The sequence below is a fragment of the Bactrocera oleae genome, chromosome 2 (assembly GCF_042242935.1).
Source record: "Bactrocera oleae isolate idBacOlea1 chromosome 2, idBacOlea1, whole genome shotgun sequence".
In the NCBI taxonomy this organism is placed as follows: Eukaryota; Metazoa; Arthropoda; class Insecta; order Diptera; family Tephritidae; genus Bactrocera; species Bactrocera oleae.
In genome coordinates this window covers 2,917,810-3,206,167 of record NC_091536.1, presented here as the reverse complement: position 1 = coordinate 3,206,167, position 288,358 = coordinate 2,917,810, and the positions used below count along the sequence as shown (strand labels likewise).

At 35.5% G+C, this 288,358-nt stretch overlaps 9 protein-coding genes and 3 long non-coding RNA genes across 20 annotated transcripts; 4 read left to right on the top strand and 8 right to left on the bottom strand.

Annotated features, from left to right (window-relative positions):
- Positions 1 to 53,225: 53,225 nt before the first annotated feature.
- On the bottom strand, positions 53,226 to 54,237 carry LOC138857539 (uncharacterized). The gene is made up of 2 exons (XR_011396645.1): positions 53,897 to 54,237; positions 53,226 to 53,744 (listed from the first exon to the last, which is right to left on the bottom strand). It is a non-coding gene; the product is annotated as an uncharacterized lncRNA (long non-coding RNA).
- A 49,031-nt stretch (positions 54,238 to 103,268) lies between these two features.
- On the top strand, positions 103,269 to 238,211 carry rn (rotund). Of its 2 annotated transcripts, none has more exons than XM_036373657.2 (7): positions 103,269 to 104,144; positions 124,349 to 124,948; positions 138,224 to 138,319; positions 154,593 to 154,629; positions 159,213 to 159,682; positions 235,718 to 236,798; positions 237,658 to 238,211. In XM_036373657.2, exons 1-7 carry the CDS (start codon positions 103,644 to 103,646, stop codon positions 237,972 to 237,974), a joined length of 3,102 nt encoding a protein of 1,033 aa, XP_036229550.2. In that variant the 5' UTR covers positions 103,269 to 103,643; the 3' UTR covers positions 237,975 to 238,211. The 2 variants fall into 2 exon arrangements, with proteins under 2 accessions (XP_036229550.2, XP_036229549.2); XM_036373656.2 differs by lacking the exon at positions 103,269 to 104,144 and adding an exon at positions 122,230 to 123,088.
- On the bottom strand, positions 139,328 to 150,094 carry LOC106626581 (very low-density lipoprotein receptor). The gene is made up of 4 exons (XM_070105814.1): positions 149,974 to 150,094; positions 147,216 to 147,568; positions 142,086 to 142,221; positions 139,328 to 139,839 (listed from the first exon to the last, which is right to left on the bottom strand). The coding sequence occupies exons 1-4, from the start codon at positions 150,023 to 150,025 to the stop codon at positions 139,481 to 139,483; spliced, it is 900 nt and encodes a 299-aa protein (XP_069961915.1). The 5' UTR covers positions 150,026 to 150,094; the 3' UTR covers positions 139,328 to 139,480.
- LOC118682508 (uncharacterized) lies at positions 160,487 to 168,160 on the bottom strand. Of its 5 annotated transcripts, none has more exons than XM_070106872.1 (8): positions 167,998 to 168,160; positions 162,906 to 164,290; positions 162,614 to 162,841; positions 162,312 to 162,539; positions 161,952 to 162,179; positions 161,165 to 161,404; positions 160,852 to 161,097; positions 160,487 to 160,774 (listed from the first exon to the last, which is right to left on the bottom strand). In XM_070106872.1, the coding sequence occupies exons 1-8, from the start codon at positions 168,117 to 168,119 to the stop codon at positions 160,536 to 160,538; spliced, it is 2,916 nt and encodes a 971-aa protein (XP_069962973.1). In that variant the 5' UTR covers positions 168,120 to 168,160; the 3' UTR covers positions 160,487 to 160,535. The 5 variants fall into 5 exon arrangements, with proteins under 5 accessions (XP_069962973.1, XP_069962981.1, XP_069962986.1 ...); XM_070106880.1 differs by having other exon boundaries at positions 162,906 to 164,251; XM_070106885.1 differs by having other exon boundaries at positions 162,906 to 164,251; positions 168,144 to 168,154.
- Positions 166,345 to 185,458, top strand: LOC118682999 (uncharacterized). Of its 2 annotated transcripts, none has more exons than XR_004978832.2 (3): positions 166,345 to 166,550; positions 166,615 to 166,741; positions 185,234 to 185,458. It is a non-coding gene; the product is annotated as an uncharacterized lncRNA (long non-coding RNA). The 2 variants fall into 2 exon arrangements; XR_011395469.1 differs by lacking the exon at positions 185,234 to 185,458 and adding an exon at positions 167,509 to 167,577.
- On the bottom strand, positions 172,547 to 183,041 carry LOC106622861 (uncharacterized). Its single transcript, XM_070106862.1, has 11 exons — positions 182,863 to 183,041; positions 182,441 to 182,765; positions 179,956 to 181,301; positions 179,664 to 179,891; positions 179,362 to 179,589; positions 178,991 to 179,221; positions 175,361 to 175,591; positions 174,573 to 174,812; positions 174,260 to 174,505; positions 173,934 to 174,187; positions 172,547 to 172,682 (listed from the first exon to the last, which is right to left on the bottom strand). Exons 1-10 carry the CDS (start codon positions 182,951 to 182,953, stop codon positions 173,946 to 173,948), a joined length of 3,408 nt encoding a protein of 1,135 aa, XP_069962963.1. The 5' UTR covers positions 182,954 to 183,041; the 3' UTR covers positions 172,547 to 172,682; positions 173,934 to 173,945.
- Positions 187,075 to 189,177, bottom strand: LOC106622871 (modular serine protease). Of its 3 annotated transcripts, none has more exons than XM_014242200.3 (4): positions 189,038 to 189,177; positions 188,591 to 188,930; positions 187,930 to 188,412; positions 187,075 to 187,267 (listed from the first exon to the last, which is right to left on the bottom strand). In XM_014242200.3, exons 1-4 carry the CDS (start codon positions 189,096 to 189,098, stop codon positions 187,201 to 187,203), a joined length of 951 nt encoding a protein of 316 aa, XP_014097675.2. In that variant the 5' UTR covers positions 189,099 to 189,177; the 3' UTR covers positions 187,075 to 187,200. The 3 variants fall into 3 exon arrangements, with proteins under 3 accessions (XP_014097675.2, XP_036229786.2, XP_036229785.2); XM_036373893.2 differs by having other exon boundaries at positions 188,591 to 188,961; positions 189,038 to 189,127; XM_036373892.2 differs by having other exon boundaries at positions 188,591 to 188,953; positions 189,038 to 189,126.
- LOC106622896 (general odorant-binding protein 84a) lies at positions 212,735 to 213,949 on the bottom strand. Its single transcript, XM_014242235.3, has 4 exons — positions 213,652 to 213,949; positions 213,520 to 213,581; positions 213,341 to 213,467; positions 212,735 to 213,271 (listed from the first exon to the last, which is right to left on the bottom strand). Exons 1-4 carry the CDS (start codon positions 213,869 to 213,871, stop codon positions 213,177 to 213,179), a joined length of 504 nt encoding a protein of 167 aa, XP_014097710.2. The 5' UTR covers positions 213,872 to 213,949; the 3' UTR covers positions 212,735 to 213,176.
- Positions 238,212 to 244,166: 5,955 nt separating the features above from the next.
- LOC106621869 (uncharacterized) lies at positions 244,167 to 251,538 on the top strand. Its single transcript, XM_036373697.2, has 8 exons — positions 244,167 to 244,386; positions 245,878 to 246,163; positions 246,253 to 246,752; positions 246,817 to 247,114; positions 249,145 to 249,836; positions 249,926 to 250,282; positions 250,940 to 251,090; positions 251,169 to 251,538. The coding sequence occupies exons 1-8, from the start codon at positions 244,326 to 244,328 to the stop codon at positions 251,443 to 251,445; spliced, it is 2,622 nt and encodes an 873-aa protein (XP_036229590.2). The 5' UTR covers positions 244,167 to 244,325; the 3' UTR covers positions 251,446 to 251,538.
- A 2,551-nt stretch (positions 251,539 to 254,089) lies between these two features.
- LOC106621880 (modular serine protease) lies at positions 254,090 to 270,286 on the bottom strand. The gene is made up of 7 exons (XM_014240900.3): positions 270,110 to 270,286; positions 261,690 to 261,966; positions 260,753 to 261,243; positions 258,883 to 259,033; positions 258,412 to 258,611; positions 257,318 to 257,450; positions 254,090 to 254,607 (listed from the first exon to the last, which is right to left on the bottom strand). Exons 1-7 carry the CDS (start codon positions 270,177 to 270,179, stop codon positions 254,124 to 254,126), a joined length of 1,806 nt encoding a protein of 601 aa, XP_014096375.2. The 5' UTR covers positions 270,180 to 270,286; the 3' UTR covers positions 254,090 to 254,123.
- A 366-nt stretch (positions 270,287 to 270,652) lies between these two features.
- Positions 270,653 to 284,057, bottom strand: Syt4 (Synaptotagmin 4). Its single transcript, XM_014242148.3, has 4 exons — positions 282,913 to 284,057; positions 278,724 to 279,982; positions 275,049 to 275,123; positions 270,653 to 274,979 (listed from the first exon to the last, which is right to left on the bottom strand). The coding sequence occupies exons 1-4, from the start codon at positions 282,953 to 282,955 to the stop codon at positions 274,860 to 274,862; spliced, it is 1,497 nt and encodes a 498-aa protein (XP_014097623.2). The 5' UTR covers positions 282,956 to 284,057; the 3' UTR covers positions 270,653 to 274,859.
- A 78-nt stretch (positions 284,058 to 284,135) lies between these two features.
- Positions 284,136 to 285,012, top strand: LOC138856296 (uncharacterized). The gene is made up of 2 exons (XR_011395463.1): positions 284,136 to 284,550; positions 284,655 to 285,012. It is a non-coding gene; the product is annotated as an uncharacterized lncRNA (long non-coding RNA).
- The last annotated feature ends 3,346 nt before the right edge of the window (positions 285,013 to 288,358 follow it).

The window sequence follows — 288,358 nt, the reverse complement described above, 5'->3', positions numbered from 1 at the left end:
TACAAATACTCGTATATGTAGATATAGTGTAGTGAAAATGTACATGCTCCAATATTTTGTCGTTCAACTCTTCTCATGCCAGAAATTCAACTAATGCCAATATAAAAAAAAAACAAGAAAACCGTTAACTTCGGCTGCACCCAAGCTAAAATACCCTTCACAGGTGCTGTTCTTATATCAACTATATGTTTAACTAAATTTGAAATCGCAACCAGCCAACGGCTTGCTAGTTCTTTCTAGCCACGTTGTTTGATGTATACAATCTTTGAGTCGATTAAGGTTACTTAACAAGGAAAAACGATCTTATATGAAAGTCTTTATCTTGATTTTGATCGGTTAGTTTGAATGGTAGCTATATTATATAGTGGTCCGATTTGAACAATTTGTCCGAAGATTTCAGCGTTATCTTGGACAATAATCTGTGCCAAATTTCGTGAAGATAATTTGTCAAATAAAACAAGTTTTCCAGTTCCGAAAAATGAGAAGCTTCAAATCAATACATTAAAAACGGGTGGATTAGTACGCGTATAGGTACGAGTATATACGGACATGGCCCAATCGACTCAGCTCTTCTCGCTGGTAATTTATATATGCATTCTATAGGGCGTTTCCTTCTGGATATTACCAATTTCGTGGCCAACTTAATCTACCTTGTTCAGGGTATAATATCAAAAAAAAAATTTTTTTTAAATATCAAAAAACCATTTTCAAACCATCATTTTCGGTGTTTATACTAAACTAACTATAAAGCGAACCAGTCAAGGAGGCAACCAGTTCAATCTTTTAAAATTATCAACAACTTGCAATCTATGACACGCCCACGTACAACACGTACGTGCAACATTGCAAAAACTGCTCGCATGAAAACTATGAAAACATTTTGTAACAAATCAAGAGTATAAAGGACACACCCATCCGCTGAAGAGGCCAAATAAAATCAGACATACTGCAAACTAAAACATTCTACTGAAAATGAGAGGATAAAGGACATATGTGCAATAATTGCTTACGAGGAAAAAGTAAATTGAAATTAGACATTGTCATGAGCTGGCAGGCAAAAAGCACCGAAGACAATTTGATATTTAATACAAAGCAACTAATGCCATATTTGCACTCTTACGGCCATATGTGTGTGTATGATACTAGGATTTTGTAATAGTTTCAGGAAGTCGCAGTTCAAAATGGACAACTTAATCACAGCATGCGGTCGGAATATCAAATTTTGCTATCGAATTGTAATAATTCAAAAGTAACGGTGCAGAGGACTATGCTAACGGTTACGTCTCTAGTCAAGAACCACTGCCAAAGGGGAGACAACGCGTTCTCAAAGCGCAAATAGCAATTATTTTAAATGCAAAGCACTAAAAACTAAAATCTCACATGCCAGATAGTGTTGCAGAAAAAGTGTTGCAGATTGTAAGGAAAGAGCTAAGCTTAGCACAAATGAAATTGGATGTGGATGTGGATGTGGATGCGGATGTTTGGCAGTGGAGTTCTTACCGAACTCTAGCGCACGCTGCGAAGGCGAAGGCAAATATGCTGAGTAAGGGAATTTGCAGCGAACCGAGTGTTGCCGCACACAATAAAGGTTGTCGGGTGTGCGTGTTCTTGTGTGTTGATGTGTATTCTGATAGTGTGGGTGCGATAACACAGATGAAATGCCAAAATGTCACTTTGTCAGCGGTGGTACGGGGCCATGCTGTAGAGTGGCGCAGGAAGCAGGCAGACGGAGGCGCCAATGTAGCGCGTGCAGAACGAAACTAATGTTTACATAATTTCCATTCCAACATCGGACATTTGGCGAAATGAAATGAAATGCTGTGCAAAAGCGCAAACATAAACACATAAATCACGGCGCCTGCACACGCACACACACACAAACGAAAGGGAAATGACAGTTATGTGAATTCCAAGACGAATGGCTTGTCAAGAAATCGCAAACGTTTGCTAAATTGTGGTTGAAATACACAAGTAATTTGATTGGAGTTCTAAGATTTGTGTATAGGTGAATATCATAATGCCCAATTAATTTCGAAACTGCTCTATGCAAACTAAACATATTTCTTAAATGCGTTTAAGCTTTTCAATTATGCATTTATTTGCATTAGTGGTCCGTGGAATTGTTGACAATTGAGGCCAAATGTCAAATTGTTTTGCCGAAAGTTGTCGTTTGCAACCACTATTGAGTCTAAGATATCCACCGTTAAGTTAACTAGATGAAGAAATCGGCGAATGATGATTTTTCATCGACTTTGTTTATTCCGTTTTGTTGGAAATACAGATCATTCGAGTCGATTTCATTTAATTTCGGGGAAAAAAATCGGTCAACATCTTGTTATAACACTCGCTATTGATGGTGACCGTATTTCCTGCCTTATTTCGAAAGAAATAAGACCCGATGATGCCATTATACCACAATCCGGACCAAACGGTAAATTTTTAGGGATGCCATTGCGTTTCTCGGTGACGTTTTTGACTCACGCCAATAGCAACAATTTTGTTTGTTCTGACCATTAAGCCTAAAATGGGCCTCATTTGAAAAGATGATTTTTCGATGAACGTGAATTTGTGAATTTTGTAGAGATCGTGAATTTGCGTAATAATCTTTTACAGTTTCCAAGCATTGTAATAAAGTGAAACATGACATGATGAAATGCCAAACTTTACTGAACACTCTAACAAAATTTGACACAAATTCAAAAGTTCAAACAAAAGTTAACTTCGTATTTGATTAGGGCTGTTGTTTTTATTGACAGCTAACCGTCTTCTTTGTTTTTTACACCGTTTGTCAATCAACACTTAAATGTAGCGGGACTTTAAGCAAGAGGTAAAATAATCTTAGACTACCGCTAGTTCGAGTGTAGATTCATGCGTATCATAGCGAAAATCAAGAAAATATGATGTCGCTATTTTACATGAAAAATTAAGAAGATTTTTTGTGCCATATACCTATGTATTGCTCTTAGTGTATAAATATAAGAAATTAAAACTTCCGGTTTTCTACATATACAAGTATACCGTATATATCGGTCAATATGTGAGACATCCTAGAAAAATTAAGTGAAAATATAACACTGGATAAAAGTAAATTAGTTTCATGCCCCAAATATGTGAAATCGGTTACCAAATTACCCTAGCTCCCATAGAACTATATATAAAGTTACTATATAAGTAGATAAAGTTTTTCGTTAGCTTAGCAGACTGTATACCGAATATATCGGTCAGTATGCGAGCTACCCGGAAAACTATTGTACGTTAGAAACCGAAAAGTGACTAAAGTTGAGTGAAATTTGAACAAATAAATAAAAAAAGCTTATTTTTGTAAAATTTTTACTACAACAGAATGATAGATATTGCATTTAACACGAATTATAGATATTTAACCCGAAGCTCTTCAAACGGTCCGATGTGTATGTTTGACGATTGCTCATAAACCCCAAGTCTTTAACCTCGAGTTAACGACACAACATCTAGCACTAAATTTCCTCGACCACGAATTAAAGGAAATAATTGAACGGCTTGGTCCAAAAGTTAGTTTCCGAATTATCACAGAAGCAGTCTTGCGCTCCATGTGCCCACTCGGTGGTGACGCAAAATTTTATAAATTTGAATTAAGCGGACTTTAATTACTGCAGCGAATAATAAGTGATGAAAGAGGGTTTAGTATGTAGGAAATAACGTAAGTGCAGCACAGTTCAGTTGCTGAATTTCTCTGTCTACGCAGTCATACAACGCACTGCAGCAATGGATAGCCGAATTTCAACGCTCACTCAAGCACAAACAAATAATCGCTGCAGTCTTTGAGTCTTGCCAAATTGAGTGCGCGCGACTGTACTTTTTTCTTTTTAATTACTTTTGTCCACCTGTTGTAGTTGTTGGTCTTTTGTACATTGAATGCCGCCTATAGGTGTAGCATATATATAGGCGTTGTGGCTGACTGCCTATCCAAACTGCTATTAACTACAATTCGTGGCGCGGCGAGCATTAACGAACGCAAAAATAACAAAAAATGAACACGAAAAGTAAAATCCATAGTAATCAAACATGTGAAGAGCAGAGGCAGTAATGAATCGCAAGTATTGTTGCAAGCAATCAGTAGATGATGTGTAGTAACATAGGCTACCTATACAAACATACAAACAGTAATGTGAGGTGATTTTGAGTTGAAGCGCTTTCCTGAAAGGTGTGCCTGACGTTCGTATGTTTGCACGACGCGCCAACACAACTTTTGCATGGGAGTTACAAATTACACATGTACATATGTATGTTTGAGCCCCAGGCGCCGCTTTGCCTCTCAGGCGCTTCAGCCAAATGTTGTTGCTTGTTCAACTTTGCTTGAGTTGGTTTAATGCTTGATCCGTTGAGCTGCAGCGTTTAAGCTTAAGCACTCATATACGTGTATATATGTATGTACATATATACTTAATTACCTGCACTTGCTGCCAAGCCCGCACCAAAGTGGCTACTGTGGGAATTTTTGCTCGTACGCCCATCGGCAGCTACTGCCACTTGCTACCTACCATATTTGTAGTTAATTTTTTCTCTTCTGCAAATACATACATACAAACACACAGGCATACTTGCATCCGCGGGAAATAAGTGTAAAAGTAAACACTTAATTTTCACACTCAAAAATCCAAATTGGGTAGTTGTGCGCATATTTGCTGGCAAAAGTAGGTGTGCCGGGGCGGTGCAAATTGCAAGCGGCTCATCCACCCCTTTCAACACCAGCTTGCACAACAAAAATACACACACACACTTTATTCCGTTAAACTTTTCCGCTTTTAAGGCATATTTCGGCGCATGATTTGCTGTTTTTCGAGTTTAAATTGCTGCCACACGAATTTTAATTGATTTTGCAACACATTTTCCAAGTTCAACTTAGTCGGGGAGGTGTGTGTGGTTGTTATAAATTTTCAAAATGAAATATTTCTAACATTTAAAGTAGATAAGGAAGTAAGCTCAAGATGGGGTGAAAGGGAAGAAGTACTAATCTCTCTTTGATAACGTTCCTAATCTCTGAACATTTATATGCCCTCACTAAAGTCCCGAGAAAACCTTTCGACCGTTTTAAAGCCTTGTTCGATATTTCCGTGAGCATGCGAATAAAATGACGGCACAAAATAAAAAGTAAAACGATCTTAGATTAAATTGATCCGTTAATACTTGAAAGAGAATGTCCTACGCCTAAGAGGCCTTTTGGCTTATTTCTCTCTTGTTGGAAATAAAGTATATTAATTCACTTTGTTCCGAGTTCGTTGCTGGGCGTATCGTTGCTACTGTTACGCCCACAAACGCCATTGATCGAAAACTTATAAATTGCCATAACTAATCCGCAAATTAAAATACAGAGCTCAAAATCACATATCTCGGGACCTGCTCGACCTATTTCAACCAAATTCGTCACATGATATTTTTCAAATAGCTCAGTGTCAATAATTGACTTTTACCGAAAATATTGATCAATGTGTGCGACATGTAATTGATATTAGGATTTATGTTTTTCTAATAAGTGTTATGGCGAACATGTTCTCAAGTATATCTGAGCAATGTCCAAATTAATGCAACCCTGATGCAATGCAAATGTCCCTTTCTCTGACTCATATATTGATTTCTGTCTTTCCACCTGACTTAAAACCGTTAGGTTGGTCAAAATGTAATATGTTAATAAAATGAAATGGACAATTTTTTTTTTTAATTATGTGGTTTGCCGATGAATTAGATCCTCATATCCCTAATATAATGAGTTTCGATCCTCTGGTTGAGGGTTTCCACATCAACTCAATATACTTGTATATTAAATTTAGCTTCTTCGGTTGAATTGATATCACATGTAGCTCATCCGAAGATGTTTGTAATATAATTTTAGCTGACGCGAACTAAAATATAGCAATAAAAGTAAGTCTAAGTTAATAATCTTCAATATAAGTTAAGAATGATGATAATGAGAAGATGTGGAGGTAGCACTGAACAACCAGTTTACGCAGCAAGAAATAAATCTGAAACCTTGTTTCTCTGGCCGGATCAGACTGTTTTTTGAAAAAGGCAATTCAGATCAAGAGGCATTACGCTTAGTTGGAGCAAAAGCTAGGCAAAAATAGTGTATTAGGCAGCGATAACCTTCTAGCGGTTAGAGATCATTCCAAGAAGCATACACAGATATCTCGACTTCGTACTAATTGCATTAAAGTAATATTATTGACATGGAGCTACGCATATCCACATTCAACTTGCTCATACAAAGTCGAAAATGTTATTCGTTACTTTTGGAATTACCAACAGAGCTTATCAGAGGCACTATCTCTATTCTCTTCTATTTTGCATACCACATTTTGCATTAAAGTTTTTGCAAAAGTCACATTACAACAAAAAATCAAACGATTTTAAATAAGTCTCCGAAGGTTTACCAAGTAATAATTTTCAACTCTTCTAAACATATTATTAATTAATATCATATGATAAGTCGGAAAGTTCAACAAAAACAATTAAACAACGCCGCGGGGTGTCTTACTCAAGTGAATACTTACTTACTTATGTAAATAAGTAAATGAATTAATGCGTGAAAGCCTGCGGAAGTGTTTAATTGTTTTAAAGTGAATATCGTAAATGTTTCCATGGCAGCAAAACTTCGCTCAGCAATATGCCTAAAGCGACCTTCCGCTAAGCGCACCACAAAACAACAATAACAACATGACAATGACAATGTAGAAATACATTTTCGTTTTGAAAAGTTTGAAGTACAAGTTTACTTAAGAGCGAGTGTGTGTTTGTGTCTGTTTATTTGTGTGTTTGTGCAACTATTATGAAGCCGATTATGAAATAAATGACTTCCTGCCGCAAGAGATACGCACAGACGATAGGCTTCGGTAGAGCCCAGGATATTGTGTAAGGATATTATTTGAGTTGCTTAAGTAATGGGCGAGTAGTGGCTGTTCAGAACGTGTCCTTGGGCTGCGATATTCGTTCGTATGAAATTACGCGGTGGTCGCCCATGAGTTGGCGAAAAATGCAAATTCATATTGTAAGTTGTGTGTTGTAGAGTAATGACGTCGGCAAAAGTTCTGTCGATTTTAGATGTTGAGGAGTTAGGCGGTAGATGCCTGTGATAGGTAAGTCTGTAATACGTTTCTGTGTATCGTATGTATCCTAATGTGGGGATATCGTTTGGATTTCTTGGCCATTCGTTAATGATTAGTATAGTATATCATATCATATATCATACCTTCTCGCATGGTACCCTTCTCTCAGAGAAGTCTAAGCGCCAATTTGTAATTTCAAGTAAGCCGAAAGAATTTACGGTGATGGCAGTTCGGCAATTTGGGGTTTTTAAGTGTTCGATTTGTCATCAAAGCGTTTAAAGGTAGCGAAGATAGTCTAACTCTGTTATATATATGTTATACATATATACAATGTAACTACTATTATGAGATCATGTGTCATATGTCATCTATCAGCAATAAATAACCTAAATGTAATTTCCATATTAGAAAAAGAGCAGAGACTCTCACCATAATTTATGTCCCTTCTCGAAACATTTGGGTTAAAGCTTTCATCGTTCATTCATATTATTTGTCAGAATTGGCTCTCTGTGACTATTTGCTTCTTCCAAAGTATTTAAAACTGGATCAATTGGCAGGTATTGATTGAAATAGGACATATTTCGAAAGCTCATACGGGTTTGCTCAAAACGGGAACGGGAATTTTCGTTTCTTGAAAAGAAAATATTTATTTATTAATGTTGTCCCCATTTAAAATTATTCACTAATGCCAGCGTTTCTTATAATCGTCATTCTCTCTTCTCAAATTCGATTTTTGGGACATCCTTTAGCGCTTTCGGCGTTTTTCATCTATCTTGTAAAACGATGGCCCTTTATTTTTGAAAGTAGGAAAAAGTCATATTACAGTATTGTTTTTGATCAAGAATTCACGAACAAGCAAACAAACGAAAACCGCCAAGCTCATAAAAACACGTCTAACCTTAGCGGCTGCGACAGACAAAGTAAGGAATGAATACAGCTGAAAATTTTATCGTACTTCAGAGGCATCTCCAAACTCGTGAAATTTTAAATTTTATAACCAGATTGCAAGTGTAAAATTTTCAACTAAATATGTGCCCTGGCACCGTTACAATAGTGGTCGTGTCAAATCTTGACAAGTTCACTTAGATTGATATATATTGCACTACCATATTATGTTTTTGGTTTTTATTATCGCGTACCATTTTTAATCCGATTGAGATCAGGAGCATACTTTGGTTTACCGTCTATGGCTCCTCTCTTAATATATGTGGTCGAGTGAATAAAAGATGGGTGTGCAAAATATTTCCTCATCAGTTTATCGAATAGGTACGTACTCTAACATATATATATATAAGAAGTACATTTCTCACACCGACTCAGCAGTAATACCCACAACCGTACTCAAAGCACGATAACTAGAAAGTTGGAGTTTAACACCAAAAAAACAATTTTTAAATAAAATTTATTATAATATCATTTAGCAAAACACTTTGTTGCAACGCCATAAAATTTGCATTGAGAAAATTAATTTTAAAACATAGTGCACAAAAACTAAATTCAATAACAATGTACAAACATTCCCTTATACGTATAACAACATATTTATATTAATGCTTCGAAGTCAATGCGTTTCCCTTAGTTGTTCGCACCAAAGTTCAAAGCTCTTTTCCGAGAGCACAATTAGTATTAGTGAAAATATATTCGTGCATGGATTTTTGTAGAGCAAATTTATTTATGATATAATTGTGTACCCTGCACAAGAGCGATAAATTACGAACAGCGACTATGTGCAATAGGTATTGGCTAAGAGTACGCTTGCACGCATATTCGTTGCATTTTATATTACTATAATATAGATTTTCTTTACAAATGGTTTGGGAGTCTATTCCGGTAAATATTCATAAATCATTATCATCATCAGGTTGGCCGAGTACAGCCGGGTTTCGGTCTTGGCCGCGTCGATAATCCTTGGCCAGTCGTCTCTGCATTTCGTACGATGGCGCCAGTTGGAGATTTCAAGCTTTACCAGGCCTGTATATACTTGATCCTAAAATCTGAGTTTGGATTGGGTAACGTGGCCAAGCCAGCGGAGTCACCGAACTATGTTCATATCGCAGAAAAGCTCATACAGCTTATCATTCAGTTCTCCCCTTTGCCCACGCGAAGGGAGCCAAAAATATTTCTAGAACTTTTCGCCTGATACTGCCGTACGAGTATACAGCGTTAGTTTGATCCTAGATGGACGAAAATCTGTAGATAGATAGACGTAGGCTAATGATTGGTGCCCAGTACGATTTAGGTTAGGCATTATATTTAAAAAGCGCTCGAAAAGGGGATGTCGCGTTTGGTATCGAACGGCTCGGAGAGGTTCTTTTCTATTCTGACGAAGCTGATGGCAGCGCTTAACTTAGGGATCGCAAAGTCAGACACTGTAACATAGAGACGATCCTTTTTTGTGCTATTGTAAACACTTTTGAAATTGACAAAAATATGGTGTGAATCGACTTGTTTTTCTTCGGTCTATTCCAGAGATTGACGTATCATGATTGTCTGGTCGATTACTAGGTCGGAAGCTATACTGATAAGGTTTATTCAGTTTATTAATGATGGGTTTCAGTCTTTCACGGAGTACGCTCAATAAGACCATACATGCAATATTCAGAAGACTGATCCCGCAGTAGTGACGCAGATTTCGGGGTCGCCTTTCTTTAAGTTATGGAAAAGCACACTTTAAGTCGACTAATGGCTATTCGAACTTCTATTTACTATGTTACGCACTTCGTTTTGTTTTAATTCTACAAAGAACAAGTGCTGATGCCCCCTTAAGATTTGAATAATTGCCAAGTTAACTTTCTCTCCCTGTACAAACCCTAATTGCATTCAAATTTTGTTAGTGATGTTTAAAGCAATTTAAACTACGATTTTCCGGTCTGAGGCGACTTTAGAAAGTGTCTACTCAAGTGTGGGTAATTGTAATCTATAGCGGGGATGCACTTTTAGTGATTCGTTAAATAGGCTTCTCGGATAACCGTTTAGTTGAGTGTACTGGAAGTTTATTAATAACATTGTCCTTTCAATAAATTTTTGCTGTTTACCGAATCCAAAAAAAAAACTGTTCCAGAAGGACCACGGCTTCGCAGTAAGTGTTGGAGCCTGGAGCAAAATCTTTCAATATCTCTAAAGGATTGATTTAGCATATTTTACTTGAATATTTATAGGTATAATAAAGAATTGCCACTAGACTTGTACCGTATAACCGAAATTATTCCTCTCTGTAAGTTTTTGCTAATATCGAAACTAAAAGAATTGTTCCGAAATGAACACAGGTTCGTTGATAGTTTAGTGGCAATCTAGGTGAGTTATACATATGTATAAAAGATTTGCAAAAAGTAGAAATAGAAGTGGAAGTATAGGTATAGGTATATTTGTTAGCAGAGGTATAAGAGGAAGCAGAAGTACATGTAAAATTATAATTATGAGTATGAGTATTAAATTATGTAAATTATAAGTACCATATAACAATATTTAAGTAGCAGATGTAAAAGTAAAATAGAAGTTTATAGATGAATATGTGTACAACATTTTACAGTTCTTATCGTAGTATTACCCTGCACCAAAATTATGGCTATTACGTTGTCATTTAACCTGAAGGCACTTCTCATTGCTTATTTTTAGCCCTTCCTGGTATCATATCCTTTTTCATACATTTGTATCTTATCTCACTTTAATACTCATAACAGCTCATTTCCTTTCGGGAAATTTCGGGCGCAAAACGCCCAATTGACCATTTCTGTTGTGCTCACAAAACTGCCAATTACACCGAGCACTTAGTGTTTTCCCATCTGCTTGGGACGTAGCTTTGTTATACTTTTCTTGCCACAGCCAGTAAATTCTAAATTTCGCATTCGTTCTTGTTGTTACAAGTATTTTCTAAGCAAAAATCTGTGCGGTCATAAGTAAACAAATTTTATGGAAATAAATCTTAAACTCAAGTGTTGCGGTCAACGCCATTGTGTGGTGTGTGCTGGTGCTGGTGTTGGTGGCGCAGTGGACAGAGAAATTCTGGTTGGTCAATTAGTTTTGTTGGCATTTCCAGAGCTGGCGGCGATGGCTTGGTCAACGGTCAAAGGTTGTATGTCGGCTAAAAAATGAACAGTTTTGTTGTATTGTTGTTGTAGTTGTGAGCATTTTTAGTTAAAATAATGTTGCAAAACATATTAATTAAAACAATCTTCCTAATGGAGTAGAATTATGATAAAACCCTGAACAAGCAGTAATGCACGAGTATATACGAGTATGTGTGTGAATGCGGGTATGTTCATTGATGATTTATGTCGGTTTAAAATTTAGGTATAATGGAGTTCGAGGGTTTTCTAAACGTTAGCTTATGATTTAGTGTTGTTTTAAAATAAACTATTTGCAGATATAAATTTATGGTAAATGTTAACTATTTTTTTTAGCAAAAACCCATTTATAATTTAAAGTAAGTCAAATCATATTAAGTAAAGTTATATAATAGCAAACAAATAAGGAAGTGCCAAGTGCTGGTGTAACCGATTTTTTATACTCTTTGATGCTTGAAAACGGTGAAATAATTTCTGGTGTTGACGAAGCTGTATTATTTTATATCATAGGCCATAAACTCACTTAGTTGCATATATAGGGAAAGTTTTAACTTCTTATAGAAGATATGTGGGGCTAAGGAAAGTTTTGAACCGACTATATATTGTACATTTTTAGCACAAGAACACATTGTTAGCAGAAAAGCGCTCATTGCACACAGGTTCAGGTTTTTACAAGAATTTGGTTCCGATCGTTCAGTTTGTATGGCAGCTACATGGGGAGAAACGGATGTTTGCAAAATTTTAGATCGATATCCCAAAAACTGAGGAAATAGTTCTCGTATATACATACAGACAGACGGACATGGCTAAAAATCGACTCAGCTCATTATGCTGATCATTTATGTATACATTTTATAGGGTCTATGACGTTTTATTCTGGGTGTTGTTGATTATTTTTTTTAGATAAGAATACTGTTAGCCGGAATCTGAATATTTATTATTTGCTGAGGTAATGCTCTAGCGTTTCATTATTCTCAGCGCCATTTCTACACCTGTTGAAACTTTGCCAAGTACTGAAAGTAGAGTGCGCCGTGATCACATTTACTATATTATTTCCTTTTCCAAGAGTAGGATCTCTTTTGGTTTGTCCAAAGTTATTTTGTGATATGTATGTTAATATGTTGGTGGTGTTCTATAACCTCACACCCGTTGTTTCAAGGCAGCTCATTTCTCCAACTTTCTAACGAAAGCGCGTAACAGAGCGTCGCCTAGTCTCAAATAAGATTTAGTAATACACGGCTTTGTGAAGTCTTCAATTTGGTAAAGCTTTAACTCTATTTGGTGGAATGAAAACAAACTTAAAGTCCATGGATGTCGATTGCTTTCTCTCGCATCTCTTCAAAGGCTAAGCCCATATCTTTTCAGCTGTAATTCTCCCCGAAAATCCAGAGAAGCAGTGCTATTGGTACCATTCGTACTAAAAGACACTGCTATATATAAAATATACCAGCGTTGCTATAATTTTAATTAATTAAGTTTAAGTCTCTTATTTACTTGAAACTTAATTAATTATCTAATCGTAGTGGCAAAGTTACAAAGTCATTTTCCATTCCGTAAATTGAAAATTCCGTTTTAATTTAATGACGTTCAAAAATTCACTGTTCGTCTAATGGAGGCGTGGTGAGGCATACACATTGTCTCCCCATGCTGGTGCATATATTTTTTGTTGTTCATGATACTTTTGTAGTATTTTACATCGTATGTATATATGTAAGTATTAATAAATTGTTGTTGATTCCTTACTACAAAAATTCCTATCAACCACTACTACAGTGTTGTTGTTTATTATTGTTGCTGACTTTATTGCTGTTACGTGTGTCCCTTCGCTGCTGTAGCTATTCAGTTGCACTCCTCTGGAATGCACTTGGCGCAGGATTTCGTGCGCAGGCTTCCTTCACACGACCAACTCTACTTCAAATCTAAATACTCGGCTCTCAGCGATATCGATGCAATTTTAAAAGCACCTCCTCTGTGTTGTTCCCTTGTTTTTGTAGCTTTTGTGCTTTTATTGCTTCGAACGAGTCGACGAGTAGTGTACTAGGGTAAGGATATGCTGTGTGTTGTTAATGAAAGTGCTCAAATGTTGCGACACGCCCACAAGTGCAAGCGAGTCGGCTCTCTCAAATGGCATGGTTGTTATTGTTTTGTTGTTGCGTTTATGCTATTGCAATTGCATTTTTGTTGTTGTGATTACATAATTTACCATATGCAATTCATGCGAGCTCAGCGCCAAACTACCTGTCATCTCATTTGGAACTACCCTTTTTGCACTCACTGGAAATACATACTACATATCTAAGTGTGTATGTAGGTGGGCGTGCAGTGTGCTCGCGCGTATAACGGCAAATTGCTGTTGTTGCTTTGCCATTTTACCACTGATGTTGCAATATTCATTTCATTAAGAACAATGCAATAAGGACATTTTTATTGCCATTTGTTAAATATTCCCCCCATTTTCGAAATTGTGTTGGTGTTGTTGATTGTGTGCATACGTTTTTGTCTACGTTGCTTATACTAGTTTGTAGTGTTGCCTTTTCAATTTCATCACAAATTTTATTTGCTTAATTTGGGTCGTGACATTCTTTGCCGTTCGGTTTATGCTTTCACACAAATATTTGTATTTCTTTGTGGTCAAACACGAAAGTCACATGACATTTGTTAAACAGGATATACAGGAATAATCATAACCTTTACTTTGTTGTTGGAATTATTGTGATTTTAAAAAGCGTTATTTATATATTCTCGCAAAATATTCGGTTGAAAGTAGTTCAGTCATAAGACAGACCGTATATTCTAAATACAGGACACAGAGAAGATATGGTTCGATTTGACGAAATCGTCCCCCGTAAAGGGTTTGGAATTCCCGTGGTGCTTGGCTTATCGTCGCTAGGGGCGGTAAGGCATGAGGAGTCGGTAAGAATTTGCCGACTGAAATCTTGGGTAGGGCGGAAGTGCGAGGCGGAATCGCCAGCACTAGCAGAGGAGCTTCTGCTAAGTTGATAGAAGCACGGGGTCCTCAGCAAACGCTAAGGGGTCTACGGGTAAGCGCGTGATCGCAGCTAAAAAGCTGAAGTCGGACCGTCGGTTTGCTGCCAAAATTTTGCAGCCCTACAGTGGCAAGCAGGCTGATCAAAAATCTGAGTAGAGCTCGGTGTGTGTGCGGCCGCAGCAGGGGAGATGGAGCCATCAATTTAATGAATGTGGTCAGTGGAAAGTTACCTTATATGTAAGAGTGCCAGGGGGCAAGAGATGTTGCGTTACTGCAATCCATCTCTTTCCACCCAAGACTGGAAGGTGATAAGGCTGGAGCTCTCAGTATCGCAAAGGAGGCCATAAGTTTTGTCTTCGACAGGGGCGTTCTCAGGATACTCCCAACAGAAGCCAGGACGGATGACTTGATGCCTCCAGCTGTAGCAGAAGAGAAGGGGGAAGAGACCCACTCTAAAATGGGTATCGATCCTATTCTTTCAGACGCGGGGAGCACGGGGGGCGGATCGTCAGGTGATGGTGGATCCGTCTTCAGTATCGAGCGCCTGTTCGAGGAGTCTGGGGTCGGTCACGATGATGGTGCAGAACTCGCACTGCTGGAGAGGAGTAGAACGTAAGGGATTTGCTGAACTACTTGTCCCTGGAAAAGCTAATATTGTCGCAATCTATGAGTCCTTAATGGACATTTTCTAATATTCATTCAGGCTGTAAGGCGAAAAATCCAGTCGGACGCAACTGTCACAGGCGAGGTGGAAAGATCTAGGCAGGACTAAGGTTAAAATATCTCGGCCGTCATACCTTCGGCGAACACGGAGACATGGCCGAAACTTTTATGACCGTATTTTACGGTAATCCAACATCATTTTGTGGATTTTTTGACGTTTTTGTCTGTACGAAATTCGTTTGGATGAACAGTGAGTTCATTTAATTTGTTTCTGTTTCGTGTGAATTACACCTGTATGTAATAATGTGTGTTCGGTTCCGCATGAATTTGGGTTTCCTGACACGTTTTTTTAATTTTTACAATGGAACACAAACTAACTGGCTATTAGGACTAGAAAGTTATACCAGCGGCAACGTAATGGTTTAGCATTACTCATAATCACGCCGATTACCTAAACAAATACAAGCAATTACAAATTAATAAATATTAAAGTGCAATGCCGTTTAAGTATCGCCAATTTGTACAGCTGTCTCAGAATTGTCTGCAATAGCTATGCCAAATGCGATTAATCATTTCGACGCTCGACCAAACAGTTATGACAAAAACGTGGAAGGGAAAACATAACCGTTACTTGCAATATTCGACTGGCTATAATATTAGAAGTGGTCATACGCAAATACTTACATACACACTTATCTACTCGTTGGCGAAGCGTGGCGCTACGTTTCGCAGGTTCCCTGAACAATTTCACAGTGCAAAATTTTAAGTTTGTTTGTTTAGATGCAAAGAAGAATTACTTTTTAATAGCGAGATGTTGCTGCAGGGAGCCCAAGCACTGAGATAGCTATATAACCCGAAGGTGAAGCGGTTGCGATTGCGGTTGGGTGGACAAAACAGTAGTGGCATTAACGGACAACGCTTGCGGCTCGCATCTACTAAATGACGGCCAATAAACTCAGTGGGCTAATGTCAGTGGCAGTTGACAGTTGACGGTTGATGGGCGGCAGTAGCGGCTAGCCGTGCGCAGTAGTACTAAAAGTACAATAACAAAAACGCCGTCCAGTAGTACCTAAGACAATGTCATCTTCTTTGGTCGGCAGATAAATCACAGCCACTGTGGCGGCAACTAAAGAGAATAGGGCGCAGCGTTGCAGGCGCACCGAAATGGCGATTCATCATCATCAAGAGCGGGCAAAACAGTTGTTTTACGACCAACGCTGCACAGATTTAACCGCTGTTGCCTACTACTTGCAGCAAACACGCCCATTTTTATGTTTTGTCACCTTAATTACCATCTACTAAGCGAGAGAAGTAGAAAAGAATATGAAATTGAAATGTGTGGGTTTGTGTGTGTGCGTATGTATAATTAGTGTTGCAAGTGCAATGCAAGACGCCTAGGCAAAGAAGCAGTAAGTTGCAAATAAAAACTCTATGGATTCAAGTTATTTGACCATTGATGAGCAGCGTGGACCGTTAAAGGAACTCCAACGCCAATTTATGAATATTTCCATCAAAAGCGCACCATTTTACTCATAAACAACCATTGACTGCATAGTAAAGACTCATCACTTCCATTTTGTGTCCCTTTCTGCAGCAGAGGAAACTGTGTGTCATTAAATATTAAAATTTTTTTTTATTATGATTTCTCCCCTACGCACAAGCACTTTCCTCTTTGTCTTTAATTGCATATAGTTGGGGTTTTTATGATTTTAACAAACGTTTAGCTGTACTAACATAAGCTAATAGCCGTCTTCGATTCGCCATTTCTCCGCTCGCCACAAAAATTAATTGTGATGGCAACAACAAAGTTGGCGGGTTGAAATCGAGTGATAGACCCTACGTCATAAACAAAGTGAACTGCCAAACTTTCATAATAATTGTGAACAGAGTCTTCATCTCTTTTGATCTATGAGTTACGGCAATGTTCGGCCAAATGCACTCCAAAGTCAGGTTTCACCATATATGCGGCCGGTGTGTTTGAACAGCTGGTTGCGTTAGTTCGATTCTCTTTCCTACAATGTGTGGTGAATCTGGGGCAACTATTATAACTAAACCTTTAAAAAAAAATCTTAACAAATCTCAACTTGTTTACTGCAAATGTAAATTTTAGAAGCCATAAAATTATTATTATAGATTTAAATTATTATTATAGATAGTTTATTTAGAAATATTATAGATTTTTTTTTAAAATAATATTTTGGCTAAAAAGACCACATGTTAAAAATTGTTCATTATCATAATCATTAGTTTTTTACAAATATCGAAAATTCAGCATAAATGTGAAGAAGAATAATTTATAGAATATAATAAAACCACTCTTCAGATCTAAAAATATTGCGTCTCTGAAGTCAGTTCAAATGTTGATTTCATGAGATCTAGCATATGGAAGGTTTAGGAGCACTAAGTCCTCAGCCATAAAATTCAATCTATAACTAAAGATTCTCGTGGATTGAACGGTCGATTCAAATTTATAAACTATCGAGCTACACTTCTACAGTCCTATTGTTATAATACATATGTACTTGTACACAAGCAGATGAAAGATAGAGTGTAGTTACCCCATAAATTAAATATCGTCTGCACGTCGGCAGTGGATATCTTCTTTACAAATGAGCAAAGCAAGTTCGCGCTTTGCTTTTGACTTCAAGCGTAGCTAGGTTGACATCTTTGCCACGAACCCCATACTCCAAGAGAGAATGTGCTGTTGGTGCTGCTTCAGAGTTCTGTAAGTCTTTAAAGAGAAGACGATACTTTGTTTCATTCAGAGTCGGTACTTTGAGAATTTGCTTTCTGGCACACATTTGGTGTTTTTCTAATAACGGCTTTTCTTTAAAATAAAAGTCACTTCAATTACGATTAATAAAGTAAACTATAAAACTAATAAAACAAATAAGTAACTGAGTACGTACAAGTAGACATGCTTCCCATACAATTCGTTAAACCTCTGTGGCTAATGACGTTGACATACCATCTCGAAGGTTTAACACAACGTGTTTGTTATTGTTGCTGCCTTAAAACTTATTGCCCCCAATTTGTTAGTCACTTTGTCAGGCTGCATAACGGTGGCAAATTTTTGAAAACTTGCTGCTTTGGATGAGTCAAATGCAGGGTAGTGAGCGAAAGAGAAGACAGCAAGGATGCTGAAGTCAACGGCGATGTCGTGCTTATTTCGATGACAAGGCGCTTGGCTCGACTGCTACCGGTAGCTAACTGCTTAGCATAATCTGTACAAATTTGCCAAACAACAATAACAAAAGCAACAACGAAAGAAAGTAGAAATACGTCGGCAATTTGCTTATTGACAGCAGTAAGCAGGCAAAGAGAGTAATGAGAGCAGCGTCGGTAGTTTGCAAACAAAAATTGAAATCAACAACAACAACTAACGAAAACTTGTGTTTTGTTGTCGTTATTGCTCCTCGCACATTTTCGGCAAATAAATCACCCAAAAACCAGCAGCGACAACGGCAGCGTCAAGGAAGCGAGCACACCAAGTGACGGCAGTGCGTTCCGCATTCATTTGCAAATTCGACGGGGGAGAAGCGCATTACAGAGGTGATGTGGCAAGCTAGTAGCATGTTAGTACAGTCAAAAGGCTAACGCGCTGTCATTGAGCTGGGTGAATGTACAGCTTCTGTGTTGCGTCGCGTCCACCCCACCGATCCTCGTCTTCTAACAAATTTGCCTGGTGAAGCGCCTGTATGGTGTTTTTATGGTTGCAGTTCCTTATTTCGACTAGAGGCAGGAAATAAAATTGTTCACTTGACATTTACGTTGACAATTCAATAGAGCACTGACGCATTTGTGTATTTAATCTTTCTTGCTCCATAGTATTTGTATAGTGTGTTGTTGTTGTTGATTGTTTGGTCTCGAATCAATTTGTTTTGCATTGCAATCACTTTTGACTAACGTTGTTTGTCGCTTTGCTTTCAAACTCTTCAATTGTTATTGGGCGTCTTCCGGTTTTCTGCTTGACTGAAGACGTCAGAGTCCTGCTTTCAGAAGTAAAGTAGTCAGTTACGCTAATGGTTTCATTATGAAATTATATTCATATTAGAACGGCTTGTTGCAACAGTAGTTGTTGTAACACGAGTGGCAGTAGGTAATTAATTGCGCTTTTGACTAAAATTTACTATTTTTCGGTATCGGACCACCAATTTTTTCCGAGGGATTGAGTCAGAATGAAAAAAGATATTACTCCGTTTATCGAAATTACCCTTTAAAATCGAAATATTTTACTTCGAATTTCGAAATTAAGCTTATTGAAAATACTATTTTTAATTTTAGTATATAAGTTCATAAAACATTAAAAGTATGTACATCATCTAAGTTTTCCTCTTATTTTTATAGTGTATAACACTTGAGCAAGGTTATAGGTGACATGCTTAAGGGATAAGAATTGGATCTTCAACAAACAAAAAATAAAAAAATTATTCCAAAATTACTGGCCCGAATTCCAAGCAACAAATAAATCAAACAATTTATTTCAAGTCTAACGAATTAATCTTTTAACATGCCACGAATATCGGATCCAGAGAATCCTTGTATTATTTTGGAAAATAATGATGAAATAATTGAAACTCATTTTGACATCAGAACATATTATTATAAAAAAAAGATGTGAATCTAGTTTCGTTAAGATATTTTGCAAATTTACCGATATTTTTGGTTTGCCATAGGTTCCTCCTATGGTGGTTGAATTTAAAATTGTGTTATATAGGAAATAGGCCTGAACTACTTGTATATCTCAGTTTTGAAACTTATCATGATGTGCTATTTACAAGTATATGTACATATATCAAATAATTTTGATTATTATATCTTTAGGTCAATATGCACAACTTTAGAGTATACACACTGCCAGAGTATACAAAGTCTTAAATATTTTGTTCAGGATCTTGATTATGTTTCAGATCTAGAAATAAATTGTAAGCATCAGGCTTAATATATTTTTTCATTCCTTCATCAGCGAATCGCATGTAACATACAATTTATATATGTATTGTTCGATAAAGCCATAAAACTTATTATTGATCATTAATTACTCAATATTTTAAGGGACATTCATTCCATTCTCGCATGCGAATCCTTCATTTTTATAGAAATAATGTTAGGTTAAAAGGTCGATCCTGTGGCAGTGGCCAATAAGGATCCCACTTGGATAACTGAGAACGTCGGTCCATAGTTCCGAAATACTCTCATCCTCATAAATCGACAAGGCGCTTTGAGCCTGTTTGCCTCAGGTATTGCCGAGATATTTCATCCTGAGACTTGTAAAAGTTGGACAATAGAGAAGAGAGTATCTGGATTTATCCACCTCACTTTCCTTCACACATTTTTGATAGTAGTTCATTAGATATTCTGCATTCTACTCTAGACCAAAAGTATGATGCAATCGAACAGGAGCTAGGTGCTGACTAATGCTTGCTAAACTCACGCGAAGTCCATAGGTCCAGCGCTCGAATGTAAGAGAGCAATAGAGACCCAGCACAATGGTGCTCTCTTGCGAGTTCATCGGCTTTGCAGCTACCAGTTATTCCGCTATGACCACGCGACAAAATGAATATATTTAGTAGTTTGATGCTATCAAAAGTGAAGAAGACTTAATTTTTTAGAAATACAATTGAAGAAGGATAGAGTTTCAGAAGGTGGCTAGGTCTAAATTTCATATACAATCAAAAACTGACCCATCTCTAGCATTTATGTCCGAGCTTCTTCAGACAGTGTGCTTCGAAGTAGCGACCGAGCCGATAATGACGCTGGCTTTTTTTCGTCTGACATCTGCCAGAGTCTTCTTCAACAAACCCGAATGTGGTTCAATCTGGGGTTCCCCTATTACCTTCATAAAAAGCGTAGGCGCTGCTATCCGGAATTTAACTTAATATTCCCTGTAGTGGTCGTACACACCAAGCTTTATTGAGCTGGCAAGTTTTGAGATATTCGTGGCTTTTCACCGAGGGACCTCTGCCGCTTCACCCAGGTTTGAACTGCACGCGATCCAGCTTTCTCGACATAGGCCTCCTGCTTCCTACTGAGCGTGCCCTTGAAAATCTAGACTGTCAATCAACGTTTTCTATCGTTCCCGTACTTCCCATTATTTCGATTCCATGGACGCCGGTTTCGTCGTTAATTTTCTCGAAGGTTGTTCCACGTCCTTATGAGGCAGACCGGCGGAGGTGATCGACTTATCCTTCAACAACATATTTTCGCTGAGCCCTACCATGGTTTTAACGGGACAGAGGTAGCCTTGGCATTACCCGGCCCATCATTTCTGTAGGCTGTCACCGTTGCATACCCTAGTGACAGAATACCTCGACCTCCAGCAATGTTTCAGTCCAAAAAGTCCGTAGGAGGCGAAAGTCGAAAAGCGTCGAGACGAACCTGCCTTTCATTCCTCCATATTTATAAAAGAAAGTTAAATAAGCTGGAAATTGTTACGATACACGAAAGACTGACATTTTTAGAAATTGCCTAGGGTCAGTTGTTGCTTAGACGATCGAGCTCAACACCAGAATATTACATCCCGCAAGATCAACAGTTGCTGAGCTCTGGAACACAAATAAACCATACAAAAAAGTTATAGAAAACTTAAACACTATTCAATTCTCTTAGTTACTTAATTATCCAAATATTTTCATATTCAAGTATTTGATTTCAATGTATTTCTATACAGTCATTCAAAACCAGCATGGTATACACACAAGTTTCATCTAAGTTGAGTTTGAAAAAATCTATACCTAATTGTTGCTAACAATTTATTTCTGAATTAACAACCTAACTATTTGTCTTAGAATTATCCTTTTATAAAATAACTATAATATTTTACTGTAATATCTATAGAAAGGTTATGTTTACACATGTATCTATCGTTTAACGTTGCAAAGGAAACAAACGAAATGTACATTTTTGTGTATAACCCTTATAACAACTCATCGCCACCCTCATCCTTTAACTTTGACCTAAGCACTTGTTAAATTTAACCGAAAATTGACCCACATGTGGTTGGGATTAACAGTTTGTATATTGTTACGGTATTGTTGTGGGTATTCTCTCAGAATCTCAGCTGGTTATGCGTTCACGCAGAAAAAAGGTCTGAAAGCAAATAAAACTCTGAAATTGCAGCGAGAAGCTTGTGTGCTTAGGTAAAAGCAGGTAATGAATGTGATTACCATTGGAGGGGCAATATCACGAAGTAAGCTATGAGTGAAGTAGCTACTAGCTGGTCATTTCAAGGGTCAAGAATGAGGGATGAGTGCGCAGAGTTGACTTCGTGAATAGAGTTGTAAGACAAAATTCGTTTGTTTGCTGGCTTCGTTGCGGGGTGAAGGAATTGGCGCCATGAAATTCATGTTTACTCGTATATTGTGTTAATAACGGTAGTGTTCAATTGTTTGTTGTTGGAGAAAATTTAACAGTTGTAATGATGATTGAGCCTTTATATTCTGTTATTGCTAGCTTTCAACTCATGTTTTTACTGCTGGCTGTATTTTCATTTATACAGGGTGTATCACGAATCGTGCTACAAGAACAAACCGTAATAACTTTGTTTTTAATCAGCGCCATTCCTTTATTTTTATTATATATAGTAAATTTTATTTTATTTTATGTTTCTTATAAAAATTATGGACCGTAAATGACCTCCATGTTCAGCCACGCATATGTGGCACCTAATTAGAAAATTATTCATTGCGGCCTAAAGGGTTGAAGTCGCGATTGCAATTGCTTCAACTATAGATTTAATGGACTTCTTCAATTCGGTCAGATTTTTGGGTTGTGTGTTGTACACCTCTTGCTTGACATAACCCCATAAAAAAAAAGTCTTGTGCAGCCAGGTCTAGTGACCTTGGGGGCCAAAGGATAGTGGAGTGTCTTGATATTAATTTGTTTTCAAATTTTCATTGGAGTTCCGCAATAACTCTAGAGGGTTGAACGGTTATATTATTTCAACTTTGTAACAGGTTAATGTCATCCGATAAATTGCGAATTGAAACTCTTGGATTTTCCTGAATTGACGATGTAACGGCAGCGATGGTTTCTTGAATACGATGGTACGGTCTTCTTGCGATATTTTCAGATTCGGCAAACATGTTTACCAACCTCATAATGGTCCATCTACGCGGAGGAGTGCCGCTAAAATTCTGTCTGAACTCTCTTTGGACGGAAATAACGGACTGCAAAGCATGGTACCGCGGCACTATCCAAACCCACTTTTCGGTATCCCAAGCATTCATTTTCGAAAATATTTCAATAACTACCTGCCAAATAAAATAAAAGTAGGTCGATATAATGAGGAAAGAATTTCTGGGAACGGAGATGATTGATTCTACGAAAACATGATTAGAAAAAGAGTGCAATAAACCAATATTATTAATGCCTAGAAAGGCGAATATGATTTTCAAGCATGTATATGTTTTTTGTCTAGCTTTACAAATCTTTTGGGTAGCTTTACAAATCTGGCAGTATGAAATCGTCATAAGTAAAGATGAATTAGTATAAAAATCGCATGATCAGCGTGGCACCTCCAACTTTTAGATAAAATCCCTATTTTAGGAACTACTCCACCAATTTGAGCCAATTCACATTCTTATTTTATAGTTTGAAAGCGGAAAAATTTGAACTGGCCATATGACATAATATGACATAATTTTTAATTCTATAAGATTCTTTCACTTTACAGTATACATATCGGGAACCCATTAGGATATCGGAATAAAACTTTACACAAATAGTGGTTTCAGAGTGTGTGTGTGTTTGATCATAACTATTCAGATATCGAATATGATTTGTGAGTGTCCATGGTTGACCAAATACTATATATAATATTATATATTGATTGTCGATGTTCGAAGATGAACTCAAGCATATTTCATATAATGTAATATCATTCTTATCATGTTCTTTCGAGAGTATAAAGAGTTTAGTTACACCCGAACTTAGCCTTTCCTTATTTGCTTAGATTTTCTTTTGATAGTGAAAAAAATTTTTAGGTAAGAGTGAGAATTTTACGGAGAGACATATGGCACCAGTCTTGATAGCTAATTTGTTTCTACATTTTGTTTCTACATTTTGTTTTGCTTAAATTTTGTATTGAAAGAGATGGGCAGGCAGATAATGCTCTATGTTCGCAATTAATTGCATTAGCACTTTTTACCATGAAGGGATATTAATGTACATATGTACATAGGTATTTTCGTCTCTTGTCAAATAGTGCCAAAAAGTAGTCGATTGTGCGTAAAGTGCCGACTACAGTTGAAAGGGCGGAAAAATGCACATTTTGGCATACTTTTCTATCCCTGGATCCAACTGTCTCTGTTATATGGTATCTTTGGCATTACAAGTATAGTCGAATCCTTATAATTGAGGTTTTCGATTTCGTGTCTTACAAACGACTCAATGTAAGCCAAAGTTGAGAAAGATATTTATGATTGAATTAAGTTAGGTTATACTGGCTGGTTGTCACGCCATACATGGTTCCTTGGAATGTCATATGGATGATCAGTTTAATACGAGCTGAAATTTACGACGTACAGGACGTCAACGCATTTTGCGAAATTAAATAGAGACTTGATATCTAATCATGATATTTCATCTAGTTCCTTGATCTTTGAAGCTCCTAAATATTTGAGTTAAGTTCTAGATAAGGACCGACATAAGCAGAGGAGATGTTCCAGCGTCTCTTACATGCCTACTTCTCTACACTTTCTACTGCCTTCCTGTTTCTAACGACGTTCTCTGGTGCAATGATATGCGAGATCATTGCTTTAATTGCCGCTTGGCTATCGACGTACATATATTATATATTGATCTTCTTAGGAAGAAGAAATTTAGTGTAGAAAATGCTAATATGTACATATATGAGCATGGGTATTTATTTATTTACTTGCTCTGTAAGTGTATGAGGCAATAGTCGGCAAGTATCCTGTCGGCATACTCCTTTGAGAAAGAGACCCGTTTTTGTGGCAGCAGGTGCTCGGGTTCGTCGAGGTTGCTTATTAATGACCGGACAATTTACATTTTTTCCTCTTTAATAAAGGAGACGACAGTGTGAAATGGGCGGGAATGTAAATGTTGTTGCAGAGACAAAGTTAAGTTCTCAAGCGTGATGAGGGCTCACGTACAAAACTGTGTGCGTACACAAGCATGGTAGTGTATGTACCTTTAGATACATATGTACCTGTTTCCAATCCCATCTCCCATGTTTGGCGCATAAGTCCTTCAGGTTGCTTAAACTTGACAGACATGTTTCGCTGTTTATTTTGTTGTTACCTTTTTTCACCTCCGATACCTTGTCAGCTGTTTGTGCGTCCGTTTGTGGTTGTTTACTTGTTACTATTGTGGTTGAATTCATTTTCATTTCGCAAAAGCGGCTGGCGGCAGCAATAGCGACCATTGACGCCGACATGTTTTACCGTTTTCCGGTTGACCGCAACAAAAGACATGTCACACCGGCCAAGTTGACTAAGCTACAAACAAAAGCAAAACACAATATGTTTACAACACTAACAGTAACAACAATCAACAAAGCGAGAGTTTTGAACTCAATTGGCGGCACTGACAGCAATGTTGAACGATGTGTCGACGCTGTCGGCGGCTAAGCGTTGCAAAAGCGTGAAGTTACCCCATGTGCCGCCAATGGCGACAACACCAACAACTTGAATATATTTCACGTGTTGTAGATAGGTAAATTTCAACTGTATTTGCAGTTCCGAAAACATACATACATACCTTATAAAACTGCTCTCCTACATTTTCACATACATATGTGAGTTTGTGAGCGGCGTTTTGTGTCAACATTGGTGTCAATTTACTGTTGAGTTTGCTCCCACATGTCAACCTTAAGTGGCTTTATTAAGCGGTCACACTGCCGATTAAACCAACCAGTTAGTCGCCCACACTGCTGCTGACCCTTCCCCACTGTCGACGTACGAATTTATCCCTTGAAGATATTAGCGAAGTATCTCAGGCAGCCATTTACCTGTCGCCCATGGGTCTTTGTATGCTAATAGGTATGCACACACAAATACACACCGCGCTATATTATATATGTACCTATGTGTGTGATGAACCGTCTGAAAGCGTCCTTTGTTCCAATGGTGTGAGTAGCTTAGCTCTCGTGCCTTCATTGCAACTGTGTGCGCTCTAAGGGGGTGAGTTGCAAATCCGTTTGCTTATTTTGTTTTGGAAGGAATCAAAAAATGACTTTATGTCGCATTTAAAAGGCTTATCAGCTGAAAGTACTCGTAAGTAGACATTTGTGGGCAAGAGTTACGCATATGAATTTGATTAATGATAAATATGACTTTTCATCTCGGTACTTGGCCTTCTGAATTTATTTAAACACTGATTCGTTATGGGTATTTTGTTAGATATGCCTATTTGTGCATTTTTACGAAACAGCCAAGTTTAAAATTAATTACTCTTATGAAAATTATTTTTATTAATAATAGGTGAACTTTTGTTTTATCTGAATTTATTGTACCAATTTCGCCAAAAAAAAAAAAAAAATTGTGTCTAAGCAGATTTTTTTTAATCGGATTGAATGCTATTGCTGCTCTTTATAATAAATAATTTATTGTATATTCAGCGTCATCTAATGGACATATCTGTTGCACAAACAGAATGCAGTTCAACCATAAATCCTAAATAAAAATCTCAAATATCAATTGATCAATCTATGGTATATATAATTAGGCTAACAAAAAAGTTTGTGTTCCCTTTTTGACTGCGCTGCCGTTGACATATACGTCGTACGTCATATATCGGAAACTTGTGTATCGCTTATGTGCTTGCGATTTTTTCCACTTATAACTCTGTTAATTTTTAACGCACAATAAATTTCAAGTATTGTTTTTTTCATTCGTTTTTGGTGAGTTCGAAATTTATAGATTAATAATAATAGTTAATTTTTTTCAAGGTTGATTTTATTTAGTTGGTTGAATCGACAATATCAATAACAACAACAAAATAGGAAGTGATTGAATTTTGTGCCGTTTTCCTTGCATGTGGTTGTTTTGTTGCAACTTCTAACGAATTAACAACGTTCATTTTATTTTGGTGAGTTAGAAATTTTTAGATAAATTTCAAGTGCAGTGTTTGATAGTTAAATTTTTTTACCATTTTTTCCAAGGTTAATTAGTTGGTTGGCTTCGTGTGTTTTGACGATGTCTCATTATTTCCTATATTATTTTTGAGTGAATTTTTTTAGCTTCTAGAATACTTATCAAAAAATTTTTCCGCAATTAAAATTTTAACTCGAAATTTATTTTAAAGTATTGTAAGATGTTAAAAAATTTTCTTTTTTTATAAATTACAAATATTACCCCAATAAATATATATATTTTACATATCAAAAAAAATTCATTAATCCTTCGATACGCCAAGCGTTGGAGTAGTGAATCTCTCTACTCTCCGACTCATGCGCTATTATGTTGCTCTTCTTTATTTGATGGAGAAATTCTTCTTTCTGTGAGAAAACTGGTGTAAAATGTGTAAACTAAAACTTGGTACCATTTAACATAGCCATATAATGTCAACATACTTATGCAGCAGGCTTTAGTGGCAGGTGCCATAGTGTTTATTCTTCTTTTCAGCGCCGTGTATGTTTGTATTAGTGTACATATGTTTAAAATACGAGTAAGCGCTCATTTACTTGCTTCTCTGACTTTGAGAATGGCTTTATTTCATAAGCGTCGCACTAAATTATCGCCAAGAATGTGTTGTTTATGCTAAAATGTTGGCGTTGACAGCGCATCGACCGCATCCTAGTGCAACAATAACAACAAATGCAGGGGTGATGGCTCATGTTTTGAGTACGCCCAGGTATGAAAATGGTGTATTCACCAGTTAACGAAAGCATACTCACACCCGCATAACGGTTCTCCAGCATAAGTTTGATATACTACTCGTAGAAAGCTATATGCATACATATATCCAACCGAGTGTGCGAAGGAATGAATTTGCTCAAATTTACTTAGACTATTTTAATAAAGGAGAGTATGTGATTGTGGGAGACAACGTCTTTAGAAAATTTTGTGGCACATTTCGTTCGGCTGCCGTAGATTAACCGCGCATTCTATTGCACATACCATATTTTCACTGGTAAACAATATTAAATATTTTTTTGTTTTATGCAGTTTATAAAATGTTTCTTATTATTTTGACGTAGCTTATTTCAAATCTACCCTCAGTTTCTTTCTTAGTGATATAGATACTTCTTGAAATATCGTTACTAGGCTTACTTGAATTAATTTTCGAAAAATTAATGATCCGAATTGCTTTTGTGCACCGTAAATATTATCAAATAACGAGAAAAAAATTTTTCAAATGACCTGGACATTCGTTATCAGGCCATTATTTCCAATAACTACAGCTATTCTTGGTATCGGACTAACTTTTAGTTGGGAGAAATATAATGCGAAGTTGGTTGTACGCCTTATAATTCGCTGGAGAAGCAACAAACCAGAACCCTTGAATTTTCCTACAGGGTATGAATACATAAACATAATATATGTGTGTTTTCATATAATATGTTTGTCGAAGGAATCCATGTACGATTTTTGTTGGCACATAAATTTCTCGTCTCACTTCAAGAAAAAGCCGCTCAACCGATATCTGTGGTGGTTTCTACTGTTGTTGTTGTTTGTGAAAATTTAAATTCTTTACAAGGTCGTAAATTATTTTTTCAAGTTTAGATAAATTTGTGAAGAAAGCCGTAAGTGCTCCCCTACTTTCATGTCTAACTATGTATATATGTATTTACTTAGATAGTATATTCCCAGGTAGGAATATTTTACTGCATTCTTAAATGCTCGTTACCTATGAAAATATTGTTTTTGTAATTCAAGTTTTTTTAAATTGAGATATTGTCTTTACGTATGTATATATGTTCTTTCTGGGAAAATTATTCTTATACTTCGTTGTATTTTCATATTCAGTTCCATAACTATTTTTCTCATACTCTCAACTATTGGCCTCAACATAGAAATGTTCCATTTTCTACATGACAAAAAGGCCAAAAAATGTCAATCAACTCATTAGCAATATACAATATATTATTGAGCTTAGCAAAACTGCTAATTCATTATAATTAGCAAAAAATTTGATAGAAAAATCAAAACTATCAAAACCGAAAAATAAACATCGCCCTTATGTTTTAAAAAGAGCAGAAAATATTGCACTTTATTTAGGTTAGAAGAAATAATTCTGAAACTTTTTATCAAAAATATCTGTCAATCTGTGGGATATAGTACAGAAACTCAGAGAGAATCTTTACCTGATGTCAATATGCCCGTTCGCCAAAAATGTGTTGAATCAAATCAAGAATTCCCTTCGTCCCCATATACACTAATAGAAACATTTTCGAACTTTCGGCTAACTTTATACCGCAAATATCGGTCAATATGCGAGTTATCTTCATGAAATTAAAATAGCCTGCTTTTCATATAACAATGTATCTTTGTGCATAAAATCGGTTTAAAACTTTCCCTAGCCGGCATATAACTAATATCAGGATTTTAAAACATTCGGTTGACTTTATGCCGCAAAAAGGTTTACATAATCTCAAAATTTACGTGAAAAGTTTAAATAAACAAGTTTTGGTTTTTTATTTTTTTTGGTGGTTTATCTTTTACAAATGTTTTTTTTTTGCCCTGAACAGGGTATATTAAGTTTGTCGTGTCGGATATATACATATATATAAATGATCAGCATGACGAGCTATGTCCGTCTGCTTGTAGAAAAATGAACAAGTTCCTCAGTTTTTGAGATATCAATTTGAAATTCAGTTCACGTCCTTTTCTCCACAATAATCTGCTCAGTTGTCAGAACGGCCGATATCAAAGCACTACAGCATAAGTATAGCTGCCATAAAACTGAACGATGAGTACAAGTGCTTGTATGGAAACCTTTTTCATTTGGCGAGATATCTTCACGAAATTTGGCATGGAATTGCTCAGATTGGCCCACTATAGCATACACTTGCTATATAAAGTGATCACTCAAAATCAAGTTCTTGTAAGGATGGATTTGTAAAGGGTATTGTAGCTTCGGTGCAACCGAAGTTAACGTATTTTCCTATTGTATTTAAAATATCTTTTTTCTTTTTATTTGCGCTTAATATCGCAAAAACACTTTAATTTTCAATCGGAAATTCTCGCCTCAAATTACTTATAATAAACTTGTTTTTTTTTTTTCTAAATTGGGTAGGATTGATGTTCGTTGAATATTGAATAGAATTAAGAAATCTCACAGTTGGAAATATTTTAAAGAGGGTTGTCGTGTTACGTAACGATGTTTCAACAATCTATGCTTAAAATATATCGTGGATAGTTTTGGACTATTACTTTATCACACTTAATTTAAAATAACCTAATCAGAATTAATGTAATTACTAAGGTGTTTTCAATGTATATAGAATAAATTTTATTATTTTGTTAGACAATGCAAAACTTTAGCGACATTCATATAGATCTGCTCGATAGACAATGGCGGCGTAACAATTAAATTGTAACACACAATTTAAAACACATTTCCGAAAACATAAAATCCATGCTAATTTCCACCTCTGGCTTATACAAGTATAACTCACTTCCACGAGCATTGTACGAATATATTTTCGCCGGTTAAGTTTTTTATGCCATTTATTATAATGATATGTACATGCCTGCCACAAATCTACCAACATATGGTACATATGTATATGTATATGTATGTTACATACCTATATATTATATTTAAGAAAAATGTGTTTGCTTCTTTGTGCAGTGACCAATGGAAGAGGGAAAGAACAACAACGAAAACAATTGTAGAAAAAGGCTCATTTCACATTTCCATGCGAGAAATAGCGAAATAAATCAGTGGAAATCTGCGAACAGGTGGAACAAGAATGCGGCCATTGTTCTTCTCAGCGACATGGGAAGTCAGTTTGTACCTACAAGTGTACTTCGCGGGGAGTAGAGGAGAGAGGCACGGATAGAGTTGGAGGGATCTGCCGTTGAAAGTCAAATGTCTGAATGCCAGCATTTCACACGTAAAGGCGGAAGCGGGGATTCGGCGCATGCCAAGGCGGGAAGTAAACATATGACCGGGTACATAAATTATATAAGTCACTGTAAACAAGTGCGGAGATGTAGTGTATAAGGAATTGGAAGGGGTAGGTAGCATTCACTCTTTGTGATGAGTGAGTGTGCATGTTTGCGGGAGAAATGCTTTGTAGAGCCGCCATTGTGGGCATTTTATGTAAATTTAATGAGTACGCAAATTCTTGCGCGTTGATTTAGGATCGTCGTCACTTTGGAAGAGCCGAAAGAGCGGGAAGGAAACAGAACATATGTTAGCAACGAATTCTGGAGATTCAGTGAGTGGGAGAATCATCCGTTGCAAATAACTCTCTCTCTCTTTCTCTCTTCATATGGTATATATTTTTATTTTTCGATATTTCGTAGCTTTGCATATCAAATTACGTAATCACCATCTTTTCAGTGAAACGTTTCCGAAACGGTTGCTATAAAATTAATTTTCCAGATGAGTCTTTAAAATTTTCGGTTGGGCGCAAGGCAATTCGTACCAAATATGCACATAATTCATGGACCTTTAAACTTTTATCCGATGATTACGGACTTTGGGGAGCAATACTAACAATGATGTTTCCACCACGCATTCCACAAAGGACGTCCGTTAACATATTTAGCTCATCGCGGGTAAACTACATGTATGGACCGTGTCCGGTTGAATCCCTTACAACTGCAGCTAGCCGACATCGCATATATGTAGTTCTACTCTGGGCGGAGGGATTACGTAGTCCCATAGCTGCCGTTAATTAACTATCACTCACCGAGCTGGCGCGAACCACATGCGTTTAGTGCTTCACCATAAATGGAAAAAGGAGCTGGGACAAGTTCATCCATATAAGTTCTGTCACGAACTAGTGAAAGCGATTGATAATGAGGCCAAATAGAGGTGAGTGAGGACAAGACCCCATATCTCCAATCATTAAATATATAATATGCATTCGCAGTTTGGCTCCGTCGTCACTGTTCACAGTAATAACTTTAAAGTTGTATTTCGTTTATCTTGGAACTAGCATCAACAACACCAACAATGTCAGCCTTGAAAACCAACAGGTGCTACTTTGGACTAACAGCACTAGTAGTTTTCGAAAGAAAGGTTTTGCGGAAAATTTATGGTCCTTTGATCATTATTGATGGCAAATACCACAGACGATGGAACGATAAGCTTTGCGAGTTATAAGACGACATTGCAAAATAGTTGGTATGCGTCGCTACGGTATTCCACAAACTAAATCTAGAAGACTCCGAACTATTTCAGTGAGAAATATTTAAACCTTTTCTTTCTTATCCAGCTTTTGATTTAAAAAATAATTTTTATTCTCTTGCAACATGTTGCTACAGATTAAAATAGTTTGGTTCACCTAACAGTTGTTTGTAGCACCTAAAAATAATTCAGTTAGATATAGGGTTATATTTATATATTATATATACATATAAATGGTCAGGATGACGAGACGAGTTGAAATCCGGGAGAGTGTCAGTCCGTTCGTCTGTCCGTGCAAGCTGTAACTTGAGTAAAAATTGAGGTATCTTTATGAAACTTGGTACACGTGTTCCTTGGCAGAGAGTGAGGACGAGTTCGTAGATGGTAGTGATCAGACTACAATCCACGCCCACAAAACGATATTAATCGAAAACCTTAAAAATGCCATAATTAAGCACTAAATTAAGATATAAACCTGTTATTTGAAAAAATAGGAGGTGCCACGCCCTCTAATAAGTTTAATGTACGCGTACTTTCCATATAGCACAAGTTTAAATTCCATCTGATTCTTTCACTTTCCAGTACACAAATCAAGCACCAATGAATATATTCGGATAAAACTTTGCACAAATTGTGCCTCAATTTTATTCCAAAATGGTTTAATTTAAAAATACGCAACTCAGATAAGACCAAATGGAAAAAGTTAGTTTAAAAGTCAGTTGTTAGTGGAATGTATATATATTTCAGACAGATGTGCATACATATGTACGTATCATTAAGAAGCAAAATAAAACACGATTACTGAAAAAAAAAGCGAAAAGTTTGCCATCGGAAGTGACGCAATTAACCGTGATTGCGGTCAGTGGGGCTCAGCAATATAAAATATGACAGTGAAATTAAAAACTTTTGTATGTGAAGCAATAAATGTATATAAATAATAAAAGCTGGGTGGTTTTTTAAAGCGGAAGAACAAATCTGTAGAACAGAAGTGGATACACGCATACATACAAACATATGTATATGTATTGCTAGGTACGGCAGCCGTTTGAGCATTTAATTGTCGAGGTGTGAAATTGTCAAGTGATTATATATTGTGTATGTTATTGGGCAACAACAACAATGCAATTTTATGACAATATACATTTACAATAGAACAAGTATGCAAGCAATTATAATGAATATCAATTGTTTGTAGGCTTCTGTGCAAGTCTGACGCATACTTACACAAATATACATACACATTTCATGGAGAGTAAATGTGCGGATAACCAGTGAAAAGTGTGAAAGTGTTTATTTACTATTAATAACTGCAATTATCTGCATTAATTCTGCTTATTGTTGTTGTGGAATTCTGGGCACTAAAAATATGCCCATTGTTCACTGGTTAATAATTGAGAGAATAATGGCTTTGACGCAATAGTAGAACAACTGTAATCGTAACGGTAGGTGCTATTTGCATATGGAATTGGAAACTCGAGTGCATATTTTTGGTCAACCATTCCAATAGGACCACAATAGATAATAAGTCAATTTGCCGTTAATAGACCTGAACGCAATATTGGGTGCTTGGAGCGAAGCAATTTTACTGTTGGACTATGAGATAATTCTATTCGATTAATTCCACTTATTTACACTGGTGTGATTGTATAAATGGCACCTAAGTGTCTCCAATTTGTTATAATTTTCGAAGCTTGTCGTTTTTGTCAAGCTAAATGAGAACTTGTACGTGCTTGTAAATCAGTTACAAAATACCTATAGTACGAATAGAAAATGGCTGAGAAATAAATATAAATGAATTAATTTTTTTTGAGATTATTATTACAAACTTTTTCTAAATTTCTGGTTTGCTAGAGGAATACGTAAGAGCCTTTAATTTGCTCCGGAGAATTCATTAGGGATATTTCAGACTCAGTTTAAAATAATAATATCAAATATTCTCACTGAGTCCCGCATGGCGCACCAGAGCCAATTAATCCGTCCTTGCAATACATTTTATAGACTTCTTCAAAGTAGGCTTACGTGACGGCGATAACATTTTCGTTCGTTTTTAATTTTTGCTTGGCAAGTGACCTTCTGAAAACAAAATTAATTCATATAGAGTTAAATCCAGAGTTTGCTGTGGATTGGGCAGCTGTTCGTAATCGAGTGCCACCAATTTAGCCGTTGTGACAGAAAAGGTGTGAGCCGATGCGTTTTCATAGTAGAGGTAACTCTCCACTTCACCATATGAGTACGGTTTTTCTTTTCCCAGCCCTGTGATTGCTTTGTTCTTCTAGTAGTCGATATCGATCACATTTTGTGAATACTAGAAAGTGTTGCCCACTTTCCTTTCGGCCGATAGAACAGACTTCGCCTTCTTCGTAGTAGGTTCGTCAGAGACGTCGACTGCTTCGATTGTTTCTTGGTCACGAAACAATGAAGAAACTCTTTTTGAATGACCCTAAACAGCATCGGAAGTGTCACGTTTGCCTTTATTATCCGAAGTAAGCAAACGCGGCACCTATTGGCAGCCAAAGAAGGAGTAGAGTCATTGCATTCAGCATTCAAAAGCTCTTTGATTTCAATGTGCTCTTATCCAAAAACAAAAATCGACCGATCTACAAGTATATTGTTCTTGCGCTGCCACACGCGGGGAAACCCAAACTATAGGTCCGGAACGGACCGATTTGAAAGATTGACGGCAATCGTTTAGAAGAATATACTGCATGACAGTCAATGCTGCTAGTGGCGATATCTAGTGTTAAAGCTAGCTAATTATCGGACTTTCCTCGTACATATTTAGTTTTTTATTATTACCAATAAAGATATTTCCATTTCAAATGCTTTTGCTAAGCTTTGGCTTGTTATTTTTGTTTCGAAGTTTACCCGTGTTCCCGTTAGGTAATCCTTTTAGTATAGGAATTCCAAATATGTATGTGATTTGCTTTCCGTCGTTTGCCGTCGATTCGCTTTGATGATGTCACGACGGCTTGTTAGAGAAATCCATCAAATCATCAAAAATTTGGCCATGAAATAAAAATGCGATATCTGAAAAGACAAAGACAAGCAACGGTATGAGTATATATGTATGCATTTACCCAACACGACATGGGGGTACAGTTAAATATTAACTTGAGATGGCCTGTGAACCACTTTTGCTTGATTATTGATAAAAAAAACATTTTGTTTAGGGTATATTATTGAACGCACATTCATTCCCGTTTAACCCCACTCTTCCCCAGCAACAATTAGGATATGACAATACTCTCACGGGCATCCACGAGGGCTTCTATTGTCTTAGCTTTGTCGCTCGGCGAGCATTTGCGCCAATCCAACCCAAATCTATTACATTTCATCAACATCGATCATTGTTGACAGCCACCGAAATTGCTACTGGAATTCACAGCAGTGCAGTAAGGTCGACACAGCATCATCAGCAGCAGCAACAACAATCGCCTCAATGTCTTAGTGTTTATGGGTATTATAGCCTTTGTGGCGATCGCCGCATAACGGCTCATCAAATCATAACAATTCGCCGCCGCCAACCGTGCAGAATTTTGATCAAAGCTTCCGCTAAGACTGCTTGCTGATCGCATAGCCTGCGACGCGCATAATTTTCGAACGCCGCAATGTGAGAAAAGCATGAAAGCAAACAACAACACATAAGCTTGCACTTTGAGCAACGATACTTACTTAGATCAGTGGCATTTTTCGCATATTTCACTTTTCATTCAATACATACATACATCCATAAGTATGTATACATATATGCAATGCATTATATTTGAGCTGGTCTGCATTTGTCATTAACGGTATTGGCGGAAAGCGTGGGTCGTATAGCGGTCAATTTTTTCTAATTGCACGCAATACTGAATTCCATAGTGTTTATTTATATACATACATGTGTATGTATGTATGTATCGCGATCTTTTGGTAGCCGCGATCTTCATTGCAGCAGATCAAAAGTCATTAGCCGCCCCTTAGCGCACACATTGTTGTAGCTTGGCGCGCTCCTTGCAATGCTTTGATGTTGTGCGACGCTATGCGGAATTTAGAAATGGCGACAAAGTTGTTGAGTCTGTTGATGTATTTGGAATTGCATGAAGTTAACGGTGCACGTTCCAAATTGAATGCACCCAGTAATATATAATAACTGATCAAATTTGACCCGGACTATTTTATAAGGTCTCCGACGTTTCTCGTTACAATGCGATACCCAGAACTCCTAAGTACGGGTCAAAAAGAACGTCGTATATCTGCAAAGTGCCTAGAGCCAGCCACAAATGTATTGATGGCGCTAATGCGCCGGGTTCGTAGAAAGTGTGACAACCAAGATGCTTCAACTTTGGCGAAAAGCATTTAAACAGTAGATTTATTCCGATTCCATTTATTTATGGTGTTAAATTACGAGTATATTATGATAAAGAAAATATTTCTATTTAATTTTTGTGTTACAAATAATAGTTTGACGAATAAAGCTATTATACTTTATCCTAGTTGTGTAATAGTTCTGTAGGTAAGTAAGTAAGTAATTAAGTCTCTGTTAAATATGTATATGTGACTCTTTTCATTATATAATGCACTCTTATACTTATCGATAAAGGGTTTTCATGCAGCCTCGCTCAGAACAAACGCGTTTAACTGGCGATTTGGCATACAATGCTAGCCGTTGCACTGAAAACACAAAATCACGCACTCTGTGAGATATTAGAGCGTCTGTACGTATCGAGAATGAGTCGCTAAGTCGATAACTTGTCCACTGCCTAACTGATGATAGGTTTTTGATTGTAATGATACTAATCCTTAATTTGCCGCCAGCAGGTAAGACGAGCGAAAAGAACCACAGAGGAGTGAGTGTACAAGCAACAACAACAGTGTTTCATAGGTTAAAGAAAACGATAACAACACGTGCTAAATGTAATTACCAATTGCTAAATGTAATCGCGTACTGATTGGCACAACGCCTTTGACTTGAGCAAATTACTACAAGAAGTACGCCAAAAACAACAATAATCGGTTTATAAGTATGTAAAGGCGAAGAAGTAATACAAAAACTGTAGCATGACAAGAAAATCTATTACTGATTGAGAGCACTCTGCTTAGAGGCTGTCGGCAAAAAGCGTGTGGCTGTGTGTGCGCATGTTTCCCAACAGAAAACCGGAACAAATGTCCGCACAGATTGTCCCATTGGGAACGTAAGACAGTTAGGCCTATAAACGTATGCATGTGTATATTTACATATATATTGTCTAAGTGGTAATGATATCAAAGTTTGTTCTAATTACAAATGTAGATCGGCAAATATATATATTCATTTGTGTATTTATGTAAGTTTCACAGTTGGTTTGTCGATGAGAATATGCATGAGGATGTTAGGAAGTGGTAAAGCATATGACCGGATATAATTATTATTTAAAAGTGAAATCTTCTAACCGGCCATCGATTAAGAGTAATATGGGGCATGGGTGCCGGTGAAACTATGTTTTTTGTTGTTTCCTTTTTCGTTTTTTGCTCTCTTTTTTATTTGATGTATGTATAAGTACACGCACGTAATTATGATTACACTCATTTAAATGTGTCTGATTTAAAAATTAAAAATATGCTGTTGTTTCCAAATCACGTACTGTTGCGCATATAAAGTGTGGCAATTGCAATTGTTGTGTTTTTTGTTACAATTACTATAATGTGATTATAATTTATGTGCCTGAACTAGAGATTATTAATTTTTTATGTGCAAAACTAATATTTTTTGGCTGCAATTAACTTTGGAATATCATATTGTCGGTATTGTTATGCAATTTTCAGCAAATGGCAAACTTATGAAAGTTGGTGGAAAAATTTTCATGTGCTGTTGTTTTATTTATTTAAAGGTTATATTACACAAATCGAAAATAGTTAACCCCATTTTATAAAAACACTTTTTTCAATAACCTATATTCCGTCTCTGTCAAGTTCTCGACGTTTGATCCAATTGACTTACGTACAGTGTGTTCAAAAAATAGCGTTTTTATTTTCCAAATCCCAGATCTCTGAAGTCTATCCCGTTGTATTTAGCATAAATCTAATTCCATGTTAAACAAAATTTGTGTAACTTTCCTTATATTGAGCAGTGGTTTCTTTTCTTAGACAGTAGATTGTTCTGCTTTTTTACATTTTGAGTTGTCACGTGATTCCTCCCTCTTACTGGCTTGTCATCTACGTTTCCAGTTTCGCCATAATGGTCAGACCACCTTTTAACAAATGTACTACTCGTATTTTAATACTTTGTAGTTTAGAAAGGCTGCTTCAAAACGTTTTCTATACTAAGCACTCATTTTTCTTATTTCACTGAACGACGTGGCACATTAAGAAGATCGCACAAAATTCACCGAATTGTACGCGACAGTAATCATAATTGAGCATGTGTTAAAATCAATTTTAGATCATAATTTGCATTAAGTTTTATAAATATTAATCGTCGGTCAAAATGTTAGGTATATTGAAATATAAATCTATAATGTCATGTAATTATTTCCAACATGCCTGCATAATGATTTTAATTAATGCTCCAACTATTTCCGAAAAAGACGGCTCACTTCATTTTGATAAGTTAAAGTCACATTTTAATTACGGTCCGATTCTGTTCTTGTTATTTACTAATGTCGACGTTGTAAAGCTTTTTATAACATATACTTCAGCAAATGAAAGATGTCTGTTGCAAACAGATTTAAATAATTTGATTGCTTGGTATGATAGAAATGATTTGCCATTGAATCTCAAAAAATGTAAGAGGATGAGCTTTCCCGTAGATCTGTGCACTCCTCTCACTATGCAATAAAAAACTATAGTCAAGAGCAGGTCTTTAACTTTGTTGATTGGGGAGTTATTATAGACCCTAAACTTAATTTTAGTTTTCATATTAATTAATATCATAGTTTTGAAAGCTAAAGATGCTCTTAGTTTTGTTTAACGTTGGTCTAAAGAATTTAGAAATTCGTATGTAACTAAAGCTCTGGTTAGGACTATGTGCTATAAATTTTTTCTTAGTAAATAAAATCTTAAAAATTTGATTGTAAATTATTTTTAAATCTTAGCTATTGAAATTTTTTTTTCTGTAGGTGAGCAGTTTTAGATCGCTGTCTTGCCTTTCATGACTTGACTAATTCCGCACGTATGCGGATTGCGCTCCTTGTATCGGTTTGAAAGGTAATTGTTGGGTTAACATTATTATATTATATAATATATACCGAGAATATTGATTTCTGTAAATTTATCATTTGGCATCTAAAATGGACGAAATCACTCTATACCTTTTCCTGTGTAGCCAATTTAAAATTTCACTAAAATAATGTAGTTAGACAGAAAAAATAATTGAAATAAAATAAATTTCTCTTAATCTGCTTGATTTCTAGAGAAGATAAATCAATTTGAATAAAAAAATAATTTATTGAGTTAAATTGTGCTGTAATTTTTTAGAGCTTAAACCGTTAGCTAAGCACATGTTAATGACTTCAATCTCTAAGTATTGTATGTATATGTATATACCCATAGATACGAGGTTTGTTCAAAAGGTATAGCGAATTTTGTATTTCTTAAGAAAGTATTAATTTATTCATGAGTATCTAATTTTTCCCACCCAAAGTAATCACCCCTAGATATAATGCACTTACGAAAATTCCAAATTCGTGATACTTTTTGTAAAACCTCGTATTTGGCCAAAAACAATACATTAATGTTACCGCTGCCATCGTATTCTCCAGACTTGGTCTTTTTCGTTCCCAAAACTGAAGATGCCTATGAAAGGACCACGCTACGATTGAGGTGATAAAAACTGCACTGAAGGAGAAGCTGAACAAGATCACAAAAAATGACTTTTAATGCTTTGAGGATTGGAAAAAATGCTGGCATAAGTGCATTATATCTATGGGTGATTTTTTTGAAGGGGTTAGGTTTGGTTAGGTGGTCGATCCCAAGAAGGATCTCACTTGGACAGCTTAAACGCCGGTCCGTTGTGTTACCCAAAAACTAATATAAGCTGGATCAAAAGACGCTTACAACTGACAACACGCTTTGTGCCTATAACAAACTTATTAAGACAGCCAATATCCATTTCGGCTAAGTATTCAGGTGCGCCGAAAGTGTGCTTGCCGAGATTTTTCAATCTCAGTCATTTCAACCTCCTCCATACAACTTTGGCAACTAGAATCGGGAAGTACTCTAAGCCGAACCGCTTTTGTAGGGGAAAATAATTGATATTCATAAATAAATGAAGACTCTCTTAAGAAATACAAAATTCGCAATACTTGCTTAACAAACCTCGTAAAGTATATTTGAAATTCCAGACATTTCATGTTTACTGGCAATTTGCGCCAGAACGAAATTGCAGGCCCTACGTTCTTGAAGTCGCTTATGATTTCTAAAAAATATGAATTTTAATCTTTCCAATTGCAGTAGCTCCATACAACTCATACACGCTTCACAAGATATGAGTGCTCATTAGCATAATTCTCCAAAGCCGACGCAATGATCGTGCCACACCATACTAAGGATTAAATTAAATGTTTCATTTACCAATGATTTCGGCTGAACAAAAGAGAATAACTGCAACTCGTTAGACACGCAATGCAAACAAATTGACTCTTGCTTTTATGAAACTGCAACACACAGTGGTATCACGCATAAACACGCGTACTGAAGGTAAAAAATAATTTTCTTGATTTTTGTTGCAACTAAATCCGTTGTATACGCATATAATTTGTTTTGATTATTAATAAAGTTAGAAAAACTAACGGCTACTGGATTCTGCCGGCAGCTACGATTATGAAGCCAGTTTGTGGCAAACATACTTCGTCAACTTTTTTCTCTAGATTTGCATATGGAGCTTTTTTAATAAGATTTCAGTTTGTACGCTTTCATTATACGTATTTTGTTGTTCTTCTTAATCTAACAGTAAATATTGTCTGCATGCAGAGCATTTAACTGTATGAAATTGACTTCATTTACATACAGAAGCACTTGGAGTTGAAGGTTGACTCATTAAAAATGTCTGCAGCATTTTAAAGAATCTTTAGGAGATAAGTATATGAAACATAAAATAGCTACAAACTATAGAATTATAACTTAATTCAAGGCAATATTTATTATTATTAATGTGGTTACATTTGTGCTTCCATATTTTTCTAACGATATTTTGACCGGACTTTCGAAGTTGTACCTGATTTTTTATACATTCGTTTTACGATCAATAATTTCACTGTCTTGGTCAAAATTGAAGACTGCTTTGGATTGTGTCAATTCTAGGGTAAGTAGTCAACATTGAACAGATGCTTAGAGGTCTACTCATCATGAAGAAGTATTAGCATTTGGTTAAATATATATAGTGCTGCAATTATCTTAATGATAACTTCATCTAAAGCGGCAGTCTTAAAATAAGCTATACAAAATTTCTAGGTCTGTCCGAATGATTACTCGACGGGTTACGTGATATAGATAGATAAAAGGCATCTACACTACTTCTCTGACTGGAGTCCGAAATTAATTTTAATAAAGGCTTATGCGAAGCTATAATAACGGTATTTTCGCATAAGCAAAGGAACATTGAGAATTTTTCCAATACTTGTTCTCCGAACTCTACTAAATTTATATAGAACTGTTTTGACAGTACGGTTTTTAAGGCGGTGTGAGGTTGATGAGATGAGGGCGCGGCCTTTTGCAGGCTTATCAGACTTGCCGTCTGATAATAAAGTAGCTTGATATTATTGATATTGAGGACAGACACTTTTTGACTAACATTGAGCGCACACATTCTGGGACACAGTGGTGCAAGTTTTCAGGGATGAAGTTGAAGATGGAGAGAATTCCAGAAGGCCCATGTTTTGAACTCAGCTTCCTTGAATTTTGGAGCGACCTTTGCAGTAATGCACCACCTGATTAGTAGAGTAGAATAGTATTGAGTGTCATGGTTGGTGTTGTCCGTGGTGCACCATAGATGCCAATGAGAACCGCTCTTTGGACACTTTCAAGCTTCCTAGCGGGTGTTGCATTTTCGAGCGCCTAACACCAAACGAATACTCCATAAAACATTATGTGCTTGATTACAGTTTCGTAGAGCCAAAGCACCACCTTTGGTCAGCGGCCTTACCACTTCCCATCCGATGCCTTCCTTACTCTCTTTCAATCTTTGGTGTCAATTAAAGCTTCCTATTAAGGATGAGCCCCATGCTTGTCACTTTTTTCAAAGTAGGAAAGCGCGAGCCTTCGAATGAGGGAATGGGACGCCTGAGATTTCGCCCCTCCTGGTAAATCAAACCATTTCAGATTTCCTTGCGTTAACGTAAGAGCAACGTCGTCAGCGTCAGCGTATGATAGCACCATTCATTCATCAACATTCTTTAGATACTAGAATCCGCCTAAACCTTGAGGATTCGCGACAGCCATCTCCGCTTCCGAAAAGGGCCTTCCACGAAGCTCTCTTGGCATATAGTCAGTCCTTCCATATACATCGAACCACTTCTATGGGAATTAGGGACTACAAGTATAATATTTAATTTCATTAATAAATATAAAGTTGTGCTTTAATTGCCATTATCATTTAATAGATTGAGAAGATACAGTTTTGATTAACGCAACTATAGTTTTTTTTCGATTTTGTATTTTGTGATATAAATTGTTAAATATAACCCGATTAACTTTTCTGAAGATTTTAGTGATTACAGGATATCATGAGAACTAATTTAACTTAAGTGTTGCTATTTTCTCTTCCTCATGATTTGCATATTTCTCAGCTGCAAGATGTCTCTCTGATTTCCTTCTTTCATTCGCCTACACATTGCCATGGCTTGCCTTAAATGGCTAACAATCCAACAAAATTAGCTGATAAGTTGGGAATAAATTGGCTCACAGCCCAACCGATCACGTGATACTAACGAGGAACACCGCAGACGGGGAACCACGGTGCAGCGCTCATTTCCATTCACAAGTCAGCCTAATCGAAACAATTTACAAATTTCATTCATCAGTTGCAACAGATCAACGGATCAAGCGCCAACGTAGGCGATTTAAGTCGTCAATCGATTGGGCGATGGACGCAAACGTTAAGCGGCTGGTTACTTGGGATGAACGATATCTGATCGCTGGAGGTTACTTGTTTATTTGTTTGTTTTATTACAGCATGTTGATGTTGCTGTTGTTGTTGCTTACTGCTGCAGAGGCGATCGATTGATGTCAATCAGTGGATTGTTGCACATTTAAATGAAGGTTAAAGTTGCATTCGCTTAATCGCGCAATCAGCCCATGCGGTTGGTTGTCGGCTCCGTCGCCGTATTTGTATTCGCTTGCAACGGTGGCGACCATGGAAGCGATGCAAATTACCGGTGCTTGTGGCCTTAAAATCGTTGAAGCGCGTAACTGCTGCCGAAGTGGCGTTGCATGTCGTGTAATGGACCAACAAACACTTACTTGCTCAGGCCACGATGGCTACTGGCTATCTCACACGCCGTCAGCTCTTGTTGTTGTTGCCACATTAATCCCACAATCATTGTTTACTTGCAGCCGTTGATGATGATGACGCTGCTGCTGCTGCCACCGCTTTTGTTGTTACTATTGGCGTTGTTGTTATTGTTGTAGCAGAAACTGCAACCTTTGCTGATTGCGATCAATTGCGGCCGTTTTGTGGCATTCATTTGTAATATTGCAAATTTACATCTCCATCAGTCAGTCTGTCTGTCGTAGACGTGAATGGACGGACACACGTCCGTATGCAGAGGCAGCTCATCGGAGTGTAGTGCGTTTCCCCACAGCCAGCTGGGCGGCGGCCCAATAGTTGATGAGTAAGCAAGTACACATCATTAGTGAGCATTTTGCATTGCTACATTGTTGGTAGTGTTGTTGTGCTATTGCTACTGTTGAAAGACTGTGAAAAGTAAAACCAACGAATGCGCCACTGCGGCTGCTATATTGACCGGCGAATAGTGATGACTCTGCGGCTGAAACAGACAGGTGGGCACTTGCTTGGTTAAAGCGATAAGCGGAATGACCAACGCAGCATATCGTATACATACATAGGTACATATGTATATACAAACGGATGGGGCATTTAGTGCGATTAAAGGGCATGTTGCCAGGAATCGCATCGTGTTGTTAGTTGTTGCATGCCACTTCGGTAGCAAATTAGCCTGAAGTGATGAAGCATAAACTGACAGAAAGCTGCTGTTGTAACTACTCTCGTACATAGCATAAATATGTACTAGGTATGCTCCAAAAGTTCGCAATCTAACAGAGGATGTAAAGAGGACGAAATGCGAATATTATTTAATTATTTTAACGTAATTGGCTCGTTACACTCTATCTATGTTCTACATTATCTTTCAGTCGGTTGATGATTATTTTGGTAATACATGTACACGCTTTGCTAACCTTGTTCCGGAGTAAGTTTGTTCATTATGAAATTGGAAACCACACTGAGTATGAATCAAGTAACAGTTGTCAGAAAGACCAACTCCGAAAACAGTGTTGCCTTATTCAAAACCACACGTAGACCGACGAAATACAAAACATTATAAAACATATTTATATATGCACTCGTATGCCAGTTCGCATTTTTTGGTACCACCCTCGTAGATCGACTACTTTTATCACACTAGCCATTCATAAAAATATAAAATAAAGAACTCTAATCAGCTGAATTACAAGGAAAATCGCTTAAAGGTGCCACATAAATGAGAGTTATCATTGTATAGAACAAACAAATGTTAACCACAATTCTATATCAACAAACAAACCTCAAATGCAAATGTGATGCAGAGCACAAAGCAAACAAATATGTAGCACAGTGTCAATAGCGGCAATCAGGAAATTGATTTTGGTGGTTGAGATGTAGCAATTATGATGCCATTACTTAAAGGCGTGTTTGTTGTTGTTGTTGTTGTTACCAGATATGCAGAGAGAATTTTTAACACTCATCTCACTGTCACTAGAAAGCAAGCGTTCTTCTTATGTCCAATCCATTTTCCAGATGAGATTGTTAAGTGTACGTGTATAGTGCGTCATCTGGCGCAGTTCTGCATGATAGGTTAATAGGTTCATTAACATTTAGTATTAACTTAAATTAATCAACAAAAAATATTTTCAGAATCAAATTATACTTTACGGCTCGTTTATAACTCTTCATGTCTTCGAGTTTTCACTTTAAGTTTTCTAAATATAAAATTTAAGTCCTAATTAGTAAGGAGATTTATTCTGCAAACGTGTTGGTAATTCCAAATTACTAATTGTAAATAACAAAATTCATTTATTCTCACAATAGATAGCACACACAAATCGATGTCATCATCAAAACACACAGCAGCAGTGACGAGGCAGAAAATGTGGCAGCTGCATGGCCTTGCTTGGCTTTGATGAGTATTTGAGTGATGTGGCACATTTTGCAGGCGTCATGCAAATGCCATTGAGTGAACCAAGGATAATTGTGTTTATCAACACAAAGTTTTAGCAAAAGCAATGGACAGCAATGGCCAGCAATGATTGCAACACGCCCACAAAGCATGTGTTGCGCGGACTGTGGAGCGTCGCTTGTTGTTGCCGCTTTTGAGGTGCTGCCATTGCGCTGTGCATTTCAGCACTTTATCTTCCATTCAATTAAAATTCAATTTTAAGTCAAAAATGTCTTTACCCACTGATTGCATTTTAATTGTCGGCACGCTGTCAGTTTCGTGTTTGTGCGGGCTTAGACTCGCGCGTATTAGATATTCTGATAACTCGCCACAAATGTGACAGCTGCTGTCATATTTTGACAGCAGATTAGATACGCGATTAGGACGTTAATTAAACATATTTTAAATAAAGTGAGTTTCGTGAAGCACTTTTACCGTTTTTTTTTCATAAAAGGTGAACGAGATGTGTGTTGTGAATATGTATGTCTTTTCAACTATTATTTTTAAATGCAATATATTTATACTTAATATTATAGGTATTTAAACCGATACTTAACTTATATGAAACCGAAATTTCCTTCTGTATATGGCGAACTTCAAAAGTTTAAGTGATATTGAGCTGAGGATATTGACTTGAAATATTAGCAAATATACATAAAAATATTTATACCCTGAATAGGGTAAATTAAGTTGGCCACGAAGTTTGTAACACCCAAAAAGAAACGTCCAGACTTTATAAAGTATATAAATGATCAGCGTGACAAACTGAGTCGGCTTAGCCGGAATAAAAGTTATACAAGTAAAAGGTTATAGGAGTTTTTTTTTTGTTTTTAGTTGTAAGCACAGAGGCTTTGGGTTTAGGAACATGACAGGCCCATGTGCAAAACTATATTGATGTACAATATAATTTACTATTTTTAAGAATTCAGAAAAGTCAAGGAAGTAAAAAACGTATAATTTTTTCGGACGTCCGCAACTGTAAAGGATTTGCAAGACTGCGGTTGAAATATCTCGACCTTTAACCTAACATAACCAAATAAATTTATAGATTCTTCATTTGTCGAAGACTATCAAGGCTTATATCAGTAATGGGAGCAGAGGATGGGCAAAACATTTAAGTATTAATAAACACATTCGAATACATAATTTTAACGAAACCACCGAAATACCAAATCATAATCAAGTGGCAATCAATCATAAAATAAAATAAAATAATAATTACTTTGGCAAATTATTGAACCTCGAATGTGTACCGTCATTAAAGCTATAATATAACGGCTGAAAAAGAGCTCCCAAAGACATAAACATAAATGCGGACTAAAAAGAATACAACAATAAACGAAAGAAGCTAATGAAAACGTACAGCCCTAAACATGAATTAACAACAACAAGACGGAGACTGAAAAATGTTGGCAAGAACAACGCGATGCCCTGAGTTGAAGCATGGAATCATAAAGACATAATTCACGGCAGCTGATCGCAAGGCAATAACTACTCTCTTATGATCTAACTACTTGTACATATGTGGGTATATATGTTTTGTAATCAACAAGAAATTAACGATTCTGTTTTATGAGCAGCAAACAATGTAAATGTTTATTTGTTCTTGTAAAAATCGCTTGCAACATTTTAGGATTACAGCAACAAATCGTTATAGACTACGGTGATCGTGAAAAGAGAATCTGTGATCGATGAGCCGCACAGTCCAGCCGATAGCCAATGGTATTTGCTAACGTTGAATGTTGTTGGTATTTAAAATTGGTACTACATTTACTATAGTCGACTCCATGGTAGTCATAACAGTAGAATCAGTAAAAATTTAGTAGCAAATTTCACTTGCGTCAAAGGTTATTGCCACACATAAAAATATATCACAACTCTCTTTACACATATTCGTACCGATCGCGTTAGAAGGATGCGAACGTGGTTCTTCCGTCTTTTGAATAGCAAAAGATATACTTGTAGGTAGAGAAATCTTGTTTTAATGTACTTAGTTCACTCTGCTGACATGCTTTTAAACATAGCTGAGAGAAAATATTAAGGTACATTAAAAGGTTAGGATAATCTAGAGCCCTAAAAAAGGTATAACTTTATCCATTTATTCTGAGAGTAGGAGAAATAAATTTTTTAAAGCTTTGTTAAACATGTATTAGAGGGTATAAAAATTATAAATGTTGACATATTGTTACCACTACCATCCTTCTAGGGACTCGTGCGATTTAAAAATAAGTAAAAAACGATAACTTAACTTTAGAAGCTGACTTATCCGAACGCCAGAATACTGCAGTGAATTGGACAGGAAAACACTTTCTTACGTTTATAATAATTTAATATTTTTTATTTTTAAGACAAAAAAAAATTTGTAATTTTGAATAATCGTAGACTGACCTATCCCCCTAGAAAGAAAACAGATTAGGGTTGAGTTCGCCAATCAAATGCAGTAACTTTCTGACTTAAAAACATATATTTTTTTTAAGAAAAATATTCAGGGGATTGGCAGGAATTGTTGAGAAAATTACCGGCAGATGACTTTCCAAGTGTTTAAAGACTTTGAATACTTCCCATTGTGTTTTGACGCATAACAAAATTCTTAATTATCAATTAGCCAAAAGTTGTATAGCATAAGATATGTATATATGCAAATCAGCTTTGTGTGGGATACCTAATCGAGCAAAGTCGAGGCCTTGTATGTAAAACTGTTTCAATTCGAAGACAGCGCAACTATTTCGGAAAATTTTTTTTGGATCAGATCAGATCTAAATCAATATAGTAACCTGCAACCTGTCATCTGTGAACTGTGATCAGTGCTTTAGCTAATTCACAGAATAATGTGGCTATATCAACGCAAGATTTCGTAAAAGTGATATTTTATCCATAAGAAAGGCGTCAGCTGGCGGTAGGTAAAGGAACCAAGCTTTATGGAAAAGGTCGGGTTATAGGGAGAGATGTGTTAGATGAGAAGGATGTAATTTTTATGCTATATTGTGAAAATTTAAGAACTTGAATAACAACCATGTATAATGTCAGTAATCTTTCAAGTCCCCGGTTACCGAATATGTGGGCCTTAGTGCCTTCAGCTGTTTTTGTTTTTTTTTAAGAAAATGTCGATGCAACTCTGAGATATATTATTGAATTTGAATTGTCCTTGTGCCAAAAATTGATAGAAGTCCACCAATACGGGTAGCCCCATATACCTAATATACGAATTTCAAACATCCGGTAGGCTTTATACCGTATAAATCTAAAGGCTATCCCAAAATCGAGTTTGAGTTTCGACGATTGAAAGCAGCGCTGGCATTAGTGAATAATATCAAATGGGAACAATTTTGAAGGCGACAATATTAATGTAGATGAATGACTTGATATTTTTTTTAAAAAACGAAAATTCCCTTTTTTGAACACAACTCATACTATTAAAGTGTAATTTCGAACATGCATGAACTGTATGAATCGTATTACCTCCCTTGTACTGCATACATATAATGATTTTTGTCACACCGGTCTGTGTGTGAGTTATCTTCATAAAATTGTTTGGAAATATATTCCAGAGTATACAATCTATCCAGGTCTTCGCCTAGCCCCAATATACGCTATATACGTAGCCATGCCTTATTTCTTGTTTTTTTTCAGTATTCAGTTGCTTCTGTACAATGTAAGAAATGATTGCAGAAATGTTGATAATTGAATAATTTTCCTGCACTTTATCAAATAATTATAGACATATCGCGTATCGGAAAAACATTAATAAATTGTCTTCTTGTAATTAGAAATTATAATTGCTGACGCGATAAAAGTTTATTATATTTCTCACGCTTAATAACTGAAGTTAGCACTTTTCAATGGAAGTGTCGCCAGAGCTGCGGCCGACGATTACCTCGTTCGCGTAGGTATGTAGCATGTGATGTTAATAACGGGCTGGCGAAGCAAATATGTAAGTATATACTTGTATGCAAGTAAGTTATGCAAATGTCGTATGTGTGCATGTGTCTCTAAGTATGGCTTAATGCGAGTAACAGAATACACTTGACGAAGTTGATGATTTGTAGGCCGGAATCAAGCCTACTACGCGCAGGTAAAGCGGAGGCAAGCACTTAACGGTGTCAGTAATTTATCAATTGTTACAGGTGAATGACAAAGTGCTTAACTACTTCTAAGTGAGTATTAAATTAACACATCATTTGCATATAGGTAGACCACCAAGTACCTAAATACATATAATTATGTCAATAAAATCGTAATGATTTTGATACTTCGAGAATAAAGTTAGTATTTATTGCTTAAGATCTTATAAAAGCTAGGTTAGGTTAGTCTGGCATGCTAATAAGCCATGAATAGACCAGTTTCGGTCTTTTGCGATATCAAATGGAATTCTTGGCCTGGCAGCTAAAAGATTAAAAAAAAATTGAACAGAAATCGCACAGTGAAGTTAAGGAGATACGGTGACTCGTCTACTTCGATGATGTTTTAACGAACTTCAACGTGGCCACCTGTCGGCTTTTGATTTGCTACACTCAAATGCCTCAAAATAGCTTACAGTGGAGGATAATGCGATAGAAGTTCACCAACTTTTAGATTTGAAGGTATTCTACAACAACAACAAAACACATATAATGCTTCATAAAATAAAATCTTCACCGAACCAAATTTTGAATTATCAAAAATATGAAGAAATTTAAAGGAAATTTTCATCAATCACTTATTTGATTGTTTTCTTCAATAATTCGGCTAAGTTAAGTTTATGAGTACGACGTAAGCACGTAGCGTGATAATTTGACATTTAAACAATATTAACAAGTGATTACATTGTAATTATCATATGATTATAAAGCATAATCGAGACAATTTACGTGCAAATATGTAGAAAAACTTGTGAAGATTCACGGGCATGCAGAGCTTCTACTTCACGTTATTAATGCCACATGTACTTATACTCGTACTGGCTCAACTGGGTCAGTCAGCATTCCATTTGTAACTTGCAACGCAGTTAGGCTGTTAATGCAACAAGGCTGCACAGTGGAAGATTATCATTAATGCTTGGAAGTTTAGATCTGTTTCTGACATCATATAATTTGAAATTTGTGCTCGGGGGAGTACCAATATAGTGCTTTCAAAAGCGTTATCTGAAATAAAAATGGTTATCTTCATAGTCTACACCTAACATTTTTTTTTCAAGATCTACAAACACAACAGTTCCTCAAGCAGTTGTCTGTAACGAATTGATCTGAAGCTAAGAGTCGTTTAAACTGTCGAGGTGCCTGTGCCTGGTTAAACTGGGACGCACACTCTTGAATTCTCTTTAGGAGGAAAGGTTGTTCACTAACAATCAGAGTCTAAAAACTTTAGGCAGACCGTTATTTAGGTCGAAATATCCTTTGCAAATTATAAAATTCACCATTTTTCACAATCCAATAAGGGTAAAGCGTTTCAAATCGTTCCACAAAATTTTGCAAAGAAAAAAAGATATAGGAATGCTCCCAGCGTTAGACCGTTAAATTCATAAGTTTAATGGAACGGCGCCTGAGAACAGCTTCGTATTCATCTGAAATTTTGAAATACATCTGGACTAAACTTTTAGAAAAATATTGTGAAAGCCTTACCACCGTACGCTTGAATGCAACTATTAGCAAATGACTATGGCACACCTGTTTTAACGCTCTACACTCGATAATCCCTAACCCAAGCTTGCAACATCTTGCTACATGTAATGAATGCCCTTCTGAGTTGTAAATTCTGCACAAACATTACTCTTTTTATCTCTGTATTCAGCTAGTAGCGCTGCGCAAAGCCATGTTATGGCGGCCACAAGGGAGAAAACCATGTTAAAAATTTCGCTTCTTGCAACAACACAAAGCCGCGCTTAATTGCTGGGCTTTCGTTTACTCGGCACTCGGTTTTGGTGAGTTTGGTTAGCCAAAGCAGCCAGTTAGCCGGCCAGTTATTCATTCACAATGCATGACCTGCTACAACTAGGTGAGTACACACACTTTGTGGCAGCCACCAAAGTCATCTTCAACTGCCCAACTGGCTATTATGATGGCTTGCTGTTGCTTTCTTTTTTTTAGTGGTTTGTTATTGTTTTTGTTGCTTTTGTAATGCCAGCATTGGTGTCTTCCACATTCATCAACATTTTCAGCGAATGGCATAAATTTAAATTTTAATTTACTACCCGCCAAGTGGAAGCCACCGCGTAGCTGGCGAGTTTTGCTGGTCGTTAGTATATTTTATTGCATATACACTGTTGCTTGTTATTGCTACTGTTGTTGTTGTAGCAGACAGAATTCCAAATTCATTCCGTTTCATTACATTTATTTATTTAAGCTACTTGCAAAAATAACTGCATAAATAAATATTTTAAAGTGAAGGCTGTTGCCGTCGCTGCTGCTGTTGCTGCTGTTGCTGCTGTAGATAGAAAGCCACAGCAAAAGCAAACAAATAACAAGTTGTAGGCTGGATTGCATGCACCAGCCCAGCCACTCCTCAGCACTTATTATTGAACACTCACTTCTATTGCCTCCACACGCAATTGTTCAGTTGTTGTATCTCGAAATTTTGTGGTTGTTATTTTTCCTATTACCACCTTGATGCATATCTCATTGTTGCCTCTGTACGCGCACAATCGCACTTCCTTAATTCTTGGTGTCCATCGGTACTCGGCTTTCGATCACATTGCAATCATCAAGCAATCTGTCCGTCAGCATTTCGGCTTACACATTACACCTACCAACCGGTAACTGGTTATATCTATCTGCTTACGTCGCTTTGTTCAACTAACTAGTCAGTTAATCGCTCATCTATCCAGTTGTCGTTTGCTCCAATTCAATCACCAATGACGCACGGACTCAAGCACCTGGCTTTCATTCATTCTCACACAAGTGTCACATATACAGCCATTCTACCGTTCAGCTGCTCTAGTATACACATACATATTTACATACTCGTACCTACACTTTACCAGCGATCTTCTCACGTTCTTGTTGTCTTATTGCTCAACGCGTTGCATTCGAAAGTTGTTCTTTATTCGTTTATTTGTCCATCCTTCCTCGTCGTATGTGAGTTGCTCCCGGCCACTTCTGACCATTTCCTTAATTGTTTTGTTTCGATATCAATCTTTTAGCCAAGTTGCAGCAGTTTAAATTGTATATAATATTTGATGGGCAGACCTTAGCGTTTTAACAAAAATATATGTATTCTATGGCCAGGCAAGACTACAATCATCAAATCTCAAGTTCAGTCAAGATCGTTTAAACCAGAAGCGTATTTGCTTCTATCGGTAAGCAAGTATATATACCTTCTATCGGTAAGCAATATTCTAGTATGTTTTCTCAAGTGATCTCAAAAAATGTAAAGAAAGTATTTTGGCGCTATAACAATTTCCAGACGCTAAATTATGCGCGATGTTTACAATCCACGGTTAATCTGTTAACATCTTGGCAATCAGGCATTTCTTGACTACTGAGTAAAACGAAACTATTACTTATTAAAATTTGATTCTGATATATCAAGCATACGTACATGTATATTTCATACATGCAAAGAGTCTTCTCTTGTCAGTATCAAGTTACATAATCATATAAGACAATTCATATAAAATCCTACTCTCGTTATGTGACACCATTTCCCTGTCAAACCAGCTGTCAAAATAAACACTTAGCTTTGACATTTATGTTAAGAGCACTTTGACATATTATGATACACAGACTTACACCGGAACTACTTAGTCCCGTCATGAGTACTGTTAGAAATTCTGGGCGTTATAAAAATGAAACTATTATAATACATTTTTTATAAAATTTTATTTTATTTAATAGAACACATATTAGCTCATGTATCATTCGTAGTTTCGTTCGAAATGGTCACACTTTGGTTTCACAAATTATGATCAATGGCAGCACTCACAGTTTCTATCGGTATTGATGATGCTGCTCGAACCAAAGCTTTTTTGAAACTCTTCAAATTTCTCTGTGGTATTCGACAAGCCATGTTCTTCAGCTCTGATAATAAACTGTTGTCCAATGGATACGAATCTGGACTCTCAGACGGCCAATCATCTGCAGCTATGAAACCAGGAATATTCGTTATTGCTTTATGTGCTGGAACAGAATCTTGCTGAAAGATCCATTGCGCTTCATCGAAGAGAGTATTGTTTAACTGCTTTACCACGCCTTCTTAAGTATCTGGCTGGTGCACAGTTGTAACGATCTTATAAGAGACACTCGACTAATATTTGAGTCTATAAAAACTGCGCACGTAATACAGGAGCAGGCCTTCAATGATTCTGAGTAACTTGAGCATTCTGTATAAAATTAGATAATATTTGTTGCAAACAAATGAAGATTTTATTAGTTTACTATTTCTGTACTAGAATCGTAATATCCGAACATTTGCAAATCGAATTCTTTTGGAAAAAACATTGATTTTTCGATTACAATTGCCTGCAACTCATACCTAACTCACAAATTTCCCCTCATTGTGAGGTGTTGATAAGTGGTTTCCATCGGCAATATTAATAACATCAATTTGTCTAATTGTTCACCACTCCTCTGACTAGCAATGATATTTACTAAATTTTACATAAGGGAAAAATATGTTCCAGTCGTTATTTCTTCAAATATTTATCCATATTAAGCGGCTGCCGATGGATTTTTTCTCCGAAACGTTAACCATGTATATCGCTTCAATTGGCTGTTTTATGTTCTCGCATTAATTTTACTTCCATATGAGTTGCATGGGGCAGTGATACCCAGCCTGCTGAATGTCGAGGATGCCGAAGCAAGGATGAATAAACAGCGAGACTGTGAGAAAAAGAGAGCGAGAGTTAGCACTGTGAATAATATATTGCTTTTATAAGGGTTTTTCTTAAAAACTTCGAAAATCAAAAATGTTCTGAATTCTCAACGGTGGTTATTTCTTAGGACATATAATAATATAATACTACTTAACTCACAGTTTTAAATTGTTATTATATAATATAATACTCTTTAGAATAATTGGTCTTACTAATTTAATGTGATAATATGAATTTATACCCTTAGCGGGGCATGTTAAGTTTGCCATGAAGTTTGGAAACTCAGAAAGAAACGTCAGAGACCATATAAAGTGTATATACCTGTATAAATGGTCAGAGCGACGGGCTGAATCGTCGGTCTGTCTATCTGTACATACTCGTATTATGTAGTCCCTTAGTTTTTGAGATATTAATCTGCAAGTTTGTATACGTCCATCTGAATATATGAAGCTTTGAATGTGCTTAAATTAACAAAGTATTGTAAGTTTTGACTTTAATATGTGGAGGCTAAAAATCAACTCGATGTATTTAAATATTTGTCTGCCAAGCTTTTTTTACTTTTGTTATATAAACCGCTCAAATATGTGTAAGTTTCGAAATACTCGTATATACTTTTCATTCTAATAGACTTTTTATTTTCAAAAACACCGTTTAACTTGGAGTTCGCCTTCTTCTTTTATGAGCTCTGCGTAGTGGCATATTATTATTATTATTTTATTACTTTTAGTAACCATAACTGCAGGCAAAATACCTACTAGACAGCATATCATGTAGAACAAAAACAAAATAGAAAGGCGGAAAATATAAAAAATCACTGCAAATAAAATAAAATTCTACTCAGCGCGGTTGGGCACGCCACGAAAACGGTACGTGTGCCTGTTCCAGCCTCGACAAAAGACTTCAGTTTTGGCGGCAAATGCTGCTGAAATAAATGAATCATAGCCAATGGCGGAAAACAAAAGCAATTCCTAAACCCAAAAATTGCTGAAAATATGAGAAATGCCTTAGCAAAAGAAAAATCGAAAGAACTGGAAAAATAAGTAATGCAAAGAAAAGGATTTATTGCGGCAGACATATGGGTAGACATGAAAAGGCTGAGCCATGAAAAAGTGATGTTGGAATGGGTACAGCGGTTAGAGGGTGTGGTTGAGTATTCTAGTTAATATGAAATACCACCAGTGGCTTGGTAATGTCAAAAGCTTGCTTACCGCCGAATGCAATGAGGCGACATATTGCTAATAGGTGTGGTAACTTTCATAATTTCTTCGTCAAAAAAATTCTACAGCTTGAATTCTTGTTGCTTGTTAAATTATATAGAATTTAGAGTGTAGCAGTTGGTTATTTTCAATTAAGGTAATGAAGATATCAATAAAATTGGTGCTGTTGTATGAACTCTTGAAAAGCAATAATTTACGAATTTGTTGGATACTGAAGAAAATCAAAGAATTATTAGACTTGAGTACATCTATCAATCACAACAATATTGAGGTGGGTTTTCTAAAACTTAAAAATGTTCAAATCGAGGTAGAAGTTTATTTTGAGAGCAATTCGTTCAAAATGATTATAAAAGACGTTTAAAAAGAAATTAAGAATTATTGAGAGAAATTTATTATAATATTGGTAATTTTTTTGTCTTTTGTTCACTTTTATCAAAGTTGGCTAATCCTAAAATGAATTAAATTCATTCTTTGGTTTTTAAGAATAAAAATTTTTAAATTTACCCATAAATAAATATTTTCGAAATTAGAAATTTATTTTACTTTCTCCTAAATTTTAATTTTCGTCAGCTCTAAACGCATAGCCTCATAAGAGCATGCGTCAATCCTCGCCTTGGCCTCGTTACTGAAACGACATTGGGACCATTAAAGGCGACTACCTTTTCGGGGGACGGATACCGGTTCTGAGTGGAGACCCAATCAGAAAGGACAAGCAACAAAATAATACAAACGATGACGATGGGAAGTGAAGGAAGGTCGAAACCGACATCTAGATCTGTTCCTACTGAACAGAATCTCGCGTGGAGACCAAAAGGGCCACGATGCAGATTCTGCTGTTAATAACAAAGGAATCCAGCGAATCGCTGGCGAAAAGTGGCGAAGAGATCAACTACGGATTCACGAAGGTGATAATCACGCCTTACAAGTCGGCTGCAGCCCACCTAGCTTCGAAAAACGAGATGGGCAAAGTCGAGGAAGAACCTATGGAGTCTTCGAGTTATATTGAAAGTTTAGAGCAGGTTAAGTGTTCTTTGGGGTCTGAGCTTGCTGCAGACTCTCAAACCTTTACACTGAGAGATAGAGAGCTCTTGGGTGACACCCAAGAAGATGAAAATAAAACAATTGGTAATGTATCTTCTTCAAATTAGTTTCCATCACAGAAAACTAGCTTCAGTAGCCCCAGTTAACCGCGTGGCAATAGAACAGCCTGAGTTTGTCCTCATTCAGGAGCCATGGGTTAAGTGAGGGCGTATTTGCGGATTGAAAACACCCAACTACAAGCTATATATGGCTAGTTGTGAAGGTAAAGTCAGGGCATGTATAATGGCAAAGAAAAACCTTAACGTTTTTATGTTACACCATGACACAGCAGCAGTAAGCTGGGAAACCGGCGCAAATAGTTACCGGCTATTGTCAACCTATATGCCATACAATGAGGAGCAAGTACCACCTTAGCTAGTAAAAGAGTTGGTACGTAATAGACTTGTGTAGAAAGAGCTGTTCAATAGGGTAATCCAACGAAAAGTTCTTGAAGAACACTCATTTTCGAATCACCGATATTTTAAATGTACTACTGAGGAAAGGGTAGATAGAGTCAAAAATTTTAGGAATCATAGGAAAATGAATTGGCAGGGGTACATAAAAGAGCTGAAAAAACGTATCCCGGCATTTCTGGAAGGATGACCTCGACATCCTCGTTAAACGATGCCGGCAAGCATTAGAGGTGGCTTGTCCAATAACACGAGGTAGGGGTAGAATTAGGTCCCCATGGTGGTCTCCCTTACAGAAAGACTGCAGGAAGCAGTTTAATTTAGCTAAGCTATCCCAAGGTGAGGAATATTGGGATAGTTATTACAACCCCTTAAAGTTATAAAAAAATAGGTTAGCAGAGCAAAAATAAATTCTTGGAAACCTTTTTGCAATGATATCGATAATACGCAGAAGCGTCTCGACACAATCGGTGCAAAGTACTGGATATCTTGCGAAGCCAGACCACAGCTGCATGGTATCCAGTGAAGAGTTTTTAGGCCTACTAATGGATACACACTTCCCAGATAGATCTGAAAGTCATACAGTGGAGAATACACAAAACAGTGGAGCAGGGAAAGATTCCACTCCTAGAGATATAGTGTCAGAAAGTAATGTATTCTGTGCGATAAAAAGCTTCAATCCCTTCAAGTCGCTGGGACCAGACGGTTTATTCCCGGCTCAATTACAGCAGTCGTAGAAATACATAATATGTCGTTATGTAGGAAAGTCAACGTAATATATGTACCTAAGGGGGTTACATACAAGTCCAAAGGATTTTAGACTAATTACTCTCCTCATTGCTCCCAAAGACGTTGGAAAGACTATTAGAAATACACATAAGAAACAAACTTAAACCAGAAACCGGCCGCCAATAATGCCTTCCCTTCCAGAGAAGAGTGGGAAAGCCACGAGGTGGACAGGAATGTAGGGATAAGTAATATCGCTGGTAACTGCAAAGCAGATAAACTAGCCAAAGCAGGCACCATCCTACAATAAGACTCTGAAAAAGAGGGAATTTTTATGCCTTTGGCAACTTGTCAATATTTAATCAACGGACATGTTATACATCTAGCTAAGTCTCGACGGAGTCAATCCCTGACTTGCTCAACTAGCCGACAAACGTGGCATGAATTCGAAATTCAAAAGGAATGACATAAGAACTCTGGTAGAAGTGCTAATAGGTTACTGTCTAAGTCGTAGACAAGCAAGCAGACGAGGTACACCCTACAATGACTATTGTAGAAGCTGTCAGGTAGTAGAAGAGAGGAGACTATAAAACATCTTCTGTGTGAATGTAATGCTCTATACAGGAAAATAATCGCAACTATCGGTCGAGGGTTCTTGGATGACGTCTCGGAATAAACCTATTTGTTGAACTTCATAAGAATCACCGGTTGGTTCAGAGAGGAGACAATAGAGTGACGGAACATTGATCACGGTGGTATCACAATGGGCCTCCTATAGGCCTAGGTGCATTGTCAGACAGCTACCCTTCCTACCTACCTACCTTACACTTAAAATTAATAAAATATACTAAAAAAGACGCAGAAGGACAGTACCTTTTCAACGCATGCTCGGAATATTGGAGCAATTGAATAATAACCTAGTTCCGCCATCTCTTGGTGAACCGCACAAATATAGTTATGGATAAAATATATTTATACTGAAAATCGAGTTCTATATTAATCAGAAATCGTATAGTTATGGCTGTTTTATTTTGCACAATCACAATCCAACTTCAACCGTTACCATTAGGATTGAACCGTACCCAACATACAACGGAATATTGAAATTAAATTAAGTTGTTCTGAAATGAATTCATTTCCAAGCTATGCCTTCATTGATTGTTCCAAATCAAAGTGGGTCAATTAAAGGTCACAATTTTGTAGCAAGTGGGGCATTCATACATACTATGTTACATATGTACATTATATCATTAAGCCCTGGGTAATTCATCACAATGGACAATTTGCACAAAATATATATTAGCAAAGACAAGAAAGGCGAGTACGCATAGCCACCCAAACACATGCACATGCAATTTAATTACAGGGATAATGCCCGGATATTGCATAATTAAACTCTATATCGTTGAGTAGCCGGGAATCTAATGACATTCAACAGTGCTTGGACAACCACAATAACAAAGTAGGCATTTAATGGTGCTGAGCACAGAGCAAGTGAGGGTTGCTGCAGCGAATGCGCTCAAATAAGTACCGTTAGTAAAGGCGCGGTCGAAAAATGTTGCAAGTGTCTCTATTACTGAACCTTAAATTTTTTCGGCAAGAATTAGCAAATAACAAACAGGTATGCGGCTTTAAGTCGCTTAAATTTGTTGAGCCTCGATGAGTCGAGTGAAATACTTACACTTTGTTTCTTTAGTATGACGTATGAGCGTCACTTTCTCATTTGTAACTACACTTATTCTCTTTCTCCTCACATAAAATAAGCTTGATGGTCATTTTCACGAATCGTTTCAATTGAATTACGTCAAAGCTCAGCGATGGGTAATTTGAAGCAAGGACCATTTTGTTCGCTGGCTGCCACACGTGTTGACGTCTTTCGGTTATAGCCCAAGTATTTACTTTTGTGTAACAAAGCTGCCACTGTTTGCAAGAGAAAAAAAAGCCTCAACAAAATTGTGTTTCAATTAATTCATTTGTCCCTCGCTCATTTTCATCAAGTTTTCTCGTTGGGAGGTTTATGACTTTCCCTTTACTGTTGTTGGTATTTGAGCATTGTACCTTTTTATTTTAACGCTCAGCTGCTCTGCGATGCTCCCCCATTAATTTGCTTTATTTTGTCTAGCTTTACTAAACTAAGTATGTGTCCTTGCAGGCGGCAATCTGTCTATATTAGCATGAAACCACTTTATTACGTGATGATGATCCAAAACGCTAATGATACCACATGAAAAATGTTTTCCACGTTGTTGTTATTGTTTTTTTTCTTATGGAACGATAAGCTATGCGCGAAATTAATGAATAAAATTATTTGGTTTAATCCTTAGCCAATAAAATTTAAAGTATTGCTACAATATTTTTGAAAATTGAGATATTTAAGGTAAAACTTTGATTGCCTTGGTCGATCCATAGCACTCTGCTAACTTTAATGAAAAATCATTGAACAGGGTTGTCACCTACAACATTTAACATTTTTTATTGTAATTGAAAATATTGTTAAAGAGTGTTACCATCTGTTTAATTTTGTATTTATTTAGGATCAGAGCCCGGGAAATTACTTCAGGTGTTGGCACTATTTTATATTAAAGAAAGTATTGATTCGATTCGACCCATTTTTGACACGAAAACATACTATTATCGAGAATTTCATTCATTTATTTATTTTATTACAATATATGATTTTCAATTATATATCATACACATTGCCCGATATTTTCGTTAAAGAGGTAACTATAGGCACTGGGGTCCACATATTCAGTACCTAGGGGCTTGAATAGTTTTGGTTCGATTTAGACAATTTTTGGTCACAAGATGGCATACTTTAAACGTATTATTCACGCAAGCTTTTACCCCGAGTTGCTCGTTATTAACATTTTTTAAGTGCGATGCATTGAGCTAAACATGCTTAATTAGACAATAGTTCTGCCGGATATATTTTTGAGAATCTTGTTAGTGTCATATATATGTATGTATTTACATTGTGTCTTTTACAAAAAACGAAAAGCATTCCGTGATGAAGGACAACAAGTTTATAAACTTATTAACTTATTTAAAAATTGTGAGCTATAGTAGAATTAAACTCTGTCGGAATAGACGTAGTAGGACTATCTATAACAATTACCAAGCGTCTGTTTTTCAAAAGGCTTAATTATCTCAGAGTTACACATATTTTTGTAAGCAACCCAAAGTAATTTTTTCAATTTTTACAATGGTTGATTTTGTTGAGCAAAGAACTTGCTTCAAACTTTGTTTGCTGAAAGAATACTATTTTGCAGATCCGTTGGCAAGCTTTGGTCATCAAACTATGGCATAAAAAACGTTTAGAAGTGGTACAACGAGTTTAAAGTGAGCCGACAACAAGTTAAAGACGAACTGCGCTCTGGAGAAACTTAAACCTTTACCGACGAGGGCCACGTCCAAAAGATTGAATACTTGAAAATCGTCGATTGACAATTAGAGACCTCGTTAAATATGTTGGAATATGATTGAGCTCAGCCCAAACCATTTTGAAGAATGTTTTTTATCCCAGACATATTAAGTCTCGATTGGTTTCAAAGTCACTCTAATACACTATGTGCACCGCATTGGTTTTTCGCAACTTTTTTGCCAAAAACTCGACTCATATCGTTTCGAAGTCATCGTATTCAGCCAACTCAAAAGGCCAATGAAGAAACGCCATTCTGACACGATTGAGGAGATAGAAATCGAATCGAAGAAGGTCCTGAAGGCAATACCGGAAAAGGACTATTCCGAGGCCTGGAAAAAGTGTTGACGATGGTCGGACGATGATTACTTTGAAGGGGATCAAATTAATTTGGAAGAATAAATAAAAAAAATTACATTCATAAACAAATTCACCGTACTTTTTCATCACAGTTGTAGGTTATGTTATTTATAACTTAAACCTTAAACTTTAAACAAAATTTATCCTCGAATTCAAAGTGATTAGATGATGGTGTACCTATAGTACACCTTAAACTCTTAAAGATCTATCTTAGCGAATTTACTTCCTAGCGGTAGATTATAATTCCGATTTTATTTTCTTAAAACTTTTATTTGTAAATATATATGCATATGAACGTTTTCTATACATACACATTTTTTAAATAACAGACACCTTTCTCCTTATCAAATATCCAATATTAAAAGCTGTACACGTTGTCGATAATGAATTCTGCATACACCTCATACATACTTATATGTTATACCATACATAACCCTCTTTAGCTTTACTAGGGTTCGTGTGTATTTCGCACACTTCAACCCTTTTGTATAAATTTATTTCCCCTTATCTTTGCTTTGCATTTAATTTTTTATAAATTTTACTAATAGTTTGTTTCTGTTGCATCCTAATGAAGTTATTAATATTTGCCAAAATTTATTCATTTATGCCAACTTCGCGCGTTGTTTCACTCGCCAAGGCTCGTGTCCAACTGCGGTACAAACTTGTACATCCTGTTAGCAACAGCAGTCTGAATAATGACTCGTCATATTTTCTTGAAATGTCAAAATTTATTTATTTATGCCAATGAAAAGTTATCACTCAGCTATCATTCAATTATGAATTTATTAAAAACAATGACTGGCTGTTGAGTTAGTGGGGAATGGAAAGGTACAAGCAGCAAAATTGAATTTATGTGGCCTTATTTGTATGCGCACTTCTATATACCTAGAATAATTTTACTTACTAGTTAGCACCTGCCCACAATCATGTTTGGCTTTGATGATAGAGATCTCTCCATATTCTCCTATGTACAATATAATACACTGATACTATTGCTCTTGATAGAATGTTACCCATGACAAATTTCATGAAAATATTAAATGAAAATATAATATATACAATACAATCACTTTTTTCCAAACGTTATGTTTGTATGGCAGATTTATGGTATAGTAGTCCGATATCGGCCGTTCCGCCAAATTATCAATTTCTTTGTAATAAAAGCACTAGTGCAAAATTTCAGATCGGTACCTTAAAAATTGAGGGACTAGTTCGCATATATACAGACAGACGGACGGACATAGCTAAATTAACTCAGATTTCAATGCTAATCATTTATATACCATATATACCATATTTAATAGGGTTCTCGCCGTTTCATTGAAGCTGGAATAATTTTACTGTTACGTAATGAAACAGCTTTCGAAATTTTGTTTACAAAAAAATCCTCAGAGGCAAATAATATTCTAATGGAAATCTTTGAAAATTGTCTAATATAATTGCCAAACTGATAACTCATTATGACTAATAGAAATTATACAACTAATGAGAGCATGCTACTGATACGCTCATACTCATACATTTTCGCGAGGAACACTTATACACATATTCATTATATCTGAAAATCTCGCATTCATTTTTCGCTCATTGTTCATCACTTATCGATTTGCCAAACGCGTCGACGCGCTGACACGGCTTAATTATGCGCCACCATTTGAGCCAATTCATTGTGCATTTGGATTCTGGATATACCCAAACACAGTTTCTAAATGACAACCCCATAACCCCTCTCTTTACCATCCTTTGAAAGCTGTCACTCGCAGCGCAAACTGACAGCAAATGCACAATTCAAATGGGCGTGGCACCGCAGACACTATCAATACCTCGAATCGCATCAAGAAAGTTCACGAGACGTTTGGGTTTCGTAAAACTCGATGCAAGTTAATGATGTCTGCTTAAGCAGGCGAAAGACGGACTGTACAACACAACTGGAATAAAAAGAGGTGGATGGAGAGTGTTTGCAAGCGCGCTTCAAGACAATTTTATGAGCCCTGTGCAGCATTTGAAGGCAGTCATACATACAAATGTGTCGTGGGCAATTCATCAATCAATGCGCAAAATGACAAACAATTCGCCGACTGACAATCCACGAAACCCACTGGCAGACTGGTCCAACCGTTGCAGGGAAGAGGAGTACCAGAATGATCGTCTTTAGCGTGGCAGTGACGAAGATTAAATGAATGACGGTTCAAAAGCGAGTGCAGCAGGCGCGGGAAAATCTTTGTGGGTGTTGCTTTGCGAACAAGTGTGGCTGAGGGGAATTGCTACTTATCGTTAGGATTATTTTGGAACCTTGAACAAATAAAACATTTTAACGAATTGTAGTTTTGTGATACAGCTTGTGTTGCATATTTTTTATTTTCTTAAGTTTTTTATATAAAAACAAAACAAAAAATAGAAAAACGTTAACTTCGGCTGCACGAAAGCTATAGGACCCTTCCAAGGTGCTTTTGTTATAGCATAAATGGGTATACAATGATCTTTATTTGGATTTTGATCTGTCAGTTTGTATCGCAGCTATATGCTATAGTGGTCCGATAAATAAGCAGCCTTATAGGAAGAAAAGGATGTGGGCGAAATTTCAGATCCATATCTCAAAAACTGACAGAGAGACTGTCCATCTGTAAGCTATCGACCTGACATTTTGTCACCTGTCCTTTTCTCACTAAGAAGCTGCTCATTTGTCGGAACGGCTATAGCATATAGCTACCATACAAACTGAACAATCGGAATCAAGTACTTGTATGAGAAACTCTTTTATTTGACGAAATATCTACACAAAATTAAGCACGAGTTATTATTCAAGGCAGCAATGCATTCTCTGAAGAAATTGTTCAGATCAGATCACTATATCATATAGCTTCTCCTATATTTTTATCTTAAATGCCGTATTCTTCGCAAAAACAAAGGCTTTATTAAACCAACGGTAGTTTAAATAATTAAATAGTACAACATCTGCAGAAAATATATATGCAATTTTTTTTTTAATTTCCTTTGAAAAGATGATCAGCTTGAAGAGTTCAGTCGATTTAGCCATGTCCGTCGGTATACCACAATTTCCAAGCCCGTGTTAGTTTCCTTTCCACATCTGCCATTACCTTCTTTCCAATTATATTGTGGATCTTATTTTAAATCGTATATTATATATATATAGGTACAATATATATACGTATATATATTTTTTTCTTCGTGTTCTCAACAATTTAATGGTGATAAGTTAATTTCCTCCTTGCTCTTCTAAGTTTGTTAAATATTTTTATTCTTACTTCTTATTTTTCTAACTTTGTATTTGTCAATTCACTTCTTAACATAGCCTTTGATACTCCGCTCACCACATTAAACAAGCCACAATATATCATTCCTCAGATATTCAATCTAAAGCCTCACGGTGTCTTTTATGGCCTTGCCACAAGCACGTATTATTATATATCTTGTTGTAGATAGGACAACTTTCTTTATTAGTTTGCCACAAAACTTTATAAAGGTGCACATATTGACTTTTGTGTTGCTCCCTGACACAGTCGTGTAAGTTTTTTCTCTGCTCCTGCCACTCAAAGGACATGTGTGGTCCACACAATCAGCTAAAGCCACTCTGACCAGTTCAATAAGCCGATTAAACTTTGTGATCACACACGCGCTTCCTCTACTTTGCTCTGTTAACAAGAAAACCGTTATAAAATTTATAAATAGCTTCTTAAAGGCACATCACATACTCGTACAAGCGAGTGGGTGGTGGCACGGTGGCACACAAGCCGCAAGAATTTTTAAGTGATAAGTAAAGTGGCAGGCGCTTGTGGATGAGTTTTGAAGATGTCTTTTGGTTTTTTATACGGCTACTTTTCCATGTCAACAGCAGACTGGACACACTGCGGGCAGTGATTTATGGACAACTATTGGAATATCTGCCGTATTTATGTTTATACAGTTGTAGACATTAGTGCATGATTACATATATACAAAAAATGTTTACATATTTTATTTACTGGTTGGTTTTAATAATTTAGTTCTTCAAATTTGAAATTTCTTATGGCTAAAATCACCGTTGAAATTTTTTTCAAAGACTTGAGACATACAAGTTCAAGCAAGGTACCAGTGACAATTACCATATATTAGATCTTCAACGAGCACTTATTGGCGCCCTTTGTGTTGTTGTTTTTGCCTTAATTTGATTGATGATGATTCAGCCCTAGTTCTACATACATATGTCATATTTTTCCGAAATCTGCAAAATTCTCTCACAGATATTTATTAGTCCTATTTTGACCTTTTGATTATCCAAATTTTGTGTGATAGCTCCGCTGGAACATAGAATTGTCCCAGGCGTATATAGAACCGTTCTAGTCTTTTAATAATCTAAAATACTTTTCATATGTTAATGGGATGTAAATATATTATATTAATAATAAATAAAATAAAAAATTAAAAAAAAATAACATAAGGAAAACATTTTGGACTTCAAATTTCGATAATCATGTGATAGAATCATGATATTTATCGAAAAAAGTTGAAAAACTAAAAAAAAAACTATTTTGCCAAAATTCAAAAATTTATATCTTTGAAACGGAAAAAAAACACCTCTCTAAAAATTTCAGAATTTCTTTAAATATGTTAGAGGTAGAGTATAAAAAATTTTGAGGCCAAAATTTTTCCGCGATGGTTACTTTTTACGATTTTGAAAAATGCAAAATTTTTTAGTTTTGGTCGTTTCAAAATTTTTTTTTAAACAATTTTCTTCCCATACCTCTAAGTGTCCTCTGAAAACTCACCAGCGTTTTTTGTTTAATATACAATAGTTTCTGAAATATTAAATAAACAAACTCATAAAATCGGGAAAACGGTGAAATTTTCAATTTCGCATAGCTCTTAGGAAAATTTTTTCAAAACTTTTTCCTTTGGCAGAATTTTGTTTTATGATAAAACAAAACATTCATTGTGGGGGTGGCGTCCAACTATTTGTCGATTTGACATGGAATTACGCATATGATTATTGTATATTGGGAGAGGAGTGCCACATGGTGAGTAATGCAATTGCGTCCTTGGTAGGCTTTAACAAACAAAGGTCGCGTGATGGAGCGAGCTGAAACTGTTTTAGTGCTTTCAGAAATCATTAAAAATCATGCTAGAACTGTAGAATTCAAAATATATTACATTGTGCCACCTCTTATAAGGAGATGCCGAAATGCAAAGCCATCTCTGTAGTTGTGTTTAAGTGATTAGAGGAAACTTGACACTGTACGCTTTATTGAATGATTAAGGAAAAGTAAATAAGAGGCTGCCTGCTGTATTATCATTCGAATCAATCTTTTCCAGTAATATAGGATGTTGTTATGTATCATTTCTTTGTTTTGCTCTCGAAAATATCTTGGTTATGAAACATAATTATTAAATCTGTCTTAAGTATCTAAAAATTATTTTAAGGCAGCAAGTCTTTTAAATTCAACCTTGCTAGACCTTAACTGTTCTTTAAGTATGGACCAAAATTGGTTGACTAGGTGGCAATTTAAGGTTAATTAAAACAATTGCTGTTTACATATTTACGTTAGGTCTGTTGTTGCTTTCGGTCAAGTTATTTTTGTTTATTATTTTAAGAAAAATTATATTTAATGCTAAATACCAAAAAAACCAGAAAAATCTTTACCTTGCCACCTTGTAGATGTTTTATCCGGTGTAAATAATTAACCACATTTAACTCAAATTAGTATGCCACCAATGCAACTTTAACTGTTTCTTTAATCGTGCTTTGATATGTACAACTGCATCCCAATTTCCATCCATCCAATTTTCTTACTTCCTAATATTCCCACACTTCCACCGTCCTTTTTAGTCAGTCGGAACAGCTGTTGCCTGGGCTGCCTCAATTGCCACATTTTCATTTCCTTAACCACAGCTGGTATTACACGAGCTGTCAGCGCTTCTGCTCGTAGCCGACTTTTTTTGTTACTACTTTTTCCTTTTCGCAAGTGTTTTTGTATTCTCATCGAGTTATCAGTTTTTGTTAAGCCAGTTATTGCTTGTTTGTCCATTGTGGTCACGTTTGATAAGCGTAACTAATATTATATAATAATAAAATGTGATGATGCTCCCAAGTTTTACACATTTTTTGCAAAGCAATCTGTTAACTTTGGCAATAGTGAGACCGCAAAAAGTGCTTCACAGATGGCAGTTAATAAAATCTATACCCATGCACATTTAATATGTATATATTTATATTGAAGAGATAAGCTCTCTGGTAAATATCATTTATAAATTGTTTTTTTTTTCGTAATTTTTTGATTATGTCAATACTTTCCTGAAAAACATTAAAAATGTTTAATTAACACTGCCACTCCACCAAAAGGTCGTTAATCGAAAATCTATCAAATGTTATAACTTAGCCGCAAATTAAGATACCAAACTGTGCGTCTCATCATTGCTTTTATCTTTTATGTAATATTTGAACAATTTCTTTAATTTATTGGTATTATATTAAGAGCTTTCAATCACCTTAAGTGTAGTTGTTTACACAACTCATCTAATAAGGTTAAATAATGGCAGACCTTTGGACACGTTTTAGTTTGGTAACAGAATGTTCTTTCGTATATTACTTGATTTTTTGTGTTTATTTTTCAAGCTTCGTTTTTTCTCTGCAATAATCGATAAATATAACATGTCAACGTTTAATTGAATTAAGGAAGTCGATTATGGTTCGCTAGAAAGGAAGTTGCAACCAGTTATGAACATTTCATGTATGAGTCATAAATAATAATTTCAATCATATTCTGCAAAAAACTTGACACCTAATAAATATTTCAATAATTTAAAGAATTTATAATTCCAATAATAAACTTGCAATACGCAGCTTGCAGTCTTTATGAAACAAAAAAGAAAACATTCAATCACGCACGGTCATACACATGGGAACACCGTCGATTGGACTAAGCGAGAGAACATCAAACTCGATATATAACTAATAACCAAATATATTCGCGGAGTGTCAACAGCCGAATGCTAAAAATGGGTGTTTCAGCAGACAATATGCCGGCCGTTGTGAGTCGTCACTGGTCGTCGGAGAAGCCGGAAAAGTGGTAGATACCAAAATTGTGCAAATGCTTCTAATGATTGAAGTGTGCCAAGCAGGTGCCAACACAAAAGTGGAAGCAGAGGCAGCAGAACAGCAAAAGTTGGGAGAAAAACACCACAATCACAGCAACAAAAGCGCATGGTGAAAAAATTCAACAAGGTGCTGAAATGCCAATTCTGTGGCACCTCCAAGCGCGAATGAGAATTGCTATAATTTTCAATCAATAAAAGCCATTTAGAGCAGACTAAGTCAGCGCAGCCGGGTTGGCTCTAAGTATATTTACTACTGCTGTAATATGGTTGGAGCCTTATGAATACACACACTCACACGCAGGCTGACATATTAAGACATAGACTCGTAAATGCACGCTTAAAAGGCATTTAACCGTAAAAGGAAGGTATTAATAACAGCAGTGGCAGACTTTGGGTGGTAGTCGTTGCGGCGCTAGCGGAGTAAGTGGCACAAGTTGCTGTGGCAATGACATTGAACGGCGCAGTTGCAATGATTGGCGACGACTAAGAAACTCAGCGATTGAAAAGTCTACGCCGGAAGTGGTGTGGGCGCGCATTGCTTCAAAGCTTTTATTGCGTTAGCAGGTGCAGAATACCCACATACATACACACAAAGCGTGCTTAGTAGCAACTGTTATTGACAGCTGTCCAATAAATCCTTCAAATGCAACAAATATACGTTTATATTTATTTTTAATATTTTTTAATTTGCTTGTTATTTTCTTTTATGTGATTAGGCGCGAAAATTGACAAACGTGTCCAGTGGCCAAGTTGACAGCCGCTAACCGAGGACAGTCGGACTGATGGACAGTTGTGGCAACTGTGGCAAGTCACCCGGTGGCTGTTTAATTGGACATACTTCTTTTGACTGGCAAAGACAAACAAAAAAAAAAAAAACGTAGGTTATACTCTACCTCGTAAATATAGCATTTTTTTCGCTCAAGTGTATACATTTTTATACTCTTGCAACATGTCCCTACAAAGTGTAATAGTTTTGTTCATCTAGCAGTTGTTTGTATCAGCTAAAACTATTCAAATAGATAAATGCATATATACTTATGAATATAAATGATCAGGATGATGAGAGAAGTTAAATTCAGGCGACTGTCTGTCCGTCCGAAGTTCACTCTTCAATTCCAGCCGAGCATTTAAGCACTATATTTGGTTCTGTTATTTTGGCCCGTTTTTTCTACTATTCTTGATAACTTAGTCAGTGGCTTTGTGATCTCAACTGACTAACTTATTATTGCTCTTAGGCAGTACACATATACTATGAGCCAAGTCGGCAAGCTTAGACGATACATTGAGCATGGATTGGTCGACAATAAAGCGGTAATCGATTTTTAATCGTCAACCTGTAATTGCAAGCGACGCGTACAGAGAGCGGAAAAATATAATGACGGTGAAATGACGAAGTCAGTGAAGCGGATGAGTAAAACGATTGAGAGCCATTATCAGTGGCTCATCAGTTGCAGCCGCGTAAACCTGTGTGGACAGGAGTATACGTCACTAAAGATAACAAACATGTACGAGATAAATACGACAGTGGAAAACGTCCACCAAAGATAACAGTTGTGTTCACTCTTCAATGACAACCCTGTGTTTATTCTTAGTTTTCCTCTGCTTGTTCTTAGTAGAATACCATGATCACGAGCGGTTGGGCAAATCAAATTACCAAAACGCTTAATACTCTAAGTATACTAACGCTCGGTGTGCATTTTAACAGTTGCATTGCACTTCCGTTATATTTTCAGTCTTGTTACCACATAATATTTGTTTAATTGTAGCGGTAAACAATATTTTTCCGACGCTTTCACAAGTGCTTCAACCAATTACTGACAAAGTGTTCTCGTATATATCTTGGTATGGTAATTGCACCGTATTGCATTCTTCCTCTCAAATGCCTGCCAGTCTTAATGATTTTCGGAAGGATTTAGTTTTGCCACATGCCACAAGATCGTTAAGCGCGCATGCCCCATCATTAACTGTTAATTAATTTGACAGCAACGCCGGTGTGTGGCGCTTCTTGACCGTTAATGGAAGTATATTATGTTTTTATAGTTCTCTATAAGGCCGTCCTTCTAGAAGCACATGCAAGCTTTAGATTATGTTTTCAAAGCAGACAAAGTGTTAATTTCGAAAGCGCGGAAGTTAGTTAACTTCAGACTCTTTTAGTACGAATCATAACATTGGCACGCTTACAGCGATTGGAGTAATAATTCAGTGTATATTATTTACTGGGATCCGCAAGCTAGAGTTTTTATGAAACGAAACTTCGAATGATCTTCGAAGCCGTATTTTTGGCATACTGGACTAACCTCATTTTCTTTATACGGGTTCTAGCGGATTATATGTAAAGCTTTCGATTACTTTTGGATCGGTTTCGCCAAATATTTTGAGGTCTATATGTGCTTTTGATGTCTGAACACCGGGCTGTAGAGAGAAAAGCAGGGTTCGCGGAAAATATAAGATGTGATCCATCAATTGTTGGGGGAAAAAATATGAAAAAAATTGTAGCAGAGCACTTGGTCGGCCTGAGCACTCCAGATACGGGAAGAATTGTCTCCGATCTCCCCCCTCTCTTAGTCACTGCATGAGCACTTTACTGTAAATACAAATAAGTATCTATGAAAGAGAGAGAGAGGGAGAAACGGTACTTATAGTATTCTTATCTGTTCATTTATACTATTGAATCTACTTTCATCCATGCTAATGATATCACACGTTCTTAGATACATAAGTATTTGTAAATATATAAACACTTGTATGCATGAATGTAGTTTGCCCAATGTTTTGGCTTAAGCCACATCATTAACGTTGCCACACAATTCGGACGAAGATGACCGGCTGTCTAATACTTTAATTGCTACTACCACAAATGAACATAATTATGCCGCTATTTCGTCTGTCTTAGATGCAGCGACGATGATGGTAAGCAACAATGGTGAGACAGGTCGACAAATGCTTATACGGAAAGACTAATGAGACAACGAAGTTGTAGGAGTAAGTCGGTTGAATACCTTCGAAAATGAGATGGACCAAATGATGAAAATGAAGGCTAATGCAAAGCAAAGCCGTGTAATAAATCCAAAGTATGTGAAAAGGAGACCAGCATCCATTAAGAAAAAACGAACACGCTGCCAAATCTAAATCTCTTTTGTCTCAAATACGTTTTGGTGATTGATTATTTTCGTATGTAAATCATATGACAAATTAATCAATGCTAATGACACTCTACGGCCACTTGACAAAGAAGAGTCCCACGAAAATTTATACACAATACTGTTTGCTACCCAGTAGGGAAATAAATAAAGTGAACCTCGGAAGTCTGCAGAAGCTCGCATAGGTCAAAAAAAAGTAAATTTTTATATTAGACATATTTTATTTAGTTCATTCATTATACATATATATGAGGGTGGTTAAACAAACAAATGTTTTTTTTTCGCATTGTACTCTGAAAAATTGGTTGATAGACACCTCTGGAGTATGAGCTCTTAATTGTAAGGGGAAGAGCTTCCGCCTAACAGTTTTCTATTTTTTCTTATTAGTTGTCTTCGTTTGGTCATTTCATTGCTCGCTTATTAAAAACTGTACATGTGAAAACAATAGCAAAGTTATCGAGTTGAATTGATGCTGGAAAGTATACGAATACCTCATTTAAGTGGTATAACTTCTATCTTCAATGCTGCTAAGTTTTGTTTTGTTTCACTATTGTGAATGTCGTTTAGATATCAGCGACCTTCCCTATGGGGTATTGTGCGGTAGAACGTTAGCTCGTTTTGGCGAGACATGGCGGAAGTTGCAAGTGTCAACAGCGAAAATAACGAATGAGTTGTCACTTAAATGTTGTCTAAGATTATCAAGTACTATTTACAGAGTGTGAATGTATGGTAGGTGGCTGTGAGAGAGTTTATAGACTATCATGGCATTTGCGGCGTTGACACGTTACGATTTCTTTTCTATATATAAAATGTTTCCTCTTAACTTATAGCATGAATATAAAAGTGTTGGAATTATTTTAGAATGCGATAAACTTGAAAATTAATTCGATTTTGTATAGCTTTAATTATTTTCTTTTTCTTTAATTACTCTCTCTTTCCGTTTGTGAAAATCGGATTTGGTGGCCACCTAGTTTTGGCTGATTGTTGCTCGATATTAGCTCAGGATAGGAAGTATCCCGTATTGTTAAGTATAAATGGCGAATTATGGTTGACCTATAAAGAGGTACTGCGATCTTATCTATAAAGTTTTCAGGTCTAACAGGCGGCGGGTCACGTTTGGAAAGTACCATGTGCACTGAATCTTGTTTAAGGTTTTATTAAATTAACCCGATAATCTTCATAAAAAGTGGAAAAATATTAAAAAAGTGTAAGTGTGAAGTCTCAAATAAAATAAAATATACTAACGGTTTTATTAAAGTGATACACTTAGCTGTAAATAAACAAAATGTTCTTAAAATAATGACAAAACGGCAGCTTCTGAGATCATTGCATCGTTTCCTTCGTTAAAGAGTTGGAAATCTTGGCGTACACTAGCAAACAGGCAGTCATAAAAGTGGTTACGCAAGTACATGTGTTCACTTGGTTTACATTTGCTTACCCACAGATTCCCACAAATGAGTATTTGTGTGCTCTCCTGCCATTTAATCCGCTCAAAGGATAAGTAAACCTTTCACAAAGGCGTTGCAGCAAACATAAAACGACGCACCGGATAACAAGTGAGCTCTATGAAAAAGTTAAAAATTATAAGGAATTACCAAGCAAAAGACATTCGGCTAATTTACAACAGCAAACCGGTTAGAGTGTTGCGTTACTCCGTCATTTACTTTATCTAAATAAACATTTTATGCTAATGCGTTGCGTAAACATCAGTCGACTGGTGTCTCCAGCCAACGTAAAGGCATTCAGAAAGAGTTGCATACACACATACATGTGTGAATGTGTGTATCAGAGACAGATGGCAGCTCTGGAAGGTCGCGTTGGCAGCGAAAATCTCTCAAACTTAAGCATATCAACATTAACCGACGAATTTAAGGAGGCGATGTCTCAAGATGCTCAAGACGATTAAATGAAGATTACAAAGAAGTACAACAACAAATAAGGTGTCTGAGTTTTTGGGGGTTTGAGCAAACTAGTGTGAATTAAGAGTAAATGAAGTAAAAACGTTCACAATTTTTACTTGGCAAAGGATTGTGTCTTTTAATTGCTGATTTCTTCTGTATACGGTGGTCCTTTAAATGGTGGTCCTTAACAAATACAAGTGGTCTTGTCAACTCTATGAAAATACTTATGAGTATGGCTTTTTACGAAGAAGATGACTTTTTTTTAATTAAAACTATTTGTCGGAGAAATCTGATAGAATAAGCGTATGAAACGGCATCTTTTAGATTTCGCGTTGCATTGATGTATTAGTCAAAGTTTAGAAATTTGATTTAAAAATTTTCATTTTGCACACAACCCTAATGCGAGAACACATGTAAAGAACGGCAAAGTAGAACTTGAACTCTGTAACAAAGTCGTTAAATGAACTGCTACTCATTTATGGAGGAAATTACAAAGCTATTCTATAATGAAAGCTTTGCTTTGCAAAATCTGGTAAATTTTTTTGTGAATTCTTTAATTTTATATTACTGGTTCTTATATTTGGTTTAATTAAAACATAAAGCAATAATAAATACAAGAGCTTGAGTTTCATCGGTCAGTTTGTATGGCAGCTATATGCTATAGTGGTCCGATATCGCCGGTTCCGACACATGCGCAGCTTCTTGGGTTATAAAGGTTGTGTGCAAAATTTCAGATCGATAGCTCAAAAAGACAGACAGACGGACATGGCTAAATCGACTCAGCTCATCACACTAATCATTCCTTCGTGGCAAACATAATATATTGTACTTTGTTCACGGTATAAAAACTATAGTATATACCTTAATGCCGCATGCGTGAGGAGCTGGTCATATTGTATTGAAGGCTTAAGTAGAGCGCACATAACTTGTAATTGCTGCTGTTCAACGTTTTTCCCACAATCAGCATCAGGAGGAAATAAAAAGAGCTTACCAAGTTCGAATCGAAACGTAAATCGGGACCGAAAAAGTGCACAGCTTTGAAAGCTTCTGAGTATTCAACAACAGAAAAGGAGTTCTGTAAAGAGCTAAAAGCACCAAACAAAACAAAAAACGTACTATTTAAGCTTATTTTAGCTTGAGCTGAGATTTCTTTTTCAACCGGTCATAGTGGTCTACGGTTGTCGTCCGAAAACGGACGTCATTGGTAAATCCCATACATTTTCTATATGACAATTTGGACAAGGGCATTGCAAGGAAACGTTGGAGGGATCGATCGGCATGAAAACTGCAATCATCATGTGTAAAGCGGATAAATCAGAAATACGCAAAGTACCTACTAGCATTGATTTGTATAGAAGGGTATGTAAGAACATGATTGTAATACTTATAGGTCACAGTCTGGTGGCGGCACACGCCTGCATAATGAGGCTGACGGATCGAGAAGACAGCAGGAAATGTCAAAAGCAAAGCATCAAGGAAACAATTACATATCTCTCATGCACTTGTTTCGCATTGGCAAGGCAACGCCTCAATCAATTGAGGGCTCCACGGTATGAGACAGTGGAAGAGGTATCGTTAGTGAGGCCACAAACCCTGTTGAAATTCGCATCAAGCGCAATCATCCTGAAGGATGACTTTTTCTCACGGATTACGTAACAGAATACCATTTAACGTCGCCAAGGACCAAAACTAGTCTATGCGTAGGTCATTAACCTACCAGACTAATCTAACCTAATCGATTGTCACGATCTTACCTTGCACAGATTGTTTAAACGTTTTAATAGTTAAAATAGTTAATAGTTAAAAATATTTTATGCTCTATCTCAAACAAATTTGAAACATCTTCTGAGTTTCCAAATCTACAATGTGGAATGGGACACTTACTTTAAAACTCACTTAAAGGAACCCAGAAACTCAATCAATTTGTAAATAACTTTTAGTAGTATAATAGTACTACCTCACTCGAGCTTTATATCTCCTGAAAGCTTTTCGCTTCACAACCTCTACCGCCAACTTTAAATACATACATATGTATGTTTGTATCTCGGCTTTTTCTTCGGTTACAAAAACGCGCCACGCAAATAACTGCCACTTCGCTTACAAATCACTGCCTATTATTGTCTACAATGGTTCACTTTTATTAATATTTTGTTATTGTTGTGGCGTCATGATTATTGTTGACTACTATATCATTAAGTCAAGTACATACATAATAACATCACCTCAGAAATGGACACCTTTGGGCGCAGCAAAAAGGCGGTCACCATCGTATGCGATTCGGTAATACTCGCTTACACTTGTTGTTGGTGTTTGTGTTGAGGCAGCGCTGACGGGGTAAATGCAAATTGTATGACAACCAAATTGAGTTTTTTGCCCGGCAATTGGCGGCGTTGCCATTTGACAATTTCACCGCGAATGCAAATTTATGAACCAGCGCCATAAAGGAAATTGTTGGCCATTGAAATAAATAACAGTTATTGTTATGGCGAAGGGTAATAAATATGAATATGTGGCAAATTAGTGGTTACCCGAAAAGTTGAACTTTTACTTTTCCGATTTTTACAAATCAAATTTGTTTAATAAATTTTTATACAGTTAGTACAGCCAAGTAAAATTATATCAGAGGTTAATGAGGAGTGAGTTAATTGCAAGTCTTTTCGAAGATTTAATTTGTCTTCATTACTTTGTAATTGCGTAGCATTAGGCCCTCAATGCATACTTTTGTACAAATGGCTTTTAACGCTGTCAACTCAGACATAATAATGCGAGCAAAGGTAATGTCAAGGATCGATAAAGCGCTGTCAAAGACAGATGTCGGCCAATCCTAGACCAACTTCACACCAACCAAATTTTTAATTGGTAATGTAATTTCCATACCGAAATTGGTAGAGTGGCACTCAGACGAGACGAACAAGAGAGAGTCTCCTTTTTCTGTTAAAGAGCGATTTAAAGGTACCAGAGCTCAAAATCTAACTTTTAAATTGGTTGCTTGAAAAACTTTTAAAATGATGATACCACTAGTACTTTATCAAAATATTGTCGAAGAAAATCTTACAACTGATCATTTGAATATGATAGAATTTACGTTCACGTCAATGAAAATGCTAATCTTGGCGCAATAGAAAAGCTCGAAAGTTACGTAAGCCGAGTGATTGCTGGTAACTTTTTTACACATGATAGCGGGAAGTTGATATATCATGAAAATTACCGGTATATAAGAACATTATCAGTATGGTATCGGTAGCATTATATAAAAATATTTAGATTAGATTTACATACATATGTTGTATGGCGTAGCGTATTGCCAACTAACTACAGGGATTCCCTAAGCCCGGGTAACGAATAGTGTTCAATTTATACTTAAGAAATTAGTTTCCAGATTAAATTATCAGCTAATTATTATTCTTATTATAAAAGGCAAGTTAATATGAACTTATGAAATATCAGTACCGATTGCTATAGAGAGAAAGTCAATAATACAAGTTTTAGGACCTGACCTGACTGCAACAGACATTTTTTTATGGGGTTATGTCAAGCAAGATACATAAATAGTTTTCTAATTAAGTGAAATATCCTGTATTAAACTTTTTTTACAACCTATCATTTTAGTTTCTTAAAACCCGGTCTTAGTATTTCGAAGCACATACACACACATATATGCAAACATATGTACATACATATATTACCAGTTCGAACGTCAACTGTGTTGTATAATTAGTATTTGTAACTAATAAAATTAAAAATATCTGAAGCGAAATTCTTGAATTTCAAATACTCAAGTACAATACTTTGTAGCTGAAACCATGACAAAGCAACAACAACAACCTCATTAGAAACCAAATGAAAGAAATAACCCTGTTAATGTCCATGTAATACAAGTTTTGGCTGCGACATTCATAACATTCGCCGGCAGTGGCAGTAACAGTTACAATAACAACAGCAACAACAAGAATTCACAAGTAGTATGCACACATACTTATGATGATGGAAACATTAGCGGCAAAAATGTGCACATTTCAATTAAGAATTTAACGGCACAACACATGTGCCGCCACAATTGAAATCGATTACAACCAATGTGTGACAACTAAAAAGCTAACAACAAAACTAGCAACAACTGTTAAGCAAGCCTCAACTAAATGTGTAGTAAATGAATAAAATATTGTCAGTAATAGCTGTGGTTGCAAGTGATCTAACAGTGAATGCTAACAAAAGCAACAACAATTTATAAAGCAATGCAATAAAAAGAAATTTCTCGCCGTTGTGGAGATGCGCCATTGCCATATATGTACAATACATATAAATATATTAGTACATACATATGTATGTATATATGCTAGCATTGTGTGCCCTGCAGTGAAAACTGTTGTTGCATAATATGGTAGCGATGAATATAAATTTACTTCACATTAAAAACGTTAGTTATTTTTATCCACACAGCCAACATAACTGTTGCAGGTCTAGAGTGGACATTTAAGATCGATTTTTTTTTTTAAATTTATTTGCATGTTCTCTTACAAAAATATGGATGTAATACCCATCACATATTATACAAAAGATTCCATACAAAAACTTAATATTGAACTGTACATAGGTTGCCTTTTATATTATACGAATATTTCGGGATTAGAGAACACCAACAAATGTTAATCATCGAAACTCGCTTTATGGCTTTTCAAATATTCTCCATTTGGATCTAAACACTTTTGCATGCATTTGACTCAGCAGCTATGTACATACATATATGCTATAGTGTTTCGATATCAGCGAAGTGCAAAATTTTAGATCGATATCTCAACTGAGGAACTAATTTGCATTTATACAGATGGACATGTAGACGGATATGTCTAAATCGACTCAGCTCATCACGCTGATCATTTATATACACACTTCATAGGATCTTCGACGTTGCTATCTGGTTATAAAAAGGTACTGGAACAGTTTTAACAGGGTTCCAGTAATATATCTTTAAGAAAGATTCATTGAAAAAAATTAAGATGTCGAATTAAAGGGTTTTATGGTGTAAATTACACCGAATTGTGTATGTAGGTATAACTACCATCTTACCTAAAATTTATGCAATTGTGAATCGAACAAATAATTCGGCATATATTTCAAATTTTGTGGCAAAGTCGGATATAGATGGAAAAGTAAGCAGCTATTGCTTCTACTGACGCATACATTTGGGTTTAAATTTGATGTGAGATTAGCTCGGAACTATTGGGTAGTTATATACATGATTGTCGTGGATGCAGCAGTAGTAATACTAGTATGTACTCGTACATTGATCAATCAGCCAATACTTACTTATAAGCCAATACAATTATATGAGCTTATAATAGTTGCATAGTGACTAGGCATCCGATCTTCGGCATATTTTTCAAACCTTACTTATGACTCCTTTATTATTGTAACATTTTTCATAGTTTCCTCAGACGCGAATAAAATTCCTTTTATATTATAATATTGAACTAGATTAAAAAAATTGTGGCAGTATAGTTTGGATGTAATTATTTTATTTTATGTTTTTTATTTTATTATTAAGTTGTTGCTAGCGGGGACATTAAGTCTCTTATCTGCGTGAGCTATACATCTATACAATCTATCTATTGTAGACGGTAGATATGCCAGAAGAAAACCGCTTAGCACTTGGATATCGGTAGTGAATATAACAAAAAAAGAAGAAAAAAATCTGTCTGTGTAACAAACGGTAAAAAATTGTATAACTGCACCAAAACAAAAACAAAAAGTGAAATTTAGAGGGTTAACAATGCTACTGCGCTTTATGCTTGTCAAAAGTAGATGAAAACAACAACATAACTTTTCGATAGCAAGTCACAAAAAGTGCCATAACATTGCAAATGTTGTTGTTTTTCACTTATTGCTGCTTTTTATTCATGGTGTGTGAGTGTTTTTGCAAAACGCTCGTCTAAAATGGGCAATAACAAATTAATTTATTTTACACTTCAATTAAAATGTGTTCATATTTGCCGGTGTTGTTTAATTTTTATCTACGAAGCCGATTCTATCGATTACATTCGGGCCTTCGCTTGATACTTATTAAAGTTTTTATACTTTTGTTAATTCCACTATAGTTCATAGATATGATGACAAATATTATTAGGCTTAAGATTTCGTCCTTAAGCTTATGAAAAATTTATATTTTATGCCACGTATCTGACTTTGAGGTCCTGACGTCGTTGTGCTGATATACCACTTCTAATCTGGCATTATCATCTCATAATTTTTGTACCCTGAACAGGGTATATTAAGTGTACCTCGAAGTTTGTAACACCCAGAAGGAAACGTCGGAGACCCTATAAAATATATACATAAATGTTTAGCATGATGCACTGAGACAATTTAGCTATGTCTGTCTGTCTGTCCATCTAGCCATCGGTCTGTATATACGCTAAATAGTCACCCAGTTGTTGAGATATCGATCTGAAGTTTTGCACACTTTCCTTTCTTCCCAAGAAGCTGCTCATTTGTCGGAACCGCTGATATCGGATCTCTATAGCATATATGTGTTTGTACGGAAAACTTTTTCATTTGACGACATATTTTCACAAACTTCGGCATGAGTTATTGCCTAAAGCCATGGTGTAGTCTCCGTAGAAATTGTTCAAATCGGATCACTATAGCATATAGCTGCCATACAAACTGACCGATCAAAATCAAGTTCTTGTAACTACAATTCGTGATGAGTATTATAGCGTCGATGTTTTTTTTGTTTAATTGTTTAACCATTCAACCCCATTTATTTTGAGTTTGAGCATCCGTTAAGTCTTTTTATTAAACTTTGTTATCTTTGATAAAACTGTTAGATGTAGACCCTATTTGCATCTCAATTAATTTTAGTTGTTACAATTATACTATTGTGCAACATTAGTTACTAAGAACTAAAAGATACCATAACAGTATTATAAAAGAGCTGTTTGCATTGCTCATAAATTTTAATAAAAGATAAAATAGTAAGTACAAAGTACTAAAGTGTATTCGATTATGTCCTTTTTTGTGCATTTTTTCATATAAATCACCATTTTTATGCAAGTCTAAATGTATTTATTTTATATGATACTTTTATTCGACGGTTCATAGTTTTTTAACTTTTTTTGCTCTTAGGAGAATTTTCTTTATAGTACAAAATGAAATTTGTCAAGAAATATTATACCTATGCCAGTCTTCTAATCCCTGTCTGACTTCCAACCACACGGAAAAATATCGAATCATTCCAATTCAGAAAATCAGCTTTTCAATTATATTAATTGGCTCATGCTATTATCTCCTTTTCAATTAGAAATTTTTGTCTAACTTTTGATAAGGTATGAAAAATATCTGTTTCTGATTAAAATTGCTGCCTGTGTGAAAGTGAGTTCGCTAACAACGGTAAATGTGATTTGTATCGACCATCTATACTTAAAGCCGACTGTTGGCTGAATTATTCTATTCGAGCCCACCGAATAAAATGCCTAGTTTAGTTAAATATAGATTAGTTGTATATATGTACATATGTAAATATTCAGGAGTTTTAAGCCACTCAAGAGAACTTGAGCTTTCTGTGCCATTTGAGGAAAGCAATGTAAATAAGAAGTTTAGTATAACGATGTAATTACTCAGAGAAAGCAAAATTCATATAGGTATGTACATATGTACTTTAGTTGGTATTGTAGTACCGAGAAGAGAGAAAAATCTGAGCAAAAGAGTATAGGCTTAGAAATGGAAACTTTGAGCAGATGCACCGAATGCGGAGCTTTCTCAGATACATACAAATGTAGGTATCTAAATTTATTCAACCATCTTCACACTTGTGCTCACCGTACTGCTTAAATGTATTGTTCCGCAAGTTGGCGCTCACTTTCTGCATTTCAACAGTTTTTACTGTGTACATCCTTGTCGCACTCAGGCAATTCAAACACGCAGTGTTAACTAAATTTGGCTGGCCGACGGCTGGCTGGCTCAACAGCAAGTTGCGCCGTATATAACATACACACACACACACACATGCAAAGGTACACATACACACAATGACGCCATTGTACCATATTGTGTGGAGTTGCTGTTGCTGCAATTATTTCCTTCCTGTGCTTATGCGCACATAACCCGTTTGCTCACTCGCTCTTTTACACTCGTTTGCGCCAATAACAAAAAAGCAGTGACTTTTCTGGCATGCAGTAACCAGGCAAAAAAGAGGCGGAGTAGTCGATGTGACTCTTCGGTGTGTATGAAACTAAAAGCGTTGTAGGGGTGGGGAGGTGTGTACGAGTATATACATGTGTTTGCATGTTGTTATTGTTGCTTTGCCAATTGACCAACCGGCCAACAAGATATATGTGCAATTGTGTTGTAGTTGTTGTTGATGGCTTGATTCAAATTCCATACTGGTTTTTTGTTTTACTTCTTTTTGTTGTATTTTTGCTTTGCGCTGTTGTACAATAAACTGTTGTTGCTTTGTTTTTGGTGTCATCCTTATGTCGCTGCCACTGCGCCTCTGCTTTGTGGCTGCATCTGCAAGATTTTCCTCCGCTTCACATTTTATTGTCCTCTGTGGTCTCTCGGCGCAGTTGTTGTGTGTCATCATTGTTGTTGCAATATTTTTTACGCCGTTCTTGTGGCTTCCATTCGCCGCAACGCTTCATTGCTGCATTGGCGTCCATGACCAAAGTCACGCTGCGTTTTTTAATGCGTGCCTGGTGTTATTGTAAAATAAGGTCCCTTTGGTTTTTTTAAATATTTCTTTCTGCCGTATTACATACCTACATACCTATGTATATGTACATATATATTTTCATACAAACGTGCTGTGTGTCGCCAAAGTGTATCTCAGTTTCGATATTAAACGACCCTATCAGCCGATTGCATTGTGTGCGTGCCTACATTTCTATGATTCGTGTGTTCAAATCAATATACTATTTTTCTAGAACGATGCATTTTTGAGTTTAAACTAGACATAAGAACGGGAAGGAAAAACTTTCTTTCCGTATGTTCCTGCTCAATCGCTCCAATGACGTTATATGGTTCTGAACTTTTCAGAACTTTGGATGCCCGATAAAAAAAAATTATTTCATAATGTCACTCGTCGTTAAAGTAAAAGCGGAAAAAGGTCGTGCCCGGGGCTGCGAATTTTTTAAAGTCATTAAAAGTAAATATTTAAATTTCTTACTCCGATTTTGGGATTGAAAATTAATATTCGTTGTTGGAATAAAAAATTTACTTTTCAATTTCTAACTGAAAAATTTTAAATGAAGTTTTGTTTTTAAATTTAATAATAATAGTTTAAAACTGAAACCCAAGATGTTTGGCATTAAAAATTGAGAAAATATTTTTATATATAAAAATTGGAGTAACATATAAAAAGATGAATTTTCATGATAAAAGGCAGAATGATATTTCTAACTGAAATGATATAAATAATAGTAATTAAAAACAAAAATAAAAACCAGACAAAAACAGCTTAACTATGTTGATATTTCATTAAAAATAAACTTTTCTTTTTTTACCCAAATGGTAGAACATGAAACACGCTAACGCGGAAAAATTTAAATTCAAAAAGAACTCCTTTGTTTTTTTTAATTATAAGCTTGGAAGTCAATCCGATATTTGCGACAAAATATTAAAATTTGTTTGGGATTACAATTTTTTTATATTTCAATTCGTTGTTCGTTCATTCGTTGTCAAATATTGAAAATTAGTTTTTATTAAGAATTTCGGTATAAGAAAATAAAAAAAATTATTTGAATTAAATTTTTTAATTCAATTAATTTTTTAATGCATTATACGCAACCTTGATTGTTTCCTTTTATGAACCTAAGGAAACAGAAAAGAGTTGAATCTCATATGTCATATGGAATTTGCGGGAGCCCGGGAAGCTGAAAAAAAATCTCGCGAAATGGTGGCTACTTACAAAACATAATTTTTTCCGTCATTTTTTTTTTAATATTATATTAATAATAACTAATAATTTTGGGGTTTGTCGCTTCCCGCCATATAAAAGTAATTCAGGCCAAATTTCTAGTAAATCGGTTGATAAGAACGTAATATGTTTTGACAAACGTTTCGAAAAAGTTGTTTCGAGAAAATGTTTTGAAAGTTCCACCAACCAGTCGAAATGCTCTAATTTTGAATAATCTGCGTTCGCTTAAAAATACGTTATTGTATATATTCAAACTATCGAATTATGAAAAATTTCGAGTCTTTTTCTTTTAATTTTCGAAACCACTTAAGCCCGGTATAATCTGTAGTAATCACGTTGTTCCAATTTTTTTACATTAAGTTAGGATAATATTTATTAAATATAAGTCATGAGCTTAAAACCACTTCTTGGGCCGTCATGTTCTTTGTTGGAAAATTGCAAATAAGCAATGTGAACCCTATATTTTCGCAATAATTACGAAAATCAATAATTAGATTTCACGCTATGCACATTTGTTGCGGTTTTCATGACGACGTTTTGCGGTTATTCGAATTAAAATTTATTGGGCTACTTCTGTTCGATTACGGGTTTTAATATTTATATATACACACATATACCAATATAAGTGTACTCAAATACAATTTGCAATACGGAAAAAATTATAACAAACAGTTTAGTGAAATCCGATAAATTCATCGGAAAAAAGTGCGCCATACTTGACACCAGATTGATTAGCGCAAACGCTTTTAAAACATGGTAATTTTTCCATTCACCACCGGACGCAGATAATTCCTCCCTTGTGCTAATTCGTATTAACTGCAAGTATTATTACTTTTTCTGTTTCCTTTGCGCAATGTAAAAAGTGCTCCACTTATTTATTAACGCAAGTAATTTTTGAATTCAATACTGTTCAATATTTCGAAATTGACGTATGAATTTACCATGAATATACATGCACATATACATACATATAGTGTATTCTATAAGACGTGTTTGATTTTACTTTAATTTACATTAGCACCTATACATATGCACACATACACATACATATATATGTTTAGAAAAATAAATTCTAATTTTTTAATTTGCTTCATTGTCACTTCACTGTCTTAAGCAATTAAAATAATAAACTGCGATTATGTAAGCATGGTATATCGAATTGCGTTATGTGTCAAGTTTTCCAGCAAAGCGTGGGAATGCGTTAAAATATGATTTTACTGGAAAGAAAGCATATTCCAATTAAACAGACTCAGACGGCCTTGGTGAATATTATTATACCTTGAACAGTAAAGCAGAAGGAAAGGACGGAACCGACCGAAAATCAAATCCATGTTAGAAAAACTTTTTTAGCATATAGCTGATATACAAACTGACCCATCTGAATCAGGTTTTTGTATAGAAACTTTTGTATTTGTGCAGGGCCTTATAGCTTCGGTACAACGTGTTTTTGTTTTTGCATTTAAAACTGGATGGGGACAACTTTAAGCTATGGAAGCTTTTTTTGTACTGCTATGGCACCAACAGTCACCGCCGCAAAACCGTGGACCGAATCAGCTGATGCGAACTATCTTATGAAAACGCAATGTAAATGAACAGTCACCACCGCTTCCACCGTCCGCTTCAACAGACCGCACGGTAGGATATCCGCTAAAATTGGATTTTTTTTCCGTAGAAACGAGTGAGCTGAGAGTGAGAGAGCAATTTCTTGCAACGCAGGGTTGCCAATCTCGATATTTTGTAGTAATTAAAAAATGAACTTGAATATATTTGAAATATTCCTAAAATAACTCATAATCACAGTGGAATACACTTATTTATAAATAGGTAAACTATTTTTAATAGTTGGATTTTAGTTTTGAACTTTTACATTATGAAAAATTATAACTAAAAAACTAAATGTGTGAAAAATCTTGCATACAAATATCCTTGCATCCTTGCGCGTCTTTTACAGCATATGTCATTCATTTAAAGCATAATGAACAATACTTTTTTCACCTTTTTAGATATATCAAACTTTTTTTGCCTGAAAAAGTGTTTTTGCGCGGAGTTCTTCTTCTTTTTTAACTTAAAAATTTTAAAACGAAGAAACGTGTTTTGGTGGAAGCTTATGGTGATCATGCTCTAGCTGAGCGAACCTGTCAAATTGGTGTGTTGCTACTATTTAAAAGTGAAGATTTTAGCTAGGAAGAGAAAGAACCTTCTGTTCAGCTAAAAAAGTTTGAAAATGAGGAACTGGAAGCATTACTCGATGAAGATGTTGTCGAACAAAAGAAGAGCTTTGGCAGTCACCCAAGTAGCCAAACGCTTAAGAGCAGCCAGATACATTTAAAAGCAAGGAAATTAAAAGTCATAAGAAAAAGTCGTTAGAATAACTCTATTGTTTATGTTTTATTTAAATAATTTTTTTTTGTTGAAAACAATAGGTGGACTTCAAAATTCGTAGTGCTTGATAATAGCAGCTTTTTCCCATACAAAACATTGTAAATTTGTGATATTATATATTATTTGTATTAACATGCACTGGTCCATAATAATCATTAAAAATATTTAGAATATAAATCAGATATAATTGAAACAATTTAATTAAATTTATTTCAAAACATACAAAGGGAAAATAATCAAAATTTGCTTATAAAACAATATATTTTTCAGCTTATTATATTTCTTAAAACTGGCAATCTGCAATGTGTGTTCTTTCAAACTTTCTGTTAAACGAATAATCCTGCAGCGCGAGTTTTAGGGTGATTTCACAATCGAAAGATTTGCGATTCTTAATAAGTTTGACAACTTCTGTTATTTATATTTATAAGTAAATTAAATATTTCTCAAATGTATTTCATTTCATAGCAACATTATAACAAAAAACTATTATTGATAATTTTTCATTAATAAATGCAATGCAAACCTACTCAACAATATTTTTAACGAAGTATATGTTGCTAATAACCAAAACCGATACCAAACTGCTAATTGAACTTGTCAACATTACTAAGAACCCAGCTTAAAAGCAACACCTACATATGACCAACAATTAACGGTTGCACAAAACATTGCAGAATAATTTGCTAAAATAAAACTAGAACTAAATAAACACACACAAGTCCGTTGTTGATTACTGAAGAGACAGTGATGTTGTGAACGATTAGCTTGAAAGGGGTAAGGGCACTATTCTAATGAAAGCTTCATATTTTGCTATATCTTGTCATATTAGCCATAACATCTAAAATTTTCAGGTTACCACATTTAATATAGTATTAATCGATATTTTATGATAACGTATCGGTATGGTTACATACATTTGACACTTGTCGTGGGAAGAGAATATATAAACTTTTTACAATTTTAAATTTATGATTTATTTTTTTCTGCCAGGGGAGGACCTTGAATACAATAAAACAAACAAGGAGCAAGTAGAGGGTTAAAATAAAAATAAAAATAACAGCAGTTACAACAGGCAATCCTGAACAGTCATTCGTGTCTTAGGTCACTGTTAATCATTGCTCTCTTTTTTGCTTTGCAGAGTTGGCAAACAATTGAAAAAATGCTATAGTGCTCTTGATTGAATTAGATAATCGAAATAGTGTTTGTTTTACATGCAATCTGAAAGGAGACACTAATATCACTAGCGCATGCATACTTAGTTATATGTACATAAAATTAGGAATATTTGCACATGTACATTTGTATACATGTATGTACTTGTATGTATTTGATGGGAATGTTATTGCAAACTTCAATAGAGACTTAAAAAAATACTAAATATACGTATATGTCTGAAAAAATATAAGCAGCTTTAAAACCAGTAAGGAAGTGGTAAGTTTGGGTGCAACCGAAAAATTCATGCTCTTGCAACTTGCCAGGATCATAGCCAGATAATTACCTTCGGTTGCTTAAGGCTTGTAAGAACAACGGAAATCAATATATATAGTAGTTGTTCTGGTAGTTTGCGTAATATGTGGACCAATTTCATATAGATATTTTCGGCATTAAACTATAGTATATCCAATATTATACGTTCAGTAAATTTTGCTAAGGTATCTTACTTATTTGCCGATATATGCGATACATACAGTCAGCCGGTATTTTAAAAATCTTTCTATTAGGTAAATAGAGGCTAAAGGAATGATTGACCTGATTCAACCCTTTTTTGACATACAGGCATATTATTTTCAGAAAAGAATCCTGTTCGAATTTCTATAATATAACTCAGATTGAAAGATATTTTCGATAAAATGTTTGCTGTAGGAACTGGGGTCCACATATTCGGTATCTAGGGGCTTGATTCCAATCCGCTTTGAACAATTTTTGGTCATAAGGTAGTCTACTTTAAGCGCACCATTCCGCAAAAGTTGTATCCCCTTACATTCATTGGTGCTTGATTTGCATAGTGGAAAGTGAAAGAATGAGATGGCATTTAAAATTGTGGTATATGGTAAGTAGGCGTGGTTGTTATCCGATTTCGCCAATTTTCGCACTGAAATATAGGAATGTCAAGATAATATTACACGCCAAATTTGGTCGATATCGGTCGAAAAGTCCGAAATGTAGGCGGTACCACGCCCAATTTATTTATTTATTATTTTATCGCGGTTTTATTAATTTTTAACACCACCGTTAAATGTGGAGTGGGAGATCAGCCGATTTGATCAATTTTTGCAGTGTCAGTTGCAATAAAAGTATATGTCTCTAGTAATATTTTGAGTGCCGAAAAGCATGCGCACCCACTTTCGTCAATATACCAAAATTTCTACTCAATTAAGACTAGATTAGCAAATTACCTCGATTATTGTATAGATTATATTTTAATTTTACAGCGCAAAATTTTGTGAGAGTGTAAAAAATATATATAACTGCAAATATGGTAAAGATATTTTTGAATACAAAAAGACGGCAACGCTGGTGGAGTGGGAGCGGCATATTTCCACAATAGTTGCAAGCATTACTATGCTGCTATTTGTTTTGATTTTGTCATTACCGCTGCATTTGCCACCGCAGACGGTTACACAAACAATATTTGCACGGGATTGTGCAAATAGAGCAATTACTTGTGCATGTTGCACACACACATATGTACATAACTTCGATTGCGGTGCATTTAGCATTCATTAACGGTGGCACAAGTAAACTCCTTCGCATACTTTCGAAAACACTTAAATGCAATCACGTTTGACCGCCACTCTAGGTATCTATGCAACAAACTATTTCACTCGTTGCAAATACATATTCCACATGCCGCATGCCGTATGCCTTTTACTGCATGTGAAGTTATCCTCAATTGGCAATCGCCGGCGAGTATCCATGCCACCAGCATGACGAGCGGTTAGCGATTATCAGTTGGCCACAACTGAAATGAGTGGAATTAAAACTAGTGGCATTCAGGTGAAAAATACTGTAATCATCGAGTGTTGGGCGTGGGCTAGTGAATAGTTTCCACGCCTGAACCAAGCACTTTCAGTGCGTTATGCCAATTGGATTGTCATTAATAGCGTATGCCTTATGGTTGAGCGCATCGTCGTGGTGTGGTAGACGTGTTGCAATGCGCCGGTGTAATTAAAAATATATAGCTACACATACATGCTGGTGTGAATAGAATAAGAAGTGCGAATATAGCATAAAGTTAAATGATGACATTTTATAGTAGCATTTGTATCCCGAAGGATGTATTCGTCCAGAGACTTAAGGTTGCGGAGCTCTGATTCAATATAACCAGCATCAACTAGGGGTTTACTCTGTAAATCTATATACAAGGCTTTAATTTGGCTATGATTTTCTATTATTAATATTTTAACCCATCTTGGAATTATGTACTGCTAGGTCTTTCTTCTGCTTTGGAGGTTTTTATGATGAATTCTCCTCTTTAAAGGCTGGTATAGAGCTTTAATCGATAATGGCCAAAGTATTTTCAGTTAAGAAATGAAAAAGTGCTCAGTATTAACAAAAAACAAAAATAATTACAATTATCGGTAAAGTATTTTTATCACATTACAATAAACCCTTATTAATTGTTTCATTATTCCAACTAAAATTTATCAAAATGACAAGAGAGAAGAGTATATGAACCAATATTTCCCTCGCAATTTTCGTTAACAAATATAAAAATTGTATAAGATAACTGCTCGGAAAATATTTCACAGTTAACGGTTTTATTAATTTCAATGTAATGTCTACATAGTTAGAATATTCAATTTGGAAATTTTTTATTACCATTGGTTCGTATTTTTTACCACCGAAAATTTCGGCACAATGAAATTATTTAACTGAACTCTCATTGCCTTAGCCTGTGTTCACATACGGACTTTCGTATGGTGTTGTTCATTGCATACACACGAGTGACACTAGTTCGCCAACTTGGTTTGGATAATTTTCTGCAATCCCCTTCATATCACATTCTCAAAATATTTAGTCTACGCCCCAAGCTCGCGATGCAAAAAAATATTTTTCTTCCTTCCTTATATACCCTACTACCTAAAATATTTATACTATATGCATATTTGCATACATATCTGCTAATAACATACAAAAACTAGATAATAAAATTCAAATTTCCGAAAACATTGCAAACATTAATTTGAAGCTGAGCACATTTAATCACACAGTTAAATAGTTGCCATCGTTCTCAAAAAGGCAACTATGAAAATAATTACCAAGTAAGCAAACTAGAATAATGGGTTGGAACCCAATATAAGATGATCGCCATAAATTTAGAATAAATGCGAGTCAAAGTTATTAAGGAGGTCGAGAATCTGTATACCTACCTAACTGGCAGTTTATGATATCAAAGAACGATATCAAAGAACCTGTGCTTAGTAAGGGATTACGCCCATTTATAAGCATTTACATAAAATTTCAGGTATAAAAATATATTAATTTTGAGTAAAGAGACTTAAGCTCAAGTGTTTCTTTGAAAATTGTATGATTAGATTATGACGTACACACAAATATGAACATGCAAACATGTACAAATCTAGTTATTTTTTTGATAATAATTGACCTGAGCATTGCTTTTAGTTTTGCTTAATTTTTTTCTTTTAAACATATTATCTACCATCTTCTTTTCATATAATTTTCTTATTGTGGCTGAGAGATCTTTGCACACGTTCTCCTCAGCGCATTGTTCCTTTGATTGGCTGTCATTGCCCCAAACTTTGCTGATTTCCATCAGTCAGCTATAAATCAGTCGGCAGACACGGCAGCCATGCCATTCACGTACCTCCAAGCCCACACCGCGCCATATTTGGTTGATGCCCAAAAAGAGAATTTTCGTCTCTGATGAATGCATTGAATATGAGCCGGAGAAGTATCAGAATCTTGGGCTTGATATATTTATATGAGCATATATTTGTATATAAGCGTATTATGTAGATACAAGTATATACCATATGTATAATCTAGATATATGTATATATAAGATCTTTATAATTTTGTATTCCTTACTACTGATATGTTTTAGAATTGTCGCATTTGCATTTACCTATATTTGCGTATACAAGAAATTCATAAGTTATCAATGAAAATTAAATTATTAGAAATTTCTTAATATATTATAGGGTCTATATTGCCTTAAATACGAATTTGGATGACAAAGCTTACCTCAGTTTAGAAGAAGAAGGCTAATAGAAGAAAGCAGAAAAAAGTCTTAGTTACACTTGTACGGAGATCTAGAGACCGAATTTTCGACCATTTTTTACAGAAATTTGGGCCGCATGTCAGCAATAACGCGCCGAATATTCTCTTCTAAGGCGTCAGTCGTCTCGGGCTTATCTGTGTAGACAAGCGATTTCACATAACTCCACGAAAAATAGTTCAGCGTTGTTAAAACGCACGATCGTGAAGGTAACGCCACAAGCCCACAACGCGAAAAAATGCGCATCCTCCAATTCTGGCACGAAAAATTCATTAATTATGGCTTTATAGCGTTGCTAGATATGAGAGAATATGTAACAATTATTTCCCTGCTCACAGAGCACACCAAACAGTGACTTTTTAAGGATGCAACGACTTCTCAACGATGGCTTGTTGATTATTATCACTCCAAATGCGTGAATTTTGTTTACTAACGCACCCATTCCACCAAAAGTGGAAAAAATATTGCCTCATTGAAAATCACCCGTCTAAAAAAAACAACCGTTATATAATCGTTAGTTTCCGCTGAACCGAAGTTATACTACCCTTCGCAAGTGCAATTGTTATAACATAGGAGGGTAAATTTAAAAACTCGTTATCTTAATTTTGCTAGTTGAGATTGTATGGCACCTATATGGTGTAGTGGTCCGATCTGAACAATTTGCTCGGAGATTGTAGCGCCAAAGTCCGCGACAAATTAAACATACTCTGATCAGGTAATAATAAGGTGAAAAACGATTGAGAAGTGGACTTTAATTGAATTTGTTTAAGAAACTTGTTGGTGTTTTTTGTGAAAATTAGGAATATCAGATGAAAGAGTACTTTCCACTCATAATCGTAATGCATATACGCGAAATCGATTTGGTCTGTTAAGAGAAAATAAATATTTTCCAAGATCGTGGAAAAATATATGAATAACAATAACTATCAAAATTTTTCGAATTCGAAAATTTTCAATATGTTACTACAGAGTATAATAGTTTTGTCCACCTAACGGTTGTTTATATGAACTGAAACTAATCGTGATAAATATAGCGATATATATTAGGGTAGGTAAATTAAAATAAAAATCTTAACTCGAAAGATTTTTTTCCAAATCTTTTTTTTTTATAATCTACAAATTTGACTCTCAGGCTAAGCCAAAACAAAATATTTATATATATTTTTTATTTATATATATAAAAATATTTCTTTTGCTTCACCCTAATATATATGCATACACATAAATGATCAGGATGACGAGACGAGTTGAAATCCGGGTGACTGTCTGTCCGTGCGTCCATCTCTCCGTACAAGTGCCATTAAACGAAAACATATGCATATGGTAAAGTACTATAACTAAGCACTAAATCAAGATACAAAACTGTAATTTGGCAAAGGGGGTAAGAGGCACAAATTCGCTCCCCCAAATGTAACTTTGTAACTAAAATGGATAAAATTGGACGAAAACTTGCGCTAGAACCATGCAACTAACCACACGATTTTCGAACATTCATCTGCCGTTACTCCATTTATGGTATATTGGTGATGCTGATGGTAAGTGAGGTACCTTAATGAAACTCAGCATATTATTAGTATGTGGCCAAAAATTTTTAAAATCCGAATACATATAATGATTTTCGTCTTATGACGAATATATCGTTCAGTATGTGAGTTATATATTTTGAAATTACTTAAAAACATGTTCTCAAGTATACCTGAGCAATATCCAAATTAATGTAATTAGCCATCCTTTTCTCTGCCTCCAATATAGCATGTATAATGATTTCCATCTTTTCCTTTTCACCTGACTTTAAACCGTTTGGGTTTGTCAAAATGTGTGATATTTTAGTGAAATTAAGTGGGCAAGCTTTTTTAAAAAGTATGCGGTTTAGCGCTGAATTGGAAAGGAAATCAATATAAGTTAATAAGACATCAAATTTGAATATTGAAGTCTTTCGCAACATACTTAAATATAAAGTTTTGCCAACATCTATAAATATTTCGCCGGCTTTGCTCTTGCAAGTTGCAAAAGTATGAAATGTTCGGTTACACTCGACCTTTATTGTACGAGAAAAGCTTGAACATCAAAAAATGCAGGTACACTTGAGAGATTTTGTCTCTTAGTTTAGCAATAAACTCAACTCTTTTCAAAGGGCTTATAAACGACTTAAAGGGATCATAGAACATACGTTTTTGCATTTCTCGAAATCAAGGAATTAAACCAATAATAGCTTATAATGTAGAGTAACATACAAGTTTTTAACGCAGATTTATAAGCGGAATTAATTATTACCTGACAATTTCAAAATCTCGATCTACAACGCACCCACTTACATTATTTTAGAAAAATGGAATCTCTTTAATTAGCAGTGTGTTGGGGCTCTCATTGCTTTAAGCAGATATTCTTGGGACACTGCCAAAGTCTTCAAATAAAAACATCAATCCCTTCCATTCACAAAAGCCCATTTCATGATTTAAACTCTATAAATTTGCATTACAAATATATGGCCATTAAAGTAAATCTTTAACATATGCGCGCGCTACGAGTACAGTTTATCTGCGTTGAATATTTGCTTTAGTTGTTATTTCAGCTTGTACGATGTCAAAACTGAAATTATTGCGAAGGCGCAAGCTTAATGACATGGTGACTTTCATCGCAGCAAGACATAAACAACAAAGCGCACAGAAAATGAAATTGTTATAAAAAAGTTACGTATACGCCCCGGCGGAAGCCCAGCCGCAAAACAATCTGCGCACCTAAAAACCACCATGTCCAACAAGGAAATGAAAAAAGTGAAAACAATTAAGTAGCAAAAAAACCAACAACATGCTGTTGCAACAACTTTTTTACATTATGCCGCCGCAAAACGTGCGCAACAAAAACTCCTCGAATCGACGAATTATATAATTTTTAGCCAACGCCGTTGAACATTTTCCTGCTATTTTACTTTTATTGTATTTTAGTCTGATCTGTGTCGTTATGTCTCGGTTGTAGTATTTGGTGTTGCACGCGCTTAATTTTATACAATTTTAATTTTATGCCTCCACACCAAGCCCTCTGCGCCTGTCATCTGTCGTCTGTCGTCTGTCCTCCGTCTGTCCGAAGCGCAACCACGAAAATAGTGTCTCCGAGGAATTGTCTGAAACGCTATTTGTGTAGTAGTTTTTGTTGCTTTTTATGTAGTGTTATATTGTTGCTAGTGACATTATACTCCCTTATTGTTGTTCTCTTATTGTTGCTTTCGCTTCAAAAAAATCTTTTGTTGTTGTAAGCTTCACGCTTGCTTCCTTGCTGCTCTACGCCAGCGGACAATGAAAAGTGATAGCAAGCAGCGTGCAACGCGCATGCATTTCCAACGCAACCCAAGATACAGCGTCCAAGCTGTAATAGCAACAACTCTAACAATAGAACATCCACAGCGTTGCAACGTTGCAACGTTGCCAGCATGTATCAGTGAAAAAGGGTTGTACCTTAAAATACATTAGATATACAACAAATAAAACACAGTTTTTGAGTATACCATATTGTTGTCATTTCTTACGCGTATTGGAGAGCGAAATAACGGTAGATAGGATGCTGGGATTGAGTATTGAGCAATAGACAAGGGTGTCCCAATTGGTTTGAACTCGAACTGGAAGCGTTACAAACAATTGGTCTATTGAAATTTTGGATTTGCATGTGGAACAAATGTGAATCAAAGAAAATATAATCAAACTGTTTCCGCAAACAAAATTAATATAAAAAAAATTTGCTTACTATTTTGTAACTAAATCTCAACTCACGAATAACGGATCTATAAATAAAAATCCATAGTAATATATTGCTTTTAATATTTTCTATGAATATATGGTTATAGAGTCAGGAATAAGATACTTCTTCGAGAGCATTCTGCTACGCTCCTTGACATGAGATAATATCTCTGATACTTAGCGCTTTTTATTTTATCCATTAAATTGTTGCCACAAAAATTTTCACTTTATCGACAAAAGAACGTTCGCAATTTCCATAATAGGGGTTTAAGCCTATTATTGACCTATGCATTATGATTAGTAGAAAATTTGATGGAAAAAAATTTGCTATTGAAAAACGATAAATAAACATCCTCGGGGCAAATCTCATTGTTAGTTTTGAAAATGATTGAAAATTATGCAGTGTTTTCTAGTAAGAAGCTCACATTCTGAGAAAAGAACAGACGAACCCGAAAAGAACACGCAAACTTGACAGCCCATGCATAGGGCGAAATAAATGCAAATTTTTGTGAGAAACAAAGCGATAAATCATTAATCAGTATTTTAGTAACCTCTCACAGCTTAGGTTAGGTTCAGAGGCCGATCCTAACAGGAATTTCACTTGGACAGCTTAGAATGACGGTCCGTTGTGATACCTAACACTCCTATACAAGTATAATTGATCATAAGACCCTCACAGCCAATAAAGCTCTTTGAGACTATCACAAATGTGTTAAGACATCTAAGATCAGTTTCGCTATGCCTACGTTCGCCTATGTCTTCTAGTTCGCCGAAGGTAAGTCGTTCAACCTCAACAGCTTGCGTCTGACAACGTTTTTAGCCTTACCGCATTAATGCCTATTGGACAATGTCCAGTAAAAACTCCTACAGTTGCTACAAGATGAGTTTAACTAAGAACCTCTTGCGTTCTACTCTTGGCCAAAAGGATCTCGCAGTCGCACAGAACGCAAGATGAAAATTGAGAAGCAAGGGTGCCTTTCTCTGCTAATTCATTGGCTTTGCAGTTACCAGCAATTTCGCCACGACCAGGCACCCTAACGATGAAGTAGCTTCAAACCATTTGTAGTAAGGACAGATACTTCTTGACTAACATTAAGCGCACAGTTAGCGGGCTAAGCGCTTATATTGCCGCTCTTCTGTCGGATGCTCATCTACTTGAAAACGCTGATCTTAGTAACAGTGCGTCGACTGCTACCTTAATAGTAGCCACTGCTGCCTGAAAAACACTACAGTGGTCCGGTAGCTTAAAGCTAAGTTTGACGGGGAGCTCCTTACAGAAGCTCCGACAGCTTGGCATGATAAAAAAAAAAAATTGTTGAACAAAATGTATGTCTAATAAGTTAATTAGTTCGGATTTAATTTTAAATAATGTTTCGTGACATTTTCGAGTTGAAAAATCAAACCAAGTGACATATTTTTTCTGCAAAAGAAAGCATAAAGTTGTACTTTGGAATGGATACAACACCAACATAAGAATAATAGCCCCACACTGTAACTGTGCCTTCTCGTTCCTTTTATATCTGTCCATTTTACATTTAGTTCTAATTTCATCCGTGAATAATATATAGGCTATTTCTCTCATATGGCTTTCCCTTTTTTTGGTGAAACAAATATTTTTTTTTATGATTTCGAACATATAAAACTACCTCCATAGCTGTTCTGCCGTTTTGCGAATAGTCCTGGAGTTCTAGTTTCAACATTAGTCTAATAGTAAACTAAAACCGAAAATTGCTTCGTCTCAAAAGTCTGAAAAAAACCGTGACATTTCTAACGGCTGGTACAAGCAGCAAAGAGTAAGTTCAGACTAGTTGTGAAGTGGTATCTATATTGAGAAAAAATTTTATAATTTTTTTCAAAAAATCAAAAATAGAATAAACTTAGTATCAAATTTGTTCCTATACTCGAAACAGGGTATATAAAGTTTGCCACGAAGTTTGTAATACCCAGAAAGAATCGACGAATACCCCAAAAAGTATATACATAAATGATCAGCGTGGCGAGCTGAGTCGATTTAGCCAAGTCCGTGTGTATTTATGCAAATCAGTCCCTCACTTTTTGAGATATCGATCTGAACATTTATACAAGTCCTTTTCTCTCCAAGAAGCTGTTCATTTGTCGAAACCGACGATATGGGATACAGATTACAAGGAACTATATTACAATCAAAATAAGTTAATATGATACCAAATTTGATTGTGATTCATTCACGATTTCGTCGAAAAATGATGTTGAACCCTTTCGCTTCAATTTTTTAATATAAAGTTTTGCGAACTCATGAAGCCGGCTTTGCTCGTTGCAAGTTGCAAGAGCATAAAATGTTCGGTCACATCCGAACTTAGCCCTTCTTTACTTATTATACTTATTTTTAACCGCAATATGTGCCTATGTGTTTGAATCATGTTTTATCGGACGGTATGCACTCCGTGCAACAATTGCAGATGCAACATAACTGCATGTAGATTTGAGACCCCAAGTAATACTGCAATAAAAAAACTCTGTTTCTGAATTAAAAAATTTTCCTAATAAGCTAGGATTGAAAGACATAACCGTTGCGTCGTATTCAAGCTCTCAACACATTCGGTTTGGCTGTTGTAGTTGGTTAATTTTGTCAGAAGTGACATTTAAAAATAATTTACTGAAAAATTTCACACAGTTTCATTTTATTATAAATTATTAAATAATATAATTTTAAAATTTTGATTTGTTGTATCATTTATTGCGTATATTTACATTTATTTACTAAACAATTTTTTTTTTGCATTGACACTCCCATTACAAATACAAGAACAAGCATTTTTGATAGCCTGGGATTGTATGACTTTGTATCAACAGAAACAGCTCAAGTAAAGTTTTGAGTTCATTTCCGAGCACAAGCTTTTGAGCTGAGACTCCTCGCTCATCTTAACCACTATAAAATACTCACTCGGTTTGAGTGAGCTTAAAATTACAACACGAAAGCACTCATCGCGCAACGGTAAGTGAGTGCTTACTGAGACTGCATCGACCGTTTGCAGTCGGTTTGGATAAGTTTATGCACAAGCACATGAATATACAATATGTAGTATGTAGAGAATAGTTATGACTCGCTGAAGCGAAACAACGCCACCAACCAGTAGGCAACTACCGAATTCAAGCCGAGTTGTGGCATAAATAACCCAACGAGCAAGCGAACGACCGCATGGGCGAGCAAACGACCGTTTGTATGCGAGAACGGCGCGAGACTTACTTGAGCCACCAACCAACAGGCCAATAGCCCATGAGCCGAACTGGTGATGGGCAAGAGTGCCGCTAAAGCTTACATATATACACACGGAAATGTGTGTGTGTGTGCTTGGAAAGCGGCGGCGGAGAGTCTTTTTGGAGCAGCACGAAGTTGGATTGGGGATGGTTGGGGAGAGCGACTTCGTGCTCTTGGTGTTGCGCCAGCAGCGCGAGGCATTTGGCCGTTTTTTTCATTGCACGCTCAGCATTCGCGTTCGGCATTCTTTCGAGTTGGTAGCAACTTTTTGCTGCTGTCGCCACCAATAACACTTGCAGCACTCACAGCATTGTAATTGAAGCGACGAAAAGGTGAACCAAAAAAAAAAAACAAAATACATAAAAGCAAAAATTCCTAAAAAAAAATTAATACAGAAGCACAACAGTAGGCCGATCGAGACAAAACATTTATGCTGCAAGCGAGCCAAGCATCGGCATTGCAATTTTCGGGGAATGAGTGAAGATGCGCGCGCGCGCGATTTTCGCAACTTTTTCGGCGACTGAGCCAAGCTGCAGCCAGCAAAGTGCGAGTTGGCGTTGAAGCTGCATAATCGATCGTCTTGGTCCGGCTTTTGCGGCCATTACGCGCGTTGCTACGTGTGTTGCATGCTAGATGGTTAAAGAAATGCTTGCTCCGTTTGCTCGAGACGCCGCAGCGGCAGCAACGGCAGAAGAACACGAGAAGTGGTGCCAGCAGTTTGATCGTATGCGAGTGCGTGTTATTTTTGAGTGCGAAAACGCATAAGAATTGCAGCTTGCAACGGTGTTGCAATAACGTTTAGGCCGCCAAACGCGCGACATTGAAACCGAAGCGAGATATTGAATGTGCAGAAAAGGCAAACGAAAACGAAAATACAAATAACAACACGAAACATATGCAAGCGGTGTAAAAAGTTGCAATACGAAACCAGATGCAAAGTGAAAAAAGCGGAAAAGTGAATAAGGTGAAAAAGTGTTCCGGCGTTTTCGCATTTAATTGTGAGTTTTTGTTTTTTCACTCATCGCATTCTTGTTGCAAGTCAGTTTGCAACGACAAAATAAGAAAATTGATAGTAAAGTGCATTGTAAGAAGTGAAGTGCAACATTTTTTCAAAGAAAAACGAATATTACATACATATATGTAAAAGTATTTAATTAAATCACCTTGAAGTACACATTGAAATACCAACAAAGTGGCGCTTGCAGCATTGTGATACAAAATTATGTCGTAAAAATTTTAAAAAGGCTCAGAAAGTGAAAACAACGATTAAGTGTCTCTATGTGAAAAAGGTATTCAGAGAAAACTTTTGTACTCAAAGTTATGTTCCATAATCGGATCAAACGAACGTTAACCCTTTTAGTGCCTATGCGAAAAAAACCGGCCGAATTTCACAGTTTTACAAGCGATAGGAAAAACGTCGTCCACAAAGAGTTCAAACAAAAAAATATTTTCTTTTTATTATCTTGTAATGTGTAATTAGATCATTTATAACGTATTACAAATTTTTTTTTGAGATAGAGTTCTCGCATAAACGTAGTAAACCGCGACAAGGCGCGAGTCGATATATCGTCTCCCGGCACTAAAAGGGTTAAGCTGGCTGCAACCGGACGATTTATGAGATCTATAATTTTAAATCAACTATACTCACATTCAGGGGCATTTTCTGTCAGAGCAAAACAAACACGATTTTTGAATAGTTTTAGTATGTTCCTCTGGCTTAGAACCAAGAACTTGTCGCTATCTCTGATGTGCTTACTAGGCACTCCTCCCAAAAAACTCGTGGTCCAGGTATTTATATGTACATATAGTTTCTTTAACATCTTGACTACTTAGGACTTATAATGGGTTTAAGAAATAAAGGTATAGGTATGTAGTAGGATATTAGTAGCGTTACCAGTAGCAGTAATTCGTGCTTTAGCCTTCGTGAAAATATCTCGTCAACTGAAAAAGTTGTCCATACAAAAACTTGATTTGTATGGCAGCTATATGGTACAACAAATGAGCAACTTTCTGGTTAGAAAAGGATGTGTGCAAAATTTTAAAGTGATATCTCAAAAACTGAGGTACTAGTTCGCGTACATACAGACAGGCGGACATGGCTAAATCGACTGAGCTCGTTATGCTGATCATTTATATACATATTTGTTCTATAGGATATCCGACGTTTTCTTGTAGGTGTTACAAACTTCGTGGCAAACTTGATATACCCTATTCAGGGTATATAAATGTTGCGAAAGACTTCAACATTGATTATTCGACGAAATTGTGAATGGATCAAAATCATATTTGGTGTTTAACTGAAACTGTAGTTCATATAATCACTTAGTCCGATATATTTATATTAAAATAAATTTAACCAACAAAAGTCTTTGGAAATGCACATATCGATAACGATCATTTGTATTACGGAGCGACATAGTGCTAATTAATATATTGTATTTGCTCTGAATTCTATTGAAATGCCTTCTATTTTGATATATATCTCTCATACCATTCAAAAAAAGAAATGAAAGTTAAAATATTGAGTAGATATACCATATGAGCGAAAAGTAATTGGAGGCCCACATATCGTTATATTAGCGGCTTAGACCGATTTCAATCACATTCAGCTGGTGGTTAAAAGCATCTAACTTAATTAAAATATCACAATGATTAGCCAAAATTAACTGTTTAAAGTCATTTAAACTGTCGAAGAATTGAGCCGATTATAACCACTGTCGGCGCAAGGACAGACTATTATCATAGAAAGATTCTCTCTGAATTTCATTAAGATAACTCACATATTGACCGATAATACCACACACTGGGCACTGAGGTCCACATAACTAACATTTAGTGAGTTATCACACTTTTAGTATTATTATTAGTATTATCTGATTTCACCGATTTTCACCTTGTGTAAGGCGGAGCTAGAAAAGCTTGCCCTAACCAATTTTTGCTGACCAAATTATTTTTTAGTGTCTTAATTGTTAGCCTAGGGATAGCCCTAAACAATTTTTTGCTTAACTGCATTTTGTGGGTGTGGCAAACAGCGGCGGATCCAGGATTTCGAAAAGGGGATTTGAAAATTTGCTGTTATTTGGAAGAGTATTGTGTAACAGCAGCTGTTGATGAAAATATTTACTTACCATATGCTATTTTTCTGTTGGGATGACTAGTCTTGAAATCTTTCAACAATTTTTCAAAAATTCTCGAAAATTCGAAAAGGATTGAATGTTTAATAAAATGACAGTAGTACGTGCTTAACGAATTGGATTGGCTTCCGATAACTATTGGATATTTTCTATTTATAAGTTGTAACCACATATTATTATTGGCGTCCGAACACAACTATTTAAATAGATTGATAAAATTGTACCCTGACCAACAATTTTGGTTTTTGGCTCTTTTATGCATCATGATTGTTGGAACTGCCTTAAAACTCGTAGTAAAACTAAAATAATATACTTAGCTATATCAATGATCGAAAAATGTGCAGGTATTAAATCAAAGATAATAATTTTTTTAGTGAAAACATTACTAAATCTACGAATTCTGAGCTTAACGCATAATTTCGGCAATTTTTGTAATTTTTACACAGCCCATTTCTGAAAATATGCTAACTGAATCTCCGTAGTCCAATAAAAGCGTTTCAATGGTTGAGGTATAGGTACATACTCGTAGATGATATAGCTTATGCATTTACTCCTTTATTTAAAGATAAAGATTGTAAGTTTTATTATGGTGAGACAATAGGTTTGATAATGTTTTTGGCTCTGTTTACTCATCAAGTCTTTCGCAAAATTCGTTCTCTGGTACGATAGTGTCAAAACATTCTTAAAGTAAAGAAAAAATGGACTACAAATATGTTCTTAGAAAAAATTAAAAACTGGTTACAAATTAAGTTATTTCAAATGTGTTGCTGGAAAGCTTAAAACAACTCTATTGTGAATGAGAGTTTGATAATATTTCGCAATTTTCGTACAACTTCCAAACATAGAACTCAAAATTATAAACAAAATTAAGCTTAGTAAAACCTTTAGAAATCTCGAAAAAAATTCAACGAATCTACAAGTGTAATTATTAAGCGATCAATTTTTTGCCGAAAACCAACTTTTTATATCGAATTCTGTTCATTTCATCGTCTTTAAAGAAGACAAATTACTTTTGGGAAACCATAGTTATATCCAGAATAGGGTATATATGGTTTGTCACGAAGTTTGCAACACATGGAAGGAAACGTCGAAAATCCTCTAATGTAATAAAGTACATATATACAAGTATGCAAATCATCAGTTTGACAAGTTGAGTATATCGCTAAAAGCGCCTCAGTTTTTGAGATATCGATCTGAAACATTGCCCACGTCTTTTTCTCCCCAAGAAATTGACCGATTAAGTTCTTGTTGGGAAAGCTTTTTTATTTGACAATACATCCTTATAAAATTTGGCATGAATTATTGTCCAAGGCAACGCTACAAGCTTCGAACAAATCGAATCGACCCACTATAACAACAACGTGGCACGAAAGCACGAGGTAAACCGTTGCCCGATTATGTTTTCAGATTTAGTTACACATATAGTTGCTATTAGAAATGCACCTGTGAAGGGTATTATAGCTTCGTGGCAGTCGAAATTAACGTTTTTTCTTTTTTTTGAAATATCGTTGATATATGCCTAGTGCATATTTGGCAATTCAGTATCAGCTGCTGATGGTATCAAAATTTAAAAAATAACAAAAATTGGAACTAACGGGTCTAATGGAGTACCGTAAGGCAGTGGAAAAATATAGTTATAGAGCACCTCACAATCATCCACCCAGATCTAGATACCAGTACATCACGTTAACATAAGAATACCAGCATGACACAATGTTTTATACTGACTAACTGCAATTTCAAGTTTTCCAGTTTGTGACAAGTCTACCAGTCCCGAAAATTTTTATAAGTGCTTTGTCTAGAATAAAGCAGGACTCATGCACTTCTAGGTAGTATAGTTATAATTACTTCTTATATTTCTTAAAAAATTTGGTTAAGAGTTCGCTCTTGAAGATTTTTAAGATTATAACACGACAGCATAGCATCAATAGATAGCAAGACTTTTTTCCAATAATCAAAAGAAAATTGTGCTTTAATATCAACCACAATTAATACAGCTGTTCTCCATTTCAGATTTTAAAACCTTGAACATATATACAAAGCAGTAATAAATACAACCAAAAATATTTCATGGAATGAAAGTCTTTGAAAGTTTTAATTTGTGGAAGTTCAGATAATTTATTCACTGAGCAAAACCAACGATGAAAGTTTAAGTGAATTCGGCGCACGAAAATATTATCTATGAGCAGTGCTGTAAAACGTGAGATTAACATTAAACATTGTGTTCATGATGTATAAAAGGCCACAATAAAATTCTACAAAATAATTCAAGAAAAGTGAAAAGTGTACAAACTATTTAAAAGCACAGCTCCCAAACATTAAACAAATCTATTAGACTTCCAAACCAGACCAAATAGTGTGTGCGTGAAATTTGAGTGAAATCTAAGTGAAATTGCCAAATCATCGTTCACCGCGTTTAGATGATTATGCATGGTACCTGGTACAAGGGACCACAATTGGCGCATCGCACACATACCCACAGCGATTACCATCGGGATTATACACCAACTCATCACCAAGCCCACCATCTACATTCACATCATCCCCATCATCATCAGGCACCGCCGCCGCCACCACCACCGACGCATTTACACACGCATTCTCATCATCCACATTCGTATCGTTCGTATCCTTCATTTGTTGTTGCACCGTATCATGAATCGCCGCCCAGCGCTGCGCCAACACCCGTATCCACACCAATACCAACGCATACACCGGCATCGTGCTTGAACGGTGTACCAGCACCAATACTGGTGGAAGGTTCCTTTGCCGCCGCTGCTGTTTCCAATCCAGCCGTCGGCATCAATCAATTGACGTCGGTGTTAAGTCCAACAATCAAAATCGAACAACCCTTCGGTGAACCGCTATCGGTGGACGAGTATGCGTTAAATTTGGATTGCAACATCGAAAATACTTTTCGGGTGAGTAAAAAATACACTTATCACTTCGTCAACTATAGGTATGTTTGATAAAATATGCTATATAGGGAGTATGGCAATTGAAAGAATTGAATGAAAGTTTATATTGTGCAAAGCGAAATCAATCAAACACATATATGGACTATAAAATAGAAAGGTGAATATGTTGAAAAATATCGTAATTATATCGAGAATTTTTGGGTTTAGCTAGAAATGCGTTAATCTCGCTGATGCTCGGCATTGCTGGATAAATATCAAATTTCCTCTTCCTCTCTCGCCAATGTCTCGATCCTTCACAATCTAATTATACTGATGCAGTGACTCTAGGTACGATTCAAAATAATTCCTATCGCATACCTTACCTGGTTTTATGTGAATTGCTAAATAGGGATACATTTCATTGTAGGTCTGTGCATAACCGAAATATAACCGATTGTGATTCCTTTGGAACCGAAAGGCTTTTTGCTTCAACTCTAACAAATCTGGCCTGACAATAGTCCAGTATTTCCAAACTAAGCCCTCTGTAGATGAGTTGAGTCCCCGGCGAACATTAGTTTTCCTTTAATATCGTCTTTTTTTGTTTTCCTTCTTCTTTTTTTTGCACCTTCAACCTTTGTACTTACTGATATGCACGACAACAAAGTCGTAGAGGAGCGAGATGAGTGGGGTTAAAATCTGTGTGTGAATGCAGCGGTCTCGAAAGAGTTAAGAAAAAAGAGGAAGAAAGGGAAATTCTCATTACCGGCATATCAGGAGCACTCAAGATTGAGGCTCATCACAATCTTTTTTCGATACTTTGTTTGTTTAAATAAGCATTCATATCTGTAAAAAATACACTTATATTCCAAAGGTTTAACATAATAAATTTTTTTAAACAAAGTAAAGAAAACAAGACAAATGCGTTACCGTTACAGAAACTTGATTCCTAACGTTCAATTTGTATGGCAGCTTTATGATATAGAGATTTTAACTGAACAATTTCGTCGGAGAATACATTGTTACCTTAAACAATAATCCATGCCTAATTTCGTGAAAATATTACGTCAAATAAGTAAGTTTCCTATATGAGCACTTGATTCCGGTTGTTCAGTTTATATGGCAGCTATATGCTATAGTGGCCCGATATCGGCCCTTCCGACAAATGAACAGCTTCTTAGAGAGAAAAGGACAGGTGCAAAATTGTAGATCGATATCTCAAAAACTGAGTGACTAGTTCGCGTATATAGACAGACAGACAGACGGGCATGGCTAAATCAACTCAGCTCATCGTGCTGATCATTTATGTATATATTCCCAACGTTTCCTTCTGGGTGTTACCAACTTCGTGGCAAGCTTAATATACCCTGTTCAGGACGCCCTAAAATTCTTGCGTTTGTCTAACAAACCTATATGAACGGCCAAGCCTTGGTCGTCTGATGCTGGGCGATAGGTTTCTTCCAAATGTGCCATTAAAGCCTTACTAAGGTATTTTTGGCGCCTCTTGACGCGCTTTTGCTTTTCATACTTTTTTGTAATATTTTAAGTTTCGAAAACTCCTAAATACTTCCTTATTATTTTCCCTTGTTTTGACCAAAAATTTTCAGTTTAGGTTGTTATATTGAATAGAGCTCCGTACGAGATAAAAGAGATTAAAATTTACATTCTTTAAGCGATTATTGTGTGCAAATATATAAAATTTATACAGGGATGGTTGCTTTTTATATCTTTTGGAAAAAAATATTTAATCATTCGTCTACATTATTTTGTCGCAATAAAAAGACTCCCCATTCGATTTTATGCACCCATGCCAGCGCTTCTTCCAATGGCGAAACTCATACTCAATTTTTGGGATAGCCCTTAGTTCTTTCAGCGCTTTTCATCTATCTTGTAAAACGACAGTTTTTTAAGGTACCCTTTATTTTTAAAAATAGGAAAAAGTCACACGGAGCCACTTCTGTCGAATATGGAGCATGGGAGGCTTACGACAAAAATTCACAAATAAGCAACACACTTTAAACAAATGAAAAGCGCCAAGCTCATAAAACACGTCTAACGTCAGTTGAAAATTTTATCGCATTTCAGCAGCATGTATATAATTTGACAATTGAACTTTCCAAATCCGCAAAATTTAAAATTTAAAAATTCTCCTTATTACTTGAATACTCTCGTACAGACGCCTTAACGCGTTTTCATAGAAGACCTTTAGAGCAGAAAACCGTGTCAGAAAATCATTTCGAAACTGCTGAGTCTCGGATACTCTGACTCAGACCCGCTTAATCATAGAAAATAAAATGCAAAAGATAATTCTAATTTATTATTATATTTTACCATATTATAAAGACAGCAACCAGCTCAAAATATTTTCAAACTGGCTCTGTTTCAATTTAGTATAGATGAAATTTAGCCTTATACACTGCTGCAGATTTACATATACACTAAATATATGTATGTTTAAATATCTCATATATTAATATTTAAACATACATATATGTTTATACATAGTTATAGTTGAGCAGGTATTTAACTATTTTTCGAACTCGAAAACTTTGTTTAAAATGTTTAAAAAAGTTGTTATCAGTGAATTTAAATACTTAAACCACAATATGAAATTTGAAGCTGGCAAGGAACGAATATTCCCAAAAACCACAAGCAACCAATTAAACGAAGATGGACAAATGAGCGGAGAGAAAAAATTACAAAAACATGTCTGCGTGTTGGTCCAACGAAAAGTGGCAAAAAATATGTTAAACATTATTCCATCAAGAGAGGAATGAAGAGAGTGTTACAAGCAACATATATTTATATTATACATATTGGCTTATATACCTAAAATAATATAATATAAATACAATGATCGCTTGGTAGTAAGCGAAAAGCGGATAAAACAGAGAGTGGCTGAAAACTGAAAATCTGATGGCGATAAAACGCGACCAGAAAAAACACCCAAAAAAAGCATTCGAGTAAATAAAATTCAATTCCCCTCAATGAGGGCGTGTTCTAATTGGATTTATTTCAAATATTATTAGCAACGCGAAAGCAGTCGTGGGAGCGCCGTTTATATTATATATTGTACATATAATCCAATAAAGAAAAACTTAAGAATCGCCGAAGACATTGTAAAAGTGGTTGAAAAAGACGGTTGGCGAATAAAAAACGTCAATACAGCAATAACAACAATGCCTATAAAAGTCTGCATGTAAAAAATAGGTGGAAAAGTAATAAAATAACTTAAAAACTCGAATTAAACACGCCCACATCAAGCAGCAACAACAACAACGAACAGAAATGGCGTTTTTGCGCAAATACCGGTAATATTTACACTTTTTACATGTGTTTCCTAACTGGCTAAGCGAACAGACCGGCAAGTTCGTTGAGAGCAATACGCAAGCAAGACTAGTGCAGTGGCGCAAGGGAGACGAAGCAACTATTCGGGAGAGAGCGTGTAATTGAATGTGTTTGTGTGTGAGGGAGCCCAAAATTGGGCGAAATATGTGCGGTTGCACAAAATCACTCAAAGAGAGTACGCCATCGTTTTATGTAGTGTTAAGAGATTTTTTTGCAAGTCAAGCTTTTTATAGCGCTCAGGCTGCATGGCGTAAATATTATTAGTCCTTGACGTGTTGCGCGCAGCTTTCTTCGACTGATTGAGACTAAACGAAGGGTTGTGTCCTTGCTGAAATAATAAGTACCGAAAAAAGCTACCATACATTGGTGCGTCAGAGCGATAAAAATTTGTTACATTCTTGTTTTTCTACTTTCTGGTGTATTTTGCGAGTTGAAACTGTTGCGCCATAATTTGCATTACAAGGGCATTCGTGAGCTTTTTGCCATTAATTCATATGATAATGAATAGATATGCATACAGACATGTACTATTGCACATTGATTTGTATATAACAGTTATTATATTAGCTTTTTCATTGAAATATTTCCGTGACAACTTGAAGCTATAATTACCATATTCGAATTTACGATGAAACAAAAGGATTCAAAATTGAATATTCTTTGTGTCACTTAGTTTGGTTGCATGAAAATATAAGTTAAATAAATAAATTCAATATTGACAACTTTTTGGCCTTAAATGCGCCAACATCCAGAAAAACAGTTCCACATCTTCATTTTTAGCTGGACGAATACAAAATAAATGATGGAGTGGGCGCCAGGATGTTGCCGGATCGTCAAGATCATGTGTAAGAGTCCCGAAGAAAAACACACATGCTTTTTACTCAGACACCTCGAAAGGACTGCAGGACGGTTGTTGGCCAAATGACAGGTCACAACTTACTGGCATCACAGGTGAGCCGTATAACCATTATTAACGATGACACATGTGGAAAGTGCAGGAAAGTAGGCATGAGAGAGACGCTGGAAAACCTCCTCTGCTTTTCTCTGGTCTTATCTAGAGCGTGGGCTTAGATATTTAGCAGATCCGCAGTCTTTATTAATTTTCGCAAAAAGTGTTGCCGTACTGTACAACGTAAACTTCATGCCATTTTAAACTGAACCTCCATCTTTCATTGCAAAGGAACTGAAGGTATATCTATGGCGTGGCAGCTAGCCTATATAATCTAAACTAACCTATAAGGAAAGTGTAGAATTTTTTAGTCCAATACTTTTAAAAACTCGCAACCAGAACAGTTTGTTTTATTATTTGAACGCAGCTTCTTAAAGCTTTAAATCAACTAATATTAGTTTTATTGTGTCTAAGGATATATATAAAACGTTAAGATCTAAGACTCAATGCAAAAATACGCAAAAGGTTTTAACTATTTTATTCAGATACCAAAATCTGCATCATAAGTCGTTTTCAAATTTTATATATTTTCTACGTCGCCCACTTGTTTGTTTTTTCGTTGCCCTCTATATCAGCGGGCACACATGATCTTAACTTTCACACTAAAAGCCTGTGGATTAGTTTATACATATATTTACATAGTAAATCCTTGTGTTGACCCTATTTGCCGCCTGGCTATCTACTAGATTGCTGATTTTCAATCATGGCTGAAAGACAAAGTTGAAGTTCAGCTGTAAGCTTCCTTCTAATTAGATGTTGCAACAGAACAGCCGTACCTATATGTCAACTTTACTTCACCAGCCGTCTGTAAATACATGTGTTTCTCAGTCCTTACCGACAATACTTCAGTGCCAGTTAAACTCAGTAAACGGACTCATATAGAGTTGGAATTATACAATATTTCAAGAAGGTTCGGTCTAGCAGCTATTTGCTGCTTTCTGTATAAAGAAAGAGGATAATTCCTGGTGTAAAAAAAATCTGAATGGCTTTTCTCTTAAGTTAAAGTAGAACCAAATCTGCTATGCTGTCTCAGGTACAAAAAAATGTCAATGTATTTGTTTTTATATCTAACTCGATTGGTACTCTACTACAAATATCCGTTAGACGAACAAACTATAATGCACCGATGAAATATGTTTCACTCAAAACTTGTAACAAAACACCCGTGACCAGTGAAAAGAATTGTAAAAGGATAATGTGAAAAAGTAAAATAAAGTAGTAAAATTGCATCAAAAAAAAGACTGCAGTAAAATAAGTCATAACGGCAAGCAATAGCGAAAATACTGCAAAGCGATAAGAAACCGGATAAGCAAAAGAAAGAGGAAGGAAGTGAAAACACATGCTCGAGCACTGAGGATTTTTCCACGCTCATAAATTGCAAGCTTGCTGCACGTAGCAGCGCGCCAAGTGCAACAGCAGCAGCAAAGCAACGACAGCAGCGCATAAGATTGCTGCCACGCATGTGAGAGAATATGTTGCTGCCACGCGATGTTGCATATATACAAACAAATGCTGCGCAGTCAGCGCTTACAGCATGAGTGCCAGTTGCAATCGCAACATACAAAAAAAAAAAACAGTTGTTGCAAATACCATATTATATACTTGTATTAAAGTTGAAGTTGGCACAAGGATGAAGTTGCGCAAGCGAATATTAAAGTTAAATTTTGAGAATATTAAATGTTTATATTCATTTAAAATATATAATAAATATATGTAATGTTTATTTACAATCTTATGTACAAGCAAACATATGTTTGATTAAAATCAACGGTATCTACGGCGAGTTATGATTCTAGATTTTGAAATTAAAGACATTTCTAAAAAATATAGTAATAAATACATTTTTAATGTCGTCTTCAAATAAGTTCACATTAATATGTTTCCATAATCTTTTCTATTTCTTTCATTTTTATAATAGTATATAATTTTTTCAGTCTTGATAAAATACATTTATCTTTACATTATTTTGGCGAAAGCCTCCAATATTTGAGAAGAAAACAAGAAAAAAGTCAATATTGGTTGCACAAGCTACATATAAATATATATTTATATATGTATTTATTTTTGAGGGTCGCCGACGTTTTCTTTCGGGTGTTATAATCTTCGTGGAAAACTTATATCCTCTAATCCATAATCGCACTGAACGATCGGAATCAAGTGCTTGTATAAAAATCTTTTTCCTTTGGCGAAATATCTTCACGAAATTCGGTATAGATTATTGCTTAAGGCAATGTTGCAAATTTCAAAGAAATTGTCTACAGCGGATCTCTATAGCATTTAGCTGTCATACAAACTGACCGATCAAAACTAAATTATTGTCAGGAATCTTTTGTATTTGTGAAATGTATTATAGCTTCGGTGCAACCGAATCAGCTAATTCTTGTTATGATTCTCCAAAAAAGTTCATTGCTGTACGTGTAGAAAAAATCTACTCGTATAACACCATTAATGGGTTTAAATCCTTTGGTTGAGCAAGCATAACTCAAGTTAGATATCGAACTAAAGCGATATTCGATCATCCAGTGAACTTTGTGTAAGTATATGAGTTATATATGGAGTGACTTGTATCAAAAATAAAATTAGTGTAGATAGTGGGGAAAGGCAATAAAAAAGCCAAGTAGCAGTGGAAATAGAAAACGCTTTAAATATTCAAATCAAACAGCAGAAAAAATTAGCGCGCAAACGCGCCACATTTTGTAGAGGATTTCCGATTCCACTGCGCACACTTATACAAGTGCCACACTCGCATATCCACCTGTAACTAGCTGTGTCTGTATGTGCGTTTACCTGGTTTTTGCGCACTTCCGCTACTTGGCTCGTTGTTTTCTCCTATCAATTGCATTGAGCGCACATTAGCGGAAGGGCAAAAGAAATTGAGCTGCGGAAATAGTCGTGAAAACATAATAAAAATCAGAGCTAAATAAAAAAGAAAATAAATATTGAAAACGAAAAGCGCAGAGAAAACATTACAGTTGCATGGAAAAAATGAAATGCGGACGCATGCAGAGCGAAAAGGGTGGCTGAAGCTCACAGCGAACCAGTGCGAAGGCAGCGCTTTGCTGCGCTACTGGCAACCTTACAGCGTATGCAGTTAACAAGTGGGTTAAGGGATAATGTTTTGTGCGCCAAACCGTTATGCTTGCCCCACAACGCCACGTACTTACGTATACATGTACGTGTTTTCTTCGCGTCTCCTTTAACCCACACAACGTTGTAGCTTTCTTCTGCGTCATTTTATTTTTTCTTCGCTGTAATATATTTTTTTTCGATTACAACAATTTACTTTTTTCAAACGTCGCCGTTTTTATTGCGGCCAAATTCATTGGCAACAATATGTGCATGTGTATGTATGTTTGTATGTATTTATTTGAGTTTGTGACGTGTGTTGCACGTGTATTTGTGTTGATAGCTCAAGTGTTGTTTCCATTTCTTCTATATGCTCACGCTCAATGCGCTTATCGGTGTGTTTGCAGCGTAGCGCGACGTCCTTGACGCGACTTTTGTTGCTTGCCACTTGCCACTTGCCACTCACCCATTAAACGTGCAACAGCATTGCACTTGCTGGCGCAACACACTGCTACTTACTAACGCGTAGAACCTCAACCTTTGCACCATCCTCTGCGTTATTCCGCTGCTGCTGCCCTTCTCCTCACATTCATGTTGCAATTTTTTATATGCGCTTCGATATTTATTTTTTCCCACAATCACTTCTTGCAACCACCGCTTCGTTGTTGGTATGTGGCAGCGTGCTAAGCGTGTATATAGTATACGGCTATGTCTGTTAGATGCATGCGGATGTGTGTGTATATACATTTATACTTTCATTCATGCATTTCTTTTCCTTTGCTGTCATGCCACATCCTTAGAAAGAAAGTACGCGGTCGCTTTGCGATTTCCTTCAATTGCCACACGGCATGTGGCAGTGTTGGACGTGTGTGGCGCATTTTCTTGGCGCGTTACTCCAGAAAATTAGTTCTCATTTATCTACATATATATACATACATACACGTTCATATGTGTGCAACTCTAAGTATTTGCGTGAATGAAATTTGTGGCAGTGATAAGAGCGTGCGAGCTGAAAGTTGTGTTTACATATATACACATACATATGTTGTTGTATGCTGAAGTGTATGCAAATGGCAGGCATAAATCGGAAATGCCATATATACGATGTGAAAAGTGAAATCTTTGCAAGTGAAATCTGCTGATCGCAGAATAAAGATAGTGAAGCTTTATGTAGCAATGCTGTATTATTAAAATAAAGTTTATTTTGCTTGGATTTTTCAGCAGTATGTGTTTGTGGTTTGCCATCTTGCGAAACCAATTCGTATGAGTTGACCTTATGTTGAACTTTCTTAGGAGAGAGAGAAAGAGAGAGGGAGAGAGAAATACAGTCATGTCTCCCTTCCAACCCATTGCTGAAAAAACGCAAGAAAACAATTGATTTCATTAAGATTTTATTTCAGTACTGAACCTAGTTAGCCTAATAGACAAGTCTACCTGATTATTACGCATGCCACATTTTTCAATGTTTAAGCAATAACAGTTGGCACTTTACTTGAAGTGTTGGAACAAATAGTGAACATTTTTTATGTTTATTCTCTAAGAGGCGTTAAGAATATTAGAATGCACCGTAAGGGTTTAGAGTCAGTCTCAATTTGTATCTATTTGTTGTAGCGTAAATATACAGATATTTTGACCTTTGAACAAAAATGCTAGTTTCAGGTAGTTTGTGGGTCTTCATCTTTTGTTTTGCCTAGAACAGTGTACATTAAGTGTGCCACGAAGTTTGTTACACCTAGAAAGCATGGTCGGAGACCCTTACAATATGTTATATATTATATAAAGATCAATATGATGAGCTGAGTCGATTAAGCCATGCTCGTCTGTCTGTCCGTACGCATATATGCGAACTAGTCCCTCCGATTTTGAGATATCGAGCTAAAATTTTGAACAAGTCTTTTTCTTACCAAGAAATTGCTTATTTGTTGGAACCGCCGATATCGGATCACTATATCATATAGCTAGCATACAAACTGAACGATCGGAATAAAGTGCTTGTATGGAAAACTTTTTCATTTGACGAGATATCTTCATGAAATTTGGCATGCGTTGTTGTCGAAGGCAACGATCTAGTCTCCAAAGAAATTGTTCAGATCGAGTAACTATAGCATATAGCTGCTATACAAACTGATCGATTAAAATCAAGTTGTTGTAAGGAGTATTTTGTATGCGAGTGTATTATAGCCTCGGTGTTACCGAAATTGACATTTTTTCTTGTTTCTGAGTTTCAAAATTTCATAAAACTTTTAAAAGTACACAATAAAATCCCAATTCCAATTCTTGTTTTAAGTAGGAGTATATATAGGTATGTATTGAAACCCCGATAAAACAGTAAACAAAATTTGTATAGTTTTATTAATTTTTTAAATTATTCCAGAAAAATTTAATTACTTAATAAATGCAACTTAATGTTGTAGCAAAAGTAAAATTTTACCAAATAGTAGTGAGTGAGTGAGTGAACAAATAACACGAATAAAAATGGAATTGTAACGAAAATGGTTAATTTATTTCAACAAAATTTGAAAATTTCGTTAATAACGAGATTAACTACCAATTGATCAAAATTTGACAATTTCTAATTATGTATGTATATGTATATGTATAAACATATGAATAAATCAAACGCAAACAAGTCAGAGAGCCTGATAACACAAACACAATCGTAAGCAATTACAGCTTTACATGTATACCATATAAACACACACACATGCATATGTATATTTATACAAACATATATACTACAACAAAAACGCAACGTCAAGCTTCGTAAAAAACTAATAAAGAATTTATGTTGAAAAAGTGTTCGACATAAAGCAAGCAATGCGAGTGCAGAACAATAAAAACAAAAAAACCAATAACAATAAAATGTCAGCAAAAATACAGCGTCCTTTAATATTGCAGCTCACGGCTGCATCTTGTGTAGCACGCTTGCCAGTGCATAGCGTGTGCGCCCTTGGCTGTTACCATTTCTGTTGTCATTGACGATACAGTGGTTTGCAACATCAGAAAAAAATTTCACACACTTGCATACATATTTATTATAGATACCTTACATACATAAATAACGTACATATATAAATACAAATACAAACAAATGCACAACGCTGCAGGCATCCATTCTATAAACTTATGCACATAACACAACATATACATACATAATATGTGAAAAAGCTAACCCAGCGAAAAAGTTAAAGGATAGAAAACAATCTTTATGAAAAACAAGAAAAAATGTTACTTCGGTTGCACCGGAGCTTTTCACAAATAAAAATAATAATTGCCAGTTCGTATGGCAGCTGCATGCTATAGTAGTCCTATCGGAACAATTGATTTACAGATTATACCGTTATCTTGCATAATAATTCATGCCAAATTTTGTAAAGATATCTTGTCAAATTAAAAATCTTTTCATACAAGGATTTGATATAAATCGTACAATTTGTATGGCAGCTATATGCTATAGTGTTCCTATAATGGCGATTACGACAAATGAACAGTTTTTTAAGGAGAAAAGGACGTGAACAAAATTTCAGATCAATACCTCCAAATCTGAGACACTAGTTCGCATATATACAGACAGACGGACGTGGCTCGACTTAGCTAGCCATGTCATATTTTATGGGGACTTCGACCCCATATGTATGTCTTTCTTCTTTGTAACCACATGATTAATGTAAAAAAAAAATGTTGCTTCAGCGTCACAAATCCTCTCATAGATGTCGAGAAAAGGAAGAAAGCTTTTATATTTCTCAAAATGCTTTTATTAATTGTCATCAATTAAGTCAATAATAAAGCTTCAAAGGCGTTATTTCAGAAAATGTAGCATAGTTTTAGGCAAAATACTATATAACTGTATGTAGATATTTAGTTTATATATATACTATATTACATTTGTTGACATAGCTAGTGTAAAATTGTTCGCTTTGTTGTAACTTATAGTGTGAGGTTGGGCGCCACCTTCCTCGCTATCGACGCTGCAGTTTTTCTCGTAGAGCTACAGAAAAGCGAACCGGGAGAGGTATGCTCTCTGTATACATACATATATGTATATGGATAGTGGTGCTGATCTATGCACATATACGAGTATAATTCAATGTGAGACATCTTTAAGAATTTTGCAACGTCTTATAGAAACGCGAATACAAAACAAGTAAAAAAAATCTATAAAATGCATATACGAGCGCTCGAAGTAGCTTTATCATATACAAAAATAAAGTATGGTATATATAGCACATATATGTGCATAGAAGCGTGCGATAAACAGCAACTTAGACGGGGAATAGCGGTAAAAAATAATACACACAGACTCACAGACCCATACATTCATATGTACAATGCATATGCGCGAAAAAATGTAAGTAAGAAAGGCACTGAAGGAAGAGTTTGAAAGCGCGAGGGAAAAAATAAGCTTTTGTGCTAAAAGATTTGAAAGGAGAAAAACACGTATGTGTGTTTGTGTATGTATGTAGAAGAAATGTGGGTACATCGGCAGCGCATAGAAAAAAATAAAGCGCACACATACACAAGCGGACAGACACATGAGCAGTGGCGTTTGATATAAAAAAATGGGCGAGCGAAATGGTTGTGTGCAGCAAAGAAAATCAATCTACTCGCTTGACGGCGCTTCTCAGCTCCTGCCGCTGCGTCAGCGGCTGCGATTATCCTGGCAGCGACGCAGACAAACAGACAAGCAGACAATTGTGGCAACATATTTAGCTGTACATATGCACTTATAAATGTTTTTTTCTTCTGCGCTACATATTTTTTCCATTTTATACTTACTGCATTTTTTCATTGCGCATTTTATTACTTTGCTTTACTTTTATTGTGGCTGTTGTTGTTGCTGTCGCTTCGCTTCGCTTTTTTCTACCCTGGGCTTGTAAATGTTTGTTGCTGCTTGCGTTTTTGTTCGCCAGCGTTACAGCTGCTGAATTTCCTGCTCTTGGCGTGCGCTCCTCTCCCTTGTTGGCGTTGGCGCTTTTTATCTTAGAAGAAAATGCTGCACTGCAGCATGAAGCGCTAAGAAAAAATACTACAACAACAAGTGCAATTGTAAAATATGTACTTATGTATGGAAAGGAGTGAAATGTGCAAACAAAAACAATTTCAAAAGCAACGGCAAGTGAAATAAAAGCGGGCAGATTATGAACAAAAAGGATATGGGAAAACGAAATACAGTTGGAGCATTGGAACCTCGCGGAGAAGAAAAAAATGAGCAACAAAATGGGGCAGCTGAAACGAGCAGCGCACACACACACATACCTAATAGCATAATAATAAAAGCGTGAAAAAATAAGCAAGTACAAGAGCAAAAACACAGACTACAATATAGCGACAATAATAATGCACCGCTGCTGTCAGCGAAGCGCGCAGCGGCCATTCTCATTGCTGGCACTGCCGTTGCAAACGCAGCCACTGTCGCTGATGTCCTTACACCAGTCGGCAGCAGCAGGAGCTGAACAGCGAAACGGTAAAACGGCAAAGAGTTCAACGGTTCGGTTTCTCATATGGCAGGGAAGCGTTGTGGCGGTCGTACGTGCATGCCACAAACGTGGCACAAGCGAAAGGCACTGCACTGCAGTGTAGCAACCCGGTATCAACAACCATTGGCAAAAAAAAAAAACAAAAACCAGTAGTAAAGGCTTTCAGCATAATAAAAATTAAAACATTTCTGTTGAAAAATTGTTAAAAATATATCAACAATAATATGTGCGTTTGTGTGTGTGTCAAAATGTTTATCTTGCCTCGTGTCGCATGCCTCGCCATACATATAACGCGCCGTTATCACTTCTATATGTATATATTTCATCAGCAGTTCGGTTTGCACTTGATTGTTATTAATTCACGGACAGCTAACCGTACGCGCCGTCTGCGCTTGCACCGCGCGCCTCTGCACCATCGAGTGAAAAAGCAACGCAGATGAATGTAAACAAAGTGCGTGCTCGTGACGCGTAACTGTGTTGGTGTTCGGTGTGACAAAGTGTGACTTTTCTGCTTGCTGTTGTTGCAGATATGCGAGAGTGAAAGTGCAACTCAAAGGTTACAGAGAAAGAAGTAAATGTGGCAGGCGGCATGACACATATGTGCGTTGAGCAGACGACACACGGAAGAAGCAGCATGTGTGTTCGGCTTTTGCGAGTGTTGAAGCAATTGATGTCAAACAGGTTACAATAGAGAAACGGTGATAATGAAATAACGAATGCCACTTTTCCGGTGTTTCATTATTATTTAATAGGCGGTGCATTCCAAAGTAAACGGGACCTTTGGGCATGAAAAAGGTTGTTTGTGTTTTTGTGTAGAAAGCCCAGATTTTAATATCGAATTTAAATGTTTTGAAGCCTTTGAAAAGGCTTTTTGAAGGTTTCGTAGTTTTGGATTTTCTCTCTCTTTGGACAAGACTCGTATTTTGGATTGAGTTGTGACTGTAGAGCAAGCTTTTGGTCCTCTTAATGAACCAAGATCCCGCACAGTTTCAGAAATAAAAAAGTTTTGACTATTTGTTGATATAACTACGCCAGAAGCTCGATAAGAAAGTTTTAGATAAATGAGTAATACTGGTAAGATGCAATGATAAGCAACAAAAAACGTTAGCCTCGGTTGCACCAATACCTGCTATAATACTCTACACAAATACACTATATTCCAATTGACAATAAGCCATGCCAAATTTAGCTATATGCTATATTGGTTCGATATCGGCAGTTCTAGCCAATGAGCAGGTTCTTCAGGAAAAGAGGACGTGTAAAAAATTTCAGGCCGATATCTCAACAACTGAGAACTAGTTTAGCGTGTATACAAGCAGACGGACAGACGGAAATGCCTAGATCGACCCAACTCGTCATACTGATAGTTTATATATATTATATATATTTTATGCGGTCACCGACGTTTCCTTCTTATACTTTATATACCTTGTTGAGGGTGTAATAAAAACTTTGACTATTATAGAAAGTGCACAGCATTTACGAATTCAATTTTAATCTCATTGAATCGCTGCATTAAGATCTCATTGGATAACTGACATATTAACTATCACGTTAGCTTTGCTATTGTTGCTCTACTTTTTTATGTTTATTTATTTACTTCATACAAAAAAAAAATCAACACATTATTAGAGGAATCCTGAAACATATTGAAGTGACCCACAATATTCTTCTAATCCATTTGATGCCGGAAACCGTCTTCATCTGAACTTCTAACATAACACAGTGAATATACCAAACATTCCAATCACGCTCGTTTGCGTATACTTTCTACGTATATTTGTGCTCTCTTCTTCGCTAATTTCAGTTGTCTGTAGCGCCACTCGTTTTGTCACTCTACTCTCTTTAGTCAAATTTAGTAAATGTGTGCGTAACCTTCCAGCCAGTAGTTGAGCTAGGTCAGTTCTCCCTCCTGTACGCACCTCCAGATGTATGTATGTAAGTGTCGATCCTGGTGGATGAGTGATAATTTCATGTTATACAAATCTATATTACACACATATTTACATACATTCATATACGAATGTATAGCGTTACTAATGTTGCGTATACGGCATGTAGGTGCATGCGAAGTTTGGAGGAAAATTTTTTATGCGCAACGAAGGTTGTGTTTGTTTGATTTTTTTAATAAATTATCGAACCTTTCCGAAATCATTACATATAATAAATCTGTTAATACTTTCCACTTTAAATGAGCAAATAATGTTTTTGCGAAATGGTGGCTATTTAAAAAAAAACGGGGTTTCCAGTATCTCAAAAATATTTCGGTTAAAGTGTTGTGAAATTTGAACTTTTTTCTAGTATTATGGGTTTTAACTCTGTGCCAATGAGGTTGACTAGAATTAAAAAATTTGGTTCACAGCAATTGAAGTTCGCAATACCTACTTCTATATCTATAAAGAAAATAAAGAAAATTTTTGCCAAATTTCAAGTAAATAAGAAAGACATTGAAATTGTTTTACAAACGATTTGAATCAATTTGTTGACAATGTCAAACCGAAACGGTTGAGCTGTGTTTTTGGTGTGATTGGAAGAAAATCCGCTAGTATGAGTTTATAATTTTAATCTAATAACTCTCAATTCCGAACTGTATTGCCAACAATTGGACCATCAGAAATAAGCAATCGGCCGCGTTGGCTAAAAGGAGAGGTATGGCTCGCCAGAAGCTCCGTGGGCTTGGTTGGGGTATCCTTAGGTTCGGTTAAGTTATACTAGGCCATACATAGACGTACGGTTTCTTAGTAGTGCCAGATGGAGGAGAAAGTATTCACATACAGAACATTAACGCTTTTTGCGAACTTTAAGCGAGCGAGTTGATATCTAGTTAACGGCTATGGTAATAAATAAGTGTTTTATCAATGAAACTCTCCTCCATAACATAAGGTTCCATACTCATTACAGTTTTATTACGCCTAATAAATCAATGAGATTGTAAAGTGCTTCAAAAAGACACTATCCTTGACTGATATTGTTTCTCTACTTAACGCCTTAATGTTTTACTGAGTAAATTGGTACATAGAATTAATATAGATTTGAATCACTTTGTTGTTAATTTAAACTTAATAGACTTAATCTAGACAGAATTCAGAAAGAGTTTTTATGTTAGAGCATCAGTATTTTTTTTAAGAACAAATACCAAATAAAAATGGTTATTCGGAATAAAATTAGAACTAGACCGTTAGACATCTGTTTCAAACTAGTATGTAATTGATATATTTCGGACCAATTCGTAAAAATACCAGTTACTGTTACCAACTAGTCGGTGGGTGCTTTTGTTTCATACCATACTAATTCCATAGTAATTTATAACTAGTTAGTTTCACTGCAGGGTAGCCACATAACTGTAGTGTGTGTATATGAGTTGAATGGCAGCTTAACTTGATAGTATTTACTAGTGTTATTCACACAACTTGCATACATACCTATACATATAAGTATATGTGTAATATACGGCAATCGTTTGCTCCATTCACAACTTTGATTCTAAATGTTTCTAACATTTCTGAATGAAAACATTTTTTTATTTTTTGATTTCCCTTGGCTTTACTATTTTATGTATTTTATTTATTTGAATGATTTCTAAACGCGCAGAAATTTCATGTAAATCGATTATATAGTTTTTTTTGCAAATTTCTAAACATAACACCCTACTAGGCCGTATAGCGGAGATTTTGCGGCAATAAAAGAAATAACCAACCTAGCAGACATGGAATTTCTCTAAAACAAAAGTTGACAAAAAGTCGGGAAATCCATGGCAAAACGTAGCGTAAACTGTTGCATGTAGCGTAAAAAATACTCAACGAAAACGAAAGTTCCTAAAACGTGATATAGCTGCGTAGAAAAAAATATATTAGCGTTTAAATAAAATATATAAAAAATATTTCGAAAAATAAACAAACTTTAATAACAACAAAAACAAAAGCAAATCGACCACTACAACGATATCAGGCGTGGAAAAGAAAGCAACCAGAAATTTAGAATAAATACAACGTGGGCAAATAGAAGTAGGCGGAAAATAGCGCAGTGCGACGAAAAAATACAGAAATATTTATATATATAAACGAGCACAAATCTACTCAACGTATTGAATTGGAACAATGAGAAAGTGCGACATGGAAAATATGGGAAAATTTTAAAATAAAAAAAAACGTTGTTTTGAAGCCACATAAATGAAAAAAGAGTCATAAAACGGGTTTTTAGTGAAACCGAATAAAAAATAAGTTTATGAAATTACTTATACATAAGAAGTAAGAAGTTTTCAAATGACACAAAATGACACGTTTTGTCGTCTGATGTGAAAAGTATTTATTTAAAATAAGAAAACCAAAAGTTCCTAAACGAAAGTGCAAAAATTAGCGAATGTGACGGACATAAAAACTTTACTTCGCAAAAACACAAAGTTAAACAACGGTAAAAAATAAATAAATATAAGCAAATTGCCAGAGATTTTATGAATTAAGATAAGATAAGATATAAATCGAGAATACCGTTAGCAAATGAATAAACAAAATAAAAAAGTAATCAAAAGAAACAGTAGAATAGTAAAAAGTATTCTAATAAGGAATAAAAAATCATAAAAAGTATTAAAAAAAGTAATAATAATAATGTAGTTAGTCTTGAAACTAAAAACAAAAACAAATTGTTGAAAATAAATAAACAAAAGATTATAAACATACAAAAATGTATGGGTTTTAAAAATACTAAGTGAGCTTTAGGGAAATAAATGCAGAAAACAGCAAGATGTAAAAGAGACATAAGAAAAAAAACGTACATGCGGAAGTAAATACAGCGCAATTAAGAAGCATAACAACAACAAAAATATACAAAAACGTTTTACAAAACTCTATAGTAAATATTGTGAATATGAACTATAGTAAAGAAAATAAAGATTATTAAATTTATTTAATCATATAAATAATACTAATGTATCGAAATGTGACAAACTAAAGGATTTTTGAAACGAACATATTTTAAAATAAATTAATTAAGTGTCATAAACGAAAAAGTGAGAAAGTGCGGATAAAATTATTTTAAAAAGTACAAAAAACAAAAATAAAATTAAGACAAAAAGTTAGAAAAAAAATTTTAATATAACGATTATAGAAAAAGTACCAGAATAAACTGTACTTTTTTCATTAAAAAAAAAAAATTAATAAATAAAAACCGAAAAACTACTTTCGAAAAACTAAAACAGGCAATTTCAAATAATGTGAGAATGTAAAATTATAAAACATGGCAAGCGAAGTTCCTAAAACTGAACATTGAAAAAACAAATTTAGCCAATCCACTCATGATACAATGATGCTCCTAAAATATCGCTGCAGAGTTCCAGAATAAAACAAATTAGTTCTATTTTCTCAACAATAAGAAAAAATATAGCCAATCGCAAGTAAATAAATAAAAACGCGAACAACCGGAATCAGCGGAAATTATTATTCGGAAAGTAAAACAATCAAACAAAACAAACATTTTATTGAGCAAAACTTTAGCAACTGCGTAGCATACTTGAAGGCGCAGAAAGTATATGCAGCGCATACTCGTACTAAAGAACAATGAGAATGTCACCCAACACAATGAACTGTTGCGCTGTACTGACGCCATCAGCGGCAGGTACCCTCCTACGTCGCAATGATACGCAGCGTATATTGTCTTTGGCCACCAGCCACAACATCGCTTCGGCGCAACAGTTGGCCGATGTGGAGGAGTTGTGCACGTGGCGACATAGAATGCGCCGCGGCAGCAACGAATGCAAAAGCCCCGTTCAGTGTGTAGACTTTACGTCAACGTCGCCATTAAATGCAAGCACACCAACGCCAGCAGCGACACCATTCTTAATGCCGGCAGATTTCTACAAAAGTTTGCTCGTAAGCGCTGCCGCTTTGCAGCAACAGCAGCAGCATCAACATCAACTGCATCGACAAAAACAGTTATATGAAAGTGAGGTCGAGTACGAGCGTAAATCGCCGACAGACTCACAGCGTGCTGCATCCTCTAATACTGCGCATTTCTCACGTAATTTCTTCTTCTCAGCAGCAGCGGCTGTAGCTGCAGCTCAACGCAACGCTGTCGCAGCGGAACTGCCCAGCGAGGCGGCCGGAGACTCAAATGACAGCGCGAGCGGTAGCAATCATGTTAGTTTATGGAAAAGTAATTAGTTATAAGATTAAATATTCAAGTATTATTTAAACCTGACATTAAACTGGCAGAGCATGATTTAACACTGATATGCGTTCTTTCAAGAATATTGCTAATCTGAGGTAGATATTCCGGTGAGTTTTGAAGGTGCACCGATACATTTGCGTTTCCTCTGACTTGCTGCACCTTTTTCTGGTTGGTATTGTTTAATTCAGCGAAATCTCATGCTTTCCGGGTTAGAAATATACAGAGTTAGGATGAGGTAGAGCTATCAAATATAATATATAGTACGGTATTGTAATGATTCAGTAATGATGATACTATATGTAGGCATTTAACATTTTCCTATAATTCTTTAACAAAAACTTTATTTCCATTAAGTAATGAATGGCGAAATTCGGAGCGTAAAATATTATCTATAACGCTATGCACGCATAAGGAGTTAGGTGTAGTCATAGACATGAAAAAACTATAATTATAAATATTTTTTGCCAGTAAACTATTTTGTTTTATAAAAGGAAAACCCAGCATCATTAAATAAGGTTTCAACTTGACTTGACCTAAATTTGAAAAGAAGAAATAATAATTTTGAAAGTAAAGGCTGTTTTTGTTAATTCAGTTAAATCGAAGCTTCTTACGGTGATCAGCACTAAAACTTAGTTTTATCAATATATAATCTAGTGCCTGATCGAAACTTTCGTTTACTTTAATTAACAAAAGTACGGCCTCAGGAAATTTCTTCAAGTTGCTCAGAGTCCGAATATAGACTGTGTGAAGGCAGAAACCGATTTGTTTTGAGATCAGAGTTGGTTCTTTATGGAAAGTTGTTGTTCAATTTCATTCATTCACGCATTGCTTTATAATTAAATATACTCGTATAGTAACGGTTATGCAATTTGTGTTGTTTAAGTTTCTATTATAACCGTAATGTGGGTGTGGCTATAAGTCGAACTAAGTTAATAATTTCAGTGTTTCCGCTGAGTCTAAATTATATAACATTTATTTTCTAAATGTGTACAGTTAAAGCTAAGGTCGAGCACAGGAGATGAAAAGCCGTGAAAGCAGCAGGTCATCAACTTTTAGGTGACCTGCACTGTATCCGCTAACCTAAGCTAACCTAAGTTCTATAGTTCAAATAATGTCCTGTACTTTCAAAAGTTTATGGCAAAGGCCCTATTACAACTTATCTAACAACCTAAATTGTTGTTTTGACTAAATATTATTCAGTCAACACTTTCCGTGTTTTTTATTCACAGAAGCCCAACAATTATTCTTGGCCCCTGGCAGCTGTCACACCGCCGAGCGCAATAACCGCGCAAGCGAATACAGCGACACCGACCAGCACCACTGGTTCTACTGCAAATCACACGTCTTCACATCATATTACCCTCCTACCGTCTTCCGGTTCGGCCACACCGACACCTCCCGTCGGCGGTTTAGATTTGCATACCGCGATCGCTGCTGAAGCCACACACAATTTCGAGAACACGTTAAAGTCACCCGCTCGACAACAACAGTCAACTCCACCAACACAGCAACAACAGCGCAACTCCTCGTCGGCAAACCATTTGAGCAATTCACATCAATCACAGCAACAACATCAGCATCAGAGTTTGCATTCGACCGGCTCTACACCCAGTTCGCCTACAGCGGTCAGTGCAGCGTCGGAAGCAGCAGCAGCAAGTGCAAGCACAGCCGTCGCCGCCACCATGCCGATTGGCGGGGTTCAGGGGCAAAACCCCACACAGGGTTTAGTGCATTGGATGAGTGCCGTTATGGCCGAACATATGACTGGGCAGACGCATCACGATCCGACAGGTGTTGGCATGCATTACATGTGGAATGGTAATGTCGATGTAAGTAGTTAGGTTACCATATTTTCTGTTTATTGCTTTTTAGTATATTCCATCAGTCAAGTTCCTTGCATATGAAGGGTTTATTAATTATGTTTCTGCAGAGTAAAGCTCCAGCATCCATCATATATAGTAAAATAATAAAAATCGAGTTCTAGGGTTTCTTCTGGAATAGCTGAACTAGTAAAATAGTCCCCCAAATAAAATTCTTATAAACTTCCCTTATCAAGCAATTGGGAAAATATTTAAATTGTTTTACACAAGTTCAAGTTGTAGAGTTAGGGTTCAGAGGTCTTTATAATCATTATTTTAACTGTTCCCTGTTTCTCAATGAAATAAGAAAATTATTTACTCCAATTGAGATAGACTCACTAATCAACTGTTCTGTTCTACTGCACCGGCTTAAGGAGGACTCCTACGAAAAAAAACAAAGCTTAAAATTAACTAAAATGCTCGCATTTTAAAAACCTTGTACTACTAATTTAATATTTCCCACTTAGCATTAACACTGTTGCTCACGAACCAAGTATAAAAGGGACGAACACGAGGAGAAGTTAAGAAACTTTATCCTTTGAATAATATTGACCACGAAGGAGTATTTTTTGTAAAGCGACGAGCTTTCCACATCTTGTAGCTTCAGAGCATACGCCGTTATACGTTTATTAATACTTCTGTATGTATTCTCTATTATGCTCAGTGATTTCTGCGCCAATTAAGTAAGTTTTCTCAGCGTCAATATTTTCTGTCCAGTTTCAAAGCAATATTCAGACAGGCGGAATCGCGCCGCCATGCATACGGCCGTTAGGGTGATACTTAAAGCATTGAGTGAACTATTTCGTGTAATCTTGCATACTCTAGTTTAAAGATTTTGATCGCGAATGTTGTATGTTAAGTACAGATTTATCCATGGAGACTCAAAAAATTAAACTTTTTAGGACGTAAACCTTCTTTACCAACATATAAGAACCACCTTAAAATACGACCATACATAAAACGGAGCTACTGAAGTTTTTCGTTGGTTTCGTTTGTAACTTTTTAAAAGAAAATCAATATTATTATCAAACATATTAGTTAAAGTTGAGAGGTGAGTAGGTTTAGGGGTTTTAGAATAGCTGAAACAAACGTAAGGCTTGACAGATTTATGCGTATGATTGCCATAGTAAAATATTCCCCAGTAAAATCTTATCTACTTACAATGCGTTTACTTTCGGGACTAGTACAATTTTACCAAATCCAGGTCTGTTCGGAATAGTGTAACATCAAGGGGTTTAAAGATTAAATCTGCTTTCTCTTTTATAACCACTGTAGTGTCGGGAACACAGCAAAATACTGATCCTCCATTGTAAGGAAAATAGATCGTAAGCAGATTTTTAATGATTCTAAATAGATGCAATGCAAAAATTCTAGAGTGGCCACAATCGTACCAGTGCGATACTAGTATATTCTCTTGCAAGATACCCGCCATTTTATATGTATGCGTAAAATGATTAGTGTATTTTTGTTTCTTCTGAACTTCGCTGCCTTAGGGCCACAATGACAATCGCTTGACTGACCCTACACAATATTCATGAGTCGTTAAAAACAAAACGAAAAATAAAAAAACAAGTAAGAAGCAGCTAAATTCGGGAGTAACCGAACAAGAACAACGTTTACAAATTATTAAATTTTATTGTCAGATTTCGTATAATTTTGAACGTAAGATGACAAACCTTTTAGAAACTATTTGCTCTTATAACTTTATTGGTGCTTGATTTCTATTACAAGTATATAAATAAATTGAATGATTCGTATGGAATTTAAATTTTCTATATCTGATAAGAAGGCGTGGTTGTTGATCAACTTCGTATTTCCATTTTCACAACGTGACATATGTATGTTGACATAATGGCATGCACCAATTTTGGTGGAACTCAGTCGAGGAATTCCTGAGATGTAGGGTTTCAGCTTAAGGTAGGCGGTGCCACAACCATTCTATAATTGTGATAACTGCTCGTATGAAACTTTTCAGTACCATACCATGTAAAATATAATGTCTGTGAAGCATTTATGGTATTTGTTGAGTTGTCTCACCATTTCAAACGTATTATGGTGAGTGTGCGTGACTGCCATATGATTGGTTGCTGCTTGGATATGCTCATTAAACCCATTATACGGCCAACGTTTTAAACATTTTCAACCTATTCAGCCTCTTTCCAGTTGGATTTCTTGTACCAAATAATGGTTTTGTATCTTAATTTGGAGCATAGTTATAGCATTATATTGTTTTCGATTACATCAAGATACATACATGTATAAAGTTTTGCTCAAGTTATCGCTTGGACGGACAGATAGCCACCCGAAGTTCAACTCGTCTTGTCATCCTGATCATTTACAATATACCTACACATACGCATCCAAATCTATTTCGATTAGTTTTAGGTTTTACAAACAACCGTTATGTTAACAAAGCTATTGTACTCTCTGTTGCAACATGTTGCGAGAGTATAAAAATCAAGAAATCAACAAAATAGAAGCAAATGGTAAATTTTGCCCACATGAAGTAATCGAAGTTTACTCTTTCTTTCTCTGACTCCCTGTCTATTGTAGATTCATCTTATTGATCATTGTTTATATTTTTTATTCCGTTCACCAGTTATGCTTCTTTGCTTCGCCTTCTCTTTCTTTTTTATCCAGTGTACCTAGAACCATTTTCCTCAACTACACATTTGCGTTGCATATTGTGCTTTCTACCGGTAATTAATTATTTTCATTCATCGCTAAATAGGAGTGAGAATCACGTTCCTTTGAGCCCTTTGCTGTTATCTACTTCACTAAGTCTGTAGTGTAGCTAAATTTTGAAACAGTTTCCCTTTACTCTATAATCAATAATAATCAGGGGTGTTGTAAAGCCTGATAGGTGTAAGAATCAGAATTGAAACCGATAAAAAATGTAGTATGTGTCATGAATTCAGATATTATTGGTTCGACGTACGAAACAGAAATTGTATCGGTTTTGTTATTAGAAACAAAGCAAGAGGATAGTCGCTGACAGATTTGAAATGAAAGTTAAGCAATTAATTTCAACTGGTACATCAAATGGATTACTGTGATCTTTTAATATATTCTTTATAATTTTTTCGTTACTTTTTTCTTCCAATAAAATAAAAGTTAAAATAACAGAACTCATTGTAAACTTTAGTAGACTTTATTCAGTATGTTAAATTTAGCAAACGCAAAATGTATGCATTTGCAAGTTTTGTTACAATAGTAAACAGCTTATTCGAATATTGGTTTTGCATATGTTCGAAAAGACGAAAATCCAATCAGATTCTGTGACACTATTGAAAATCAGAATTGGTTTGCAATTCCGACAACAACGCAAATCTGTATTGGATTCCACAAAACCCCTGAATAACTGAACTGCTTGTATTTTGCAGACTCGGACTAGTAAAGGGTACTAGATCAATGATCATAATGACTCCACGACAAACTGGCCGACTATAGGCTGGGTTAGGTAAGGTAAATAGGCTGATTTTCGTGAGGCTCCGAAAAATCCCACTTGAACAGCTAGAGACGCTTGTCCGTTGTGACGTCCACAACTTCTAGGTATGGATCGAAAAGACCGTCGCATATCGACAAAACGCCTAGAGAATGACAGAAATTTATTGAGCGGGATTAAATTAATACCAGCCAGTTTTTCAGGTTCGTAAAGAGTATGGCAACCGAAATGCTTCAACCTTAGTTTGGCGAAAGCTGGACAGTAGAGGAGAAAATGTCCTCCAAAATTTTTAACCTCGCCGTGTGAGTGCCAATAAGACAGTGTCCAGTTAGGACGCCTATCATTGCGGCGATGTGAGTCTTGCTAAAAGCTAGTAGCTCAATGGACCTTCTGCCTTCGACTCTGGACCAGAAGGCTTTCGCAATCCCACAAGTGCTGGTGGTTGATCATTCTTGCTGAGCTCGTGCGAAGCCTATAGACCCAGCGACAGAATGCACGTAGACAAGAAAACCTGGGAATAGGTGCCTTACAGACTCGTCAGCTTTACAAGTTCCGGCGATTCCGCTGAGGCCAGGCACCTAGACAAGAAGAAGCTAGTTGCTACTGCCTATATTTAAGAGAAATGTATGGATCCTTGTTATAGTTGCAGTGTTTCAAAAACGTCTTTAATTCTGAGAATCTTAGATTCCCAACTTTATTGTGGGTCTCCGAGTAAAGATATAGATGACCATTAGGATACTGCATTTTGTACAATTTGAACTGTCAAATTTCAAAGCATTTAATATATTAAGTGTTTTCTCTACTCATATCACTTCTTACAAAATTTATTCCTTATCCTTCATCCTTCATCCAGGATCCAGAATATCTTTTTTATGGGTCCGATTTTTCCTTCCAACATATTTTTAATATTGATGTTACTTCGAAAATTCTTCTGAATGAATGAAAATCTTTAATTTCAACTGTTTTCCAAACTAAGCCCTCTTAATCCACAAATGTAGTTTCAAGATCTATCGAGCTTTGATATGCTTGTCTTTATAGCTAAACCAGAATTCATAGCAGTTTCATGATTGCATTTCCTTTGCTACTCTATACCTATACTCTATTTTTATCCGTTATTGCTCGGTCTTTACACTTACTGTGAAAAGGGCAAATTACAATTGACAATTCCTTTGCTCTCTCCTACTATTGATTCCTTAATTACATATGTATATATACTTTTTTCTTTAAATTTTGTAACCTGTTTTCACCGATATTTCAATTTTTTTCTTTGGGTACTTTATCGTTATGTCTTTTTATACTTCACTAATTTTGTTGATTTATTTGGATATATATAATATATATACATATGTATATATCTGTCTCGAAAGACTCCATGGCTCACTGTTTTGTGCTCAACTATTTGCAACTGACTTTGGCGTCATTCACATTTCAATCATCTAGCGATTTTTCTTCCTTATACCTCCTTCATATTTCTTTTAATTTACTTTTTGTCGTGCTACTCAGTTTATAATCGAAAAATGATACACCTTCTAGCGAGAGAAATAAAAATGGGTGGGATATGAATCAATGTAAGAATGAATACCGTTGAAGTGAATAATTGTGATTTCCGGCGCAGAACACTTTAAGTGAATTGATTTTGCACAAAATGAACTAAGAGTCACATGGATTATATAATTTTAATTTAACGAGAAGTATGCTAAGAAATATAAAGATGAGGCGATAGTTTATCTCTTATACAACCATTTACCGAGGCTAGGTTTGACATAGGACTCCAGTACGTAATGGAAGTACTATTAAATACTTTTTTTTAAGGCTCCTATAGTCACTTAAATCGAACGTTTTTATACGGGATATATTAAGTTTGCAACAAAGTCTGTAGCACCCAGAATGAAACGTCGGAGACAATATAAAACGGGAAAAACTGGATGAACTGACTCGAGTTAGCCATGTCCGTCTGTACATACACCTGTATATTTGCAAACTAGTCCCTCACTTTTTGGGATATCATCCCGAAATTTAGCACACATGTCGGACGCTGATATCGGACTACTATGGCATATAGCTTTCATACAAACTGAACGATGAAAATATTCAGGGAAATTTTATGGAAAACTTTTTAATTTGACAAGATATCTTCACGAAATATGGCACAGATTATTGTTCAAGGCAACGGTGCAATATTCGAAGAAACTGTTCAGATCGGATTACAGTTATCCGTAAAGCTGTCATACAAACTGACCAATTAAACTCAAGTTCTTGTATGGAATCTTTTGTGTTTGTTAAGGGTGTTATAGATTCGGTGAAGTTTACGTTTTTTTTCTTGTTTTAATTGTGTTTGACAGAAGATATATTAGTTCGTGACGTCATGGATGAAAGGCGGCGAAGACTTTGTTTACAATTACTATGAAAATTTGACAGTTCGTTTCTGAATCATTTTATTCAGAGTAATTGTGAGACATTTTCGGTCTCATGCTATTGAAAACGCTTCATTCGTAATATCGGTAAGTTCACTAACATCTAGGCATCAAATGTCCAAACTTCCTGATTGCTGCGTGAACAAGCGTGGGAGAACTACATACATACTCTCCAATTATGTGATTTCAAAGCTCCAAAGTAATCAAAACTTGTTTTCTTTGTTCTCGCTGCTGTATAATATATTTCTTCCTGAATTGTCTGCTTTTTTCGGACTTGAAGCTTCGCCTCACGGAGCTTCTTATTCTGGAAATGTGGAAATGTGTGGTAGGTAGTATAAGTATTCATCGCGCGAAATGCTTTATGGGGTAAAACAGGAACATTTTCTGAAACCCGTTATTTTATTGAAAGTCCCTTCCTAACACCTTGGGCTGTACTAAAATTCTACCGCTTCCAAAAAAGATTAAAAAAATAATAACTGCATTAGCCAACTGCCGCGAAATACGAGCCTGATCCACTGTGGGTAGCGAGGCCACAAAAACCGCCAATTTCCAATACATTAAAGTGCTGAATGTGTTAAATTTTTGTTTTCGTTGAATTTTTCACAAAACTCTTTTGCAAATGCAAATAAAGTGTGGTGGTCGTTCAAAGAGAAGGGGGATGACATCCTGAGAAAGAGAAAATGAGAAAGAGCGCACACGATGCCTCACGGAGTGGGCGACAAAAAATCCAAATTCTAACCTCAAACCTATAGAATGGCATACAACAACAATAGCAACAATAGGATGTGTTAGTAGAAGTGACGGCAAAACAGCAGTGTTTGTTGTTGTTGCTGTCAGCTGACAGGCTTGCATTGGCAAACGGTTCTCTTTTGTTGCTGCTGTTTTTGTGAATATACGAGTATGTACATGGCGAGCGTGCTTCGTGTTTGCTTTAGCATGTTATAAATGTGTGCGTGTGTGGGTGTGTTGTTGCGTGTTGCTGCCACTTCTGTTGTTGCATGCACAATTCTAGCAATTTTTGTTTTTGGATTGCGTTCATTAAAAAAATGTTGTTGCCGTTGCTGGAAAAAATCAATAGAACCAGACAGGCAAAAAAATTTTAGCGTTGCCAACGAAAATGCTAACAAAAAACATTTACAACAAAAATAACAAACAAGAGAAAAAAATCTTGGTATTTTCAAACGAGAAAAAATCCAAATGAATGAAAATGCATGGTATGGAGCGTTTGACGCGCGCAAAAAGTGAATGCTCGATGAGCAAAACACAAAAATTTTCTAAAAGAAATGCGAAAAAATTGTTCATCAAACGCAAAAAAGAAAAAAGGTTTGCCTCCCTTCAAACAGTTGTGGAAGGAGGTGTACACGGGTCGTCGTGATGGAAAAGCAAAAAAAAAAAAGGTTTGTGATGTAACCAGAAAGGGTGAGGTGCGAATGAATGGCGAAAGGACACAGCCAGCGAACAAAGCATCGGGGCAACGAAAGCGGGTGTTAGTCGAGAGCCGCTCGGCGCGGTGAGATGCAGGTGGCATGAAAACGCATTAAATGTGGGGTTTAGAGAAAGTTTTGTTTTACTTTCTTGGCTGCAACGCGGTAATGAAATGAAATGAGTGGGGTTGTGTAGAATGGTGGCTTAGCCTCAACTCTAATGGAAGCGTTGGCGAAGGTATAGGGGGTGTTTGGGTCTGCGATAAGGCGTAAAATTAAAGTGTAATGGAAAGCAAGACAATAGTGTGACCACTACCACTAGGCTCGATGTAAATGTTAACCCAGCATCAGACTTGCAGATTGGTATCCAAAAACATTGTGTATGTTTTAAATTTCCTGTTCTGAAAGAGTTTCTAAATTGTTTCTGCTTCTGCGAAATCCGTTTGAATTTATTGAGCTAGAATCTCTATTGGGTCAAATTAACACATGCTTGACTATTCAGCACAAGTGGTGAAGGTGGTGAGATTCGATTATTATGAAACCTACAAGGAGCTCTCAAATTCTGCTGAATTATTAATATGGGTATAGCTCTACTTCTTGGGTTTTTTCTCAAGTAATATTAAGCAAGTGTTCCATCACATATGCTAAGAGCAATATTATTTTTACTTCACTTTTATTTGACAATTTTTATACCCTGAACAGGGTATATTAAGTTTCCCACGAAGTTTGTAACACTCAGAAGGAAACGTCGGAGACCCTATAAAATATATATATACATGATCAGCATGATGAGCTGAGTTGATTTAGCCATGTCCGTCTGTATATATGCAAACTAGTCCCTCAGTTTTTAAGCTATCGATCTGAAATTTTGCACCTGTCCTTTTCTTACCAAGAAGCTACTCATTTGTCGGTATGGCCGGTAGCGGACCACTATAGAATATAGCTGCCATATTAACTGAAAGATCGGAGTAAAGTCCTTGTATGGAAAACTCTTTCATATCACGAGGTATCTTCACGAAATTTGGCACAGAATATTATTTAAAGCAATACTGCAAGCTCCTAAGAAATTGTACAGATCGGATGACTATAACATATAGTTGCATATTAACTGAACGATCGGAGTAAAGTGCTTGCATGAAAAACTTTTTCATTTGACGAGGCATCTTGACGAAATTTGGCATGAGTTATTTTCTAAGGCAAGAATATAATCTCCGAAAAAATTGTTTTGATCGGATCGCTATGTCATACAGCTATCATATAAACTGAACGATCGGAGTAAAGTACCTGCTGGGAAAAACATTTTATTTTTTATTGCCGATTCACGAAATTACATCTGAATCAAGTTATTGTAAGGAACCTTTGTACCTGTGAAGGGTATTATAGCTTTGGTGCAACCGCAGTTAACGTTTTTTCTTGTTTTTATATCAGAACCTAATATATTTTTATAGCTGTACCTCTAAAAATTAAGTGAATTTCTTCGCTAACTTTTCTGATTTTACAATAGTGTTTTCATTTTCGCTTTGTCAATAGCGGTTCAAGCTACATAACATACATACATATAAGTATATAATACATACATTTGAGCGATTTCCACCCTCGATTTGAAGCTGCATTTCCCATTTTACAATATCAGCCCTGGGATTAATAAATATAAATAAATATACAACAGCGAAGTGTTAAAGACTAGTCCGCTGACTAAGGCGGTTCTTTGCTCGTTGAAGGAAGAATATACGAGTGGTTAAGCCCACTGGTAACATAGTTACGAATCGGCCGCTGATACAGTTGCAACGCCGCCTACCCCAGTCCTACCGCACACACTATTGCATTGCAGCTATCTTTTGAGGCTTACAGCCATATAACTCAGTTACCATAACCAAACTCGTACCCGTTCGCAGACTCTTCACAACCGGCGTTGCTCAGCAAAGCAAAGGGTTCGGAAGAAATTGCAAAAGATTCGCGTCGGTAAAAAATTGTGTGTTTGTAGTTTGCCTAATTTTTTTCTGATATTGCGTCGTTCGCTTTGCGCGAATGCTGCTATTGCCACTTCGCCTAACTCTCTATTCTGCAGCCGCCTCCTTGACCGCGTTGACTGCCAACACCGAAGTCAATGTGTTAGTCCCCATGTGCACTACTGAAACAGCGCCCGGTTGTGTATATACATACATACATATAAAGTGAGTGTGTGTGTATGGCCACCAAGGGGACAACGAAAGGCATCGGCTTAGCGTTGATACGGGTTCATGTCTCGTGTGCATGCAAGTTACGACTGTAATGGTCGGCAAAAGGATAAGAGCGGGCTGTGAGGAATTTAAAAACGAGAACAAAAAATGTGTAGAAAAATCGTAAAAATTGCATAAAGTGTTGGTCAAAAGCGCGCTGAAGTAGGAAGCGTTGTTGCTGCAACTAAGGCGGCTAAGGGTTTCGGAAAAAACAACGAACGTGTAAAAATCAGACGATTTGCTGTGGCGCTTGTTTCTCATTTCTCTGTTTTGTTGCTTTTTTGTTTACTAGAAGTGGGAAGTAGTGGTATAATGCAGCATCGCTGTGGGAAGACGTAGCATATAAGGCAGCAACAAAATGAATACCTTTTTTCCATTACTGACCAGTGGCCGCCGTACATTGAGTGCGAGTTGGCACTTTCCGGCAGCTTCGTTTTTCGCGGCATTTTTTCCAACCAACCACTTTTTAAAGCGTTTTTTCTCATAACATTTTTGTGTTTGCAAGAAAACAAACCGAAAAAATAGCTAAAAAATGCATAGACGCACGAATCCACATACAAGCACACCACGTGCATAGAAGTTTTTGGCTTACGCTTTTTGGTTACCAACACCGTTTTTTACAATTCGGCAAAACACCGCGCAAAATGGACTACCATGGCGGCACTTTTCGCTGAGCTACATACAATTGCTCGATTTTTCGTTTCTGTTTTAATTATTTAATTTTATGCTGGTTGTTTTGGAACTCCTGCAGCAGAGCTTCCATTTTGTTACTTTCTACTATTATGAGGCGGCATCATCATTACGTTTGCCTTACTTTTTCTTTGCTGCAATGTGTGCGTATGGCAACTAGGTGGCATTAAAATACGTTGCTTTTGTTAGTGGGTTAGAGGTGTGTTTGCCGCAGTTTTGTTGATGGCTAGCTTGAGTGTCGTTGGGTGAGCTGTTGCAGGCGTTTATTGCTGCGCTTAGTCCTGTGTTCGCTGTAGCTGTGTTCGCATGGTTTTCTTCAGCTTGCAAGACTGCCGAATACCTGACTTGCTCCTGCTTGAAAATGGTTTTATTGCAACCCAAGAAGTTTTGCATACGTTTTTCAATCGCCATTCGCCCACCGCAGAGTTTCAATGGAAATTTTGTAATTCCTTTCTACGTATAATCACGCCGTTATTATTAATACAGATTTACAATACCACTTTGCTGTTTCCGAGTTGATTCTCCCTTTGGTGTGCACTTCGACATTATTCGACAAATAACCTCTTCTAGCAGTTGTCAGACACTTTCGGCCTGCTTGGGATATTTACGATAACTATTTAAAATATGTACTCCTCGGTATACTTGGTTCGTCTTTTCTTATGCCAAGGCATAAAGATTCATTTTTTTTCGAATTTTTTGGTGAGAGTATAGCATTAACACTTCTTTCAAATTTTCGTATGAAATGTCCGAGAGTACTTTGAAAATTATTTTCGTAAGTGTGTTCTTTAGAAATGGGCTTAGGTGGAATCCGCATATCTGTTAACATTAATCTCAAATTCAAAATGTATTAATCCAAATATGTTTGTAATTATGTTTGTAACACTAACAGCTATTCGAGCGACTACTTTTTATGTGATTTCTGTATCAGCCACTTAGTCTCTTTGTATTCACATAATGAATCGGTGGAAAGAATCTAACCACAGCGTGGAATATGACTACCGTTACATTTTATAAAGGTTCCTAAAGGAAACTATTATATTAGTTATGCTAAATTTTAAAACAAGGCCTTAAATAATTTCAACTCCACTGTTGGCAGGTTTGGATTACAGGCTCTAATAAGCTGCATTATCAGGTCGGTTTGCGATGCTGTAGCCGCGATCCAGAGCCAAGACTTAAGTAGACAAAAAGATGTCTTACTTACCCGAGTAGTGTCTGCGAAACCACTCATATATACATATATAATGTTATCCATGTACAATAATTTCTTTAACAATATTTGCGTTTGTTCATGAAGGGTATGAATCGAATCACACCTGTTGCTTAAGTGGATCAACAGCAAGTGGCGCAACGCGTGTATAATCGACAGTGACAAAAAATAAATCTTGTATCTAAAGAAATTTAATTCCAAAAAAGACATAACACTGCATAGCCATGAAAAATAAAACCTTCAACTAACTTTTTCAAAAACAACAGGCAATTAGCCAGCGGTTACTAGCTGCAAAGAGATAATAAAGACTACCATTTTCTATATTTTCTAGGCCATTTGGAGCGCTTGCGAGAAGTGACAGAAAAAAGAATATTGGACAAATATCGCAAACAGTAAAAAATTGGCCAATAAAAGACACAAAATATGCAAATCCTAAAAAATGTTTGCCTAGCCGCAAGTGTTGTCCAGTCAGTCATATAAAAGCCATACGCATACAACCACACCCACACGTAATACTCAGAAGTACACACGAATCAATTTGGCGCGATTTAGAAAAAATACTGTTAGAAAAAATACTGTTATTCATTTCCGCCCCAGCTAACCGCTGGCTCACTCAGTCAGTCATTTAGCCGTGCTAGCAGGCCAGGCATGCCGCCACTTTTTATATTTTACTTTCTATTTGACATTTGCGCTTAGATTGGCCGTCAAAATGCACTAGCGTTGCAACGGATTTTGTTTTTTTGCACTTTTTGTTGTTTTCTTTTTTATATTTTTTTTTCGTTGCATTTGGCAGTCAGCGTTGGGATTCCCGTGCAATCTTTTTTATTATATTTTATTAGATTTTTTAAAATTAGAAGTTTTTGCGCCGCTTTGCGCTATTTTCTAGGTTATCGACATTTGTTTACATACTTTTTTGGCGATTTGAATGTGTGATTTTCACTTTCATCGTTTTTTCTAAATATTTTCCGTACACTTTTTTGTTTATCTACAACTGGTTTTTAGTAATAGACATTTAATAGCAACTGGTGTTCTGGATTTTTTTAAAAGGCCATGCAACATAAAAGATGTGGCGATTCCGACCCGCGGTGTTCAATGTCTGTGGCCACGTTTGCGGACAACAAAAAGTTAGCTTTTCAAATAGTAATGCATTAAAAAAAAACTAGAAGGCATTAGAAAAAAGGTTTCTAATTTTTTTCGCTAAGAATAGGGCAATTTAGTGGCTAACATTTTTTTGCCTGGTTTTCGAATCACACTAATCAAATAACTAGTAAACATTAGGCGCGCAAAGGGTTTCATATTTACAAAGGTAAGAAGGGATCGCCATGACTTGAAGTAAATCTTTTGAATTATGTTTTACCAATTACATTACAAATAAATGCTCTCTATGATGTTTATCTTGAGAATCATAAATTCTGCTAGAGGGTATGTAGATAATAAGTTAGAAGGCGCACATGAACTATCAATATTTCATGGGGGTGTTTACAGTAGAAAACATGTAAAAGTGCTTGAGAGTAATATTAATATAAAGTAAATTTTTGGTTTTCTTTTGAATTAAAACATGACGAAGTTCCAGTAGCGTTGGTCGTATATTGTAGAGCTATGGATAGCCGTATTGACACGCGACACGCCTTATTATCTTTTTCTCTTGCAGATTGTCGTAAATTGTCTCTTTGTATTTTTTGTGATTCCTAGTAAAAATATAACCGAATCTAATACTCTTTCCTTTCAAGTATTCTTTTGTACACTTATCCATAACTAATTGTGTATTGTTTCTCCCTCTTTTTCTTTTTCTTTTTCTCTTTCTCTGACTTTTTACCTTTTCACAATATAATTTATGCTGACAAAGTGCGGACAACATAGTAAGGAAATTGCCGATTATAACGGATGGCCATCAGCGGTCGCAACTCGCAGCCACATGTCAGCCATCAAGCAAGGATATGAGGTACATATTTATAAAACTAAGTTTTCTCACATTCCTTAATACTAATATTTAAGCAATCTAGTATTCGTATTCATTGGTAAAGTTTAAAGAAAGAATACTTAGATTTTAAGTGAAGAACGTATTTAAGTGTTGGAACCTATCTCAAAAAACGTTGTAAAAAAGCCGAGGTTTTTACAGATTTTTGATACAAGAGCACATTATTATGGGGCAAATATGCTAACTGAATTTCATTATTATATCGTATATAAAGTTATGGTCCAATTCGAAGATGAAAGTTAGATATTGGATTATAGGTCAACCGATTTCATTAAATTACACGCTGTATAAGGAGGAGCTAGACTGAGATGGTGTCCTCGGTACATATGGTTCATGTAGCTTTAGCGGTTTTTTAGCCATGTACATTAAACCAAAGAAGGGTCGGAGCCACGTCCACTTTGAAAAACTTGTATACTGCAAATGCTTCGCTATAATTTAATGCTCTGTAACAAATTCGAACTTTAGTTATAATATTTCTCATTTTGTGGGCGTCGAAATAGTCATACTCCGCTTATCTACCGCAATGACAAGGAAACGGATAGACGCCCGGCTTTCAACTCGTCTCGTCATGCTGATCATTTATTTATGTACAATATAATAAATAACTCTATATATCTCGAATAGCTTTATTTAGAAACAACCGTTGGGTGAACAAAACTATTACACTTTGTGCCTTTAAGAATCTTTACACACTTTATTACATGTGTACAAGAGCATAAAAATCCTTTCAATCAACTCGTTGATTTTCGACCATACTATGACGAATAAGAAAGCAATTTTTATTTCTAGCCGACGAGACGTCGACGTTAGCAAAATAACGACAGTGTGACCAATGATTTAAACCTGATTAAAAGTTAATTTTATATAAGAACTTTATTTGACGTGACAAGAGAGAAACGGGCTCGCTTTTCCTTAAAATAGCTCATAACACTGAAATGGACCCAGTACTTAGAAGCGAAGAAAAATTCAAAATTAAGGCTTTTCACAAATATATTTGAATAAATTGGAACTAAAATAATCACTGGTGAAGGAAAATGTTCGTTTATTTTGTTGGATATTCACTTTCGGTCCTCACTTTCAAGATAGGTTCCAAATATAGTTTAGGAAGGGTTTAATTGTTGGCATTTAGGCATCTTCACACAGTTGTGGATTCTCGTCTGTTTGGTCGGGACAATCGAACTTGCCATCACACTTTTTGTTTAAATCTACACATCCGCCATGTCCACACTGGAACTTATTGGCTCCACAAAGGGTGTGTTTACAATGTTCATACGATTCATCACTGCCATCCATGCAATCGAATTTTTTATCGCATTTGTTTTCCAACGGTACACAAGCTCCATAGTAACATATAAAATCTGAATCTGCGCATAGATTCCCCTTACAATTTAGCTCATCCGATCTATCTAAGCACTGCAAAGATCCATTACACCAATCCAGATCATCAATGTATTCACCATTGTCACATCGTGATCTTTCATCAGCTGTAAGTTAATATAATTAGACCTGGCAATAATATAAAAGTTTAGTGAAAATATTACATATGTATTTAAAATACAGCGCATTGATTTATACTTCATAAAGTTCTAAGCGAACCAGCTTAGCAGACTACACTGTTTCATAACAAACCATCAAGTGCCAAGAGCGAAATGGACCCCTGTCAATATTCGAAGATGATTTTCGAAAGATTATGGAAATATGGGTTCAACAGATGCATTTCCCTCGACGAGGTGTGGGCCGATAACACTCATTCTGGCCTAATTTCATTTATCTTCTTTTTATCACCTTGTCAGAAATAAATACAATGGAAAAGAAATAAATACATTTCCCACATTTTTGGTGCCAATCTAAATTGTGCTAGAGAATACATGTTCATTTTATTTAATTACGCTTCTTTTTAGTAATTTTCTTAAGATGTCTGATAAAGTCAACGGCATTTTTGTTTTCAAGATAGACAGGATTTTTATATAACACTAACTACATTTCAGAAATACAGTTTGCACAAATTCTATTTCCACATCTCCATTGCTGCATTTATGATATTCTAAATATATTTATATCGGAAGTAGGCGTGGCTAGTTCAACGCCACACTTTTTAGCATCTTTGTATACACTGTGAAAATGGGAAAAATCAGATAATAACCACGACCACTCCTCATATAACGGTAATGTTGACAGCTACTAAAAATGCGTTAACCCACGGTAAAGTGTAGTATTAAAATTAGTAGAGAATATTTTTCTGATCACAGCATGCCCTTGTGCCAAAAATGAGTAAAATAAGGTCAATACTTTCTATAGCCCCCATATACCTAATATTTTAGTTTATGTATCATATTTGGTATTTCCAAACTTCGGGACTTTATACCGCATCTATCGGTCAATATGTAAGGAATCTTAATGAAATTGAGACAAAACCTCTTTCTAATAACAGTGTATTCTCTTGCATGAATGTTATCAAGGCAATAGTTCCCCAGTCCCCATATATCTAATATACGGATTTTTAAACATCCACTTGACTTTATTCCTTATACAATATATTGGGCAAACTGAGAGGTTTCTAAATCAAATTCAGAGAGTCTATATTTCTGGTAATGATATGTCGTTATACTAAACCTGGATATAATCGGGTCAAAATATTCCCTTGTACCCATATACCTTATAGATATTAGAAAATTAATAAGAATTATGTATCCGTCAATAGGTAAGATATCTTACAATGTTAAGTAAAAAAATAATATTAGATATTCTATAGTTTAATGAAAATGAAATAATGAAATAAAATGTGCGAAGTCGATACCCAGCTTCTCATTGATTGAGTATAAATTGCTCCTATTCCCATATATTAAATTAAGCTTTATTCACATGTAATCGTATGCTACATGTATATCTCGATTAGTTAATGATTCACAAAATATCGTTATGTTAAGAAAACAATTCTATGCATAGCATGTTATGAGAGTATATAAAATATACATACATACTTGTAATTATATGCAAACACTTTCGTGTGGTTTAAAAATGGTCCGAAAAATACATAAATATTAGTTGACTTATACATTCATAAGTGTGCTATCGCAAACGTGACTAATTCCTAATTTTTATGTATTATATGTACATACCTATATACCAAATGTTTCAACAGCATAGATATTCGTAAGGCTACGACCACACATGCATGCAAAGCGAAGGCAAGCGAAAAGCGTAATGAGCTAGAGAAATAGCTAGCGATAATGGTGTGGACACATACCAAAATATTAAGAATAAAAAATTCTCGAAACTAAAAGTATGCTATCTCCTTTAACGGTAATTCTTAAAAACTTTTATGAAAGGCGATTTTTTGATGACATTTTATCTGGAACAAGACTACTAACCTATTATCACTTTGTTTGACTTTGCTATACCTAAAACTCTAAGCCAAATATCCATACCCGTTTTGAAAGCTTACATATCAGGTAACCAGATTTAGACAATTTTACTGCTATTAAGAGTATTTTTAATTTACTACTTTTATATATCAAAATTCTATACGGTTCCTAGAATACAAATAATAGATAATATTTCAGTAGAACAACTTTCACTTGTGTTAAAATCCTATTTTCATATCTCTGGAACTTTAACGATTAAATATATAATATACCATTTTGCCGTCCAAAAAACCAAATTATGATTATTTAACGGATTTATTGCTCAATTGAGCCTGATAATACAGGCGAAAGTAATTTTCACATACCGTTTATTACTAAAGAAATATAGCCGATGAGCAAAAAAATCACAGAGCGCATATTTCTAAATATATGTATGTATATATATATGTCAAAAGAAAAAGCTTTATACCGTAGCAACTGTTCGCGTTCCTCTGTAATTGACTACTGATTAAAGCTTTAGCACAATAAAGTACGCAAAGAGTTGAGAAGTGACTCGTTCTTTCACCATGTGCAGATATTAGGGTGGTTCCACAATTTACATATTGTTTTAAAATTTCGGAAGTATATCGGACATATTCCTACCGCTTATAAAGAAACTGGTAATTCCCAGGACATAAGTCCGTTTCCTATGAAGTATCCTATTGTAACTCTGATCTTGGTTGTCTTATCAAATAGTCAGAAATCAATACTTTAGACATATGCTATTTTTGCTATTATTATGCTCCAGAAAACATCTTCACTAAATTTCATTTTCACACATATTGATCGATATATACAGGTTGGTTGAAAAGTTTCTGCGCTCAAAATGAAAAAATACTGTTTGTGGTACGACATAACGAAATATATTTTTTTATTCAATATAATCTCTCTTATCTTCAATACACTTATTTTAATGATCCCACAATAATTTTATGCCATCCCTATAATGTCTTTTCGGAAACTCTGCAAAATACCTGTCTACGGCTGTATATTCTAGTTTCTTCATTCGACGAAAAACGCCTTCCACGAAGGATTTGCTTCAGGTTTCTGTAGAGGTAGTAGTCACTGGAAGCCAAATCTGGTGAATGAGCAGGTGCATTGTCTTGATTAAACCTTGAAGACCTTCTTTGCTGATATGGCATTAGCAATTTCATGCTTACTTGCTCAATGACTTCTGGTGTGGTTGCGGTTTTTGGTCGTCCTTCGCGTGGATCGTCTTTAAGCCTAGTACGACCTAGCGTAAACTCACTAGCCCAAAATTCAACGGTGCGTTTTGAAGGTGAGAACTCGTTATACGCTTTAACAATTGTTCATCAATTTCCTTTGCTTTCAAACCTTTCAAAATAAAGAATCTAATCACTGTGCGATATTGAAATTTTTTTCATATTAAAAAAATACTCTGATATATATAAATATATAATTGACAGAACGACTTGTAACTTTACATGTGTTCTCACGACAGATGTACCAATTTGAGAAAAAAAGAATTAAAGCTAGAGTGCTATTACTTGGTGAGACCAACCAACCTGTATAGTATATGCATATATCAAATGTACCGAAGGCAGAGATGCTCATTATCGCGGTATGTGAGTTTGGAAGCTATTGAAAGAATGATTGAACAATGCTTACAGAAAACTGTCAGAAGATATGTATATTATTCTGATAATCTATCGAGTTTATGTTCGAAACTACTACCAAATTTCTATATATGTGCTTAAAGAATAGCGAAAAATATAATACATATAAGTAAAGAGAAGATACAAGAGACCTGCAGGGTCTTTAATGAGAAATTGCATAACTCAAAAAGTATCGAAATCGCCAACGGCCCATATCTTCCCTTGCTCCAATATAGCGGATATAATGAAACCTTATTATTGAATGCTTTAGAGCCCGACTTCACATCTGTAAACTCTGCCCTTCTTGGTATCATCAAGGAATTTTCGAAGAAATTTTAAGGCGTTAATTACAAAAGTTGCATTGTAGAGGTTCTTTTTTACCTAGGTTATATTATATATATGATACAGTAATCAGATCTGAAAAATTTCTTATGATATTTTATTGTTACTGTGGCCAATAATCCATGCCAAATTTCATCAAGTAATTTTAGTGGAAATATTAAGACGTTAAATACAAAAGGGGCATTATCGAAGTTTTTTTTTACCTAGGTTATGCTTTTGAGCTACGCTTCGAACAATGTTTATTTCCTACCTGTTATTCTACCTAGAATGTTTTGTACTTACCCATCAGTTAATTAGGGTTTTAAAACTGAATAATTATTTTTTCAAAGTTAGTGTTCTATTATTATTAATAAATAATAATATATCTTGAATAATTAGGGATATGTTTATTTTATGGTTAATTAAATAATATTTTTGCTCCTTACTCATATGTATCCATTCTTAACACAATTTTCAACTTATTGCCCCAATTAGCTACATGTCATACCTTACTTTTGGCCCAAGCAAAACAGTTTTTGGCAGATATAAGAAAAATTTTATTGAAAGCTCAAATTGGACAGTATAAATTATTAATTAATCTGATTTGTTTATAATATATTTTTTGTAAAGTCAATAAATCTGATTACAATGTAAATATATTGGAGAAGATTGATTAGTTATGTTACTCAATATTTACCATATAGGAATAATTTAAGGGTTTAATTTTCTATTACAAACTATATTACATTTCGGAAAAAATAGGTTCTCTATTTAATGAAAAAAGTAAGTCATGCCAAACTTTGTGAAGATATTTTGTCATATAAAAAAATTGCCCATACAAGATCTTGATTTTGATCGGTCAGTTTCTATGACAGCTGTATGCTATAGTGGTCCTATCTTCACAATTCGTTCGAAGATTGAAGTCATATCTTAAGCAATAATCCATACTAAAAACTTCCATACGAAAATTTATTTTGATCGGTCCGTTTCTATGATAGCTGTGGTCTGATATGAACAATTCGATCGAAGATTGTAGCGATATCTTGGACAATCATCATCCATGCCATATTTCGTGAAGATAACTTGTCGTAAACAATTTTTTTCATATAAGACCTTAATTTAGATTGTCAGTTTGTATGGCAGCTAAATTTAGTTTAGTATCTTTCAATACTACATTTTGCATTTCTGAAATTAATATTAAGATCAACCTAACTAATTCAAATGACATATGGTATATGTGATATAAACTCAATCAAACAAAATAAATTTAATATATTGGGTACATGAGGAAAACATAAACCAAAGGATGGGAAGTCCCAATTTCATTCAGGACTAATGAAAAATATTGTATGTAGTATATGTGAGCTATAGAGTATCCAATATTACACATTCATTTAATATTACTAAGATATCTTACATATTTACCGATATATACGGTATAAAGCCAACCGGAAGTGTGAAATTCTTATATAATTCTGGACAATTTACTTATATAATATATATGAGGGCTAGGGAATATTTAGACCCCATTTTGTAAGAATGTGGGAGCTAAGCGAAGTATTGATCCAATTTTACGAATTTTCGGCACAAGAGCATGCTGTCATCACAAAAATATTGTCCCGGAATTTCAATGCTAAACCTAACAGATTGCTCGATCTGTGGTCCACCTATTTAGTGTCTGAGTCCTTGAAAATTTATAATTCTGTTTCTATAGAGCCCTTCCTTACCATCATGGTTGTTAAATTTAAAGCTTGTGGCGCATTTATTCAGTCAGATATCGCACCTTTAGTGATTTTCAAGTTAACCGTTATATGGGGAGTGAGCGTGGTTATAACCTGATTTTGCCGGTTTTCATAGCGTATAAAAAAGTGCTAAAATAATTTTGTGTCAGCAAATTTAGTTGATATAGCTTTAGTGGTTGGGAAGATATGTACATTAAACAATTTAGAGGGCCCACACGTGTTCCTGGCTGCTGCCATTTTGTAACTTCGTTTAGGGCTCAGTTATGGCACATGGTTTTTATTTATTGGATTATTCTTCAATACCAACCTCCCTTGGGTACCAAGAAATATGTTTACCACAATATCTCAATTTTGTATCAAGTTATCACTTGCGCGGACAGACGTACATATAGTTATTCGGAATTCAACTCGTTTCGTCATTATGATCATTTATATATGCATAACTCGACATATATCTCGATTAGTTTAGGTAATACAAACAACCGTTAGGTGAACAAAACTATTATACTCTGTAGCAACATGTTGCAAGAGTATAAAATCACGTTGCGAAAGAATTCAAATTCGCTATTCTAAGGAATTATGAATGGATTACAATAATATTTACTCCTACTATACATATTTATAAATCAAAGTTTTCCACATTCCTTAATACTAATATTTAAGCAATCTAGTATTCGTATTTATTGGTAAAGTTTAAAGAAAGAATACTTAGATTTTAAGTGAAGAACGTATTTAAGTGTTGGAACCTATCTCAAAAAACGTTGTAAAAAAGCCGAGGTTTTTACAGATTTTTGATACAAGAGCACATTATTATGGGGCAAATATGCTAACTGAATTTCATTATTATATCGTATATAAAGTTATGGTCCAATTCGAAGATGAAAGTTAGATATTGGATTATAGGTCAACCGATTTCATTAAATTACACGCTGTATAAGGAGGAGCTAGACTGAGAGGGTGTCCTCGGTACATATGGTTCATATAGCTTTAGCGGTTTTTTAGCCATGTATATTAAACCAAAGAAGGGTCGGAGCCACGTCCACTTTGAAAAACTTGTATACTGCAAATGCTTCGCTATAATTTAATGCTCTGTAACAAATTCGAACTTTAGTTATAATATTTCTCATTTTGTGGGCGTCGAAATAGTCATACTCCGCTTATCTACCGCAATGACAAGGAAACGGATAGACGCCCGGCTTTCAACTCGTCTCGTCATGCTGATCATTTATTTATGTACAATATAATAAATAACTCTATATATCTCGAATAGCTTTATTTAGAAACAACCGTTGGGTGAACAAAACTATTACACTTTGTGCCTTTAAGAATCTTTACACACTTTATTACATGTGTACAAGAGCATAAAAATCCTTTCAATCAACTCGTTGATTTTCGACCATACTATGACGAATAAGAAAGCAATTTTTATTTCTAGCCGACGAGACGTCGACGTTAGCAAAATAACGACAGTGTGACCAATGATTTAAACCTGATTAAAAGTTAATTTTATATAAGAACTTTATTTGACGTGACAAGAGAGAAACGGGCTCGCTTTTCCTTAAAATAGCTCATAACACTGAAATGGACCCAGTACTTAGAAGCGAAGAAAAATTCAAAATTAAGGCTTTTCACAAATATATTTGAATAAATTGGAACTAAAATAATCACTGGTGAAGGAAAATGTTCGTTTATTTTGTTGGATATTCACTTTCGGTCCTCACTTTCAAGATAGGTTCCAAATATAGTTTAGGAAGGGTTTAATTGTTGGCATTTAGGCATCTTCACACAGTTGTGGATTCTCGTCTGTTTGGTCGGGACAATCGAACTTGCCATCACACTTTTTGTTTAAATCTACACATCCGCCATGTCCACACTGGAACTTATTGGCTCCACAAAGGGTGTGTTTACAATGTTCATACGATTCATCACTGCCATCCATGCAATCGAATTTTTTATCGCATTTGTTTTCCAACGGTACACAAGCTCCATAGTAACATTTAAAATCTGAATCTGTGCATTCTGTCTCCTTACAATTTAGCTCATCCGATCTATCTAAACACTGCACAGATCCATTACACCAATCCAGATCATCAATGTATTCACCGTTGTCACATCGTGATCCTTCATCAGCTGTAAATAAATATAATTAGACCTGGCAATAATATAAAAGTTTAATGAAAATTTTACATATGTATTTAAAATACAGCCAATTGATTTATACTTCATAAAGTTCTAAGCGAACCAGCTTAGCAGACTGCACTGTTTCATAACAAACCATCAAGTGCCAAGAGCGAAATGGACCCCTGCAAATATTCGAAGATGATTTTCGAAAGATTATGGAAATTTGGGTTCAACAGATGCATTTCCCTCGACGAGGTGTGGGCCGATAACACTCATTCTGGCCTAATTTCATTTATCTTCTTTTTATCACCTTGTCAGAAATAAATACAATGGAAAAGAAATAAATACATTTCCCACATTTTTGGTGCCAATCTAAATTGTGCTAGAGAATACATGTTCATTTTATTTAATTACGCTTCTTTTTAGTAATTTTCTTAAGATGTCTGATAAAGTCAACGGCATTTTCGTTTTCAAGATAGACAGGATTTTTATATAACACTAACTACATTTCAGAAATACAGTTTGCACAAATTCTATTTCCACATCTCCATTGCTGCATTTATGATATTCTAAATATATTTATATCGGAAGTAGGCGTGGCTAGTTCAACCCCACACTTTTTAGCATCTTTGTATACACTGTGAAAATGGGAAAAATCAGATAATAACCACGACCACTCCTCATATAACGGTAATGTTGACAGCTACTAAAAATGCGTTAACCCACTGAATAAATGCGCCACAAGCAAAAAAAAAACTTTAAATTCCATCTGATTCATTGACTTTACAGTATGCAAATCAAACATTAATGGATTTATTACAGTAAAACTTTTTACAAATTGCGTCCTCAAGTTAGTTCATCTGACGCAAAAAAAAAATTGTCGAAATCGGACCCAGACACCAAATATGTGGCCGATTTTTTACTGAACATATCGGTAAATCGGTAAAGTGTAGTATTAAAATTAGTAGAGAATATTTTTCTGATCACAGCATGCCCTTGTGCCAAAAATGAGTAAAGTCAGGTCAATACTTTCTATAGCCCCCATATACCTAATATTTTAGTTTATGTATCATATATGGTATTTCTAAACTTCGGGACTTTAACCGCATCTATCGGTCAATATGTAAGGAATCTTAATGAAATTGAGACAAAACCTCTTTCTAATAACAGTGTATTCTCTTGCATGAATGTTATCAAGGCAATAGTTCCCCAGTCCCCATATATCTAATATACGGATTTTTAAACATCCACTTGACTTTATTCCTTATACAATATATTGGGCAAACTGAGAGGTTTCTAAATCAAATTCAGAGTGTCTATATTTCTGGTAATGATATGTCGTTATACCAAACCTGGATATAATCGGGTCAAAATATTCCCTTGTACCCATATACCTTATAGATATTAGAAAATTAATAAGAATTATGTATCGGTCAATAGGTAAGATATCTTACAATGTTAAGTGAAAAAATAATATTAGATATTCTATAGTTTAATGCCAAAAATGTGCGAAGTCGATACCCAGCTTCTCATTGATTGAGTATAAATTGCTCCTATTCCCATATATTAAATTAAGCTTTATTCACATGTAATCGTATGCTACATGTATATCTCGATTAGTTAATGATTCACAAAATATCGTTATGTTAAGAAAACAATTCTATGCATAGCATGTTATGAGAGTATATAAAATATACATACATACTTGTAATTATATGCAAACACTTTCGTGTGGTTTAAAAATGGTCCGAAAAATACATAAATATTAGTTGACTTATACATTCATAAGTGTGCTATCGCAAACGTGACTAATTCCTAATTTTTATGTATTATATGTACATACCTATATACCAAATGTTTCAACAGCATAGATATTCGTAAGGCTACGAACACACATGCATGCAAAGCGAAGGCAAGCGAAAAGCGTAATGAGCTAGAGAAATAGCTAGCGATAATGGTGTGGACACATACCAAAATATTAAGAATAAAAAGTTCTCGAAACTAAAAGTATGCTATCTCCTTTAACGGTAATCCTTAAAAACTTTTATGAAAGGCGATTTTTTGATGACATTTTATCTGGAACAAGACTACTAACCTATTATCACTTTGTTTGACTTTTCTATACCTAAAACTCTAAGCCAAATATCCATACCCGTTTTGAAAGCTTACATATCAGGTAACCAGATTTAGACAATTTTACTGCTATTAAGAGTATTTTTAATTTACTACTTTTATATATCAAAATTCGATACGGTTCCTAGAATACAAATAATAGATAATATTTCAGTAGAACAACTTTCACTTGTGTTAAAATCCTATTTTCATATCTCTGGAACTTTAACGATTAAATATATAAAACCAAATTATGATTATTTATCGGATTTATAATACAGGCGAAAGTAGTTTTCACATACCGTTTATTACTAAAGAAATATAGCCGATGAGCACAAAAATCACAAAGCGCATATTTCTAAATATATGTATGTATATATATATGTCAAAAGAAAAAGCTGAACTGTTCGCGTTCCTCTGTAATTGACTACTGATTAAAGCTTTAGCACAATAAAGTACGCAAAGAGTTGAGAAGTGACTCGTTCTTTCACCATGTGCAGATATTAGGGTGGTTCGACAATTTACATATTGTTTTAACATTTCGGAAGTATATCGGGCATATTCCTACCGCTTATAAAGAAACTGGTAACTCCCAGGACATAAGTCCGTTTCGTATGAAGTATCCTATTGTAACTCTGATCTTGGTTGTCTTATCAAATAGTCAAAAATCAATACTTTAGACATATGCTATTTTTGCTATTATTATGCTCCAGAAAACATCTTCACTAAAGTCGCTGGAAGCCAAATCTGGTGATTACGGTTTATGCTCTACCAATTCCTACTTTAATTTCTTGAATTTTGTTATTTTTAAAACACCTTTGTGAACAGGTGCATTGTCTTGATCAAACCTCGAAAACCTTCTTTGCTGATATGGCATTAGCAATTTCATGCTTATTTGCTTAATGACTTCTGGTGTGGTTGCGGTTTTTGGTCGTCCTTCGCGTGGATCGTCTTCAAGCCTAGTACGACCTAGTGTAAACTCACTAGCCCAAAATTCAACGGTGCGTTTTGAAGGTGAGAACTCGTTATACGCTTTAACAATTGTTCATCAATTTCCTTTGCTTTCAAACCTTTCAAAATAAAGAATCTAATCACTGTGCGATATTGAAATTTTTTTCATATTAAAAAAATACTCTGATATATATAAATATATAATTGACAGAACGACTTGTAACTTTACATGTGTTCTCACGACAGATGTACCAATTTGAGAAAAAAAGAATTAAAGCTAGAGTGCTATTACTTGGTGAGACCAACCAACCTGTATAGTATATGCATATATCAAATGTACCGAAGGCAGAGATGCTCATTATCGCGGTATGTGAGTTTGGAAGCTATTGAAAGAATGATTGAACAATGCTTACAGAAAACTGTCAGAAGATATGTATATTATTCTGATAATCTATCGAGCTTATGTTCGAAACTACTACCAAATTTCTATATATGTGCCTAAGGAATAGCGAAAAATATAATACATATAAGTAAAGAGAAGATACAAGAGACCTGTAGGGTCTTTAATGAGAAATTGCATAACTCAAAAAGTATTCCCTTGCTCCAATATAGCGGATATAATGAAACCTTATTATACTATTCCCACAACAGCCGATACCGGAATTGACCCGGATTTTATCCGGCCAAGGGCTGTTATTTCGACGATCTAACCCTGTTTGGATCGGTAAGTTCTAGGTTAAGTTTGTCGTCATTGGAAAACTGGGCGTCCCTTTAGATGACCTCGACGACAACGAATCTGAAATTTATCACCTAAACGGGGACTAGGTAATCGTTACAACACCAACAACAACAAACCTTTTTATATTAAATTTTATACTACAAGTAAACTTGTATATTGAAACCATAAAATGTGGTCATTTTGTTTATAATTATATATAATTTCAAGATATAAGTATATGTAAGAGTAATTATTTAGCAAGAACGCCAAAAATTAGCTTATTTATATATACATATTCAATTAAGAATCTGCAGAATATATGGCTTTTGCTCTCATGTTGTTGCTTCTCTCGCAGAATAATAAAAAAAGCCAAACCATAAAAACTAAGTACAAATAAGCAAGGTTGAGTTCGGGTGTAAGCGAACATTTTATACTCTCGAAAGAATCAAAGCCGATAAAATATGTGCAAGTGTTGGCTAAACTTTATATTAAAAACTGTTACAATTCAACATGTATTACTCGAAAAAACCGAATGGATTACAATCAAGTTTAGTATCTTTCAATACTACATTTTGTATTTCTGAAATTAATATTAAGATCAACCTAATTAATTCAAATGACATATGGTATATGTGATATAAACTCAATCAAACAAAATAAATTTAATATATTGGGTACATGAGGAAAACCAAAGATAGATAAACCAAAGGATGGGAAGTCCCAATTTCATTCAGGACTAATGAAAATTATTGTAGTAGTATATGTGAGCTATAGAGTATCCAATATTACACATTCATTTAATATTACTAAGATATCTTACATATTTACCGATATATACGGTATAAAGCCAACCGGAAGTGTGAAATTCTTATATAATTCTGGACAATTTACTTATATAAGATATATGAGGGCTAGGGAATATTTAGACCCCATTTTGTAAGAATGTGGGAGCTAAGCGAAGTATTGATCCAATTTTACGAATTTTCGGCACAAGAGCATGCCGTCATCACAAAAATATTGTCCCGGAATTTCAATGCTAAACCTAACAGATTGATCGATCTGTGGTCCACCTATTTAGTGTCTGAGTCCTTGAAAATTTATCATTCTGTTTCTATAGAGCCTTTCCTTACCATAATGGTTGTTAAATTTAAAGCTTGTGGCGAATTTATTCAGTCAGATATCGCACCTTTAGTGATTTTCAAGCTTTAAAAATTTTTTAGCCCACACGTGTTCCTGGCTGCTGCCATTTTGTAACTTCGTTTAGCGCTCAGTTATGGCACATGGTTTTTATTTATTGGAAATCTTCAATACCAACCTCCCTTGGGTACCAAGAAATATGTTTACCACAATATCTCAATTTTGTATCAAGTTATCACTTGCGCGGACAGACGTACATATAGTTATTCGGAATTCAACTCGTTTCGTCATTATGATCATTTATATATGCATAACTCGACATATATCTCGATTAGTTTAGGTGATACAAACAACCGTTAGGTGAACAAAACTATTATACTCTGTAGCAACATATTGCAAGAGTATAAAATCACGTTGCGAAAGAATTCAAATTCGCTATTCTAAGGAATTATGAATGGATTACAATAATATTTGTGATCTCTATAACTCATACTCATACTATGACTCTGAGACTTTCTTCATGACCCAAATATTTATTTTAAAATCTATTCGAAATGAGATATACTTATGTGACATAAATGCAATCAAAGTGGCTAAATTTAATATATTGAGAATATGAAGAAAAAAACCCCTCTAGGGAACCGTCGCCCACCCTGGAACCGCTTTTACATTACTTCAGGGTGGCGTTCCATTTTCCTCGTTGAGAGATTTACATCTACGCACCTGCGTCCAGGACCCGCTTTTTGCTGCGTAGCAAAGCTTCTGCGAATTTCTGGATAATAGCCCAGTTAGCTTCGCTCTCTACCATGACGTTGATTAAGTTGTTCGCGCTTATTGGACCAACCAGGTCTTCTACGACGGTACGTTCCCTTTGCCATCGCTCACATTTATAGAATGTGTGTTCAGCGTCGTCCTCAGTCGCAGCGTTGTATAGGCTTCGACATTTCCCATTTTGTAGAGGTGCTTTTTGAAGTGTCCATGAGCGGATAGTAGCTGCGTAATGTAGAAGCCGGCTTCTTCGAATTTACGACTTGTCTATAAGTTTAGGTCTCTTATAAGCCTGGCTGTCCATCTGCCGCGACTCTCATTCTTCCATCTTCGTTGCCATGCTGATATCGTGGCATTTCCGCTTATAACTAATATTTCATCACCTGACATCGTTCGGTAAGCTGATGCAACTCTGAGGGCTGCGATGCGGTGTACTCTAGCCAATACCTTACGCCGATTTTCCTTTTTTAACACATCTGCCCAGATCTCTGCTCCGTATAATAGGACGCTGATGGTCGTGGACATTAGGACCTTTCTCTTTTCTTGGCTGGGCCCCCCTATGTTGGCCATTGGTCTGCTGAGTTGGGATGTGTGCGCTGCCTTTCCTGCGGCGTGCTGAATTTTTACCCCGAAAGTTAATCTGGGGGTCCAGTCTTACGCCTAGGTAGTTCACCGCATTTTGTGTCTTTAGAGTGTCCATAATCGTTTGCATACTTATTTCGAGAGGTCTGTGCTTATTTGTTAGCAGCAGTAGAAGCCATGCTTGTGACCGTATCATGACCTCCGTCCGGGTCGGGTTATTTATTAGTTTTTAGCTTGCCAGTGGCCAGTTGCAGCTCTTCGAGGGTGAACTGGGGAATTTGCGGAAGTCTTGTTGTCTGTTCTGGATCACTAATCCTGTTTTCGTGTGTGGGGAAGAGTGTGCTTACGATATGATACATTTTGGCAGCGGTTAAGTCAGGTGGTTTTGCTCGACCTCCGAGTTTCTTCATAAAGTATTCAATACATATGTATGTAGTATATGGAAGCTAAAGTAATTCGTAAACTGTAGTATATTAAATATTATACATTCACGTAATTTTCGCTAAGATAACTCACACATCGAATGTTCGAAAATTTTTATATTAAGTATATAGCGGCTTAAGTGTAAGTGTAGTTACCATCTGAATTCACCCGTCGTCATCCTGACAATTTATATATTGCATATTGAATTTTATATCTATTTCGATTATATTTAAATGATACAAACAGCCGTTAGGTGAACAAAACTATTATATTTGTAGGAACTTAGTGATATTATTCTTCGCAAAAATTTAATATTTAACTTTTATTTGTATTTCATTGCAGGCCAAAATGAACGACCATCACAATAACTTACAAAAAGGTATGAAACTTAAGCTAATTAAAACTGGATTTTTACTACTATATTTTAAATGATGGTATATAAATTTTTGTGTCATATTGATATCGTAGAGCCACGTACAAAAGGAGTGAGGCTTCCTTGGGTGTGTTGTGAATATTGCGTTCAATGCTTATTGTATTCGATTTTCTACCTACAATTTCCAAACAGATGGCAACACTCTAATTTTTTCTTTTTACATATCAGGCAGACTGAAAAGTTCGTATTGTTTGAAATTTCGTTCTACGATTTGTCTTTTAGATCAATCTGCAGAACCAGCGATTACCTCTTCATTGTCGCTATATTTTTCCCCTGTGAACATTATCTTTAGGTTTGAGAACAAGAAAAAAGTCATTGGTACTACATCCGGGATATACGGTAGATGTGGAAGTCGATGCAAGACATTTGGCTCATGCATATTGTAGTTCTTGGATCGTCAGTTGTGAGCTCACGCGGCACCTACTTTGCACAAGCTTTCGTATACCTAAATTTAGAAAACGATTTGCCCAACTCGTTCCTTTGATATGTGTTGTGTGTTAGCAATCTCAATCGACCTCGTCGGTTCATTCTCTTCGGTGCTCATATTCATGACTTATACAAAATTTAGCAAATGTTAGGTTTAAATACGTAACATACGTTTTCAATTCTAATGGCGCTCTCCTGTTTAAACTTACCTTACTTACACTACCTACCTCCTTGGTTTTTACCTTACCAATGTAAGACATTGGTCGCAAACAGAAGAATTCTTTATGTTATAGTTTTTGATTAGAACGGGTGTTTTTTGAGACCTATGACCAATTTGGCTTGCATTTCGAAATGTAGAGACTTACTCTGTAACAACGTTCACACATCGGACGCTGCGTCCACAATTCGAACTACCTTAGATCGGTTTCGCACCACGTTTACTCTAGTAGATAATGTGCATCATCAGAGAAGGCGTCCAATGTGCATCAAACGCGCTATTGCTGCTGTGGGTGCAGAATCCAACTTGTGCAAGAATTGAGGCCTAACAACCATCAAACGCGTCGCACGTTCAGTGAATGGGCTCAAAATGTGATGGCAACCTATCCCGATTTTCTCATGAAAATTTTGTTGAACTATTTAGCTCACTTTTGGTCAAATAAATACGTTCATGAACAACATTTGGACCCACAAGCTATTGTCGAGACACCGTTACATCCTCAAAAGTAACTGTTTGGTGTGCTCCATGAGCATATGGAATCATTGGTCCGTATTTGTTCACGTAGGAAGCCGGCCATCAAGTTACAGTCAATGGGGAACGCTATTAAGCCATGATTACTGACCTTTTCGTGCTTTTGGTTTCAACAAGACTGAGGTATCTTGTCCTTCATCTTTGATCGAAGTTAGTCGGTTAATACTTTTAAGAATATAAAGCTTATATAGCTTCTTAAAATGTGGTGTCGTCTTTGAACGTGCTGTCTGCACTACTAAGTTCTTTTATTTCTTTGACAGCAGTGTACAACTCTCAAAGGTCACGCATCCGCTTAAGCATTTCAAGGCGTCTGAGGCAAATTGCGTACTAAATAGTCGTATTTTACAGATGCATACCTCCAATATTATCCGCGGCTGGCTGTGGGTTTCATTCTTTTAATATTGTTAATTTTACATAAATCGCTTAGGTCTTTTCCAAAGTCATGATAGCATCTGGTCTCAATAGCGGTAATCTCTCATTTTTCTCCTCCACTTGTATTTTAATTTAAAACGATAAGATTGCAGATAACGTAATATTACGTAGATAGTACTATCTGCTAAACTATTTTGCTAACACAGTTGTAAATGTTCCATTGGTCAGATGCAAACTGGTATTTGCGGCATGGCGCATCGTTCGCTAGGTTAATGCATGTCACCGCAAAATGTTGCAAGTACACACCACGCTAGGCATTGGCGTGGCTGGTGGCGAATGCTTAGCGATGCAATCTGATGGCAATATTGTTAAATCTACGATAAGCATCAATGTGACGGCACAATGCACACTCCCACGCTGCAGCAACAACAAATGCTAACAACAAACCTGGGCAAATCAAGGAACGAAAAAAGTTGCTGCACTCCAAAATCAACCAACCACATTAGTCGGTAAAATATTGTAAGCAATTAACAAGAGCAAGAACAACAGCGACAACAACATGGACAATAACTACAACGATAATAACAATATTGTAATTAAGTGACAGCAGCATCGACATAATGCCTTAGCTTCAAAATGTTGCATCGCTTTTGTTGCAACTTTACTGACCTCTAAAACATTAACCCGAATTGTATTACGAGCTGCAACAACAAACTGCAGGCACTGAAGTGGCGTCTAAAATATGCCACACATACACACACACATTTAAGCATACACATATACATATGTGTATGCATGCGCACGTGTACTTTAGAGGGGCACCGTGGTAAAAATAGCAAGATGTGTTTTTGCATTCGTTTATGTTTTGGTGGTCGTTGTTGTTTTTTCTGTTGTTGTATATAGACAAAAACATGAGGTGCAACAAGACGCTTTACAAGATGTTTACATCAATTCCTTAAATGCAAACAACATGCAACATGCACCCTTCACCCCTCCAACAACAAGCAAGCTGGCAGCAATAGCAAGCGAGTAAATGACAAGTCCACAAAGCTAGCAGTCACTAAACGTAAAGTAACAACATTCGCCTACATTCGCAGCATGGTGTGACTACCGAATTATTTGCTCGCGATGTTATCTACGCTAGCAGTAGCAACCCTGTAGGGAAACCTTTTGGCACGCTTTTAGTAGATGACTATTAATTCTGTAGACATCATTTAGTCTATCCTAAGCTTTTAGTAATCTAAAGCGAGTTGCTAGGTTTTTCAAGTTGGCGTTCATTTTCAAGCTTTACGAAAAGGACTACGTTTCATGGACTGCTTTATAATACGAGTCAATTATTTCTGTAAGCTTGATATCTCTGATGTTAGTAATCAGGGTTGCCAGCAGAGCCCGAGCATTGCCTATTTTCCGGCGATCAGAATAATTTTGTCGCAGCTATCTTAAGACGTAGTTGTAATTCATATTATGTAGACAGAAGGGAACCACAAGCCTTAACCAAGCCAAGACGTCCTTAACTACATAAACTTCAGCTCATAATAAACTGAATCTCCGTCTGACATAACAAAGGAAATGTAAATACATATATGGCGTAACAGCTAGCCAGTATAACCTAACCTATATATTGCGCTTTCCAATTCTTTGCGCTATGTATATAAATCATTATTATGACCAACTAACAGCAAATTGGAGGCAAACTAATTAACTGTACAAGTATCTATAGGGAACTAACTGTATTCGGCATATATTTCCGACTAGGTAACTGGATTTGGGATGCCAACGTATTAGATGCATGGTGATTTCTCCGCGGTCATGTCAGCAGTGTAAGTGAAATCAGTGGCGCTTGGCGGCGGCGCGACCGATAAAGATCGCTGACGGTGATCGCGATTTTGGCGATCGAATCGCAAAGTAAAACATGAAATTGCCAACCAATTTTATTGTAATTTGATATTTTTGGAATATACGACAGAATAGACTTGCTGCTGTTTTTTACAAAAACAAAATCTCAAATGAAAACTCTACTCCCTTCATATTTCTGGATGAGTTTTTTCGACCTGCGCCAATCCCTAAAACATGACAGAATTAACGTAAGTAAATACAATGCTTGTAGTTAAGACTACATTAAATAAGTTTACTTGAAGAAATAATAAGATTCCCAGCTTTATTAAAGTCACTCCTCAAAATGCGAGTACAATATGCTTTATCAAGAAATACTTAGAACTCGGGTCGAATGAGTCCCTGAGCATACATGTCACTATATTTTCAATAATTAATTAGTCTTTACGTCTATTGCTCTACGTTACCTTAATGTGCACGGATTAAACCCGACCAAGGTTTTTTTCGGTTTCTAACCATATGTGAATCAGTAGTTGTATGTTAATTTCAACATCCCTGTATCAACTCCTTCTAATTGAACTGTATACCACGTATTATTGATGTGTGTCACAATCAACTTAGAAAGCATGTTGTAACTGAGTTGTGTTGATTCCGATGTAAAGTTCTCTCGCAAGATAGTGAATGGAGCCATTGACCGCAGATATACTATTCTAGAATGTGAGATCAAAGTTGTCCGGTCGGAAAATATCATGCTCGAAATATTTAATCTACATCTATCTATGCCACATGCATCAATAACCTGTAAAATGACGATAACCGATTTTACATTCTGCATACTGACGAAGCCCCACCAGAACTACAGGCGTATATTGTAGCTCCACACACAATACTATTGGTAGTGGTTGTCTGATAAGTGACATAACCTGGCCACCTATACTAAACCTTACTACAGTCCATCTGACCATAATTATCTCGAATGAAAAGCACTCTGATTTTTCTACTTCGTGCAAATCCTGATGAGTCAATTTGAAATTGCATTGCCTTAGCTGATTGACCTGTACGCCCGTATATTCAGTAAATGCTTGATTTGTGATTCCGTGCACGAATTAATGATATATGTTGTGTTTTTTGTTTACACTACCTTTTTCAGGTCACTTTCTCGATGATAGCCGCCTCGTAGATCATCACAGCGCGGTAACGCCGCAGGGTAATCACAGTGGCATGGCGTCAGCCGCTTCTATTTATGGGCCTAGCGCCACATTGCGAACCATTGCCACTTCGAACAGTAATTCACCTGCTGGAGGAGGAGGAGGTAATGGTGGCGGCGGTAGTTTAGTCACTGCTACGGGTGGTCTAGGTCTTATCGGAGCCAGCAACGGTGGTCTTGTTGGCAGTAGTAGTGTCGGTGGCGGCGGGCTTGTTGGCCTTGGGGGCGCGAGCATTGGTAGCATAGCGCACCACGCGCCAACAACGTCTAATCACATGACGCATCATCACAGTGCGTCAACGGCTGCATTGCTGGTTGTACCGCAGCCAATTAATGCGAGCAAAATGAATGTCACACTCGGAGCCGGTGGCAGCGGTACAGGCAGAAAGTATCAGTGCAAAATGTGCCCGCAGGTAAGTCAAAAATATCAAAAATCGTTTATGTATAACTTCGTTGGTCGTTAATACTGAACAACTATGGATTCAATAGAAATAACAAAACGAAAATCGATAAAATAAGTATGGCTTCGACTAGTTGCAACACTTCATTGATGCTTAATTTAAATGTTGTGGAGTTCTTGTTTGTTTAGAAATACTATTATTCAGTTTGAGTGGTCTTGCAAAGATATGAATATATTTTCATGATTTATGTGTTAGAATTGACACATATTTAAGGCATTCTTAGCGCTAAGTTTTATCCCAATCCTTTCCAAGAAGTTTGCAGAAGTATTCTACTAGAACAAAATAAACCCTGCCCTAAATTCAATAGATCTGTTTCGCTTTACTGTGGACATGAATGATTTTGCCACTTCAGTAAGTGCTGGTGGTTGAATTTACGTGATGTGTTTATGGAAGCTTTATTGCCAATAGGAATCCTTACATCTTGGTGGTGGTTCAGCTTTACCTCTGAGTACTTTCATGAAGACTTCTGAGATGGCACCATTCCCTTCGCTACGGTCATTTACCCCAATCCTTAAACACATAATACTATGCAATACGAATAATCATATACAAATTGTGACGATTGCACAAATATGACAGAACACCTAAGCTAAATCTTCTAACTAAAAAAAAACATCGTATCACAAATTCGAAGAAGAGCTTTTCACTAGCCAGACTTCTTTGGCTCAAAGAACATAACCCAACGCTGGGTTCGGTGTTGGGTATCTAAAAGCTTATGAATATCTCACAATATATTATTTAATAAAATAAAAGCAGTTTCAGAATAAATCGCGACCAGAACTTTATTACTTAAAACAAAATATAATTAAGAATATGCAGAAACGCACTCAGGCATAGGATTATCCCATCCCTTCGAATTACAATTTATATAATCCACCCCTTGCAGCATATAATCGTTAACACAGCGAAAGTATATAAAGGAGTTTTCAACATCCTCTATCAAGAAATCGCTGCTTACCTGTAAGAATTTTTTGTTTGGTTGTAAATAAAAACAAACAAGTGGTTCTTTACAGCTTTTAAAGATATCGGTATCGCATTGAAGAGCTATGGAGAAATGATTAAAAGTTGTGGAAAACCTATAAAAACGAAAACGACATAAAAATATTGAGATATCAACTCACTGCATTCCGGTAGTTTAAGACTTTGTTCATGAGTCCAGCCGTTCGAAGTACAAATGGTTTGTTCTTCGCCTTTTAGCTTATAACCGTTAGCACAACCGAAAACAATCTGGGTATTTAGTGCATAACTTGTGGACTCTGTAATATTGTTATCAGTTGTAATCTGTTCGGATTGGGACTTGGAGTCGTACCACGTGCAAGTTAGTGGATGCTTGCACCTGGGTATGAGATCAAATCTACAGGAAGATGCTGTTAGCAAAATATTATGAGAAATATTTGAAATCTGATAATTTAATAAAATAAATCAAATACGTACCAATACATTTGGGCATATTGTGATCCCACTTTCCTGCCGCGCAACTTAAAACGTTTCTGCCATCCAGCACATAACCATATCCACAACTGACTTTTATACGTTCCACATCAGAGACTGATTTCTGGCGGGTGGCACTGTTGATTTTTCTAAAATCGTTGAACTCGCGATCAAATCTCTTACAAATTAGTGGATAAGTACAGTTATCCAATATTCTTTTGTCACAAGTGTTAGAGATTCGCTCTTAAAAACACAAATAGAAAAAGTTTGAGTTGAAGGTGAATCGTTTTAAATATTTGCTCAAATGTAAGTCTGAATGTATTAAACAGTTGGTAACGGTTCCCCACTTTCTTCATCTACTTTAATATATAAGTAATTGGCATAAAGCTTTAAACGAAGCTGTTTCACATAACTCTGTTACCGCTATTGCCTTTGTGAAGGCGTTAACAATTAAAACTGTAAGAGAACTTACGACATTCAGAGTTAAATATTCCGTTTTCGTATTTCCAACGCTGGAAGTCACAGGTTGCTGTTTGGCCCCATTTAGCACGTGGCCGTCAGCGCAATTGAAAACCACCATAGTGCCTTGGGGATACGTTTTAAAACTGTCCCTATAGTTATTAATTATGCTTTGCCCAGATCTCGAATTATGATCGAAAGCAGTGCAAATCAATGGATTTTCACAATTAGCTAACAAATCGGCTCGCAATAGCGGTGCTATTGGTTTATATCGAGGGAGATGAGATTTCTGAGAAGTGCTTGAATAATAGCAATACTACGAAGTACCTACCGTTACATTTAGGCATAGTGCCTTGCCATTTGCCTCCCATACAAGTTAAATATTGTGTGCCTTGTAAGTCATAGCCATCATCACAACTAAGATGTAAATATTCCAATTGGGACAATTGCTGCACGCTTCCTTTGTAGATTCTCCTATAGTTGTTGATCGCAAAATCAAATCTCTCACAGTTTAACGGAGAAGTGCAGGCGTTCAATATACCAGCATCACAAGTTTGCTCTTAAAATATAGGAAATAAGGAGGTTTACACGGACTGATAAGTTTTAGATCACGCCAGGTGACAGTTAATATATGTATTATTTAATTGATTTCAAAACACTCATATGTGTAGGCAAAAATTTCACATCTTACTGCAAGTAGGTGCGTCACTATTCCAGCCATTATTCGTGCAGGTTGAACGATTCGCTCCATTCAGTTTATATCCATATTCGCAGCTATATTCTAAATAAGAGCCTTCTTTGATCATCCTATTCCGCTGCGAATATTGATAGTAATGTGAAAGTCCTGTATTTGAGTCAAATAGTTGGCACATAAGCGGAGACTTGGGAATTCCCAAGTCCAATACATCGCAACGATTAACTGTAAAAAACAGCGAAATGAATGGGGTCCATCTCAGAATGAATTAATTTAGACCACTATTTGTGAAATCTTACCACATCTAGGCATCACATTTGACCATCCTTTCGTTGTGCATTTCCTTAGTTTCGGACCTTCTAGCAGATAACCATCATCGCAGACAAAACTAAGTTGAGAATGTTCCTTAACTTTAGTTTCTGCAAAATTATTCCTTATGACGGTTTTTGATCTAATGTTGGGTTCTTCAAGGAAACATTTGAGTGGAGATGCACAGTTAGATTTAAAGTCTACGTCACAGTGTGGATCTGTAGGAAAACAAGTCAATATTAATGTTACACTTACATTACAGAAGTAAACGTGTAAACTTACTGCAACTTGGGTTTTCATTGCTCCAGCCTTTTGCTGTGCATGTTGTACGGTTTACACCTTCTAAAACATAACCGTCGGCACAGTTGAAAATTACTTGTGAGCCCTCCATAAGATATAATCGTCCCTGATTAGCATGTGAACTTTTAGAATCGAGAGAGCCTGGTAATGAAATGTTGCAAAAGAGTGGATGACCACAATTGCGTAAAATACATAGCTTAATGGCTTTGGGAGTTCCTTTAGTGGTCGTAGACGGCGGTGTTGTTTTTTTGATGTTGTACCGATTTGAGAGTGTTGTGGTTATACTTCCAGGATAGTTTAGATTACGAAGTGTTTCGGTGGTATTTAATGCTTTATTAACATAATAAAGTGGACTGTTAGGCAGTACGTCAGTCTGTGGCTGTGAATTTATAGAGATCTGCACACTAACATTAGACACACTAGCATAGTTAGGAGTCGAACTTAAATTTGTTTTGAAAATAGTAGTTTGTGATGCCACATTTGGAGTAGATAAGGTAGTTTGCGACACGGCCAGTTTATTATGGATCTTCCTCACTTCTTGACCCTTATTTCCATTACTCTTAGGTTGCGTTGAAGGTGTTTCACTTGGGACATCAATAGAAAATGTTGGAGTTGTTAGAGTTGCTGAATATTTTGTTGTTTTCCTAATTTTTGGCGTCGTTATTTGCAAATCTTTTTCGGAATGGTTTCTCGTTACATTTGCTTTTGTTGTCGGTTTGAGGAGTGGTTTAGAAGCTGATGTTTTTTGTGTGCTTATAGTTGCTTTTACACTTGTCGTTGTCAGGTGGGGTCGTTCTGTAGGCAATGCATTGAAAGGTGTTTTTGTGTCTTTCGTAGTGGTAACAAGTGGTCGATTCGTTGTTGTTTGTGTGCGCGTAGTTTTAACTCCGGATGTGGTTGTTAAATCCTTTTCGGAATTTTCAATGACTTCAAAATGTGTCGAATAGTCTAAAACACTTGTATTCGTTTGCGGTGCATTTGCATTCTCGGCTGTTTTATTTTTTTTTGTAGCCTTAATCGTTGGATTCACAATACCTTCCGTAACCGCAGTTGTTTTTATTCGTGTTGTGGATGTTAATGAGGTATCAATTTCTATTGCGCAAAGTTCCTCGTGCTCATCCGTACCATCCCAGCATTCCTTTTTTCCATTGCATTTCGCTTTCATAGGTAAACACGCGCCATAACGGCATTGGAACTGATCCTCTTCACAAAAATTGGCTCTACAAAAATGGCTCCATTCGTCACTACCGTCATCACAGTCCTGTACGCCATTACATTTATTAGTGATGCTGACACACTGTCCCGACCAACACTTCATTTGCCCCCAACTAGAAGGGATAAATGAAAATTGACTAGTTTCACGAAATCTAAAAGAAAGATATGTACGTATACGTATGCTTTATAGAGTGGCATACGTTACTGTTGAAAGATGCTATGTGGAAAGTGAAAGTCGAACAAATTTAATGCGGATAACGTTCATTTACTCTCTAATTTTGCTGAATATGCATAAATAAATAGAGATATCTCGATGAAACTTGATACACATATCGGTCAATTTGTGAGTTATATTATAGAAATTCGGAGAGAATGCGTGCATTTCTGATAATACAATTAGTATGCCTACAGAAAACATACATACAAGAATGAGAAGGTGCAGGTCATCGAACATTTGTAAAATTTCATCCTGGGAGGTAACCTCACGAGAGAACTCACCCCGTGAAATATTAACATTGTTTCGATTTTAGCAGAAGGTAACCTGTAGAATTACAGCATGATCAACCAGGAAATTTTGATGAGCGAACCACAGAATGAATGAATGCTGTGTGCATTTTATTAAATTATTATTTAATTTTTTATAAGTTATTTTATACAAACTTATGAATAATTATTCTAAACCATTAAAATAAATTGCATTGAAAAGGTTTATAAAAAAAAAATTGATAAAAATGTACATACATATATACTTATGTTTGTCCGGAAAGATTTGAATTTAGGCAAAATATTTAGTGTTGCAATAAGAAATTGTGCTATACAAACAGCAACCACAGTTAGTATTGCAAAAGAATTGTCTAATGCCTGTGACAGAATGTTACCACATACAAATACTATAATATTTTGTTTACTACGTTTGCTGATATATATAGCAATGTGGTTAACTCAAATAGTAACTTTGTTTTACTGAAAATAGATAATTCAAGCTGCGCGCACATGTTCTTATACACATGGCTATATTTATATCCAAACTACATTTAAGGATTTCGTTTTTTGATAATTCTCCGACTTGATGTTCAATATCTACCGACGGATTTTACTATTGTATGTGCCGGTTATTTTGGTAGTTTATTGTGTCATATAATAATAAATTGCCTTTCACCCATTTTGTTTTTGTTCGCTTTGTCGTTACCAAAACCGCTAAATGTTTAAAAATTTACAAAGTTAGACTTTAATAAGATAGCTTTTACTACGGCGCATGTATTTCTTTGCTGCACAAAAAAAGTTCCGTTAACTATGGCGTCGCCAGTCTGTGTGGCATGATTAGTACCTTAGCATCTTAGCTTAGACTTATAGCGGTTAGTGTATATGTATCTATGTACACTCGGCAGAAAAAGCCTGCGTACACGCTTATGTCTTATTTTCTAAGATACGCCTAAATGCTAAATACGCCTAAAAGTATGCAAACATTTTGCGCATACTTTGTGATCGTGTTAGGTTCATTTCCGTTACGGAATTTCTTGATTCAGTCCTCGCGCTCAAAGCCTGCGATAGAAGCTATGCAAGTCGCACACAGGAAGTCATTCATATCATCAGTCAATAGGCAAGTGCATAATGCTTATGCGAAAGAGCGCTTAAACAAGCTTAAACAAGCTCCGGGATTTCTGGCAGAAAGATATTTTTTTCCAATAAAAACAAGTTTTGGGTGGTAAAGAAGCAATGATATGGGGCTGCATAGCTAGTAATTGTGTGGACCTATTGGAATTTACAGCCCACCATACAGTCCACCATACTTAAATTAGAATACCTTAATATCTTAAAAACAAATTTGAAGCAAAGTGCGGAAGAATTGGGTCTTGTAAGTGGCTTTATTCTCCAAAATCTGCCAACGCACAACCTCAAAGGATTTTGCTCAAGGATGTGTTGCACGAGGAATGAGCTTACATACCTTCGACAGAAACCTCTAAACGTATCTATTCCATGCAAAAACATTTCATGGAAGTTTTAAAACGTTGGCGATATCCGGCTTCCTAATAAATTTTAAGAATAATTCGGGGGAAGAAGATCTTTGCTCGACTTATGTACCCTGTACGCAGAGCTTGGATTTTTTATTCGTCGGCATGTTTTGCTTCGTTTATATGTTATTGTCGGAAATTTAATCACTTTAATTTAAAAAAAAACCGGATATTTAATGTCATTTAATGAATATTCAGTCAACTGGTTTCTATAAAATGTCTATAAAATTATTTTTTCCAACGATTTTTTTATTAGTACCTTGTGCGTAGACTTTTTCTGCCTAGTGTGTGTCCCTCAATATGTAGTTTTAAAAAAAATGAAATATTTGCGCAAGGGAGAAAAAAGTGCAGAGTCACCATCATTGATCAATAAGATTCGAGCAAGCTTACGAGATATTTTGTAAGTATTTTATATTACAACGACAACATATTCATTCATAATGAGTTAATGATGATCCTTTTAGAAAAGCGAATTTAATTTATTTCATAGTATGAATTCTACAGTACCCCCGGAGTAAGGAAGGACTAAGTTCGGATGCCCCTATTAAGCTCTCTCGTTCCATCCTGGAAGTAAAATCTAATGTCTCTGAGGTATTTAGTTATTTATCTACCGCATTTTTAGTAGTTTTTAACCCAACCGTTATATGGTTAGTGGGCGGGGTTATCATCCGATTTCACCTATTTGCACACTATCATGAGAAGGGTTGAAAACATTTGTCTCGTGCAAATTTGGGTGATATAGCACGATTGGTACGGTTCCACGCACACTTTTTAAACATTTTTAAACCACAATGTGTTCCTTTTTTATGTTATTCGTTGTTGTACAAAATACACTCAATACGTTTCCGATTAATAACATTTTGTGGGAGTGGCAGTAGTCCGATTACGTCCATCTACGAACTTGTCCTTACTTTTTTGTCAAGAAATATGTGTACCAAGTTTTGTTAAGTCTAAATTTTTACTCAAGTTATCGCTTGCACGGACTGACAGATGGATGGACGGACAGAAAAACAGTCACTCGGAATTCAACTCGTCTCGTCATCCTGATAATTTATATATGCAATACAAACAACCGTTAGGTGAACAAAACTATTAAACTCTGTTGTAACATGTTGCAAAAGTATAAAAACAATTCATAAGTGCACTTTAAGTGTTTATTTCGTTTGTGGTAATGATATTTAAATAATATTTTTAACTTTAAATGAAAAAAATATATGGAACACAGACCAGACAATGCACTTAGATACACATATATATATATATATTTAGAGATAATTGTTAAAAGAAACAAAATATAAGAATAATTCTGTATTCCCTAATTCACATAAAAACTTGTTTTCTAAATAAAAATACGGTAGAAATATGTAGGTGGTCTTTCGATGGAGTGTAGCTTTCACATTTTGATGATGGCTCGGCAAATTTATCCAAACATCCAACATATTGAAGACAGTGTCATAGATTTTAGTATTTTGAAAGTATTGTAAGCCTACAGCTTTACAAACAAAAATATGAATCCCCGTACCAACTATCGATTCTTTGAATATACGCAACAGAGATTTTTAGTGGAAAATTCAGTAAAACAGATGAGAATTGTAATTTATAGCTATATAACTTTATATGTAGATAATGTACTTGTATGTGCATAAATATCTAGAAGTAAGCCTCGGAATAAATACAAAATTTCAATTAAATTATAATTTGAAAAATGTTTTAATTTCTGAATTTGTATTTTGTATAAAATAAAGTTTTTCTGAGATATAAAACACTATTTACAAATGATGCGCATATCTAATTTACTTTAATTACAAATAAATATATTACTAAAACACAAAAATATATTATTTTACCCATTGCAATTTTCGGGAATTTTTTCCACATCGAAAAAATTAAAATCAACTGCGTTATCATCACTTTTAGAACTAATATGTGTAGTAAAGCTAATAATGACTAATATTATAAATCTAGACATTTTGTTGTCTTAACTTACACGTACTTTTTAGTCTTTAGGTTCACAAACTACTGATTTCGCCAAAGACCGATAAATGTCGCTAGGCATAAAAGCTCTTTGCAAAAGCGGAAAAATTATGTATATTTAATACTTTCATATCCATTCGTAGAAAACTGACACAACTATAATAAATACATATGTACATATGTATATAAGGAATGTTCAAATGTTGTGCAATATTTTGTGTGTTTGCTATGGATCGTAGTTATTTTTTTAACATTCCTTTCATAACTTTTATCAAATGCAAGTACCTATAAAATAGTACACCCTTCGAGTTTTCAGAAGAAAACGTTAAAGACTCTATATATAATTGCTCACCATGACGAACTGAGTCGATTTGGCCGTTAGTCTGTCCGTTTGTCTGTGTGTACGCGAACTAGTCACTCAATTTTTGAGATATCGATCTAAAATTTTGAACACGTCCTTTTCTCCCCAAGTAGCTGCTTTTGTTTGAACCGCCGATATCGGACCACTATAGCATATAGCTGCCATACAAACTAAACGATCTGAATCAAGTACATGTAAGGAATATTATGTATTTGTGAAGGGTATTACAGCTTCGGTGCAACAGAAGTTAACGTTTTTTCTTGTTTTTGTTGCAATTCTTATCGCGTTTAACGTAAACAAAAAAAACAGCAAGTAAATAAGAAGATAAATATAAAATATATAATAAGTAAGTCTATAAAAAAAAAACATGGGCGAAAGAGGTTAGTTCCGTTGTAACTGAACATTATATAATAAATTTTCCAATATTGTGATTTTAGAGTTTTTTTTCCAGTTGACCTTAAACCATTTGTATTTGTCAAAATGTGTGATATTTTAATGAAATTAATTGAACATATTTTCCTAAGCACAATATGGCTTAGCAATTCTCTGATTGACATTTTCTTGTTACATTTTAATGTGAAATTATATCACAATTTCAGTAAATTAGGTTGATTTTAATATAAATACATATCTCGAACAGGAAGAAAAGCTATAATATATGTACATAAGTTTATAAGATACCAAATATAATTAAAATCAAATCACAATTTTGTCGAATAATCAATGCTCACTTCCTACGCAATATAATAAGTTTATCAGGAAATTTAGAACACCCAGAAGAAAACGGTTGACACCCTCTAAAAATTTATATATATGTAAGTGATCACTGTGACGAGCTGAGACCGTCTGTATGCACGTTCTTCTCTCTCTAAGAAGCGGTTCATTTGCTATCTTAAATGAGTGCAGACGCAAAGGTTGTTTCGCTAGAATTCAAAACTGGCTTGGAATTTTGAGAAAGGTTGCCACAAGATGGTGTGGCTGTTAGCGGGGTTTAGTCTTACGATAGGTTAGGTAATAAGGCTGATCCAGGCGATAAAGTGAACGAAGAACCCCACTTAGAAAGTTACATATGACGGCGATAAAACACGTTTTATATATGCAAATGTGTTCAATGTTAAATTGTGTGGTCGCGATTCGGAATTAGTTGGTAGATTTACAATAAAACGAAACTTATGAACTAAATCATCTTAACAACTAGCCTATTAATATAAATTAGCCCCTCATGATTTGTGTATATTAGTTTGAGTTATAAAGCAATTAATGATTTATTTTGACTAAACATATTTAATAAGAATGGAAAAAGTATAGTCTATACAAGTAAGGAAAGGCTAAGTTCGGGTGTATTCGAACATTTTATACTATTGCCCTTTGCAAGGGTAAAAGTCGGATAAATATCTTCATACTATTTAAAAAAGCTTGTCCACTTAATTTCACTATAATATTACACATTTTGACCAACCTGAACGGTTTAAAGACAGGAAATCACTATATAGAATATAATGGGTGCAGAGAAATTGAAGGGCTAATTGCATTATTTTTTGACATTACTCGGGTCTAATCAAGCAATTTTTTAGATATATAACCCACGAATAACGAGAATAACGAAAATCATTATATGTAGTATATGGGAGTTTGGATAATTCGTGAACCAATTTCACATATCGATATTAAACTATAGTATTGCAATATTATACGTTCAGTTAATTTTGCTAAGATATCTTACATCGATCAATATATACGGTATAAATCCAACCGGAAGTTTAAAAATCTTATATTAGGTGTGTGGGAGGAAAGGGTAGTGTTGATTTGATTTTATCTATTTTTGGCGTTACTACAACTTATTAACGGAAAGAGATGCTTTCTAAGTTTCATTGAGGTACCTCACATACCATCACCAATTTAGTATATGGACTAAGGTCAACCGGATGTTTGAAAATCATCTATATCAGCTATAGGGCTAGGGCAAGTTTTCTCTCGATTTTATGCATTTTAGGCACAAAGATACACTGTAATTATTAAACACGCTCTCAATTTCATTCAGATAGCATATATTATCAGAAAAGAATTCTTTCCGAATTTCTATAATTTATCTCACAGATTGACTAATATTATCGATAAAAAGTTCGCAATAAGAAGGGGTCCACATATTAGGTATCTGTGGGCTTGAATAGTTATATTAGGATAATATTAACCAACGAGTTTTTCCCCTATAGGTGGGCGATGCCACGGCCATCGTTCAAATTTGGCCCCGGCTCCTATAAAGACCGCTCGTGCCATCTTTATTGTAAAATTTTATGTTTGTTCCCTATTTATAGCATCGATAGAAGTAGTAGTTTTTAACAGAACCGTTATATGGGGAGAGAGTGGGATTATAATCCAAATTCACCCATTTTCACAGGCTGGATAGGGATACCAAAAGGATTTGCTCCAAGCGAATTCGGTTACTCTAGCTTGAATGGTTTAGGAGATATGTACATTAAGCTTACTAGAGAGCGGGCCACGCCCACTTTCTTAAATTGACAGAATCTAATAATACAAAATTTTTATGAATTTCCATATGGTCTTGTTTATCCATTTATCCTCTCTCCACTTCTCTGCATACTAACAATGAATGAACATTTTATGTTGTTGTTAAACGTTTGCAAATACCCGCGCTAACTTTATGCAAAAAATATTAAATGACATAAATCGACCTGGCTATCAATGGGAGAAAAAGCAAGCTACTTGGGAACAATTTTAGACAGGAATATATCATGGAAAACAAACTTAGATCCAAGGGTAAAGAAAGCAGCTACAGCTCGTTACACCAGCAAAATAATGGTGGGGCACAAATGGCGACTAATGCCTCATGTAACTGATTGGCTCTATACATCACTTGTGAGGCCAACTATGACATACAGTATATTGTTTTAGTATACGCCAAACCAGACATTAAACGTTATTTTATATTTACTGCCAAAATACTTGTTTTGTAATCAACTGGCAGCGAAGTCAGCTTTTAGACTCCCTATTAGCCGTCTGTAAAAAGGGGCATTCTACCCATAAGAACTCTAGTAGGAGTGCTAACAGGTCCCTGTCTTATTGGACTATAGCCGTCGAAGCATACTTAATCTTCTTGGGAGCGAACTTTCTTCGCCACCAAGCCTATTTGAAACCAGGTTTAAGAAACGTCGTACACACCGTAGGCTTCCATAGTTTTTGAGGTACGTAGTGTATTTTAAATGTTTTCAATATAGTTGGCTGATCCGTAGTTTAATTTTATAAGTTTAAGCTAACAAAAGAAAATGTGGCATAAGGTTAAAGAAGTTGAAGTAGATGTTGTATAAGGAATGAAAAAATGGCTTTCTTAAGATGTAATCGCGGCTTCCAAATGCTCGAAAGCATCTGCCTTATGCACAAACTTACTACCATAAAATTGCCACTAATGCTAATTAATATTGGTCATTTCATTTGTCGTTCTGTGTTTTGTTTGAAACATCAATTCCATACATAAACTAAAGTATGTATGTACATATTGTACATTATATTATATTATACTAGCTAAGTACGGGCTATGTCGCTACAATCTCTTGGAAAAATAAATTTTGGGAAAAGAAGGCACATCTAATTGAGTCCCTACTTAAATAAACCAAATTTCGTACTCGTATAGTAAATACATTTATTCAATATTTATACTCTGAACAGGGTATATTAAGTTTGCCACGAAGTTTGTAACACCCAGAAGAAACGTCGGAGACCCTATAAAATATATACATAAATGATCAGCATGATGAGCTGAGTTGATTTAGCTATGTCCGTTTGTCTGTCCGTCTGTATACATGTCGGTTGTCGGACCACTATAGCATATAGCTACTATACAAAGTGAACGATCGGAATCAAGTACTTGTATGGGAAACTTTTGCATTTGACGAGGTATCTTCACGAAATTTGGCATGGATTATTTCTCAAACAACAATGTAATCTCCGAAGAAATTGTTTAGATCATATCACTATATCATATAACTCAAAATCGAGCGGAATCAAGTGCTGTGAAGGCTATTATAGCTTCGGTGCAAACGAAGTTAATGTTTTTTCTTGTTTTATTATATTTTTTTCAGGCATATACAGTATTAATATTCATGAACCCAATGTTATTTATTGTCATCAGAAATCCACCGCCGCCCATCTGCCATAATAAGTCTCCGATTCTAGTATGTTCTGTCAAAATAAGAAGAAGAAATATAAGAAATTAGAGATTCTCAAAAATCAATACTTGATAAAAAGATGTAAAGCAAATGATAATGTACGAAACATCATTCGTGGAACTAACAATATTGCATATCACTGTATGAGTATTCATAAATTGCTTGAAATGAATGATATGAATGATATGAAAACGTTCCGTTGTTACCACGTCATCAAAATTTCAGTTCAGTGTACTCAGAAAATTATTTGCAAATGCATCTAAATAAATTCAAGTTACACGCATCCATTTTTCCGTCAATCTCTCCGTCTTCCGTCAGTCTCTGCTGGGACATACAACCACACCGACTTCCCATACCCTATAATTTTAAGGTCCATTGATTCAATATGTAAAAGACCTCAGCTAAATTAAATGAATGTATAATCTTTGATATACCATAGTTTAATGTCGAATATATGTGATATCGGTTGACGAATTACACAAGTTCCCATATACTACATATAATGATTTTCTTTATTCTAAGAGATTTATGCCGAATACGTCGGCCAGTGTGTGAGTTATCTTCATAAAATTACGTGGAAACATATTTTCTAATATGCATAATGATAAAAGTTAATGCAATCAGTGCAGACATTGCCCTAGCAAGCAATAGTACTTTCCGCCTTTATAATTTAACTTTAAGCCGTTTATGTCGAATGTCAAAAATTTATGTGGTTGAAATTAGTCTAGACCTCCCGTTCTCAATATAATTATAGTATTTCGGATTCTCTGGTTAAATTTTTTACCTATACCCAATAAATTGAATTTCGCCTCTTTGGTTGAGTTTATAACAAACGCCGTATATATCATTACAGTTAATTTCGTAGACTTTGGTATAATTATCTCGGACAATGAGGAAATGTTTAATGAAACTTAGTAAGTCCAGCCTAACCTAGAGTATAATTTAGTAAGATACCAAATAAGATTGTTGATTTACGGTTTCGGTAAATAATGAATTTTAAGTTAATTTGTTAATAAAGTTTTGCAAGCATTTGAAGGTATGTTCCCCGGCCTTGATCCTTGCGCCAGTATAAAATGTTCAATTACTTAGCCCTTCCATACATGTTTGGTAATACGGTTCGAATTTTAAGTAACGAAGTAATAAAATTGCTTTATACAATATAAGGGATGCATAGCTAATATACTATAGGTACATATATAATAAAATAAAAACAGTTTATGAATAAATCATGATCAAATAAACTGATCACTGTTATATTACTTACAACAAAATATAATTAGGAAAATGCAGAAACGCACTCAGGCATAGGATGATCCCATCCCTTCGAATTACAATTTATATAATCCACCCCTTGCAGCATATAATCGTTAACACAGCGAAAGTGTATAAAGGAGTTTTCACTAATTTTATTTATCAAGAAATCGTTTCGAACTTCTAACCAATTTTTATTAGGTTCCAAATAAAAACAAATAAGTGGTTTTTTACAGCTTTTAAAGATATCGGGATCACATTCAGAAGCTATGGGGTAATTAGAGTTAAGGAAGAAATAAAAAATGGGAAAGAGTTCAAAATATTGAGATATCAACTCACTGCATTCCGGTAGTTTATGACTTTGTTTATGAGTCCAGCCGTTCGAAGTACAAATGGTTTGTTCTTCGCCTTCTAGCTTATAACCGTTAGCACAACCGAAAACAATCTGGGTATTTAGTGCATAACTTGTGGACTCTGTAATATTGTTATCAGTTATAATCTGTTCGGATTGGGACTTGGAGTCGTACCACGTGCAAGTTAGTGGATGCTTGCACCTGGGTATGAGATCACCTCTACAGGAAGATGCTGTTAGCAAAATATTATGAGAAATATTTGAAATCTGATAATTTAATAAAATAAATCAAATACGTACCAATACATTTGGGCATATGGTGATCCCACTTTCCTGCCGCGCAACTTAAAACGTTTCTGCCATCCAGCACATAACCATTTTCACAACTGACTTTTATACGTTCCATATGAATGACTGATTTCTGGCGGGTGGCACTGTTGATTTTTCTAAAATCGTTGAACTCGCGATCAAATCTCTTACAAATTAGTGGATAAGTACAGTTATCCAATATTCTTTTGTCACAAGTGTTAGAGATTCGCTCTTAAAAAAATCAAATACGAAAAGTTTGAGTTGAAGGTGAATCGTCTTAAATATTTGCTCAAATGTAAGTCTGAATGTATTAAACAGTTGGTAACGGTTCCCCACTTTCTTCATCTACTTTAATATATAAGTAATTGGCATAAAGCTTTAAACGAAGCTGTTTCACATAACTCTGTTACCGCTATTGCCTTTGTGAAGGCGTTAACAATTAAAACTGTAAGAGAACTTACGACATTCAGAGTTAAATATTCCGTTTTCGTATTTCCAACCCTGGAAGTCACAGGTTGCTGTTTGGCCCCATTTAGCACGTGGCCGTCAGCGCAATTGAAAACCACCATAGTGCCTTGGGGATACGTTTTAAAACTGTCCCTATAGTTATTAATTATGCTTTGCCCAGATCTCGAATTATGATCGAAAGCAGTGCAAATCAATGGATTTTCACAATTAGCTAACAAATCGGCTCGCAATAGCGGTGCTATTGGTTTATATCGAGGGAGATGAGATTTCTGAGAAGTGCTTGAATAATAGCAATACTACGTAGTACCTACCGTTACATTTAGGCATAGTGCCTTGCCATTTGCCTCCCTTACAAGTTAAATATTGTGTGCCTTGTAAGTCATAGCCATCATCACAACTAAGATGTAAATATTCCAATTGGGACAATTGCTGCACGTTTCCTGTGTAGATTCTCCTATAATTTTTGAACGCAAAATCAAATCTCTCACAGTTTAGCGGAGAAGTGCAGGCGTTCAATATACCAGCATCACAAGTAGTTTGCTCTTAAAATAAAAGAAGAGAAAAATTAGGAATTTCCCGTTGTCACAAAACTTTCATTAAAGTGTATTTTAAATAATTAGCAATAATTAAATTCTTTAATTGACTTTTGTTCAAAACGAGAACGGCTGTCACTTCAAAATTATAACCTAATTCGGGCGAATTTACATAACACATATCTTTCTACAAACAGCAAATGAATGATAAATATGCCCACTAAATGCATGTATAGGTTAATCTTGACACATGCTGGAAGTTTTGGAGACTATAACTTTGTACATATTTTCCTAATGGCATAAGAAACGGCAAAGGAAATTTAATATTAAAAAATATTTATATTTTTAGCTGATTGTGAAAAACAAATCTAGAAAAACAAAAAAAAGAAATTTGATTAAATTTCAACCAAATTTGGTATGTAAAGTTAGCCATATATTCATATTACACATTGGGAAAATTGAATGACAACCACGTTTTTTTACTTAAACAATCTTTAAGGTTCCATCTGATTTTCTCACAGATTTCCCATTCTTAGATTGATGCTTTCCTCATATACCCCATCAATGCAATTTAGCCAATTGTAAAATATAAATAACTTATACACTAACCACAAATTTGTCATTATGTTTGCTAAAATAACGAAAACATTCTTTATACCAAATATATTCAAATAAAAACGTTCTCATTTTCCGAAGTGTAGGTTGAGTTTATTAGATTATATTAAATGTGGTTATTAAGGTTTAAGATTTTCCCATTTTCCACAGGAAGTGATCTCACGGTATGTCGGAGTAGCCGAATGAAATGTTTTCTAGACGTATAATGTTTACTTGATATTTTGGCTTTTAGTTTTTGGAATGTTTGCACCTTAAGATTCTCCATTGGACTGGAAAGCTAAAGTAACAAAATTAATTTCTTGTTTCCATCGAGTACAGAATCTGCTCGTTTGCACTTCAAATCCATCAGCAGAGTAGCACCCATAAACATGCATCTTTTGTAGCACTCCTTTGAATAAACGATTTTTCTCTTTTCAGTCAAACACGTCTCAAGAGGTTGAACAAAACAAAAGTTGACTCATTTTTTAATATTACATTGCTCTAATCACGTTTGATGTTGATGTTTTCCTGCGCCTATTGCAACCCTTTCACCTTGTGTGTTTTTAAGGGTAGGAGTTTGATTATAGTTCTGCTGCGTTAGATGCCAGATCTCTGAAATATGTATCGTATTGTATTTAGAGATATATCTAATCCATTTTTAAACCAATTTTATTAGCTTCCCTTAGACTGAGGTGTGGGCTGAGCCAACTCTTCACAAATGTACAGTGTAAATACTTTGGAGTTATTACACAGTCCATTTGGGACCTTTAGGGTGCTTCACTAGAAAGGCTGCTTCAAAACGTTTTTTATACTGAGCACTAAATTTTCTTATTTCACGACACGACGTGACACATTTAGAAAATAAAAACAAGTAAGGAAGCGCTAAGTTAACCGAACGTTTTATACTCTTGCAACTTGCAAGGATCAAAGCTGGCTACATACCTTTAGGTGTTGGTAATATTATTCATTGTTCATTGTTTAGCGAAATATTGAATGGAATACAATCAAATTTGGTATGATATTATATTAACTTTTGAAGGTCATAGACTCCCTTAGTTTTATTACTATTTTTTACTTCCCACCAGCGAAAATTATACTAAAATCATGTGCAAATAAGATATATCTGACATAAACTCATCTGAAAAGGCTAAATTTAATATATTGAGTTGATGCGAAAAACGTCAACCAGAGGATCGGAATTCATTATATTAGGGATATGAGGTTAAGACCAAGACCAATTAATTTATATTGAGTGCCAAACCATTAATATAATTTTATAACTTCATCGGAAATCATTATATAGGATATACAATATTAAGGGCAGAGAAATGGAATCGCTGATGCATTAATTTCTGACATTGTTCAGTTGTGCTTGAGAACTTATTTTCAAGAAATTTTATAAACATGTACGAGTATATGGAGTAAGGTCAGCAGAATGTTTCAAAATCCTGAATATCAGTTGTATAAGGGCTAAGGCAGGTTTTCGATCGATTTTATCCATTTTAAGCACAAAGATGTTATTAGAAAAACATGCTCTCTCAATTTCATTAAAATAATTTCCTCATTGGCCAATATCTGTGTTTTAAAGTCAACTGGAAGTTCAAAAATCTATGTATATTTTAGATATAGAGGCTAAGGGAAGTTTTAAACCGATTCAACCCATTTTTGACACAAGGTTACATTATTATTAAAGACAATTTTTTCCCGAAATTCAATAAAATATCTCACAGATTGACGGATATTCTCGGCAAAAAGTCAACCATACGCACTGGGGTCCACATATTTAGCGTCTGGGTTTTTAAAATGTTATAGTCGCAATTTTAGCGTGAGATGAAATACTTTAAGTTTGTGCAAATTTTTATACGGATACAATCATTGGTTCTTAGTTTGTATACTGGAAAGTTAAAGAATCAGATGGAATTTATAATTGTGCTATATCGATAGTAGGCGTAGTTGTAGTTCGATAGCGCCCATTCTCACAATGTAACATAAGTAGGTCCCTAGATATGTGATTTCTCATAAATTTGGGCGGTGCCATGCCCATCGTCCAATTTTGACCACTTTTCCTATAAAGCCCTCTTGTATCATCCTGGGTGTAAAATAAAATGTCTCCGTCACATTTAGTTCAGTGTTCTGATTACGCCCATCTACGAACTCGGTCTTATCTTTTTTTCAAGGAATACGTGCACTAAGTGTCATTAAGATATCTTAATTATTACTCAAAATATCATTTGCACAGACGGACGGACGGACGGACGGACGGACAGACAAAATATCACTCGGATTTCAACTATTCTCTTCATCCTCAACATTTATATATAAATAACTCTATATGTTATTTATCTCGATTAGTTTTAGTTGATACAAACAACCGTTATGTGAACAAAACTATTATACTCTGTAGCAACATGTTGCAAGAGTATAAAAATAACAACTATTGCCACGAAAGGAAAAGTGTTATTTTTTGAACGCAATGTATGTATACATATGTTGGTTAGGAAAAGTATTGTCTAGATTTTACTCATTTTTGACACAAGGCACATATTATCAGGAAACAATTCTTTCTGAATTTCAATCGATCTTTGGTTCTGAGGGCTTGATAATAATAAGGTATTTAAAGTTGTAATATATGGGAAGTAGACGTGATTGCAGTCCGATTCATTGTCATAGTTTCAGACTAGCCTCAGTATTCCTAGAAATTATTTACTTTTTGCTTCTGAAGTTGAAGCCGTTAGTTTAATTGAAAATATTGTTGCATTGTTGGAATAACATTATTAAAAAGTATGTAATTATTAAGTGTATTTCAATACCTACCAGCACATTTAGGCATACTGCCTTCCCATTTGCCTCCCATACAAGTTAAAAATTGTGTGCCTTGTAAGTCATAGCCATCATCACAACTAAGATGTAAATATTCCAATTGGGACAATTGCTGCACGCTTCCTTTGTAGATTCTCCTATAGTTGTTGATCGCAAAATCAAATCTCTCACAGTTTAACGGAGAAGTGCAGTCGTTCAATATACCAGCATCACAAGTAGTTTGCTCTTAAAATATAGGAAATAAGGAAATAAGGAGGTTTACACGGACTGATAAGTTTTAGATCACGCCAGGTGACAATTAATATATGTATTATTTAATTGATTTCAAAACACTCATATGTGTAGGCAAAAATTTCACATCTTACTGCAAGTAGGTGCGTCACTATTCCAGCCATTATTCGTGCAGGTTGAACGATTCGCTCCATTCAGTTTATATCCATATTCGCAGCTATATTCTAAATAAGAGCCTTCTTTGATCATCCTATTCCGCTGCGAATATTGATAGTAATGTGAAAGTCCTGTATTTGAGTCAAATAGTTGGCACATAAGCGGAGACTTGGGAATTCCCAAGTCCAATACATCGCAACGATTAACTGTAAAAAACAGCGAAATGAATGGGGTCCATCTCAGAATGAATTAATTTAGACCACTATTTGTGAAATCTTACCACATCTAGGCATCACATTTGACCATCCTTTCGTTGTGCATTTCCTTAGTTTCGGACCTTCTAGCAGATAACCATCATCGCAGACAAAACTAAGTTGAGAATGTTCCTTAACTTTAGTTTCTGCAAAATTATTCCTTATGACGGTTTTTGATCTAATGTTGGGTTCTTCAAGTGAACATTTGAGTGGAGATGCACAGTTAGATTTAAAGTCTACGTCACAGTGTGGATCTGTAGGAAAACAAATCAATATTAATGTTACACTTACATTACAGAAGTAAACGTGTAAACTTACTGCAACTAGGGTTTTTATTGCTCCAGCCTTTGGCTGTGCATGTTGTACGGTTTACACCTTCTAAAACATAACCGTCGGCACAGTTGAAAATTACTTGTGAGCCCTCCATAAGATATAATCGTCCTTGATTATCATGTGAACTTTTAAAATCGAGAGAGCCTGGTAATGAAACGCTGCAAAAGAGTGGATGACCACAATTGCGTAAAATACATAGCTTAATGGCTTTGGGGGTTCCTTTAGTGGTCGTAGACGGCGGTGTTGTTTTTTTGATGTTGTACCGATTTGAGAGTGTTGTGGTTATACTTCCAGGATAGTTTAGATTACGAAGTGTTTCGGTGGTATTTAATGTTTTATTAACATAATAAAGTGGACTGTTAGGCAGTACGTCAGTCTGTGGCTGTGAATTTATAGAGATCTGCACACTAACATTAGACACACTAGCATAGTTAGGAGTCGAACTTAAATTTGTTTTGAAAATAGTAGTTTGTGATGCCACATTTGGAGTAGATAAGGTAGTTTGCGACACGGCCAGTTTATTATGGATCTTCCTCACTTCTTGACCCTTATTTCCATTACTCTTAGGTTGCGTTGAAGGTGTTTCACTTGGGACATCAATAGAAAATGTTGGAGTTGTTAGAGTTGCTGAATATTTTGTTGTTTTCCTAATTTTTGGCGTCGTTATTTGCAAATCTTTTTCGGAATGGTTTCTCGTTACATTTGCTTTTGTTGTCGGTTTGAGGAGTGGTTTAGAAGCTGATGTTTTTTGTGTGCTTATAGTTGCTTTTACACTTGTCGTTTTCAGGTGGGGTCGTTCTGTAGGCAATGCATTGAAAGGTGTTTTTGTGTCTTTCGTAGTGGTAACAAGTGGTCGATTCGTTGTTGTTTGTGTGCGCGTAGTTTTAACTCCGGATGTGGTTGTTAAATCCTTTTCGGAATTTTCAATGACTTCAAAATGTGTCGAATAGTCTAAAACACTTGTATTCGTTTGCGGTGCATTTGCATTCTCGGCTGTTTTATTTTTTTTTGTAGTCTTAATCGTTGGATTCACAATACCTTCCGTAACCGCAGTTGTTTTTATTCGTGTTGTGGATGTTACTGAGGTCTCAATTTCTATTGCGCAAAGTTCCTCGTGCTCATCCGTACCATCCCAGCATTCCTTTTTTCCATTGCATTTCGCTTTCATAGGTAAACACGCGCCATATCCACATTGAAACTGGTTTTTCCCACACAATATTGTCTTACATAAAGAAGGCAGCTCGTCACTTCCATCCTCACAGTCCTGTACGCCATTACATTTATCAGTGATGCTGACACACTGTCCTGACCAACACTTCATTTGCCCCCAACTAGAAGTAATAAATACGGGTCAGATATTTGGGCTGTGGTTTAGAAAATATGAATATATAAATTAATCAGATCTGCGTTTATGGAATTTGCGCTTATACCAAGACGTCTTCTTAGAAATTAACTCTCCATTTTTACAAGTCCTATAAATATTTTTATGATATAACGTTGTTCTAACAAGAGGGAAATTTCATCGCTGCTAAGGATTTAACCTTTAGTAGTCATCCTTCAAGATACCAACGCTTGACGTAAATTTCAATAAGTTCTGCGGCCCCACTATAGACACCGCTTCCGTTGTTTCATACCCCCAAAGTTTAAATGATAGTCTCGTAATAAATTACCTCGTTAAATTAAATTGATTAGTGTAAAAGCACGCATGAATAGACCCCTTTATTAAAACTAACAGTACATTAAAGAATGACATTCGAAGAATGTTGTATAAAATTTTCACGAAAAAATATTTGAAAATACGAAAAAGAAGCAATTATTCGAACGAGTCTTGGAAAAAAATGAGTTTGAAGTGCCCCTCATAACATGGTACTGAATCATCCGAAACTAAAAAATCCAGGTTCATTCGAGAGGGTTTTTCGAAATTCCAATTTTTAATACCGAACTGGATTTTCCGCGAAGTTTGTAAAACCCAGAAGGAAACTTTGGAGACCCTATAAATTATATATGTATAAATATAAATGATCGGCATGACGAGTTAAGTCGATTTAGCCATGTCAGTCTGTGTATATAAATGTGAACTAGTCACTAAGCTTTTAAGACATCGTTCACAAATTTTGTACATACATGTCGTTTTCTTCCCAAGAGGCTGCTCATTGGTCGGCTCTCAATAAATTGATCAGGACGGACCGCTCTAGCATATAGCTGCCATACAAACTGAACGTTATATGGAACAATTTTTTATTTCAATTCAATTTGAAATTCAAATTAATTTTCCTTCACTCGTCTTGACATTTTGACACAGTGTTCTTGAAATATTGTGCATTCAACTAATAGAATAAAAAAATACAAAATAAAAGGATTTATAGCTCCTACTCTTCACTACCTCTTTCTTAAATACAAGTACTGTTTAGTTTCAAAAATACGACGTTGTTGGCAAATGCTACATACATTGAAAAATTAGAAAAATTACCCAGCACAATTCTTGCGTTTTGTTTCCTCGTCAATGCCATCATCTGGTAATTCATCGCGTCGTTTACGACACATCTCAGTGACCTCATCTGATGAATCGGCACAATCGGGAATCCCATCACAAATCAATGCGAGTGATATGCATGCACCGTAACGGCAACGAAATGAAGCAAATGTACATTGCATATCTTCGCAAGAAGCTTTCGTCTCATCGGAACCATCGTCGCAGTGCTCGATGCCATCGCATAGATTTTCTGTTGCAATACAGGCGCCGGACTTACATGCCCACTCATCGTTCTCTGCACTACACACTTTTGCAGCAATCGCTGTTCATAATAAAAACCAAAGAATTAATCACTAAAAGTAACGGTTGATCTACTGAAGGCCAAGTCTGATCTAAGCGCTGTTTACCGCTATACGCACCAATTTTCCAACTCACACTTAACGTGACGCTCAGGACCAAGAACGTTTGAAAGCTTGACATTTTCTGAAATGTAACAAACACTTTTTGCATTTAACTCATAAATTCTTTACTGTTTGATAATTCCTTTCACTTCAAAATACTTCTTAGTCCGTTGGCTCATGAAGTACTGATTGCACCAAAGGCATCACGAACGCTACACAGCCGGCACTTTATCAGTGTGAGAGGAATTCGTAATTAACACTCCATTGCAATTATATGTGTGGAGCGAATATTTGCGAGAATACAAAGGAAATTGGATACACAAGTCATATCGAATATGGATTTATAAATCTATTTAGGCTGACATTAGGTTTTTGACTTTTATTACAGCACATGCCTTATATTGTTCATTAAAAAATACTCATAGAATGCAATGCATAGTTTGGCAGTTAATGGGTTAAGTGGTGCTCACCAAATAGTTTTTAGGTTTAAGTGATATATTACTAGTTAGGTTGATTACCTAGTTCATAGAAAAATTATAAAATGTGGGAACGGATATTGAGCTTTTAAGTCATAGAAAAAGAAAGAAAGAATAACAAGAAAAAAGTTAAAAAAAGTTCGATTGCGCAAAAGCTTTAATACCCTTCACAAATACAAAAGATTCCTTACAAGAACTTATAACGGTTAGTTTATATGCCAGCTATATGCTATATTAGTGCGATCTGAACAATTCATCGGAAATTTTGTCGTTGACTTGGACAATAATCCTTACAGGGTTAAAAAAGATTCAGCAAATTTGAATATTTGTGTTTTTTTCATCTGCATACATACTTAATAAGTAGGAATCGAATGGAAAAATGGTGTAATTCGCATGGCGAACAAATATATTATAAATTCTGATAAAATTTAATTGTTTATATTTATAATAGAATGACGGTATGTATATATTTAAGGGTCACTGTGCTTATCAGTGTGTGACAGTATACTCTCAGTGAGTGATTTTATGAGTATATAATATATATGTCATGGTAATATAAGTTATATTTTGGAAATAAACCCATTTGCTTGACATTTTTACATAGGCTAAAAAATCTTTGGCCCAATCGAGAGATCGCGAGAGTTAAATTATTATTATCTCAGAGTCCTAATCTTAACTAAAACACTGCCAGAGTTTCATGGTATTTCATCCAGTCTTTCTCAATTTATTAGTCTCAAAGTGAGGTTACCTCTGCTATACTCATATGGAAGTAAGTGAATTTCGTATTTTGATAAAACATTGTGTCGCTATAAGCAAATAAAGCGACTTTTTGGTTCCTCACGTCAATATCACAGCCTTTTAAACCAAGGTACGACGATTATAAATATTTTTTATAATTTTAGACTTTGACTAGGCCGGGTTTTGAGACGACGCCTTACCGAGTAATAATGTTGCTAAATATTTAAGCGTATATGTAAATATGTATGTACTTAACATATATATAAAAAAGTATACGGCTATATGAACATGCAGCAAAAAATAGTGTAAGCATGTTCCTAGCGGAAAGCTTTGCTGATAATATTGTTATACATTAAAATGCGATTTCTTTGGGATTTCCCAAGATAAATATATAAATACATAAATTAAACAGAAATTTAAAGGAAATATAAATATTTATATATATGTTCAAGCAACTCTATATTTTAAATATAATAAATAAACGAAACCATCTGCGGAAATATTTTACTTCTAGTGTAGGCCAATGAATTCTTTATACACTTCCTTGCATTATAATACCATCTGGTTTGCTGAATTAGCCACAGTTGGCCTTCAACCGCATTTGAATCGCAAATTCACAAATCAACATCCGGCCCATAATTTATTTTAATCATTTTATGTTTATACAATTTTGAGCTTAAAAATAACTTAAATTTATCAACAAAAAAATAAGGAGAAGCAACTTATCGTGTGTGTGTTCGCCGAACATGGTAAGGGAAATATATGACAGACTTCTTCGTTTATTTTTCAATTCAATTCGATTATGTGTATGGGTCTATTGTCCATTCGGTATTATACTATCGCAACGTGTTGCACAGACAATACTAGTTTTGTCCACCTAACTGCTGCTTGTAACACCTTTGAACTAATCAGAATAGAAATAGTGTCATATATATCGAATGATAGTACGATATTAATTGATACGATATTAAATGAATTCCGGATATCTGTTGTCTGTCTTTCTTTGTCTGTTAACTTTGGTTGTTACGAAAGTATAATTTTCTTCCTTCCCAAATGCAAACGATTCCATACCAGAACTAGATTTGATCGATCACTTTGTATGGCAGCTATATGCTAAAATGGTCTGATTTGAACAACTTATTCGGAGATTGTATCGTTAAATATATATTTTGTAGGGTCTACAACGTTTCTTTGCGAGTGGTGCCAACTTCATGGCAAACATTCAGCAAATTTGGCTCCCAGCGACTACAACCTCTTCAGAAACCAGAAACAATTCTTTCGAAGAAAGCGGTTTTCGCCGAATGAAGAAACTATTACAACTGTAGACAGGTATTTTGCAGAGCTTCCGGAAAGTCATTACAGGGATGGCATACAATTATAGTCGGATCATTGGAATAGGTATATTGAAATTAAGGGAGATTATATTGAATAAAAAATATATTTCGTTATTTCGTACCAAAAACAGTATTTTTTCATTTCGAGCGCAGAAACTTTTCAACCAAATAAGGACATTTCCCTCTAGCGCTTCACCATACAGTGTAAAAAAAAATGAAACAGAGGTTAGTTGAAAACTACTAAAAGTGCGTTGACTCGCTGAAGAAAAATATCAAAAGCATTAAATTTGATTGTAAAGATGGTACGGCAGGTTTGCTGGTCAAGCGGGTCAAGAATTGGCCATGGCGAAGACCACTTTTAGTTGAAATACCTATATCATATGTCAGCAAATACATGCCACTTTCAAATAAGTTAAAATTGGATGTAAGTACTTGCTTAAGGATAATTTAGTTTAGTTCTAAAATTAAGAAAAATCAAATCAAGAAGTCTATTAGGAACTTTTCAGATATGATTTTCTGATCTACATACATATGTCTCTCTGGATCAAAGTTTCGTTTCAAAATTTAGTAGTACTTGTGTATATAAAAAACAAGTAAGGAAAGACTTAATTCGGATGTTACCGAAGATTTTATACTCTTGCAACGAAATAACCAAAATCTTTTATAATTCTATATATATTCAGTTAATTTTGCTAAGATATCTTACTGCTTTATAAATATATACGGTATACAGCCATGGGAGATAGGGGTAATATTGACTCGATTTTATCTATTTTTGGCATTACTACATACACTAAAATACTTCACATACCATCAGCAATATATAAAAAGTAAAGTCCACTAGATGTTTGAAAATCTCGATATTAGTTACATTGGGGCTAGGCCAAGTCTTCACCCGATTTAATCTATTTTAGGTTCACAGATGCACCGTCATTAGAAAACCTTTCAATTAGGTATATGGGGTCTAAGAGAAGTATTGACCCGATTGACCAATCTATTTTTGACATACAGACATAATATTATCAAGAAAGGGTTCTCACCAAATTCCAATTATATATCTCATACATTAAAGGATAATTTCGGTAAATAGTCAACCATTGACACTTGGGTTCACTTCTTCGGTATATGGGATCTTGAACAGTTATGGCCCCATTTTGACAATTTCAAGACTTGAGATAGCCTTCAAGAAACGTGATTTTTTCCACCCCAGCTGCCCAATATATCCCGTCTCATCCAGCTGAAGGTTGGGCATTTGCATATATAATGTTCCAGTGTCTAATCATTCTCCGCGTATGCTCTGCATTCCGCCGAATTGACTTTTCCAATTTTCTGAATGTGGGATCTGCAGTGATGAGCCCTAAAATGTTACTAAGTTGCCTTTTGTCTAGAAGTCCACCATCAACACTGCCCCAAAGTAAGATTGTGGTATGGCCTGTCTTGCTAGTGTTCCAAGACCTGAGGTGTTCCTTTAGGGTCCATTGATTCAAACAACCCGTAAAGGATAGTATCGGTGCTACGGATATTCTTAATTATAGCTTCGCTATCCATTTAAACGTTTATGGACCTTGCCGATTAGAGCAGAAACCCACAAAGCACCTTCTGTATAGGAAATTGAGTTTCGTCTTTCTGACCAGTCATACCACCCGATTTTTTAAGAATAAAGCTTATAAAATAAACAGCCGTTAAGTTAATCAAGTGTAGCATAGTGCTTTATTATAATTAATAAATAAAAGTATAAAATCACTGCAGTAATAATATAATAGCAAAGTAAAACAACAATTTATTTGAAATTATAAATAAGGCTAAAGTCAGCATCCAAAATCTTTCCAAATTCCTTTCTCATTGCATTGATAGTAACAGTTACGCGTATCATATCTAAAAGAAGTGAAAACAATTACTATTTAAATTCTAGTTACTATAATATTTTAAGTCATACAAGTACATATGTTAACTAAGACAAACAAACTAAAAGAATTCGCTGAAATACAAAAATAAAAGTCGGATTTTCGCATTTTTGCTCAACAATGCTAATTTCAGATGAAAAACAATTTAAAAAATTTTTAATTTTAATCGATTTTTTTTCTATTTAATACCAAAACACAGTCAGGATACATTTTTTACGTGCTTTTTTTTCTACAGGACCGACCAATCAGTTCAGTCCGGACCTGCGTCACAGCGGCACAAATTTTGACATTTGAGTGTCGGTACCTTTTGCTTTAAATATTTTTGTTGTTAACAACCAGTTTTACAAGAACACCGCCAACTTTGTGCAAACAATAGTTACCGTGTAATCTTGTAGTGCAACACAATAAATTTTAAGTTGTATCCATGATTCTTAGGATATGCTGAGAGCTACGATTCAAGTTAGTTCATTATGTTACGAAATCATTGATTTTAAGATTTTTACTAAATATTTCAAGCTGAATCTGAAACTTAAATCGGAACTCAAGTCCTTTTCATTTGGCTTAAGCAACGGTTCCTTCTATCATATAATTTTTAGAATATTCTAATTATGTTGGTATTTCTGTTGAACTTACTGGCATCCTTTGTGAACAATTGTTTTGGGCAATATAGCTTGACACATAACTTTACGACCACCATACGTACAGCAGTCACTACTGTCAATCCATTTATACGGACAGTACTGAGATGGTTGATACTTCTTATTTAGATATTTCAATGCTATTCTTGTGATAGTTACAGTCGCATTATTAGGTTGTGTTTTTGTGTTATTAGAAATTGTTGTTGTACTAGTGCCGTGGGATCCATGCGATTCATTAGCCTTTTTGCAAAGTTTTTCAGCTTCATCGCTTTTATCCATACATTCTGCTGTACCATTACACTTAGCGCTCAAGACTATACAGGCACCGTAATTGCATTTAAAATGCGTGCTTTTGTCACATGCAACCGTGGCACATAAGTTGGGCCATTCATCGCTCCGGTCGTCACAATCCACTATGCCATTGCATTTGTCGGTGATCCGAACACATTGACCTGACCAGCATTTCATTTGTCCAAATCTAAATTTGTATATTATATATAATTATGAATTTTTATAGACCTAAGTAAGTTAAATAAGCTTTTAATGCTTTTAAGGCTTAACCGTCAAGGTCGAAGTCTTTATCATCCTGAATACATATTTATATTGAACGTCAGCATATTTAACTAAAAATATCGCAAAACTTCTATTGAGTTTACCCATCACATTTTTTTCGTTGCGCTTCTTCACCAAATTCATCATTCTCTGCATCAAGACGCCTTTTGAGGCACATTTGACGTTCTTCATCCGACGAATCCACACAATCGTCAACACCATCACACATCTGTTCGATTGGTATACACGCACCATAATCACAACGAAATGACGCCGCAGTACATTGCATATCTCTGCAAACTTCTTCGTTCTCATCGGAACTATCGCGACAGTTTTTCATGCCATCGCAGACTTCATATATCGAAATGCATGCGCCGCTCCGGCATGGCCATTTATTCGTCTCAAAAGTGCAGTTGGAACGTGTAATCTGTGTTGCAATCGAAACTGACAAATGTTGCAAATTCAAACTGTTAAGCTAACGTTATTATTAAATATTATATATGAATTTTTCATTCAGCTAATCGCTTGTAGCTCTTTCTCTCTTTCCTTACCTTTTCTCGCGATACTGCTGAGTGCGCTGATAAGGAACAGTGCTGAACATATTCGGTGCATTATTGCTTTATTTTTTTATAACTGCACGAATAATAACACGATGTCTGTGCTCTTTGCGCGCCAAGAATATACTGAAAGGCCCGAATACGATGCGTTTTCGAAAACTTCTGAGTACCATGTAATTTTCTTATCATTCAAACGTACAGTAATCTGAATAGCAACAATAACAAAAAATAGATTAAATACGGTGGGAACAAATTAGCCAATATTAAAATTTCATCGTAAGGTTAGTTTATACTGCTTCTCTGCACTTTCTGCATGTATCGTCGTTACTTATACTTGTACCCATGCGACGTGCATGTGATGCCAGTAGGATGAGTTCTTTCGATACCGAGTGAGTAAAAAGCATGCGAGTGTTCCTTCGAGGCACTTGCACATGATCTTGGCTATCCTGCATGTAATTAAGGCATTCCATCTCGCCCTGATCCACCTGTCAGCTCTTTCGGAAATGTTATTGTATAGTTTGTATATGTTTTTAATGACTTCCGTATTTCCTGCACTTGTTAGGTAGTCAGATGGATGGCACTTTTGGCAATCTCATCAGCTGTTTCGTTTCCCGGAGCCCCTTTGTGACCTGGAGCGCAGTATATATGCAGCCGATTTTCAGCAGCCGCTACATCTGCCATGCCACATACTGCCCCCTGCTTCTAATGACATTTTCTGACGTAATGCGAATTGCCTTGATTGACTTGATATTGTCTTGATTGCCGCTTGGCTATCGACGTATGTATATATTTAGCCTTTTTATGTTGTTGCCTGCGTTGTTAGCTATCTCCGCCGCTTTTCTGACAGCAAAGACTTCCGCCTGGAAGGTAATGTAGTATTCCGGAAGCTTGAAGGTTCGCCTAAGAGCATTCCCGTTATGCAGAGAAAAGTCGCTGTATCCACTCTAACGGTTTTCTGTATGAAATTCTGCTAACAGCGATAAACCACACCAAAGCAGATTGGTTTGACTACCACCGGCTGCTTCCAGACTGTTAACAATTGCGTTATTGGAAATATTGTTGAATGATCCACTTATATAAAGAAAGATGCCCAGAACATATTCCTTATGCTATAGAGCATTTTCGATAGTTAGGGTAAGCGATCTGCTTTTGATGATCTATCCTTCGCATGTGCGTGTTGTGCCTTTGATATGTTAGCTTATAGAAAACCTCCAAAGGGTAGGTGCATAATGAAGCTTTAAGCATCTTTCGTATATTGTGATCAGGTATGGTACCAGCGCCGTTGATACATGCTGCGTTATGGCTAGAAAAATACCGTCCATGCCAGGGATTTAAAACGAATTTAATTTTTTTACTCCTCTAGAAAATCTTTATATTCCTCCAGCAGTGTTCTTCATAGACCATCTTGGCCAGTTTGTATAGCTCCATAACACTACGCCTACGTAATCCGAGCTCCTTGTTCCACCAAGTTGGCCTCGATTCACGCTTTGCATGTATTGGAGGGCCCGCGATACAATACACCCTTTTGAGAATGTTAGTGAGCGTGACTATGCGTTCCTCTAGTTCAGAGATTGAGTTACATTTCTCGAGTCAATGTAAATTGCCTATTACTAGATCTTCCTGTACATATCCTAGTTAGTATTCATAGTATTCCTGAAGATTGCCCTTTTGTTAAGGGCTTAGAATTATATTTGAAATATTATTATTTCGCTAATCCCCGCGGCCTAATACTGTGTGGTGTCCTTCACCATCGTGTGGCATGTAACAGGATACAAAGAGTAGCGTTTTAACCTTGCCATCCTTTACGGCTACTACAGTCCGGTCATCTGAAGAGAAATTTGGATCAATATATGAATCTTTACCAGATGGCTGTTCTCACCTTGTCTGCTGTACTCGAGAAGTATGTAAAGTATGTATGGCGTTTTTAAGCCAGGTACCATGTTTCTAGCTCAATTAGTAAGATATAAGTATATTAGAAAAATTAAGTGAACGATTTCGGTCTGTGTGTGTATATATGCATATACTCGTATATTGTAAACATAGATGGGACGTGAAGGATTTGCTTATATTAATGTAAGCGGGTGCATTTCAGAGGCAGCCGAATTATTACAAAACATTTCCAGGAGAAAATAATTTTGAAAAGGCGCATAAAATTTCGATAAAGTTGCATAACGGTGTATTAATTAAACTTGATAATATTATATACTACTTAAATTTAGTTTTAATGAAATTTAACAACAACGATGCTTGGCTTCATTTGTTCCGATGTTTATCAGCGCGCCTAGCTCTCGTCTGCAATGACCAATATGCCGTCACGCGTATACTTGAATATGTGCAAGCCTTCTTGCAACAAACCGGTGCGATATTAATACTAACAAACTACGTAACATAAAAAAAATATGATATTAACATAATTTATATAAGCCAGATGAGTGAGCAACAACATATGTGTAAGTGAAAGTTGCTAAGGCGAATAAATAGTAAAAAAGGTTAGATGCTAAAAACTGAACCGTTAAAAAACGAGCCTGCACCTAAAACAAGCTATAAGCGCATATAGCTGGCTATCTATGTATTTACTTATACAGAAGCATATGCATACATATGTATATATGGAGTTTAATAAACCCAGGCAACAATTTCCAAAACTTTTTTTTTTCTGCGCCACTTCACCGTGTGAGAGCTCACCTAGAAAGCTATTCTCTTAATTATGGTCCAGCGATGAGGCTACACACGTGAATTGCGACAGGAGTATACGAGAACCAGTGGCGGATCCACGTTTTGGCATGATTTGTATGGCAGCTATATGCTATAGTTCAAGTCTAGGTTCTTCAAGCTATAGAACTATTATAAAAAAGTAAGTATATTAATTTAAAGGCACTTACCACATTAAACCACAAATTGTCTACGAGTATATACATATACTTTATTACCGAAATCACCTTCGATTTTATCAGACCATAATAAGCCAATTTGAAAAACTTGTTCATCACTAAAACACCACTCGGCAGTGGCACTGCTCTGTAAACTATAATTTAAACATGTATTAAGTCCAATCCATGCCTCGAGTTCGTGTGCTTCCAAGAGATTCCAATCAAATCACTTCAATAATGACTTTATAACTTAAGGCCAGTTTATATCTTGAGCATAGTAAAAGATATTAGATCTAGCCGTTACGTAGATCGAATGATAATCGTCACAGCTGAGTTTGGGTCCATAATCGGGGCTCCCAGGGGTGGATCCCTTTGATAGTAAGAAAATTACTTGTTTCATTAAAAATTTCAGATAAAACACTCTGTTGCTCAAAAAATTAGGAATATATAAATTTGTGTAGAAAGCTTAAGCAAGAAGTAAGGTTAGAAAAGATTCCTACAACCCTGAATAACCGAAGGAGGGCAAAACCGAATGGACTTTGCATAAGAAGAACCATTGAAAGTGGCTGCCTGCAAATGAAAGCAAATATCCCTACTCTAACAAATTGAACGCGAAGAGAATTCAATTCAAAAAAACGAAGAGAATGCTTTCCATTGACTAACAGATCCTTTCTGCTTACTGGGCAATATTAGGTGCACGCACTTGTAAATGTTAATAAGTGCACTAACATATAAAAGTAGGCCCACGCATAACTTTAATCTCATTGAGAATGTGTGCGTTGCTATGAACAAAAACACATAAACAGAAAAAACAAAAAAAAAAAAACCCACGTGAAAAATGAAAAACAAGGACAATAAAAATAAAAAACTAAGCAAAAGTGCAAAATTTTTGCAAAAATTGCAGCAGCATAACAACAAAAGTACAAAACATGCATGTTAGACACACAAATGTTAGAAAGAGAGAGAGCGAATGAATCAAAACAAATGAGCGCACAAAATCCGCACAGGAGAGAGTGCGAAAGTCAATGAAAGAAATGGTAAGAGTATGGGAGTGGTGCGACGTTGGCAAATTGTGCGTTTAGTTGTGCGAATGGGCCTACAAAGTGTGAAAGTGCGAATAGGCGGCGGCGCCGAGGGGATGTAAAGAGAACGGGAACACGTGAAAGAGTTGCACGGGCTGAAGACAAGTGTAAGCGAGAAAGCGCAAAACTGAAATGTAAATTTGTGGCATTTTTAAGCTTTTTAGCCTATTTTTAATATTAATTAAAACAAATGCAAACACACACAAGCAGATGCGAATTTACACGCGAATAGGTGTCATGCGTGCATAGGCGGCATTTGTGCATAAAGCAGCGTGGCATAGAGCGTATAACTGTACTGCGGCGTGTGCTGTGTGTGCTGTGTGTGTGTGTGTGTGTAGGTGATAAAAGTGTGGGAAACGCGCAACGCCACTTGCGGTTGATTGCTGGGCTGTGTGTATGTATATATGTATGTATGTACATAGCTCGTGCGTAGCGTTGTGCATGTGTGGGTGCATTTGGCTAGTAGACCAATTTGCACATCATATAAACAGCTTTTATTACCTTTTCCCCACACAAACTTCTATAGTTGCGCGTAAGTGTGTTCGTGATTGTCTATTTCCGCAGCCTGGATTTTACGTGTTGATTGCGCTAAATGTTTATTGCTGCTAGCAAAGTGTAAAGAAGTAAGTATAACAACTGAGAATGAAATAGAATAGATTGATCAGTAAGGCGATAGCTTAGCCGAAAAGGTAGCTGCAAATAGTAAAACAAACTATCAAATGCCTGGGACTACTCAACTTTATGCAAAAAGCATTTAGAATAAAAGCACATACGACATAAAAGCTCGTATACGCAACTTAGCGATTAGAATCTTACTTGTCTGGTTAACAACAAATGCAACAGAATGTACATACAAGAGCGCTTGCTGGCCAACGAAAGTGTCGGCGAGGCGACCATGTATGCAAATCAACTTGAATTGTTTATTAGTATTTGCCTTTTGGTGGCCGTGGAGTAGGGCTTAGGGCTGGGTGCGATACTATTTTATCTTACGCGAGAGATATTGTATAGACAATACCAAGACTTGCCTGACTTGTTTAATTGTAGATGCTTCTTATAGCATTTAAGAACCGACTTAAAAAAATTCTATGCTTGAGGGTAAACCTTATATAGAAGGCGAGTATCGGTCCAACACAGTAGTAGGATGAAGCGTGAACTGGCAATAACATGTGCACGAAATAAAAATATTTTTCCGTATGTTGAGCTGCTGTGGAGCGCAAATAGAAAAGCGAAAAAAATGTATAATGTTGAAATGTGCAGAATTAATAAAAATTAAAAACAAGAAAAAACGTTAACTTCGGCTGCATACCTCACAGGGACAGAGTTCAGTTTGTATGGCAGCTATATGCTATAGTAGTCCGATATCGGTGGACTGTGCAAAAGTTTAGATCGATAACTCAAAAACTAAAAAAGAAAGTGATTGGAAAGGTAGTAAATGTAAAAAATATAAACAAAGGAAAACGCCAAAAATTTGCAAAAACAACAACAGCTGCGAAGCGAGTCATTAGCAGACAGAAAAGATAAACAGGCATACAAATTTATTTACATGCCTATCCACCTACGAATCAACCGAACACATACATACGTACATGCACAAGCAGCTTTGCGCATTTGTAGTTTTGCTTAGCTTTTTGTTGCACATACGCACCGTGGCCCCGCCGCAAATAGATGCAAATGCGCGTATGTGCGTGTGTGTGTTTGTTTGCATGTGTACGCTGAGTCACACACACAAAAGCAGCCAGGTAGGCACACACTGACACACCGCTTTGCTATGCTTAATTGTAACGACCAATACATGAGCGGCGGCCGCTCTGCCCCTTCGGCAGACAACTCAAAAAGCCGTTGACTGGCCAACCGCTGCTCTTTCCCATTGGTTTGTGTGTTTGATTTTTATTGGCATATAATTTTATTTAAATTCGTTTATTGTGGCGAGTGCGCGCCGCGCGCTTTTTACACTATTTTTATAATTTTTAGCTATTTTTATTGGACAGACTTTTTATTTGATTTGTTTTATTTTAAGTTTTTTTTTGTTTTTGTTTTTGTTTTACGTTTAAATTTCCTGATTTCCCACACCTAAAACACGCGTCTGTTTTGTGCAGTATACACATTTTAAGCGTGCGGGCAACACAAATTACAAACACAAAACAAGCATGGCAATGAAAATAAAAATGGCAGAAAAATATGCAAAACATAAGAGAAAAAAATCAAAAAAAAAAAAAACAAATATAAATAATTTAAGTTCAAACAAATATGGTTTTGCTAAAAAATCAATTTAATAGCAATGCTGGGCTTTCGGGCCTATGGAGATATGTAAAGTGCACGCACACTATACTACATTTGCTTATATAATTTTAAATACTGCAAAAGACCTATATTATATAGATACATATATGTAGAGCTACCTATATGTGTTATGTGCAAATATGTTCTATGTGTATACACTTTTTATGCCGCATTGTCGTAATTATTTAAGTACAGTCACCAACTTTCGACAGCACATTTTTGCACGCAAGAAAAACTCCGTTAATTGATTGAAATTTGTAATTAAATACTGCACACTTCGCTGTTAATTAACTATCTTGCAATTCGTCTCCACTTTTTTATGTCCTTGTGTACTTTTCACCAAGTAAGCCTTTCATTCTTAAATTGTTACTAAGAAACTACTTGATATTTGTTACAATAATCGAACCTAACCATAAGATTGTCGGGCCGAAGCAATAAGATACCCTAATTTTGCGGCTAAGTTCCAACCAGGAGCAACGTATGACCCGTAGTAGCAATGGCGAGAGCTGATGCAGAAAATCTTAAAGAGACTTATCTCTCGATCGATGAAAAGTGAGATCGGAATGCATGACATCGAAGTGGTAAAGCGCTCACACGAAGAGCTTCCCAAAATTTTGTTAGAAGGTATGCGTACGTATAATGGATGATTTCATGGACAATGCCTTAATTAAAGGTAAAATCTCAGGGCAGAGTTTTTAAAGACAGCTAATTTTGACAAGTAATTTGAAAGTAAGATAAAAACGAATGCAACTGCAGATTATACATATTATATAACTATTTGAGAATATAAATAATTTCATATTGATTTTGATACAAAATGACGACTGCAAGGTCAATTTTCGGAATCACCTTTTTCAAAAGGGCCTCCACAGGCGGTGGCAATTCTAAGAGCTCGTGCTATCTGAAATAAAATAAAAACTCCATCTTAGCCGATTGTCCCAAACGCTTCGACACTACAGCAGGTTGCAGGGGAATAATTTTTTCACTATTTTACCAATTAAGTAATATGTTTAAGACCCTAAAGTCTACGTGAAGTCGAAAAGCTATTGAAAATTCTATACTGGCCTACCCCTTTATAGGAAATACTTTTTCACAGACGACAGAGTTAGCGCTCAATTATCAAACTATGAAAGATTTTGGAGGGGAATTATCCAGATAAACGATTATTTTAAGCCTTCAAATACAACAAAGAAGTGTTCGGGAGATCACTCGTCAAACAATCAAACGTTACTTTTGGATTGTCATTGACAGTGTGACACTGTATTTGTCTGATGTATTCACTGTATTTTGATGACTGCTGCGTCTATGCTCGTAGTTATACGGCTCTACAAGTTGCAATATTTGAAATGAAATTTTCCGACCCGGTGTTACAAGCGGTTTCCGACAAGGCGGCTTTTTAACAAAGAACGTTGCTTTAATCTTAAATCTCTTTATATTAGAAAGAAACTGATATAGGTCATATCAAGAAAAAAATTAAGTAAATCAAGTTCGAAGAACTTATGATTTATACAGTCAGTATAAGACGAAAGTATTTGTGCTCAGAGATACGGGAGATAATAATTGTTATCAAGAGGAAGTTTAAGTGACTCTGCTTCACTGATGTGTAAATTTGGTAAAGTCTAATGGTTTTTCTTAAAATACTGAATAACAATACAACGTTGCTTAAATCGGGAGGATCACTTGGCATTCTCCCGTTTGAATGAATTCGATTCAAATCTATTATTGTATGGCATGTTCGTTTACAGTTTACTAGACGTGCGGGGAAGTTGAAGTCCTATTATTAACTCGCAGTACTCGCTACAGTGAATTATTGTAAATCTCATGCATGCTCTGTGAGACGCCGTTTGTTTTTTCCTGCGTATTTACAAGCATTAGTTTTTTCCCCAACATGTTTGTCATCGTAATATTAATCAAAACTAATATCCATTTTAATATTTATGCACATTTTCGTGAACAATTATTGAATTTAATTGTTTTGATTTTTCGTTTAACAATTTTCAGCTCTTAATTATCTGTTAAATCTTCATTTTCTACGTCGGCCACACAAATGAAACTTTGACTGAAAATAGTTGTAGTTCGTAACACCAAAAAAGAGTTGGGTTGATCTGAAATTTAATTGCTTTAACTTCAATTCAACTGATTGGAGTTGATAATAGTAACAGGGGTATTAATTTGGTGTTCCTGACAAACTTATAAGCTTTTGTGAAATAATGTTTTGTAATAATGTTGGTCAGAATAGAGAAGGACTTCCTCGAGCCGTTCGATAAAAAATATAATATATTTCAATGATACAACTATTTGATCCCATATATTTTCGAGTTACCACATGGCAATGTATTGTAGTAGCGAGGTACTCCTTTCGAAGCTCGTGAAAACTTATCAATAATAGTGATAAGATAATTATTTATAATAGTGTGTTTGGCTGTAAAATTCAGAAATATTAGCGCTAAAATTTATTGCAGTGAACATGATATTTGCGCCAAAGCCAAAATAGGATTTAGTACACAGAAAATAGAGGCAATGGATCAATAGATCTTTTAAAAGAACTACCAATTCTAAAGCACACTCGGGAATACACCACAAAAATGACAAAATTTTAAAGCGCAGTTATAACTTGTCTTCGGAAAACTAGAAATTCAACGTGTGAACACTCATGCTACAAATTCAACTTTGCCTTGGTTAAATTCTTCTCTTCATCGTCATACATACTTCAACGAATATTTTGACGAGTATGACAATCTTACCTAGCCCGTCTGAACATACTTATCATACGATGTAGAAATATAGGTACTTTTTATAATGTACTGCTTAATGTTTTCTGTTGAGTGCAATATTAATTTTCGTTTCGCACGGTTGATTTGTGTTAGAAGTAACATGGTCAAATATTTTCAGACCTTTAAAGTTGTTTATTTATAAACTGAATAGGTTATATTAAGTTTGCCACGGTGTTTGTAACGCCCTGTAATTATATAAATATATAAATAATGATCAGCATGATGACCTGAACTAATCTCACAGTTTTTGAGATAGCGATCTGAAATGGTGTATACGTGCTTTCCTCTCCAAGAAGCTGCTCATTTGTCGGAACCGCCGATATCGTACCACTATATCATAAAGCTGCAATACAAACTGATCGTTCAAAATTAAGTTCTTGTATGGAATACTTCTTTATTTGTGAATGGTGTTCTAGCTTCGGTGCTACCAATAAATTTGTGCATCTGGCCAAGTTATCGCTATTTCTTATGATTGAATAGTTTATATTTAAAGTATTGTAATAGAGGTGGGACACTTTTGTTTATATACTCCAAATACTCCAACACCCCATTCAGGAGTATTTAATAGGCTTTTTATTTTATTTTTGCAATAAATTCGCAATTTGAACTCGAAATTAACTTTATAATAAAAGTTCAGTCCCGCGCCGTGACAACATTATGGGAGGGCAATCTAATACGATAAGCGCGTATCGTGCGTCGGTTTTATTAAACTTTCAATCGTTTTTAAATTTTCGTGGGTTTTGAACAAATTTTTAATTGAGTCTTCAGTTATCATCTTCAGTTCAGAAGCAAGACCATTTTGACGCTTTTGTCCCATCGTGTTCCAAATTAAAATTCAACTCTTCTTAAAGTGGAAAACGGAATGATAGCACGAATTTGCATTAATCCGCATCACTTTAAAGAGGCAATGCGATAAAATGCATAGGTTTTATTAAGTGGTAGGCAATTTTAAATTCAATCGTCAATATTGCTTTCAAAAGTTGAGAACCTTTTGTGCAGTGTCACGTGCTTTCCAAGATTTTATTTGTATACTCTTGCAACATGTTGCTACAAATTTAATAGTTTTGTTCCCCTAACGGTTGTCCGGTATCACTTAAAACAAATTGAGATAGATATGGAGTTACATATATATAATTTTTGGAAATTTTTTTTTTACATCTAGAGGCGGCCCACTTATGAAGTTAGTAGAGTTAGATTCCCCAGGTCTGATCTTCTAGTGGTAAGGGGAAGGTTCCTTCGTTCCGCCCAACGTTTTTCTATTTTTTTCTTATCATCAGATGTAAAAATTCATATATCATACTAATTGAAAACATATTTGGTTTTATGCATGCTATACTAAATTGAATGTTTTTCAAAAAAATATTATTACGATATTTTCGTAAACCTAATCGTTTGAAAGATATTATAAAACAAAACTTGTACAGAGCGATCGTTTGACTTTGAAGAGACTTATTTCTTAAACTATTAAAACTTTCGCATTCAAAAGTGAGAAAAAAACCGTTTTTTTTATTTTCATAATGTAATTGAAATTTATTTTAAAAAAATTGTGTTTTTTTTAAGTTTGTTTGTTAACGAATTCTGTAATAGAATTCTCAAAAAATTTATTATACGCCGACGACGTAAAGCTTTTCAAATCATACACATCAACTGAGGAAAGGTATCTGTTGCAAACAGATTTAAACAATTTGGTTGCATGGTGTGATAGAAATGATTTGCTAGTGAATCTCAGTAAATGTAGGACGATGTGCCGATGTGCTTTTCCCGTAGATCTGTGCAGCCCTCTCCTTATGTAATAAAATACCATAGTCTAGAGCAAGTTTTTAACCATGTTGATTTGGGAGTTAATATGGACCCTAAGCTTAATTTTGGTCTTCATACTGATACTATGGTCTTGAAAGCAAAAGCTGTCCTCAGTTTTGTTAAACGTTGGTCTAAAGAATTTATAGATCCGTATATCTATAAAACACTTTTTACAACTTTGGTTAAACCTATATTGGAATATGGCTCTGTTGTATGAAACCCTAGCTACCAAATCTATTCTGACAAGTTAGAGGCTTTTCAAAAGCAATTTTTATTTTTCGCCTTAGGCCATTTCCGATGTGATTCTAGGGTAAGTCTACCTTTATGCACTAGTCGCTTAAAAGTTATAAATCTATCTACACTTTCTAGTCGTAGGAAAATACTTGGCATAATATTCTTAGTGAAAGTCTTGAATGGAACAGTTTGTAGTTCTTTTCTAATGTCTGAAATTAAATTTAATATCCCGGTTCGCTTTTTGAGGCAGTTTAGACCTTTACTGTAAAAATCCTGTAGATCAAATTTCGAACTAAACCAACCATTCCGCCGTATATGTCAGGCTTTCAATTCTCATTCCAACACATTTGACTTATCTGACTCACTTTTCAAAATTAAAAAGATTTGATTGCTTTCTATTAATAAATAAAAATGTAACAATTTATTTAATAGTAACTATAAATCTTAGCTGTTGAAATTTTTCTTTTTCTGATACGAGTATGCCTGTGTGTCAAAACTAGATTGAATCGGATGAATAATTCCGTATTCTCATATACCCAACAAAAAGATTTCTAAACTTCCAGCTGATTTTATACCGTATATATTATATATGTAATATATCTTAGCAAAATGAACTGAACGTACAATATTGAATATACTTTAGTTTAATGTCGAAAATCGGTCAGTTTGCGCAACCCAGATCTTTTCTGCGCCAATATACCCTATATAGTGATTTCTGACATTCCACCTGCTTTAAATCGCTTGGGTTGATCAAAATGTGGGATATTTTAGTGAAACTAAATGGACAAGCTTTCTTAAAAATTATGTGATTCAGCGCTAAATATGAATGGAATTGGCTTAGACCTTGGTTCAAACCTCATATTCTTAAAGTAATAAATTCCTATCCTTTGGTTGACGTTTTGCACATCACCTCAATATATTATACAAACCCTCTTCGATTGAATTTATGTCAGATATGTCTTATTTGAGCATGATTTTAATATAATTTTCTCTGATGGGAAGTAAAATGAAGTTATAAAGTTACTTTAGTCTATGACCAATGATATAAATTAATAAGATACAAATTTGATTGTAAACCATTTACGATCTCGTCAAACATTTAATGTTGAATTCTTTCGCAACATTTTCAAAATAAAGTTTTGCCACACCTGAAGGTATTTTCCCGGCTTTAATCCTTGCAAACTGCAAGAGTATAACATGTTCGGGGTGTTACAAACTTTATTGCAGATTTAAAATACCCTGTCGGAGTTACTTACAACCGGGAACTTCACCATTTAGGTTGAATCTGTCATCAAGTGGTTGCTACCTAATGGTAGAAAGTTCTATTACAAATTAAAAGGAGCAGACTGAATTCGAGATAGTATGCAATGCTTGTGATTCGATTATACAGATACAGACATGAAGCTAATACGTATAAAAATTTATTTAAATTGATAAAGTGGTAAGGATAATGGGGTAAAAGATAAATGTAGAGAGTCCCAGTTTATAGTTTTTACCGATTCATATGTGTTTTCGAATTTTCCTTCTGTAACGAAATTTTTGAAGCATTATCTATTCCATAATAGTAGAGGACAATGTGTCGACGTATGTTTTTAAGGCCACATATGTCTCTATTATCTGTCTACTTTATTCACTTCCATTGGATATAGGGTTATACTTGTATATACTCGGTTGTATTTTCTGATGGTTGACTGGCGATTAAAAAGCTCAAGCGATGCCCATTTGTCAATTTCTTTTCCTTAGAACTTCATCACCTTTGGGGTGCTCTGCTACGTTATACATATGTTCAGGTAGCGATATTACAAATTAGATTAATGCAATTAGGAATGAAGCTAGACACGCCTAAACTAATCTCTAGACCACTAGCTTAAGTCTTAAGGATCCTGCACCTAGGCGCTGTGGATCTGCTGCAACTTCTGCTCGAAAAATATTTTATTAGTTCGAAAGCATTAAATTTTATGGAGTGTATCCTATGTACAATAGACGTCTCCAACTATGCGTTGACACAGCCATAAAAATATTCTTGGGGTTTTGTTATAGAATGATCGTTAGCCTTATAATAAAACTCCTTGTTTTGTGTAGTTTTTAACAACCCTTACCATCACACAAAAGTCCCATAAAACATAATTAGTTTAACTATAGACCCAATACCCTTGCCCTCTTTACTTCCTTCTTGAGGCTTATCTGAAATTACGATGAAGGACAAAAAACCACAACTTGATTGGGCTTTACTCCACTCCTCTAACACTATTCTATTGCAGAAAATATTTGACTTTAACCCTCATTTCATCCTATAATGAGATTTTGAAAAACTTTCTTCAATTACTTCATATTGGTATGCAATGACCGCCCTTCAATATAGGCCTATTGAGAACTGTTTCTTTGTAATTCTAGTCCTTAAAGAAAAAATTCTATAGTTTCAATAAGGAAGGAGAAAAGAGTAATTAGTTTTGATGAATATTTTTCAATTATAGGTATTAAATAATTAATGAAAGTGCTGAGGTCTAATGCGAATTTTTCCTGATTCTTGAAACAGAAGTGTAAAAATTCGTAATTTTTTTTAGTTGAAAATCGTTTTTTACTTGGACGCGGTGTTAATGATGAATTAAGATTAATATGTTTAAATTCATAATCGAAGTTTTAAAATTTTTTGGGCTTAAATCAAGTCAAAATTTTCTTTTTCTACAGCAGCCTTTCAGAAGAATACCAGTGCAATCAAACAGAATTAATTTTTCGTTAGATTTTATTATTTTTCACGTTGAATTCTGGAAATTCGAGCGCAACAACAAATCCGCGTGCTCTACGCAACGGCATTTCAACATTCGTACTGTTGTTGTCAAGTGCATTGAAGTAAAAATAGGTAATAATAAATAAATAAATAAATTCAGTAGTGTTGCCGCCTATTAGGACATAGCGCTGCGAAAAACGCACAAAACTCACACGCCGCTATATTTAATAAAACAACAACTAAATAAAAATAGAAAATATAAAATACATAAAAATAGAAATAAAATGTTTGACCCGCCTCCGAGTCAAGACGGCAATTGTGGTGTGAAGTCGATGAGCGGGTGCATAGTGGACGCTGCACACATACGTACAAACATATTTTTAATTGTAGCCCAGATACATGCGGATATACCATATATAAATAAGGTTATATATATATATAAGAATGTGTGTTTGTAGGCGTATATACATATTTGTTTGTGTGCTGCATGTGTGGGAAATTGTGTAAATCGGTTCACTTTCACAATGAGGCCTTGCTCTGCCGTATCGTCATGCAGGCGTGGCGTAGCGAGACGTGGTGCATTCGGCAAGGCCTGTGAGCGAAGTTAAGCCTGCTACACATTTTTATTATATTTTTACTACGGCACGCTTACCCTCCTTCAACCTGCAGTAGCCCTGCTGGCCAACAAAGTACTGTACTTCCGGTTGACGGCAGTTTTGCTGTCATTTTCACGCACACAAAAACAAATACATATACCTGTATGCATACATAGCCATCAATCTGTCTACAGCAACCAAAACTTATTGACAAAGCCTGCTTTTCAAGCCCTCATTAAAATAACGGGATGCCGATTTAATTTGACAAATCGGACTGAGTTAGAAAGGTGCATAGATTTATTTTGTATTTATATATGTAAATATCTAAGGTTATTTCTCTATTTTTTTTTTATACTGAAGAAGTAAGTACTAATTGATCTAACAATACCTCACCTCTTCTGTAAACGCTTAGATGATCGTAGCGAATATCACTGACACTGGATTATTCAGACCGAATATGCTAATCTGTTAATTCGTTAGTTGATACTTGTACCTCGTTAAAACATTTAACTGTGAACATATTTTTTACTCTATCTCAGTAGTGTGGTATATTTTGTTCCAAATCGACTAACGAGTTAACAAGGCTGGTATGAATACTCTTATTAATTTCAAGTGTTGATAGAAATGGATAATTGATAATACATATCTATGCTTAAGAGTGCATTTATATATGCTGGCGATAGTGCACAAATGTAAATATTTGTAATACATATGATATCTGGGCGGATGGACACCAGGAAATTCGGTTACGACCTCCTGAGGCTTTGGGTATACAAGTACTTGGTATTACATCAAAGATCAGACATGATTCGGACGAGTCCATTTAAACGGCGCGTACAAATCGAATCGATACCAATTTTTTTCTCGATTGATAAAACCTTTGTTATGTTCGTGTGATCTTCATGTGTCAATTAGAATATGACGCCGCTAGTTTGTCTGGCGTTTTTTACCCAGGAAAATATATGAATTTTTTGTTTCCATCACGGCTACGGAATCTTTGAGAATTTTGAAAAGTGTTTTGCGGAGTTAATCACGAACATTAGTATTTGAGTGGAAGGTCGTGAAGTTATAAAAAACTTGCCCCATGCGAATCGTCCATTCACCTCTGTTGATTACACGTTTATATCTTAATTTAGCGTTAAATTATGTTTTCGATTAATGTGGTCGGATTACGACCTTCTTATGGTGCCAAGGAGCATGTGTACCAAGTTTCATCAAGACATCTTTATTTTTACTCAAGTTACAGCTTGCGCGAACTGACGGACGGACGAAGGGACACACAGACAGTCGGGCGGATTTCAACTCGTCTCGTCATCCTGATTATTTATATATAAATAGCCCTATATTTGTCTGGATTAGCTTTAGATGATACAAAGAACCGTTAGGTGAACAAAACTGTTATACTCTGTAGCAACATAATAATGTTACCAATCCAGACCTTCCCTAACAGTAATGTATCAGATATAATAATTTCCACTTGACCGAACATTGTTTAGATTGGTCAAAATGTGTGATATATATTTTTTGGCGGTTTAATGGCCGGTATAGATCTTGGGCTAATGCGTATAACTCTATTAACATTTTTCCGCCATACATGTTAAATTTCATTTCAATTCTTTAATTGTGTTCACAGTTATATGAATAACAATTTCGACTTGTATTATCACATTTGGTAGTCAACATTCGTGATATTGGTGCGTACCCTTTCCCCACAGCGCTAATGTAATGAATATGGAGTCACTGTCGTGTCCTAATAATGCCGTTAAACAAAAACTTATAAAGTGCTATAACTAAGGCGGAAATTAATTTATAAAACTGTAATTTAGTATGGCGCATAACAGTAGGGAAAGACATCGTGGTTTGAAAATTAAAACAAAAAGTGGATGTGGCCTCACCTCTAACAGTATATATCTCACAAACCTCTAAAGTTAAAGACAAAGGGAAAATGGGATAAAATAGATGATAACACACGGATAAATTGAAAACTACTAATAAATACATCAAGAGTATTAAATTTGTCTTTCTACTTGATGCATAAAGGAGCTAGTTTGAAAATTGGTCAATGAGCTTGGCACCGTCCATGTTTATGTAAAATCCTATAACTCTATTTATTTAACCAAATGCGGTAAATAATATTATGCCAATTTTAAATTCCGGTTGATGATTTTACCCTAAATTATATAAATCAATCGCCAGTAAACTATCGGAATAGAACCATTCATAAATAGCGTCGTTGAGGTACGCCATCTCGGGTCTCAAAATTGTCGAAATCGGAATAAAACTTTCCAAGCCATTAAATACCTTATATGTGACTGACTTTTCGCCGAAAGTATCGTTCAATCTGTAAGATATAATAATTCCTAACAATAATGTGCTCTGGTATTGAAAATGGGTATAATCGGAGAAAAACTTCCTCTAGCTTCCGAATATCTAATAAAAGGGAAAGGGTTTACTTTATATCATAAATATTTTTCAATCTGTGACATATTTTTATGAACATCTTTCTCTGGTATTAATATGTTGTAATATCGACAATGGATAAAATTGGGTCAATACTACACCAAGTCCCCATATACCAAATATAGCAGAATTAAGTGAAAGTATAAGATTAGATGTACTATAGTTGAATGCTGAAAATATGTGTGAAATCGGTCAAATATATTATATATATTAAATATTAGTGAAATCGGTCGAGACTTTGGTTTACCAACGATGCGACACTTCGGAGACAGAGGTGAAGAGATTAAAGGCGCAACATATATTCCTATTACTATTTTCAACTTCACTCAGTTGAATTGAAGTTAAAGCACCAGTTGAAAGTTTTTGATACTCTAGTCAACTCCACTGGCACCGACTTTAAAACCGTAATACCACAAGAAATTTGAAGTTTGACAACACTTCCACGAAATTTTTTTTTGACGGATTGAGTTGATATCGATAATATCGAATTTCAAAACTTCAATCAAAATGCAGTTGGATTGAAAACCGTAATAGGTAGCAACATTTTAAATCATTTGCTGTATATGAACATATTATAAGGCACATGTATGTGTGTATGTGCATCTTTTGTCCTATTTCGGATACTTACATATATTAAATATTGTAGTAACAGTTTTTAAAATCGCGCTTTTTTGCAACGAGTAGATGCATATGTATATATGGTATATATACATATACATTTGTGCGCACTACACGTACATACATACACACCCATGCATTCACATATAGTTGCATAAGAGTGGGCTTGTTAACTCACACTGCTATTGTTGTTGTTATTATTATTATTGTATCTACGGTCATGCATATGCATTATCCGCATTACCGTAATGATATGTGTATGCATTTACACACATACATTTATACATACATACATATATACATAAGTACAGAAATTGTTGTTTGTTATTTGACACATTAGCTGTCGAGCGTCTAGATCGTCCGCCCCCAACCACAGTTGGGTGATGATAATTGCAACAACAAAACGAAAAACCAGCAAGGCCCACACCAGCCTAACAAAAAATCCTGGCGCTGTTGGACAGCAACTACAACGACAACAACACCAAAATACTCTCTCAACAAAACGCATTTTTTCGAATTTGTTTTCCTTCTTTTTTCATTTTAATTTTTGTTTTCGTTTTTTATTTTGTTTGTTTCATTTCTAGTTTTTGTTTTTTGTGTTTGTCTTTGCTTGTTAGCTGATGCGTCGTTTTTGCAATTGTTTTTGCGACGCACCAACGCATTGCACGCATGTGCATCGTCGTGTTGTCATTATGTTGCTATTGCACTTACACGTCATGTTGCAGGCCACACACTCAAAGCAGAGCAAAATACAAATATGTATGCTACAAAAAAACAAATAAAAAAAAAAAAAATCCAACACAAAAACCGACTAAAAATTATTGGAATGTGTTTTTTTCTATACTGTTACACCCTCTTACGCAGTCGGTGCATAGGCATACACACACACACAGCATAGGACTTGATTGTGGGAGGTGGGAAAGAGCGAACGCAAAAAATTGTGGCAAAACACGCATTGACAGAGTGGCCACGTGATTGTTTAAACGTAGATTTAAATTCACTCTCACGCGCCAAGTAACATTTTATAAAACCATTAACTTAGAACAGTGACTTGGTAGTTAGCTGATTGAGAGTGAATGTTCCATAAATGTTTGATCTCAAGCGGTCTCGCTTAACCCATCATTAAGCTCATTGAGCTCCCAAGTGATCTCTAACTAAACACTATTCAACAACTCGGTGGATTTGTTACAAGCCCTAAGCTTGTTCCACACCCACTTTTAAATTGGAACGTGGAACTTTTTATCTGAAGCTAAATGCCGTTGGTCCGACCACTATCTATGCTACCTCAAATTTAGTAAAGTTACGCCTTGTTCTGCTGGTGTTTCAATACCTCAGGTATGTCTTTAGCCGCTCAACGGTTTCGAACAAGTTTCTCTTTTATTTGTGGAACACAATCTCATTCAACTAGCTGATTTAGTATTTACTTTAAGAACCAGAGTTATTAACGACTTGTTTACATAACATCGTCCGTCTAATCGCGTGAAATTATAGGTCGAGGTGGCCTGCTAAAATAGTTAACAATACTATTCAAGAATTTGGCAGGCAAAAGATCGATCGTAGAAGAGGCTGGGAGGCATCATTCAGCTGAAACCACAAGCCGTCATAGTTGGGTTCAAACATGTTGGTATTTCTGGCAGAATTAAAAAAAAAAAAAATTAAGTGAAATTGGGTTTGGTCCGAAGTACACTTACTTTCTGAATTATTTACCGTACCTTATTTGAAAAACAAAATTTTCAAGCGTAGTCTTTTCCAACGCGAAACAAAGAAATAGATGATCCTATGCTTACAATTATTGATAACTGAAATTTGTAAATAAACAATGCAAGATTCTTATGCAATCAAGTCGCACCACGTTTCATGAAATTTTGTTTCGTTAAACTCGTTTGTCAGTGGACTTTCCAGGCCGGAGGCCAACCGTAACACAAACTTCAATTTCGTCAATGCCCAACTTACGAAGGCGAGAGCCGTGAAACTTAAGTCACATAACATTGAAAACAAACTTATAACATTTTTCAAAGGTCTATGAAACACACAATTTGACTTCAAGAGAAATTTTTAAACTCTTTGAACATAAGTAGATCAGATTCTGTCGAGCCAAATTGTGCAAGTTAGAGATCAAGAATGCTTATATCGCCTTATCATAAGAGTTCTATTGAATTTAGTGCTCTATAATTGGGCTTTGAGCTCACAGTTTCTATGTGACACCTCCTTGATTCACTTAGCTTAAAATTTAATTTAAATTTTTTTTTTAATTTGCGTTAGTTAATTATTGCTCGCTGGTCACGGACTTATTGGCAACCATAGAGGCCATACAATTAAAGCTAAAAAAAATGTCTATAGTAGCCAGCAGCCATAACTGTCGATGCAGCCACATCGACGGCGCAGTACATAAGGATGAAGAATGAGGCAAAACGATGGCACTAGCAATAACAACGAAGCCAAATAGAACAACAAAACAAAATAAAATAAAAGCACTAGCTACATAGAGACAGATGAGTATAGCTAACCAAAATGAATGTGTAGCTGGTTGCAACGCCACCAACGGCGCTACTGCGACAACAACACAACTGTTGCAACATCTAACTGCCCGATAGGCGCAGCGTCGGCGACAGAGGCAGCGACGGCGAATCGGTTTCTGCGGGTCAAAATGTACGTATGTAAAATAGCAAAAACCAAAAACAAATCAAAAACGTTACAAAAAATTTAAAAAATGGAAAAAATTGTGAAGAAAGAGATTCGCTAAAAATGGAAAAATATACAAAAGGGTAAAAAAAATAAGGAGAAACTTTCAAATAAAAAAATAAGCATAGTTTTGAGACGCACGGACGAAAGGGATATATATGAAATTGAGAAAAAAGCAAAAACAAGGTGAAAGTGCATAAAAAATGCAGGACTAAATATATTATATAACGTTGTGAGAAGAAGAAGAAGAAGAAGAAGAAGAAAGCGACAGGCGCACGAATAAACGGCTATGAATAGTAATAGTGGAAGGAGCGGGGATGATGAGCGTCTAGGTGTTAGTAATGGGTGAGATAACGGAGATTGTGGATTGTGGGAGACAGTAAAAAAATACGAAAGCCGGCGATGGTCACCATCTTTTAGGAGCGATTTTGCTCTGCAGTGTTCAATGTATTTAACTGGACACATGTACACATTCATATGTAGGTATATATGTATTTTATGATTATTTAGTACCTTTAACTGATTTGGAAATCAATCTCTGCTAATTTAGCTGCAACGACTGTGTTGCAGGGATGACCAGGCCTATTGTTGCCTGCAACGCTGCTGCAATAACCAGCAATTATAGTGAAGTAGCAAATTATAAACATCTATATTTTTCACATTCCATTGTACATATATACACACAAATCGACATATAGGCAATATCATTACTAACATCATCACCAACATCAGCTTCCGCTGTCGCTTGTCGACCCCAAATGTCGTTATTAGCCAACAACAACACCAATAACAACTATGTGCAAGCAAAAGCACCCTTAATACAATGCAACAATACCAGCAACAACCGACATCATAATAGAAAAATCAGCAGCGAGTCACATTTACCGCCTTCCTCACCGAGCCGCGGCTCACGAAAAAGCACGTGAAACAGTCCGGTCCAGACCAGTTAGTGAACGCCAAAAATAAAAATAAAAATAAAAATAAAAGTAAAACAACAAAACAAACTCAACTAGCGAAAGAAAAAGTGTAATGCAAAATATAAAAAACACACAACAACAATAACGCGTAAAAAAATGTGTATTTGCTGTTGCTTTTCGTAACAACTTTTTATTATTCAAAAGCACGCGCAAGCCCATCCAATATGGAGCAACGGGTGTTAGCGGACACAGTCGTGTCTGCTTTGACTGTTTTGTGAATAGTGTGCAATTGTGGCAAAAGCGTGCAAAACAATGCGCCAACAGTGCGAGTGGCGGCACTGTGTGTCTGTTGCACTGTCGCAGAGCCCAAAATGAATGTCGAAATACCCCGTTATGACGCTCTACTTGTATTATGTTAGTTCTCGTTAGGTTATACTAGCGGTATGTTAGCTATACATACCCTTACAGGTCCTTAGTAATGCCAGATCGATGTTCAGTTTAATTTGACCTGAAATATTCGTCATATAGGACGTCAACACTTTCTGTTTTCCGGCAGCCACTACATCTAGCAAGGAGGCACTTCTAAGAACGCTCTCTTGTGCTCTATTACTTCATTACCTTTCAAGGTTAGGTTATAATGTCAGTGGATGTGAGCAAGTACCAGTACCCTTCAGATTTCGCCCGAAAGTGCTTCCCTGAAAAATGTGTGGACTCCTTATTAGTATTTTAAACATCTCTTACATGAGAAATTGTGTTTAAAATATTTGGTAAATGTCAAATTATCAGCTGTTCGTTACATATCACTGCGTCGAAGACGCCTACCTTCATGTCTCAACCAAAAACCTCCGACATTAGCGCTACGTTTTTATAACCTCAATATGGTATATTAGTTTACCACGAAGTATGTAACACCAAGGAAAACATCGGACACCCTATGGAATACAGATATTTATAAATGATTAGCATGACGAGTTGAGTAGATTTATCCGTCTCCTGCATATACACTAATTAGTCCCTAAGTTATTGAGATATCGATCTGAAATTTGCACACGTCCTTTCCTCTCCAATAAGCTGCTCACTTGTTGGAACCGGTTATATCGGATCATTATAAGATATAGCTTCCTTACAAACTGATCGATCAAAATCAAGTTTTTGAATGGAAAAAATTTTTTGAATATTATCTCTTTCATATGTTGGTCGCAGCTATGTCTTAGATGGTCCATCCATTGAGTCCAATTTTCGATGACTCGTTCGAGCATTTCGACTGGTAATTGACGAATGACACGCGTAATGTTTTGCTCCAAGGCTTGAATCGAAGCGGGATTGTCCGCATAGACTTTAGGCTTTACATATTCCCACAACAAAAATTCTAATTCTCTGATATCACACGATCTTGGTGGGCAATCGACCGTCCCAAAACGTGAAATTATATGCTCACCAAAGTGTTCTCTCAATAAATCAATTGATTGATGCCGTGTGTGGGAAGTGGCGCCGTCTTGTTGAAACCAAATGTTGCCAAGATCAGGAGTTTCAATTTCAGGTGTCAAATTGCCGGTTATCTAGGCGCGATAACGGTCGCCATTGACGGTTACGTTCCACCGGCATCATTTTTGTAGAAATATGAGTCGTTGATTCCACCGGCCCACAAATCACACCAAAACTTTTTTTTTTGTTTTTTTTTTTTTGATGAAATGGCAGCTCTTGAATCTGTACAGGTTGCCTTTTATCTAAAATGCAGCAAATTTGCTTGTTTACATACCCATTAAGCCAGAAATGGGCCTCATCACTTAACCAAATTTGGCACTCTTGGCCCATAGAGCGTAGCGATGTCGCTTGGGCTTCAGTTCTTGCACAAGCTGTATTTGTACGCTTTCAATTTAAGATTTCGACGTAAAATGTGTCAAATCGTTCCATACATTCGAGTTGCTGCGCTGAATCGACTCTCCACGGTCTTCGTGAACACTCTCAGCTACGGCCGCTATATTTTCTTCAGTGCGCGCTGAACGTTGTCTATTCGGTAAAATATTATCCAATAATGAATGCTGGGTTTCAAGATGGGTGATGGTGTTGCGAATAGTACGCCAATTGACCATAAGTTGAGCGAAGCGTGCGAAACACATTCTTTACAGAACATACATTTTCGTAATAAAGTTGAACGATTTGTAAACGTTGTTTAGGCATAAGTCTTTCCATGATAAAATGCCAAACAATACTGAACAAAAATAACATGCGAACTTGACCCGATTTACACGTGCTGTCAAAAAGAGGCTATTGAAAAGAGTACCTGTACTTGGATCACCTGTCATTATTACCCAAGGCAACATACATATATCTGCCATATAAACTGAGCGATCAAATTAAGTTCTTGTGTGGAATCTTTTGTATTTGTGAAGAGTGTTATAGTTTGCGTGCAACCGAGGATAACTTTTTTTTTTGTTTCAAATTTCGTGATTGTCTAATTGGCTATTTAAGTTTAGTCATTAAAATCTGAAGATACAACCGAAAACTGGTAGCAAAAATTAAAGAAAATTGTTTAAAGAAAAGGAGCGCCAATTACTTGGCAGTATCAGTTTGTTGTCGAAAATCTAAATTTATGAATTTTTTTATATTCTAAAATAATTTTTTACACAAAAGTAAGCAATAAAATTAATTAATTTTTTCATTAATACATTTATTTAAGCAGCTAAAATGGTAGCATTTATAGGTATGCTAGATAACATTATATAAGCATTCCATCCTCAAGCAGCATTTATCAATAAATACCCTTCAAGTATACATAATCTGTACATACACATCTAATCGGATTCACATGAGCCATTAAAGTTCCACAAATCAGCAAAGAAGCCTTCGATCAACGGTCCGATAAGAATACGTATATTGGTGCGGCTGCAAAGCAAAGTGCTTCTAAATATTTTTATTATGGTGTAGATCTAAATATTGAACTATTTTATATAATATAATTCGAATTTTAATTATAGCAAATATTAGACAGAACGACTTTCAGATGCACGAAGAGCAAAAACAATTGTAATAACATGTGGCTATGCGACCATTTAAAGTTAATTGTTGCTCGTGAAGCCGTCAGAATATTGTCAAACTATCGGTTTATTACGGGCATCCACGAGAGCGCGTAACATTAGGCACTTAGCGATGGCATAGGTGCGCTTGCAAGGACAGGTCTCACGAGCTAAAAAACAATTAGAATCATATACATTAAAAATCTGGCGCTCCGGCAGCAATAACTCAGTAATCTTACAGCCTTCATTTTGGCAGACGGGTATCGAGTCTCCAGTGGCTGGCCACATAGTTTGCCTGATCAGTGTAGGATTCAGTTGCCAATTTCGCAAAAGGCCCGTGTTCTCCATGTAGCATTTCAAGAAGCACTACAGGCAACGGTTAGTGAAAGTTTATTGATAGTTCTTCAATCACACTTACCATGCCTGTTTTGTCGGTTATGTTCGGCAATTCTGCGGTTTCATTGAATTGCTGAATATACTCTGGAAATATTTCCAAAGATATCATATATTATTTGTACCGAATGTACGATATGTTTGCGCCTAAACTTACCTAACGGTACTGTGAAACTGGCGTTACAAGTGCGCACTACTTCCTCAAAGTCGAAGCCTGACGCGTTTGCAGCGCGCACGGACGGTGTGGTCGTCTCCATGGACTGCTGCTTATCCAATTTGTTATTCGTTGCATCTGTTTGCGGATTTGCCTTAGTTCCAGCAAGAACCCGAAGCAAGAGCAGTGAGAGAGCTAGACTGAGCTGTCGATGATTGATCATTTTTTTAAGTTTCTGTGTAAACTATTTTGCTTTCGAAAACCGATTTTCACTGAAACTTGCTCAGATTGTTACTGATATTTAAATGAAATATTTTTTTTAATAATTTATACCTATTTATACCTACTTATTGTGGGTTAATAATTATCTCATGCCACAATGCGCTACATTCGGCCTAATTCTTTCATATTTGAAGTCTTTGAAAATCAAAAATTATAAAATTTAATTATAGAAAAAATATAAAATAAATTGAAAAAAAACAAGAATAAAAATGTTTTATAATATTTCATTCAGCATAACTGTTTAGTAATGTGTCAACTGAGGGAAACTGTAAAAAATTTTAAGAAATATAAAAGAGATGGAAGTATTTTCGAATTTAGCTATGAACTATTTTTGTGCAACAAATTTGCTTAGAAGCCCTTACCACATACGCAGTACTCATATGATTACTTTCAATCACAATTATATAATAGTTCCGTTATGCTGACCGTAGCATTCATTAAGGTGGTTTCGTGTGTGACAAGTCTGGCAGCAATTTATTAAATTATGGAAAAGGTAATTTATTTGATTGCTATTTGTTATTCAAACTACAACAATGAGTTTAGGCTATTTTGTATATTTCGTAATATGTTTGCAATTATTTGCAATCGAATGCATTATTCAAAATACAATATCATTTTTGAATTAGCAACCTGCGATTTATTTCTAAAACCCAATTAGCGCCGAAGCACTAATCGTTTGAGTACGTGACTGCTAGTCGCTGAGTCGTGGGTTCGTAATATGATTGCGGCGCATAAAAGTTCAAACCATTCATCGATTGAAGTTTTGGTCAAATCACCAAATAATTACATATAAGTCAGTTAGGCATTTACATGCGGCATAAAATTGCCTTGCTCCAGAAATTGGGCCAAATACCTACATGGGGCTAATAACTATTGTATGATTTAAAATTATATTAAAATATTCATGAATTATAGTCAAATTGATTTCATTTTCATTGGCGTACATAATGCAACAATTTAAAATAGTTTACAAATATTTAGTCTAAATAAGGTTATGTGACGTGTTTGACATCTGACATGCAAAACAGAAATAATAATAATTGGAGTTGGTTACCATATCATTTTGTTATGAATAAATTAGTATTTCAGTTTTAAATTGAACGTTTTTTAAATGCGGTTTTTCTAATTGATTTCTAACGTGTGAGGGCCTATCAATACAGCGATGTTAACCTTGCTAAGAACTACTAGTTCAATGGATCTTTTACGTTCCACTCTGGACCAGTACCCTTCGCAACCCCTCAAGTGCTGGTTGCTGACCACCGCTTGCTAAGCTCGCGCGAGACCCATAAATTCAGCGCCCGAATTGCAAGTTCATCGGCTTTGCAGTTTCGACGATTCCGCTGTGGTCAGGCACACAGACAAGTTTAATATGGAACTTAATGAGGACAGGAGGGGAACGTACTCTGAGGCCTGTCAGGATTTTAACGGGTCGTGGTATTAATCCAACAGCCATTTTTGCAGATTTTTATCCCTACAGGATACCTCGACTACCAGCCCACGTTTAAACCAAATCCGAGTACGTAATCCTAAGTATATTTCGTGTCGGTCAGGAGTCAATGGTCCGTAGGAGTTCTACAAGGCCGTGAAGGCCGCAAGTAATTTGGCATTCCCCAGGATATACCGCGTGGAGGCAAACCTGTCGTACTTTCCGGTTTAGTGCCTTAGTCACTTATAATAATTTGTTCGATTCCAAAGATTTGGACGATTACTGTCAAAAAGCTGGTAAGCAGTTTGCTGGCCAATATGGTTTTTAACTGGACGGTAGTGGGCCATTTAAACTAGATATGTGTAAGTATTTTTGGTAACTTTACATTACAAATCTTGAAGTAAAGAAATTTACTAACAAAATAGTTTGCCAAATATCACGCTGAGCTTTCAATCTTTTAACTGAGTTTTTAAAGCTTCAACTCAACTTTTAATAATAATAATGTTTTCGATTACGTCAGTGAAGTAAACTTGAGTAAACTTCCCTGTAGCTTTCAAAAACACCATTATACACACTTTCTCTCTAAAAATATCCATTTTCGGAGTCCTTTGGGCTCGCATTGACAATGAATATTGACCGTACTGTCCTAAAAGCATAAATTCCAGATGATTTTTTTTTAATATAAACATTACTTAAGGATTAGCTTTTAAACCAAAATAACTACTTTATATAGTTAAAGTTTTTGACTTTGCTGAGTCCACAAATTACTCATTCTTCGCTCAGTAACTCTGTTACTACCAGCAAGTCTTAACATTTTTTTTTCAAAACTATTTCTTTTATTAAACATTTAAGTATTTTTCTTTCAAGAAACCATCAGTAGTAGCCCACTGTTCATGCGTGCGGTCAGCCAGTCCGTGCTTTGTCGGCCACTCAGTCGGCAATCGGTTTCGGTACTTCTAATGGTGAGGCCGTTGGAGTACGACTAGCAGTGGGTTGACAGCAAGCGCCATCGCCACCAACACCATCGTCAGCACAGTCTGTGGAGTGAGGCTCGTATATATGTATAGGTGCTCGGCTAGCTGAGCTGGCAATTGTATTGGTGTTGGTGTAAAGCGCCGATAGACAGTTGAACGCATCTCTCGCCTGCGACGAGGTGAGCCGTGTGTTGTATTGTGAATGGATGGCATGGCATAGCATGGCACAGATGAATGGTTAACGGCGCAAATGGTGGGGAGCGGTGCCGATGGTGATTGTACACATTGGGGAAAAATGCGCGCGCTGCAAAAAAATTAGAATGCAAAACATTTTTTCCTGTGCTTGTGTGCGACTTTTTGATGTATTTTTTTCTATTTTTTGAGTTTTAAGGCTTTGCCATCGCCGTTAACTGTGTCGTTGCCTTTGCCTTGCTGCTGCAACTCCTTTTTGATTTTTTTCATAGCCAGATAGCTGATTTTTATACCTTTTTCTTTTTTTATTCTAAAGAAAGCCGGTGAGACGAACGAGCGGTAGTGCAACAGACGAGCGCGCCACTGCTGCGCTTTGTTGATGTTAGATTCTTCTTATTTTCTGTATTAGTGCATAAATGTGTAGTTGTGGTGTGGCATTCGCTGAGCTGGAGTGGTGTTTGGCATTGCTAGACAACAGGAGATTTGGCTTTGACATGATGCCGGCCTAAATTTTTTTTTATGGTTTTTGAATAACTTGACACAACCGCACACGCGCACACACACACAAAGGTACCTGCATACAATACCTTGGGGTTGTTCTCGCTTTGAATACTATGCTTACTGTGTTGTTGGTTTTATTCAGCAAATTTTGTAGCTCGAGCAGTTGGTGGGTGTCGAGCCATTCGGCTAGCGGGTTTACTGCGTTGGTGCGGCAAGAGGCGGATGCGTCTGTGCTCTGAGTGTGGATGAAGCGGTAGAAAATATTTAAAAATGCGCTTTTGAATTTTTTCTCAGTGAAATCGGAGAAAAATGTAAGCGACGAAGGAGTTTAGTGGGTGGGTCGAGAAATGCCGTTGGCTAGGTATTTCAAAAGAGTAAGGTAGTGAATGTAAAAGGAGTAGAACGAATTGAAAAATTACGGAAAAGGCAGTAAAGGTTTGTTGTAGTACCAAGCAGCGCTCCAATGTAGATAATAACATTGTGGAAGGTGATGATGAAGTTGACGAAGGATGTGTTTTTGATGAAGGATACTTTTGAGAGCTGTGGTAGAAAAACTGGCGAATATGTCTAAATGTATTTGGAAAAATCTTAGCAAAAACTTATGTCGTATAACTGCTGCAAGGTGCGACAATAACAACGGCAGCGCGAGTAATGCTAGCTCGTTGAAGTCGTGAACTTTAGGATTGTGTGCGAGCGTTTATTTTCGAAAGGGTTGGAAATTTATTTACACAAGTATATTTACATTTCTGTTTATTTGTTTCCTAAATTATACCTGTTGGTGGTTTAAGTTAAAGCGGTGAATTGGATGCGTAATTTTCATTCGTGAGTTTCTAATCTTTGAGTGGAATTCGAACTTCTGGCTAGAGCTTCAAAAATAAATTTATTGATTTAATCATTTTCAGCCCTGCATTTATTTAGTAAGATTAAGGTTGCATTAAAAAATAAACTAGTTCCAAATTTTTTCAATTTTTATCGATAATATTACTGTATCGATTAAAATTCATATGAGAATACTAGTGAGATATATTTCAAAATATTTGCCCCAATTTGCAACAACTGATGAGCAATAGAATAAAATAGAAAATAAGGACTAAACCAAACTCTAAAAATAACTATATAAATAAACGATAAACAATAAACGAGAATATCTTTTTTTATAAAGCATATATTTTAAAAATATGTACATATACTAAAAGGCATATCAATACGCAAGCCAAACTAGGAAATAAATTCGTCAAATTAAAGAAATTTATTTCATAACAACGAATTATATAAAACTCTTAGCGTGAACATTTTAGTCCCTTGACTTATATTTTTCAATTTTAATATTCTGTATATTATCCACGAGACTTTTTATTGCTATAATCCTTTTAACTAGATTTTCCAAAATATTTAGACTGATATTTTGCCATGCTATAAGAGTTTGCTCCCATAGTTCGTTGGTGGTCTGCGAACTTCGACTACTAAAAAAAATTTTCGTTTTAAAAAATTTCGTTATAGGTATAAATATGCTCTATAGGGTGGAAGTCCGAGTATTGTGTAGGTCAACAGTCAACATCCCGACGCCATGAGTAAGCCTCCACCAAATTTCGTTGTTTGACATACTCGTAGGCTGTGATTCTGCACATCAATTTTCTTATCAATCCACGTTCATATGCGGAGAATTTTAACTTCATCGGACCAAGTGGCTTTTATCCAGTCGTCAACGGTAAAATGTTCATAATTTTTAGTGAATTTTGAATGGGCCTTACGATGTTTTCATGGTTTTTTTATTACCCTTCTGACTTACAGATCATTGGTTTTGCGAAACTTCGTATCTTCTTGTGACTGACATCAACTTCTTGGTCCTTCTTAATAACTTTATTAGTTTCCGCCTTAGCGCCTGGCTATTCTTGCTATCGTCGAAGATACATTTTTCGCAAGGTTTTTGCTTTTTACTTCTAGAAACTGATCTTGGTGTTTCTTAATCTCAAATTTTCAAATATGTAAGCGAAATAGAATCATAAGTAGTGGCTACAAGTAGCTTCCAAGTAAGTCCAACTACCCTAAACCTATATATTACTAAATATCCACTTACCTAAGATAGTCTTTCAACTATCCACACTACTACGAACTAGTGTTGCCGTCCGCACCAGCGCTTGCCAATGCTTTTGCTTTTTCGATTTCTTCACATAGAAGCAATAGAACACATAGAGTAATAAGAACAGTATCGGATAATGTTTACTCAGTTTGCGACTAGGAGTCTATTGAGTGTCTCAAGTAAAAAAGTCCGTATATATGCGAACTAGACCTTCAGTTTTTGAGACATTAATTTGAACATTTGCTCCCGTCCTATACTTCCCAAGAAACTGCTCATTTGTCTTAACGTTCGATATCGGATCATTATAGCATACAGCGGTCATTCAATCTGAATGATCGGAATCAAGTGTTTGTATAGAAAAATTTTTTATTAGACGAGATATCTTTACGAAAGTTGGCATGGGTTATCGTCCCGTATAAGTCAACGGAGTAATCACCGAAGTAATGTCTGGGCAATGCATATATTTGGGATTAAAATTTATTTACTTCAAATCTTGAATCAATATACCTGACCTCACTTAAACTACAAGTGAGGTTATAACAAGAAAAAGACAGGCATCAATAGCACCTGCCCGAGTCAAAGCAGGTTATGTGGACTGCCAATATGGAGACGCAGAGACGCAGAGAGTAACGTAGGCGAATAGAAAAACAAATGAAATAAAGCAAAATAATAAATATATGAACCGATTTTCGCATTATTCGTAATATTTCAAGTAATTCTTCGAGTTTGACTGCTTACTAATTTCCGTATACGTATATGGTACATAATATACATAGGCGTACTTCGGAAAATAAAGAAACTGCCCAAACAAACGTGTAAATCAATTAATTGAGTCCTTGGAGATGCTACGGCATTATGCTAAATGTTATGTTATGCTTAATTGCATTACAATAATCACCATTTCTTTAATGCTTAGACGCCGTGCTGAAAAACTGACAAATTCGATGTTAAGAAGATCTTTCTTCTGACTAATCTACAAGAATGCGCGTACAATGAAAGATAAGTGATGAAATGCGGTGCATAGAAGAATAATGAAGAAGCACACGCTCGTAGTGATAATGGCATTGAGCTGAAAGTATGACATTAGAATAACGGTAATGACCGCTACATTGACGGCGCTGGCAACTGCTAATGAAGCTGCGACAACAAAAGTGCTCATTCCGCCTGTTAGCAGCAACATTTACACTTATGCGTTATAGTTGATGAATTATTGTTGTTGTTGCTACTTGTTGTTTTTATTGCAATACATTTGTTGGTATTGTCTTTTCATTGCTGCCACCATTGTGTTGCTGTCGAATCGTTTTTGTCCGCTTCATAAGCGCTTTCAACAAAAAACTCCGAACTACGCCTGCTTGTTTGTAGGGATGTAAGTACGTTGGCTGGCGCGCCAGCAACACCACCACGTCCATTACTATTAGAGTGGCCAACATCAACGGCCTTCATCAATAACACAACCGTATGCGCCGCTAGCACAACCACCCAAACAACCGTGCGCCAGCTGTGCTGCGCCCACCGCCCCACCATCTACACAGCTCACACCAAACAACAACCCTAAGCAAGCAACATCATCATCAGCTGCGGCCGGCTGCGGCAGCAACTGCGACGCTAACTGCGCCTCAGTCTGCCTAACTGTGTTTTTTACATTTCTTTCCTTCCGTTTTTATTTTTATTTCGTCCTTTTTGAATTTTTATATTTACTTTTTTCGCCTTTCATGTCGCCTGTGTGCGTGCACAGCGCTGCCGCCATTATTGCCGTTGCCGTTGCTGTTGCTGTTGCTGCTGCTCTTTGGCATTTTTTCGTATTTTGTGGCACTCTTAGCTTTGGCGCTGCATCAATGGCAGAGTGTGCGCGCGGGGGTGTAATTATCTGTTTGGGTGTGTGTGTGTGTGTGTGTGTCGGCCTGTGTTAGTGTGCACTGCTCTTCCTGTCTGCCCAACGTGCACATCTTTATGTGTGTGTCGGGCCCCCCAAAAAATATATTGTTTCAGATTTTTTCATCATCGCTTTAGTTGGGTTTTTACATTGGTGACGGATCGTGCTCTCGTATGCTGTGTGACGCTTCGAAGCGCGCCGCACTTTCGCATTTGTACAACGCTTCGAATACGCAACTCGCACTATATTGACGATGACAACAATAACAATTGCAATAACAAGAAATAAATTATTTTAAAAAATTATCACTAAGCGCCACTAAAATACAGCGCATAAAAATTACGCGCCGCCTATTGCCGCCCGGTTCTTCACACAGCTGGCCGCGTAATAATATCACCGGTGCGTTAACGTTTCATTGCTGTGCAGCAGTAGTGGTTGCAATTACTTGCAAGTTGCGTGTAACAAATCATACGCAGCGCACGTCCAGCACGCATCTACAAGATTTTAGAGCGCGCGTGTTTAGTAACAACAGGCCACTGCCAGCAGCTGGCGCCTGGCAAAGTCACAACATAACTGTTCGCGACATTCGCAGGAGCGCGTCGTTGTTGTCGGTTGCGCGCGCGTTTCGCTGCAGCAGCAATTGCCGCTCTTACACCGCGTGTCTCCTAAGACAGCAAACGCGCCAAAAAATAAGAAGAAAATTAAATAATAATAAATTGTGTACTAAAATAAATTGGTAACAACATTTTTTATAAAAGCCGGTGTTGTTGTTATTTTCTTCCGCTTCGTGCAAGTGGTGGTTTCGTTTGAAAAAATTGTTGAACTGTGCCGGAAGTGCTCCGAAAGCGCTTCTTCACTTCGGTTGAAGAAGAAATCATTCAGTGTTGTTGTTGCACCAGTTGTTTGCTCTTTCGCTGTGCTGATTTCTTGCCGCGGAAAGAAAGCGGAAAAACGTGAGAGTGCCGCCAAATAGTGACCTTCAACCTGCGTCGCGCCTCTTGCGCCACAACACACACTTCTCACACAAACGAATGCTCACAAATTTTAATATTTGCTTCCGCATATCTATGGATATTTGTTATTGTTGTAAAAAATTTGAAGAAAATTTGTGTATATTTGTATATGTTTGGAAGTATATGCACCTTGACTACCTAACTTGCTCCAAGCTTGCGATGCGGCAAGTAAATTTTCTTTGCTTGAACGATGTATGTCTGTGTGTGTGCATTTCTTTGCAGCCATTTTTCGCAAGTATCCTACAAGTGTTTCTTTGCGATTTGCCTGATAATCGGTGACGAGGTGGTTTTGTTTGTTTGAGTGTGTGTGCCCACAATGGTCGGTTTAGATTTTCTCAAGTCGTAAGTTTGTTTGTGTTTGCGTCAACAGTTGGAAGAGAACTATTCAGTTTCGGATTATTTTGAATTATTGTCTAAGTAGAAGAAGTAAGGAATCGCACTTAAGCTGAAAGACAGAAATAATTTTTCTTCAAGTAATAAGTTTTATTAAGACACTTACTTTATAATCAGTGGCTTTTTCGAATTTGAAAAAAATTTCAGAGATGAACTCTTTCAATAATGAAGCATATTTAGCTTCTTCAAACCAATTTACAGTATTAAAAAATATATTCCTAAACTTTTCGCTTCGAGATATCATCTTATATTGCCATTGGAAAATTAACAAACTGATTTTTCTTATCTAGGTTTCTTAACGGTTCCAAAATTCCGAAGACTTTTTATAAACATACCACTAGACCCGAACTGATCCATTTAAACTGCGCGCGCAAATCGAGTCGATGAAAATTCTTTTCCTAGATTTGTACAACCTTTTTATGTTTATGTGAAGCTTAATCCCCATATGTCAATTAATGTATGTTTGGAAACTGTCTGCCGATTTGTACCACGAAAAAAAAGAACAACGAGTTTAACTGAAATTTTGTGTTTCCAACGATATTACGGTTACGAAATCGTTTAAAATGTAGCAGAAGTGTTTTGGGCAGTCCACTTTATCACGAACACAAGTACCCAAAGCATTCAGTGAAACTCGAAAAGTCAACGAAAACCCCATACGAGTCGTCCTTCCACGTCTGTTAATGACGATAACATCTAAAAAGTTAAAGAAACAGCGGTTGACAATCGTCGTGTTAGCATCGGAATCTCTCTGAGAGCACAAGATCGCAACATTTCTATTGGATCGAATCAAAACAAATTTCCTTTGACCCATGTTTTCAACGAAATTATGTTATTAAAAACAAAATTAAAAACTATTTTAACATATTTCTATATAGAATGATCAATCCAACGTATTTTTCTAGATCTCTACTATTTTTGTTTGCTGCAACTATGAAATGAAATTTAATTCTGAAAACACTAAATGAATGCAGTGAAATAATAAAATAGTAAAACCTTTCATGCAAACAGCATAAGTGTACATATTTACATGAAATGTCTTTACTTAAAACCTCTTATCGCACTTTCTCGAAAATATCGTTTGGCATCAATTCAACAGATTGGTCGATGATTTCTACACTCCCTAAATATGTACTTAGTACATGGCAATATAACCACTATATAATATATTTAGCAACTTCCTCAGTTGTCACCATTGTGATAACGAAAGCTGACGTTTTCAATAATTTTTTATTTTCTTTCGCAACAAGCAAAATATTTCTCAATTAATTGGCAAACTTCATGCAAAGCAAACACAAACCTCGTTTTTTTCTTCTGATTATAAAAAGCTTGTTTAAAAAAACCAACTCACATGTCATATTTCGACGTTATCCTCATTAATGCTGAGAAATTTGCTAACAACTAAAAGTTTGCCTAAAATGCCCTCGGACTCAGGTGAGTGTTCTTTTACCACTCGATTACAAAAAATAATCCTGCATCCTAGATTAATATGTTCTATAAATGTCTTACTTCTAGAGAAAACTAAGTGAATGTCAAGGTAGGTCGGAATATATGTATGCAATTAAAAAGGAGCTTGTACCGAACCCTGCAAAACAGCAGGAAATATAATACATAAATGCAGAACACTCTCTGAATAGTTTTCCAATTATGAACTCTTAATTGATGTCTTATGCTTCAGCAGATTTCAAAGGCCACACAAGGAGCAATAAATGTTGTACCCCGATGTTGAACCTATAAAACTTCTTCTCATTAAAAAAAAGTTGTTGAACACTCTATAAGTTTTAGTCTTGTAATGAATAGAAAAAATATTTTCTAAGTTCTTATTATTTTGTTTAGTTTGACTTTTTTGACAGTTGGGTACATAGCTTGGGAGACTGCCCGATTAATTCTCACAGAGCTTACATAAATATCTTATACTCGCTACATATGTCGATATATTCTTTTTTTTACTTTTTTTTAAAAGGGGCTGCATTACAAAAAAACTTAAAAAAAGACCTTCAGAATATCTTCAATTCGATGTATACCATTTTGTATATTTTTTTAGTGATTAGTTCGAAAACAGAAATTTTCGGATCCTTTGGGATTATGAAGCAAAGTATAGTAAAAATCACTTCCCACTGGAAGAACTGTGGTCCAGTGGCCGAGTGTGTTAACCGCAGAATTACTACTCGATGTATTATGGACGTAAATCTCCGCTAAAGCGATAAATCGCTATGAAACATTACACTGCATATCAAAATCCAAAATCAATTCATTGTTCGAAAGTTTGATGAGTTAATAAAATTTTTTTATTGCGTTTTGTTTTATGTGAATTCTTTTATTCCCAAATATTTTTTCCACCGTCTCCAAATGTTTCAACCTTCCGACGAATACAGGTCAATTCCTTCATGGTTTGGAGAAGCGCATGGCGCCACCAATGATCACATGGATAATGTGTCAGTTGCAGCGTCTGTCGTATGACAAATCTGTTAACAAGCTGGAACACCCAAAGAGTATCCCAGAGCTTTTGTAGACAACAACAACTTACAAACAAAAATAGCAGCTCAGGTCGAGGCATACGCATTGAAAGCAGTCCAGGAAAATATGTTAGCGTCGGTAATTTGATAGGCTGTGAAGAATGCCGAAGTACCGTTTTCTACTACAGTTAACCAATTCTTCTTTGCGCTTCTTTTGTGCTTGTTTTCGGTATAATAGCAACAGCTGTTGTGCAAAAATATTATAACAGAGTATCGAGTGAAAGTGTGAGTATACACTGGAATGAATCAGAACTAGCGTAAAAGTATGATAGCCAACGTCTGCAACAGGTGTGGTGTGTGTGAAGCAAAGCTAAGATTGCAGGTGTGATCATGAGTAAGTTGGAAGGATAAGCGACAGCTATGCGTGCGTCGCTGGCATGACCAAATGGCAAGGATGCCTTCACTCGGCAGATCAGTAATCCAAAGGCGCGCGTAAAGCAAACAACGTTTTTGCTCAAGTGTCGGATGATCGAGCCAGAAATAACAACATTAGTGATTTGCTTAAAATTAACTATTTTACTAGTGAATTGTAAAAAAAATAAACGATGGGCCGTGAATCATTATAATAAACTGAGTTTTTCGTTAAGCTTTTGGTGTCCCAGTTAATTTTGTTTTTGCTTGATTTTTAAGTAAAGAAAATATTTTGCGAGGTACAAGCATAGACTAAAATTATACTTGTATTTTCTGATAAGAACCTAACGTTAAAAAAAAACTGTTTGTGGTTTTGAAGTGAATACGGGTAATACGGTTATATTAATAGTTTATTTAACAAAGCTAACTGCTTTTCCAAAGATTGGTCAAGCTTTTATTACTTAGAGTGGAAGCGTCTGATTTATGTATCACAGGAGGAAAAAGGTGGTAATGAGCTTATAATTGAGCTATTTAATTAACAGGACCCGGTTAATCAGAGCCATGGCCGAATGATTTTTTTTCTACGTTGGTATTGCAGATGGGCAAAAGCTATAACTGAACCACAAATTTAGCTTTAAAACTTAAATTTGGTATAAAGGATCACAGTAGACAGCAGCAGCGGATTTCTAGATTTGCGGCTGAGGGCTAATCAACCTGAACAAATGATTGCTGTTGACCATAGAGCCATACAAAGTATTATATCCCAGTTTGGAGATACGTGTTCTAAATTATGTTCTCGCTTGCTCTTTAATGGTTTTATCAAAATTCTTTTAGAAGAAGATGGCTGTGAAAGTGTACGCCTGAACTATAAAAAATTCTATCGCTTCTTACAGCGTTACAGACTTTTCGGTACAATCATCCTTCATTGATTGCAAAGTCTAGATACACTACAACACTACACTTTCACATGCCTCCTCTCTAGCTGACAAACGTGTAAAATTTACCCTTTTAATGCTTTGTATGGAGTTTACTAAAAAATAGCGTAGTTTTCTTAGAGCAACGTGGAAAAGCGACAAGCTTATGTAGACGATTCGCGGCCTTATCATGTGACTATCCACGACAGTCTCTAATATTATGCCCAGTGTCTTCAGATCTGAAGTAATGGTAAAAAAAAAACATTTCTTCAGCTTTATGTCCCGGTCAAGGCACAAATTTGAGAAGTCATTCACATTGTTCACCTGACTCCAAAATCTATATCCGGTGTTGAGTCGATGGTTAGGAAAAATGATTTTTATCTCGACTCAAACTTGTTTTAGGACTTATCACCCATTTCGCGAATGCACTCATCTCTTATGGTCTTGATGATCAGATTGTTTAATATAACGAGCTAGAAAAGGATCGAATTCCGTTAATAGCTCTAAAATCATACAATAATTTCCATTATGTAGATCTCCAAACTTTTAATTTTTTTCCTCTAAATGAAAAACTCTTGAACAGAATCGACGGCAAAAACACCCATCAAAACATTTCTCGTGTAAGTAAATCTTTTATTACTCCATTTTCTCCTTCATTGTCCATCCTTTTCAAGATTGAGCTTGAAACTTCTCGGCAGTCTTACCTTCGCTCTTGTCGATTTGTAAGGTCTTATGATCTTTTATATAGGAGTTGTATATAACACAACGGACCGGCGTTCTGATCTATCTAAGTGAGATCCCTGTTAGGATCGACCTCATAACCTAATTCCTTTATTAATCTAAGCCCGCAGTATATTACTGAGCTGGTTATAAATCTTATTTCTATCTCTCCATAGGTCAAACATCGTCAACGATATACAGATATTTTACTTTTACAGTGGACTAGTCATTTTCTGTCTTTCACTTCATTATTTATCATTTTCCTTTGATGAATATTAACTGGTAGAAAACGGCATGAGCAGCATATATTCTTCCACTTTTAAAGATACCACAGGATTTGTTTTAATTGTACCTTGCGATAATCTCCCACGATAATCTTCCCATTGCGCTTGATCTGTGTTTAGATTTGTAGTTAATTGTATTCCGACTTTACTTGTACTTGACGTATGATTCTGATGTCAAAGTTATGGATGATTACTCCTCGGTCTCTCTGTCAAAAACACAAATATCGGATTTTTCAAAATCAGACTGTTTAACAAACAGCGGTTCTTTTGAGATAATAAAGTATGCATATAATATATAAGTGTTAAACACTCTAACTGAATGATACATACGACTAATTCTAATTAGAAAACTGTCTAACTTCATATTTTGTAAAGCGAATTTTTTGTGTCAAGTCGTTGAAGTATTTAGCATTTATATAGAACTACATCCCACTTTTGTTGACTATTTAAATTTCTCAAATTTTTATACTTTTACAACATGTTGCTACAGAGTATAATACAATAGTTTTGTTCACCTAACAGTTGTTTGTATCACCTAAAACTAATCGAATTAGATATAGGGTTATACATATATAAATGATGAGGATGAAGAGACAAGTTGAAATCCGGGTGACTGTCTGCCCGTCCGTCCGCCTGCCCGTGCAAGCTGTAACTTGAGTAAAAATTAAAATATCTTAAGGAAACTTTGTACACGTGTTCCTTGGCGAAAAAGTAACAACAAGTTAATAGATAGGCGTAATCGGAGCACTGGCACGCCTACCATACGCCATTAATCGAAAACATATAAAATGCCATAACTACGAATTAAATTAAGAAATAAAACTGTGATTTAGTACAGGGGATTGCATTAGGCATGTGCACCTGTGGGCTAAATGGATAGCCCACACATATCTGATTCTTTCAATAATATAGTACTCGAAGACCCTATGAAATACATACATAAATGATCAACATATATAAATGATCAACATGATGAGCTGTTGTGATCGAACCACTATAACATATTGTTGGACGATTCGAACCAAGTGATTGTATGGAAAACTTTTTTTATTTGACGAGATATCTTCAAGCAATATGGCATGGGCTTGGCATTTTAATCCAAGACAACGGTGAAATCTCCAAAGAAATTGTTCAGATCGGCGCCCTATAACATATAGTTACTATAAAAACTGACCGGTCAAAATAAAGTTCTTTAAGGAATCTTTGACATTTGTGAAGGGTATTATAGCGTCGATGCAATCGAAGTTAGCGTTTCTTCTTGTTTCTTTAATCAAGAATAGGCGAGTTTCACTACAGGGCATATACTTACTGACACTTTTGTATGTATCTAATAAAATACTTTGTATGTATGTGTATAAGATAATAAAAGTAATTAATTAATACAGCACACCAAATTAAACAAAGGAAAAATAATAATTATAATTAAAGTAAAAAAGCAAATGAAATTCGGACTTATGTAAGGAAGCAACATTAAAAATATTTGCTATGCAGAAAATAATAATGAAAAATTTTAAAAAATACGTTTAATTATACATAATACCTATAAAAGCGTATATTTGTTGGTACATACATAGATGCTGTCAAACTCTAACACAATCATCATTATTATACAGACTTACAGCCATACAGACTTTCATCTAATGCCGTGGTCAAAATAATGGAAGCAACCGCATTATTTAAAACCAAACCAAAATTTTAATATCAAATAAAATAAAATAAATACTATTTGAAACCAAAGATCTTAAGCGTATAATCTCGAGCATAGATCTCTTAGGCTCCATATGTACATATAAAAGCGTTTTAGGTCCTGTTTTTAGTGTAGTCAATATTCGAAACTGTTGTGTGGGTTTGATTTGAATGCTAGAAGTCCATAAAAATACCATAACTTTTAAATCTTGCTTCTCATCTGAATTTTGCTCAAATCCAGGCAGCTTCGAAATGCACAATAAAGTTTGCACGGGTGAAAAGCATTTTTGTACATACATAAGTATATAATAGAACAGAGTTCATAAGTTATACTCGTCGATATTGAATCAACATTGTTAAACAAAATCCAACAAATGTTTTGGCAGTCTTCAATATTTCCTATAATAGAGTTAGTCTATAATATCTCTTAACCTTTGTGTATATAAATATGTATATAAGCCATGTTGTTGTTTGCCAAATGGAAAGTAGCCCAAAATTGCTACTGCTATAGGAAAATGATACCAAATACACCAACAAATTTACCTAAAAGTAGTTTTGAGTCAGTACAGTTGGAATCATGTCGAAACCTAATCATTCGCTTAACCTCAACGCCATAAATAAGCTATGTAATGAAAAGTGTTCTGCTCCGGAACGCCTTCAAATTTTTTCGGTTTTTTTTTTGTTGGCCACTGCTATTATTTCGACCGCGACTGTATATGCATAATCAAACTTACTTAGCTACATAACATATATACGTTTGTTTCTTTCTATGTATGGAGTTATATTATTGAAAAAAAACTATAAAACGGCTAGTATTTATAAAAATATTTTCAAAATTCCATGAACGATGAAGTATAGTGTTTGCAAAGCAACATTTTATTTAGAGTGCACAGTGAGCCTTTTGTGTGAATTTTTTAAAAGCACATTCGGGTCGTCATTACTTAATAACAGATCTAGTAAATATTGCTACAGCAGAGATCCATATTCCTATCATATTAATATTGATTTATATGTATTTCATTTTCACGTCCCCTGACTTTTCAAGACAAAAATTTGCTTGTGTTTCTTAAAAATGGAATCTAAAATAACTGGGTTTTAACGGAACCTAAGAATAAAAGCTCAGAAATCTATACGCCATTTTTATGAAAAGTAAATTTTGAAATTTTGAAAATTTGCTTTGACTTTTTCTACTTAAAAAATGTTTCAGGTTAAAGGACTTTTGACCTCGGTTGCACGAAATACATAGTATTTACAAGTCCTTACACATAAATATCTGGTAAATAATTTTGATAAAATTTGAAACATTTAATAATGTTTTGGTACAATACACAAATTTGTGATCAAAACTATATAAGTTTAATCAATATGAATTTAATAGTGACTAGATTTTTGTCTTGCGTTTCCCTAATTCTATTGTAGTCTAGTAGTTTCATATTCTAAAAACATTCGCCGACGTATGTAACATACTATGTGTGAAAAATTTGGAATCGGTTAATTGTAGGTTTGTGCAATGCTCTACACCGATATGACACCGCAAGTCACATCATCACACATGTTTTGTCGTCAGTGCTGAGGCGGCTTTTCACTCTGTATACTGATATACATAGGAATATGTTAAAGTTTAGCAGCTTTATTAAAAAAATAATAATCTAAAGTAATGCATTCCCCGAATCTCAGCTGTCTCGGAATTTAGATTAGCCTTTTCCGGCATACTTTGTCAACGGAAATGGTGAAATTCCAATATAATCTTGTTTCTGGGTTCAAATAAAGCTGTGCAAATGATTTGAAGGCACATCTGAAGGATCGTTAGTTATAAGTCGACTGGCTACAGTGAACACTGCGAAATAGGAACTTTGTGGTGGTATTTATGATGTCCCTATCCGCCAAGGCAGCGCAAAGTAATTTTTGCAACCCCTTTATATGTCTTTTATTAGTAAGAGAGATAAAGAGAAAGGGAGCGAAAGTGAGAAAGAGAGAATATAATGTAATTGGTAATGCTAATACAATAGATATTAAATTCATGTTGTATTGTATTATCTCTTTAATATTAAGTTCATGTTTCATAATCTGCTTAATATTAGTGATATTTTAAGTCAATTTATTTAATACTGAATGTTTGATTTTACGTTAACTGTGGACACCTTGGCTTTTATTTAGGATTCCTGATCAGTTTTATAGACACGTGTATGTTACTGTTGTGAAATAATCAATTTACTAACAAAGTTAGAGGAAATAATACAAATTTTTTTTTGTCTTGCTTAGAATATGTTTTAGAGAGTGACGCGACGACAGCAACCTCAGCAACTGAGTTTATTGGCATGTCACGTGTATTTTGGCGGTGCTTTCATACACATAATATTTAACATACATATTGTACATACATATATGCTGACTGTGTGTTCCACATAAACGATGTGTGAGTGTGTGCGCTTTTGTTTAGAATCACTTTTATTTAGAATTTATTGTACAATCTCACCACGTGCGTCAAATTCAATAAATTGTGTTACACATAAACGCTCACTACACCAGCTAACAGCAGCCCCACAAGGCTATACATACATACATATGCAAAAATGCGGCAGTGACTGGGTTGTGTGTTCGATTAGAAATTAGAGGCGCGAAAAAGCAAGTGCCGGCAAATAAAATGTGCAAATTTTATAGAGTTGAGCGTTTTTGTACACACTTGCATACATATGTACATACATATCATGCTAAATATTTCCGCGTAAAAACCCATATACATATTTATATATATGTATATTAATACATACATATGTGTGGTATGTGTGTTCATCATATATACATTTTTTCTAATCGCAATCTCTACTCAAAACGCGGTCGGCCCCAACACAATAACAAAACACCGCCGGTAAGCCAACATATCAAACACTCGAGCATAGGCACTAGCGTTTGAGTGTTTGTGTGTTGGTGCACTTGTGTTCATTCATTCATTCTGAATTCATAGCGTCGGATTTGAATATTTCTAAACCTATTTTTTCGTATCAACAATTTCGCTGTCGGCTTTTTGTATTACCTTAGTACTTTTTGCGAATCTGCGCAAATATTCGCGACAGTTTGTGTTTGCATTTATTTGTTGATTCTCTTTGCTATGTGTTTTTATGGTAGATTTAGCGTTTTGATCTTCTTTTGACTTAGTTTTGTTTAGAAATATGGCAGCTGGTAGTACAGGTACTTTTTTTTGCTTTTGCTTGTCGAATATTCATAAATATGTATGTTCTCATGTATTTTTTTAACGTCTAGCGTAACACTGACCTTGACAACTGAATTTAGAAATGGTAAAAAGGCAAAACAATTTAGTTATGGGCTAGTTTACATATCCATCAATGAATATTTTTATTTTTTATTAAACGTACATACTTATTTTGCGCTCAAAAAAAAGCAGTTGGAACAAGTAAGAAAGTTCTATGTTCGAATGTAACCGAACATTTTATACTCTCGCAACTTGCAAGGATCAAAGCCCGGGAAATTACTTCAGGTGTTGGCAAAATTTTATATTAAAGGAAGTATTGATCCGATTCAACCTATTTTTGACACATAGACATACTATTATCGAGAGTTTTATTTATTTATTTTATTATATGAAGTCCAATTATATATCTTACACATTAACCGATATTTTCAGTAAAAAGTCAATTATAGGCACTGGGGTGCACATATTCAGTACCTAGAGGCTTGAACAGTTTTGATTCGATTTACACAATTTTTGGTCACAAGGTGGCATACTTTAAACGCGTTATTCACGCAAAGTTTTACCCCGATACAGAAATTGTTGCTTGATTTGAATAGTGGAAAGTGAAAGAATCAGATGGAATTTAAAATGGTATGAGAGCGTGGTTGTAATCTGATTTCGCCCATTTTCGCACTATGACATAGAAACATGAAAAGAACGTTATGCACCGAATTTGGTTGAAATCGGTTGAGCAGATCTCAAGATATGGGTTTTCACCTAAAAGTGGGCGCTGCCACGTCCACTGTGTAATTTTGAACGCGTTTCCTATAAAGTCATCTCATAAAATTTAATGTCTCTGACGTGTTTAATGCTTGATTTATCGCGCTTTTAGTAGTTTTTAACAGTAGCGTTATATGGGGAGAGGGCGGCGTTGTCACCTGGTTTCAACCATTTTCACACTGTCGATAGAGGTTGTAAAAACGCTTGCTCTCAGAGAATTTTTTTATTATAGCTTGAACGGTTTAGGAGATATGCACATTAAACCTATTAGGGGCGGGACCACGCCCACTACAAAAAATAATATAAACTGCAAATGCTCCTATATAACGTGATCATGTGTACCAAATAACAGTCCTGTATCTTATTGTGGAACTTAGTTATGGCAATTTATTTGTTTTTGATGAATGGCGTTTTGTGGGCGTGGGAGTGGTCCGATTACGCCCATATGGTATACCAAACGTCCTACGGTGCTAAGTTTATATTCTCAAGTTTTACTCAAGTTACAGTTTGCACAGACGGACGGACAGACAGTCACCCGGATTTAAACTCGTCTCTTCATCCTGGTCATTCTCCAGGATATGTGATGGGTATTATAGTTTCGGTACGACCAAAACAAACGTTTGTTTTTTGTTTTTCTGTCAAATTCAATTCTATTATTCAACATAGCTGACTAATCGAAGTCAATAAACCGGGTACCATACACCAATGCTTTCGATACCACTTTAAAATAGTACATACACTGCTTTAGGCCTCCATCTCGGCGATTACGTCTTCAATGTCGCTAAATGACTTTGCAAAAAGTATTCCCTTGAAGTCTGAGGATAGCATAAAGTCGCTAGTCCAATAACAACGCATGTCGGTTGACCCGCATTGAACAGTTTTCAAGTCTCCTTGGCTATGAGTCAAATAAACTTTTATATTATAAATAAACGTAGACTTTTGTTATACCAGACGTACCGTATTCTATTCTTGATTAAAATAAATTTTCGTTAAGGTTTTCTTGGAGAAGTCCACAATTACCTCATGAATTATACCGAATATTGAGATCATTGATAATCCGTTAAGTACAAGTATATTGTGTTCGCCTCTAAAGAGGTCTACCATGATGGTGAGGCGTTCTTTGGTTCTGCAAGATATTCAGCGTAGGGAAATGAATGAGATTGACCTGGAATAATTTGTCGATTATTTCGATCGTCATTTTGAAGTTAAATTTTGGATGTTTATAAAAGATTTCCGGTAGGGTGACGGAGACAATTACTCTGACCTCGAGATAAAATATATTTGTAATTACAGTTTCTGCAAAATTGAATTCTTAATTGAAACTCGCGAATTAAGGCCCGATTCATTAAAATAACAAATAAAACAGTGTAAAAAGGTAATAAGAAAGCCAGAGATGGAAGGCCGTCTCATCGAGTACCGCCCAATCGGAGGTGGGCTTGACTACCACCACAACTCGCCGCTAATTGGCGAAATACCACCAGCTGGTGGAGACTATACACATGCCGTCCATCGCTCCATTGATCAATTACGCAACAGTTTGAACGAGCGCGTCGCGCTCGGACCGTTAAGCGTATTTTCGAACTCATCCGCCGATTTGCGTTCATCGGTATTGTCTTACAGTCAGCAGCAGCAACAGCAGCAACAACAACAGCATCATCAGCAGGCCTCGCAACATGGACAGCCACATGCCACGCAGCAGCAGCAACAACAACTGCCTACCCAATACGCGCAGCTTTCGGCTGCTAGTGCCAGCAACGCCAGCGGTAGCGATTTGCTTGCGCAACAGCAACAGAAAGTTAGTACCACCACGGGCGTTGCGCCATCAACCGCTGTGGCGGTTGCCAGCGGCAACAATAACACCAATAATGCCGTTGGTAGCGGGGGTTCGCTTGCTGTTAAGCTCACCGTCGACACAAATGCGATCGTAAGCTCGACGGTACCGAATGGCGCAACAGCAGGCAATAACGGTGGCAGTAGTGGAGGCGGTACCGTCTCTGCAGGCTCCGGCAATGGCAGCGGTGGAGGTGGAGGTGGTGGCGGCGGTCGTGGTCGCAAAGCGCGGATTTATCCGAATCCTAATCAACACATTATTGTGACCAGCAACAGTGTGGACCATCATCACGCTGCAGCAGGTCGCCATCATCATATTGCCAGCGATGGTGTTGGGGGTGGCAGTGTTGGGTCTACAACCAGCTCACCGCGACATATGGATGTCAAAGATGCGAAGGTACTTAAGATTACGATAATCCTTGTTGTTCTCCTAATCTTAACATTTTTCAGTTGAATAGTTGAATTTTATAAAACTAATATGTTCACATTCGGTACAGCCTACAGCAGCAAAATATAAGAACAAATTTTCAAATACAAGTATATACATTTTTTTAATATATTCGTCGTTCGATCAAACTACTACAAATTGTTAAAAATTATAAAAGTAAGCCCTACTACAATATTTTTTTCTGTATATGCCTATATCTTATACCGAGCACTAAAACAGAAAGACCGAGAGTGCTGGATCTCACAGTGAGAATTGGTAAGTCGCCAAAACTAAGCCTTCAAAATGAGGTGTTGTCCACTGTCGATATTCAATAACTTAAGCACGTTCTTTTCAAATTAAAGCACCTTGGGTTTCACTTCCTTAGCCAATTAGTAGAACTATCAGGTACCAAAATAAATCGCCAAATCGCCAAAGCAGAGATGTGGTGGGCACAAGGTGTTTCGTAGATACATTAAGGTTTACTATGTCTGTGATAATGTGTTCAACTGGATTCTAAATTAGAAAGCCGATAAAAAATTATATTAGTTACGAGATTTAGTAAACATATCTAGATAAATTTTTAATTTTCCCTAACAATTCGCAACTAATACGTTTGCTTTCAATCTTTTTCTGTTCTTAGATTTTCAGCTCGAAAGCGGACTTGCAGCTGCACACACAAATTCACATGCGCGAGGCCAAACCGTACAAGTGTACACAGTGCTCCAAAGCGTTCGCAAACTCTTCCTACCTGTCACAACACACACGCATCCACCTAGGAATCAAGCCGTACCGCTGCGAGATTTGCCAGCGCAAATTCACCCAACTATCCCATCTGCAGCAACACATCCGCACCCACACTGGCGACAAGCCATATAAGTGTCGACACCCCGGCTGCCAGAAAGCTTTTTCGCAACTTTCCAATCTGCAGTCGCACTCGCGTTGTCACCAAACGGACAAACCATTCAAATGTAATTCCTGCTACAAGTGTTTCTCGGATGAGCCCTCCTTACTCGATCATATACCCAAGCACAAGGAGTCTAAGCACCTGAAGACACACATTTGCCAGTATTGCGGCAAATCGTACACACAAGAGACATATCTAACGAAGCATATGCAGAAGCATGCAGAACGCACGGACAAGCGACCACCGATTGCCGCTTTGACCGCGAGTGGTAATGTCACCGGCGCTGGCGCGATTTTAGGTGGTAGTGCCAACAGCGCGCCTGGTAGCAATGTGAACGGGGGTAATATGGCAAGTAGCGTTGCGGGCGGCACTAGTGGTGCTGGTGGTGTTGGCGGTGTGGGTGTGAGTAGTTTGCCAAATTCGAATACACATAATCGGCAGACGCTCGGCTTGCCGCCGGTGTCGATAGCACCCACCGAGCATTCATATTGGCCTAAGGTCAGTCCAGATTCCGCCGCTAATATGACAGATGTCATGCACCAACAGCAACAGCAACAACACCAACAGCAGCAGCATCACCATCATCAACAACAGCAGCAACATGGCGGCCAGCAACACCATCATCAGCAGCAACAACAACAGGCACAGCAACAGCCGCCGCAACAGCAACAGCACATGGACTTTTCGAATGTGAATTCAAGTGGTGGAAGTAGCGCTGGTGGCGGGGGCGGAGCCGGTGGATCTGGTGGGCCACCAAACGGACATGGCGAACTGCAAACGCATCACAGAATGAGTGACAATGGTCGGGACGAAATCGGTGAGTACGTTGTTATCGACCTGAAATTGATTAAGTCATTTTAGTAACGTAGATAGTACCAGAAAACGTCTTCTACGTATACTCATATGTTACCTGAAAAAATCAGTTTTATGGGAAAATCAATAATAAAAAAGTACATTTTGTATTGCGAATGGGTGAGACCTAGAGGTCTGGGCTGCCGGTTATGTGTTAACCTTTTTTGACATTTCTCATCGAATAATTCTTCGGTCGTATTCCAGAAACGCTTCCTGCCCGATGAAAAATATACTTATATTTCTTACTTATGCGGCAGCAAAGTATTTCATAGATGATGTTCTACTGAAAACATATGTGGGTTCGTAGCAATCCTATGGCTTTCTTGCATATAATCAAGATATTTCATGGAACATTTTGGGCGTTAGTGAATGAACTGAAGCTTCCAAGCTTCTCTTCTCTACTCATGCCGATCGAAGGCAAATCCTTGGTGTAATTTTTTAACGTCTTCTTTTAATTAAGGGCATGCCATTTTATATTCGCACTTTTTATTGACCTTATAATTAGCTGATGAGTTTGTTTTTATAGCTGAACATTTTCATATTCAGGTTCAGGTTGTAAGTACTATATATTGTACTACAATAAATACCATACCCTGTATGGCGTACATGACGAACTTTCATTAATAATATTTAAGTAGTATTAGATGTGGAATGTAATGAAATATACCACAATATTATTTCCTTACTCCTAAAATCCTGTCATCAAAGAGTAAGCGCCTAAAGCCGTTTAAATACTGCCACATCTAATACTTCGATGTATTTTCTGATGTGAATTAATATTTTCCTCGATCATATTCTTAAATGCTTACACATTTCCTTTTCAGTGTCTACACCATCCACTGTTGGACCGTACGATGCGGCGAGTATCACGAAGACCACAAGCAATTCTGCGTTCACCCCGATCAATTCAATGCCGCCACACTTGAATACACTTAGCCACCATCCCATGGCGCAGCGTCCATATCTGTATGATGCTATCAGCTTCCAGAACAAAAATGTCAATCAAAATAATTCCAATTCATTTCCAAACCAACTGATTTCGCTACACCAAATTAGAAACTATGCGCACCAACCGGCCGGTCTTATGGCGGGCGAACATTTACTCGGTGTTAGTGTGGGACCCGGTAAAGATAAAGGATAGCTATATTTTTAAGTGCGAAAGCACGAACGACTTGGGGGCGATTACTTAGATGTACTTGATGAATATGTAAACTAAGGGCTGCTTTATTTGGTACGAGCATTTTGGTGATGTATTGAAACATGATTATTTTTAAACTAAAATTCCAACCCTCCAATTAAGAAAACCGTCATGTAAAAGTAAAAAATTGTTAAAAAACGTAATGAAAGAAAAGATAATATATACGTCTAGATCAGAAAAGTGATATAGTTAAACGGACTTACAAAAACTGACGAGTGACAGAAAACGTCTCTTTCGATTGCATAACAAAAGATTCTTAAAACAATACCATATATAATATAATATATGGTTTCTACGGTTAGCATTATTTTTTATAATTTAATATAGGTATCCACATATATAGTTTGCTCTCATGATAAAGTATGTTTTTAAACTTTAATTTCCGTTTATAATATTTTTTGAAAGTACATAAACGGGTACAGCCGGTTAAAAACAGAAACATACGAGGCAAAAGTTTATATTTTACATGCCACTATAAAAAAGAATATACACATTTGGATCTGTCACTTATCAATACTCACACAACTTACGAACTGCCTTAATGCTATTATAACTATAACATTAAAGGTCTATTGCAGAATAGATACCGTGTACCATTTCTGAGAATCGAGAAATTAATTAAAAATCTGGAGCTGCCTAAAAAGGGTTGGAGAACCCAAAACTTCTCTCTTGATAAATAAAATTAAGCTACATCGGATGAATGAAAAGCAGTAGATGATGGCATGTGATTCACTATAAGTAATTCTTAATTCACTTAACCCTACTTCTACCTGATCCAATGTATTGGGCAGTTGCTTTCCGAAAAAGGCGACCTCACTGTGCTTTTTAACAAATAAAAACAAAAAAAAATGTTAATTTCGGTTGCACCGAACAATTTCTTCTATGATTACATTATTGCTTTAGGAAATAACTCAAATCATCATGCTGACATATATTTTTTATACGGTCTCCGACGTTTCCCTCTGGGTGTTACAAACTTCGTGGCAAATTTAATACACCGTGTTTAGGGTATAATTAGAAACGATATTATTTTAAATGCACTCAACAATAAAACTATTAAAATTTCTCTCATATACTCTAAGTTATTCATCGCTAGCTGTAACTATTCTCTCCCAACTAATTTCATCTTGACAAGATAGTATACAAAAATTCCATAAGAGAATGTAGTTAACAACATTTTACCCGTTTACCTACCCAACTTACGTGTACATTCGGTTTGATAATGAGCTTAAATGAGGACCGAAAATCTGCATAACCTAACCTTAAATTCCGAACTGGTTCAAAAGTTTCCATATTTTCTAAAATAATTCCTCAACCAATCGAGAGGATGAATAATTCAACCACTGCATTGGTACTTCTGATAACTGGTTATCAGATACAGAGAATTATTGGAATTGTTCCAATAATGTAATAATTAATACAGCCACCAATTTATCGTTAAAAATTGTTTATCAAATTAAGCTACCTATAAGATTTTTATTATATTGACAAAACTTAAGGAACTTGATTTGGTGAATTGTTATTAAAAAAAAGCAATACGATAAATATGAGGGCGGTTCCGACCAGCTGGTTCCAAATGAAAAAATATACTTGTAGATATTTTCCGTAATTATTCTTTTAAATCAAAAATTTGGTGTTTCAATTTACTACAGGCTATTTTTTGTTTTGAATCCTCTTTAACTTAAAATATATAATAATAAATGTTCAGTATAATACGAGTATTTTATTTTTTTGTTTTAAGTCTAAAAAATCGACTATAGAACAAACTAATGAATTGTATTGTTCAAAATGTTTAATTTATTGCTATAAATTTTATAAAATAAATTAATTATTTGTTTTGGTTATCGAGAAAAGCAGTTTAATACGACAGCAAACGTTTGGGACAAAGGTTGCCACTTATTTAAATTTTTCATTCAGTTGAATTGATAATTACAATGGCAGCATTAAACAAAACAAAATCTGGCGCTTCATGGTTTCCACCTACCCAATACCTGAAAAAACTATTTCTTTGCAGAATAGAACGTAAAAAATAGCGCACTATCAACATTGCAACTATGAGAGACACTCTGTACAGTTTTACCTTTTCTTATCAATTTTTATGGGAATTATTGTGTTAATTAAAATTAAAGGTTCGATTACAAAGATTAATCAACACGGGGTTCTCACTGGTTTACAGAATTTTCCAAATGCGTTAATCAGCAACAGAACAAAGTACCATCCTAATGACCATGCATAGGATATTGTAAACTTTCTTCAACTCGGTAGTTTCGCTTCTGCATAATAAAGAATTATTGTAGCGTAAGTTCTACTGTTTTTCATTTACTTTTCATTATTAAAAATTTTGCATAAAAAGACTGAACAAATGAAATTTAATAAAGGATTGAACAATATTAAGAAAAGTATATTTATGCATGAAAGCCCATACGATTTTTACGGCATTGAAACAACTTAACCTTACAAGCAGCTTCATCTGAAAAGAGATTGGACACCAGTAGATCAGCTATCATAAGCAACGCACTGGTGTTAAACAGTTCCACTGGCGCTCGTAAAAAGTCCAGCAACTAAGTAACTAATCCGATTGATTAATTAACTAATCAATATACTAACTCACTATGATTAATTGAGAATTACACAGACAACAGAGCATAAAATCAACACATTTAAAATAGAAAATTTGTGAATTTAACTTATTTAGAGTAGTTTAAGGAAGAAGCAATAGAGCAGTGAAACCGTTACATGTAATTTTACTGATTTTTATATCTGTGTAAATTGATTTAAGCGCATTTATGTAAAAATGTTTAGTAAATAACATAAAAGGACTAAAATACATACAAATATACATGCAAATGTTTAACTGTAATTTATAGTGTAAGTGTAACTGTAAACAATATATTCGTAAACTACTAACTAACAGGAAACGAAAAAGCCGTCACAGTGAGAAAATAGTGTGCAGTAAATATGAAATGGCGTTGCCATGTGCGTACGAGGATCACTTCAACTAAGTTTTAGAAATAAAATAAGAGTAAAAACAAAACGTTTGAATTAAAAAATGTGTAAAAAGAAGAAGATAGATATGCTGAGAAAATTAGAGTTGATGAAAATAATTAAAGCTAATTACAATAACAAACTAAAGCATCCCTAAATACAACTAAGAAACTTTGATTGTAAATCAGCATTTTTAATATGTATTTATATAAGGAGACTAGGGTTGCATAATTTTGCCTCTAACTGTATTATAAGCATTTTAAGCTAGTACCGTTCGTGAGAAGTATGTATGTATATTTGTATTTCGAAAATGTACAATACTAAAAGTTATGTGTTAAATTATTTTTAATTATTGTAAATGCAAACAGGCACTTGCATATACTTAACGCTGGAGTAAAGAAGACACTGAAAAAAGTGTGAATTATTATTTTTGTTTCAGTTAATTCTAAGCACTGCGGATTCACCACTACATATGTATATGTGTATGCATGTATTTACTTGTAAATTTTAGAGCAAGCGCAAACTATGTTAAACGTTAGTAGTTAAAATGTAATGAATTGGAGTAAAGTAATAATCGATTTGATGCAGCACGTACCATTGGGTAGAAATATTTTGGAAAAATATTTAAAATAATAATAGTGCATATTAATAAAAAAAAAAAAAAAGAAATTGCTTCTTAAAGCTGAAAACTATTGCAAAAAATCTAATTGGCAATAAGTGTTTGTAAGTTATTATATGTAAATGTAATTTTAATTATAATTGTACGTGTAATTATCGAAATAAAGTTAATTAAATTAATGTCCTAAATCATAAAACAAAAAATAAAGAAAATCGTAATAAAATAATGGTTTTTTTCATTAAATCTACGCAGACTAATGTCTTAAGGGTTCTGTTTTCGGGGCTCATTCGCGCTCAAAATATTTCACTTTAACTACTTTTTGTTGACGAACCGTCTTGTTATGTTTCAACCTTAGTCTAGAAAAGGAAGAGCTGAGATGGTTCCACTTCTCCATCTTCCAGATAAAGTCGACCGGTGGCGTGACTAACTGAGCGTAAAAATCTCCTCAGAACTCGCTACAGAGATGTGGGAACCAAAAACTAGAGTTCATTGAGAATGCGGATGCCTTGAAACAAAAGAAGATTTAAGCGATGTACATCGAAATTTGGTTATTTTCCCAGTGTCCATCGTGTACTTTTTACCAAAATTATCGTTCAATGTATGAGATATATTATATAATTGGAACTCGAAGAGAATCCTTTGCTGATAATATTTTATCTGTGTGTCAAAATGAATTGAATCTGGTCAATACTTCTCTTAGCCCCCTAATAGAAAGTATTTTGAACGGTTGATATATTGCTGATGGTATGTGAGCTACCTTAATGAAACACAGAAAACGATTTTTCTGTAAAGATAAATTTTTGAAATTAAAGACACCTTAGAAGAGTGTGTAAGGTTCGACTGCGCCCGAACTTAGCCCTTCCATATTTGCTTCTAATAAAATTTCGCTGACACTTCGAAGCATTGTATTTAACTTCTATAAGTATTTAATGTTCGGCTGCGCGTGAGCATAACAAATACTTTCTTTTTTCATTTAATTTACCATAGTGTGCAGAAAAGCACATCGCTCTAAAGCGTGTCTATCTAAGTATGTTTGCAGAAAACTTGCGTGAAACTACACTATTAGCAAATATAACAGGTGAGCACTCCTGAAATTTTGTTCACGAAAATATTTGCTCTGCTATTGTTTAAAAGCGCTTACAACATATTACAAGAGCTTTTCAACACTGACGAAATGCTTTTTGGGGAGAATAACAATAAACGGTAAAACAGGTAAGGAAAGTTGTTATTTACTATCCAAAATAACCGAATGGTGACTACAGTCTTTTTGTTATTCGATATCACGAAGTTATATAACCCTTGCCGTACCAAAGTACCTTACCCTAACGATATCGCTCTCACCTGGTTCTAATTATAAATTCAATATGCCAACAAAAAGCTCCCTCATTTATGCGTATAGATATAAATGTATACCGTATGAAACTTCCTTGGTACTCTGAAGAAGTTAGTATTGCAGATGGGTGGTTTAAAACGCTCTTTATTAATCTAATTAAGTTTTAAATTCGCCGCACGAGATTCGAAGAGATTCGAAGATAATTCATTGCGCTCTTAGATACTGAAACTTTAGGTGGTTTTGTTTCTACAGTCCGACAATAAGCAAGTGAAAAAATAAAATAAAATAATGTCTAAAGATCGTTCACAATTTGGCGATTTCGCTATATTCTTAGAAAGGTTAAAATAACAGTTTGCACTTTTCGAAAATGTTACGGCTTCAAAGGTGAAAGGTCAGATACAAATTATTGGCATTTCAGCTTGCTAAAATTAGTTTCGCCAAAAATATTAAGTTATGATTTTAGGAAAAACCAAATTGTCGTTCTAGAAAATTAATAATCACATATACATATATGCAGATATACACACTAATGATGTTATCGTAATTAATAATATAGTCAGTTATAAGCGCTAGACAAATTGCAATATTTCATTATTTTTATTGCCGCTTGGAAATTAAAAAAAAAAATTATAAATTCGGAGAACTCGATCGGAGATCTATAATTTTGTAAGCCAGTAAGGAGAAATGTATATACTTATTATAGGTTTTGTTTCCGCTCTTGCAGTCCATTAAATCGATAATTGAGGCAATCCCGACTTCAACCCTTCATGCCGCAAAAAATAATTTTCTAATTATAATTTTCTAATTTCATATGCGTGGCTGTGCATGGAGTTCATTTATGGTCTACAAGTTTTAAAAATAAGTAATTATGTGAAATAAATGTAATGCATTGATAAAAAAAGTTATTACAGTTTGTTATGTAGCACGAATTGTGTGCCACCCTGCATTATCAACAATTTTAAAATTTTTAATGCAAATATTATATAGAAAAGAAGATCGTTCTCGTCACCTTAACACAACAACGTTAATACACGCACACACAAGCAGAGTAAACAATCTTTATTCAATAGGTTATCGGCTTCCCTACAAAATTGAGAAGATAACAACAACACACACCTACACACGAACATGTAAATTGTACTATAATATACTCATATTATCATCATCACATGTGTTCGCAGTGCAAGCGTTCAAGTTTGACGGTATTTTTTGAGTCAGTGAAGATTAAATTCAACATCATAGATCATCGCAATTTCGGACTTAAGCGATGTGGCTGAAGAATATTGAAAACAAAGCTTGCCTTCGATTGTGAATATACTCAAACTTAAGCGCCGCGTGAAATTTAAATTTAACAAAAATGTTTAAATACTTTAAATATTTATTATGCGCCCAAATTGTACTTTGTCAAATAAATTCCGGTAAGTTATATGTAATTTTAAATCTGCACAACTAAATATACAAATACCTGTATGTATATATGTAATATTTACCACAAGCTTTACTTACATACATATGCATATGTTTGCATTTTATTTCTTTTGGATATGTGCTATAAATGTGTGTATATACTTATATATACCCAAAGCATCAAACCAGTGAGGAATTTTTCCAGTAATTCCGATTTTACACACACATTTGTATGTACTCCTTTTGAACTAGTACGAAACTGGTACATTTCTGATCGAAATCTAATAGCAAAATATAGCAAGTAAGGAATGATTAAGTTCAGGAGTAACCAAACATCTCTCTCTCTCGCAATTTACAAGAAATAAAGCTGGGGTTATGGGGCTGTTTACAATCAACTTTGGTATCTTATTAGCTTCTGTATATTATTGGTCGAATACTTCGTATCACAACTACATTTTGAGCAACATAAATGGTTTAAAGCCAGATATTCACTGATTACATTTTTTACTATATCGCGTATATTGTGGATAGCGGAAGATCTGAACTGATCACAATATCTTTTGATATAATTCAAGTTCACTCAATGTTCCTGAAATATCTTACATACTCATATTGACCGATATATTGGTATAAAGCCAACCGTATGTTTGGTATAAAAGGACTTTTAGGCACAAGGATACACTGGTTTCACACTGAATTTCATTACTATATCTTATTTTATGGTTACGATATAAGCGGTATAAAATCAACCGGAAGTTCGAAAATATTTATATTAAGTTTATAATTGCTAGGTGAAGTAATAGCCGATTTTAACCATTTTTAACATCAGGACACTTTAGTATCAGGAACAGATATTATCTAAGCTTTATTGTTATAGCTTAGAGATTGACCACAATTTTTGGTATAAAGTCAGCCATAAGCACATATTCCGATTTCGACCATTTTTGCACTGTAAGATGGGAATGGGATGAGATATAGGTTTTCACCGAAGGTAGGCGGGGCCACGCCCATATTTCAGTTTTTATACTGGCATCTATGATATATAAGTACATACCACATACTATATATGAACATCGAATTCATGTAAAATTATTTTTAAGTCTTCCTGCATCATCTTCGTGATTTTAAAACTGTTTTCTTTATTTAGACTTACAATAAAATTAATTTATGTTTTACAATGAGAGTATAATTTTTTACTAAGCGTTTTATACTTTTCTGAGAAATCACATGTCATTAAGTTAAAACTCGACTTTCTATCTGATTCTCTCCCTCTCTCTCTCTCTCTCGCATTGTGATCACAAATTTAACAGCGTACATCTTGAAAGAAGAGCGAAGATAAAGTGACAATGTGCACAAGCAGCGAAAGCTTTGAGTGAACCATGTGGTGTAAACCCTAATAGAAGTTCTGCTCATGTCAAAATATCTTACAAAACCATCAGAAGCGCCAAGAAGTGTCATGTTTTAATGTTTCTTTCAACTTTTTTTCCCATTAAATCCAACAGCGTTTCTGTCAAATGCTGACTGGCTATGTGAGGATAAAGCGAATTCGAGCATACCAGCGTCCAAAGTATGTGACGGTTACGTCCATTGCAGTAATGGACGAGATGAGAATTCAAGGATATGTTTGACGAAGCTTTGTAATGAGCAGCAATATCGCTGTGCTTACGGAGCTTGTATAAGTGCCGAACTCAAGTGTAATAAGCATATTGATTGCTTCGATCGGTCTGATGAGACGGATTTTCTCTGTGATCCTATTGAAGAGGTATTCGCAAAGATTCAAAGAACGTGGTGAGTGAGCTAATATTGTATGTACATATATAAGTGTGGACACCTAAGCTAACAATTGATTAAAACAATTATTTGTACCTTATTTACAGTTCAGAGGAAGAGTTCCAATGCGACACGGGCGAGTGTATTGATGAATTGGACATGTGTAACGGTTCCGCAGATTGCCAAGACGCATCAGATGAAACTGTAAATACATGCGCTCATTTTGATTGTTCAGATGCTTCATTTCGTTGTGCCTATGGCGCATGCATTAGTTTAGAAAACGTCGCTAATCAAGTTTGGGACTGCGTCGATGGATCCGATGAACCAGCCGTGGTTTTGGTAATCACTGATAGCGTAAAAGAGGTGGAGAAAGTGAAATATCAAGCAAAACCTGATACAATGTACTGTAATATACCGTATGATAAGCCTAACTTGCTAATTAGTTTAAATAAAACCGGAAAAATGGATACGAATTTGACGTCCTTCAATAAGGTATTGCAAAATGATACATTGCATTTCGAATGCTTACCTGGCTTTGTATTGGTTGGAGTCAGTGATTTGAAATGTGTGGATAACGGATGGTATCGCCAGTGGCCGAATTGCGAAAGTAAGTTCTCTAACCTCAAGTTTCATTTACCATACTTAGCGCTGCTATTTTTCTTTTTAAATAGGAACGGCGCGATTGTCGTGTAAGGCAAGCGAAGTCGCTTGCGACAGCGGTGATTGCATTGACTTAGCAGTGATCTGCAACGGTGTCAAAGATTGTGTAGATGGATCAGATGAGAAACTGCCGAAATGTGTGAATCGAACATGTACGGAAAATGAGTATAAATGCAAATATGGCGCCTGTATTCCCATAGAAAAACGTTGTGATAGAAATAAAGACTGCGCGGACGGTTCGGACGAAACACTTTTGTTGTGCACCGACGATTATGATAAATACACTAATATACTCCAAGGCAATTGTGAGTAAGTACTAGATATCAGTGAAAAATAATATTTTACACACCACCAAAGCGCAGTTCAGTTTGCATGGAGCCATAGACTAAATTTTCTGTTAAATTTGAAAAACTAAAGATTGTGGACTATTTCGTGTTTGCACTCTAAACTTAACAAAAAAAATAGAAGAAAATTTATATGATGTGCAGGTACTTTTTCTATCTTATAAATATAATGTTATAAAAGGAAATTAATTTTAAAAAATATTAAACAGGTGTCAACTTAAAACAAAAATTAGTTTGCTGATAAAAAAAGTAAGGTCTTTAAAACTCTTCAATTGTGCTCCGTAATACTGAATTTATTTTAACTATCATAATATTCTTCATTCTCTTCAGCTTGCTATTCTAATTCCTAATGTTTAATGAATTTTATTTAAAATTTTAGTAGGTGATAATTCTCTTAAATTTACTTTTGCTCATATACAGTTTCCCCTGTCAACTCTTTTAATCTTTGTTACAATTCATTTGTTTCATTCATTTACCAAAAGTAGGTGAAATAAATATTCGGCTACCTAATCTGTGCAAAGATAAAAGTAGATGCTTAAATTTTTTGTCCAACATGACTTCGTGGTTCGGTTTCATTGCAATACTTTAATATGTTTCACTTAAAAACCACATGCACATGCTCCATCTCACCATGATTCATTTGTCAGCCCTTACGGAAATTTCATTATGTATCATTTTTAGCGACTTACGAGTATGTATTTCCTGTACTGATTTTGCTGCAAAGCTTCCCACTGCAATGTCGATTTGTGGTAGGTTGAGTAACTTTCTTATTGCAGCCGTTGGAGTTGTTCTTAGCGCTTCCGTAATGTATGCGCTCCAACGTATTTTTGTATGAGACTTTGCTCACAACGGTCCACCACAAGAAATTAACGTAAAGCAAAATTGGCTTGACAACCGCTGTGTAACAACAATGCAAGACGCCAGGTGATAAGCCCCATATAAACCCCAGCATCTTCTTACATGCTTGTAGGGCACCACTTAGATCTACAAAACTATCAATAGTCGGACCACTCTATAGTTTAAAAAATACTATCAATATTATCGATACTTTTTTCCCTTAGAAATCGACTTACGTGTCGCGGTTTTAAAATAAGAGACCTTGGCTTTGAACCCTTCATTTTTATGAAATAATTTTTGGATTTATTTATAAAATCAAACATGAACAATAACGATAAACTCAAAGAAATGTATAAAGTTTCGTATAAAATTTTTCATGTTCCTATATAAACTGCACAGAGAGCTGACAAGTTATAAAAAGGATTTATTAAATATTGCGGCTGCATGTATGAATAAGTAAGGTTATGTGTCCGCTTTTCAGAACATTAAAAATTCTTACCTAATTGTAAATATTTCCATAACATTCCTTCTAACGCATCCAACGCCTAACTAAAGTGTGAAAAATAATTTAAAACCACGTGCGCGCAACCAAGCCAAGAATGAAAAGATGATTTTAAGGCAATCATTACCAAAATTAGACTTCACATTTGGTATTACCAGGCTGTATCATTATATAACTATATTACTTGAAATTTTGCAATTTTATGAAAATTGTTGGTAAGTCAAGTTAAAGGATAAACTATCGATAGTCAAAATAAACTATCGATAGTGACATGAAAATAAAACTATCGATACTATCAATAGTCCCATCGATTGTTTTGCATTGTGAGGAGTTCCTGTTTGCTGGAGCATTGGACTTATGTCAAGAAAGACGTCCAGAGTATATTCCTTATGTTTTAGAGCTCTTTCTATATTTTGGGTTAGATTGAAGGGCAGTCTCCGTGGATATATCCTTCGTATAGGCGTTTTGTGCTTTCGATATTTCTGTAATAGATGTCTTCAAAAGGAATTAGGTTAGACTTATTGGTTTATATTCCTTCGAATAAAGAGGGACTAATTTCATAAAAATTGTACAAATTTAAATTATTTAAATATTTCATAGCCTTCAAAAACCATGATACCGTAATTCCCATGAATCTTATTTTGTAACTTTCACAGATCGGATGAATTGGCGCAATGCCATTCGCAGGAATGCATTTTTAACGAAGATCTGTGTAATGGCATAATAGACTGCAGTGATGGTTCGGACGAGACGGTTGAAATGTGTGCACATATGGTATGTCCCGATGTATCTTATAATTGTGCTTATGGTGGCTGTGTGCCCTACATCGTGATCTGCAACGGCGAAGCAGACTGCGCCGACGGTTCGGATGAGTATGCTGAGTTGTGTGCTCCCATAATAGAGGAGAAGGAGAAATATGAAGCATTGCATAATTTCGACGATAGTTATGCAGCCAATGTAGAAAAATTCGATTTGATTAAAGAGAAGGAAATTTTAGTGCAACAAATACTTTTGGGGCAAACTTCAAATTCAATAAATACCCAGGAGAATACAGCTAACACGTCCAATATTACGGCTGCTGTCATCGATATAAAACCAATAACACCAATAGTTCCTGTAGATGCGAAAATTCCACTACCAAATCGACGCTGCGCCATACCAGCTAATCGAGTAGCTTTACGTGCAGTTAATGAAGCAAAGAATGTAACGCTGAAAGTAGGCAGTCAAGTTGACCTAAACACCATTGTCACATTCAGCTGTGACGAAGACTGGTACTTGGTCGATGGAGACACTATGGCGCTATGCATGCCTACAGGTCAATGGTCCTCGGCTGTTCCAAAATGCGAAAGTGAGTTGTTGCTGCAAAATTATTACAAAACTGAAAGTTTTTATGTTAATACTTCATACGAATTTATATTGTATTTACTCTCTACGTAGAACGTTGCCCACCGCACTGGATTGGAATATCTACCGATACTATATGTGCGTACAAAAACAAAACAGCCGACTGTCAGGTATACAGCAAGCCTGATACATCTGCCGTTGTAACATGTGCTAAGGGTTATAAACCGATCTCTACAAGACAAGAATTGCGCTGTGGTATTGACGGAGAATGGGATAAGACGAAATTAATATGTCAGCCGCAGTGTGTAATACAATCCAAGGAAAAACCTTTGAATGAAGAGGTGGCCGTAAACATTTACAGAATAAGTAGAGACAAATTAAACCAACAACACCTCCAATATCAGTTGGCTTGCAGAGGCACCATAATTTCACCGAAACTTGTGCTGACTTGTAAGTAAAATACTTTCTGTTACAATGAATTACTCCTAGGAGCGTAGTGATAATTATCATAATAACGAGGAAGTAAATTGAGGAGGGTATCGGTTTTATTTACTTTATTAATTAATTAAGATTATCCCGAAATTCAGTAGCTTGGGTTATTTAGTTATGACTTTTGTTAAAAACTACAATTTTTGGTTTGCAGAAAGAGATTCAAAATTATTTGGAGACTTAAAATACAATAGCATGCATAATTTTTTATATGTATGTCAAGCCAGAGTTATGTTTACCGCTCAAAATGAAGAAGTACAAGCTTGAAGTAGGGTGCTAACGATAATTATTCGCAGAGCATTAGAGAGTAGTGATTCGAACAAGCAAGTATTTGATTGCTATAAGCAATGGCGTATTTAAATAGAGAGAAGAATGAACGTCAACATTTTGGCGCATTGATTTGGGAAAAGCGCGTGTTGATACTAGTTGGCATTAGAGAACACCACCATCGGCATTTCAAATTTGTAAAAATACTGTTGAGAGTATAGATGCTCTTATTAGTTAAGGAAAAATGAACCTATGTGGTTATCATACATTTTTATACTCTACACTTATGCTATTATCGTGTATTAATTAAATTTAGCTTAATTTTATGAGTATATTTTTTAATCCTTTCAGCCGCTTTTTGCTTCAACACAAATGACTTGAACAATTCAATTGCAGCCAATGATCCGATTTTATACACCATTCTGCCGTGGAGTAAGTCTATTGAGAGCTTCGGTCAATATGAGCAACTTAAAGGCCGACATAATATTTCTCAAATTATTATGTAAGTGATACTGTTAAATATCTAGTTAATGATGATTCATATTACTAAGCATATATTTTACCATTTTTCTCAACGCAGAGCTGAAACTAACATCCAAACATACACCCCAGCGATTGTTGTGCTCGTCGATTACTTTACTATAATTCCAACACAAACTATGCCAATTTGTTTAAAGTTCCCACTTTCATGTGACAGTCAGAAAAATAGGTATAATACAGAAGGCCTGCTTGAAGGCACAGCCATATTAAACAGCGAGAATTGTTTTGTCGTCGTTGGTTCAATGGAGTTTATATATATGGATAAGTACCAGCAGTGGCTCGAAATGAAAATGATGCTTCATAATTATCTCTTGTAATCATAATCACTAAGCTGAGTTAGATAACCGATGTCAAGTTGGAAACATATACATACTTATAGATAAATAAATATAATATATAACAATTTTAAATTCCATCAAATTATTTTATTTAACATTACATAAATTTAACAGCAATAAAGATATGGGAATAAAACTTAGCATAAATAGTGCGCTAAATATGTGACAACTTCAACCAAAAACGGAAATCAGTCAGAGGGCTAATAACGAAAGTCTAAATTTGGCGCTAAAAATGAATGAAATCCATCCATGAATTACCCTAGTCACCATATAATACTTAGAATAACTTTCATTATAGAATAGAAACATATTCTTAAGCATAATTTAATTGAATGACAAATACAGTAGTATTAAATAACGAACAACGGGAATTTGTCAGTACTCGAATTAACGAACAACATGGAGAAGACATACATACATATATAGAGACAGTTGACAAAAAACTGAAAAGCAGGGTAATTTTAATGGAGAGGATGATCTTCTATTTCGTAATGTTTAAGGCAAGCTGAGGATACTTTTACAATGAGCAATGGAGTTAAATTGCTGAATTTGGTTTTTCTAAATGAAGGTAGGTAGGTAGGTAGAGTGGCAATTTGACACACCTAGGCCTTTAAGAGGCCCATTGTGATACCACCGGAACTAAGGTCCCTTCACTCTATTGGCTCCTCTCTAAACCACTCCGTACTTCTGATGAACTTTATCAGTAATACAAGTTTTATCCGTGCAACCTCCGAGACGTAGTCAAGAAACCCGCGACCAATAGCTTTGATTATTTTCCTATATAGTGCCGCGCAATCGCATAGAAGATGCTTAATGGTATCCCCCTCTTCTACTTCCCGACAGCTTATACAATAGTCGTTATATGGCGTACCAAGTATACAATACTTGCATGTCTGCCTATTAGACAGTGGCCTGTTAGTACTGCTACTAGAGTTCTTATATCATTTCGTTTGAACTTTAACAGCGGCGTGTCCGGCTCATATTCCATTTATGCCACGTTTGCCTGCTTGTTGAGCAAGTCAGGGACTGATTGCACTGAGACTCAGCTATGTTAATGACATGTTTGTCGATTAAGTATCTACAAGTAGACAGAGGCATATATATGTCCTCCTTTCCAGAATCTAGTTGTAGGGTGGTGCCTTTCCGGCTAGTTCATCTATTACACAGCTCCCGGGGATATCACTGTGTCCTGGGACCCATTGCAGGGTTATCGTGAAATAGAATGGTAGATCCATTAGAATATTACGTTATTCTTTCACTATCTTAGACGAAATCCTATGAGACATTAGAGATGTTAAAGCCGCCTGGCTGTCTGTATATATAAATATATTTCTTGTTGTGATTACACTCCCTGTGAGTACAAGAAGGCTCTCTTTAATTGCTGTGAACTCCGCTTGGAATACACTGCAGTGGTCTGGAAGCAGAAAGGGTATCTAGTTTAGCTGAAAAGACACCGCCGACTACTTGGCGGTTATCTAGTTGGAAACCATCCGTATAGAAGCTTTTCCCTGCTTCCTTGTCTACTACGCCCCTTTCCCACTCCTCTCTGGAGAGGAAGGCAATATTGGAAATCACTATGCTGACGAACGCGCAAGAAGAGAACCACTACTTCCATTTGCACACTTTACCGTAAAAGACAGATGAAATACAAGTATGATAAAAACAAGCTCTCAACGCGTTAGCAGCCAGAGACTGGTCTAACTTTTATCACCATTACAAAGAGCCAAATTTCACCGGTGTCAAAACAAATTACCCAAATGACAGTAAATGTCAAGACCTCAGAAATTTTTTTACCCTCAGAATAGACCACATCTTAGGTTCACATTGTTACCTGCCGAATAGAACTGAGAAACCAAGTTGCACACATTGTAATATGCAAACCGAAGAATCAACCACATATTGGACGAATTCACTGCTTTAATTCAAAACAGGTCAGCTATATTTGGTAGTACACAACCATCTATATCTATAGAAACTATAGGTATTAATAAGTTAAGGTAAATTAAGGAAACCATAAAGTGACACACCTTTGCTCCACAATAATAACGCATTATGATGGGGCTTCTATGGTTGAATTTTTTCTAGAGTAAGCATGGCCCCATCATCGAATAAGTTAAATGCACATATCTCCTAAACCATTCAAGCTATAATAACCAAACGACTAGGACAAATGTTTTGACGTCCCTACTCACTTTGTGAAAATAGATGAATTCGGATTATAAGCGAAAATAAGAAAGTTTTCCATACAAAGACATGGTTTTGATCGTTCAGTTTGTATGACAGCTCCATGTAATAAATGTCCGATATCGGCTGTTCCGACAAATGAGTAGCTTCTTGGGGAGAAAAGGATGTGTGCTAAATTTCAGATCGATGTTTCAAACACTGAGCGATTAGTTCACGTATATACAGACAGGCGGACTGACGCCCTGTCGGACATGCCTAAATCGACTTAGGTCATCATACCATATATTCGTATTAATAATGAAAGGGTGTGACATTTTTACTGTTATAAGATTTCTACATTTATGCTACAGTGTGGCGGACCTATACCTACGTGTACCGCACTCTCTCTTACTTAAACATATATTATATATTACATACAAGTATACAAACACATTATAAATTTCTTTAATTTTTTTTAGTGCATTCATATTCTTTTATTTGTACCAAACTCCGTTTGCATCCAGTTCAAACATTCTTTCTCGGTCCCCTCTAATGCTAGTTTTTAGTGTTTCTGGTATTTGGTTAAACATGACGGCAACAATAGGCTCGTTTGTACAGGTTTTTGTGCGGGAAGGCTTAAAGCTAAGTATGCCAATTATATAGTTGACGCCGTCATTTTCGACAATGATTCCGCTTCCACTATGTCCCTCGCACAGCGTCTCATTCTTCTCAAGTTGAAATGTTGGGCGCACGCAAATATAGCTTCCATTCAAATTGGCGCCGCAGTTACCACGAGGCAATACTTGTAGTTCGGTTTTGTGAAATACATCTGCAAATTTGTTTGAATCCTTTGGCCAACCATGAAGAAATGCTTGTTTGGACTCTACAATATATACGCTCTCAGTATTACAAATCGGTCTTATGTTGTTACTCAAAGTAAGTATTTCGCTTAGTTTTAATATGGCAATATCGATTTGTCTGAAGTGAGAAGAATTGTTGAGTAACATTAACAATAATTACAAGATGAAAATGATCTCGTAATTGCTTAATACTAAAATTATGTGCTTTAGTAATATCTACAAACAATTTTTTTAAATATATAAAACAATATAATATTTTTTGAACGGCCTTAGCAAGTAACCTGCTGCGCTTAAACACTTAAGATAGTCCCCAAATGCAAGAGCGGTTTAATAGCACTATTCACCATTTGGTGTCGAATTTCATGCAATTCATCAACGAGGAAGATGTCGGATTGAACTAATTGATGAGAGAATACTTTCCAAGACAACTTAGCTAGAATTACGATCAAACATTAGTTTAAAAATAAAAATATGTTTACAGATTTGTATGCAACTAACATATTTTTGAGTTCTTTGGTAAGCAAAGTGCGACGAGCAGTCTTCGTGTTACTCACGAATTCATCGCTATGTCACCCCATAAGTCCGAAAAGAGTAATGGCAAACGCAGCAAATAAAGCTAAAAGCATAACGACGGCCACTTAGTTTTGTAGTGCAAAAGTGACGAAATAAGTTGTTGTGGGCCAACTTAAATAAAAGTATTAAATAGAAAGGTTGTTTTAATGTTTTTTATTTTATTTTCAAAGTGTTTGATGCTTAGATACCGACATAAAAGTTGACACATCTATAAGTAGTTCAAGTTAAATTTGTTTTCCACTGAGTAAGTGTTTTGCCATATTCGTCATAATTAGTGAATACTTTTTTAACAAATATTTTTAAAAATAGCTTACACTATAAGTGTTTGGGTGATGTAATTGTAAATAAAGAAGAAATTCAGAGTTGTAGACAAATAAAGTATACTTTATTTAATTTAATAAGTTGGTCGTTATTAAAGTAACAAATATATATTATATTAAATTACAATTATTGATAGCTACTAATAGTTCATACTACTACTACTAATTATTTCAACTAAAAATAAACGAATATATGTAAATCTAAGCCCCAAATAAACAATGAATTCAAAAACTCAATTGGATAAATCACAGCTTTCTTGACGTCAATAGATTTGTTTGAAAGCAAGTCCCCTGGCATCAACTGTTGTATTTGTGATTTTAATCCATTGACGTCAACATTTTTTGCTGTCAGAATCGATCTGTCTGCCACTAAAGATTTTTATATTTTGTGTGTATATCGGGAAATATATTGTCGATGAGAGTATTTTGAGAGTTGCTGATTGTGCGGAAATTCGTTGTTAATTTTAAGCATCCAGTATTTTTATCTACAGCTACATAAGTTTCCATTACCAATATCTAACAATTGTTTTGTGAATGTTTTGGCAGATGTACCTTGAAGCATGACATATAAACGCCCATGTTCACTGTCAGTTATACTTTTACAACATTACGCAATAGTTGCGATGATTTTTAGCAAGCGTTGATTTCATTAGCGTACGTTGAACGTGGAATAACGGGAAGTGTCTATCTGATATCACCTGAAAGAAGTAACAGAGTGCCGCCAAATAGGTTGTCGTTATTTTTTTATGATTTTCAATATCCAATCCAATGCCTCAAGCGAATGTATGTGTGCCATAGTGCATTCATCCATTTTTTTATTTATGTTGCACACTGCATCTGGATTATTTTGAATGTTAAATGATTTGTGATCAAGCATAGCAAATAGTAGACGAATTTGTGTTCCTGTGCAGTATAAAGCTGCTTCAGCAAGCATACTGTCCCAATGATTGTCATCTTCTAGCAACCTTAGCGCAAAGCATGCAACATTTTATATTGGATACTGTTGTTCATTTGCTTTACGTACATCTTGAAATAACAATGGTTAATGGACATTAACCAACAACAGTCACATATAAAAGCACTTAGTCTGCCTTGGATTGACCCAAATTATTTGATTTGAATAAACCTGGGCATGCATAAATTGCGTGATACTTCTAAATAGTGCAAAGGCATCAAACACATTGCACGATTCAAAAAAGTTGGTAAGCGTAATTTTGTTTTTTTTTTTATCACACTGTTTCACAAATGTTCGTGAAAAATACGCGATGGCCGTTTTCGAGATGCACTAAGAAATAATGTTAAATTCACTGTGAGCATAAATTGAAAATTAATTGATGAGAATAAAATAAACCGACTTCTTTTCATCCGTAATCCGTGATATTTACTGGTTGAAAAGTGACAACGTGGATAACTGATTGGTTCATAGAACTATACATGAAAATTATAGTATACTACAATTATTATATTCAATTGTCATCTTGTAGATCTGGATATGAAACAGAATAATATAAAAATCGCGATTAAAAATTTGGTGTTTAAGAATTGCGATAAAATAAAAAAAAAAACAATTTGTCCAAAAAAATTAAAAAAAAAAATAATATTTGGGACGAACCACCCTTAACATTTAGGGGTATAAAAAAGAGATGTTGGCCGATTCTCAGACCTACCCGATAAAAACACCAAATTTCATCAAAATCGGTCTAGCCGTTTCGGAAGAGTTTGACAACAAACACCGTAACACCTGAATTTTATATATTAGATGTATACTCAGGAACTAAGAAATTGAATGACTTGTTCACCTTATGTTGTAAATTAAAATTATTGTCGATTTTTTCAGTTGTTGAGTCAGGAACGCATGCTCACTTATGTATGATAATGGCAACTGATATAAAAGTTACTGATACAAGCTATATACATGGACATATATGTACATACCCCCCTCCGAAGATCTCAGACACGTTGACAGTAATAATCTGAGTATGTCCATTTTTTAAATCCCCGGCGATTATCACGAAAACTTTACTGTGGTCAAGAACTTCTTCATCTTCTCTTTGGACACAATGTAGAGCTGCAATAAAAATGCGTATATAATCAACAAGTACAGAAACTAAGCCCAAAGATACCGGAAAAAATCAATTAGAGAGTCGTAAATCGGATATGTGGTGTAAACCAAAGTTAAGCCTATACACATAACTTGATTAAAATATCACACATTTTGGCTAATACAAAAAGTTTAAATATTGATACGTACACATATTCGGTATGACATACATATATATTATATATAAATAGGGTCCAATTTCGACTGTTTCAAGGCGTGAGATTGCATACCTTGAGGACAGTATTTAAGAAAATGTTTATTCCGTTAACTTTATTGTAATTTATTTAAATACTGTTATTGCTTGCACAGACAAACGAATCGACAAACAGTCGATCGGAATTTAACTCGTCTCGTCATCCCGATCCTTTATGTACTTTATCTAACTCTATATATATCTCGATTAGTTTTAGATTATTCATGAACTAAACTATTATACTGTGTAGCAACATGTTTTAAGAGCACTAAAATCAGGTAACAAAACAAAAAATGCCACTTTGTTTAACGTGGGTGGTGAATGTGGGATGTATTGTATGATGTGAGAATGGATAGAATGGTTTTATGATGGCACGGGATCACTCACCTAACACTCAATTGAAAATACTTCATCTAATTTAACACAATTGTCAACATAATAGCATTCTACTACCATCCCTTAACACAGCTTGAAAATAGGCCAGCTGCTTTACCCCAAAAATAATAGAAATCGGTCCGATTCGCCCAGCCATTTATGCAAATTTCCGTTTAATCTGTTGAACTGTGGATTTGTATTTGATCGCCCGATCTATTGGCGTAATAATTGTAAAAGCAAAAATATTTTGTAACTTTAAACATCCGTCGCATTTATACTTTCAAACAGTTTTTAAGGTGGTTGCTTCAGATCATTCAAGTGGTGTGTGACATACTTGTATTAAGAAAATATTTCACTCACCAGTTATCACACTTCTTGGAGAGACAATAGTACCTCCGCACTTCTCGTACAAATTTGTTTTGACACCTACATGCCATGGGGCTTCTGATGCGCCTGCGTCATAGAAACTCTCTTGACGGCCGCAAATTGGCTGACAATTGATTTTTCTTTTGTTCCAATTTCCTTGGGGTGTACAGGTCATCTCATAGGAACCAAAATCGCTAACATTAAAAAGAAGTAGAGAGTAAATATTAAGTAATTTTATTACAAATTTTTATGTTTATCGAGTTTCACACGCCACGAACCAAAAAGAATAAACATATCAAAATTTCGGGTGGAGATATTTTCAGACATATTGAAATGCTTTATTATTTAGTAGCCTGGGTAGCATTCTTTAAACCAAGAGGATCCTAACACAGTACAGTCGATTCACATTCGAACTTATAGTCTTATCAATATATTGATCGGTAATCGAAAATACTTTATACGAACCCGAGTTCTTGCGGTATTTTATAACTATTAGCACACTCCACTTTCGCAATTGTATTAGGTACAATTTTGTCACAAGGAACCATCGATCCGTGAAATGAGCATTTCGCTACTGTAGATTTGCTGTTATGTAGAATGCTTGCATCGCAATATTCTGAAAAAGAGTTTCGATAAATGAATAAAGCATCCAACACTTGTATGATCTAAATTGCATTAAATAAACGAAATCACAGATCTCTAAGATAATTCCTTTATATCCGAACTTTGCTTATATCTAGGACTATATCTAAAGCTAGTGAGTCAGTATAGTTGCAACTATGTTGAGGTTGCTGAATGTACTTTCAATTGTGTAGAATGCAGCGCGCAACCTACGAATTACTTCACTGGTTGCTGTCATCGTTCCCAGTTCCAAACATTTAAAAGCGAATCCTTTATACTCTCGCAATTTGTGGGTTTAAAAGCAGGAAAGATATTTTTACGTGTTGAAATAACTATGTATAATTAAAATTTGCTTCGATACATTCTGGATAAAGCTCAAAGAAATTATGAAAAAATAAGAAAAAACATTAACTTCGGTTGAGCTGAAGCTATAATACCCTTCACAAATACAAAGGCCCCTTACAAGAACTTGATTCCGAACGTTCAATTTGTATAGCAGCTATATGATATAGTGATCTGATCTGATCAATTTCTGTGGAGAATAATTTGTTGCCTTAAGCAATAACTCGTGCCTAATTTCGTGAAGATACCTCGTCAAATAAAAAAAATTTCCATGCAAACACTTTACTCCGATCGTTCAGTTAATATGGCAGCTATATGCTATAGCTCGGAGATTAGATTAATGCCTCAAATAATAATCCATGCCAAATTTCGTGAAGATAGCTCGTCAAATGAAAGCGTTTTCCATACAAACACTTGATTCCGATTGTTCAGTTTGTATGGCAGCTATATGCTATAGTGGTGCGATATCGGCCGTTCCGACAAATGAGCAGCTTCTTTGTTAGAAAAAACCAGGTGCAAAATTTCAGATCGATATCTCAAAAACTGAGGGACTAGTTCGCGTATATACAGACGGACAGACGGACATGGCTAAATCAACTCAGCTCGTCACGGTGATCATTTATATAATATATATACTTTATATGGTCTCCGACGTTTCCTTCTGGGTGTTACAAACTTCGTGGCAAAATTAATATACCCTGTTAAGGGTATAAAAAGTATATGGAGGCTGAGGCAATTCGTAGATAAATTTCAAATATACAGTTGTTCAGATTTCTGAAGAGTATTGTACTCTTAAGCATAGATATGTGTTTCTCAATTATACATATCAACCAACCCTTGAAATTAATGTTCATTACGGGTATATTGAATAGAGAATATTGCACATAGCTATGTAAAAGGAGCACAAATGATCCTATAGTAATAAAAAGATAAGATACAATTGTGTTATGCCGTTGAGAACATTTATGATTAAGATATTAGTACATAATGCCGTTATATGTATACAGTAGATTAGGATTAAGATATATATATGTAAGTGTTACATATATGAATTAGGATAAGGAAAATCTATAAATAAATTAGCTCTGGGCACCTGAGCGAAGTACTATTTTAACCACATCCTACTTTACAAAAGTATCAATTAATGCTATGATATTAACTGATATATAGGAATTAAAGCCAATTGAAAACTTTGAAAGTCTTTTATTAGGTATATGGGGGCAAGGAAATTATAGACCCGCTTTTAACTATTTTTGACACTTCTTATCTCGGTCTAATTGACCGATATTTTCGATAAAAGATCAGCCACACATACATATACGCAGTCATATCTATATATATATATATATATATATATATACGTTATACTCACTAATGCAATCTGGTAGTGGTTGATCCCACACATATTTTGCACCATATTTTTTACATATTCTATACTGGGATTCGTTTCTGCCGAGGAAAAAGAAGTTATTTTTACATTTAATAATAATGCGCGTGTTGGCGGAAACCCATTCCCCGGGATTAATTTTATAGTTCTCCATCTCATGTTTTATATCATAATTTGAATCTTTTTTAATTGGACAGCCCTGTCTAGGGACTGTAGAGTCTTGAACTTTTTCTTTTGTTCCACATTCTTTCTCGTCCGAATTATCAAAACAATCTATAATTGAATCGCAGATTTTATATTTAGGTATGCATCCACCAGATTTGCAACGGAAATGCGTCCTGAGAGAACAATCACGTAAATGACACAAAAAAGGCTGTTCGTCGCTCTGATCATAAGGGCAATCAATTCTTCCATTGCAAAACTTATTTTCTGGAATGAAATGGCCAGACTCACACGATTTCAATTCTTCAGGATTACTGCAAGAAACAATTCACATAAAAATATATATTTGAGTGTCTGTTAGTTTCCAAGTTTCAATTTACGGTTTAAATTTACGGCCTTAATTCTACGTATTTTCCCACGGAAACAACAAGTCAACCTAAAACTTTAAAAAATTATATTCTAATACAAAACATTACTCGATACAAAAAAGTAGAGTCCTCAGAAAACTTGCTGTATAACTTTAACATCATATTACTTTAAACACAATGTTGTTATGGAAAAAATTAGTCCAACCTTTTTTGTAGAGCGTAAAATTTTGTATTACAATACCTTCTTTTGTAGGTTTGCTTGCCTAATGCACATTATTAAAAAATCCCATATTATATCGGACATGTTAAATTGATAATAAAGAGCTTGTCTACGTTGGATCATTCTTTTAGAGTAAATTTAATTGGAAAATATATTACAAAAAAAAGTTTACCTTGGATGTATATTGCAATAATATTTCCACTCATCCGAGTTGTCAGCACAACTGAACATGTTGTTATCGCACTTGCTCATTATTGGAATGCAACCGCCGTAATTACAGCGGTAATTATCATTCGTGCACTTTTGGTCTTTACAAGGACTTTCTGTGATATTATGAATCGAGATTTCATCAGATCCATCTTCACAATCCTTATGGCCATCGCATTTGTTCAAACAGTCTATAAAATTACCATTACTACAGCGAAAGCCCACGTTATCATCACATATTTCTACAAAAAAAAAAATACATATTTATACAAATATTTCCATACGATTATAACTAAATGTAATCTCCCTTTAGTGCTTTACTCTCGCAACACTTTGCACAGTGTACACAGAATCCGTGGGGTGAAAATTTTTAAAACACTCGGCCTGGCCCACAAACCACCAAAAGCAAAAGATTTCTTACATATTGATAGAGATGCGATATAAAGTCAACCGGAAGTTCGAAAATATGTATATTAAATATATGGGGGCTAAGGGAAATATCGACCCGATTTTAATCATTTTCGCCTCAAGAGCATGCTGTTATAACAAAAATATTCTTCCCGAATTTCAATACTAGAACTCACAGATTAACCCACGCATTTGGTGTCCTCGACAAGTTATGGTCCTATTTCGAGAATTTCGAGCTAAAGAGGACACTATTTTTTGCAAAGTTTTACTTTAATAACTTTATTGATGTTTGATTTGTATACTGTAAAGTGAAAGAATCACATGGCTTGAAAATGTATGATCCGATTTTCGCCATTTTTTGTAGGAGATGCATATTTGGCATGGATATTTTATATCCGATGTCTTCATTGGTGTTTGATTTATGTACTGTAAAGTATATTAAATTGTGATATATGGAAAGTAGTCAATTTTACACTGTAAAATAAGAATATTAGAATAATGTTATGCATGAAATTTGGTTCAAATTTGTTAATCAGTCCAAGAGATATAGGATTTTACCTTGGCTGTGAAATTAATGCTTCTGATAAATTTAATGGACTTACAAACGTTTTCAGCAAAAGCCTTTACATAGGAATCAGTTGAAAATACCCATATGGGTTGTGATATTTATGTTAATATGTTAAGTTATTTGATCTGACATGGAAATGAAATTAATAAAGAACTTAAAATTGAGAGATTTGTTTGACCATGGCATCGTTTTTACTGTATTTATAACCATCTGAGAGCGATTTTATATAACGCCATAATTCTTTGGACTAAAGTAGATTTTAATAGGGGTGTTTTAATTTTCGCAGACTTCAGTTGTTGAGATGTAAATTCTTTGCGTTCCATAAATCAAATAGTTGGTTGAACAAATGTAGGAATTTTCGAAAAAAATGTTTGGTGTTTAGGGAAAAGATCTTCTAAGAACACAGACTCTTATCATAAGGGTTTCGTTTTTAAGCACGTCGTACTATTTGAGTCAAAAATGCTTATTCCAGATTTTCATTTTCAAACCGAACAGAACCTTTTTTTTTTTTAGTCGATTCTGGTTCGGTTTTCGCAATTTAAAAAAAACCCGGTTTGGTTCGTGGTTCGGTTCAAGGCTCGTAAAAAGAGACGGTTCGGCTCGAAAACAAAAAATCGAAAATCGCTTAATGTGAGAGAGAGAGAAAGTTTGGAGGCTATAGCTATTGAACAAAGGCAGTATTGCAAAGGGAAAAGTGGATTATGGATCCATCATTGAAAACAATGAAATTTTTCGAGAGTATTAAATTTTCTATTATTTTACCTCTTTGTTTGGAAGAGATACATACATCCCCAGAGGGGACTCTAGAAATTGGGAATATTCTATGATTATTGTGTTTGTAAGGAGAGCGTTCCAAATATTTAAAAAATTACTTGCAATGAACTTTTGATGCGGATGATGTACTACAAGGTACGTTCCAAAGTAAACAGGACTTAAAAAAAAGACAGAACAAATGGTTTTATCGGCAAAATCAATTAATTTTATTCAAAATAGTCTCCTTCTGCTTTAATATAGCTTTTTGCACGGTCCAAAAGCATGTCGAACGAGTGTTTAGCCTTTTGAATGGCCTCCACGTCTGCATAACGCCTTCCTTTCATCGGCAAATGCATTTTTCCGAAAAGGTAGAAGTCGCACGGTGCCATATCAGGTGAATACGGAAGTGGTTGATTGTTAAAATGTGATTTTTGGTCAAATAATCGGACACAAGCGTCGATCGATGAGACGGGGCATTATATTGCAACAAACGCCAACTTCCATCTTCGCGATATTCGGGCCGAACACGTCGAATACGGCGCACCAAACGCTTCAAAACTCCAAGGCCGCATTAACGTTTTGGCCGGGTGGAAATTCTTTGTGGACAGTACCCTTGGAATCATAAAAACAAATCAAAGTGAAGACAATACTTTTGACTTCTCCAGGCGCGATTTTTGGGGTTTCGGCTCGTCCGACGCCTTCCATTCAGCACTCTGGCGTTTCGTTTCGGGATCATATTGAAAACACCACGTTTCGTCACCAGTCACAATCTTGTAAAGGAAGTTCGGGTCTTTTTTTGCCTCTTTATTGATGTCCTTCGAATGTTGAATTCTGAGTAATTTTTGGTCGTCAGTCAATTTGTGCGGAATCGATGTTTTGGAGATGTTCAATTCTTATTCCAATTTCGATGGAATTTTCGGTGATCACGGATTTTGGTTGGCCCACATGTTCATCGTCATTTATAACCTCACGACCACTTTGAAAACGTTGAAACCACTCGTGCACTCTACTACGGGATAGGCGATCATCGCCAGAAACTTGTTTCATCAATTGAAACGTTTCGGTAAAAGTTTTACCAATTTTAAAACAAAATTTAATGTTGGCTCTTTGTTCGAAGCTCATTTTCGCACCGATGACAAAAACATACTGACACTTAAAACGCAAAAACTTCACTTCCAATAGATGAAATATCATGAAATTTTTACTGGAAGTCGATAAAGGATAGCAGATTCTAACGCACTAGTCGACATATAGATGGATGAAAGACGGAGATGAAGAGGTGAAGACAGGTGGTATTTGTGTTTTATGTATATTTACTGCTTCTTAGCAATAGCATCCAATTTCTATTTGTATTGTTGGTATTTTCTTATTTTAAACGAACTTTGGACATGATTTGCTTGAGACAGTTCCCGCAAATTTTCCATTACTCCATTGTGTATGACTAAGTTTAAGGAAAGAATGTAAATAGTGCCTTTCGAAAAATTAGATTTTTGTGAAACTTTTACGCCGCATACACGAATGAGTTGTTTTGCCGTGTCAAATTTTTAACAATCGTTTTTTTTTATGAGAAATAATAAGTTGTCGTCACTTAATTCACTAAATTTATTCATAGGCTTATTTTTTTTCAATTGAACCTACCAGTATGTATTTAGAACTATCTTTTGTTGTTGTTGGTAGAGTAATAAATTAGACTAGCAAAATAAACGTGAACATTAAAGTATCACTGAGAGCATAACCGTTTGCGCCTGTCGATAACGCAGGGTTATATAGGGGTTAGGGCAAGTTGTCACCCAATTTTATCTATTTTACGCACAAAGATGCACCATTATTAGAAAAACACGATCATTCTATAACTCACATACTTGCCGATGTTTGCGAAATAAAATCAGCCGGAATCTCGAAAATCTAAATCCGTTTTCGTGAAATATAACAAGTTTTTTTCTGATGTACATCTGAGATACATTTTTTACGTCTTTTACGTTTTTGGATTCGATGAAGCTCTGGAATGTTTTATGCATAACCTTTTATTTTTTTATTGTAGATAATAGCGAATAGCGAATAATAACGGATTTAGATAACACAAATTCATGGAAAAATGGAAGCGAATCAGAAAATGAAATGCTGGAGGATAATATTCAAATTTCATTTAATGGTTAGCTTAGAGATTCTAAGCCTCGTAGAAGAGCACAGAGTACATCATTTATACCCAATTTCTTTCTTTTTTAACATAATAACATGTGCATATACAAGTATTAAAAATTTGGAAACTTGTTCGATATTTAAAGTCATTTCATCTTCAATAATAATTGTGGATAAAAATAAATATTACCTATCTTAGCAGCTTAATACGGAATTTTAAATACTTTAACATCTTTTCAAGTTTATAATTCTTACAAATTTCTATACAACGAATATCGTCAATCACCAATTGAAAACAATCGCGGTCGATAATACCAAACGTTTCATTATTACACAGTAAAAAAATAGTATTTAATCAAGTTTTTTAAACCCGTTATCATTTTCCTACAAGAGTGAATCGTTCTACAACCGCATCATCTCTCAGTTTAAAATGTACAAATGAAATAACAGTGAGGATGTCGGAATAAAACTTTACACAAATACAATATTTACTTCAAAGGGTGGCACCGCTTACGATGAAAAATCTGATAGATATCGGATATCTATTTTCAAGGCCGCATATACTGAATATTGGTCCTCGGTGCATGTATGACATCGCCATTTTTCACAAAATTCATTTCTCTATTGTAGGCTAAATATTTATCAGACCGTCCTCTTATCAAAATGCTTAAACAGAGGTTGTGATCAACCACATGAAATGTAGTTACGGAAAGCTAACTCAACTGTAAGCTTTTTTACAACACAACTAACCGAAAAGCAAACCAAAATTGCCATGAAACCAAAAACAATCAAAATTTGCGAGTCAAAGTCTTATCTCGACACAAGAGTATAAATAACGGAAATAGAGATTTGAAATCTAAAAAACTAAAACACGTAGGGAAGAGCTACGCTCGGATTCAGCCGAACATTTTGTAATTTGCAAAGATTTAAGGCTAAACCATATGGTGTTTAGTTCATCGAAATACCACACATATTGACCGATATTTTAATTTAAATGCCCAAAAATTATTATATTGTTTGATCTAGCTGCAAGGGGAAATTTTATAAAAAACGCAAATTTTGAGGCGCTCTCACTCAGAAATAAGTTGGACATCTCTTTATCCCTGCTGGAAACAGTAATCGATCCAAAGCCGTAAGCAGAATCAGCTGATACGACCAGTCTTATGAGAGTGCAATGTAAATCACTCACCACCGCTTCTACAGACCATACGGTAGGATATCCTCGAAAATTGGATTTACTCGTAGAAACGAGTCAGCTGATTGCTCTCTTGCAACGCAGGGTTGCCAGTCTCGATATAGTAGTAATAAAAAAATAAACTTTAATATATTTGAAATAACTTAAAAGCACAGTCGAATACATTTATTTACAAATAGGTAGACTATTTTTAATACAATTTAATTTTAATTTTGAGCTTTTACGTTATGAAAAACTATAACTAAAAAACTAAATGTGTACAACATTGGTGAAATGAAAGTAAAAGAGAACAACTGAATTCTACGTTGTCACTACGGGCATAACTTTTGACAAATTTTGTTTGATACGGACGATAAGTGTGTTTCCAGCATAAGGTTTTTGATGTGAAAAACCGATTAATTGCAAAAGCACGTGCATAAAATGAGTTGTATAAAATAGAATGTGATAAGATTCCAATTGGAAATTCAATAACAATTATTGACAGTTTTCAGCTTTGACATCGAAGGTTAGCACATATTTACAAGAACAGCATGAAGCAGTTGCAGAATTCAACGCTAGGAGCTAATTTCAACGGCGCAAGTGAGAATGGCTGCATTGTATGCTGCAAGGGTGAACAAACTAGAATAACAACTAAATCAGCTGGTACTCGAGCTGAAAATTTGTTAGGCGTTGTGCATTCGGACGTGCTTGGTCCAATGAGCCCAAAATTATTCAACGGCGCAAGATTTTTGTTGGTTTTTTTTTGACGATTTTTCAAGAAAGAAATTCGCTATACCAATTGTATACAAATCAGACACCCGAGCAGAACGGGGTTGCTGTACAGATGAACCGTACGTTAATGGAACGTGTGAGGTCCAGTTTCTGGATTCTGGCCTAGAAAGGATATTCGGGACAGAAGCTGTAAATACGGCAGCGTAATTAGTAAATCGTATTCCGTGTAAAGGTAATAGTCGAAGTCCGGAAGCAACATGGTCCGGTGTGAAACCGAATTTGAAACACTTATGCATATTTGATTGTACAGCGATGATTCCTATACCAAAGCTGAACCGTTTAAAACTAGATGCAAAATAAGATGACTGTGTTTTTGTTAGCAGTTGCGATTTATCAAAAGCATATCGTCTTTACCGAAAATCTGGCAACAAGTTAATTGTGAGTCGTGATGTTACATTTTTAGAAAATATCAGCAGTAAATCCATGCGCGCAGAGCCAAATCTAATTGTTGACATTATTAATGACAAAGAATCTAACGACATTAACAATGCAGGGGATGTGAATACGAGCGAATTGTCTGCTATCAGTAAATCTTCGAAAAGTGAGTACGATACTCCTTTTGAAAGCGAAGTAGGTGATCATATGGTTTAACAAAGGCGATACCTGCTGTTAAAAATAAATTTATTAATATTAAATTAGGCTTAAAGTAAATTCATGTAAAATTTAACATATTTTGAATTTTAATTAACATATTTTTAGTGTTGTCAGATGTTTTATTAAAGGGAAGTGTTATAAAATAATATAAATCTGGCATCACTAAATTTAATTTACTTTTTACACTGTATAGTATACATAAACTATATTCAGTAAAGTCCTTCGGCATCTTACATTGAAACTGCGATCTCAGCTCAACAAATTCAAATGAGATGAACATATGCGGTACAAAGTCAACAAGAGGAACTAAAATCATAACATAAGAGATAATTCAGTAAAAAAATTAAACATTTTGACCAACGTAGAAAGTTTAACGTCAATTGGAAAGTAGAAAATCGTTATGTCGAGTGTGTTGGGACTAAGTGAACGTCTGGACTGATTGCATTAACTTTTGGCATTACTCGAGAACATATTTTCACACAGTATTCGGAAAACACAAATACTGGCTGAGATATTCTAAGTAAAGTCTGCTAGAATAACGAAAATCATTATATGTATTATATTATATGAGAACTGGGGTAATTCACGGATTGATTTCACACAATATCCGAAATTAACTCTAATGCTTATGCATTCATGTTCATTTACTTTTGCTAAGATATCTTACATATTGACCGATATTCCATCTGCAACTACATTTTCACGTATACAAATCTAATACAAAATATTTTCCACTTTGAACTCGGCTCATAATTCAATGCAAGCATGCCAACGCTTAATTCAATGTACCACAAACTTTTTATAAGCCTCGGCTGAGATATCCTTCAGTTTTGGTTTTTTTTTTGTTTTCAGCTCTTTTTTGGACCAAACAAAAATGTGTTGAGCCAATCCATAAGAAATTTTGAGATTCTTTTCTATTTCTCTGATGCTCGCATGACTATTTCCGAGCCCTGTTTCATTAACTGTTTCGATGTTATCGTCATTAACGATGACTTCACGACCTTCACTGAATCCATTGTGTCCCTCAAATAATTGTGTTTGTTAAACGAAAGTAATATACTCAGTAGCAACATCATGCGAGCGTATAATAAGGTTATATAAATTTATGATAATATAAAAGATTTCGCCTAGATTTTCACTCAAATTATCGCTTTGGGAATTATAAACACGCGTTAGGTGAACAAAACTGTTATACTCTGTGCAACATGTTAGTGTATATTTATGCCATAAACGTGATTTCAAAAATATAGAGAAACGCTTTTGGAAGTTGAAGAACTCAATGGATTAAAATATGAAGCTATCGAAAGTTTGAAAGTTTTGTAAGCACTAACATTTTGGTAAGAAAATAACTGGAATCATTTGGTTTGTCAAAATTATCAGAATTTTTACTCGAAACCAAATCCGATCTTCGGCTAATTTTCCCCGAGGCCGAACCGAACATTTCCAATGCCTAACATAACATATTGCCACCGTGCATCATCTTCCCTCTAAAGTTATAAAGTTCATCTCCTACACAAAGCTGAAGAATTTTTTCTCGGCAGCAGTTGTGAGCTTTGATGAAAATTATAAAACACATACACTTTTAAAAAATTTTAATTATCATAACCTCACGAATGGTCGGAAATTTTATGCTCGAAACCGTACTTTATTGGACGAACACGTCCGAAGTCCAAATTTAACACGAAGTCCAATAGAACATTTGTACTCTGGGCACCAGTTGTTATAAACTTAAACGATCCATAACCACGCCCACAAATCTTCCATCACCTATTCTGTAACTGTTTGAACTGGAACATGAGATCACGCTGTAAAAATCAACAACTGGCATTTGTAAGTTAGCTTATCAATTTTTTTACAACCAAAATTATGCCACATTATTTTCAGCAAGTTCGTATTTTCACATTTTTCATTTCCTAGTGTTTTTTGCATTCACTTTTTATCGGCAATATATTTTTACCTTCGTCCTCAGCTCGTATGCAGTTCACAAAGAATAGTAATATAACTAACAAGAACTTAAATTTCCGCATTGCTTGTAATAATATTTATATTTAATACTGGTTAACACGTTTCTATTAGCGCCTTTCCGACTCCCGTGTTCATGGGCGAAAGTAGAGTACACAACTAGGAAATCAAACGCTCGGTCAAGTGGGTATATCAGAAATATTGCTACTACGCGAGAAAAATTTTTTAAGATTCTCTTATAAAATTTCGAAGAGGAAATGCATATCAAATTCAAAGAAATTATTTATTCATATATACATGCTTTTATCAACACAATGTGACAGTTTATTGTATTACATCCACTCATACCTAGATTAATATCGTGGCAAAGTTAAGTCATCTCTTGCATTTTGTCAAATGCCATATTTTTATACTTTCTTTCTTAGCTCAATAGTTGTGAAGCTTGGCTAAAATAAAGTTATGGCAAATTAGGTGAGCGAATCAAAATGTCCGCAACAAGCGCCAACCACCACTTAAAACACGATACTACACAATATTGTTTTTTTTAAGTTTATTATATTATTTACTCATTTATATAATATATTATGTGTGTGTGTTTGGTTTCCTTTTTTGCAGCTACTCGCTTTTAGTTATTGAATTAATCTTTTTATTCACTTTTTTGAATGTTCATACATTGCAAATGTGTATGGGTGTATGTGTGTGTGTGTGTACATAGATATCCATGCTTTTATGCGGTGTCAAGCATATAAACACAAGTAAATACATATTCTTAAATTAAGTCACATACAGGGTTTTCACTTTTCAATTAACTCATGAAAGCGTCTGGTTGATTTACACATTTCTTACATTATTTATGTAGCTCCGGGTTGCTTAAATATAGTTAGTATATATAAGTAAAATATATAATAATAATTTTCTATCCTTATTAAATACATCTGTTCATATGTAGTCTGCGGATGTACGCAAAGATTTTACTCTATTATTTACTTGTGTATATATGTGTGTGTACATATGTATGTATTTATTTATGGTTTTACATACAAGTATGTACATATTTAAACCATGTAAATATTTTACTATAATTTACATCTAGCAGAGTATTTGAGAGAAAGACAACTATGAGTGCTCTATATAATATTATTTTTAATTTCTCTTTCTTGTACGCAATTTCTTTCTTCGCAATTTTTATTTATTGAAGTGTTCTTTTTTCATTTGTTTGGCGGCTTTCAGCTTCGGATTGATGGTTGCTTTCAGTTATTTAAGAAAAATATGTAACTTTTTATGGTAATTATGACGGCTTTTTAAGCATACTTCTAAGACTCGCCCTGCTTTAAACTTGCGAACCAAGCTTTAAATTGTAAAAAACTTTTAATCCAGAGCATACTTCACTGAAATAGAAGTATTTACAGAATTAAGCTTTGAATCGTCAAGAACACTTTATTCAAAGCAGTCGTCATTGAAGTAGCGGGATTTTCAAAACTACACTTTGAATTATAAAGAGCTTCTTGTCCAAAGCAGCCATCACTGAAAACAGTATTTGTATGAAGTATGAAATTTCAAATTGTTTGAAGTTAAAGATATACAGATTATTTTTAATCACTACATGACTTTCTACATACCTACAAATGTATGTATGTATATATGTTAGCAGTTGTATACATATTTACAGGGAATGAAGCTTTTTGGCATTTAAACTTTACAAAGTTACTTACAACGTAGTATACAACTAAAAAGTATATAACACAAAATACTGTAATTTTTTTAATCTATATCTATAAGTGTATGTATATATAATGGTTTCAATATGTATTATTGTTTACATTTTAGGATATGCAGCAAATGACATTGACCCACACAGCTACGCCGTGCTTAGAATAAAACTTTCAAATATAAAATAAATAAGCTTAACATAAAAAAAGAAAAATGTTAACTTCAAATGTATTTTGGATAACATAAACGGGCATAAAAATGTCTTTATCTTGGGTTTGATCGATCAGTTAGTATGGCAGCTGTAGCTATACTTGTCCGATACCGGCGGTCGAAAATGGCTAAATCGACTAAGCTCGTCACGCTGATCATTTATATACATACTAGTATGTATATGTATACTTTATAGCGTCTCTGAAGTTTCCTTTTGGGTGTTACAGACCTCGTGGTAAACTTAATATATCATTTTTATGGTATAAAAATATTGCTGAAGCCTCTTTGGTTATCAACTTATGACTTACACTAAAGCTTCATAAAGGTATATTATGTATGCTTGACTGCTTTTGGCCTGTCATGTGCTTCATTACCAAAATTTCAAACTTTAAAGTAAATCAACTATTTGCGTCAATTAAAAACTATACAAATTCGTGAAAAGTGAAAGGTTCACTCCAGTGTCGGATCCACCGGTTGGTTTTCGCTGTCAAAACGCTTTCCAAAAAGAGAGATATTAATTCAAATTCAAAAGAATTTACGAAGCAACATTAATATTAAAGAGATGTTGAAAGAAAACCGCCGTCAGATAGAAATTTAGGATGTACGAGTATGTACTACATACTTGTAGACTGAACAGCTTGGTACTGCACGTAAGAATTATGGACATTAAACTTTTGAGCGCCATTTACAAATACATATACACATATATGTATTTAAGCCTAAATGTGTGTCTGTATGTACGTATGCTTGTATATATATAAATATATATATGTATGTGTTTGTAATTCCATAATTTATGCTCACATGCTCACAAATTTATTACGCGTGTGCTTCATATGCGACTGTATGTATTTAGAGAGCATAAATATGTAGGTTTATTATACAAGTATGATCCAAAACGCAGTGACGTCTAGTGATTCATATTACTTGACGAATTTATTAATTTCATAAGTTTTTGTTCAGCTTCATGCCTTTTACTTTAATTTCACTGTGCTGAATTATTTTTCATTTGTTTATTGCATGTAATGAAATAGCCAATTTTATTTAATATCTTTCAATATTATTGCATTACATTTTATGAATTTTTTATTATTTATATTTAAACTCTTCAGTATTGTTGAGTATATTTTTTAAATGTTTTAGAACTTATATATGTGCATACATATTCCAGCTTTGTACAAATAAATCTACCAAGTACACACGTACATATGTATGTATATACATGCGTACGATTGTTATTTAACATAGTATATAGCATTTATTGTACTGCTTACGGTTCGGTATCTGTTGCGGTTTTGCACACTCACAGCTATTAAAGCTACATTTTAAGCTTATCATATTTCTATATACCAACACATGTGTGTATATGTATGTGTGTGTATTTTTTAAGAATCGGATTTTTGGTTTTTCAGTTGAAAAATGCTACATTTTCCAACTAGTCTGCACACACACATATGAATTTATATATGCATGTGCATAACTACTTTAAAAACGATCATGTATTAAACATTCATGTATGTATGTGCTTTCGAAAAAATATAATGTTACAAAGCCTACTTATTTCACGGTGTTCTTCTGAAGTAATTCTGTATTGACGTTGGTTGGACATTGGCTTACAGTAGCTTATAGGTTGAGAAGACTATAGATTTTACATTATAGAATTAATTGTGCAGGTTTTGAGCTTCCACATTTTTATTTTATCTCTTCTGGTCTTACAATATTACGGTTATATTTAATGAGCAACTACCTGTTGTAACTTAACAAAAAAGCTTTTATGTGAGATTACTGACGAAATAATTATTTTAACAAGTTTTGTATAGCTTACGATATTTTTTGGTTTTGCACAACTGTTAAGTCAACTTAAGTCTTATAAAATTTATTTTATGTGTTGAAAATGCACAAAAACTGTTTTGTAACTACAACTGCGTAGCAACGCCACGCCTCTCCTCACTGTCTTTATATAATTGAGTATTATGTTTTAGAAATTATTTCTTACGGTCTGCATTGGTTCATACATATGTTTATTTTTTATACAAACATATTGTACATATTTTGAATATAATTTGGTGTTTTCTATGCGAAACTCTTAAAATCCAAATAAATTATATACAAAAAAGTTTACCTGTTGAGCAGTTAAGGGACTTTAAATTAAAGCAGACATTTTAGTTTAAAATTAAAGGCAAAGCGTAGAAGCAAAACTTTTGTAAAAACGTAAAAAGCACGCATGAATCCAAAAGAACTCCTTTCGTTTTCATATTACCGTAAAACTACATAAAATTGGTCTACTAATTGAAATCGCTTGCTAACGAATTCACACACTTTTACTGTAATTGTGGGTTTCTCTATTAAATTTTATTAATGTGTGTGTGTGTTTTTAATGTGTTTTTGTAAATTCAACATTTGATTGTGTGTGTGTGTTTGTGTGTGTATGTGATCTCTCCACACTTGGAACTGCGTTGATAATACATACAGCTCTATGCTTATATTACAGTTATAGGTGAGTATGTTGTTGCTCTTATATATTCGAAAGCTCTTTTATAAGTTGCAATATTGAGCTTTCATTAGTATTTGGAATTATGAATATCATTTGGTTCAAACTGTTTTGCACACGATTAGCATACAAACATATGTTTGCTTACGTATGTATTGTATAAGTTTGCACATATGCCTAAGTGGTTTTGCATTACTTTAACATAATTTAGCAGGTTTTATATTTTCAGTACAAAATCTGTGCCCACAGCAGATATACCTTTCTAACTGAAAATAGTTTTCGTCTATTTTTTTTCTCCGCTTTTCATATTATTTTACTGTAACTTCTTAGCATCTTACTCGTTGAGCTTGTGCCATTCGGCAATTTGTCTTCTTGGTGAATTGCACACTTCATTCCAATGGTTTAGCGCTGTGCCACCAGAGTTTGGACCGCCAAGTTCCAAACGACCAATTACCTGCCGGAGTTGAATGAAACAGTTTTTCAGTTAATTCAATTTGATTTAAATTTTTGTCAGAAAGCTTACCTCATTCTTGGTAACTCGATCCCAGTCCAAGAGCATCAACTCCAGTGAAACACCGTCGAGTGTGGCGCCGATACCCTGAAAATAGTAACACATTTTTGATAGAACAAAACATTCAAGGAAGAGGTATTTCATAAGAATAAATCTCCAAAGTACCGAACATATAATTATATGGATATGCACTACGCTTATAATATATTTTCGCGCGGTTGTTTTGAACAATAACACTGGTCTACAATGGTTTTGTTGCCTTAGATATAAGATCGATTTTGGATATATTTTTACTCGCCGATCTTAAAATTATCAATGAATTTGTAAGATTTGCTCTGGTTTATTTTTGCACCAAATACCATGCCATTGAAGTAAACAGCGAGAAAATTGCCGAAAACCCATGTTATATTTCAATAAAACTCCTTTTATGGGCGTTTATTTTATAATTTTTCAGTTGACAATTTTTAAGGACCAGCAGCAATCTGCTATCATAACACAATCCTATCACTTTTAGAACCTGGTGGAACCGGTCTCTATTCCTCACTATAATTTCCAAAATTAGTTGAAAATCTATCCAGATGATTGCGGAGATAGTCTAACTTGATACTTGATATTCGCTCCTAGACTCTGAAAAATTTTCAGCATATTTTGAACAATATCTTCACAATTTGGTGCTTTATGGCTACCTATGTAGGGAGTTTTCAACTACCAACACAAAACTTTTCCAATATTCACTTTGCAGAACAGTCATTACTTTGACAAACTTTGTATATTTCATTAAAAGTACAAAATTTATAAAAAGAAGAAAAAATGTTAACTTCAGGTATAAAGAGATATTTACCTCGAGTTTGAACGATCAGTTTGAAGTTTCCTTTTGGGTGTTACAGACCTCGTGGTAAGCTTAATATACCCTGTTCATGGTATAAAAATCGCTCAAGTCTCTTTGGTTATGAACTTATGACTCACACTAAAGCTTCATAAAGGTATATTATGTATGCTTGATTGCTTTTAGCCTGTCATGTGCTTCATTACCAAAACTTCAAACTTTAAAGTAAATCAACTATTTGCATCAATCAAAAACTATACAAAATCATATTTGCATTGCATTATCCTTAACTCGTAAAAAGTGAAAGGTAGAGTCCAATGTCGGATCAGCGGGGGTTTTTTCGGTCACTTTTCGCTGTCAAAACGCATGCCAAAATGAGAGACTTTAATTTAAATTCAAAAGAATTTACGAAGTAACATTAATATTAAAAATATGTTGGAAGAAAACCGTCCACCAGATAGAAATTAGGGATCCTCTACTATGTAGTAGAGTCTCTGATTTAAACATTTTATATCGTCGGAAATATCTTAAAACAACAAGTCTTAGCATATGTGTGTGTCTGTATGTACGTGTGCTTATAGTAAATTCGTAATCTGGTCATTTGAAAACATTTAAATTTGCTACATATCCAGAGCAACAAACATGTCTTTGTTTTTTGTAGATCTGTGTAATCCATGCTAAATTTCGTGAAGAAATCGTCAAATAAAAAAATTTTACAAGCACTTGATTCCGATCGTTCAGATTGTATGCTATATGCTATAGTGATCCGATCTAAACAATTTCTTCAGAGATTGTAGCATTGTTTTGGATATTAATCCATGTGATTTTTTTTACCAAATAAAACGGTTTTCCATACCATGACTAGATGTTGATCGTTCAGTTTGTATGACAGTTATCTGAACAATTTCGTCGGAGATCGCACTGTTGCCTTAAATAATAATGCGTGCCAAATTTCTAGAAGATATCTTGCCAAATAAAAAAGAATGCCTTACAAGGACATAATTTTGATCGTTCAGTTTTATGGCAGCTATATGCTATAGTGGTCCGATATCAGCGATTCCGACAAGTGAGCAGCTTCTTGGGGCAAAATTCAGTTCAATATCTTATAAATTGAAGTACTAGTTCGCTTATAAAATTTTTTCAGGACTCATTATTGTTAATTTACTATTGTTGTTTTTTCATTTGGGCTTTTACAATTTATTTCAACTGTGTTTTGAATACATCATCAAATAAGTACCTGCAGAAAATGAAAAATTTTTACTCTTTCGATTACATTTTTTTCACGAATTTTTGCCTCGCCCTTGCCAATAACACTAGTTTAAAGTCATTTTGTGACTGTGATGTTAGAGACTGTTTCTTGCTAATTTTGGGTTGCTAAAACCGATAATGATAATCAAAATTTTTAACACGTAGGGTTTTTATACTCCTACAACATGTTGCTACAGAAAATAATAGTTTTATTCACCTAACGGTTGCTTGTGTCATCTAAAGCTAATCCAGATAGATATAAGGTTGTGTACATATAAATTATCAGAATGAAACTTGAGTAAAAATTGAGATATCTTTATGAAACTTGGTACACATATTTCTTGCAATAAATTGCCATAACTAAGCTCCACAATAGGATACAAGACAGTTATTTGGTATACAGGATCCCATTAGTTAGCGGCATCTGCAGTTTAAAAGCTTTTTAAAAAGTGGGAGTGGTCCGCCCCCTAAAAGGTTTAATGTGCATATCTCCTAAACCGCCAAAGCTATAATAACAAAATTCACTAAGAACAAATGTTTTTAGCATCGCTATTAACAGTGTGAAAATATGTGACAACCCCGCCCACACCCCACTTGGACTTTTTACCGAAAATATCGGTCAATGTGTAAGATATATAATTGAAGTTCATATAAAAAAATCAATAAAAGAAACTCTCGATAATAGTATGTTTTATGTCAAAATGGGTTGAATCGGATCAATACTTCCTATAGCCTTCTTATAAATAATATAAAGGTTTTTTAACATCCGGATGACTTTATACCGCATATATCAGCCAATATGTGAGTTATCTCAATGAAAATGTGAGAGTGTGTTTTACTCATAACAAGGTATCCTTTTGCTTAAAATGGATCAAATCGTGTGAAAATTTTACCTAGCCCCCATGTAACTAATATCAGGCTTTTGGAACATTCGTCTGACTTTACTCCAAATGATTGGTGATGGTAGCTGAGGTACCTTAATGAAACAGTGGGCGCATTTTATTAGTCAGTGGCATCTTAGTAGTATGTAGTATTGGCAAAAAATTATAAAATCGGGTTAATACTAACCTCAATTTCCATGTACTACTTATAATGCTTTTCGTTATTCTAACCAGTTTTATGCCGAATATGTCGGTCAGTGAATATTATAATTTTTTTTCTCAAACGAGTATACTATTTGACTTTGCGAGAGTATAAAATGTTCGGTTACACCCGAACATAGCCCTTCTTTACTTGTTTGTGTTGTAGTTAAGGGGTGAAGGAGTCAAACTACCATCATATACTAAAATTACAAAAATAGCTGCACGTGATGGAAAATTTTTGAACTCAAATTCGACACCTCAAATACCCCCACAAAACTCTTAGCACACCAGTTGCAATTTTTTCCTTCGGATTTGTTGAGTAGTGTATGGTGTAAATGGCCCGAAAGTTAATCAGATTAAGCATGTAGTAAAAACATTTACAAATTCTTATACCAATCAATACAAAAATAAAATTAATTATTTGTAAATGGTACACCAATTTCGGTGAAATCAAAAGACAGTACTATATATATAATATAAACTTAACTCAGCTTGAAAATTTTCTTCATAATAAATTCCTTTGTCACTCACCTCTGCAGCCGGTATGTCGAACGCGAAACTTTCATTAAATACAGGACTCAGTGTGCGCTTCTTGACGTGAGTCTTTTTCTTCGCAATACGTTGTCCATTATACAGCAAATAGATCTTAACGTATGGATCGGCTAAACCGGTTACGTCCATGCGGGGCAAATTGCGGGCCTTCAATAGGACAACAGTCAAACGACCGGCAGCTGGTTGCCAGCAAAGTGAAATCAACAATTCGCCACGTCCCTGAGCACGAATCTTTAAACTGCGTGGCTGTATTTCCTTGCTAATGGAGAGCGCCTCCTTGGAGATGTCACCGATTTCAATAGATGATAATGGGCAGACTACCTCGCCAATGACATCATCACGCGAATAACGATCGAAGCTGAGTATAACAAAGTGCAAAGACATGTTCTGTAGATCGCTAATGTTCAAGCCGTAAAATGTGAAATCCTCATCGTATACTGGATTGCGTGTATTGCGTACAACGCGAGTCTTTACCTTATGTTGTTTGTCGGGCAAAAGCTGAAGTTTTACATACGGATCGGTGGCAGTTTGAGTGCGTCCATTCAAGCCAGTCGGTATGTCATTAGAACCGTTTGAACCGTTTTTGTTGCTGTTGCTGTTACTGCCACCATCACCACCAGCGCCGGTACCGGTACCAGAACTGCCACCACCACTCTTACAGGGTAAGCCGCGACAACGTATAATCGACACCATCAGGGCATTGCGTTCGGCCAAATAGCGTAGCTTAAAGTAAATCGTGCCCAATTTTCCATACTGATCGATAGTCAACTCCTTGGCTATGTCTTCCATTGCATTCAAATGATGGTGATGATAGTGATGATGGCCGTTATTGTTGCCATTACCTCCCGTGGTCTGACCAACGACGTTGGCGTGTGTCTCAATGGTAGGGGAATGCTTCTGTTCGCCGTTCATTAGCTGGCGATTGTGTCGGGTTGGTTGTATCTCATCTTCCTCCACATATTTCATGGTTTGCGGTGCAATCGGGGAGGTGGTCTGATCTTGCATTGGTTGCAAAATGCCCAGTTGCTTGGTGCCAGTAGGGGATGGTGATTTTTTTAGATAGTGTGGTGGTTGGCCACTTGGCGAGCGCACAGCAGTCGGGCGCCGTGTTGGCTGAAAGGGAAATGATGCGTCATGTTGATTCTGCTTACGGTTGCGTACACGTATTCGCTTAGCGCAAATATACACCACAGCTGAGAGCGCTGCAGCGGCAGCAAAACCCAAAATGGCTGGAATTACTGTGAAGAACAATGTAAATAATTTAATTTTATTTGGGATTCATTTATGGCATGCATGATTATCATTAGATATTTGTGTTTAAGTCGGGTTCGCTCCATCAAACACAAAATTAAGTAAGATGAATAATTATAACGATTATTTACAATAACCACTGAGTGTTAATCAATACTCCCACCAAGTACCAATACTATGGGCCAACAAGAAACAATATTACTCAATACAGTGGAATCTTTCTTGTAAGTAATAGTCGGTCATAACTTTAACACGATTGCGGCCAAATTTCTCAACGATTAAAAAAGTATGATATATTATAATATTCCGAACATTGGGAATATTCCGAACATGCGTTGGAAAGCTACTGCCCTTGTGTGTCTTTTTCAATATACATATGTATATACGGTGCTTTCCAAAGTAAACAGTAAAAAAGTAACAAATTAAACTCTAGTGGTGTCATCTATATGTCTATCTGCTATCCTTTATCGACTTCCAGTAAAAATTTCATGACATTTCATCTATTGGAAGTGAAGTTTTTGCGTTTTAAGTTTCAGTATGTTTTTGTCATCGGTGCGAAAATGAGCTTCGAACAAAGAGCCAACATTAAATTTTGTTTTAAAATTGGTAAAACTTTTACCGAAACATTTCAATTGATGAAACAAGTTTATAGCGATGATTGCCTATACCGTAGCAGAGTGCACGAGTGGTTTCAACGTTTTCAAAGTGGTCGTGAGGACATAAATGAGAAATGAGCCAAAACCCAAAAAATCGCGCCTGGAGAAGTCAAAAGTGAAGACAATGCTGATTTGTTTTTATGATTCCAAGGTCATTGTCCACAAAGAATTTGTTCCACCCGGCCAAAACGTTAATGCGCTATTCTACTTTGGAGTTTTGAAGCCTTTGGTGCGCCGTATTCGACGTGTTCGGCCCGAATATCGCGAAGATGGAAGTTGGCGTTTGTTGCACCATAATGCGCCATCTCATCGATCGACGCTTGTGTCCGATTATTTGACCAAAATTACATTTTAACAATCAACCACTTCCGTATTTACCTGATATGGCACCGTGCGACTTCTACCTTTTCGGAAAATCGCATTTGCCTATGAAAGAAAAGCGTTATGCAGACGTGTAGGTCATTCAAAAGGCTTGCACCGGCATACTGGCGGCCATACCGGGCAACGAGCTAAAACACTCGTTTGACATGCTTGTGGACCGTGCAAAACGCTGTATTAAAGCAGAAGGAGACTATTTTGAATAAAATTAATTGATTTTGCCGATAAAACACTTGTTCTGTCTTTTTTTTTAAAGTCCTGTTTACTTTAGAGCGCACTTTGTAGGTTTTCGATTAACAACGATTTGCAGATGTGGCAGTGGTACGATACAACACCAAACATCTTGGTGGCAAGGAACATGAGTACCAAGTTTTATCTCAAGGTATCTTAATTTTTACTGAAGTTAAACTCGTCCCGTCATCCTGATAATTTACTCATATATAAATCTATATCTATCTCGATTAGCTTTAGATGATACATACAACCGTTAGGTGAACCAAACTATTATACTCTGTAGCAATATGTAGAAAAAGTATAAAAATTCTGTGTGTTTGGGATATAAGAAGGTAAGTTGACACAAAATTTCGTAAAAGAAAGATTAGAAAGGCCAATAGTTTCGGAGATAAGAACGTATTTGTAAGACTTTTTTAACTTAATTTAAGGGGTACCAAAACTTTATTTTGTCAAAAATTAAAATTTGTACTAGTTATTCTATCATTACCTGTATTCATCTATACTAATACACATTTTTTTGTTTAAATTTGAGATCATTTTAAGCAGAAAAATCTTTCTCACCGCCAGACACCTTTTTTCGGAGCTCCTCCTGGAGGAGAAGCGACTACGGAATCAAGGAGATCCAAAGTTTTTCAAAATGAATCGCCGATTGAATTCTGTAAATGTGGACTTTTTTTATTTAGTTTTCAAATGCGTTGTTGTATCTTTATTTTCAGATTTTCCAGTGACGTTTAAGAAATCACTGAAAACGTATAATTTCTTTAGTCAATAACAAGCACCTGCATTCATTGCAATTAATCACTAACGAAGATCTTTAAGTTCCCTATATATATATTTCTGGGAAGATATCAAAGAAAAATTTTGAATATGTCTTCCAGGACTATTTGTGTGTCAGAATTCAATGAAAATTGTGCAAAATTTGGATAGAATGAAGAGATAATCGTCGAGACTTAGACCCACTTTTAGGCTATATGTCTTTTATTACAAAATTGGAATAGAAAAGTTAGAAGATCGGTATAACGAGTTTAAAAATTATATGAATATATTACATTAGCTTTATAAAAGCACTATATTTGGCTGAAAATATTTCAATATTAATTAGCATTAATGTTTACATAATATTCATTCTTGATAAGAAGATAAACAAGCAAAAACGTTAATTTCGGTTACACCGAAACCATAATACCCAAATACAAAAGCTTCCTTACAAGCACTTTATTCCGATCGTTCAGTTTGTATGACAGATATATGCTATAGTGATTCGATCTGAACAATTTCTTCGAAGATTGCATCATTGCTTCAGACAATAACCTATGCCAAATTTGTTAAGATACAAACCTTGACAAATAAAAAAATTTTGCATACAAGGGCTTAATTACTATCGCCCAATTCGTATGGCAGCTATCGTGTGCAAAATTTCAGATCGACATTTCAAAAACTGAGGGACTAGTTCGCGTATGCTGATCATTTATAAACATATGATCGTATAAATATATATTATAGGGTTGCCGACGTTTCCTTCTGGATGTTACAAACTTCGTGGCAAACTTAATATACTCTCTTGCTCGACTGTTGCACATCTCAAGTTCACGTAATACCTAGAGGTATGCAACTTTCTTTGCTTTTTAGCTACAATATATTGCACTTACTTGTCTCCATGGAGCTCACATCTGGGCTGTACTCGTCGCCCATCTTGGTTGCAACAAATCTGTTAATGCTTATTCGATTCTTAGTTGTAGTTGTTGTTGTGCTGAGTGTTCACCACAAGCGTTCTGACGTTGTTGAATAACGCAAATTGGAATTTTTACCGTAATCTATAAGAAATCCAAGCACACCTACATTTGCGCACAAAGTGTTTAGGCAATATTTGTTTTTTTTTGGTAAATCACAAATAACTGTTTTATTATTTTTCTGAGCTTGATTGTGTTAATGCGCTTTGCGTTTGAAATATTCGATGAACGGAATCGATTTTTCCAATATGGCTGCACGAATAAACAAGCAGCTGTAATTATTAGACGGTGAATCGAAGAGAATTGTCTTCGCGATTTCCGAAGTCGTCGTCGTCGATGTTGATATCGTATTTACCTACGGTGTGTTGTTGAGCTGCTATTCCCAGACGAGTTCTATGCGCTCTAACGTGTACTTTCGAAATATGTATATGCTGTGTACTTGGTGGTGGTACAGATGTTTTCTGTTGGTTCTGTTATTATCGGTGAGGGTGGGTTGTGGCGCGCACGCTTGCGGTTACGCGATGCCTGCAGGTAGCAAGGATTGTATGAATCACACTTTTTACTATAGGCTTCGTCGCTTATTCCTCGCCAACTCTTTCAATGACTTTGTGAGTAAGCCAAGTTGGTGGGTATTTTTTTGTTTTTTGTTTAACCAAAAAAAATATATCAAATTTTACGCTCAAACTTTGTTATTATTTCAAAAACTGTTTTTTTTTTTGTATTTTATAATATTACTTATGCTGTACCCTCCAATTGAGTTGATGTTTAATTTTTCACTGTCTAATTATTTTTGCGTAGTAAGCGGTAGGTGTTCGACTTGCGCATGTAATTAATGTTTAAAATTTTAAATTTGTGTATTTCCGCACTTTCACACGTGTAGTTCTCACTTTAAAACCAGCAGTTTGCACTTTTCCTAAATTCCTTGTATACTTTTAGGCTTATCGAAAAAAATGCGTTTAGCAGATTTTTCAACAGTGCAAATGTGTTGGCACAGCGCGCGTTAGCGTCAATATTCCGATTGTAGTCGTCTTCGTCTGCTGCGAGTTTACGAGTATTCACTGGTATTACTGGACGTTGACTTCGTCTTGATGCGTAGCATTCAGCGAGTTTGAGTCCATAAAATCATTAAACTGGCACATGCGCGGTGTAGCGCTTACTAGTTAGCTGGCGAAGAAAGCTAAGTTCATACGCATTTAGCATTTTACAGCAACGAACAAAACAAATAGTATCGTGTGGCAAAATTTTGTTTACCTAATAATCGTTGGATTACGTTTTGGCAGCGAGTGGCGAATATTTTGTGTAGTGGGGACCGTAAATCTATACACAACCAAATAAGAGTTTTAAGAAAGTTCACATCACAGCATAAAACACTTAGTTTGACGTAAAATAACTCAATTAATCGTTATCTCTATTTATTCGTCACACATAAATCTAAAATTAAAATACTAATGGATATCTTCACATGAATATATATATGAATATAGTATATTAAAATTGCTTTCCTATTTCAAGTACGAGGTGTGTTTCAAAAATAACAGAAGCTTTAAAATTTCGCAGGTTTGGAGGGTCAATCGGTCAAAATTTTTTATTAATTGACATACATGCCCCTGAAGTACGATAAAATTTTCAGCTCTACTTATTGCTTACTTTGTCTCTTGCAGTCGCTAAGGTTAGACGCGTTTTTATGGGCCAAAAACAATACTGTTACGACGCCCCAGCCACCATATTCTCCAGACATGGCTTCGTGTGACTTTTTCCTAGTTCCACAAATAAAAACAACTGTAAAAGGCCGTCGTTTTACAAGATAGATGAAAAATCGCTGAAAGTGCTAAAGGCTATCCCAAAAATCGAGTTTGAGCATTTTGACGATAAGAAGAAGTGCATAATATCGGATGGAGACTATTTTGAAGCTGACAACATGAATGAATAAATGTTTCTTTTTAAATAACAAAATTACCGTTATTTTTTGAATGTACCATTTTTGGTGAAGTGGATTTTTAAATAAAATTTTTGAACACACCATTTTTGGTGAAGTGGATTTTCAAATAAAAAAAGGGAAAGATTTTAGCAAAGCATAGAAAAGTCAGTCTAGCTTAGAGTAGATAAAAATTGATTATTCGGTTATGAAAGTTAGCTATTTTAATCTTTATTTGGAAGAAATTACTTTTAGTACAAAATATACAAAATTACAAACTAGATAACTTTTTGTTTACTTTGCTTATTTAGTTCATATTTAACTTTATCCGTTGGCAAACAAGACTTATTAATTTTTGTCCGGTACTTTGTACTAATGAATTGAATTTTAGTTCGTCTGGTTATCGTTGCATGCTTTGTGATGCCAACACATATTTTGACAATGGACATTAGGCAAAAATGTTTGCCCAGTCGAATGGGCGCCAATCGAAAATGCACCCTCATTCCTAACTAATGCGAGGTGAACGTTATTTAGCATAAAAAGGTCACCTTCGATTCACTCTGAGCAATAAGTACTTTGCGAACGAGCAAGTACTGGCGGTTGTTCAGCAAGCACTAACAGAGCTGTTAGCAACTGTAATTCTACTACCTAGAATCCATAGGGATCACCAAATTGCTCAATGCAATCGATAGTTCATTTAAAGACTCTAACTTCGAAGGACAGTAAAATGAATTAATGCCCTAAGGAATATTTACATTTCTGAATAGGACTGTACTTCGCAGAAGTAGTTGTACTGCTACTTTCTTGACACAGGTCAACAAACAATTTTTTTTTGCTTTGTACATCGGCTTTACTAAATATATTCTGTTTATAGTTATAAGCAAATATATATGGAAAAGGACGATTACAAATCGAAAATATTTGCTTTTTTAAGCAATTATAGCGATTTGATCGGCTGTATAATGAGATAGAGTCACATCGCATCGGTCGTTGTGTACGACAGTATGTATACGCAAATTACAGAGAAATAATGTGTTTCATAATTTTGTTTCCTGTAACAATCAGTACAAAATGCCTTCGAGAAGTTGTAAACGAGACGCTGACTCGTTTTGCTAAATTTGCGGCGAATTTATTAAAATGAGAGAAAAAAAATTATGATTTAAGTAAAAAATGTAAATTAAAAATTGGAACAAAAAATGCGTGAAGAGCTTTTTTCCAAAGCTTTCTGAATCGAAAATAAAGGCTGGAATATTTTTAGACACTCAAATAAAAAAATGATGGATTGTGATATTTTCCTGGAGAAACTTGGAAACCATAGAGCTGACAATTATAACGAACTGATCACTGACATGATTACGAATTTCTCCATCATCGGATGAAGAATTTCTCTAAAGATGCACATGTTACACTCTTATTTATATAAATTTAAACATAATATGGGAGCTTAGTCGGCAGAACAAGGAGAACACTTCCATCAAGATATAATGAAATTTGAAAGACGTTACCAAGACCAGTATACAGTATTGGAGATTATACTTGGGGTTTAATAAGAGAAACTTCTATGGAACATGACAGGAAAAGTAAAACTATTCATTTTTAAACATTAAGAGTCTATTTTGAAATGTCTATTGTAAGAATGAATCCTAAATAGATGATTGGTATCTCTTAATAAATTATTTATATGTAGAATTTTTGTGTATTTTTATTGAATTGAATTTTCCTATTTTTTATACATTGAGGTATGAAAGCAACCGGTGACCGGTGTAATAGCCACCTCGCCAGGAAAGAAAACATAGTGGTATTCAAGCCGACAATTAATTATATAATATTTCGCTTGCTTCTTTGTTGAGCTTTCATATACCAAAGATGATACTTAGCATCATTAAAATTTATCATTTATCCTTTATCAATGTTTCTTAAGATAAGAAAGTTATAAATCAAATAAACATGGGCTGAAAATGGCCCAGCCTCACATAAAGGTGGCGATAGTTTTATTTAGTTCACCTCATTTTCAGTTAGCACTAACTAACTAAAGACAGCTGTTAAATTTCATGACATTCAATTCATTAGTTTGCGAGTTATTGGCTAAGAGTGACGCTACTTTTTTATTTTAAAAACTATGGACTATAAAAAATTCCGTGATTTAATTTTACACTGCTTCTTGATGGGAAAAATACCGTTTAAGCGAAGCAACGGTTTCAAAAGTGTCATAGGGATTTAGCACCATCAGAAACCACAATCAAATCGTTGGCTCGTTGACTTCAAGCGTGGTCGTAGAGACACCAATGATGCAAATCACAGTGGGCGTCCAAATAAGGCTGTAGCAACAGAAAGCATAAAAAAATCCACAAAATCGTTCTGAATGATCGGAAAGTGAAGTTGCACAATATAGCTGACATCGTAAGGATTTCAAAAGAACGTGTTGGATTTATATTGCCTGAGCATTTGTCCATGAGAAAGCTCTGTTCAAAATGTGTGCCGCGTTTGCTGACTCTTGACCAAAAAGAGCAACGTGTTGATGATTCTGACCAGTGTTTGGCCATTAGTTGTTCGCAAACCTCATAAAAATGTTCGCCGATAATACATTTCGCTCGAATGATCTATCAAAGTGGTATTTAAATGTTAGAGTGGGCCGAATGATTGTGCTGCTCTTGAAGAAGATTATGTCGAGAAAATATTTCTAAATAACGGTTTTTAATTAAAGATAATCAACCAGAAAAACGGTAATCATTCGATATTAGGGTATTGATCAATTTAACAAATTTTTCCACCAAGGCACATTAGGTTTTACATAATAGTCAACTGTTTAGATATTTTAGAATGTCTGAACCGTTTTTCTCTAACTTGGGAGTAAAGTTTGATTTACATAATTTTGTTGAAATATCGTATATACCGATGTCGAAGACCCATTCAACAAAAAGTGAGTAACGATGAAAGTTAAACAAAATTTTCTTGTGAAAACCGGAATCGGTAATCGATAATAAATTTACCGATTTGCAAACGTTGTTCCTGAGTAAGTGTGTTCATTATCAACCAAACAGAGTATAAACAGTAACAGTTTTACCCAAAGCAAAGGAGTTTCCAACTACTTGAGCGATTGCTGTGAGAGATACAATATCCAAAATAAAATAATTTTTTTTTGTATTCGATCATTACACAGTGCTGCTTTGTCGTTCCTTTTAGTCATTATCTCTTTTGGAATCAGCATCTACAGAATATAATTCATAACTATTAATCTCCTGATGTACGAATCAAACCCATGACTACTAATATGTGTAAGGAGTTTTTTGTCCACAACAAAAATATTTATAATCACCTTTAAAATAGCTTTTTCAATTTAAGCACGCCAATGTTAAATGAAAAATCCCAAACACTACTTTTTGACCTTGGAGCTGCTTTGAGTCCTTCGGTTTAAATAATTAACAGTAAAGCTTAAAAACAAACTCTCCC

Excerpts from the sequence above, each read along its gene's own strand:
- rn (XM_036373656.2), top strand. The coding sequence starts at position 122,510 with ATGAGAATGTCACCCAACACAATGAACTGTTGCGCTGTACTGACGCCA. Across the intron at positions 154,630-159,212 it reads TCACAATAACTTACAAAAAG|GTCACTTTCTCGATGATAGC; the intron begins GTATGAAACTTA and ends TACCTTTTTCAG. Across the intron at positions 159,683-235,717 it reads AGTGCAAAATGTGCCCGCAG|ATTTTCAGCTCGAAAGCGGA; the intron begins GTAAGTCAAAAA and ends TTCTGTTCTTAG.
- LOC106626581 (XM_070105814.1), bottom strand. The coding sequence starts at position 150,025 with ATGCGCTTTGTGATTTTTGTGCTCATCGGCTATATTTCTTTAGTAATA. Across the intron at positions 147,569-149,973 it reads TATTTCTTTAGTAATAAACG|CTGATGAAGGATCACGATGT; the intron begins GTATGTGAAAAC and ends ATTTATTTACAG. Across the intron at positions 139,840-142,085 it reads TATTTCTTTAGTAATAAACG|CTGATGAAAGATCACGATGT; the intron begins GTATGTGAAAAT and ends ATTAACTTACAG.
- LOC118682508 (XM_070106872.1), bottom strand. The coding sequence starts at position 168,119 with ATGTCTAGATTTATAATATTAGTCATTATTAGCTTTACTACACATATT. Across the intron at positions 162,540-162,613 it reads AAATGTGATGCCTAGATGTG|TTAATCGTTGCGATGTATTG; the intron begins GTAAGATTTCAC and ends TGTTTTTTACAG. Across the intron at positions 161,098-161,164 it reads CAATATGCCCAAATGTATTG|CATCTTCCTGTAGATTTGAT; the intron begins GTACGTATTTGA and ends TTTTGCTAACAG.
- LOC106622861 (XM_070106862.1), bottom strand. The coding sequence starts at position 182,953 with ATGCAAAAAGTGTTTGTTACATTTCAGAAAATGTCAAGCTTTCAAACG. Across the intron at positions 179,892-179,955 it reads CAATAAAAACCCTAGTTGCA|ATCCACACTGTGACGTAGAC; the intron begins GTAAGTTTACAC and ends GTTTTCCTACAG. Across the intron at positions 179,590-179,663 it reads AAATGTGATGCCTAGATGTG|TTAATCGTTGCGATGTATTG; the intron begins GTAAGATTTCAC and ends TGTTTTTTACAG.
- LOC106622871 (XM_036373892.2), bottom strand. The coding sequence starts at position 189,087 with ATGTTCAGCACTGTTCCTTATCAGCGCACTCAGCAGTATCGCGAGAAA. Across the intron at positions 188,413-188,590 it reads CAACGAAAAAAATGTGATGG|ATTTGGACAAATGAAATGCT; the intron begins GTAAACTCAATA and ends ATACAAATTTAG. Across the intron at positions 187,268-187,929 it reads ATTGTTCACAAAGGATGCCA|ATATGATACGCGTAACTGTT; the intron begins GTAAGTTCAACA and ends CACTTCTTTTAG.
- LOC106622896 (XM_014242235.3), bottom strand. The coding sequence starts at position 213,871 with ATGATCAATCATCGACAGCTCAGTCTAGCTCTCTCACTGCTCTTGCTT. Across the intron at positions 213,468-213,519 it reads TAACCGACAAAACAGGCATG|TGCTTCTTGAAATGCTACAT; the intron begins GTAAGTGTGATT and ends CGTTGCCTGTAG. Across the intron at positions 213,272-213,340 it reads CGTCTGCCAAAATGAAGGCT|CTCGTGAGACCTGTCCTTGC; the intron begins GTAAGATTACTG and ends ATTGTTTTTTAG.
- LOC106621869 (XM_036373697.2), top strand. The coding sequence starts at position 244,326 with ATGTTTAAATACTTTAAATATTTATTATGCGCCCAAATTGTACTTTGT. Across the intron at positions 246,753-246,816 it reads CCAGTGGCCGAATTGCGAAA|GAACGGCGCGATTGTCGTGT; the intron begins GTAAGTTCTCTA and ends CTTTTTAAATAG. Across the intron at positions 250,283-250,939 it reads ACCGAAACTTGTGCTGACTT|CCGCTTTTTGCTTCAACACA; the intron begins GTAAGTAAAATA and ends TAATCCTTTCAG.
- LOC106621880 (XM_014240900.3), bottom strand. The coding sequence starts at position 270,179 with ATGCGGAAATTTAAGTTCTTGTTAGTTATATTACTATTCTTTGTGAAC. Across the intron at positions 258,612-258,882 it reads AAAATACCGCAAGAACTCGG|CGATTTTGGTTCCTATGAGA; the intron begins GTTCGTATAAAG and ends TTTTAATGTTAG. Across the intron at positions 257,451-258,411 it reads TCCAAGAAGTGTGATAACTG|CTCTACATTGTGTCCAAAGA; the intron begins GTGAGTGAAATA and ends TTTTTATTGCAG.
- Syt4 (XM_014242148.3), bottom strand. The coding sequence starts at position 282,955 with ATGGGCGACGAGTACAGCCCAGATGTGAGCTCCATGGAGACAA. Across the intron at positions 279,983-282,912 it reads TGTGAGCTCCATGGAGACAA|TAATTCCAGCCATTTTGGGT; the intron begins GTAAGTGCAATA and ends TGTTCTTCACAG. Across the intron at positions 274,980-275,048 it reads ATCGAGTTACCAAGAATGAG|GTAATTGGTCGTTTGGAACT; the intron begins GTAAGCTTTCTG and ends CAACTCCGGCAG.